Below are 239,965 nucleotides of genomic sequence, written 5' to 3' on the forward strand. Positions count from 1 at the left end.
ATCGACGGATAGTACGGGTTTAAATGTAATCGGAATTATTTCCTTAAATTTAGCTACAGCACTATCAGGTAAACATCTTGAAAATGAGTTCATTATTAGTGGCATATATTCTGATAGTGAAAAATCGAAGGTTATTAAATTATGGTCTGATAGAATTGGATTGCGCGGAAGTACTGTTAGATTTTCAATTTTGACACCGTATGATAATATAAGGTCAAGTGTGTGGTTACAACAATGAGTAGGTTGGTGTACACACTGACTGAAACCAATTGAGTCTAATTGCGAAATAAATGCTACGCTAAGGCTATCTTTATTATTGTCAACATGAATATTAAAGTCACCAACAATAATAATTTTATCGGTCTTTAGGACTAGGTTTGATAAAAACTCAGGGAATTCTGTTAAAAATTCAGTATAAGCCCCAGGGGCACGGTAAACTACAGCAAATATGATTGGCTGTTGGTGTTTCTTGGATTGGCGTGGAAGACTAAGAACAAGACATTCAAATGAGTTGTAGCTTAGTTTAGGTTTAGGATTAATTGACAGACTGGAGTTAAAAATAGCAGCAACTCCACCTCCTCGACCAAATTCTCTGGGGACGTGTGTATTTACATGACTTGGGGGAGTAGATTCATTTAGACTGACATATTCATCAGGATGCAGCCACGTCTCAGTGAGGGACAATAAATCTATTTTATGATCTGAGACTAGTTCATTAACTAAAATAGCCTTTGATGACAATGATCTTATGTTTAACAGACCACATTTAAAAGTCTTTATTTCCTGAGTTGTTGCAGAGGTTGTGTTAATTTGTATTAGATTTTTGTGTGGAATTCTCCCTCTATTATTGTTTGATTTAAATAATGTAACGGGACGGTGGACAGACACAATCTCTATGGGTTTGTGGTTGTGTGACTGATCCAGAGGGAGCGCAGAGACGTGTTTAGCACTGCAGCTCTGCGTCCTGGTCCCAACTCTGGGTTGTCATTTAATAGACTGGGTAATATTCCTAGATAAGAGAGATGCTCCATCCCAAGTGGGATGAACGCCGTCTCTCCTAACAAGACCAGGTTTCCTCCAAAAAGTTTGCCAATTATCTACAAAGCCCACACCATTTACAGGACACCACCTCGACAGCCAGCGGTTAAAAGACAACATGCGGCTAAACATGTCATCACCTGTTGTGTTAGTTTGTGACCCCCAGAGAATTAAAGAGTCCTGACCCTCATGTTCAACATTTCCCTTGATGGACGAGGAAAAACGGAAACGCAAAGGCAAAGTATTTCAAAGCCACGGCCCTTGAATAAATCTAAATTCCGCCACAATTTCCAGAGCTCCTGTCTGCAAAATTGCTTGAGGTACATTTAATAAGCAGCATGGTAGTGATTAGTAACAGCAGTAAATTTCATGGATGGCCCTATCAGAGTAATTGCTTGGAAAGAACAAGGAGGCTATTTCCCAGAAGTGGACAGCAATAAATTCCTACTGAAGGATTATGGCCTCGTACGGGCAAGAAAAGCCTTAAGTGACGCTTTGGTGAGGAACTGAATGAGAAGCTGTGAAAGGCAATGACGGAAAATTAATATTTCTTTTCTTGCAAACTGTTTTATTTTTTTGATTAATTATTAGATTTGTGCAGTGGCCATTCTAAACTTGCTCTGGAGCGACTGCAGAATTATTCCTGATCATTAGTGAGTCACAAAAACACTGGTGCGGAGTGAAGTTAGAAAACTTTGTGTTAGTCCTGGTTTATCTGCGGTGAAGATTCTACAGCTAATAACTGAATTTGCTATTTTTTTCATATATTTCATGTCGTAAATTTCAGAAGTCTGTAAAGCAACCGACAGTCTTCAGACCTAACAGCTTTTTCAAACTAAAAGCATTACAGAAACAAAAATCAACGTTGTGGTTTTACTTCTCAGACAAATTGCTGAAGAGGAAGTGGTTCTATGAACACCTGCAACACCCGTGAGTGTCTGTGTCAGTCCGATATGCTGAAATAAAAATCAGATTATCAGAATGATCAGGAGGGACGTACAGTATATTATTGGCTGCAGCCAGTTGACGACCGCTGCTGCAGTTCATCCGAGGACGTAGAAGAAGACGTGTTCAAAAGGGACACAGACTAAAGACATAAGATATGTTTTCCACAACCAGTAGATAGATTTCTGTTGTTTTGCAAAGAGATGCAGCACAAGTAGATAAATCATTGGTTTAAAAAGAGATAAATTAGAAAAATGAATAGTGACTCATTGTCGCCTCTCAACTTGAGGTCAGACCCGACTCTCCTAACATGACTTATAATTTAAATGGAGTGTAATGATTCCGTCCAGGCCATCAAACTCGTCAATGTGGTCACCATCAAGGACGAGATGGTGTTTACGATCTCTCCGCCCCTTTACCTCCTCCTCCTCCTCCTCCTCCTCCTCCTCCTCCTCCTCCTCCTCCTCCTCCTCCTCCCTCCTTCGTCTCCTTCAGTTGGTGCAAAAGATCATTAATCTGAGCGTGTGCACTTTTGACTGAGCTGCAAATAGGCCCTAACTGCTTCCCTGCAGTTCCTGCCACAGATGATTATCATTGCAATGATTAAAGCGGTGAGTAATGCGTCCCCCAGGGGCCGGCGCTGCCCGTCTCCTCCATCACTGCCACTGACCCCCTCGTTGGCCCCGTCCTGCCCAGTGGACAGAGGGAAGAGGAAGTGCCACCGGCGCTCCCCTTGCCAAGAGGTAGTTCACTCTTACGTGGCGTTGAGTGTATTAAGGCCGGCTTCTGGATTTGTTTCATCTTCCTCACGGTCCAGTTTAATTTGATTACATAAAACCGTTTTTTTTCCCTTTCTCTGGCTTTTTTATTGTTTGATTTGATCCAATTAATTTTAAATGGTGTCATGCTAAGCCTCCGTATCCCCATTTCAGTGGCTCACACGAAATGTTTTCCCGAGCGTCACCCGCTGACTAACTTCTGTCTCATTAACAGAATACTTGAGAAGTTTATCATTACTCAGCGCCATAGTTAATCATTTTTTTCCCCCCCTCCAAATTTGTGGGTGTGTTTTTTGGAGTGTAAAAAATCACTCAGATGAACTGACTCTCATTTTTTATTTCTGCAACGTAATCGTCGCATAATGGGCTCAGGAGCTGGAGGCGTGGACGCTAATTTCACAATAATTAATGCTATTCAGGGAGAACCCAATAATTGATTGCTGCTACGCTAACAACCCGCCCATGTTGTTTTCACTTACGGTGCAATTAAGGGCTTGTGAGTGTAGATCTCATCATAAATTTTAATCAGGGATCCTTGCATTTTGCTAAATGGAAAATTAGCTCCTATATGTATTTATACACCTTTAATTCTGCTTCTTGAAAATAGAGAATGACAACAAGATTAGGCTCAAGCGAAAAAAGGACGAAACTGCACTTTAGACCAGGTGGAGACGATCTTCCACCAAATTAATGTCGGATCCACTTAAGATGAAGAACGAGGAAAAATTGTGACGCTTTCAATGAATCTACTTTGACGCCCATTACTCCCCAAAGGCTAACGCCCCATCCCACCATGTTCAAGGCTAACGCCCCATTTTACAATGATATCGGGGAAAACATCCTGAATCTGCCCATTTGCCTGGAATCCTCTGGGTATCTTCTTGGGTCATCTCCTTGGAAATTGGTATTTTTTGCGTAATAGATGTATTTAAATAGCACTTTTCCCAACTTGATGACCACTCAAAGCACTTTATAGTGCAGTTTAGCCATTCACACCCATTCATATAGTGCATCTATGTGCAGCACTGTTTCCATTATATACTGCCGACTCAGCCATCAGGGGCAACTTGGGCTTCAGTATCTTGCCCAAGGACACTTCGGCAGGCAGAATGGGGGAGAAGGGAAACTGTGAACCTCCTGGTAATTTGACGAAGGATTTATCAGCTTGAACTAGCTCATTAAAGTCAACAATTCTACCAGCTATCGGCTCATTTCAAAGCAATAACCCTGTGATCAAATTTTTTAAAAATGTAATAAAAGTCTTAAGGGTAAGTTTTAACATCAACTTGCATCAACTGAAACTTTAAACTTGCATCAGAAAGCCGTCATCCACGACATCATCATGTCATCATCTGCTCTTGTGTGAGGGGCCGTCCAATGAAAGCTGTGGAACACAATACACACTTTGTCATTTGTGAAGTGTCTGCCATTGAAAATTGGCCTTGAATGCGAAACCGTACAGGACGTGAACTCCACACAGTCTGCAGCAACATTTTTTATTAATAATAATCGATAAATTGTCCAGAACAAATGTCTTGGACTCGTCAATGACAGCGCGAGTCGAGAGTTCCATTCATCATCAAGTTCATAACGTTCTCAAACGGCCTTGGTGTTTCTCTCTGCGTGCATGAGTCAATTTGTTGAAAAGGTAAAAGTCTCGAGGGTCCGTTCCTCAAGCTGAATGAGAAACAGAACAATTCCTTTGTTGTCCAATAGCGTCACTTCTCCTCCGAGCCTTGATGAACGGACAAAGCCCCGAGTGGAGAGAGAGTTTCTGACAGATAGTCGACCTGTAATGATTTTCTACTGGCAGAGTCTGCACCTGCCTTTATGTGTGACCCCCCCGACCGACGTTTTCACCCCCCCCCCCCACTCTCATGACCCACATTCCCTCTGATGTGTTTTTCGTCATCGTACTTTTGTTTGTAATTTAATGTGACTCCGACCGGTGTTTCCGACATGACAGTGATTTACAAGGTGAAAGGTCAATGTAACGAGCCTTGGCCTTGATTTCATCTGGCTCCCGTTGGAGATTTACAACCACAATAAGCTCCCCCCCCCCCCCCCCCCCCCATCTCTGATCGATGAGCGACATTGACCCTGAATGCAGAGTTCGGTCTTTACAGATTGGCATCGTAACACATGCACACACCACAGAGAGAGAGAGAGAGAGAGAGAGAGATATAAAGAACATGAGCAGGCGACTTTTTCTGCTCGTCGCAAACTTTTCATCAGGGCAGATCAGACGTGACGACGGAGCGCTGCAACACGGGCGCAGATTTGTGGAGGAAACCTTGTTCAGCAGACTGTTTCAAAGTCACGGGCAGAGACCCTGAAGGACGGATTTAACACCTAGGAAGAAGAATGGGCATCTCTGGTGCATTCACTAACTGGGTGATGAATGAATTACAGCTCCTAAATTTAGCCAGGCACTCTACCTTGAAATTGGGCTAGACTTCCATTTTCCAGGCACAGACAGGCTTCATATTACGTCACAAGCCGCGACCTCTATTTCTGCATTAAGGGGAAAAGAGAGATTGATGTCTGACCAAACATTTCATGGTAGCCGGGATAATATGTTTGAGACGGCGTGTTGCACAGATGTTTGTCCGACTGGTCAGGGCGGCCTGGCAGCATCATTTTGTCTGAGAGGAGATCAAGCATCAGATGCCAGTAATGTGTGCAAATAGAGTTTCAGGCGTGCAAACATTTCTCCCGGGCCGTGCTGCTCTGGAAGTAATTGTGTGAATGACCTCATTTACTTATGGGTCATGCGTCGCTATGATATGACCCATAGGGGCATTTCCTGTATTAGTGTGAGGAGGCATACCACAGATAAGCTGTTACTAATCACTGGTGAAATATAAACTACACTGAATAACTAAAAACTAATGATTTTATGTTATGAGATGATTGGCAAAGGTTTGGGGAGGTTTAGTCCCAAAAACAACTTGGTTAGGGGCAAATTGGCATTCAGTATCTTGCCCAAGGACACTTCAGCATGTGGAATGGAGAAGCCGGGGATCGAACCACTGACCCTCCGGTTATCGTGCAACCTGCTCTTCTTCCTGCTCTCCTTCTTTGTCAGTTCACACACGTGAACTCCTGCAACAATCAAACCGTTTTAAGATAAACTCTGGAGAATGTCCGACCACATGTCTCCAGACTTTTCCTTGAGTTTCACACTTGAGCGACGCAGCAGAAGATTCTCCACTCAGACATGTTTGCATCCAGCCCCTCCAGAGAACGTGTGGAGACTATCCAGAGTTCAGGTTCATGTCTTAAAGCAGCTTGTTCCTCTTCTTTCTGACAGAAATGTTCTTCTTCATATTCATGTTCATCGTCTCAAGCAGCTCAGTTCATCAGAAAAGCTTCCCTCATCGATTCCTCCTTTCCTAGAGGAGAATCCCCGGGTGAGGAGGCCACCTTGATAAAGATTGAACCTGAATCTCTTAAATCCCTCCCACTCTACTGTAAATCCTCTGAGGAGAACATCTGGATGATTGACTGCAGAGGCGTGGGCCGATGGGTCATCTTTTGAAGGAAGGGACAAATTAATTACCGTGTTGAAACCACAGTGGTGAGAGAACCTGATTAGGAGGATCCACTGTTTTCACGTAGGAGAGGACACGGAAAACAAAAGGTCATATTAAATGCTGATTGGCACTTAACGGTGAGGGACGCGTGACAAACGCTGGAGGCGATTGAGGACACGCACATAAAAAAAAAAAAAATCTATTTTCACACAGAGCGAATTCCAGAGTGGAGAGATCAACACAAAATGGCTGGTTTAACTTGTATTTGTGATTTTGTTTGTGGTTTTAACTAGAATTAAAACAGAGAAGCTTGAAATACAACTGTTGCACGTGTGTTAAAGTTCTATGTCTACATGAGGAATGTGAATCCAGCAGGATGAACATGCACTACTCACCCATGATAATCAGTAAACATGTAAAAAACTAAAAAACATCCTCAGCAGTTGTTATGCGTCGTCTCCCATCATGTTTCCTTTGTGCAACAATTCATGAATTCAGTCTGTCTGACATCTATTACACTGAGCTAATGTTGTAATATTCAGATGCAAATAAATTGTAATTTTCATGCTCCGCCCTGAGGCTGTGAGACAAAAACAAGGGGATCCGACAGAGCAAAGGTTCTCCGCTGCTAAATGTTTCCATTCATTTGTTCGCGTTTCCATTAAAGTCAGTCTGCGGAGCAATTAGACGTAAGGGGCACAATCCCAAAGATGTGCACTGAGGAAATAATAAGTAATAAGTGAGTAATTCTGGGATTTCATACACACCTACATGTTATTTTAAGGCAATTATATTTAGTTAAAAACGGGAACAGGTGGGAATTGAAAAAACTTCAGCTCTGATTGATTGCTTCACTTCCTTTTATTAAAATACAACGTGGCCCACGAGGCTTTCAGGACTGTAGTTATTTTTGGCAAAGTTGAAAAGGATTAAATACAAAGATTTAGAGGCAGATTATGATGACACATCTTATTTATCTGGATCATTTCTCACATGTGAATAATAATGATTTTAGAAGTCAAGGCCGGGGGGGCAGCTTTGAAACCTGGTTGGTCAAATAACAGAAAATCTCCCCCAAAATAATCTATTCTATTAATCTGTCGCTCAAAATGCAGTTTGGCAACACAAGACCTTTCTGCTGAAGCCTCCAACGCATATGCGAGTCCTGCATTTATCACTTTTATGTTATTTGGACATTCATGGTTCCCAGAGGATGAATCCCACCGACTTGTGTGAATCTGTCGTTTGTGGTTTAGAGGGGAAATTTTTACCGTTAAAACGATTGCCATGAAATCTGGATCCCACATTCATGTTGCCCCTCAGGACGAGCTGTAAAAACAAGTTTTGACATTTGTGTTTCTCAGAGGATGAATCCTACTGACTCGAGTGAATCTCTGACTTTTGTTCTAGTAAAAGTAATTCCAACTTTCCAACAGTTCCCTGGAAACTGCAAAAGTCACATTTATCAAGACATTTTCCAGAGGAGGCCGATGTTTTTGACAGCGCTGGTCATTTATATTTGCTCGTACATTTTCAAATGTTTGCTTATGTCACTATCAGAAACATACAGACACACAGCGCTAGCTTTACCTCAGGAATCCAATTTGCTGTTTATCTCTGTATAAATGTGTTTTTCCTTCTGAAACGGACAAAGAGACAAACCGTGAAAGAGAATCTCGGCCAGCACTTTGAGAAAAGAAGAAAAAAAAAAAACTTCTTTCACACTTTGTTTTATTGCTTCACTTTCTCCTTCGTGTCGTGAAATGAAAAAAAAAAAAATATCCCAACCCTTCTCTGTCTTCTCACCGCTTGTTGGTGTGTCAAGCATTCAGACCTGGAGATAAAGAGAAAAAACACGGCTGTCTATGAATCAGCAATGTGTCAGTGTGCGAGTGGACAAGACAGCCTCGTCATGCTTGGTTAGGTTTTCACTCTCGTACTCAGTAGGGCAGAAGGTTATACCCACAGGCTTTAAATCACGTTGGAAGGGTCTTTCTGCCTCAGCGCGGTCTCGTCTTTATCTTCCAAACTTTTTGTTTTTCGCCCTTGAAAAAGAAAATATGGAATTATTTGTCACAGTCAAATAAAACAAAAAATGACAAAAGGGGGGGGGGGGGGGGGGGGGGGAGCAGCTCCCGGCTGTGAATCCCTGACTGTGGGCACATCACCGAACAAATGTATAATGATGATTTGGTGCTTTGGGATGTGCCATACTCGATTAGGCCCTACGTGTCTGCCTGGGTATTACGGGCTGACATTAAGAATGCTGTTCTCCATCTCTATCACTGCATCCGCACAGCCGTGACTTATCGGCACCCCCACAATGCATTGTGACCGAGCCCCGAAACTCTCCCCCTAGAAAATCCCTCCGCTGGCCACGAGCGACAGGATTTATCCAGTTTGTGGCCTCAAAGCTCCACTCGCAGCATTTAGAGGATGTGCACTGTCGGTCGAGGGCGAGAGGACGGCTCCTCTTGTGCTTGGCAGCCGTTCTGAGGGGGAATGTGCTTTGCTATGACACGTTCATGCTTGATTAGGTTGCTGTGTTCTCTGCAGATGTGTGTTCTGAGTCCTGATTTAGTGTTGAAGCCTCCACAGGGCGCCTTTCATAAGCTCTTTATATGTTGCCAAGGCGGTTTTAAGACACGGACGTGCAAAACATGCTTTGGCAGAGGAACCCTGAGCAGGAGCTGCGAACGACGGAGTGCACACGGTGGAAGTGTTCGGTACTTTTGATTGTATGATGGGATTAGCTCCTCCACAGGACCTCTTTGAAATGCGGGAAAAAAATAAAAAACCGAGAGGCAGAGGAAAACGGCTCAAAAAAACAATGATTCTGAAATTTTAAATCGAAATGATTGATGCGATGTTTCACGACTACAAGCAGTGAAACCACAGCTTAGCGGAGGCAGAGGAGGCTTAGACGAGTATTTCTTCCTCTCATATTGATGCTTAATGCAGCAGTGATGTGATTCATCTACATGTACAAGACGGGCGACACACAACAGAGAAAACATGAATAATATAACAAATGTAGATGTTTCCCTTCAGGGCATCAGGGGTGAAGGGTTTGATGAGTGTGTTTGATGTCAGTCTTCACAGACTCGTCATGTCAACCCAACTGACCCCATATCACTCCTCATAAAGACGGAGGATCTTTTTGGTGTTTCTGGTCTGATGATTGGAATGAGTTTTATTTCGTGTCATTCTCACGAGGTCAGGACGCGATTGGAACAAAGACGTCTGAACTAAGTGTTGTCAGATATGTCGAAAGGCAGAGAAGTTCAGAGCAGTTTGCAGAAATGGACACGAGTGGCAGGACCAGAAGATGATGCTCGATACTAAGGCCGCCATCTTGTGCCGAAGATATCATTTGGAGCCCGAGTCTCTACAGTAGCAACAGAGGGATGGGCGCTTCGACCAATCACGAATCAGTCTCAGCTGTCAATCATGATAATTCATCCATGTAACTAATTCTAATTAAAACAAAACTTAAATCTGTGTGATAAGAACAGAGAAAAAGGTATTTTGACTTTTTAGTTTGGCCCATGTCCAATCTGCTAACATGGAGGAGACAGGCCAGCCACCAGGGGGTGATCAAGACACTTTGGCTTCTTCATATCCAGCCTCTGCTCGAAAACAGACAGAGCTAGATGTGTGATGAAAAACAAAAGAAAAGAACTGGATAGAAAAGTCTATTCCCCCCCACAGCTGGAAAACCTCCATAGTTCAACTCCCGACAAGCAGATTGTCTGAAGCGTACTGAAGCACAAGAAAACTCTGACATTATATTTATGTTAGCCGTTTTCTGTTTATCAGGTTTTTTATTTTTTTCCAAAACCCATCAACAGAAAAGTGAAGGGTCGAAGCTCCCGCTGTCGTTTCCAGTCGACAGAGAAGATGCAGGAATTGTTAGTGGTGTTTTTTTGTCCTTAAAGGGGACATAGCATGCCCATTTTACCACAAGTTGATATGGTTCCTTGGGGTCTTAATGAAATGTCTGTAACATACTTTGGTCAAAATACCACAAGGATCATTTAAAACAGCTCCTTTTTACCCTGTATAAAACAGCCCTCCACAGAGTGACCTGTTTTGAGTGCCTGTTCCTTTAAATGCTAATGAACCAGCTCCCCTCTCCCCCCTCTCCCCCCATGATTTTAAACGATATAAATTACATATTTTATATGATATAAATTATCAAATATGCATCCCATACTTTGTATTCCCCTTCTGTTGTCCTGGAGTTTAAATTTTCCCAATCACATAATTAAATGTCCCCCTCTGCCCATCCACTACAAGCACACAAGCAGACAGACAGAGAGAGAAAGAGAGGAGTGGGGGGGCTATGAAGACCATCATTTACCCCCGAACCCCGACATTCAACGGGTACAACAACAAGCGGAGAAAGCAGAATCGCGGGCTGACCTTATATATACAGTCTATGGGGCTGACCAGCGCGGAGAAATGCTCGTCCCGTGTGAACAGCCAGGCGGCTGCGTGCTTGAGAACGGCGCTGCGCTGCCTCGCTGCGGCGCTTCCGCGTCCGGTGTAAACCCGGCGTACAGTAGCGCTGAACACTGCGGAAGTCTTCCACACTGCTGGCTGTGTGGCGCTGACACAAATTCCAGCTCACGCACGGGAGAGCGAGCGGTCGCTCCCGAGCAGCTGCTGCAGCCTCCCAGTCCCAACGATCCAGACAAATGCCACATGTGAGTGAATCGCGGGCTGACCAGCGGAGAAATGCTCGTCCCGTGTGAACAGCCCGGCTGCGTGCTTGGGAACGGCGCTGCGCTGCCTTGCAGCCTCGCAGCCTCCGGTGTAAACACGGCGTGACGGGGGGGTGGGGGGTGAGGTGGGGGGTGGGCCAAGACTATGTAGGGAGACTTCCAGTTCCTTGTTACGACACAAAACCCAGGAAGCTCAATCGAGTCACTCAAGCATGACGTTTCTGACTTAGAGGAACTATAACAAAACGCGCGAGTGTTTTTTCCCCAGAGTTTTTGGGTTGGTAGACATGCCAGATACCCACATTAACCTGTAGAAGCACTAACAAAGTGGAATTTGCATGCTATGTCCCCTTTAATATAAAGATTGACAACATGACTGCTGCGAAAAAGAAAGTCAAAAGATCTTTATCGCCCCCTGGTGGCTGGCCTCAGTATATGTCAGAAAACACTGTGTCCTCTAAGTTCGCAGATGGGACATTGACCGAACTTTTCCCATAGATATTTTCTTAAAAATGGATGTAGACTGTGGAACCAGAAAGTGAAGCCAATGGGAAAGTGTCTGTATTCTATTGATTGACCAGTAACTGTATTCTGGATATTTTGGTTTTATTTTTTTCCAGTGGGAGGAAGTGGAGACTCGTTGTCCATCTTTATTTGCAGCTCCATGATCATGATGATTCTAGTGACAAAGTTCTGATCGACTCAGTTGTTTGTCCAAAGAGACACTATTTGAATTGCTAAAAAAATCCTAATAAACAATCTGTGAATCATGTCTCACAAACTCGTCCGAACCAAAAGGACAAACAGACGTGTCGGGGTCATTGTCCGCATTCTGGGATTAATGTTGTTTGAACCTTCCTCTGGTAAATGAAAGTGAGACAATTGATTTTTTTTTTTTCAACCCAATTACCCAGACAAACAAAACCAACGGGCACACAATCAACTTTTTCCTCCTGTGAGATCGATTTTGTTTCCTGGATCGGACAAACATGCATGCTGGGTTCTTCTTCCGAAGGGAAATTACAGCCCCCCCCCCCCCCCGTTAGCGTTAGAGTTTAACGTACCTTTTCTGAATCAGGTCTGTTCTGTGTTCTGGGTGCACACAGCTACACACAGACGTGTTTGAAGCAGCTCATTTAAATGCTCACTCGGTCGGTTTCATCTAAAAAAACAAACAGATGCTCTGTGTGATTCGACAAATGATCGATACATTATCTTCACGACTTGGCCATGAATCCCTGAAATGTTGAACAAAGGATAAAACTGAATATTTTGAGACAGAGAGATATTTCTGCAATTATTAGAATACAATGCATGTCGGTTTTGTCAGACGTCTGTTAAGCAATCTTCAGACTCACGTTCACAACTTTTCAAAAATAAAAGCTCTGTTACACAGCTCTTTATAAAGCATCACCGCAACAAAATAAATGTTGGGTGGATGGATGTATAGATGATGGATGGATAGATAGATAAGACTGACAGACGGATGGATGGATGGATGGATGGATGGATGGATGGATGTATAGATGATGGGTGGATAGATAGATAAGACTGACAGACGGATGGATGGATGGATGGGTGGATGGATGGATGGATGGAATTTTGCCCTGCGATTTGTTTTTGACAAAGCTTTTACTTACGAGAAGGATCTTAAAAGCCTCCATGTCGAACCGTCACTCATGAAACCAGCGAAGAACACGTGGCACTTAGCCCATCAAGGCCGCTCGTGGCTCTCAGCCCCTTTAACGGTTTGACATCCTCTCAGATCACCATTATCAACTTTTCAAACTTGCAGTCATTATTTCCACCAGCGGTTTTTCCTCTTTTTTTTTTTTTTGCCAGCAGACGCCCAGAAAGACGTGACAGGGAAAGTGGACGATTTCTCCTCCAGAACGTATCGCCTTGTCTATCACTTTCTGATGTTTATTCATCCAGCCAAATGAAAATTTCAGAGGGGGCAGAGAAGTGAGACGTGATCAAAACGTGGCTTTGGGTCCGTCTCCGTTTGTGTTTGAAAGATGGATGGTGACGGAAAAAACAGAAGAATCTGTCCTGCTTGATTTGACATATTGACTCATTCTGTGACGGTAGTTTACGATCCGTGTATTAAGACGGACGACGTGACTGATGCTCAGCTCGAAACCCGAAAAACCTGTTGATCGCACAGAGTTGTCAAACTGAAACAGGGCCGGTTTCAAAAGTTCTCCGTTCTGCTGTGTTCTCACATCGGAATGCAGTGCAGTGAAATCACTTCATAATTATATTTGTATCAATATCCAATCTTTAAGACACTCGGCATTGAAATGACATTGATTTAAAAAATTATATCGGGACTTCCTTTCATTCAGCGTGTCTAATTACAGCGTGGAGTTGTTTGCATAAAGAACATTTACACAAACATCCGAGCGTGTGATGATTTAGTTATGATTCTGCTTTCATCAGCACCCAGTAATGTCTTCCTGTGACTGCGGTGCACAAGGCCACGAGCTTCACGCCCCCGATTTACATGTTAATACATTCTGCAAGTTAAAAACTTCTGAATGTAGATTACAGATTTTCTTTTATCCTTCAAACCGCGGCGCAGAGACCGAGGCGGCACTTCACTCCACCCGCAGTAAACACATTTCTTTGGTCACACTCGGAGTCACAGAGGCAAAGCGGAGGTTTGAAAGTGGAGCGCAAAAAAGGATTCCCGAACATCCTTCACAAACAAACCTCCCCCCCCTCCGGACCCGAGGCTCCAGCCCTGCTGAGAACCTTGTTAGGGAGGAGACGTGAGCGGCCCAGCTGCGAACCTGTGATACAGGCGCTCAGCTAATTCCTCATTTCAGCTCAAACTGTGTGACCAGCGGAGACTGAGGGAAAAACAGGGATCCCATAAATACTTCACTGAGTCAGAGTCTAACTCGAGGCCTCGACCTGGTTCGGTGTTCGCCGCTCCGGTGATCGCAGCCGCCAATGAAATAACAGGATTTAGAGAAGCCTCGTGTTTTTCTTTGACGCATGTGGTTCCAAACAGGTGAGTGGGTAGAAACTGTTTGTTCACAACAGGGAAACTAGAATCTGGCCGTAAACCCGACCTCTCCTTATTTAACCCAACGGAGACTCATTGTTGCTCTTATTAAAGAGCTACTGCACTTAAATGTGCTTCTTTTTAACTGTAAACTAAATTATATGACTGTTCTTTTATGAAAAACACATTAATGATGGTTTTAATATCACGTTTATTACCACATCTATAAAAACATATGTATATTTATGGGTTGAACACGGCTCAAAACGCCCCCTGGTGTTTCAAACCCTCCAGGACCTTGCAGGGCCGATGCTTATCTAGAGTTTGGCTCTACGTCATGACATTTATATATATTGGAGTCATCGAGTATCGCCGCCTGGTGGTTGGCTGCAGTATAGTTCATAAAACCTTCTTCCTCCATGTTAGTGGATGGGACATGGACCAAACTAAACAGTCAAGAACATAAACGTTAAAAAATCTCTTCTAATTAGTTATATAATGCTATAAAAACAGTGACATCATTGGTGCAGGATAACAACGTTCATTCTGGGATGTTTTGGCTTCTGTGATAGTGGGAGGACGTGTAGATGCGTCGATATCAACTCCAGCACACGTGGAACCACATGGATGAATCATACAGAGGAAGAAATAAGCAGAATATCGTCCTCTTCTTTCTTCACTCCACATAAATCGCTGAGATAGAAGTCGTCCTCTCTCATTCACCCTTTCATGTTTTTGTCCTGTAGTTAATGTGATTGGTTTGCTGCACGATGACTCAGGTATTCACGAGCGTAATGTGACCTCATTGTATTTGACACACATCTGAAGTCGTCTTCTTGCCTCACTTGTTCCCTCATTGAAATTTCACTGTTGCAGGGTTTTCCTCTTTTCTTTCCTCCTTTGTGATTCTCATATCTTTATATAGGGAGCATGTTGCGCTCGGCTGCCGCTGGTTGTGATTACAATCCAACCTGCGCCGACACGTTCGCTTCCCTCCTGCGCCTCGGAAACTACAAGTGCTGAGTAACAGCTACTTCCAGTTTATTGGCGTGATGCACGACGGCAAAGCGCGTCCGACAACCGCTGAGAATTGTTTTTCCGCAGGAGGATACTTTCCTCAACTCAATCGATGATCTTTTGTCTCCAGTGCCGCTCGTGACCTCGGCTGAAATTTCCAACTGTCTGGTTCAATATGTGAAGAGATCCCATCCCTCGCTCGTCTTCAGGGGCCTGACAGAGACACAGAAGACAGGAATACACAGGAAAAAGTCGATTTTGTGTGTAAATGAGAGCAGAGGGAGTATGAAAAGATGTTTCATTCCCTTAGGGGGGAACTTAAGGGCAAAGGCTCAATCACACACCGACCCAGGCAAGTGTTCCCCAGGGTGTTTAAACTGTGCGCTGAGGGAAATCCACCGATTGGCTGTATTTAACGATTTCGTCCTTAAGATATTTATAATTATGAGATAAGGGAAATCTTTAAGGAAATATGCTGATGGCTGCGATAAAAACTAACCCTGGAGTAAAAAAAGAGACTCTTCTGCGTTGAAAGAGATGAAATGAGCTGCTTTTAAGAGGGAAATGTAAATAAAATATATACCAGATAGATAAAAAGGCAGAAAGTCATAACTCAAAACATTATTTGTTGGTCATTTCATTTCCATCACAGCTGAAATGTTTTCTGAGTCTTTGAGTGACGGGCGGGAAACGGAGCTCGGTTCTTTTCTTGTCCTCACAGTTGAAAAACATAAACACAGACGTTGATCCTGTTTTATTCTCTGGCAGCTTTTACAGTTTTTCTTTTTAAATGACAATCTTTTTCAGGGCAGCGTGAGTTTAATTTTCAGGTGAAATTGCCGTTTTGGATTCCAACAGTTTGATTGAATAACGTGCAAAAAAAACAGAAGGAAGGAGGTTCCAGTGATCAATTTTGCAGGCGACAGATTGTTTTATTAAACCATGTCAGTTGCTCGTCAGTTGAGGGTTCTGGCGCGTTCGCTGAATAATAAAAAGCAGTTTGATAGAATCAATTGATTTTTAGATTGTGCATCTGGAGCAGATTAAACATTTTAAAGCAAGACAATGAACCAGTCCAGGTTATTTCCTTTGAATTGTTGAGGTTTTAAGGTGGCAGATACAGATAGTGATATAAAAGGTAGTAAAAAATGTGATTTACAGATATATTGGACGATATATATAGTAAAAAAGTTAAGATGAGGTAAAGTTATATCAAACCCTAATGACAGAGAAATGTAGTTGAGGCTTGATAATTTCTTATATTAGCTGTGAATCAATAAACATTTTGGAAGCAGGATGGTTTGAATTGATTTAAAATAAAAAACCTGGCTCACTAATGAGTTTTTACATAAAGGAAAATAAAGAACACACCAACCTTATACTTAAAACATGGGATGTTGGACGCTGTATTTAAAGTAAATATAGAAAATGTCCTTCATTTCTAATTTAATGCAGTTAAATGATCAGTAATAAGCGATTTTGCAGCAGTGAACACATCAAAACGAACGTGGATGCATGAATAGTTAAATCCTGCTGTATCACATCTTAACAATCCTACGTGGTTTGAAAGATGGTTCAAGGTAACACTGCAGTCTGAGCACTCGAATCTGATCTCAGGTGTGTTTTGCCTCCATCGCTCTCCTGCATCATGGACCTGACAGCAGGAAGAGCTCCGATGCTTTTTGTCACCAACGTACGACTTTAACCTGCAGAACTTTGACACGTGTCCGACGCAGCGCAGTGCGGCAAACGAGCAGAAATGTCCGTGAAAGGAGAATCTCTCCCCGTCTCAGAAACCTGGTTCAATAAAGTCTCCTTAAAAATCTCTAATTATACACTTAATTTATGTAACGTATGGATAAACAATATTTTGAAAAGCCCAGGTGGGGCAAGACTTCAAAAATCCAATAATTAAACCAATAATTTGAAAGTTTTTAAAGGAGGCAGAACTTTGATGAAACAAAGGAAATAAGTTGACAGATAAGCTCAAAGCAGCAGCTTAGATTTTGCTCAAAATGCAATTAGTGGATTTGTTCATGTGGGTAAAATTAATTTGTCGGCAAGTTCACAACTTATCATCAACTTTTAAGCAAACTTCTTTGTTGGAATTGAAGCTGCTCCACTGAAGAGACGTAGCGGAGAATTTCTAAAATAGGGAGAACTTCCATTCTCAATACTTTCCGAGTTGTGTAGGTGGCGCTCTAAGCTATTAGTATTCTCGTGGTCGTCCAGAAATCGACAGGGCCTGAGAAGCTGTCGCCCCAAATTATAACATTTATGGAAACAGGTCTCCTGCTCCTCGTCGCTCTCAAAAGGCTTTTCACACGAAACAAGTGACGTGTTTCAAATCGAACACATTAAAGCTCCATTCACACCCGCTGCTGTTCGTCACCAGACCACCATGTGACACCAGGCGGCCATTAGAGGTGTGAGGGAGCAGAGTGATGGTCATTCTGTTGGATTTCACTCACCAGTCGACTTTTCGCTTCATTAAAAGTGGAGAAAGACAGAAAGATTGTTTCATAACAAGATATTCTGCTTTTATTATGACCCCCCCCCCCCCCCCCCCCCCCCATGGTGTGTTAACTGTTTTAATGTGAAGTGGTTTCTGATTGTTGCCGAGGCAATGACATTAAAAGCTTTTTAATTTGCAATGAGGACACAAATCAAATCGCAGGAAGAAGCTGATGCCTCATCAAGTAATTCTTATTATTTTAAATCACTGGCTGATGAGAAGTAACTTCAGGATGCACTCAAACATGCACCGAGCTGCCATTGCAGAGGAGAACCTTCAAATGGCCCAATCACAATCTGTGGATGGATGTTTCCCCCCCCCCCCCCGATGGAAACAGTGATCCTGTCTGGATGTTGTCGTCTTTATTAGTGAGGAAACCCAACAGAAAACTGAGCTTTATCCGCTCTGGATCTTTCCACCTGTTTGGAACGTAACAAGCTTTAAACTGAACTTGGAAACCAGACGGCTCAGCAGAGGGTAACAGGATTTCTGCTCTGGGGCTTGACAACGTCTCGTCTTAGGACTTTATCAGGGGACAGTTTTCGGTGAGGCCAGCAGCCGCTAATACCTGCGAGGGAGCAGAGTCCAGAAAACAGAAAATAGCTTTATTTTTACCCAACTCACATTTGGTGGTCCGTGATCGGGGAGACATGACATGTGTGGGTTAAAAAGAGCACATAGAGAAAATACACACAGTAAAAACAACGCACAGATTCTACAAAGTGATTCAAGATTACATTTTCATCTACGTGATTTTCTATTTTTGTAGATACGGGTTTGTTCCCTCTCTATATTCAAGAGCGTGGTCGGGATTTATTGATTTCATATTCAGATTTTGTAACGTGTTTTCACTCAAAACCCTGCGCTCGCACTCAAATAGTCCCTGCTTGCACTCAGACAATGTGCTTGCACTCAGATATAGATTTCCTGCTCTCCAGCTACAGCTCTTCTCCTCGTACTCACGCGTGAATCATCTCGGATTTCTCCTCTGTGGTTGTGCGACAAGTTTGAGAAAATTCCCCAACGAATAGTCAACACAGGTGAAATGTCCCGCCCTGGTTGTGGGTGCGTTAGCTTTTACTTCTGTCAGAGTCCCATACGGGTGGTTACTCTAACTGGGCTCATGCACTCCCGCCCTCAACCGCGTTTTTATTACACCAGTTTTTTTTTACATTATGAGAATACTGTCCTTTAACCGTCAGCGTAAGAGAGCGAAAGCTGCAGCATTCGTGGAGGAGAGCGTCCGTCCTGCCTCGGTAAAGTCGCTGAGAAAAAGTGGAGCGTTCGGGAGGAGGGAAGAAGAAACGCAGCGAGTGCGATGCAAGCAAGTTCTCCTCAGGATAAATGATGAGCCCTGCTGATCCCGTTCGGTGATCAGAGGCTTCAGGTGAGTGTCAGGCTGCTGCATGGGCAAATCAATGATCCCTTCAGACAGCCTCTCACATAATGAAGCTTCAGGTGGATACTCTACCGACTTAATGTTGTCCAAGTTCCCCACTTTAAAAAAAAAAAAAGCTTCCTCTCTCAGCTCCTGCTGTGTCATAATTGACAGATTCAAAAGCAGCACTGTCGTCTCTGAGCTCCGTACATGTTGTTTAGCTCCGCCTCTACTGCTCATCACTCTGTCTCACCACCGTCTACCACAGAGCGACATGTAAAACTCTGAAGGAAACCATTAATCCACATGTAGGGGACATTTTAATCCTTGAGATATGATTATATGAGACAGTCCTTTAAAAAACAGCCCATAGTTAATCTGTGCAAGAAGCTTATTATGACCCGTTAGGTTTAATTGTTAAGGCGACCTCTAGTGGCCATAGTAACTATGACCAGAGCAGAGGTCAAAGTAGAGCAGCAAAGTCAATGATACGAGGAGGTTGGGGGGGGGGGGGCAAAGCACAGGAATCTCACAAAGGTGCAATATAAATTAAGTTTTATTATTACTATAACACAAACAACAATCTTTTCCGAAACCTGAACCTTTGCCTGAACCTGATCTGATGTTTTTTCCATGACGACAAAGGTCCAGTGAACCTGCCGCTGCTCGGGTCTGAAGTCAGGGACAAACAACGTGGGGTCGTTGAAAGTTGGAGGATTTGTTGTTTCATGTTTCCTTTCAGAATCATGGAGTTGAATAACAATTTATTTTGTGGCAGAAAACATCTGAGTTTCCACTCAAATGAAATATTAATCCATAATCTGCCCGTTTTCATGAATCTTAAACATGTGAAAAGCTCATCACGTCCTACTGGGGAGACTCGGTTTGTTAAAACGTCTCTGCATTTCAGGGCTGGCTCTGTGCTCATCATGTCGCATGTAATATTAATTTACTCCAAACTCATTATGAATACAAATCATGTGGCGGATAACCTGAGGATAACGAAGATAATGGCGGAGGAATTAGCCCAAAGCAGCGGCTGATGATGAAATTCTAATGGAGCAACGTATCTGCACAGTGGAGCTCTGACTCTAATGTGTTTAACAGATTCGCATTACGAGGCTCAAAATATAAGTGTGGAATGAATCACTGTCGACATGTTGATTAATAAGACTGTTGTGTTCAAGTATAAAAGTCAAACCAGGCAATACAACAGAAAAGAGCCTTCACCTCCAAGTCATTATATTTAAATGTGAAGGTAAAAACTGACAGAATAAAAGGAAACAAAAAGGTTTATTAGACGTCACTGACGAAGCCTTTTATACTCAATGATGTTTTTAATAAAGTTTTTTAAAAAGAGTTGGGATTGACGAGCACTGATTTGCACCTCAAACATGTCTCAAGGCTTCGGCACAACATCTGGCTGCAGCTGCTGTGAAGCCGATCTGATTGATCCGCTGGAGAGATGGAGGCAGCCGAGCACTTACGAACGCAGGGTGAAAACACAACGGCACAAATGCGTCACGCCGGCGTCTCCTGAGAGAAAAACCCTTGTCACTGTCCGAGGTGCCGCAATTACTGTGAGAGCTCCGAGAGAGAGAGGGAGAAGCTTTCAAGAAATGTGCAGCACGAACTTCACAGGGCTGTTTGTCGCCTGGAAAAAGCAGATGAGACGTTTCACAGAACAATGCAACCAAATTATTCTTTAAACCGGTTATCTGAGGTTCGCCTTTACAACGACGCTCTTCTACCTTCCTGACTCATAAGCCGTTGTTTTCAAACATGAACTCCAGAATATGTATTTTCTGGAGTTTGGCTTTCACATACGAAGAGAAGGACAACAGGTCCGAGTCTGCAGCTCCGTGTTCCCATCGACGTCCTCTTCACCAAGTGGACAGGACGACTTTAATTAGTGGAATGAGGCCACTAATGAGGCAGTGAGGATTTCATCCGTCAACATCAAACCTGGAAATCTATGAGTTATATGATACACAAAAAAAAAACAAAATCCAAAAGTGAGAGCAGGAATCTGAGACAAGTATTGAAGCTCGAGGCAAAGGACTCAAACTGAAGAACGTCTGTGCAGCAACAGAAAAACCTGAGCGCAGAATGAAAGTTCTGAATGGGAGCAGAACCAATTTGTGCAGGAGCTATTTGAAAGAGAGGATCGAGTTTTCAGGGGAGAGGGGCTGACATTTAAAAAAAAAAAATGAAATGAAGACATACTGCTCTGAAAATGAAAAACCACACTGTTGAATAAAGATAAGAGAGAAATTGCAAAGAGTGTGACTCATACGGCCAAATGTGAGAGTCAAACCTGGCCCAAATATTATATACTGTCCGAGCTACTGTACAGAGAACGTCAGGTTAGCAGGGGAAAGGGTCATTTCAGATTTATTTCCATTAGAAAATAAGCCTGAGCAGGATCTACTGCAGTGAGGCTGATCAACACTGGTCTACAACACAACCAGAGTGGGAGGCAAACGGTCCCAGACGCCGTCGACTACTGTATTCAACAATTCAAAGAAGTATTGATTGACATAAAGAAAAAGGCGGCTGCTCCGTCTATAAGTGGAATGAGAAAAAGATCGGGTCACATTTCTCCTAGAAAATGTCAAGCCGCAGATTTTCCAACAAAGATCCAGCGTCGGCACTCACAGAGACAAGCGAGGATTAAAGTCATTTATCACATCATGTATTCGTGGAGTAGTCGCTCCCTCTGGGGGGGGGGTCTCCTCTCATCACGCAACTCGTAATGGCATAAATCCACCAGAATTAACATGAGCAGTGAATGTTATGATTGGCTTGTAGATAGCCGTCGCTTTTTTAAACGATATTCCTGGCGGTCATTATGAATTCATGTTTTTTTAGATATCTGCTCATCACACCGATGTTCTGCTCTGTGTTTCAGGTTTAAACCTTTTTGTTGGATGTCCTACACGAACTCAAGTAACCTTTTATCTTCCATCCACCACGCTCCCAGTTTTTCGTTTGAACGTGATTGTATTTAAAGATGGACGACGCGTCTCCATTTCCTCCAACTATCCAGAAATGAAGCCAAAATATCTCAAGACAAACGCTGACATCTCGCACCAATGACATAATTTGGAAAATGGAACGGATGGAAAAGTTTCCAGGTCCGGACGATAAACTCGCTCAACCAATCGTGAGTCAGTCTCACCTGTCAGTGACATTTCATTCCGTTTTTTTATAGCATCAAATAACTAATTAAAAACCAAACAATTAGAGATGAACACTTCAACACACATCAGTGGGATAACAACTACGTAAAATGACAGAAACTATCTTTGAGAAACAATTATTTGATGTCTACTTTTATTTGTGTGGTCCACGTCCCATCCACTAACATGGGGCAGGCAGGTTTTATGACTTTCGACAATTTATCCTAATTTTATACATTTATCCACAACTTTGATAAAGTTTCTTGCTATTTGTTACGATTGCTTTTCGTCAGTCACTCAATTACAAAACACTTGCAGCTAATTATGTGGATGTTACCTTTATCACAACTACCCTGGGGTTTAATAAGTCTATCAATGGTTGGAAATCACTGGTCTACTTTACTTATATATATATATATACACACACACACACACTGTGTAAGTGCTGTGACCATCGACACCAGAGGAATACTCAAGAATAAAACTAATTATTCTGAAAGTAACGTCACCTAATCTTTTTCCACTAGAATCCTGCTTGACAGCTAAATGTGGTCTTTGAAAGAAAGAAGAATCTTCAGGCTCCGAAGCGTCTTAATCTGGAAGCCGGGGCAAATGGAACAAAAAGGCTAATGGTGCTGACGCAGACTTTTCTTTTCACTTGAAAGGTGAGAAATGTTCCAATAAGGCAGCAGCTGCGATTAGCAAGACCTTTGTCGACTGTCAGTGACGCCATCAGTTCTGCTGGAGCCAAGACAAAGACCTGTTCTATGAGTGTGTGTGTGAGTGTGTGTGTCTGTGTGTTGTCAACTTGTTTACCAAGATTGGAGTTGCTGTCTGATAACATCTAACTCTCTGACGGTCACCTTGTTATAAAGGTTTCTGGAGATGTGTGACCTTCACTATGTGAAAACACTCCGGACACTCAAGGTCGTTCTTTTCGGGAGTTTACAAGAAATGTAACATTTTCAGAATTAAAACTTGAATTTAAACTGTGACTGTGTTTGGGCCCCAAAGAGGCAGCGTGATGAAAAGTCAATGTGTTGATATGATGCTGAACTATTTTTTTTTTATCCCACTGTATTTTCAATCAAATGCAACACAACTGGACAAGCTTCTTCTGCAATGGCTCCTCTGGACACAAATTTCATGGGAATCCATCCAATAATCGAGATATTTCAGTCAGGGCTGAGAAGTTTTATGTCTAATGTCAAAGCATCTGCACGACTGCAAAGAGGTCAAGGGAATGTTTTATTCTGAAGGACTGACGAGGTGGAGCTGAACCACTTTCTGGAACTAAATTGCCTTTTTTTCTCAAACATTTCCATCAAAGTTTTTGCAGGAACTTTGACATTACTCCCTCGGTTCCAGATGTCTCGACGTCACCACGATCTAATTTCTCCTGAAAGTAAGACACAGTTGGAGGCTGTTTGCTCCACATAATTAAAAGCTCCACTGGCTACTTGCCAGGTTGCTTTGAACAAGCAAGTGTTCGGCTTCCTCTGAAGAAGCGCAGGCCTTGATCCTTCCTTCCCACATAATTAACCCTATTTCAAAGTAACGTTTTTATTTTCCACAAGTCTTGAAAGTAAAATTCAACGCACGTTATTTCTTTCTTTTAAGGGAACAGACAGTTTGAAAGGTGATGTCACAGCCCTGATGCTGCGCTCGGTCGCTGCTTGTGATACGACTTGTGACAGGATCCTCACAAGTGGATTCAGCAGACGTCCCCCAGGCCTCAGAAATGAGATGAAAATTGAATTTCCAAAGGGGCTGTATGTGAGAATGTAAATGTCCGTCCCCACGTTTGCAACATGAACATATCATCACATGTAATCACGGTACCTCAGCATCACTTCACACGACATGGCCTGTTGTGTAAAAAAGCAATTTCCAGTAGCTGTTTTTAATCAGAGCAACAGATTACAGACAGGACTCCAACTTCTGAATACCCTGCACATCTTTGTTGTGTCCCATTGCAGCAGACAAGATGTCGAGGAGAGAAACACCCCTGACATTCCATGCGATAAACACAAGGTAAGTGCCTCTGCTGCATATAAATAGCATCATTTCATGCCAACCGTCATTACACACCAGCATCATTAAACATTGCTCAGTCAATCAGACCTCCGCAGAGAGCCTCCGGTCAGGGTCTGTAATGCCACGGCACTTATTCTCTGCAGCCTGCAGCTGTCTGGGCTCTGGTGGTCCATCCCTGCATCCTTGCCTGGCCATAATGTAGTTTTATAGATATTGAACAAACAACTGGACAATGTTTATTTTGTCCTACAAAAGAACTTGAACGCCGGCATCGTGTGCAAACGCTGTAACCACAGTTTATCTGTGTTTACGAGGGGGATGCAGTATACGAGACGATAACACACGTCTGGTTTTATCTCTCTACACATGTCGTCGTGTTATACTGAAACAAACTGATGTGAGGATAAACATGCAGGATATTGTGAGAGCTTTGGAAACAACAGGTCACTGATATCAGACTATGGATGAAGAGGAGAAGAATTACATTAGCCTTTCTAGCCAGTGTCGTTAATTTAGCAGATTTTATCATCTATCGTTTCCCAGCTAAACAAAAAGTATGTGTGTTTTTGAAAACTTGTATTTCTGTTTACGATGCTAGTTGCCAGTTTGTGCTTTTTGCTGTTTCAAACTATCGAATATATTAAAACATAAACAACATGTCTCCACTTCCTCCCGTTGTAAATAAAGCCAATATGTCCCGGATACGGGAGCTGCCATCTTGTGCTTTATACGTAATTTGAGGCGAGAGTGTGGGCGATAGTGATCACAGTGCTGAGCCGTGGTATCGACGTCCTGCCGATGCACGTGCTCGACCTATTACGAGTGAATCTCAGCTGTCAATCATGACGCTGAACTTGTGAGATAAGAACTGACTAAAATGACAAACCATCAATATTAATTTATTTGAGGTGTACTTTCTTTTTATGAGTTTTATGACCTAAGCTGCAGCCAGCCACTAGAGGGGGATCACTGTGATTTGGCTTCACTTAAGAAGTGCTATCATGTCATCCATATTTATATTTGGTCTGTGGTTTAAACTGGTATTTGTGCTGGTGACCAGTCTATATTGGTTTGGTGTACCGTGTTCAATTTTATTTGTATACAGCATCATTAACTGATTGGTGGAAGAAAGTGGAGTATTATAAATAAAACAAGTAATTTAAGGCCAAGTAATTACCACAATACATTACAACAACAACACAAACACACACTCACACTCACACACACTCAATGTGTTTTTGTCTTTTTTAACAATGTGCTAAATATTTAATGTTAGTTGCAGGGTGGATGAATTTGCCGTCTGCAGCAGCCAGCAGCAGAATCGTTCTACAACATGAACCCAATAAACCAAACCTGTGACCCCACGAGCTAATGCAGGTTAGTTGGTTAGTTAATGATCTGCATGTTGACTTTGAGAGCAATGTGTTATCGACATGTTAACAGCTACAGCTTCTGTTAGAGTAGATTCTACATTTCATTCCTTAGACTTTGGTTTTGAACTGGCTGGAAAAAAAAACAGCAGCATCTAAGATCTTTACACGGTGAGTTTTCCTCTAAATGAGTCAAAATAAATAAAGTCGTTCTTTTCCTTACGCATGACATTGCTTGTTTGAGTGTTTGTTCTGTGAGCAACTCTCAGACACTTTAAATACTCACTGATACGTTGTGTAGAGCTTATCTAGACAACTGCAAACTCCTCAGAGAACCGGCGGATGCTTGAGTCCCTGTATTACGAACCTGCGGAAAATCTCAGATTAAGCTGTGCAGCTTGATGTTCTTCCACTGTGAGAGGTTACGGGATTGCATTTCACTCTCCAATGAATTGGACTTTTTTTCTTTGCCATTACTCAAACTGTGGCAGATGGAAAGTGAAGTCATCAGCATGCGACGCCTGCAACGCCGCAGCTTGGTTTATGTATTCTGAGGCGGAGTGTTGCTATAATCGGACCTAATGGAAACAGATGTTGTGTTCCATGGGACATGGCATCTCGAGCACAGCGCGCTGGCTGCCGCGCACTCGGCTCACCAGAGACATCGCGCCGCTTCTCATCTCCGCACACGGAATAATCTTTTCGGGAACAATGTCGTAAATAACATCCTCGCTCACTAACCGAGGTGAAGTCCACGACGAGAAAAGATGCAGTTGATTCCATGTACATTTTTTTCTGTTTCTCTGCTCTTCACAAGCAAGAACACACAGAACGAAAGGAACATCACCTCTCTCAACTGTGCAGACATAGCTGCACACACAAAATTACCTCTGAAAGGCCAGGGGAGAGGCAAGACAATTTCCTGACTGCAAAAACAGTGGGTGCAAAAGCGGGGGTGGAGAGATAAAGACTATTATTATGCATAGCCGGTATGTTGTCTAGGAAACTCTAATTGGAAGTAATTTTGCACTCAGTCCTAATAAAGCTAATGCAAGCAGAGGTATCATATCATGGTCTGGCCCATTTCTCCTTTTATTAGCTCGAAGCTGTGGAAGCAGGGTGTCGTCGTTACCAAATTCACACTGGCTGTGCCGTCAGTAAATATTCAGCCCTGTAGATGCAGCAGTGCATGATGGAGGAGAGAGTAACAACTGACCGACTGCGGTATCATAAAACTGATGACATCCCCGACTCTGTCACAAACTATAAAGAAAGGCAGGGACGGCGAGATGGAATCCATTATCCCCTCCTCTCTGCTCCAAATGAGGCATCGGCAGCCACTCAGAGCTCCTCAATGGCTTGTGAAGACGTCTCACAATCAATGGGCTCTAATCACGTCCATTTTCCCTCCTTCCCCCCCAATAAAGAGGAGAAAATGTCTCAAGCCCAATTGAGGCTAATAACGTTGGAAGGGAGCGAGCTCTTCGTGAGGGTGGGAAGGCGGCATTGGCAAACAGGGAACGAAGTAAAGGGTCGTAAGTTCATCGCACGGCAATTATCTGCCCTGCACACATGGAAGGCTTTAGCTACCGACTTTAATTGAAGATTATAGATTTTTGGCCACTTGGGGGCAGAAAATCCTCACAAATATCCGATAGACCCAAACAGCACTAACATATCGTTGCCTTGTGGCTTGCACATTAGCTCTACTAGAAGCATTTACTTTCTTATTAGATCCGTTGTGATCGCCACCAATTCCTGAGAAGAAATTCTGGGTTTTTAGCTGATTGATGTTTGACTTTTCTCATCGACTAGTTGCTAACATGTTAGCTGTAACAAGTACAATAAAATCTATTTATTTCTTGCACTGGACTTTCTTTCGCAAGTTGCAAATTAGTCTGTAAACTAGTTGGTAATGTGTAAAGCTGGATGAAGCGTCTCCACTTCCTCCTACAAGAAATAGAAACCATCAACAAACAGCAACAACACCTGATTCGCCATTTCCCTCTTACACAAATCTAAAACAACATTTCTGTCTACAAACGAACATGAGAGTCGTATCTGCCAGTTCATGATACTCTCAGAAAAGCAAACAGTCACATTTTTAACATCTATTCTGTTAAGTAGCTGCTGATAAAAGCTGCTGAGTGAGTCATTGTGCTCTCTGGTTGATAAACAATGTGAGAGGCTTCAAAGTCTTTCTGTTCTGCACCGTCTGCTTCCTTGTATGCTGACATATACCGATGTATATGAATATGTCTGACACTGGCAAACAGTATCAGCAGATATGTACCATCAAACACAACAATGAGCTAAAGGTGGCTAAAAAAAAGCTAACCCTAGAACTGCAGGGTTTGATTTGTGACCCTTCCTCATTCCGTTTACTGATAAAATGCTAAAAAGTGGAGTTTAAAAAAACACTGCATCCGTTTGGCATCATTTACATCAGAGGTATTGTTTTCGTGTGCTGACCACAGGCCTTCTCACTGTCCGCTGAGTGGCTACTTATCGATTGAAAGTCATGAATATGTAATGGCGTGTGGAAATCCCTTGATTTGGGCCTCTGGGGCCACCGCTGGCTTACACCGGGGCCATATGAGGGAGAATTGATCTGACGCAGTGATCCCCACTCTCTCCTCATGACAATAACACTGAGAGAAACCAGAGAGACGACGAGGGAACAGATCCTACACAACAACATCCATCTGCCCGAGTCTTAAATTATAACTTAGCACAATCATGCTCTTGGCGTGCTGCTGAGGCAAAGCTCAATTCTGTTATTCATTAAATCACAGTCATCTCATTCATTTTTTAATCTGTTCTCCACAGTTGCCAAGGATGCAGTTGATTAGTATTCATTTATCAGTTCGGAGATGAGGATGTGTCTGTCCCAGTGTCCCTGGCAGGTCTGCACACTCTGAGACACGACTGTAGAATTCACGAAGCATCTCCACTTATAGCCACTGAATACCGGTACCGCTATTTTTCGCTTTTCAATCGTGAGTCTTAACTGGCAACCGTGACATTTCTCCCTCTTTTTATATCATCAAATAACTACATGAAACCCAACTTATCAGAAACCTGAAAACATGCATCAGTGTGAAAAGCCTAAAACCAAAGGAACCATTTTAGAGACAAAATGTATTCAACGTGTAGTTTTTAGTTCAGTCCATGTCTCATCCACTAACATGGAAGAGGCAGAGTTTATGACTTTTACTGCAGCCAGCCACCAGGGGGCGATCAAGATGTTTTGGCTTTGTTTATGGAGAGATGTCAAGCGTATCCTCAGTTTTGATGTACACACGTTTCTGATTCATATTTTTAAAAAGGTCCAGTTAGCTTAGCTTAGCATTAAAGACAGGAAACAAGTGGAAACAGCTAGCGTGGCTCTCTCCAATGTCAACACAGCTGTAAGTGTGAAATTTAGGTTTTTAACAGGGGTTACGTCGCAGACTATTTCTTGGCCAAGTGTAGAAACTTCACTGTAACAACAAGACTCCACCGAGTCAAGACATATCCCAGCACGTAATCCCCCATGAAAACAATGTTTTATACAGATTAAAGTTACAGCGAGTTAATTAACGAGGGTTAGAGGTGTTTATTTGTTTTGACTGAATCAGCAACAGTTTCTCCCTGTTTTAGAAAAGTGAAGCTAACTGCCCGGCTCTATAGCTTCTGTTTACAGATGTGAGCGTCTCACTGCGGTTCAGTCTACGCAGCCCATGAGTAGGAGGCCTTTGTGGGCCAGGTCCTCCGAAGGATGCAGCCCCTGAACTGAGACAGTTTTTACCCACTACTATTTTTGAGTTTATAAGCTGTGAGAGAAACTTTGGGGTGATTTGAAGAGCACGAGAAAACCTTTCCTGGGAACTGGGACATTAGTTTAAAAACTGCTTCCACAATTTTCCCTAAAAAAAGCACACGGTCTAGAGACACTCTGCTATTTTTGGTTTTTAGGGGGTATCTAAGTTTTACAAGGTATAAATAAAGTCTTTCATTTAAAGAGCACCCACTTATCCTGTTTCCCATAATACTTAAGTCACTTGAGTATTCTTCTATCCTCCTGTGATAGATAACTTTGACTTTTACCAACAACACCTGGTTTTATTTTGATTCCCTTTCCCCTCACCTTTCTTTTTCCAAGTCATATTTTTGGGCATATCCAAAATCGCATTATGCTTAATAATCGGCCACGTGGAAATTCGATTTTGCATTATTTGCCAATTTGTGCCATTTATTGGCGTCACCATTGATGTGCGTTGGCCCCAACACGGCAAAAAGGTATTAAAACTATGTTGCAGCATTGAAATACAACATTGGAGGAGAGATTAATTTTGTAGACAGCATTTTCCACACGTCTCCCTGCCTCCCAGAACTCCGTCTGTTCAAGGTAGGGACGTCTCCGGAGGTGATGGAGCACCTGGAGGAAGCACCGTGAATACAGAAATCGCATGACAAACCTATTGTGAACAGCTGTTTACAGAAGAGTGCGCAGTTCATCTTTCAATCCTCCAACCTCTCCCCATGTTTCTCTTCCTCTCTGAACATAAACCAAGCAGAAAGCGGATACACCTCCTGAGAGGTTACAGGGGACTTTTGATTCCTTTGGGGGGGGGGGACAGACAGAGATGGCTCGCCAGATAACTTCCTCTTATCAGAGCAAATCTTATCAGAGGATGAGTGATCTCACGTTCCCAACTGGATCCCAAAGTCAGTGTGAAGGTCACTGCTCGGAGCTGAGAGGTTACTCGACACGTGCCGTTTGTTGAAAAGGCAAAAATCACAGAATTCAGACGTTGTTGTGCGACAAGAGGAAAATAATGGTGTCAAATGTGTATTCATATTCACCTCGAAGCGACAAAAGCCCAAGGTCGTAAGGTTGTACATGCATTTTGTGTCCTGCAGTGTGCGGTTAAATAGACACAAAGAGCCACACCAGCATTAGTGCTGGTATTCATGCAAACAGAATAATATATATTATATCACACTGACATTTTCCCGTCATGTGGCGTCAATTCTCCCGATGCCTCCGTCCTTTTGATTGCTGAACTCGTCGTTACCCTCCGTTAAATTATTCATGTCAAAATGACGGCGTGGCTCCGTGTCACACGCCATCTCGTCCTTTATCACGTCTGAGTACGACTACAGCTGATTAGTCACACGTGCTAATTCCCATAAACCAAAGCGAACGCTGGAATCCGTTGCTATGCTACATGTCGTGGTATCCAGGAAGCTACATCTCCATCTTTCTTACCGTCTTGTCTTTTACACCACACAGGACTTGTTCGCTGAGCTATAAAAACGCCCAGGAGGGTGATCTTTAGAGTGATTATTGCCACTCTGGCACTTGCCTTCACCGTGTAGCTGGTAGTTCCACCACGAGAAAAACTGCCTCCTGGGGGTTTATGCTTTGAAATGAGCTGCCATTCCTTTGTCATTCCCCGTATAAATCACCTGCTCTGTATGTTGAGGACAGTCATACTGGCCTTGTCGACTGTCATGTCCTGTTCTCATCTGAGGGTGAATGACTATGCATGGGGGACGACAAGGGCGCAGGACATGACAGGAAACAACATCCGTAGTCATCCTGAGGTGGATGAGTGTGCGGCGTACTGTGTGGAAGGCGGAATAAAAAACTTCTGAGGGCGCAAAGCTTAAAGCAGAACAGCTCAGGAGGGGCAGCCCACGTCCTGGTGAGGTTTTTCAGAAAAAGAATGAAGGACTCGCACGGCTTTGCCTGTGGTGAGCACACAGAGCGCTGGAGTAAGTATTCACATTCTGTCCTCGGGTAAAAGTAGCAATGCCACAAATACTTCAACACACATCCAGTAAAGAACAGGATGAGATCACAACATGTGACATGTAGAAATAATAGAAAACTGGCCCCTATGAGGATTACATGTTTTATATTATCGCATTGATGCACCGATGTCAAATTCATCTTCATCCATCAGTATCTTTGTGCTGTTGTGGTTTCGAGCTGTTTTAAAGCAACACTGTGTAACTTTTACTGAGCAACAGTGCCCCCTGCAGCCAAAACTGGTAATTAATTTTAATGCTTCTCAAAATAATAAAAGGTTAGCCAATACAGGTTTTGTCAAATTCTGCTGATTCACGATCTGCTAGCTGTGTTTGAATGAACAGCCCTGGCTCTGTATGTGGGAAAGAAGGAAAGCTGGATGAACCAATCAGCAACAAGGGTTTACAGGCTTGTGCACAGGTCAAGAGGGGGGGGGGGGTCCCTTTTGTCTGCAGGCCCCCAAAGTCTAAACCTCCTGACTCCTCCACGATCCACACGTCATCCCAAAACCAAACATTCTCCTTATGGAACATTGGCCAAATCTCCGTATGGTTAAAGAACGGATCACACACGAGAACTTGATCAAACAAAGTCTGTGACTGACGGGTGGATGTGCAGGTTGACAGTTAAATCAGCTGAAGGTGTCAACCAAACTGTTGTCAACAGATAAAACTACTGAATTCGTGGATTCTCACTGGGAAACTAAGAAAACCACAAGAGAACACAAACAGGAAGTGAACCAGACACAGGTGCGTGTCATCAGCGAAGGAGGGAAACCAGACGAAGACAGGAAGTGAAGTTCACAGAAGGTAACAAAATCAAACAGGAAATAAGTGAATGTGCAAGAACAGAAAACAAAAACTCAAAGAGCAAATATCAAAGTTCCACAAGGATAAATCCTACGTCTTTTTAAAAGTCCGTAATGATGCAGAACCATGACAAATGTGCAGGTCATAAAATTGTTCCTGAGTAAAATGTACCAATGTGCGGCTCTCATGATCGTGATTAAATTAATTTTAAGGGAATACCTTGTTTGACACTGTGTGGATCTTGTGAACTTTTCATTTTCCGTTGTTAAAGCAAGCTGTGATAATGCTGCTGCACCTTTTTTTTAAACTGTGGCAGCAGCTGCAGGAGGCGTCTCAAGTGCAAAATGCTCTCAGTGTTTAAAGGAGGCCGTCTTCATTAAGCTATTCTCTTTGAATTAGTAGAAAAACACACACACACAGCGAGGTTTAATTTGTACAAGCTAAACTTCTCCTGCAGTCATAAGTGAGGAAAACACAACGTTTTCAAAGATAGCTCTTGAAAGAGGGCGTTCGTGTGCTGCTAGCTTCGGTTTTGTTTGGAAGCATCTGAAGTGGAACCTTTGAGAAGCAGAGGAGGAAGTGAACATGAGGACAGATGCTTCTCTGGATAAAGAACAGAATCAATAATAATAAATAAAAAGTTGTTATTTGAAGTACAGTGTTCACACATCAGAAGCTCACACCCTGGCCTCCGAGATGGATGATTTATTTAACTCTGCTCTGCTTTATGTCACGTTGGGCTCGCTCAGTGCGTAAAACATCAAAAGAGAAACTAAACAGAAAAGTTGCGAGCGAGTAAATAGTTGATACGATGACCTGATTTCCTAATGAGCAGCTGCTGCTTAACATCAATGTTTAAAATGATCAATATTTCCAAACGGCCCGACGAGGCTGCGACTCTACTCCGCAGCCCGGGGGTCAAATATCCAGAGTCAACTGAGGAGCTGCTGCTGTAAACCAATTCCTCACCTATAGTGAGGAGCTGCTGGAGACTGATAAACTCCAGGAACACTCACACACGTGCAGGGCCTAGCAGGGTTGTGAAGGAGACCACCAGAGGCAAATCCAACTCTGCCTGGACCCCGCTCGGTTCCCGGCAGATAGCGCGGAGAGAGATGCAGCTCTCCGCCCTGCAGCCATGAGCTGAAGCACCAACATGCAGTGGAGCGAATGCTCAATTTAGGGGGAAGAGGATGAAAGAGGGAGTTCAGTGCTGGAATTGCGGCTGGTGGGGGATTTATTTATTTTTTATTGATGCCCCGGGTGACTTTTTATGCACACAAGCAATAACCACCAAAAAGTATTACAGCTCCTGCAAGACTCCCCAACAAACCCTGACCGCAGCCAGAGCTCTGTAATCACTTCTGCTCATGGATGGATGGAGAGCTTCCCTTTGTTTGGAGTGTCAGCAGGTGTTTTACTCACTCCGCTGGAAACACATCGTGCATGAGGAAGAATTGATTCATCACCAGAGGACTGTCTACATGCTGAAGTGCTCCTTCTTGCTCCCTTGCTTATTCAGCATATTGATTTAAGACAGTGTAAACACGCAGCCGCAGTGAAAGCTGGAGACTGATACACTCCCCGAGAGTGAGACGTGTCGTTTGAAAGGCATGGATGTGTGTGTGTGTGTGTGTGTGTGTGTGTGTGTGTGTGTGTGTGTGTGTGTGTGTGTGTGGTGGGGGGGTCATCAACACAATTTAAGTGTGTGAGAAAAAAGACAATGATGTTAAGTGGGAGTCGTCTGAGCAGTAAATATAGAGCAACAGTGGGAGGTGAGGGAGGAGGATACATGTAAAATGTGTTAATTCACGATTAAAGCCCAAAAACTATTGTTGCATCCAGGTGAACAAACGAATGTCCAATAAACACATTAAAAATGAAATACTATTGAATAAGAGCTATTAGTAAAGCCAATGAACCTGCAGAGACACTGGGCCCCAGGACACTCACCTCTGCTACACAGGTGCAAGACACCCAGCGTGAAAACAACCAAGCCACATCATTGTGTGTGTCTGTGGTTTGTCTAGCACCTCACTGAGGTTGTGTTTCTTCATCTCGGAGGCCGCATGTCAGTCTGTGGTCATTTTGCTTGTGGCGAGTGTCGTTTCACCTCGTGTGTTATCATGGAAAAATAAGGTCCTGGAGACGCCTGCTGCTGTGGCACAGAGGTGCTTTTGCTTGGTGTTTATGCGTCAGTCTGTCTTTTAAACATTTTTATTTTACGGCAGCATCACTTTTAAAGATGCAGTCAGGAAAACCTAAAAGTGGGTAGCTGGGACTCAATCGTGAGTCAGTCTCAGCTGTCAATCATGTTTGACCACAATTTTATTGCATCACATAACTAATTAAAACCAAACTTATCAGCAACATAAAAAATTACTTACGAGTATACTTTGACTTATTAGTTTGGTTCCATCCGCTAACATGGACGAGGCGGGGTTTATGACCTACACTGCAGCAGTCATGTCGTCCATCTTAATATAGTCTAATGGCGCTAATTTATAAATTAATAGAATTTACGATCTGAACTAATAGATTTGTACTCTTTGTCTTGGGCGGCACGGTGGCGCTGTGGTCAGCCCTGTTGCCTCACAGTAAAACGGTTCCTGAGTTAATTCCTGGTTCGCCCTGTGTTTGAATGTTTTTCCTCCGGCTTCCTCCCACAGTCGTGCAGACTGGTGTTAATGAGAGATTCTAAATCAACCATCAGGGTGAACGTGAGAGTGAATGGTTGTTTGTCTCTATATGTGACAGACTGGTGACCTTTACATGGAGCACCCCGCCTCTCGCCCAATGTCAGCTGGGATTGGCTCCAGCTCCCCCTCGGAGGATAAGCACTAAAGATAATGGATGATTAGATGTTGTGGTCTTTCTGTGGAGGAGGGTTCCTGCCACCCCTGGTCACCCCTCTGTCCTCACCTGTGAGTCCACATGAATCACTATGGCCTCACTAAGGTTACATATGTGACGCATATAATAAAAATTTAAAAACCCTGTGGATCTCATGTTAAGTGTCTCAGCGTGTGTGTGTTATTCTGGCCTTAACCAAGAGCCAGACACAGGCTGCAGTAAAGGGAGCAGACAGGCATCACATCCACTATCAGCTCATTTCATGCCCTCGCAGGAGACGGAGCAATCACACCTGACGGCTCCTGGACAACAAGCCTTTTGAGATGAGCCTCGCGTTTTGTGCCGCATTGCAAAACAGTAATTGCCCTCCTTGTCAGCGTGTGTCATTAAGTCAGGCAAAGTGAAACACGCCATCCGGTTAAAGCGATAGGACACACAAGAGGGAGCGAGGGCAGGCAGCTCGGCCCCCGGCGGAGACCTGCGCTGAATGCCAAACAATCCAGCTGTTTACAAAGTGGAGGGATGTTTGAGAGCAGCCGTGTGAGTGCAGAGGAGCTGTGAGGTCAGGCTGCCAGGGGGGGGGGGGGGAAGAATCTCCCCCTGCAGAGGAAGTGGACATGGAGCGTTGAGATAATGGAATTCACAGCAGCTCACGTCTATTTACTCTGCAGTGACTCTGAATACTTAAGGATATTATTAGTAATTTAATTATAAAGGTTTATAATGTGTGTATGTTCTAGAGGTGTTATCGAAACATTTATCCCTTGTGTGTATTGAAGACCCATAACTGACCTGTGCAGAGGAGGTTATGTTTTCACCGCTATCTGTTGGTTGGTTGGTTTTTCTGCAGGTGATGTAAAGATTCAGCATTTTAAGGGGACTGGTATCAAATATGCACTGAAGTTCATACTTGTGAACATAACCTGATATTTTCTGGAGGGGCTGTATGTGAGAACACAAATGTCAGAGTTGCTCCGGACATTTTCCAGAAATTGTCCTGCCAGTCCCCTTGAAAAATGTCATGAGAACATCAGAGTGTTGAAGTTTCTAACACGCGACGGATGCTAAAACTAAAACAACAAAAAGAACACAAATATCTCAGGATTAAAAAAAAAAAAAAGAAAAAAGGAGTCAGTCACTGAGAAGATAGCGACACGATTCCACATTGATCCAAGTGGCTGAATGGATTAAGTGCATCCTTGTACAAGTACTTTGTGTATTTTCAGGCACAAATCATAAAACGAATACTGCGCCAGCAAACCATCAAACAGTCAAACTCACCACAATGATAAAAGGCAGAAAACATTTTAATAAAATGGAACACAGTACAAATTAACAGTCCACGTGATGCTCCACATGCAAATATGGTTGAAATCATCCAGATTGTTCACATATGGAGAGGACGACGAAATTACATAAAAATATTAACACAGAAATCTTCAAAATACATTTTTTTTCTCTAATAAGCATAACAGGGCTCCGCGTCTTAATGACAGTGCAAAAGTTCTAATGTTTTGAAAAGGGTTCGACTCCTGTAACGTCTTCACTTGAGGGATTGATGACACTCAAACCTGAAGCACTTCCTCATCTCGTCGTCACGTCCAGGCCTGATCGGTGTGTTTTTATATAAAAAACAATACAAATCCCGCCAACAAGGTTTCTTCCAGTCTGTGCTTTGTTACTTATCAGTGGGGCAACAGCTTGAAAGGCTTGAAAACTGTTTGTGTGGGTCAACATGAAGCTGTTCCAAGAAAAATAACTTAATGATAAACGTTAATGAGGCTGCGGGAAAGAGAAAGGATTTGTGTCGACAGCATCAAAGCCGCCTTCTTTATGAGCCACAGCCACCTCCACACACGTGCCACATAGTGACAAATAATGCTGGAAATCAGCCACTTGTCTATATGACGACTTTTACTGTGCGAGAGTTTGGTTTATGTGAGAAAAACAAATCTTATGACATATCCTTGGCCATGAAAGACTGTATGAGTGTGTGTGTGTGTGTGTGTGTGTGTAGATGGGTAGTGTATAGGATGAAGAAGCCTCATGTCAAACTCAACATGGATGCACCAATGGGGAAAACGGTGGATGAACGAGCGGGGGGCTGAATGAATGAATGAACAGATGGGGGCTGTGTGGGGAGGGGAGGGGGAATGTTTCATGCAGCCGACCGTCGACGGATGACGAACGCTCCCCTCTGCAGCTGGCCCAGGTAGATCCTCATCTTTGTGCTGTCGCTCGTCTTCCTCACCCAAATCTGGAGAACAAAGACAACAAAGCCCATTTAGAAACAAGCACATTCCAAAGCAGCTGCTGTTGCCGAGACAATATATCAATATACACCAGCATCATCTACCAGAGGCCAGGTAGTGAGAAGACATCCAAAACCACGTCAACTACACATTCAGGGAGCTCCAGAAATACATTCACATCAGATTTCTGCAGAATGAGGAACTTTCCTTTTCAAGTCAATCGCTTCTCTTCAGTGTTTGTCTTGTGTTGATCAGAGCAGGAAATCAACACACACACACACACACACACACACACACACACAGGCCCAACATTCCCTTTAAATTCTATCAAGTCTCATAGCAGAGCTAATAAGAGGACACAGATCATAACCTCCATCACGGAATAACACTAAGAACAGCATTTTATTCACAACATAAAAAACACATTAATGAGAAACTACACTGAACTTGAACTTTACTTGAAAATATTTACATGCTCTAATGATCAGAAAACACTTTCCTCAACAGCTCGTCTCTTCAGCCTCTGTCTGAAACTCTAGCTTTTAGCTTCTGTCTCTTTAAGGCCCCCCCCCCCGCTTGATAACAATAACTTTAAATAACTATATTTATAGAGCACCTTTCAAAATCTACACTACAAAGTGCTACACAAGGGCAGCAAAATAAAAGAGACAGTTCATTAAATCATGAGCACGGTGAGGAATTAAGGAATCACAAATATTATAAAGCCCAGTCTGCTCTGATTGGCCAACTCTGTTGTGATTGGTCAACCTCCCGCACTTCCCGTTCTTTAACATTCACAAAAAAACCTAGACATCACACTAGAGGAAAGAAACATCACGTGTCTCCTTTAAGGAATAAACCTGTTTCATGTGACAGGAGCTGGAACTCACCTCATTGGTCCCGACTGAGCTGATGACACAGCTGATCTTTGTGTTGTCTTTTGATTCCAGGTAGATGGCCTGACTCTTGTGGTACCTATCAACATAACAAACAAAAAAAAAAGAACAGCTTGAGTTTTCACGCTGAGGAACGATCGATGGACGAGAGCCGACAGGAGAGAGGTGCATTATACCTTATTTTACCCAGCTGAATAAACCACAGTCCCCCTGAGATCGCTCTAAACGGATAATTGGACTGGAAATTCAAAAACAAAAAGTCTCTTTTTAATGGCTCCAAACTGTCAGAGGACAAAACCAACCCAGGGGAGGAGACTGACAGTCAAAGCATTTGATCATTAAGAAGCCACTGAAGAATAATGACGCACGTGTCTCTCTGTGGTTTTTTGAGGAGGTTTTTTCGGCGTCTTCTTCAGCGATGAATAAATGAGACATTGCCTTTAAAGAACAGTGCACGAACTTCACAGCTGGCGTCTCAACTTCTCCTGTCTCCATCAGTGACTAATAAAGACACTGTTCTATTATTTTTACCCCTCTTCAAATTTCTTCACGTCTGATGCGGAGGTCTGCTCTCAAACAGAAAGTCATCGGAGGCTGTGCTTGGTCAAGGATTTTTCATTCTCTTTGCATTCGTCACCCACATCCTCTGCATATTTATTCCTATTGTGGCTTCAAGCACCAGCACTTATTTCGTGGCTGTTAAGTAATATCTCTTTCTGTAGCCCAGACAAAAAGACGCAGCCATCAAAGTGCTCCTGTAAAATGTCACTTGAGGACCAGCAGAGCTCGAGAGCCGTCAAAACCATGGCAACGTGGCCATCTAGTGGTGACTCGAGCTGTGTATTGTCAGGGGGGAAACACAAACAATGAGACAATGGTTATGAGGGTGAAACTTTAAATGTACCATCTTTTGTCGTAGTAAAGCTTCCCCTCCTCGATGCGAGCCTCGTAACGCTGGGTGGGGCTTTCAATGGGAACCGAGGGGACGTGTTCTGGGGATGAGGGCGATACTGAAGAGGGAGAAACGTCTGGTTAGTTCCACCATGAAAAACTTCTCTAAATGACATTATTTATTTAACTGGAGAATTAATTTTGTAAGACGATGCGGGAACTCACCGAGTATGGACATACCTGGCCGTTTCGGCGATTTAAGCTGTAAAAGAGAAGGCGTGAAAGAACTAATCAAAAGAAATAACATCTAGCAGGAACATGTCTAATATTAGTTGATCCTGACACACAAACCTTATTAAGTGTTCTTAGATCTTCCATGATCTGTTCGTCTGTTAACAAATAATTTAGCTGAGGTTTGAAGGATTAAGGAGCATCGACAATCTGAGTACACTGAAAACAAAACTCTTCAGGGGGAATTCATAAAGTATCTGGACAAAGAAGAAATATTCTGACTGTAAATTGTACTAAATATTTACTCCTCTCAGATTTAAGAGGACAAGGCATTAGAAAAGAAAAGAGGATGGAGTTTTCTGCGTTTGCATTTTGAGAATAAAGTGGAAATGTCGAGAATAGACTCAAAAATTGAAGGAAAGAATATTTCTGCATTTCATAAATAAGAAAAAATAAATCAGAGGAAGTCAAAATGTCAAGAATAAAGTGGAAATATTGAGAATGAAGAATTTTCTTGGCCCTGAAACTCTTCTGTGTGTAAAGTCTGTGAAGGATATCTGGTGCAGGTTTTCTCCGTTTGTCTGGTATTGGGACTGGATCATTAGGTCGTCTCCTCAGCTTCCTGGTCATGATAGGCTTTACCTCCATTGAATCTATAATTCAAAAGAAATGTCAAAATAACGTCTTGTTTCTCAAAAAGCACATTTATGGTAACATCTTCACTTACTGTATCTGAAAAGTCCGTCTTAAATCAGACAATTTAATATTTAAAGTGTCGAGAGAACAACTCACTTCCACCCACCACACACAGTTTTACCCCCATTTCTCTCCCTCTCTCTTCTGCTGAGAGTTCATGATTAATCATCCCGCTCTGGCTCTCTTACCACCTGTCAGCTCCATTGTTAATTTTTCATTCTCAATCATCTTCTTCTTCTCCTCCAGCTCCGCAATTAGGTTTTCTTTCAGTTCCACTTTTTTATCGTCAAACTCCTTCACCGCTGCCTTCTTCTCCTTGATGTAGTTCCTCTCCACCTGCTCTGTCTGCGGACGGTTGACAGGAAGAAATGACAGAGAGAAGAAGAAGCATGTTTTCCTCAATGACGAGAAAATACGAGAGTGAGTTTTGTTAAATCAGTCATGCAGACGCCGGCTGAAGATGAATATCACTCACCTCAAGTTGGAGGAACAGATCTGTAAAAGGGAAGGAAAAACAGAACTGGTCACGTAGAACAAACATCAGTTGAATGTCATGAACTTCACCACTGGTACATTATATCTGAGTCGACTTTGATTACCCTTCAAGACTAGAAAAGGGGAACGCTAAGCAAGCTTTAAGCAAACATCTGTGAACTTGAAATCAAAGCAGCAAGTCATTAGGGATGCATCTTATACTGTGTTTTAGCCTTTTATCTTTTCTAAGTCAAGTTCTCAGTTGATCATTATATAAGTCGATTACCAGGGTCTGAGTTTCTCTCCTCATTATCTTTTTTGGAGTGTAACTAAATTTAACAACATTTTGATCATCAGAAAAATGGGGCACATTGAATTTTGACACACAGAAAGCAAAGGAAGAAGCTGAAGTCTGGAGTACATGTAAATGTAGCAACTAAGATGTAGCGGTGTGGATGTAGCCTGTATGCAAACACAAAAACACCCCCTCCCTCCTACTCCTAATTTTGGGCTGGTTTCCTCCTAGTTCTCACGTCCAAAGTGTTGTTCTGCAGCACCAGCCAATGTTCTGCCCTCGCCAAACAAACCTAACTAAATTAGGAAGCCCTCCAGAATTTTTATATTCTCCTCCAAGCACAGTTGGTGCTGATGCATCAGAATCAACGCAGTGTGGTCTATTTCTGAATGTTGCTCAACTCACCTGCATTTCGGAGTCTCTCTTTGTACTGCTGGTCGAGCTTCTTCATCCTCTTCTGATACTCCTGCAGAGTACCTGCAAATAGAACATGTAAATCAACTGTTGAAATGAAGTCGACAGAGAACTGTCTATGCTGAACAAGTTTATTCAAATGTGTGCAATCCTGCTGTCAAACCAACAAAATTATATCCTCCTTGGCAGGGGTAATAACTTCATGGTGTTATCAAATTATAACTTAGATGTGTCAGGTGAAAGTTAAGTGATTTAAACTTGAATACAAACTATTTATTCATCAATGTTCTTTAGAAAATCCATTCTGGAAATATTTTGACATTGTTGACGCTCTACTCTCAGTATCCAACCACACACACACACACACTCAACAAAATTTAACTGCCATTGTTCCTACATTTGGATTTAAAAAAAAAAAAAAACTCACAACATGTCTACATTCAACACCAGCGTTGAATAATTGTATCAGTAAACAGTCTGGATGATTTCAAATGAGCTGTCTGTGTCAGAGGACAGGTGGTCAGTTGTCGTTTGTTTCTCAGAGAATGTGTCGTAAGTTTTAATCACCTTTGGAACTGGCTTCACAGCCTGAGGATGTAATCCCTGACCACCACCATAACAAGTATGAGAGGATTTGACTGTGTCCTTCAAACACCTCCAGTCAACGAATCCACGTCCTCTCACAAATCCCACAAAATAAATTGCACCAGTCACTCATATATGAAACTCCTCCTCCCACATTCACAAGAATAAATCCGAGTGATTACCTTCTTGCAGCTGCTGCAGCTGTCTTTTCATGGAGGCCAGTTTGTCTTGGTACATTCTGCAATTAAATGAAAGCAGAAGGAATATCACAACCAATAAAAGCAATACAAATCATGACGTTCATTCATGCACAGAGCAAAACACCATTAACAGGAATTCAGGAAACATTATACTGTAAATTTCATGAATTTTAAACAAGGAATCAAGTAAAACTGTCTAAGATGTATGAATAAATAGATGGATTAATAAATTAAATTAGAGGGGCTAATAAATGTTCATAGTATTAAAAATATCCACATTCTCTGCAGCCCTCAGGTCGTCAGGGAGGCTGCTCCAGAGACGTGGACGGTGATAAAGATGCCTCACTAATCTGTCCAGCTCTTAGTTATGCTGCTATAGGCTTTGACTGTCGGGGGGGGGGGGGGGGGGGGGGGGGGGGGGGGGGGGGGGGGGGGGGGGGGGAACACATGACACACGGTGCTTCTCTTTCCTCCTCTTCATCACATTGTCTCATCAGTGCTTGTTACTGACTTGACTTCTTCCCCCGAGTCCTTGAGCTCTATCGTTAAATCTATGATCGCGGCTGCAGCCACATCGTGGATCTAGCTGAACTAGATTGCTCAGATATACAATATCCCTGCCTACATATACTACTATTATACCACTAAAATTACAAATGTCATTGCTGCTCCCTTCATCTCTGTCAGACCTTTTCTTTTTGTATAAACACCTCTCCATATATGTTAGACGCTCTCTTTTCTCATGAATGTTGTACATATAGTTGTTTTGTTGATGTGCTCTGTAAGTCACGACATTTCACTTCTGTCTGTCCTGGGAGATGGATCCCTCATCCATGTCGAGGGTTAAGGACAGTGGATGTCTCACCTTGTACACATTGTTAGACCCTATGAGGCAAATTAAAAAGGGACACTACCGGCAGCCATAGGCTAACGTTTAAAAACATCACTCTTTAAAATAATGGTTTTTTTTATAAATTGTGTATAACAGCTGAGCGGTGCTGGTGAGAGGCACTTACTGTTCTTTGATTTCCACATAGTCATCCTCGTCATGCTTGGCCAGGTCTGTTTCACTGGCATCCTCTGTGTCTGGAAGAAGAAGAACAGGACAGGATCTCAGATTACAAGAGGAACTTCTCAAACAAAGCCGGTTCTCTCCACGTGAGCATGACAGCCTGCAGCAGCAGCAGCGCCACGAGACAACTGGGCATCCGTTTTATTATCATTATCATTATTATAATTAACATTATCATTCGATTTCCCAACACTTAGAAGATGATGCAATTGAGTGAAGAGACAGACAGACAGCTGATGAAAGGACGTGCGTGGCACTGGGAGGGTAATGGTGAACACCCAGCCTGGGAATGCCCTCTGTGGTTTTGTTGGATAAGGAGGAAGATCTGTGTTTGACGGGAAACATCTTGAATCTTCTCGGACGTCGGAGACGAAACAAAGTTGGGGTTAGACGAAGCTCAGGTGAGGACATCCAGCATCCAGAGATCCAGGGCTTTTAAATGCTATCTAATGTCATCAACGTGACGAGCGGAGTGTGAAGGATTTGCCGCATGATGAGATAAATCAGAAGCTAACTTGGTCGTGCTGTCAGTCCACCGGTAGATGCTAACGTGTTTCACCCGAGACCAGCGGCGAACTCCGGCAGCCAAGTTTAACAAGCACCGGCGAAACCTACTTGTCAGTCAGCGTTACCTTCAGAGAACCAGCCCGGCACACGAGAAGGGTAAGGCCCGGTCGTGTTGAGCTGACACAGCAGCTTTCATTTTCGGTTAGCACGAGTGTGCTAGCTCAAGTTAGCGCAGCCTGCTGTTTTAAAGAGTAACCCGCTTCTCGCCGCTGTAGTTCGGGCAAAAAAACAGCACCGCGGCCGGAGGAGTTAAACCACACACACGGAGGCTTAACGTCCGCTTCGGGGGGAAACTAGCTAACCTGGTGGTGCTGCCATCGCCGCTGCCCGTGTGCCTCTTTCCCCGGCGATCCTCCGTCCTGTGCGGGTGAACGGTGCGAGGAGGCCAGCGCGGTGGACACAACACGCAGGGTTTCACCAGCCTGGCGACCTGTCAGTGCTCGGAACTAGCGTCACGTAGCTAGCTGGCTAATTAACGCTATGTGGCTACTACCCCCCCCCCCCACACCCCCACCTTTTCTTTTTAGCGATCATCCATTATTAAAACCGTGCACACACCCGGGTCAGCTGCAGCAGGGTGGGGTCTGATATGAATTAAATTGAATGTATTTGTGACCTTATTGCACAATTACGCGCAGTGTGTGTGTGGAGAGAGAGAGCTTGTTGACGCCCCTCGCGTTTCGTGCGCGTAGCGGAGTTAGCTAACGTCAAACGCGGTATTAAAACCGTTTGTTACCGTTGAGATAAGTTCCCCACCGGCCCTGGAAACACCCACCTAGTGTCAACGGTCCATCTGTTGGCAGCTCCCCTCCTCCCGGAGCGTGTGTAGGCAGGGGCTTGTTTGGCGGGTCGCTAACATGTGCAGCTAGCAGGCTAACCGTGTGCAGTTGCCCCTCGCGTTGCACTCGCTCGCTACTTCGGAACTGCTTCGCCAAATCGTGCATGTGCATGATGCATTTCCAGCCGAGCCCCCAAAACTACACGGCGCAATGAATAACTTCGTAAATGCAACAACCGCGCGTTTCCGTTTCTCCTCCAACAAGTAGACAGAGCCCCGCCGCGTTGAACGTTACCTTCCTCTGAGTCCCGTCCCCTGAAACTCCGATCGTCGTCGTCCTCCACGCTGTCGAGTTCCTCCTCGTCGTTGTAATAGTCCACCATGGGCGACAGTAGCGTCGAAGCCATTTGTTCGCGTGGAAAAAATGTAAACAAACACAAAATAAACAATCGATTTGTGTTTTTTTGCAGCTCGGCTTGAGAACAGCGCCTACAACTGGCAGGACCCCCCGAGCATCAAGCTGTCCGACCTTATGCCTGTACACAATGGTTGAATTATTAAAGTGTTATGTGGGGTAAAAACTATATTTTTCAAATTTTCAAAACGATGAAGTCAAGATGAAGTATAAACATTTAAGATTGGCACGTTTTTAAATGGGCATTAAGTATTATGGCAGAAAATTTTAAACAGGCATATTTACGAACATGCGGATGGGGCTGTGGGGTCTCTTTGTTTTGGAACCCGTGTGGTTCACTCCACTTTCACTGAAGCGAGAATACACAATAATAATCATGATCATAAACTTTATTTCAATATACAGACATAAAGTTATTCATAAGTTAAATAAATTAAGAAATGAAGGCAAACAATGGGAAATAATTAAAATCAGTTGAAGATCACACAACATTTAGGGCTGAAATATAAAAGTAAAAATGTTACAGAGAAAATAATTAAAAAACTATATAAAACAAAACGTTCAAAAATAATCAAAACTGTCACTAAGAACAGAGCCAGGACAAAACTTAAAATAAAAAGTTCAAGAAGTACAAGGTGAAATCAAAAGAGGATAAACTGAAGCATAACCACAGCTTTCTTCTTACCTTCTTCCTAGATGGATCTCCTCAAGGATCTCCACCACCGGAACAGAGAAGGCATCGTCACCCAGCATGGTCCTCAGCTGGGACTGGGGTAACAGATGACAGGCAGGGTCTCTGCCCCTTTTGAGTGGATTTAAAGGGGTTGTTCCCTGGCCAATGTCCCATCCTTCCGCCCAGTTTTGTGGAAATCAATTCAGTAGTTTGTGTGTAAGCCTGCTGACAAACAAGAGAACGGAAAGGGGTGAAAACAGCGATAAGGCACTGGCCTCCTAAGCAAGGGGATGCTGGTTCGAGTCCCGTATGGTTTGAGAAGCAGACTTTAACAGTGGTCAAAGATACGGTAAGAACTTCTAGACTAAATGACACATCTGTACAAATACTGAAACATTATGGGGGTTTTAACTGTTTTAAACAGATTTAGAAGATACGGTTATCCAAAACAACTTTAAACTCATATTCACACAAAGCATCGGGAGCTGTTCGGGGTTCAGTGTCTTGTTCAAAGACACTTCAACTGGCTTTGGATGAGCAGGGGCTCAAATCAGAATCCTTCAGATAATTAGCTGACCACTTCTCCTCCTGAGCCACTACTTGCAGAGGTTTGTCTGGATGTGTTCTCTTAGAGTCTGTCAGGAGAGATGCATCTCTGTTTTGTTGTATTGTGTTAAAAATAATAAAAACAAAAATAAATGAAGAGGTGTCTTATCAGTGTTTTATTTTGTACAAAGGACACATCTCACCTATTATTCCAGTTTCATCCTCACGGCTTTAATCTTATGATATTTATGGATTTACAAGACTCCAAAAGGTACAGTTGCAATTGTCAGTGATTCAATTCATTAAATTTACTTTAATGCAAAATTACACAGTATTTTACAGCCCAGCCTTAAACAAAATATTTTGCCTTTGTCTCCCAAGTTATGCAAATAAATCAGCTATAGGGGAAGAAGTTCCAGCCCTGAGGCACAACTCAACTGTTTCATAATCATCAAGGCAGAAGATATAAACATAAAGAGAGGACATTTTACTTAAAAAGCACACACCTTATCTTCTTGTAGACATAGTAGAAATAAAAAAAATTCTCTCATTCTCAATTTCACTGAGTTTACATAACAATCAAAGTCTGTGCTCCTCAGGAGCTGTATTACACCTGCATGTATTTTGGATTAAAGATAATGATCCTGATCATAGCTGTGAACAAAAGGATCTTTATCTTTTTTATAAGTTATAGTTCACATAAGGTTCTATACTTCCGTCATTCTTTATGACACAATATTCAGTCCCAGTTTCTTGGATGAACATAGTGTCGTCAGATAAACTTCAAAGTACAGACAGCAGGTGGCGGCATTGCACTGAGCTACGTTCAGGACATGCGCTGGATCACCGTCCGTGAAGTTGCGACAGAACCGGGCTGACTCAGTCGGTCAGTCCACGCATCTTCAACGAAGGAAACAAGGTGCGGGATTTGTTTGCTCGACAACTTTCAACCTGTGATCTTTTGGGATCAAAGGACCAACGCAACGCTGGATGTTTTTGCGTTAGATCTTTTTTGTGGGGGGGTTAAAAGCATTCGACTTTGCGGTGCTGGAATGCGGCGGTGAGACAAAACGAAACGGAAAAAAGAACGAATGAATAAATAAAACAAAACAAACAGGAAAAGTGCTCATCCTCCGCCGCACGCGACAACTTTTTTATTTCCGGCCGTGTGTCAGAAGAAGCCGAGGAGGGCTGAGCTCGCGCTGCTCCGTCATTCAGGAAGTCCGCACCAACTGACAGCAGCGCCCCGCAAAGTGTCACCGACATCTTCCACAGACCCCGGGCTGCGTGGAACTCCTCCACCCTGGAAGAGGAGCACTTTTATCCCCCCCCCCTCCTCTCTGCCCCTGTTGGACCTGAAAGGTGAGCGGGCTTTTCTCCCCCTCCTCTCCTCCTCCCGCCGCTGTCACTGTTCGTGTCGCTAACGGTTTTTACACCTCTGAACCGACCGCTTCCTCTCGGCTAAGCTAGGTCGCTACGCGGTAAAAGTGGATGTAAAGGGGGGGTAGGTGGCACTGGCACTGGCACCGGCACTGGCACCGGCACCTGGAGCCGTGTGGAGGAGGAGGAGTAAGGGGGGGAGAGTGGAGTGACCACAGTGGCTTGTTTGTTTGAGTCCCCGGAGAGGCGGTGAGTCCACGGAGCGGCAGGAGCAGCGGCGGCGGCAGCAGCTCCTCCTCGCCGGGGGCTGAAGTGCGTAGTACGGTTTGATTCGCTGGGTCCGTGCACCTGCTGAAAACCTTTTTATTGTGGATGTTGTGGAGCCGCGTCCCCCCCCCCAGTTTGGTTTCCCCCCCTCGGCGGGTGAGTACGAGCAGCGGAGGACGGCTGACAGGTGAAGCACGCACTTGATGGATGTGTGGGGGTGTTTTTATGTATGTGTGTGTGTGTGTGTGTGTGTGTGTGTGTGTGTGTGTGTGGGCGCTGTGCAAACTTGTCCCCGCTGTGTTTATATTTCGCCGTTGTCATCAAATGTGGGTCAGCGTGCGTGAGTGTGTCACATGCAAACCCACCGTGGCACCTTCCGTCGCGTCCCTGCATTGTTTTTACTATCAACGCACAGTGTCAATGGCTCTCAGCCGAGATCCGAACCCTCGTCTCTACCCACGTTTTACTACGCCATTAGCCCGTCTGCACGCGTGACACTTTTTTTTTTTTTTTTTTGCAAATAACGACTCGCATTCATAACATTCACCCTCCATTATTTATTTACAAAGTCCTTTACCGCTGCAGGAGGTCCATCACCTGCACGCGCTCGTTCACATGCACATGCTCGGTTTAAGCAAGCAGCAGGTAGAAAGTGGACGTGCGCTCGAAATGGCAGATGTGGAGAGAGAGGCGATAAATAAAAACCCAAGCTGACCCAACATGATGTCATCTCTTGAGCGTAGAGCGCATGAGTGAGAGGCAGCAGACCTGGTTCTGTCTGATAAACAACTGTTGTTTGTAAAGATGGTTTTATTCTAAGGAGGCTTCTTCTTCTTCTTCTTCTTCTTCTTCTTCTTCTTCTTCTTCTTCTCCCCAGTCACAGTGTCAGGCACCGATCACCAAGGGATTTAATCCCATTATTATGACATGTCACTCACATGGATTCATATAGCCGAGTGTGTTTGTTTTCCTTTCTGCTCAGGGGCTCAGAGAAAGGAGATGTAGTGTGGATGAACTCATTTCACACACATTTGTTTTGCTGAATTTAGACCCTCGCCTTGGCGTGTTGCGGAATAAGTGGCATCAAGCTGCTCTCATTTAAGGGGAATCAAATATTTAGAGATTTTAGCCATGGTTTGTGCTTTTCTTTCAATCTTTTTTTGGGGGGGAATAATAGCTGCGTTTCCAACAAAGGAATTTCTACAGGAGCCGGGAACCTTTGCAGGAACTCTGATGATTACCCCCTTTTCAACCGAGGTGTATACCTGGTGCTATAGGGCTGGTTCGGAGTTGGTTCGCTGGTTTGCTTTCACACAGGATAGAGCCACGACATTACATCACTGTACAAGTCTCTGATTTCCCAGCACAGGATCTGCTAGTGAAGCTCCCTCTGTCTGGTTTGTTTAGCACTTCAGCTGACAACAACAAACCAACAACAGTTTGTCAGACCTTCGCTTTGGCATCCATGGTTAAACATATTCAATCCTCTTTGCAGACTACACACAACACAAGCTCAGTTTCTTTTTTAAATGGTGGTCACAATGTTATGGTTGGTCCGAGTGGTCTTGTTGGTCGTGATAATCCCGCCACCATCACCTGACGTAAGCAGTTCTTTATTTTAGACTATAGCTAAGTGTTGGTGCCAGAGTGGAACCCGATTTTCTGGGCGAGATCCAGGTCTTTGGCTGTCAAAACACAAAACGGTGGTAAAGGGGTATATGTGTTCCCACCGCAGGGACCGCAGTCTAAATTTAATTTCTATTATTTATTTTCTTTTCATTTCAACCAGTCTTCAATCTTTGCAATAGGTCGTAAAATCTGGTTCCTTGCGTTGTGTCTGACATCTCGGGTGTTTTAAATATGCTTTGTTCTTAGTCCTCGACTCTTTTCCGATCAAAAGCAGCAAGATTGTATCTCCTCCATGTTTACTGTCTTTTCAATGTTCTGCGATGTGTACTGCCCGTTTACAACATGACCTGGTGGACGAGAGTTGAACAGCTTTTTGTAGCTATCGGTTGTTCACCCATCAGCAGGTTAATTAGTCTAATCTTTCCTTGTGGTCTGTGGTCGGGTCCATTAAGTTCCTCGGAAAAAGTTCCTGGGACTAAAGGTTCCTGGTGATTTTGGTCAAAATGCAGCTTTTGTCTATAATCAAGAGTTTCAGTGTCCTACTTCAGTTTTGCTGCCCTTTCGTTCAAAGGGCACAGGGCTGTTGTGCAAGTCCTCTTCCTTGTTGACATCATCCATATCTAGGAGGCCGTCTGTCAACGCAGTGACCATGCAACTGAGAGAGGGAACAGAGAGTGACACACTTCCTTATTAGTGATGGTATCTTGGGCCGTTCAGCTTTTAGGACTCTACTCTGATTGTGCCGTGTTTAGGTAAACGGTTCCCTCATCCAGGTTGTTGAGCTGATAGAGAACATGTGTTTGTGCAGTTGGCTCTGTAGGCTGATAGGTCACAGGTTATGATGCACTAAATGGTTGTTTCTGTACCATTAGATCCAGCTGAGGTTATTTACATCTGATGGGATGAATGTTTTTTATTGTGCAGGTTGTGAAACCTGAGACTTTCAAGACCACAAGACAAAAGGCCAAGAATTTGAGGAGAGTCATTTTTAACAGGTACATACTGAGCAATAGACAATTACTGAGTATTTTGGATGAATTATTACCTGTTTCTCTGATTTAATTTGGCTTTTGTTAAAGCAACACTATGTAACTTGCTGAGCAACAGAGCCCTCTGTCGCCACATGTGGTGATTGACTGTTGGGCACCATGTCTGAGCAATTGAGTGGTTTTCTTGTAGGAAAAAAATTAAACTAAGCTCATCAATGTGTTGAGTAGAAGTCTGACTCAAACATAGCTATAACAAAAGTGGATATTCCCCATGATCCCCTGCCTCCTGAACCAGAAGAGCTGCCGCTGTAACAAATCCACCAAACTCTGTTAAGAATCATATTTTAAAAGTTTCCTGCTGAATATTGTTGTTAAATGCTGGTTTTTAATGACTTCTAAGTCTTGTACAGTTCAGCATAACTCTTCAACTTGCTGGAGTTGATTCTGACAGTTGAAGCTGTGACTCTCAGTCAGTTCTTCTCAAAGGAGATCGTACCCACTCCCCAAAGTTACATATAGAGCAAGAACAGACGTCCAGGGTAACAGTGGGAATGATAGAGGAAACATTCTCCATATTCACAGTCACTGAACCCTCAAACTCATTCTGAATCTACTATTTTAAGATAAAAAAGTTTCCTAGTGTTGCTTTAAACACTGTATGACACTGGTCTCTATATGTAACGTGACAGCAAGCTTCCTTTATACAGTCAGAGGCAGTCATAAGCATATTGCTAATAGTTATGTCTTTTTATAGAGCTGTTTGAGAGATTATTGAGACGTTAGCCGGGGTCCTCATGTATTTGCACAAATCCTTTAGAGTACCAGTGTATTGTGTGTGTGAGTGTGCTGATGGATGCACTGGGAAAGGACACATCAGCTGCTCTTGACAATTGGCTGATGTGGCTGTCAGAGACGGGTGGGGGGTGTGAACTAAGGCCATGCTCACACTAAAGGCAGGCGCCCATTTGCACAATAGCCTTAAGTCAAATTGTGAAAATAGCTTTGCTAGTTATGTCTCTCCATGATCACTTATACTATGTGGTAGGACTTTAACTATTGAATTGTATTCAACAATGCAACTATAGCCATGTAAGTTTATCTGTTCTTCTCTGTTTCATTCACAACAAGACCAGGTACAAACTGGGTATGCAGCCTTTGATTGTTTGTGGTTGAGCAAAATTACAGACCTAACTGTTTGTTTCTATTTCCAAATAGACATAAAGTTGGCGTGTTGATCTTATCTCAGATATGAAACCCTACCACATTGCACAGTGTGTCCTGCTAGGCTGCTGACAGAGTTGTCTTGCCAGTGTTGACGCTGCATAACACCGATAGTTTCCGCTTTGGTTGTGTGCGTTCCTGTGACACTTGTTGACAGTCAGGTAGAGCTCGACAAAAACCTGACATCGGAGTATCAGTGTCCAACCGGAACAAGTCACACTCCATAATGATGTAACTGTACCTGGTTTGAATATAGTCAAATACAAAAAACATAAAAAATTTAGCAATATCAGTCGTATTTGGAAGACATACAACTCTATCAAAGGTATTGCTGCCAAAGATCTGTCATCAGAGCAGAACTTTTGTGACAAACATAAGAGTTGAGGTTAAATGTTAATGACTTTAGGCCTTTTATTGATAGGACAGAATTTTAAGAGTGAAAGGGAGAGAGTGCGGGGAAGACGTGCAGCAAAGGGTCAGGTCAGAACCAAACCTGTGGCCGCTGCAGAGGACTCAAGCCTCCGTACTTGGGGTGCCCCTTAAGCCACGCAGATGAGCTACCCTAATAATAGCTTTCTGACTTGATGTGGTCATTATTAATATGAAGGACAGTCATTGAGATATTAGACTAGAGAGTATTATTGATCTGCCTGAGGCAGCTGTGGGAGTGAGAGAATTTCCCTCACAGCTCCTGCAAAGTTTCTGTACCAACGTACGCCAATAAATCTGATGCTATAAAAACTCAAACAAATATAATTTGTGGTTTGGTGAAATGAGTGTTGACAAGTTAATGTAAAAAGCTGTTCTGTGTGATTGCTCTGTTTTGGAATTCAAAATGACACAAGGAGAACCATGGCTGACAGAAAGTTGGCTTCATGTCATTAATGCTATGCTGCACCTGACTGTCTCTGTAAACGTTGCCTGTCCTTAGCATCACAATACTGTATCAGGGTCATTGTAGGTAGTACGTTGTAGGAAGCAGGTAATATGAGAGAACACTCGCATATTCTCTGAGATTAAAGTTAGAAAGGTGGATGACTCAATCAAACTAGTTAAATGTTATGCACAATATCTCTGATAACCACTGATCTAAATTAAACCAAATATTAAACTGGTTTTGTTGAGTCAACAGACTTCTGGTTTTTAAAATTTGCCTCACCACATGCCATTGGGATATTTATCCGCACAACAATTTGTCACCACTGTCCTCTGCTGTTTCAGCTTCTGTTTCGCAGCTCTTCTAATGTGCTGTTACGTCAAATGTGATCTCGTTCACGCTCATTCTGAACCCTGACTTGTGTAGTTTAAGAACAACCTGACGGCATGCATGCTGACTTGTGGCCTCACAGAACCTCGGGCATGTTTTTAATTAGCAGTGAAAACGGACAGTGTTTCGGACGGTGCCTCTGTCCCGGCTATTATCCAGCCAGTGATGATTTCCCAGATTGTGTGACTCTCCTGCCCCCCCGTCCTCCTCCTTGTGTGTGGGTTCATTCAGATGTCAAAGTTAACAAGTTTGCCTGCTCTGCTGCCGAAGACCCAGGACGGACCCAGTTGCAGGCCCGTGTGCCTCGTGGCTTGCCACAAACGCTGTGATGGGTTTACTGTCTGTGTGCTGGGTCAGCTCAACACATCTGCGAGACTTCGGTAGACGGCTATTATGACATTTTCCAAAAGTTGAAACCCCTTGATGCCAGTGGGGGAAAGTCTTGGCAGCTTTTTGCTCTGGATCTAGGGCAACCTGTTTCTCTGTTTCCTCCTCCCTGCTGACTAATCCACCTCAGCATCTCTCACAACTCTCAACTTTTCTCCACTTCCATGTGACAGAAGGTTGACTTCTGAAAAATATATTAGAGAATTGTCAGTTTAGCCGGTGCGACGGCAGTTTGGTGGTTTATGCCACGGTAGCAGAGCGCATCAAATATTAAAGCGCTGCTGTCAGGCTTAATGTTCTGCAGTGATCTGGTTTAGCATGTCTAATATAGGAATGCTGTCTCAGATGACAAGGAGAATTATGCCCTCCCTACCCCCCACCTCTCCTCTACTGGCAGATGTGTTCATGTGGACCGCTTTTAATGATTCAGAGGACAGCAAAACTCCTCGCTGCTGCACGATCCGAGTCCTGTGAAGCCAACAAGACAGAGAACCCGTACAGATATTTGGTAGCAGGATTAATCTACAGTAGCAGTAGCACTTTATTTAATTACCAAATCTTGAGGACTGCATACACATGCCCATGTTCACAGCGGGTGGTTCCATAATCCTGTTTCTGGTGGATATCAAGGCAGTGTTTGTAGCCAATTCAGACTCCATCATCTTATCTATTGTCTCAATTTAATTAAGTTGGTGTGTTTTTAAAATCACACAAAAGATCTTCAGCTTTGAAGCAAAATGTCTTTTTTTTTTATAATCTATCTAGTGGGTCATGTCCGCAAAGGCGCAAAAGACCAAGTCATAGTTAGAGCCTGACAGATTCATTGCTTAGCTGACTAAAAATCGACATGAGCCTTTCAAAGATGTATCAGTGTTTATCTTTGCCGATTTGCACCAAAATGAAAAAATACAATAAAATTGGCATTATGAACGATGCAGAAAAGAGTTATATTTACATTTTACTTTATTTTCTGAATTCAATCGTATTTGTGTTTTATTTTTATCCACAGTTATTTGTAATAAAGTTTAAGGTTAAACATTTTCCTTCCAAAGATTGCCCAATTCATTGTTATTTCTTTGCTCCCTAGTATCGGTATCAGTATTGGCCCCCCCCCAATCCGTATCAGTCAGCATCTAGCCATAATCAGACAGCTCTTTCATCAGCACTTACCAGATTTTTTTGGAAGCTGTTTATTTGCACCACTGATCACGATAGGAGTCTCAAAGAAAATGTGAAACTGATCTAGTCATGGTCAAACAGCTGGCACAGACCTGAGTCATGGCCTTGGTCGAACTGAAAGCTGTTTCTGACTGGAGGAAGTCATGGCCCAACAGATGTCTCATAAACAAATGCCTCCCATGCGATTGTGCCACTTCTGCTCTTCGCTCGTCCACTTCACACCACTGGAAATTGTCTTTGTCTCACCGTCTTGTTCAGATTTTTTGGCGATTGCTGGTGTCCAGCTGTCACACGTTGTACAGCTGAAAATATTGGGCACTTTTGAAGACATTCATTGTGTCTTGTGTCTGGAGGCACATGCCAGACTATTCACCTGGAACATCAAATCTTTTTTAAATTTTTCTCGTAGTGCAGACATCTGGATTAATTTGTTTACTGCACACAATCTTAATATATTTTTACACCAAAATGAAGAACAGATTGATTGTTGAATACATCGTTGTTTCATGTGCATTTGTTGGGCTTTTCGTTTCCTCTTTGGTTTTCTTCCTCTAGCCTCCGAAACCCCTCTCTGTCATAAGACAGGCATTTTGGCAAGTCAGCCTGACTGGGTGTGGGAGGTTAGCATAAGCGACTTGATTACAGCCCTTCATCAGAAGCATGCCTCCTATCCTTCTGCAGCTGTGGCCATGAGTTTACCCCCTCTACTACTACCACCACCACCACAACCCCCCACTCTGTTCAACCCCCATTATGTCCGGCTACATCCGTCTCCAGCTCTCGTGTGAAATCTGCGAGCCTCCCTCTGCTCTTCCATGACTTGGCCAAGTTGAAGTGCTGGGGAATTATGTGCAGCCATCATCATCACCCAAAGAGACATTACCATCGCTGATGGCTGACTTGTGTTATCTCTGCCCACCACCACCCCTCCCGGGTCTGGGGCTTAATTTAGCTCGGCAGAATGAAGGAAAGGGCTTAGGCAGGAGTATTTTTAGAACTACATGGTTCACTGTAATAGGGGTCTTTAAAAAATTCAAAGTGTCATGTCATAGGCCTACAATTTGCGTCCATTCTGCTGACTCTCGCCTGCATGCAACCAGCTGGGGAAACTATGTGCTCTGCTAGCTTAGCAGAGTGGGGCATGTCAGCAAGGCTTAGGATACATAATTGTGATGGGCATGTTTGCTGATGTGAGTGGGGGGTGAGGTAATACACTGCATCACATTGGTCTATTTTGGGAATTTCCTTTGCCTGCCCAAAGCGCTTTGGTGTCTCTCAGTTCTACATCGTCAACTTCTTCTTATTTTTTTTTTGATTCAACTGTTTTTCCAATTTGTAATGTGTTGATTAAACACTTCCAGGTCAGCACAATGGTGGACAGTGTGTTCAGTGCTAGCACCTTGGCATCGCTTCATTATCAAATGGTGCGGAGTTTTTAAGGGTGATGTCGCCTGGCAAGATCATACTGATCCGTTTTGCTCTTGCTGCCACCAAAACGAACATGAATGCTGGATAACTCCTCATCTGTTGGGCAACCAGAGCATGTGCCAAACCCCCCCCCCAGTCCCAAGAGAAACTAGGCCTCTGCCCAAGCTCTGTGCATCCCTAATGCTGCAACTGGACAGCCTCCATTGGGTCAAGTGGAGATTTGCCTCTGATGAATCTGGGGGAGATTGTGTCGAGCTCTCGCAAGCCAGCAGTGAATCAGGCTAAATGTGACTTTTATTTTAAATTTTTTAGTTAAGTCTGTGCCTCGGCTTGGCTGAATGCGTTTATCGTGGGATTCCCTCCAACAATAATTTTGAATGCAACATCACGGCAAACAAATACTGTTGGACAACACGGCTATTTTAACCCAGACTGGATGTGAGTGATGTGTCATAGATTATGAGGGAACATGGGAGTATCTCATGGGGAAAAATAATGCAATGTGAGCCAAAGCCAAGTGCTTCCGCCACCCTTTTCTCGGTTAATAGTCCATATTAGATCGGCTTTGTATGTCTTTCTGAAGCCAGGGAGCCTGAGGTTAAACTGAACAATTGTCCAATTAAGCTGTGACTTGGAGGACACTCTGCCAGTCAACACCCCGCCCCTCTACTTCCATCATTCCTTCTCATTTCCTCTCTCTCTCTAACTCACACACATACACGCACGTTCTCTGCCATACACACGAATGAACCAGATGTGCAGCGTTAGAAAGCCATGAGGCCACGAACCCTAGGATAATTGCAGGGATGATGTCGTCCCGCCGGGCAAATTAGAAAATGGTGAAATTATCAGTCCATGAAGGTATCAAAGAAGCTCATGTGTGCACACCCTTCCTGGGTTTTCATTCACAGCATCTTGCATTACCCGTGTCCTGCTGTTGTTTCTTGGTGTGATCCAAGGTCCATGTCGGATAGGAAAAAGCCTTTTGTACATTCTTAATCAATTCACAGTGATAGAGCAGGAAGCAGGCTAATATTACTGCCTGATTAGATATATCAAGTTTCAAATTACTGTTCTCACCAATATTAACAGGCCGGATTTTGTTGTCGGTACTCTTTGTGAGCACCACTAATGAAGCAGTCATTCTTAGATTAGCTTTGGAACTGTTGATAGCATCAAATCTAGATGGACATAGTGTGATTATCAGGAAATCAACAGCCTTGTAGGAAAATTAACACACACACACACACACACACACACACACACACACACACACACACACACACACACACACTCAGAGATGCAAAGTCAAGATAATAACCATGATTGAAGGCCATAATGGACACCATGTTGGACTACTGCATCTAACACTGACGTCCATCTATTCTAAGAGCTTTCTTCTGTCTGTCAATCACGCTCTCACTCTGATTTACTGAGCTGTGAGTTATAAATAAGGGGTTCCTGTTTATTAATTTATGGTCCTTTCTTTTTTTCGGACAAATGTTTGCAGTATAAAGATATGTTCGATCAATTATTGATACACAGGGTTTTGTGGATTGTAAAGGTTGTGACGTCTGATCTGTGGTGAGATCAGACTGCGCAGCTGAAGTACAGGATGTAGTGAAAGAGAATTTTTTTACTGGAAGGAACTAGTGACTCTCCAACCCCCCTTTCATTCCCCCTCCCCAAAGAGACAGGGTGGGAGAGGTTGCAGAAATTAATGGATTCCACCAGGAACAGAGAGCCTGGACCAACAGTGAATGTTAGAGATTCACATTCAGCAGCATAAATAAAAAACAGGCAGCAGAGTGGTGAACTGATTTGAGTGACCATGTCATTGAAACTTAAAACCTGGCTATTACAACTATGTCCCTGTTTGTCCTGAAGCAGGAAAGTGAGTTTACTTGCCATTAAAAGCTTAACTCATTTAAAAGGATACTAGATGATATCACACATGTCTGCAAACGTCCGCTACCGCAAGTATATATCGATGGGAAATCGCAATTTGATATAACCAGCTCTCTCCTGGGCCGACCTATTTTGTCTGTGGACGCGTCTGTTGTTATCGAGTAGTTTCACAAGCAATCGTTTAACAAAACCCATCAATCCTTAAGTGCCGGTGGTTATGAAAACTCAATGCTTTTGGCTACAGTGCACCAGTTGATGCCCAATTAATCTGAATCTGTTTCTACACAGATACTGCAAATAGCCTTTCTAACAAGGGCATTAAACATGTCATTTAGCTTGTTAGTGTACTAAGCCACATAACTATTACGTAGGTGGTAACTTAAAGGCATTTGTGTGAGTAAAATCTGTCCTCCGCAGGCCAGATAGTACACGTTTTTACTCCTCTCTTTTTTTTCTTCTGTGTGTGTAAAAGAGCCATGGATGAAGATCTAAAAGAGGAAGGGGGAGGCTAAGATCTGAGCCAGAATTAATTCCCAAACTAATTGCGGACAGACTTTACAGGGGATAAAAAGCTGAAATCCTAAGGCCTAAAACCCATGGGCCCTCTCCCACTCTGTGTAAACCCCAGTGATGATGTACATAATTTATACTGTCAGTGTATATTTGAAAAAGAAGAGGAAGTGGCAAAACACAAGGGAAATGACTCAGTGGCCTAGATGCATGTCTCCTTTTTTGGGGTTTCCTCTGCTTAATTTCCCTCCCCCTGTCTTTATCTTTCACTTTGGCTGTTGGTTCTCTCTCTTTTTTTTTTCTGGCAAAGCAGGGACAGAAGCTTGTAGGTTAGCATGCTGAGGCTTCTCCTGCTGCGTCGCATCCATTGAGACATAGATGAGTCAAATTACCCAGCACCTTCACAGGCACTTCTCAGTTGATGCGCTGTGACGAACCAAGCCATTTCCGTGTTGGCTTGACGCGCCTCCTGTATCACACTGATGAAGTCAGAACAATAGGGGCACTGTGCCATGTTAGTGTTCAATGAGTAAGCTTGTGGTTTTTGTCTGGAACCACTTGCAGAGTTTGACACATAAACCCCCCAGTGCCCCCAACCCCGCTTTCTCTTCACGGTCAACTAAAAGCCACAGACTCCTCCAGAAAATTTAATTTAGGTTGATTCAGTTTTGTTTTTATAGCATCAAATCGTGGCATCCATTTCCTCCTCGGACTTTACAGTAGAGGCCAGAGGAATGTAAAATAGCGATAGTTTGAAGCACGAATCAAAGTAACAAAAAAACCTGGAAGAGAAATGTGTACTCACTATGATACACTACTGGTTGCAGGACTTTCTTACTCAGTGTAATGTGAAGCTGACAGCTGTGGGAGTCCTGGACATAAATGTACAACTGTGAATCACCTCATCTTCCGCCATCCTGTGGGGCGTTAGCGAATGACTGCATGACATCATCCCTCCAAGAACACGGCCTTCAAGAAAGTCAAAGAGGACGTCTCATTTCACCCGGCACAGACATCTTACATGCAGATTCATTCACTGAGCAGTGTTCTTCGCTCGCAGACCAGTCAGTATTGCTCTGAATTTGGCAAACTTGGTTGGCAGATTAGGGAAATCAGGCCGTTGAAAAGATTAAAATGTTTCTTGAGGCGAATGGGTCTTAATCTTAGTTCTCTAGCTCTTGCACCAGATCACAGAAGGAGGGAAGCCCTGATCTGGGAGAGGTGGACACACGTGCAAAGACAGTGGTAGCTGCCATTCATGGTACGACAGCATCACTTACACTTCAGCTAATGCAACTCAACAACCTCTGTTTGAGTCGCTTTAATATTTTATTATGAGAAAAAAAACCCTGAGCGAGTGGCATCTGCATGTCCTACTCACTGTAACAAATTCTCTGTTGCACTGGCTTTGCTGTGGAACATCCAACAGGCCGCTATTAATCTTTCTGCTGCTCTTGATTGGAAAATCCTGTCTGGCTTTAGAGGAGCGCTTCACTCTACTCAAAGCCCTGCCCTTTTACACACACTACACATTTGCATGCACACACAGCTCAGCTCCGAGTGTGGTGTGAGGGACACTCTCTCACCATGAGTCTCCTCTAAAGCTAACACAAATCACATGTTTTTGTTTGCAGCACATCGACACCGACATCTGTCCTTAGCACCAAAGGCTCCAATCTTGTCGTCTTTTCAAGTTGACACGTTTGTCGGTGTCATCTACGTGTATGGCTCCTCTTTTTCATCCTGAGATTTAAAAACAATTTCTGTTTTATATCCATCGCGTATTAGAAATGTCATCAGCATGCTCGCCGTGAATTTTCCGGACATTTTGTTGCTATATTTCTCATGTGGGCTCACTTGGACATTTTACTCAGGGGCTGGCCAAACAATTCCACAAAATGTCAGGCGTCACTAAGTCGGACATTTGCTTTCTCACATACAGCCTCTCTGGAAAATTCCAAAAAAGTTCAGTGCGTGTGTGAAAGCAGCAGCAAAGGCACACATGCAAAGTGCACTTTCCATGTGTGTGTTTGAAAAGCCAGACTATTTCATATCAGAGCTCAAACCTCAGTGGGTGCATCATCATATTCAATCTGTACTGGCTGTCATTTGGCCTTGATGGGAAACAGCCTGATCACTTTCACAGCTACACTCTCTGACACACCAGCCATTTATGAGCTTTAATATTTGTTCATAGTTGCTTTAGTGTGCACCAACATTGTCTGGATGTGTTGTGTTGTTTTTTGTGTGCTTGTGTGATTCCACCACAGCTGTCATGTGTTGTGCATGCGTGTGCAAACCAAAGAGTATTTTCGCAGCCACAATGAAAATCAATACAGCCGGGAATTGATAGTGTCATAAACAGGCCCTGGGTTATTGCCTATTCAATATGGCCCATCAAGTCACCAAGTCCCAGCTGAGCCTGGCTCCATGTGGCCAGCGTGAGTGAGCGTTACCCACATTGATGAAAACACCAGCCCTCATCCAATGACCTGTCTTTTTGCTTTCACACCAGTTTAGCACCAGCAGTGGTCCGATGTGTCAGCCAGGGTCAATAACAACTTGGCACCTCAATGACCGAAACTAATTGGCATTTACTCTTAATTGCTGTCTGTCCTCCTTTCTCCACTTTTTGTCAATCAACATCTGTATTTGTATTCCACTGCAACATACATTCGTAGCATAAATCCCTCAAATTTAGTTCTGTATTAAAATTGTCCCTTTTATAACTCCAGCAAGGAGGGTTTGTATTCGCCCTGTTTGTTTGTTGGTTGTATTAACAGTAGGATTAGTAGGACTAGTGTATTTCCACGAAACTTGGTGGAAGGATGGGACGTGGGCCATTGAATTTTGTCGTGAATCTGGAGAAAGTGGCTCATACAGGATTCTTTATTCACTTTCTTTAACATTAAGAGATATATTCACTGATATCTATAAGTGTGTACAATTTGGTGCAGCTTGATGGAGTTTAATGTGACCGTACGGCTTTGGTGGAGGTCGGTGCTCTACTGCTAGCCACACTTCTTACTCCCTCGTGCACATTAATGCCAAACTGAGGCTTAATTCGGTGGAAGATTTTTCTTTTTTGTGTAAATAATGAATAGTAAGGTGACAGCAGACACTGAAACTAAGTGATGACGCACAGGCAATGGCTGGGAATGAAGACTGTAATGGACACTGGCTAATGTCTATGTTTATTCAGTTTTTACAGGTTTTGTCGCACCTCCAACATTAGATTGTTTTCTGTTAATTTGTGGAGAAACGTTTTGTCTGTCTTGTTTGAAAAATATTGCTTGTAGTCTTAATAGATGGAGCGAAGCTAATCACTCGTTTTTTACTACGTCATGTCACTTGAATGTTATTTCTCCACCAGCATCTGTATCTAAGCCTATGTAGATATTAGTCATATCCTCCTACTTGGAGAAAAAGGACCCACCTTAATGTCCTTAATGAACTGTGTTTGTTCATATTGGACAACACATACCACTGTTGAACAAAGCATGAAACCAGGGTTGTCATATTCTATGTAAACTGATCAGCCTAAAAATGTAAGTCCTTTTTAAATACCTTTTACTTGGATTGAATAATTCAAACAATACACCAGATGAGAGAATAATTTCCTCTGCTCTTGTGCCTGTTCTATTTTTGGTTATGCTGTTATGGTGTAAGCATGCAAAAGCAGGGGGAATAAATGTCCCAGTGGGAACGGAGTCTGAAAGTTGTATAATTATGTGTCGTCTTATTTTACAAGCTTTTATTCTTGTCGTAATAAAACAGCAGTGGTTTGAAGTGTAAATGTTGACCTTGTTCGAATGGATTTTTCTGTTACCTATGCACACTGTGCATGTCTTTTAGTTGGGTCATTAGTTAATTCAAAATATTCACCATGGGGAGGTGTGTCATTATAAAATTTTAGCAGAGACATTGACACTGTGACTCATGCAGACTAAATCATTTGTCACCGCAGTGTGAGTTAATGTTGCAGCTGAAAGTGGGCGGCGTGATACTGAGCTGGTGCCCGAACCCGATGACCTTGGGTCAGCTTTATGAATTAGATGTGGCTTGTGTATGGGCCAATGCTGTACAGATTACAGCCTGTTAAAACCTGTGATTGACTGGACTCCAGTCACTCAACCCTGTCGTACTGCTGATGGGAGCTCATTAGCCTGAAGGGCCACCAAACGAAAAAAACATAGTCAATATAAATGTGGTACGAAAAGGTTTTGAAGGCAAAGGGGTTGGTGGTTATCACCTCCACCGAGGATGTTGTAGTATGTTTGGCGATATTACACAAAAACAAACTGAACGGATTTCCACAACTTGGTGGAAGGATGCAGTCTGGATCAGAGTAGAACACATGACATTTCGGTGTGGATCCACTTTCTTAATAGTGCGTAATTCATGGATTGGGATGAAAAAGATCCGGCCTTTTTACAGGATTGACTTTTGGGCCTTGGCAGAGTTATGCGTTCTATAGTTCTTTTCAAGTTGAATGTGTTTATACCTCAATTTTTTTATCTTGATGATAACAACTGCATCTGCAATAACTGTAATGGCCCCAAATGTGTTTTCTTTTTCTCTTCAGCTGGAACTTTGCTGCCCCTCAATCACTAAATCTGCAGCTGTTCTAAGTGATTTGAAACTGAAACTGTGAATTTCTGAATTACAGCTCAGCTGAAGCTCTCACCATGTCAGAATGAATTTATGAATGGACCCATAACAATCAGCTGGCTAATGTTACTCCTAATCATTAACCCATGTTGACGTGAATGACTAAACTCCACGTGTGGCCTCCAGGCTGCTAGCGTACATGACATACCTGTGGCACAGGTGAACTATGAGCTGGGCAGTTTCAATCCGCATTCCTCTGGCAGTGTGTGATGGACTTTGGCTCGATGTTTCAACAGATTACTCATGTTAACGACCTCGCATGACAAGAGCTTGTTGCATTTGTAGCAGCGATTATTGTCAGTATCGACTTCAATTAAGTGTAATCACACATTTGAATGTTCAATTTTGTCAGACATTGACACTAAGAGCTGTGTGTGTGTGTGTGTGTGTGTGTGTGTGTGTGTGTGTGTGTGTGTGTGTGTGTGTGTGTGTGTGTGTGTGTGTGTGTGTGTGTGTGTGTGTGTGTGTGTGTGTGTGTGTGTGTGTGTGTACTATTTAATCAGAAATGGAGTTGTGATGTAAACTGTGCCACATAACTTTTATGTCTCAGTAATAAATAGGAATTCTAATTTCTTTTTTTCCGGCCACGAGAGCGGAGCTGATGACATTGGAGCAGATCAATATTACGCTCTTTAATAATTTAGCCCTGGGGGCCAAGTAAAACCTGCGTTCATTTGAACTGCAGTAATTTTTATACATTCTCTGACCTTCCACTGCCACAGAGATGCTGTTCCTTATAAATATCACTGTGCTCTGGGCTTGTGAGATATGAAAGTTGCTGTCAGTTGCTGGGTGCGGTGATGTTTCTCACTCTCCTTGTTGGTTTCTGTTCAATATTCCGTCACTGTTCCTCTCACACTGCGGGATTTCAAGCCATTAAATAAACATTTGATATTAATCATGGAGAATTCTTTTTGCCTTTCACATCTGAAGAAAGCACAGCAGGAGATTGTCCGAGTCAGACTCATTCACGACAACAGAAAAATAACCAGAACAGGGGTGGTGCGTGGGTAGAGTCCTTAACGTAAAAATTCCACTGTGGAAATCACTTATTTTTGTTTACAGCACAATGACCCCAGCGTCGGCTCTTATCTCTCTCTATCTAATTTAAGGAATTAATTAATTGAACATTTTTGGGACACAAAATCCAAGATGCGTGCATGTTGGTGTTTTTTTAGTGAGTCAGCTTAGAGGAGGTGGCGCTGGTGGAGTCGTGCTTTCAAAATAATGAACTGGTTCATTGTTGGGCCTACAAGGGTTTTTAAAAAGAGCGAGTTTTAAAAAAAATGATTGCCTGAGAGAAAAGAAATTATGTAAACATTAAACTCCCACATTTAGACGTGTGATTTAGTGAAGTAAAGTCACAAAAAGAACTGAAATGAACAAATAAACAAGGGTTTGGTTAAGATTCAGACTTTCAGACCACCAGAACAACTTCCTAAATTATACGTAAAATCACAGGTTTATTGAGTTTAAAAAACAGCTTTGTTTAGATCTTAAAACTCTGATCTTTCAGAATTTCTTTTCAGGAAATGGGAATCAAATCTTTAGTTTTACTGACAAGGGGTCTTGCAATTTTTAAACAATCAAAGTTACAGTTTTAAACTTACAATAAAGTACTCTTGTTTTTTTTCTAAGATCTTTAATACTCAACATGAATCCACAACACATAAAAACAGACACACACACTGTCTTCATCCTCTATGACTGTAAAACCAGGCAATAAAAATGAATGTGCACCAAAGGTGTGTTTGCAATCAACGTTCAGGTATTTTACTCTCGTCTTTATAGCCGTTTGTCCTGGTGGTTGATCGGGTGTGTCCCATCCTTCTCATGTTTTCACTTTAAAATCTGTTTTGAATAAGGCATCTATGCAACATTCATCAGTGCTATAATGTGAAGTATTGTAGAACACAGTGTTTTGTTAAAGAGGGTGGTCACACTATTTCTGTTAGTGCATATTTCTGTTAGGGATTTCCGGTAGTGTAGCGTTTAACCAGAGCTGGCTAAAATGTGAGCAATTTGGCAATTATTAAAGGAAGTCATTATATATTTTTTTAGTGATGAATGTTAAACTAGAAAAGATATGTTATTCACTGTATGTATTTGTTTTTCAAAGGGTTTAAACCTGAGCCAGGCCACACACCAATGACAGGAAAAACAAACAGTAGCTTTTTAAAAAAGAAATCTAAAAATAAGAATGTGAGATGTGTATCTGTGGCTATTCTTGGGCAGCACCTCGGCAGGTCCATGGAGCCCCTTGAAGAAACAACAGTGGAAAAGCTAAAACTACCACTGTTCATTGTAAATCTGTGGTTACAGTGGATTAGAGGGTACGTCGAGTACAAGGTTGTGAAATATTCTCACTTCAAAACATGAAACGGGATCAGATTCGCTGGTTTGTTTAAGTTGTGGCTTCCATAGTTAGAGGTGCTGCTCTCTCTAGGCCTGTTCTCTATGTGTGTGTGTGTGTGTGTGTCTGTGTGTGTGTCTGTTGATCTTTATAACACTCTATCCCGCTGGTGGTGCCCGAACACTCCCCTGCTCCTCCTCCCTCACTTTCTCTGATGTGCAAAATTGTGTGTGAGGGGCTGTTGAATAATTTAACAGGCCAGTGACGACGCTCTGTGACACTGCACTTAGCGTGTTTGCTTGTCTCATCCTGTGTGTGTGTGTGTGTGTGTGTGTGTGTGTGTGTGTGTGTGTGTGTGTGTGTGTGTGTGTGTGTGTGTGTGTGTGTGTGTGTGTGTGTGTGTGTGTGTGTGTGTGTGTGTGTGTGTGTGTGTGTGTGTGTGTGTGTGTGTGTGTATTTGAGGAGGAGGGGTTTGGAAAAAGACAAGTGAGGAGATTGATTTTGTGTGTGTGTGTGAAGGTTTGGCAAAAGCAAGATAGTCGACCACACACACTATTGACCAGGCTGAAAAAAAGCTGAAAAGGCGCGAACACAGATAGTTGCCAGAGAGGATGAATGGTTTTAATAGAGAACACTCCAGGCTTTGCTCCGGAGGGACACACACACACACACACACACACACACACACACACACACACACACACACACACACACACACACCCGACCCCTCTGGATTCATGGGATTGCTCCATAAAGGCTTTCACAGTGAATGAGGGCTGTTTTCTGTGTTGTGCATATCTCTGTGTCTTCATGTGGAAATCTGTATCTTTTATTACAGGTTCATACCTGTACAGATTTATCCAGAGTGGTAATACTCTAGCTGACATCTCTTTGAGATATTGCACATGTTTGTCCACTGCTTGCCCTCAATACAGAGGCAGTGATCTCAGGCTTAGCTTTGTATCTGCGGAGGTTTCGGCAGTGTGTTTTCTTTTTTTTTTTTTTACAAACCTCCATATTGGGAGAAAATACTCTCGTGGCTTTAGGGAGAGAAAGTCTTTCAAGGCATCTGAAAATAATTACAAGGTGTTGTCCGGTGGTCGCAGGTTGTCAATCTTCTCTGAACCCTTGGGTCCTTGACAGAAGTGTTTCAAAAAGATCCATGTTGACGCTCGGAGAGGTTGTGATTATATTTGTCTGCTTTCTCTGAGGAGATTCTTCGGGAACTGAGATAAATGCAGCTTTCCCATCGCGGGCTATGTAAAGGAATGACTTTTGAGTATAGGGTGACATTATCTTGCCGTGTGTGTGTGTGTGTGTGTGTGTGTGTGTGTGTGTGTGTGTGTGTGTGTGTGTGTGTGTGTGTGTGTGTGTGTGTGTGTGTGTGTGTGTGTGTGTGTGTGTGTGTGTGTGTGTGTGTTAAAGCCACGTCACTGCAGCCTTGCAGACTCTCAAAGGGAACAGGTTGTAATGTGTTTGGATTTTACTTGTTTCAAGGAATAATCCTCCACTACTTAGTTGGGTCAAATGTAATTGTTTTGCAAAATGTCGCATTCACAGTCAAACCATTATAGTACCAGTAGCTAGAATGTGGTACCAGTAGAAAACAGTACATTTTTTGGTACTTTTCTTCATCTGTAGTGCACACTGTAAAGTTTTCCAATAAATAGTATGCATTTCTTATGCTATTGGTTTCCTTTAAGATTTCAGGTTTACTAAAAAATCGTACTTACTGTTTGAACATACCAAGCATGTTAGTAAGGAACTTTGGTAATGATAGGTTATGTGTTATAAACGTGTAAAGCACAGTAATCTTCAACAAATTAATCTAAAAAATTAATGAATCGCCTAAAGATGGTGATGAAGTTGGTTTCACTAATGGAGACGGCAACTTCTTTGGCTCCGTCTGAAGCTCCAAGGTAATGAGATCTAAAGCAAGTTGGCTTCCCAACACTAATATGCATGTATGTTGATATGTGTTTGTATGAGTCATAAAACTATCATGGTGTTAGGAGTTTATATGATGACTCTGCCATACCATTCCACATTTCAACACTCCATAATTCAGAGTTTTTCTTCCTCCCACATCCCCTGGTTCCCCCCAGACACCCCACCAATGCCTTGGGATAACTTAATATTGCATAGCTGCCACGTTATCTTGTACATGGACATGTGAAGAGGGGAAAATGGTGTGAAAAATGTTCTCACGTGTGAAGGCTTTCATGTGCCGTGGTTGTGCGTGTGCTCTTCCCATTTATATTAATACCTTGTAAATCGGCATCATCGCAAGTGGCTTTTCTGCATCAATATGGAGATTAAGATTGATGTTGACCTAAAGCTTCGGGGCAAAAAGTGGAGCTGCTGTCGTTTGCTTTGCCAGAAGTGTGAATGATTTGGCCTGGCACTATTGAGAGCTAGTCTACTCTAATGGACATGTCTGTAGAAGGGAGGGTTGATGCAGTTTTGACAGTAATTGAAACACGGCTCAAAGGTTGAACGTTTTTTTTAACAGTTAAAAATGGTTTTGGTGACGGTCATGTCGCAGAAATCAATGAACCTTAAAACATTATGACTCATTATCTTCCTCTCACAACTGTGGACTGACAAAAACCTTTTCTGTATTACAAAATAGCCACAGTGATACACCAGCCACCCAGTGGAACTGGCTGCTGCACTACTGGTTGTGTATTATGGCACAGTTACAGTCTGTGGCCAGCTTCCCGACAAGTCTTAAAAAAGAGAGAAAGAGTTTGTTGTCTCATGTCTGTGAATTAAATATTAAGCTAAATCAATGATTGCTGTATCTTAACATAAACCGGAAGAGACGGCCATTCCTGGTTGTTGATTGTTTTTTCACTTCAGTTTTTGTGAGATTGAATTGAATGGAAGTGAATGTGTTACAGCTGCTCAACTTCACTGTGTCTCTGCTGACAAGTTGGATGACTTGTTTACGGGCAGTCGTTTTCGTGAAGGTTCAGATCTACTGCTCCGATGAGGACTTAAAGGCCCACGAGGTCATTTCTGATCAGAGTGCTCTAGCGAGACAGGAGCGGTTCGTAAAAGGTCATTGGAGCCAAATTCAAGTTTTAAAACATCCTCTGCACAGGTTGAGCAGCGGCTGTGAGGTTTTGGGGTTGTTGTTTGCTTTAAGGCAACAAGAGGAAATGGCTTCAAATAAACTACACATTCAGAGTTGTCTCGAATTTGTCCCTCAATCCACCAACACCCGCATTTATGTTGGCATTATCCTTAAAGCTAATCTGAGAAGGTAACAGTCTGGTGTGTGTGTGTGTGTGTGTGTGTGTGTGTGTGTGTGTGTGTGTGTGTGTGTGTGTGTGTGTGTGTGTGTGTGCATGCATGCATGCATGTCTCAATAGTTTCACTAAGCTTCTGAGGGGAGAGCTGCCCCGAAGTTTCCAAATCCTGCTTTAGAACATTGTGTGTTTGTGTGTGTGTGTGTGTATTCTTCACTCTGTGAAAATGAGTCACTGCTATAAAAATCCACACCATGCCGCCCTGGCAGGATAATCAGGACATAATGTTGAGTTTCTTTCTATCTCACTGGATTAGTTTATTTTCATCCTGGGATCATTTTTGTACATTGCGGAAATCGCCTCATATTTGGTTTTTCTCAGCTTTATTTAAAGCTGTACACTTTACAATGGGAAATGTGATTTTAAAGCACCTTCAGCATGACTCGTCCAAAAACCCACCGCAGTCATCGTCGGCCTCTCTGGGAATCGTGTTGAATTTGTTCACACTCGCGTCTCTTTATTGTTGATTGAATTCACAGAAACCAGGGCTCAAAGTTATAATAAAAACTGATTTGAGTATTATGACTAGTTGTATATTTGGGCCATGGACTGTAAAAAACAAAACATGGATGACGCATCCCCACTTCCTACCCCTGTCTACAAACAAAGCCAAAATATCAATGCTACCATCTCCTGCCAATGACGTTGTTTTGAGGCAGCGTCAGATCGAGCTGCAGTATCAACCAAACGCGAGTCAGTCTCACCTGTTCATTGTGACATTTCCTCCCCTTTTTATAGCATCGAATAACTACTTATAACCCAACATAGCAGAAACACTAATCGGTGTGATAGGAATTACCTCAAATGACAGAAACCATCTTTAGAAATATTTCTTTAACGTATTAGTTTGGTTGACGACCCATCCACTAACATGGAGGAGACAAGGGTTTATGCATTATGCTGTTGGTAGACCGGATACAAATGCTTGTTATGATCTTCAAGATTCACTTGAGATTAGTGATTCTATTATATCGTCAGATTGTAAACAAATACGACATTTGAAGGTGTCATCTTGGGATAAGGAAACTTGTACTCGGTCCTCTTTAATATTTTCTGATATTTCATGAACTCAAAAATGTATCAGTGACTCAAGAAAACCTTTGTCCGATTATTTGAGGATGAAAATAATCCAGTTTCAGCCCGGACATTCGTACACGTTCAGCCTCTTGAAGATGGACTTGAGTGAAAGACACAAGCACAGTGTCTCACTCTGGCACTGTTTTCTCACTCTTCCTCTCCATCTATTTATGTCTTTCTGTTGGTTGGTCACAAATGCCAGGCAGGGTGGAGTGAGCACGGAGGAGGAGGAGGAGGAGGAGGAGGAGGAGGAGGAGGAGGAGGAGGAGGAGGAGGAGGAGAAGTGCAGCCACAACTTTCCCAGAGGCTCCTTGCAAGCGTCAGTTTGTGTTATAAATCATTCAGGGACACTCAGAAGGGGCACAATACATTTTTATCCCTCTTCTCTCATCCCTCCATCCGCTCCTCTTCTTTTATTATTGAAAGTGGTTCCTCTGAGCAACCAATCTGCCGCTTGACACGATCAAAAAGAGAGAGGAGTAGGTTTAGGGTGGTGAAGCACAGGGTAGACAAAATGAAAAAAGGATAAAATGGGAGATGTAGAGAAGAAGAAGAAAGAAGAAGAAGTCGTTTGTTTCCACACTGGAATCAAGCCGTCATGTATGTACTGAATAATAGACCTTGTGCACTTCCTGATTGTCGGGCTGCTTATAGACTACAGTTGGTTTTATTGTGCGCTGGCCTTGTAAATCCCAATGTGTACAGTGAGAGGGCAAGGTTGTGTTCAGTGGCAACGCTGTGGATGCTGCACCACCTGCTTGTCACAACGAAACACAGTCCAGTAGCTGGCAGCACTCCGCTGTCAGAACCACTCGCTCTGATCCGATGTGTATAGTGTGTGGATGTGTGTTTGTGTGTGTGTGTGTGTGTGTGTGTGTGTGTGTGTGTGGGAGAAAGGAAAATATTGTGTTTGTGCTTGCTTGTGGGTGTGTGTGAGAGCTTCTGTTTGTCCAGAGCGTCGTGTGTAGCGTCCTTGAACTCATTAATTTGAAAGAGGGAGAAAGAGGAGGTGTTCAGCCTGAAACAGGAGACACTTTCCTTCTTTAAAATGTCAAGACATTTAGTTTGAGATACTGTCGGCCTAATGCATTCTGGGAAAGATGCTGCGCTCACCGTGACCCTGAAGATTACAAGCAGATGTAGAAAATCAGCCAACATCAGGATGGCTTATAGAGTCTGATCGATAAATCAGCCTTTCACAGACTTATTGGTATCTGCGATTATGTTTCTCATTATGAAAACTTTTATTTAATAGAATAAACAATGCAGAAAGATGTGTATTATGAGTGTTTATTTTCTTAATTCAAGTTCTATATATTTGGTCGCATTTGTCTTTTCTTTTTCTTTATAGTTATTTATAATAAAGTTTATGGTCAAACTGTAAAATATCAGACTTAATTCGATTTCTTTGTCATAACTGTTTGATAACAACATCTGCGGGAATCACTGACAAATATATTGGTAGTTTGAATATTCCAACAATCATTAAAGAAACCATTTGTTTCTCTCTGCAGCCACTTTGCTTAAAAAACTGTAAAAATTGTTAATCCATTATCAAAATAGCTGCAGATTATTATTCCATTCATCAACTAATTCCTTTTAACATTTTAGCCCTCATTTTTTAATCTATTTAACCTCTTAAATGAAGGAATTAAATCTTAATCCAACCATCTAACCCTACGTTTGTTTCTTCCTCTCTCTTATCTCAGGTGCAGTATTATTCCAGTCATGAGGGAAGTCCACAAAAAGTCAACTCTGGATTTAAACTGAGGAGAGAATAAAGGAGAAAGAAGGAGGCCAGCTTGACACGCACCCTTTACACATTTCCTACAGGTAGGTTTCACTCTTTGGTCATGTCAGGACACCTCGTCATGTGTTTGCATTTGTTTTCTTTTATCATCATGTTGTTAAAAATGAAAACTCTAATCTCTTCAATCTTATTATAGCTGCCATCATGCAAATAGGCTGTAGAGGTGATCTATTGACTTGTTTCATCGAGGTCACCCTGCAGGTCGTTGTGTCTCGCTCTTTGTCTGTGTGTGTGAAAATCCCCTTCGTGTAGCAGCCAGACAGCCAGCGGAGGCATCAGTCGACTGTAAACTGGGTCTTGTTTGCCTCCTAATGAGAGCTTGCTGCCCTGACGGCTCACTGATGTACATAACAGCTAACCAGCCCTCTGTCACACCAGATTAAAGCTGAGTCTGGTAGGAGGCAAAGTTTCTCTCTGCCTGTACCAAAACTTTTTCCAAGTTGTTTGTGTGTTTGCGTGGATTCCTGTGGATGGGTTCTGCTGCAGCGTAATTGTTGATTGATAATTGAAGTTGCTTGTTGGCAGCATGAACAAAAGAAACCTTTAAACAGGAAGTAACTCAGACTAGTTGTATGGTTGACAGTAACTTGTTGGACTAGATTTGAATGCATCACTCCTAAGACAAATTGATGCTGCTTTTACATATGAAAAGTGATGTGTCTTTTTAAAACGACGTAGCCATGCTGCCCTTCCATGAGTCCTTCACGTTGTTATGGTTGGAGGAGGTTTGTGATAATCTGCCTCTGAAGAAAGAGTCGTCATCACCATCATTTCTTACTAACTCGCAAAGTCTCACTTGAACTTTTTGCTACACTGCTATATTTCAGTGGAAAATGGTTGGATGATGATAGCCTTAAGTTTTCTTGAAGCTGTAGTGACTGAGGTTTTGTTTCTGTGGTTTGGAGTCTTGCGTGTCCTTGGGCAATAATTTACAATAAATCCATCTGTCAACATGTCATCGTGGCACAGAGAGCCAACAATGATCATTAGATTCAGCAGAAACTCAGGCGGGTGTGTCAGAATGTACTTCCTGTGCCACGAGTCACACCCTGAGTGGGAGACAAACTTGAGGTGATCGGGTGAGGTAGAGGGCAAAATTTAGATTATAGACTCGAGGAAAGACGAGGGCTGATTTCATATGTCTGAACTTTCCCTCACTTACAGAAAAAAGTGAACATCCCGGCAGAGGGCAGAGTGACGTCTAGACTGGTACATGAAATTCAACCCATCCATGTATTTTTACTTCTTAGCCTCGATGAGGTCTTTCTAGGGCAGCGGAGATCTAGAGATCTATTGACTCACCATGGAACATGCACTTCACAAGAGGAATCGCCATTCTCATATTTTTCATTGATAAGAAACTCTAGTCATCATCACAATGCAACCCGGCATTGTGCATTTAAATGGGCCTCTATATTATTCATAACAAGGCTGACCCATTTAATGTCGTGCAGGAGGCATGCACGCACACACACGCACACTTGCATGCACACACACGCATGCACACGTCACACATACGCAGCACAGTGCTCTCCGGAGACCTCGCAATGTGGTGAGATGTGAGGCTCTATCTGCTCACTCTTTAAGTTTTTATTAGACGCAATTACTGAAGTGCAGGGATCTACGTTTTATTTAATTTTTTTCTCTGAGTGAGTTTGTGATCCAGGCTGCTCAGTCATACATGCACATGTGCACCTTTCACACAAAAACACACTCAACTCTAAAGCCTTTAGTCCGCTCTGCGTAATGTTATAATGGTAGTTTAGGGAATGAGATTATTACGTAATTCTTATTCCTTGCGTCTCACATGCACATACACACACTCAATGTCTCAACGCACAATTTAGCAGATTTGCAAGTTCTTTTTTTTCCGTTTCTGATTAGACCTGGTGATTTGAATCCCAGTAAGAATTCCCACAGTCTGTCTAAATCCTGCTCCTGCTAAAGCCGGGAGGGGGGCCAGTAAGCCGCTAAACCCACAGGCTACACATGCACGCACGCACACACACACACACACATATGGACACTTGTGCGCTCCCACCAGTGTAATACTGCAAATTTATTTTCACACACCCCCTGTGCATGTGCAAATACGACGCAAGCACATACTGCACGTTCACAGACATGACGAAGAAACACAGAACATCAGAAACGTACTTCACTTGCACCCTCGTTAGAGATTATTGATAATAAACCCAGGAGACTGTGTAAAAATGAAAGAGAATAATGATGTTTTCTTTGTTTTTTAAAGAAATTGAGAAGAGTGGGCAGCCGCAAAGAGAAATTGCGTGAAAGATGAAAGAGAAAACACTGAAGGAATGAATATAGAATAAAATGGAGGAAGAACTGGTCACTTTGTAAAGGATAAATAAAATGAAAATATATCAGTATTATATTCTATTAATTTCCATTACTTCCTGTCTATCATCCCTGTACATTTTTGTGACCTTGCACTAGAAAAGAATAATAGAAATCCAATCATCCCTGTGTTATTTGAAAGCCAACTTTTCTTTTTCTCCACAAGTCTTCACAATATTTTTGACGTGAATTTGGACCGGCTTTTATTTTCAACCCGTCACGAAGCGTTTTTAAATATTTAACCGTGTATTCAGGTGTTACTAACCTAAACTTTTTCACAGTCCACCGTCAGACTCTGGCTCTGTCTGATGGGATCTCCCCTATAAATTATTCTGGTGTATAATTAGCAAAAGAGCAGAACGTGTGGTGTCCCATTTAAATGTGACTGTAGCGGCACAGTAGAACCAGATCCAGCAGCCGGATGATGGACTCAGTTCTACAACAACATGTTGGTGCATCAATTAGTCATGGCTACGCCGACATGGGGCCTGGAGGCAGGAGCAGTGTTTGTGTTTGTTTGCGTGTTTGTGCTTGTGTGTTTCTTGTGTATCCATGTCAAACTTTGGTGGTGTGTGTGTGTCTGTGTGTGTTGCTGTACTTATATCTTTGTGAGGACCATTTTAAGCATAGACCCTACAGATTGAGGACATTTTGGGAAAGTGAGGACATTTTGACTGGTCCTCACTTTTTCAATGGGATGTTTGCGGGTTAAGACTTGAGGTTAGAACTAGGTTTAGGTTGGGTGAGGGTTATTATGGGTATTATGTCAATGACTGTCATTACTAAGTTGTAGTACAATCATGTGCGCGTGTTTAGGCAAGATTAGCATAAACCTTATAATCTCATATACATATAATTAGTTTTTATGATAAATTATTTATTGTATATGGCAAATGAGTTTATTGTGCACCCCCACAGTGACAAACACACGCGCACACTCCTACTCAAACACAAGTGCACGCATGCGAGGCACACGTACATGTAAGTACTGTGTCCTGCAGCGGTGTGCAGTAGTACTCATGTCGCAGATAATTCTCGCTCTCAAACACACACACACACACACACAAAGCGCTTAATCTGTCTAAGCCATTTGCCTAATCAGCTCTCTCAGCACAATACCATTCATAGATCCCCAGTAACCACACACACACACACACACACACACACACACACACACACACACACTTACTGTCCAAACACCGAGCCTTTGCCGGACTAGTAACAGCTTTATCAAGCCCCCCGTGTTACAACCTGTTGTTGCCACATTGCATCACTTCACACATCTTAAGAGAGGAGGAGGAGGAGGAAGAGTGAGAGAGAGTGAGAGGGAGAGGGAGGTGTGTAGTCTCTCGAGCGATCACATGACTTCAGTGTTCATTTGCTCCATTTTTTATCTCTCTTTTACCCGTCCACCGACTCTTCATCCTCTTGGTTTAGATCTGCTTTCAAAGCTCTGTCACATGGGGTAAAGCTGCTTCTTTACTCTTAGTAGTTCAGTTTCCCTTTTTATCCATCTGTCAGTGTCTCTCTCTCTCTCTCTCTCTCTCTCTCTCTCTCTCTCTCTCTCTCTCTCTCTCTCTCTCTCTCTCTCCCCCCCCTCCAATCTTCTTTCGCCCATATTATTTCTTATCTTATTTGAGTTGTTGAAAGCAGCAAAGTCATGTTGGGGGTTGAGTTGAGCGGTTGTGTCAGGATTTATCTCGAGCACGATTAGACACAGAGCTGATGCAACACACGGACATACAAAGTTCATATTGTGGATAAAGGTGCAAAAGACAAGTGTAAACAATAATAAAAATCTACATTAAGTAGATTTTGTAAATATATAAATATGCTTTCACCAAATCAATGTGTGTTTTGTATATTTAGAGCCCATTGATCAGATGAGCAAGCAGATATCATCAGATAAGCATCGCATGAGGCATCCGGACGAGCATGAAGCCTGATAGATTATGGCAGTTTAATTTATGGGTTTTTCGCCGAACTGTCAGTGACCATTAATGGTATATGAATAGATCTACAGGCTGTTTACATGCAGTCATGTTACTGTACTCTGCAGCTCAGGGATAATTCGTCACACCTCTGTCATGCAGGTCTCAGATTATGTTTTCACGCTATAAATGTGTACGCCCGCAAATGTCATCTCCCACGTTATGTAAGCAGGCAAACTGAATCCTTGCAGATCGGTTAGTGACGAGCTGCGGTTGTTCTCGGGATCATTGTTAGGAGGGAAATCAAATCTCAGTGGCATGAAATCGACTTTTGTCAGGCGACTGCACAACCGGCTGCTACGGCAAACGCTGAGATGTTAAACAGCTGTAGATGGTGGCAGGTCGGACACACGGCTTCAGGAGACGTTTCAATATACAGAGGATAACAAGAGCCAGCGTGTGTGTCTCCTCAATCAGGTTTTCTCAGCCAACACATACATCATCAAGGAAGATGGCAGCGTTCATATCCGGGACCTTTTTGCTTTATTTCTGGACAGTGGGAGGAAGTGGAGACGCGTCTTACCTCTTTATAAACAGTCTATCCTCTCACTTCGTTAACATGAAAAGAAAAAAAATCAAATGATGTAATTCTACAGTCACAACTTGAATGCTCAATGTTATTTTACAAAATTAAAACCCAAACGATGACTCATCTCTACACAGTGAACACACAGAGTGCTGGCAGAACGGCTCTGAGCTGCTTTCAGCCCTGTTTTTGTGTGATGATGATGATCCTCGAGGTCACTGTGGGTGTTGTGCGTCTCTAAAGTTTGCTGTATTCGATTGGATTTTACCAAACATAACCCAGGCTGTTAGGATGTCCTCATTTGATGTCGTTGTCCAGCGAACCATTGCAGCCTTAGATCCCCGTCCTGTACCTAAAGTCATGCCCCCGAGGCCTTGAGGCTGCTCTCTCTGTACATCTGGTGCCATGGGAGAGAGGGCACAGGACTTTGCCTTTAAGACTGATATTTTTGGAGTGGGTGTGATGGCTTGGATCCCTTTAAGAGCAGGGGGATTAGGATGATGCTGATGCTTAGTGTCTTGGCCTGGATGCTTGTGTGTCTTGCTGCCTTTGCCTGTATGTCAGCTCGCTCTGTGTGGGGCTGGCCTTTGGAGCCAGATTTGCTTGCTGCATCTGTCTGATGTGCACAAGAGAGAGAAAGACATGGAAGTGTGTGTGTGTGTGTGTGTGTGTGTGTGTGTGTGTGTGTGTGTGTGTGTGTGTGTGTGTGTGTGTGTGTGTGTGTGTGTGTGTGTGTGTGTGTGTGTGTGTGTGTGTGTGTGTGTGTGTGTGTGTTTGACTGTGTGCGTGTGTGTGTGTGTTTGACTGTGTGCGTGTGTGTGTGTGTTTGACTGTGTGCGTGTGTGTGTGTGTTTGACTGTGTGCGTGTGTGTGTGTGTTTGACTGTGTGCGTGTGTGTGCAGCGAAGCTAACTGGAGCAGGTTGTCCGGGATGCCTACACGCTTCACAGCCTGGCTGTAGCCCTGTGATACAAAACCGTCAGCAGTAAATGTGTGTGTCTGCACGCACAAGGGCTACTGCTCCACTGTGTGCATGCATGTGTAGAGATGGTGCATCAGTGACTCAGCTTCAGCTGTCACGTGTTCTGTGTGTGCACATGTTTACATGAGCAAGTGTGACTGTGACTCGGAGGGGCAGCAGGACGAGTCAGCCAGCGTCATCGTTGGACTGTCTCCTTCCTCGTCTTATCACCTGTCAGCTGTTCATGAGACGCACAAATGCAAACACCCACAAAAAGCCATGGACACACACACACCAATGTGGATAGAGTCCGAAGACACTATGTGACCATGTCTGGATGTTCCCAGCTGTCGTTGACCAACCAAAGTTATTTGTGCGTCAGTGTAATACTTCGCCGTACGTATTATTAGTTTACCTCACAGACTGTAAATATAGATGGACAAGATGACAGCTCCTCAAAAGGGAAGCCAAATAATGTTGATCTACCCCTGGTGGCAGTATAGGTCATAAACTGTCTCCTCCATGTTAGTAGCTGGGACATGGACCAAACTGAAAAGTCAAAGTACACATTCTTATCACACTGATGTTCATTCAAAGTGTTTATGTTTCTGATAAGTTTGGTTTTAATTAGTTACTTGATGCTATAAAATGGGGTGAAACATCAGAAGTGACAGCTGAGACTATGATTGGTCGAACACGTGTGTGAGCATGACCTCGTTACTGCAGCTCCATCCCCTGATCGCTGCTGCGCCGACTCTGGTTCATAAATGATGTCATTGGCGCAAGGTGACAGCATTCGTATCAGGGATATTTTACCTTCGTTTCAGGAACGCTGGAGGAAGTTATTTTACAATCTATGGTTTAACTACATAACAATTAATTTAACACTGATTATATTCATAGTTACTTTCACCACAGCCTGTTTTTACGTTTCCTTTCTAGGGCTTGATAAAAACTGTCTCGCACACAGGAAGTGATATTTTCTGCAGACGATCTGCATATTTTAACCTGAGTGAAATGTGATAATCTTGTCCAGTGCAGTGCACAACAATAATGTCAGCTCAATGTTTTTGTCTCTTTTCTGTTTCCCAGGTCTAGCTGGCCAATGCCGGGCCCATCGTGGACATCTGGCGGCGGTAGCAGCAAGAGCAGCAGCAGCAGTGTTTATGTGAGCGTGGTCCCCGGCGCTTAGCCCATGTCCAGCCCATAATGCCGTCGTCCACACGGAAAGGTGTGCCGAAGGACCCCGAGCTGGCCGACCTCTTCTTCAAAGATGACCCCGAAGATGTCTTCTGTGACCTGCACGAGATCGGACATGGCAGCTTCGGTGCCGTCTACTTTGTAAGTGCCGTGGTTCTGGAAAATGTGTGTAACATTCAGGGTTGTTTCCTCGGTAGACTATACAGGAGGCAGGACACAACAATTTTTGCGTCCATTGTGTGTTAGAAACCACATCAACACAACCACTTGCTTGCAAATTCAGCAAATCTTCCTGCTGCATTTTCACACGGTCTCAGTCGGACATTTTCCGCATTTTTCCCTCTGGAACAGGCAGGAATATGTCTGGCTCCTGGAATGTCCAGACTTCAGTGCACGTGTGTTTGAAAAGTTTTAGCATTTTGCATTTTTGCTCTGTGGGAGTGATCAATAAGAATTTATCGTCTTTTATTTGAATTGATTCAGTTTGAGTTTTGTAGGTCAGAAAGACAGCATGTGAAAGAGAAGCTGGATCATTGAAGGACGTACCTCCACTCACCATAGCGCTCCAATCCCTTTACCACATGATGATGAGCTTTGATTTATTTATTAACTAGATACATATTCTTTTATTGATCCACTGATTTGCACACATGTTAGTGCAGCCCACGATATTATCGCTCTTTGAATACAAGTGGAGACAGATTCCCTCTCAGCACTTTCTCTGTAGCCTTTCTTATTAATCTCATCATCACTAATTACTCATCAAGCCTTTGATTCTAAAGCTGCGTGGAGGAGGGTTGAAAGCGACGCTGCCTCTCTCTGCTCTCTCTTCATTTCTTCTCCTCTCCTCTCTTCTGCCTCCCCCCCCCCCCCCCCCCCCCCTCCAGATGCTGGACCGGGGGCGATAAGTCTCCTCCCTCCCTCCTCAGACAGATGTTCTCTTGGTATAGAAAAACAGAGAAGCCGTTGATAGTGGGGCAGGATTTGCCCGGCTGCCAGGGCTTTACTATCCCCTTCTATCCCATGTCATTCCCACACACACACACATACATGCACACACACACAGACACACAGACACACACATCCCCAGTACATCACTAGCCGCCCTGGTGCCCATGTCCGTCTGGCTAACAGGCTCCAGTGTGTGTCTAAATCCTGCCAGTGCTGTGCTCACTGACATACTTCTGCATTTGCATTACAACTGGCACACTGTTAGCTTAAGCTATTAGCCCGAGCGGCTTTAGTGAAAATGTTTCACAGGGCTTTTTGAAAATTCCAGATAAAGACGACAAATTTCCGAAAAAGTTTAAATACCAAAATGGCTGCACTGCCAACAAATTGGTTATAGTGCATCAAAAAATATATAAAAAATACTTAAGAAATGCTGTGTGACATTATTATTATTGTACTAACCTTACTTAAAATCATAGTTTCTTTGCCTTATTTTGTATGGATGTTCAAACTGTAGCATCCTTTGAAGAATATGAACTGCAAATTTCAAGAAAAGAGCATTTTAATTTATTTTTCTTTATTAGAAAATCCTAATTTTTTCTGTCTGCAGTCTTCACATCACACAGCAGGCTTGTAGCCCAAAAAGCAAAACTCAGGGTCTTTAAATTCCTCTCTGCTGCTCATTAAACTCATTGCTTTGAGCACACTGTAATAATTGATGTTGACATGAGAAGTCCACTTCTTTTTTATCTGTTTATTTTAGCAGCAGGGGGAGTCGGGAGGACGCAGACATTTTAGGAACCAAATCAAAGTGAATTTCTTTAAACCTCCGAGCACCTGAAGAAATGGAGTCAGTACAGAGTCACTGGAAGAAAATTAAAACTTCTTCAAACCCTGTTGCACTGAGACGATATTACGAACCACTGATCTACTGGGGTGCCTCGTGATACCAGAAATATTGGAATCTGTGTCAGGTTCACGGTGGTGGTGGTGGTGGGGGGGGGGCAAAACCCAGGTGACATTGGGCGAGAGGCAGGGTACACGTTGCCAAACCGTCACAGGGCCATGAAGACTTTAATTTTACAGAATACACAAAGCAGCAAATATGTGCATTTCGAAAATATTTCTTATATTTTCTTAATTCAAGCTCTATATATATATATTTGGTTATATTTCAGTTTTGTCTTTATTTAGTTATTTGTAATAAGGTGTATGGTTGAACTGTAAAATATCAACCTTACGAATCCACCAATTTTTGTCGATGTACCTGTCTCAGACAATTTTTTACTCCCTAATATCGGCATCAGCTCCCAAAAATCAATTTTTCTCAAGCTCCAGTCTTAACTTTTAAGAAGTAAATGACTGCAGCACTGATTTTCTGTAAGATGGATACAGTTTAAATGCACAACATTATTACGTGAAGTACCTTGGGATAATGTATGTTGTGATCTGGCAATTCAAGCAAATGACAGAATGGTGCAGTGACTTCCGCTGTAAATTCATGAATATTCTCCAGATTATTCCTGCACTTGCATGCATATTCAGATAAGTGCAATTGTACGTTCATTCATAGTTAATGCGTGGGAGGACTAAGGAGGAACTCCATTATGGAAGTGAACAAGGGGAATTCCCTGTGTTGAGTATGCAGGCCCATCACCCAGAGCTTTGAACACACGCTGCTCTATGTAGAACGAATTCACCCCCTTTCTTCTGCATTGACAATTACCCTGAATGTATTTCAATATTTCAGCATTGCATGATTTTTCTTTCTTTTCTCTACTGCCACCTATCTATACACTACACCAGAGGGAATGACTATTATGCATGAACTGACAGGCAATAATACGGATCAAATGAATCTGAAAAAAAACTCAGACGGGAATAGAGTTGCCTGCTGTTAATCTAATTCCATTTGAATCTCGACATGAAATTCCCATTTATTTGTAAGTGAGATAAGGCAGAGATGAGCGCTGAGGCTGAGCTGCAGCATAGTCGTCCCTGAGGTCAAACGACTCGAAGGTTAACGCCACGGGTTTAACGCCACGGGTTTAACAGGGGCACATGTGAACACTTGCAGCAGCGAGCAGCTGCAGGCGTCCGCCTAATCGCATTGTTGAGCGCTTTGATCAGGTGGAAATGTGTTTAAATTCAAATTGCTGTTACCATCGTGTCACTCACATGGAAATGTATTGCTTTGTGCATTATGATGTTTTGCAAGTTAACCTCTGAGTAACCTCTGAAGTACTTCATGAGGTAGTGTCTGGTGAAAAGTCATTTATTTCCAATTCACAGAATGCTGTTTCTCTCTGTACTCTCTCATGATAGTGTGTATATACATTACATCTTCATTTCTCTAGCTCTTTGTGCCGGCGACAGCCAGTGGCCAGACTGAGGCTTTAGTGTCCGGTTGTCCGTCCGTCTGTCTGTTACATTCTTGTGAACACGATATCTCAAGAACACCTGAAGGGAATTTCTATTAATTTTAGACTGAAAACTGCACTGGATTCATAACGCAAAGTTTAAACAAAAATCACTAGCTGCTCGATCAGTCATCAGGATCTTTGTGTACAACAGTGAAATTACTTTAATGCAGTGTGTTACCTCTTTATAATGAGTTGTTTGATATTGATTAATATTGATATAGAGCTTTATGACCAGGGGAAAAAAGTCCTGTGGTACATTGTGGGAGGGTTAATGTACGAGCGTCTGCTTTTGTGTACGATTTTAGACTTTTAAGACTTTACCAGAATCTGACCTCTTTCGTTTTCAACCTTTTCAGGCTCGTAACTCTTACTCCAACGAGGTGGTGGCCATCAAAAAGATGTCCTATAATGGCAAGCAGACTACCGAAGTAAGAAAACACACACCACACACACACCACACACACAATGACAATAAACATCAACAACAAATGAAAATAATTCATCACCCCCAGACGAAAACGTTGGAACAAACGTCTGCCATCGAAAAGTTTCAGGAGCAAGACACTAGTTTAAATTTAATGTATTTTATTCCTCTGTTTAGTCTCAGTGTGGTTGCAGTGTTATTTAAGTCTTATCTTCCCAAGGTAAGAGATGAATGAAAACCACAGCACCTGTGTGCGAGTGGTTGCTAAATTGATGCTGTGCCGTTGCTCTCACAGCGTTGTGCACTTGTGCTGTTGTGTGGTTGTACCTGTTGTGTTTATCCACCTGTGCGTCTGCTTTTTGCTTTTGGCAGAAGTGGCAGGACATCATTAAGGAGGTCAAGTTTTTGGGACAGTTGCGACACCCAAACACCATCGAGTACAAAGGCTGCTACTTGAAAGACAACACTGCCTGGGTTAGTGGATCTGTCTTCTAGTTCACGTCTTATTTATCCTCTTCTTATATTTGTCTGTTTCTTTTCATATTTCTCATATCATTTCTCCTTGTGTCCCACTGACTGTGTTTCGTTAATAAGAACTTGTGATCAGTTTGCAGAACCACCTCATAACTTTTCACAAACATGACGTAAAGCTCTTTTATGATTGAGTGTGAATGATCGGTTATTGAGCTGTAGCTGTGTTCGGTTTCAGCTGGTGATGGAGTACTGCCTGGGCTCCGCATCAGATTTACTAGAGGGTAAGTGTATTTATTTATTTAGAATTTAACGTGGGCCCACACCTTCAAATAAAACTGCTCTTTATTCTCTTTGTCAGGTCGTTTATCTTTTTCCAGAAAGGCGCTGCTCAAGGCCAAAAAACCTCTAAACATTGGATTATTGAGCTATAAACTGTTCATACTATTGCAATTTTCTATATATCCTTGAGTTTATATTGCATGTTTACTCATTTATTACTTTTTTATTTCCCCATAATGGGGCTTTTAAAGTTCTTATCTTATCTTATTTTAGATAGATAACAAATGAGAATAAACATGTTGACTAGAAACTTTAGTTTTATCCTGTTTCCACCGTTTTTCTGTCCTCTCCCATCCTTCTACCATCTATTCAGTAGTTTTTGTTGACAGCTCTAGACTCAACTTTATTCTCAACCTAATTGTCCTCACTTTTAACTCGGTAACTGAATATAAACACCAGTCCAGATCCTTTTTGACCTGAGTTCATGAGGTTTTGCTTCATTCTTCTCCTGAAACTCATCAAACCTGATGATCTCAGATTATTTCCTGTGGTTATTTGTTATCATTATCAGATATTTGACACTTTTGTCATATACAAACTCAACAAAGTGTTCTGTACTGTGGAACTGTCATATATAGTTTAGATTAAACTTTATTGCAGATAGTACAAGTACATCGAAATGCAGTTTTACATCCAACGAGAAAGTACAAATAGTAGATTAAGGTGCTGATAGTTCATTATTGTGTCATTCAAGTTTCCTAATCATTTTCACTTATTTCTCCCCTAGTTCACAAGAAACCACTCCAAGAGGTGGAAATTGCTGCCATTACCCACGGTGCCTTGCTTGGACTGGCTTACTTACATTCCCACAATATGATTCACAGGTGAGTCAGTTTGTTTCTCCGACTGGAAAACGTTTCCCCACAGGAACAAACAGTGATTTTGACTAAAACAAGATAAAACGAGATAAGAGACACTTGACTTCTCTCTTTATTGCACCGTTTACTAATTAATCTGTAAAACCTTGTGTTTGTACTTTTGTTTTGTCGTTGCTGAACATCACTGTGAGGAGGTAACAGCCCTTCTGTCGCACTGCTTCTGCACAATATTAGTTTTAATGACGAAAATTGTTTGATTGTCATCCAACTGTGGTTCAGAATGAATCCTTTTGCCTATTCTGTCATCACCATACACTGTATAGAAACATGGACATGACCGCTCCCAAAAGTGAAGCCAAAGTGTCTCAGTCATCCCTGGTGGCTGGCTGCAGTATAGGTCAGAACCCTGACTCCTCCATGTTAGTGCATGGGACATCGTCCAAACTAAAAAGCCAAATATATTTTTTCTCAAAGAGGTTTTTTAGGTAGTTCTTATCACACTAATGTATGTTCAAGTAATTTTATTGTATGGTTTTAATATTTAAATGGTTTAAATTAGTTTTTTGATGCTATAAAACCGGGGTGAAACATCATGATTGACAGCTGAGACTGACTCTCGATTGGTCGAGCATGTGTATCGATGGGAACTCGCTCCATACTCTGATCACTACTACCACTAAGGTCATGTTAGGCTTAACTAAAGACAAGGAGACTAACTGGTGTCATATTTAGTCTTTTTGACATATAGTAAACGAGTACACCTGTAAAATCACAAGATACTTGGGCCTGATATACGTTCTCTTGGTTGTGATGCTATCATCTATCTTGTCTTCATAATGCTCCTTCTCTTCATCCTTCTCTTCATCCTTCTCTTCATCCCCCTCTTCATCCTTCTCTTCTTCTCTCGCAGAGATGTGAAAGCTGGTAACATCCTGCTGACTGAGCTCGGTCAGGTCAAACTGGCCGACTTTGGCTCTGCCTCCATTGCCTCACCTGCCAACTCCTTTGTGGGAACCCCTTACTGGTTAGTATACACATGACAACATGGAAGAAAACACAGGACTTTGATTTTGCATAGAAATTACAAATTGTGCTGCACAGGTCGGCTTCTTTTGTAGCCTTGTGTTGCTGCAGGGTGAGTTTCAGGTTTTCACCTTCACGCCGTCAGTGATTTCTGAATTTCGATGCCTGAGGCTAGTCTCATAAATTATAGGAATTTGCTTGGTTCACATTTGTGTTTCACTCTCCAGCCCTTTTCAGACATGCAGTTCTAAATGCTGTTCATGTGTCTGAATGAGCGTCAGGAGTGCTTTTACATTAAAGTCAGAGCAGACATTTTAGATTCGACCTAGTTAAACTAATAAATCATTAAAATTAATGAGGGTGTGAGAGGGCTGAGCATATCTCACGCTCAAGTTGGTCGTCATCGATGCAGCGTGTGAGTAAACGTACAAAAATTTGATGTCCTATGATGCCAAATATTAAGCTAGCATTGTTCTTTTTCTCTTTAATAACCCTGTCGCATTAAAACCAATGTTATGACCCAGCTCATGAGGTGTAAGGGTAGCAACTTAAAACCAGATGTTGGTGGTTGAAGTTAGGTATTTACTGATGGAGGTGAAAATGAGTGATTTAACTAAAAGAAGGGGAGAAGAGCAGGAGTTACAGATTCACCCAACAACCAAAAGTAAACAAAACCAAGTCAAAACAAAACCTAACTGACTACTGTACTGGAACAGAAACACAGTGAAACAGCATCACTGTTCCTAGTGTGTATGTGTGAGTGTTGTATCAGTTCCTAAAAAACCTTTCCCAGTCCCACGGTAGATTCTCAGAAGTCTTTACGATGTCAAAGTTCACTCAACGAAACAAACACAAATCAATCAACAATAGGTTCTCTAATGAAACATGCTGGCAAACTGGAAAGATCAGACGTGTTGATCCGCTCTTAATGAAGCGCAGTCTTGATTAAAGAACCTGATTGGACAGGCTGCTGCTTCAATTAGGTCAAAGAGGAAGTAGGAAGGTCGGGAACCACACCTCCAGGCGGTGTCCAATCGGGCGTGAGGTTCCACTCATCCTGCTTCAACTACAATAATAACTACTAGTTAAATACAGGATGGAGGAGGCCGCGCCTACAGTCGTAACACACAGGCATTTACTGATTGACATCTTTGGTCCAAAAGACAAACAACCCACAAGGCGGCTGTTATATTTGTACTGTCTCTAAAGGACGTAGGTTTATGTCTCAGTATAATAGGTGGATTTTATACAGTTACTGCTGTGATGTCCTTCGCTGTTCACCTGCTACACAGAACTCTTTTAAGCTTTGATGGTGAATGAATTCGTCCCAAACAGCTGGACGAGTGATGGATGGTCCTGCAGCAGCCAACAGCACAACTTTGTCTCACGCGTCATGTTCACAGAAACACACATGTTCCCGAAAAACTGAGCTGCAGTCACAGCATAACTGAGTCTTTGAAAGCTCTGAGAGGTTTAGCAGATTATACCATTTTCATGGATTTCACCTCATGCTTGCTAAACTGTGTGTGTTTGTGTGCACACACCTCAGGATGGCTCCCGAAGTGATCCTAGCCATGGACGAGGGTCAATACGAGGGGAAGGTGGACATCTGGTCCCTGGGTATCACCTGTATTGAGCTGGGTGAGTCTAAATCTACCCCCTGGTTAAAAGTGTATATATTTAACAGACTTGAGCTTATTAAAAGTGATGCATGAAACAGGTTGACACGGCAAACGTTTAATTTCAAATCTGCCTGATTCAAGCAGATTGTGGTGATGGTGAAAACTTTGGCAATAAAGCCTCTCTCCTCTTCTTCCTCTTCTTCCTCTTCTTTCTCTGTCTCTTTTTTCAGCGGAGCGCAAACCGCCCTTGTTCAACATGAACGCCATGAGTGCCTTATATCACATCGCCCAGAATGACTCTCCCACGCTGCAGTCCAATGAGTGGTGAGTTGAACACACTTCTCAAATATTACAGTTCTAATTTACCCCCCCCAAGTCTGAAGAATTCCAATAAGTATTAGGGCCATGGTGAAGGAAATAAAAGAAATTAAAGATATCGAGAACATATTTTATATATCACGAGAAGTCGTAATTGAGAAGAAAATCATAATATTACAAGAAGAAAGTTATAATTTAATGATTTTACATTCTTTTACCTGAAAGGTAGAACAGAAATATATTACGAAATAACTAGAACTAGGAAGTCTGTGAGGTTCTTTCTTCAGAAAAGACTTTCTCACAAAACCTTATCTCAGTCCTGATACTTGAGGATCTGATGAGCCCAAAGAAGTTTTGTTATTTGTGAAACCTACACTTAAGTATAACTTAAGAAGATGCTCCACATTCCATATTCTAACGCAGGCAACAGGTTTCCCCGTCTGAAATGACAAGTAGCCTAAAATTACAACTTTATTATCGTAAAATTATTTTTCTTGACCTTGTTCTGAAAAAACCTCAAATGATTTTTTTTTTCACTTTAAGTGGCCCTAAAACAAATGTCTTTTTTAAATGCATCGCTCAGTTAGTGTGATACGTCAAATTGTTGCTTCGGAGCATAAGTGCTCATTCATTGAATAAAAAAACCATCAAATTATCAAACTCGTTCATCTTCAATCTAAATAAAATCCAGCTGCTGGTACAATATCTCCAGTCTACTGTAAATACTAAAGCTCCGTCCGATCCGGGCTCAATCAGAGTAAAACACATCCCTTTGTTAATCTGCTCGACTTGTGATCCGAGCCACAGGCCTCGTGCAAGGTCGCACTCTTAAGTCTCTTATGTAATTACCTGAGAAGCCTCCGCCACAGAGACACTGTGAAAATACTCTCGTCATTCCCGCCGCGCTCACACGCACGTTGTCATGTTTATCAGCATCACAACAAAGCAGTGTGATTATTCTAATATTATTCTATTATTCTTTTTGTTTGCTCTGCTAACTAGGCCGTTTCTCTCTGCTGACGCTCTGTGTTCTGGCTATAATGTGGAAACACAGCCTGCTTTATGCATTACTTTAGGCTGCTATCAGCCTCACAGCTCATGACTGTGGATGCTAATAGATTCTCCAGAGACGATCCTTCCAGACATAAAAAAGAGAAAAACTTAAAGCAATTTAATTTGGGCCAGCAGGTTTTAAACAGCTCTTTGCTGTCTCTTCTCAGCATCAGCCCATCACACAGTGTCGGAAGAAGCACTTCACTTCAGTCAGGGCCGGTCGCTCTGCCTTAATGGAATTTGACATTTTCAAGTTAAGTGTAGCTAAAATTAATAAACTGATCATTGGTTTCTGCTGATATAGAATATATCTACGGTAACAAAGACAGATTTGGTTCTTTTTCTTCTGTGTCGTAAATAGTAATAACACAATGGGTGTTCATTGTTGAATGGAGGACTTATTTTAGGAAGATTAATCAGCTCTAAACAAAAGAGTAACTGGAGCATGAAACGATTTTAAACACTCAAACAACAAAGTCACCACACCTGAGCCATTTGATGATTTATGTTCTCAAATAACAGATAAATACCTTAAGAACACATTTTGTATAATTGCATTGACTGTGACTATGTTTACATGGACACCAATGTTTCCAAAATGAGTCTTAAGATCCTAATTTGAGAATCGCTTATTCTAAGCATGACCTTATTCAGGTGAAGATAATCATCATTTGCATGTCAGTGTCTTGTTCAGACTATTGTCTTAATCAGTTTGATATTAGAATATTTATGTCCATATAAAATTGTCTATAGCATAGTTTACGCGTTAATATACATGATATAACCTATAGTTATCCTTTATTATTTTACATTGCTGAGCAGACAAGAAGATATTTTTATAAATGTGTAAAGAAGTAGATGAACTAGATTAAAACCCTACTATCAGTGAAACAGCAAGGCAGCAAATAATCCAGCGTTCCTCCGAGTTGCTGTCGACGCTGCTCACACACTGCACATGAGGTGTTATTGTCAAGGGAGGAAAACAGCACTCGTGAATCACTATATTAACCCTATGTTTGCTGTTCTCACTTTAAATGTACTTCTTCCATGATGTCATTACTATGCCATCAAAGTGAATGAAAGCCGTGCAAGCAAAATAAAATATTGCAAGAGTGTGCATCTTGTGCCGGGAAGAAGCAGAGTGTTGCTCTCTCCCTGCCTCAGAACAGCCCGGAGGCACCACTGGCCTTTCTGTGTCTTCCACCTAAGCTCTCAATTAAATCAGGATTCACTTTCACACTTTACAGGAGAGCACGTATTGTGGGCTCGGAGAAACGAGGCAGGGGGAAACGTTTCGAGTCAGAATTCGCCGCCTGTGACTGTGATCGGCCTTTTTTTGTAAAATTAGCGTTGGTTTCTACCATCGTGCTGAGGCGAGCGACTGTGTGGGGTGGCGCGGGGTTGTGGTATTTTTGGAGGAGCTCCAGCGGCCCGAGGCGTTAGCAACATACCGCCAGATGAGACTAGTAGAGACATCGGCTCTGGAGTGTTACCTCACTGCACAGAAAACACAAGGCTGCACTGTAAAGACCCTGACTTCACATACCTTCACTAAAAAAAATGAGCTGGAGGTTTTGTTGCAGTCACTGACCCTGGAATGGCCCTAAACACTCATTTTCACGGACAAAATCCTAAATAGCATCCTGGGCTGTGTGTGAATGACCCAGAGCAACAACCTGAAACGGTGTGTTGCATATACTGTGTTATCGTGATCATATTTTTAGATCTGAGTCAGTGGCACAGTGCTCCACAGCTCCAGTGGCCTATATTTTTTATAGCTCCGCATATTTACATAATCCGTATATGGTTCATGTATGGGGCTACGCGGGGGGATTACATGGGATTGTTCCGGTTTAATTAATTGATACGATAAACACAGCACAACAGAAGATTAATCACCATCACGTTAAAAACAGCCCTTGACAGTGGGTGCAGTCTGTGCGGCTGAACGCAGCCCGTCATTAGACCGTCACTGCTGTAATCTCTTTAACCTGTTCTGATCTATAACCTCCATCTCACTCCTCTTTACACAGGTCTGACCCCTTCCGGAGCTTTGTCGACTACTGCCTACTGAAAATTCCTCAGGACAGACCCTCGTCGGGGGAGCTGCTAAGAGTGAGTGGGCTTGCTTTGTAATCCCCGCAGCCGTGACCTCACTTCCTGCCTCAGTTAGTCCCAGAGCCAATGTGGATGAGTCACTCCCACCCACCCACGGCTCTGTAATATGCAAACAGATACACAGAGTATTCTTCCAAGCGCAGGAACCCCTGCTGAGAACTGCCTTTTCTGATTTTATTCCTTTTTTGTCCCCCATTTGTCGTAACTCTGCTTCTTGTGTAGCTTCAATCCTTCAGGGCTCCATAGAGCTTGTGTGCTCGCTGCTTTCACATCAGCACTTTGATCCGTGCACAACTGATATGAGCTTTTAAATGGTTTGTCTATCCATCATTTAGCGAGTTGCATGACAGGATAAATGAAAAACGAGAACTACGGAGGTCGCGTCAAATGAACATTAAACATAATAAAAACAAACCTAAATGATATTTCTAAAGACTAGAATTTGGACAATGAACATTCCCCTGTACCTGACCACTTGATCTTTTTGTTTGTGACCATCAGATAAACCTATAGACCCTTTAAGAGTTGTATGTGCTTGGCGATCACGCTCAACAGCCCAGCAGCGTTCACACCTGCCTCACCTTCGGAAGGTGTGAGGTTTCTCTAGCAGTTAAACCAGAGGGTCTGGACTGTCATCGGGATGCGATCGACATTTAGACCCCTGACCCACATCCAGTCTGAAAAAACATTAAAGAAGGATAAGTAGTGACCCGACCAGATCAGTGACGAAGGGGCTGCTTTATGTTGAAGGGCTTTTTGGGGGGGCTGTGGTGTAGCCTGTGATTAATTCCCCACTTTCACTTCTCAGACACACACACACACACACACACACACACACACACACACACACACACACACACACACACACACACACACACACACACACACACACACACACACACACACACACACACACGCCCCTCCAAGCTCTTAACAGGGGAAATCAGGTCATTAATCTGTGGCCTTGAGATATCACTGCTCTGGCTTCAGGTTAAACACACTCCCTGTGTACCTCGCTCAGAGTAATACTCATTATATGAATAATGAAATAATAACCGCTCAGTGGCCTCCTCCCATAAGAACTCATCGTTTATGCAAAAATGACTCTCTTCAACAGCTAAAATTAACTCTTGGGTGATGATTCTATAAATTAAACAACAAAGCACATATAGTCCCAGTGTATAACCAGAGGTTGTGTTCAAATGGATAATTTTATCAAGTCAAGATAAACCATCAAGTTACAGGAAAGAAGAAAGTCAAGACAATTTCATAATCTGGATTTTAGGCCTTAAAAAGTCTTAAATGTGTTTGAAATATAACGTCACAGGTCTTAAATACATTATTAATTATGTCAACGTTCATTCATGATCACGTTTCATTTTGGTCGCGTTTTAATTGTCGTGTTTTTAACGGCGTCACATCTGCTATCTGAATTATGTGTAGTTGTTATCACACTGATGTGTGTTCAATTGCTATAAAAAAAATGGGAGGAAATGACATGATTGACAGCTGAGACTGACTCGTGATTGTTCAGGTGCAAGAATCAGCGGGACGTCGATCCCACGGCTCCACGATCTCGACTGTGCAGACTTGACATGTGCAGGAGGGCAGCGTTTGTATTCAAAGGTGGAGACTTGTGGTCCATCTTTATATAAAGTCAATGATATTAAGTCTTAAATTTAACTTGTTTAAACCTGCAGGAACTCTGAGTTAATACTAAACGATAACAAGCATTTAGGATCATAATTCGCCGATCCCCTACAAAGTAAATCTGGTAGAAGAGGCCGGCGACGCTGCAACACAGAACATCGTGTCATGTCCCTTCTTCTTAGCACCACCCCCATAATGAGGAAGAATCCTGGAGATAACTTACGCTGGCTGATGGGTCGGGGGTGGCCGAGCGCGCGCCCACACTCCATCCGTCAGAAAACGGGACAAATCACTCTCATCTCTATTTTCAGAGCAGTGATGTCATCCCCCCCGTGTCCTGACTAACCCATTACACCAGCATCTGTCACATGGAAGAGGAAGGTGTGCAGAGGGAGAGGGAGATGGACCTAAAATGTGCTTTTATTTTTTCACATCTCGTCATATATTTATATTTTAGTCTGACGTTGCAAACATTTTTAGCCATTTGAGCCGAGCGCACAATAATTTATGAATGAGAGTGACTAAGAGGAGGTGTGAGTGTGTGGTGGAGTGGGTAGAGGAGCCGGGCAGAGAACATGTTGTGTTTTTGGTTTATTTTCACCAGCCCTGTCCCCCCCAACTCTGCCCTGATTATGTAACAGGTTGAATAATTTCATAAATACACAAAGACACCAAATTACACCTTCATCGAACTACAGACAAACCTGTCATAGCTTGAAAATCAAAATGAGTCACCACTGATGATTCTATAATAACCCTTAAATACATTTTTTTAATTGTGGACCTAAAAGCCTCTCATTATCATCATATTCTTAAACAGTTGTTTCTGTGTCTTGCTATAATTTAATTCAAACTGTCATCAATGCAGAGGAAAATACAGAGAAGACATTAATCACTGGAAAGAAGAGGATCAGGAGTATTTGAGAAAATCGATTTTATGAACAGTCTTTCACAGGAAGATGAGAGTCCCAGGATCAGCTGAGCAACCTGCAGGCGCCCTCTAGTGACAGGCACAGTTGTGGTGTTTATTGAAATGAATGGATGAAATAAGTCAAAAGCAGCGCAGTGAAAAGATGTAAAATATGATCTCCTTCAAACACAATTTATATATATTTAGATCTTTAAAGCTGCGCTTCAAATCACAGTTTTTCGTATTTGCTGAGAAGTAACTAATCCTATTCGATCTAATCCAGCAAACACCATCTTCTTGTTTTACTTTATTGTTTATTATTTGCTATTAATATTTAAATTGTAGATTAAATTGCTGTAAATTGTAACATGTAGTCTGTGGTAAATCATTTTAGGTGAAAACCCCTGAAATGTAATTGCAGTAGAACACAGACGCATATTGCTCGTCAGCAATTAAAAAAAAAAAAGGGTACATTTGTTTCCTCCTTCTATCCTCTTCTAATTAACTTAAGACCCAACTTACTAATTGACGCTCTGCCTCTCTTTCTCTGTCCAGCATGATTTCGTGCGTCGGGAGCGGTCGCCACGTATTCTCCTCGACCTCATCCAGAGGACCAAGGACGCAGTGCGTGAGCTGGACAACCTGCAGTACCGCAAGATGAAGAAGATCCTGTACCAGGAGAAACACAACGGGCTGATGGGAGAGAGCCAGGAGGAGGAGGAGGTGGGAGGAAGAGGGACACGGGGGGGTGTTGATTGGACAGTGTTTCAGTGGAAAATAAATATATATATATATTTTCTTCTGTAATATAACACAAAAAACAACTAGACGGATTTCCCTGAAATTTGATGGTAGGGTTCCAGGATCACTTTCTTTAACATTGCAAGACAGGATGCTTTTCAACATTTTGATGATGATTAAATTTGACAAAGCAGCGACCAGTGCTCTGTAGCAGCGGCGGCTGAGACTCATCAACGCAAGTGACCTTGTCAATCACAACAACAGCACATTCACAACAACAACAACAACAACTGATTCTCCAGTTCAGGCTCTGTGCACCGAGTCGATCTTCACTTTGAATAGGTGAACAGCTCTTTGTGCAGCAGCTAGTTTTTATTTGCCACTGCTGAATTTCTGCAGGTCACTTTTACAGTTTCCGAAAAATATATTGCAACAGCACGAACACAGGTCGGAGAGGCTGCACATTTATTCTTAGAAATGGACTGAAACATTTAACAGAATTGTTGGATCACACGTTTTTCTCAGTGGATTGATCGTCCAATCCTTTTCCACTGCAGCCCATCAGTTTCTAATTCTAATTTAAGAACAGAATTGCTCTGCAGTGAGAGACTGATTTCACTTGATCTGAGTCAACAGTGCAGGATTATCTGCATCCAACAGAGGATCTGGGACTCGCAGTACAGAGGGAGAGGACAGGTGTCTTTGTCCGAGCGGATGTTATAGAAGCCTTTCTTCTGCAGCTGCTGCAGCCTGACGTCGGGTTGAAATGCCCGTTAGTTGACCTGGTCTGAGGCAGCATGAACAGGCACGGGCAGCCAGCAGCCACAAGTCCTGTCATCCTACACCACGTGATGCAATCCAGAGCAGCCACCAGACCTCAGTGCAACGAGACACCCCTGAACGCTGCACTGTATAAAACCCTGCAGTCCCAAAGCGTTCTGGTTTTAGGACAGGGTGCAGTGGAAAGATTGATTATAGCCTCCTGATCTACAAGTCTCTTACTGGAGACTTGAAGACTGCGCTGCTCTTTAAAGCTGTGCAGTTAGATTCCGCTTTATGCATCATGATCACACACTGACACCACGAAATGACACAAGCATCCGAAGAGTTAGGGTAGAACACAAATAAGATTAGTTCTGCATATATTACCATGAAAGACACAAGTGTATATTTTCATCTGTGCACCGTTGCATGACTCTTGAGTGCCCGTTTGTGGAACCACGTCTTCATGCATGTGTGTGGACGTTCCCTTGCAGGACAGCGAGGCGGCCAGCTGTAAGATGAACAGCCTGGGCAGCAACCACTCCATCCCCAGCACCTCGGTCAGCACAGGCAGCCAGAGCAGCAGCGTGAACAGCATGCAGGAGGTGCTGGACGACAGCTGCTCCGACATGACCATGATGCACCCCCAGGACTACGGCAGCACCCTGGACTCCTCGCCGCACACCAAAAAGGTAAAGGTCATGGGTGAGATGAGGGGGGTGGAAGAGGGATTAAAAGTCATAACCAAAACCAAACTGGAGTCACAAACTGAAAACCAGTGAGAGAAGTTCTCAGCAGATCACAAAATCTTCTGTCTGAGCAGATGAGCTCAGGAACCCCTTCACTGAAACCATGTCATGGCCAATATATGTTTATCCCCTTTGCTGATATCTGCTGATGCTGGTTACACGTGTAATTTCCCCATAGTGGATCTAAAAAAGGATTATTATATTAATCGCACATTATCGTATAGTAACCACCTCATTCCACTGATTTCCATTCTGTTTTCTCCTCTCTCGTCCTGTGTGGAGTTTGCATGTTCTCCTCATATGTGGGAACTCGAGCTTCCTCCCACAGTCCAGAGACATGTTGTCAGATTAATTATAGACTCTAAATTGCCAGTAAGTGTGTTTGTCTCTGTCCATCGCCCCTGTAATGGACAGGCCACCTCTCCATGGTGAAACCTTAACGTTAACCGGGACTGACTCCAGCCAACCAGTATAGATAATGGATGGATGGAAGTAGTATTCTTGTAGTACCCTTCCATGTACTTCTATTTGTAGGAATCGTATTCCTCAGTACATAAAACACAAAGCCACTTTCTTTATGTGATAATGACAACACTCCAGAAATGGAAACGACACACTGCTCCGTTGAAAACATCCTCTTGGTTTTTCTCACTGTTTCCACGAGTGTGTGTGTGTAATCCCCTCCCCCCCCTGAAACCATGGAAACCATCGACATAGTCCTCACTGTTTGGCAGATTGCTTCAAGTTCATCACAGACACTGTTCACACTCCAAGAACAAAGGCTGTGTACACATGTCGACAAGCAACACACACACAAACACACACACACAGGCTCTTACAACTCACACACACACACAGTCACACGTTACACAGAGGTCAACACAATGCCTAACGTTCTCATTGAATACCACATATGACTGAAAGATGTGTGAAGAGAGGGCTGTCACTGCTCCGTCATTCTCTTTCTTCATCTGCTCTTTGTGATTTGACAGTGTGTGAATACGCACAGACAGTCAGTGTGTTGTTTCAAGTTCAGGGGGCTGAACTGAGAACAAGTGAAAGTGACACATATTGTTGTGAGACGCTGATGAAGATCCCGTCTCACATGAATCAACTCTCGAGTGTTGACTTTTCATCGTGTTTTGAAAGGTTACGATTGACACAGTTTCAGCAGCGGCTGATGATTCCTTTTGATAATTAGATGTCGTGTGATTAAACATTAATGGGAAATTTTGTTATTTAAAGAGTTTTACTAATGCAGAGTTCAAAGGAGACGTTTGATGATTTTTCATTCGTTGTGATGAAAGATTAAAATAGCCAAAAGTCTGTGAGTCACGTCAAACACCTCGTCATTCAGACCACTGTGATGTCACACGTCATCACACTACCCCACATTTGCATTATGCACAGCTGACAGCTAGTCTGGTTCACCTCCTACCAAAGCTCGGTAAGGCAAGAGCTGAGGCCGACATTTCCGATACGCACTCGAGGCGGTTGACCAATCATAACAGAGTGGGCCAGCTGGCCAATCAGAGCAGACTGGGCTTTATCGGGAGGGGGGGGCCCTTAAAGAGCCTAGTGTTTCAGACAGAGGCTGAAAAGAGGAGCTGCAGCAGTATGAGGACAGTGATGTGTTTTCTGAACATTAGAGCGTGTGAACATTTTCAAGTGATAACACAAATTATGAATATGATAATAATATGTCTCATTTAAACGTATAATGTGTAACAATTCCAGACTAGACCTATGTTGTGTATTTTGTTGACTTGTTCTTACATTATCAAAATGATTTCCAACGATGTTCAAAGTCAGAAATCCACAATTGTTTCATTTTGGTCATCTTTTTAATTTTGACATATCAGCTTTACATTATCACCTTAGTGCTATAACTTCCCAGGCAAATGACGTATGACTTGTTCACCTCAGTCTCATTAAAAGAAGAAAACTCTGTGACTTCTCCTCATTGTGTTCCAAGCAGGACCATCAGTACAACTGGGACGATGGGCTCCACAGGGACCACCGACCAGAGCTGAGGCCGGCCTCCTCCGACAAGAGCAGTCAGGTTCAGAACTACAAGAACCAGAGCCGCTTCGCCACCATCAAATCGGCCTCTCTGGTGAGTTTAGCAAAACGTGTTTTATGTGCCTGTGAGGTCATTTTCTTCACCTTGACAAAGTGTGTTGTTTGGGGAAAATCAAAAAATCAACTTCTCGCAGATGTTGTGTTTACACTGCAGCAGCACACGAGATCACAGATGAGGAATTGTTTTGTTTCTGTCACTGATTTGTGAAGGACGTGGACTTTGAGTGTGACGTAATGTCTCCGAGCTGGGAATAATGTGTTCTTGTCACGTTGTTTAGCAGATCTGTCTTTTCCTTGTTCCTTCCTCTCTGCTTCCTTCACCAACTCTTTGATATTTACTCTTTGTTTTCTGTACTTTTGATCATTATTTTTCTTTCGTCTCCATCTATATTTTGGTCTTCACCTCTCTCCGGCTCCACAATTAACCATTTCTCCTCCTCATCCCTATTATTCACCTCACTCCTTTTGTTTTTCCTCCTCTTGTACTATGCTTCACATTACCTCTCCTCCCCGTCCTCCCTCTCCTGCTCTTGATAAACCAACGTTCTCAGATATTCTCAGTTGAAGGGGGTGGGATTTTCTCTCTCTCCTTCTTTCTATGTCTCCCCCTCACGCTCTCTCGCTCTCCCTCCCTGTCTGTTGTCATGGAAACCAGCTCTAGTAACTAGTAAGTAGTCGCGGTGTTGTGTGTAAGTGTGTGTGTGTGTGTGTGTGTGTGTGTGTGTGTGTGTTTGTGTTTACCCATCCATGACCTAGTGGTTTTAATTCTGAGTCCTGTCTGTTGTCAGGTCTTAAACCAGACCACACGAGCAAGGCTGTGTGTATGTGTGTGTGTGTGTGGTTGTGTGTGTGTCCTTGACCAGCACGTGAACCACTGATAGATCAGGGGCTGTGTGTATTATTCACACACCACTGGAGATTTCTTGTGTTTATATTTATCTTACAGTTGTGGCGTCTCATATTTGATAGGATCTGTATGATTCCTTCTGGCCATTCTACATATCCAGTGAACCCCAACGCTGGAGCCACTAAAGTATGAGGGTTGAAAATAGAAACATATCATCAAATTCCAGAGTCAGAATCCACCCTGAAACATTTCCTAGTGATATACGGTTCCTTTCTTTGCTGTTTTACTTTTCCTTATGGGGGGACCTCACCAAAAAAGTATAAAATAAGGTCATTACTCTGTCAAGCATTTGTTTCAGTGGCCCCTGGGGAGGAAGCACTGTCTCAGTTTTATCTCCAGAAGCCTCCACACTGTGGTTTCCCAACCTTTTTTGACTCGTGACCCTTTAGAATGAAGCAGTGTCTTGACTCCATGTAAGCCAACCAGTTAAAGTGATTAACCTTCTTGTGTAATATAAATGTTTTCTCCCAGTGAGTCATGTTCGACTTCATGAATGGGCCAGAAATTCAGGAGCTCTCTCACTTCACGTGCACGATGCGAAGAAAGAATCGCTGTCCCAACATGCTAAAAACAAAAAGTACACAAATGTTTTAAGCACCAACGCCTGGATGTTCAATTTGCACCACAACGTCACGCAGGAGAAGGTGCAGTCACCTGGGTCTCATGTTTCCATCGCTGCCAATCAGAGCTGGAGCCTCGTCTGCCTGAGTCATTTGACCGGGGAGTGAATGTCGATTGTATCCTATAAAAGGCAAAAGCCAGATGTTAGTGGGTTTTGTGATCAGTGGAAAAGCAGCTATAGGTTGGAGATTAATGACCTTTTCCACACTTCCTCCCACTATACAGAAACGAAGCCAAAATCTCTTGAAAACCAACACCGCCATCTTGCGCCAAAGTCATGATTTACAGCTAAGACTGACTCTCAAATGACGTTGAAAGTGCAAGATGGCGACGTCTGTATCCGGGATATTTTGGCTTCATTTGTGTTCCACAGGAGGAAGTAGTGACACGTTATACATCTTTATATGCAGACTATGGGTGAGACACGTCACCCATGTTATAAGAGAACAGGGGTTACAGGAGTAGCCTTGAGTTTAAAGAAATTCTCTCCTGAGCTCTATTATGTTTTCCATCATTCATCTGTTTAAGAATCCATTTAATGTCACAGAAGCGTTGTCAGAATGCTGCAGAACTCTAACTCACACAGTCCTGTTTTAAAACTGTTTTGGTTCTTTGTAATTTGCTGTGGATTAAATTCAAACTAGAATCTGAGCAGCCGAGGTGGCACACGCTGTGTCGGCAGCTCTGTGTAACTGAAGTCTTGAGCAGAGACGGCATCATGTAAACCACAGCGTGTGATTGTGCCGGTCCTGCCCGCCGGCGCTGAAAAAGATGACATCATGTTTTTTCTCCTGAGCGCAGACGTCCTCAGATTGGCCTCAACTCGCTGAGACTGGAATCAGCAGGTAGACAAAGAGAGAGGGAGAGAGAGGAGCGGGGGGTCCAGATGGTGAGGGGTGATGGAGAGATGAAGATGGAGAACGGGAAGAGAGAGAGATAGAGAGAGAGAGATCATGAATGAGAAGAATGGAATTTTTAAAAAAGGAAAATAATAAAAAAACTGCAAGTAATAAGATGCATCCTCACAAACGCAAGTGATTCCAGAGCGAGAAGTGTGCTCGTGTTTTCAAGACAAAGGAGGAAATCAAGGTGATGGAGGGAGATTCAAAGACATTAGAGCGGGAATGAAATGAAAGAGCGTCACAGCAGGAGGAGGAGAAGACGAGGAAGAGGAGGAGGATACAGACAAGACATCAGAGATGAGAAGGACAGGATAGATAAACAAACGTGAAAAAATAAGAGCAGCACAGATCTGGACAAGATGTACAAGACAAAAAGAGGGTGAAAGGATTTGATACCCAGAGATGACATGATGCAGAGGGTCTGATATAACGTGAAGAAAAGAAAAGAAATGTTCAAGAGAAGAGATAAAAGATGAGGGTGAGAAAGTGCAAACTAAGGAGAAATGATCGAGGCAGATGTAAGCGAAGGACGAGAAGGGAGAGAAACGGTGGAAATACAAAAAAACGAGAAGGAGGCGCGAGCGGAGTGAGAGGGAGGGCAGGGGTTATTATAGGTCAGATGAAGTAACTGACTGAAGCTTGAGGTGGCACGAGAGACAACAGCGTTATTAAAAACTTCACCTCGTCTACCGATCGTCTTCAGCGCTTTGAGACGCAGCAAAACACTCTTCTTCCCCATCAGCTTTAAACCCATAACAATATATTTTAATGGTATTTATTAGTTATTTAGCAGAAAATGGATTAAAAGACTTCCTGCAGGTAGATTTCAGAGCTTGTGGTTAAACCAGATGCACAGTTTTTGTGTTTGCATCCCTCCTGAGCTGTTACATGAGAACAAATTTGTCCATGTACAGGAAAACTGGGGCAATAAATGAGGGTCTGTGGAGGTTTTTAACTTCCCTCCTTCAGCCAGACGACTTCACCACATGTCACTATACATCTGTACTAACATTCAACGTGCAGACATTTCTTCTTTTTCTGTCTCGCACCTGACAAACAGCCAGAAACACTGGACTTAACTTCATGTAATGAGGAAGGACATTAGTGAAATCATGTTTTCGTCTTTTTTTGTTTGTTTGTTAGTTAGTTAGCAGGATTGTGTTAAATCTATGGGATGGATTCCTACAAACCTTGGTGGAAGGATGTGCTATAGGTGAGGAAAGAAACCATTAAATGTTGGTGTGGATCTGGATCAGGGGGCAGATCCTGGAATATTTCTACTTTTTCTCTCATATTGCAAGATTGGGCATTTTTCAACCTGATTTCTAAGAGAATAATTCATGGATCCTGATGAAAAGAAAGACGAGTGTTTAGGCGAGTGATATTTATGAGTAAGTGAAATCTGGTGCACATCCAAACACAAATCCGGATCTAGTGAATTTAGACCGTTGGGCCTCGGTGGAGGTTTGAGCTCTACTTGGTGTCCTTCCAGTTCAACTCGTGTTTTTATCTTCTGGTTTAGAACAATTCCAGTGTCCTGCAGAGCTTCTTCCACGTCTCCTCCAAATTCTGTCAGGGTTGAAAACCTTTAAACTCAAATCATGGGCAAAAGTAGGAAAAGAAATGCCCCTGTTCATTTAAAAAAAAGTCCTTTAGCAGCACAAATATTGTTACGCGTGTGTTGCCACCATCAGCACATTTCTTCTACTCAGCAAATAGCGTCCTCTCAGTGCAACACAAACGTAATTTAAGACAGACCTCCTCCAACTGCTAATTCAGCAGCATAACTTCGTTCAGCCGTGAAATTCCCACTGATCTCACTGGAACATTCACCTTTCGCCTCCATGCTGCCCCTCCACTCCCTCTGAATATGATCTCCTTTGCAGGGCCTGAGCCTTGTGTGAAAGAGGCCATCACATGACGTGACTTGGCCCTTTGTGGCAGCGTGCAGGGTGGCAGCGGAGCAAGTGACTGGGATTGGGAGCAGCAGTATTACAGTAGGGGTATTGATTCAGCACAGATTAAGGAGCGGAGCTCAAACCTCCATCTATTTCCACCTCTTCCCTTCTAGATGCTCTTACTTTACTTCTCATTATTTCAATTTTCTTACCTTCTAACTCTTCTGGTCATTCTCCATCTGCTGCTTCTCCTTTGCAATCGCCCCCCCCCCCCCTTTATCTCTCTGCCTTCTCCCCTCCAACCTCCCCCCTTCAACTTCTCTCACTCCTTCTCAATGAGGTATTCATGTGACCCACCTGCTGTACGCCGCTTAGCGTTTGCCCGACTAAAGAGCCGCTCTGTGCTCTTGTTGGCCTGCGGAGTTGGCCTGCCTCATTCGTAGTTCATACGCCTGCCTCTGCCGCTGCGTGCCCAGGGCTCGAACCAAGGAGAGAAGTGAGGGGGGGTCCTCTTCCAGTAAAGGGGTGGGGGGGGTGGGGGGGGCTCGGGGTGGCATCGGAGCGCAGACGAGGTTCTGTCAGACGTAGGATGCTGCACAAGGTTCCTGGATGCTGGTGCACTTGGCTAAAGTAGCCATCATGTTTGGCCGGAGGAGTTCAGGTGGAAGTTATGAGAAGATGCGGAGCGAGTATTACTTGGACGTGGAGAATCCTTTCTGTGCTCAGGTTGGTGTGTCGGTCGTGGGTTTTTCTAAAAAAAAAAAAAGAGAGAAAAAGATGATGTTTCTGTTCAGACATTTAATTTGATGCTTATATTGGATAAAATGTGATGATGGAGATGTTCAGTTGTGTTTTGTTTTTCACGTTCCATCTGGTTTGAACACATTTCAGACAGTTTTTCGGTTTCCTGATCTGTGCGGTGACTCTGTGTGCGATGGTCAAATGAAAGAGCTTTTGTTTGGCTCACAGCTAAAGGGATTTCACAGTATTTATTTTTTAAAGTCTTAATTTATTTGAAATCACTTGTGTAAACTTTTTAAGTTCCTCACTGGTAACAGCAGCTGATCTGAAATTATTTTATTTTTTTCAACTAATCAACTCATCAACCAAAAGATGACCTGGATAAATTGTTGCAGAATATTTACAAAGAGCAGGTGACAGATTGAACATTGGAGCTTTGATTCACCCTGAATTTTAAAACCTTTTAATGTCTTGTGTATGTACAACAACATTGTTTTAAGTCTGATCTTGAATCAGTTGTCGGAAGCGCTCACATCTCCCAACTTCTCTTCCTCCACAGGTGACCAAGCAGATCCACGAGCATGAGCAGGAGAGCGAGCTGCGGGAGCAGATGTCGGGCTACAAGCGCATGCGGCGGCAGCACCAGAAGCAGCTGATAGCCCTGGAGAACAAGCTGAAGGCCGAGATGGACGAGCACCGGCTCAAGCTGCAGAAGGAGGTGGAGACGCAGGCCAACAACGCCTACATCGAGCTGGAGAAGCTGGCCAAGCGCCACGCCGTGCAGAGCGAGAAGGAGGTGGGCTTTGTCGGAGGGTGGTCGGGGGGTTATTGCACACGAGCGGACGCACAAGTGCAGTAAACTGTTAAGTTATTACACAGATGATCGCAACGTGCAACAGTTGGCTCGAGGGATAGAGTTTGCTTTGGAAAAAACAAGGGAGGAAATGATGCTGTAGTTATTAAGATTCTGTTACTGGAGCAGAGTTAGTTTGATTCTGCTCAGAGTTGTTATTGTTCGCTCTGGGAAAGAAGAGTTAAGTTAAGACCTGACACACTGCTGCCACCCAATGATACATATGATGAAACACAAGGGCAGAAGTAGGTCAGAAGATGTCACGCTCTGCAAAACAAGCTGTGTATCTCGGTGATTAGCGTGCGGCGTGCCGACCCGGCCCCAGAGATAATATATCTGCTCATAAAGACAAGCAACATAAACACACAAGGTCACATGTGTGTGTGACACATCGCTCTGTTAGACCAACGGTTTATTGCATACTGGTTAAATCATCTTTTTATTGAATTTCTATAAAACCAATCACCTCAAAGCCCGAAGTCTTTAACTGATCGTGGTGTAAATAAACAAGACATGAGAAGTTAAAGGGGCTGCAGCTATTTATAAATATTATTATTATATAATTATTACCTCCTCCTTGGTGGAGTTTGTTTTTTATAGTTAGCAGGATTACGCAAAAAACTACTGAACGGATTAACACAGAATTTTGTAGAGGGAAGCAGAATTTCTTCAACATTGCGATTCCAATGGCTTCTCAGAGAATTATGTGTGAATCTTGATGGGAAAAAAATTGGACATTTTAAAGGTTGGAATCGACGAGTTTGTGCAATTTCATGTGGATTCATATAAACATCTGGATCTAGTGGATTTAAATGTGGTTTCATAAGGGGTGTCGGGTTTTGTCAGCAGCTCTATGGTAAGAAATTGGGCACAAAACTTTTTAAATATTAAAATTATTTCAAAATAGTAATACAATGTTTAGAATTTCCTTGAGACCAAGGGGACGTCTTCACTAGATTTGTTTTCTGTGACCGGGAGTAAAACAAACCTCAAAGATATTCTCTTCATAATTATATAAAACCAGAAATCCTCCGCTAAGATATCCTGGAAATATCATATATACATAGTTTTTATCACTGAAATTTTAAACATTTATAAATAATAATTCAATTTTAAAAAACAATTTATCAAGAAAATAAACAGGAAATAAATTCAGAATGAAAAGAATAATTAGCTGCAGACCTGCAACTTCTCACATTTGGTATTTTTGCTTGAAAATCATTGAAATCATATTATTTATATGTATCTTGATATATACAGTAAATTTTAGCTTGTATAATTCACAGTTTAGTGCTGAGATTGTGTTGAGTTAAAATATTCTGACTGCTGATCTAACTGCTCCTCGCCCCTGTTCTCCCTGTCTCCTGCACCCCCCCCTCCCCCCCAGATGAAGACGGCGTTGGCGGATGAGAAGAAGTTCCAGCAGCAGATTGTGGCGCAGCAGAAGAAGGAGCTGACCACTTTCCTGGATAATCAAAAGAAGCAGTACAAACTCTGCAAGGAGAAGATAAAGGAGGTGCCCCACGTTCTGCTGTTTTCCTTTTTTTCATCCTTTTGTGCGCTTCTCCCTCGTGTGTGACACACGGTCCAGTCGGCTGTGCACAGTTGAATCAGCCCTCCTCCACACAAACATGCACATTCACTACCTCCAAAGTGGTCTTTTGGAAAGTTGTGTTGAGTCACACCGCCCACTCACCGTGTACCTACACATGTATATACACACAAATGAGGAAAACCCACAAATCCATACGCACAGAGCAGCGTTTATGTGCCTCCGCAACCTTGAAACAGAGTCCAGATGATACTCCTGTGGGCCGCGAGTGTGATGCACTGTGTTTTCAGTTAGGAGATAAGTGACCAAAATTAGGTCAGCGCCGTTAAAAGAAAGCGTCTCTGGCAGGGAGAGATATTTCCCACCAACTGAGGGCTATAACGGAATTAGACACCACAGAGAGCGAGGATCAGGCTCATGTGTTAAGTGTATTAGCGCGAGTTGTAGATTACCTTAAAGCCCATGAAAGAGAAAGAGAACTCATACAGCGGAGGGAGAGATTCGGCTGAAATTATGGAGCTTTTCAACCATATGAAAGTCAGCTGTGGTTCGTGACAGAAGGTCAGCCGGAGTTTGGCATCAGCTCCACACACACACGATAATGTTGACGTGCACGGAGGCTTTTTATTCCACATGCAGAACATGTAGAATATGTAATATAATAGTAAAGAAAATCTGCTTTTCACACATTCACTGGTTTAAACTAATCCTCAATTACGTTCCTCATACAGTGCCCATTGATGGATAATCCCAAGAATTTAAATTTCAGATAAATTACCCACCCAACATGTCAAATAAATCTCGTACAGATTCCCATCATTCATTGTCCTTTGGTTCATGATTGATCCGTGTGTGAACTTCCACCTCTTCTCAGGAGATGAACGAGGACCACAGCACACCGAAGAAGGAGAAGCAGGAGCGTCTGTCCAAGCACAAGGAGAACATGCAGCACTCCCAGGCCGAGGAGGAGGCTCAGCTCCTGGCCCAGCAGAGGGTTTTCTACGACAGGAACTGCCGCGCCTTCAGACGCAAAGTCATGATCAAGAGGCACGACTTGGAGCAGGAGCAGATCCGAGAGGTGTGAAGAACATGCATATATGTATTCTTAATTTAATCGTTAAATTCATGATGTAAATTCCACAAAACACTTTCAAAATAAAATCCCTGTTCATTAGTTTTTATTGTTTGTGACAAGGCCCGGAGTAATTCTCAGAAAACGGCAGCGTGTCCTTGATAACTGCAGCCATTGTTCTGATCTGATCAATGAGGCGTTTCCTATTAACTGTAAGAAGATTATTGGAGTAAAGCGTCGCAGCAATGTCATAATCTGAAAAGCTGTTTTGTAAAGAGTCTTTATGTGGGAAAATACACATTTTACACAGTTTTAAATCCCAAATTAATGGAGATTTAACGTGTGATATTTATGGATTTTGTTGATAATGGCAACAAATGTTCTGAGACCGAAACGAACAAAGAAGAAAATTGATTTCTACTGGGGGAAATGATAATTTACAATAATAATAATCAGTAGCACCTACAGCAAGTCATCCAATCCCCTTCTTCCTCCATGTTTCCTACCTCCTAGGAGCTGAACAAGAAGAAGACCCAGAAGGAGATGGAGCACGCCATGCTGATCCGCCACGACGAGTCCACGCAGGAGCTGGAGCAGAGGCAGCTGAAGACGCTGCAGAAGATGCGCATGGACCTGATTCGCCTGCAGCACCAGACGGAGCTGGAGAACCAGATCGAGTACAACAACCGGCGCGAGCGTGAACTCCACCGTAAGCACGTGCTGGAGCTCCGGCAGCAGCCCAAGAACCTCAAAGTGAGTCGACGCAGAGAAAGTCTTCACTGCAGGATCTTTAACATGTGGTTGGTTATCGTCTCAAAAGACAAAGGGGCTTGAAATTCAAACCAAAACCTTTTGATTTCAGATCCATTTTAGCAAAGATGTTCTTGTCTTTGAGAATATAAAGCAAACCACGAGAATATAAAGCAAACCACGAGTCGTGTTTGACAGTGATGAAACAAGGATGTAACAAATTCATTTGAAAAATAGAATAGCACTCAGTTGTACCTCCGCCAAGGCCAAACAGTTCCCTTAAATTCAATCAAGCTGCTTTCACCAAGTTTCAATAATATCAGTTCAGTCGTTTTTGTGTAAACCTGCTGACAAAGACAAACAGCAATGAAAACATAACTTCCCTGGTGGTCATTTTGATAAAACAAAGACTTGAACTGGGGTTTTGTCAGATCTTTAACCTTTAGGAGCAGAGTTCTGAAGACAAACTTAAAAAAGGCAAAAAGCAAAACCATCGACTTTAAACCTGATCAACACCTTCTCTCATTCTTTTGTCTGTCCTCGCTCCTTCAGGCTCTGGAGCTGCAGATCAAGAAGCAGTTCCAGGACACGTGTAAGGTGCAGACCAAGCAGTACAAGGCCCTGCGCCACCACCAGATGGAGGTCACGCCCAAGGCCGACCACAAGACGGTGCTCAAGGCCCTGAAGGAGGAGCAGACACGCAAGCTGGCCATCCTGGCCGAGCAGTACGAGCAGAGCATCAACGAGATGATGGCCTCGCAGGCGGTGAGTCGAGAGAAGTTAACGTGGTCATTGTTCAATCATCAATAATGAGCTCTTATAATAAAAGCACGATGGTATATTTCAAAGTAAGAAATTTAGATCTTTGAAGGAGATTCTCTCTCCACCTGTTGCTTATGCTTGTCCTCAAATCTTATATTGTTCTCTTCTTTCTCACCCCTTGTCCCACCCTAATATACAATCTCACTTCATCCCGTCCTCCTCATCTCCTTCTCCGTGTCCCGTCTGTCCCTGTTGCCCTTTCATCTTCTTCCATCCATTATTTCTGTCTCTATTCCTCTTCTCTCTCTCTCCTCCTATGTGTCTTATCCATGAACCCCTCCACCCTCCCTCTCCCCTGTCGTGGTCCGTGGTCGGCCGTGTCAGCTGCGTCTGGACGAGGCCCAGGAAGCCGAGTGCCAGGCCCTGAGGCAGCAGCTGCAGCAGGAGATGGAGCTGCTCAATGCCTACCAGAGCAAGATCAAGATGCAGACCGAGGCGCAGCACGAGCGCGAGCAGCAGAAGCTGGAGCAGAAGGTGTCGCTGCGCCGGGCTCACCTGGAACAAAAGGTGCCAAACTAAAGCACCCAACACGTTTGACACACTCGTAACATTTCTCTGAGCCTTTCAGTTGAGTAGTTTGGTCCTTCGTGGTGGCCCAGGACATGTTGGCATACACACTAACACAATGTGTGCAAAGGTCTGAATGGGTCTTGGGTACGTTCATACGTGTACATCCCATTAAAAGGGCAAAAAGGAAAGTAACCTCATCCTCAACCTCGAGAAGACATGAAAGAACATAAGCACACATTTTAGGAAAGTACATCACAAACAGGATGTAAACAAACCCTTTAAAGTCTGAAGCATCTGAGTCTGTAGACAAATGAAAAGTCCAAATACAAACATCTGTTTTTTCAGAGGTTTCCTTGATGGTTTGAGTATAAACGGCTCCTGATTCACGTTTGCTTCCACCTCAGCAGCCACGAGTCCACGAGTTCACACAGATTTCCGTCTCCACAGGTGGCAATGACAGTGGCGTGGCGTCCTGCGGGGAGCAGGCGTCTCTCCCACACAGTCTCTACCCCGTCGTATTGTTCTATTATTACAACACCTCTGTCGGCTGCTGTTTGTAAAACACACACCGAGGTTGTTGTTTGTCTGAAATCCCTCAACAGCACATCTTTCTGTTGCTTTTACATTCTCTTAAGTCATATTCGCTGCGACATCTGCAGCCGTGTTACAAGCTGACAACTAACTTTCATGCTTTGTGCTGATTTCCCTCGTCCCCACACACGTTGGACACAGCTCCATCGATGTTTGTCCCCTAAGTCGTTTACGAGACGCTCCAGACAGAGACATGTCTTCGGTGTGAGCGTTCAGACAACCTGCCGTGTACTCGGCTGACATGTGATCAGGTCAGAGCGGCCGAGTGCGCCTCCCTCCACAGTGACCGACGTCATCGACACAGTCTAGTAGACAGCGCTCCGACAACAAAGACACATTTGAAATGCCGCCTTGATCCAGTTCTGCTGGGTCCAGTGTGGTCTGTGCCAGTGGCGGTGCTGTGTCGCCCTCTCCTGGCTGCGTACAGCCCTGCGCTGTGGGGACCGGTATGATGTCATGGTTTTAGAAGCACTATTGTCCTCTGGTTCGGTTCATGGTCAGAGTCTGGAGTTTTCTGTGCATGCTCAGTAAGTCGCTCAGATTGCCGTACTGCGCCATGCGGGGGCTTTGTCTGCACCTGAGTCTGTGTGCGTGTGTGTGTGTCTGTGTTTGTGTGTCGACCTGACGTGTGAGTCTGAAAGATGAAGCAGACACAAAACAACTGATTAACCGAAACCTGATTAATAAAACTTAACCCACTCACACATTTACAGTTTGAGAGAGTGCTCATCAAAGTTTGCAGCCGCGACGTCACTGAGTGAAGTGAAGAAGACGAACGACTGAATCATGAAAACGCAAAAACACAACGAGCCTGTGGTAAATAGAGATTTACAGTGAAGAGCTGCTGGTTCGACTCCGCTGTTCATCAGTGGTGTATTGAACTGTGTTTTTCCTGGAGAGTGATTCTCTTTGTTTTGTTTCCCTCTGGCAAGAAAGAAGAAATGAGACCAGTAGTAAACTCTGTGTCGATGTTATTACTGAAGTATCTCTCCCTTCTCCTCTGTGGGGATAAAAGATGAACAGCAGCGTCTTCTCATTTGTTTTCTGATTCGTATTATTCATATTCTTATGAACAGGAATAAAGATAAAAAGGCTAAAGGCTTTATAAATGTTGAATCTGTCCTTTCTCACCACAAGAAAACCAAGCTCCTCTAAAACCCACGTTCCAGTTCACACCAAACACTCGATGGGTGTATTGAGAATAGCTGCATTCTCCATTTGTACATGTTCTTCTGGGACATGAAGGGAGCAGAGTCAACAAGAATGTTTTTCTGACTCGTCAAATTGTCCTCTGAATATTTGAATAGTAATTTTTCTTCTCTGAGCCTAAATCTTGTAAATGCCGTTCCCCGCAGATTGAAGAGGAGCTGGTTTCCCTTCAGAAGGAGCGAACCGACCGGATCAAGCACCTGCTGGAGCGCCAGGAGCGGGAGATCGACAGCTTCGACATGGAGAGCATGCGACTGGGCTTCGGCAACCTGGGCACCCTGGACTTTCCCAAGGACGACTACAGATGAGGGGCTGCTGCTGCTGATGCTGCTGCTGATGCTGCTGCTGCTGCTGCTGCTACTGCCGTCTCTCCTCGTCACCCCCGGGCGTCCGTCTGCCTCTCCTCTCCTCCGACCTGACCTGACTGTGCAGGTGTTCACTGCTGCTGACGTCCTCACACAAACACACACACACACACACAACAACAACAACAAAACAAGGATCCTGTGTGTGTGTCCAGTGGCCGGTCGACGGCCACCACCTTAACTTTCCCCCCCAACCTCGTCTCTCGTCGTGTCACAAGATGACAAAAAAAAAAAAAAAAAAATGCTGGATAACGTCCTGTAGTTGTCATGATTTTGTACGAACAACGATAACGTAGTCACGGTGTTTTCTTGTTTCTTGTGCAATGTGGAAGACGAGAGAAGGAGGGAGAGAAAAACGAGGACGAATGAAACGGCTCCACAAACACCCGGTTTTTTAGAGGTAATCGATTTTTGTCGTGCGTTTTGTCGTTTTTTGGTCTCGAGCGGTGCAAAAAAACAAAAACCTGTTCAAAGCGATAAATCAAACTTCCACAGTCGTTCTCCTGCACTGCTTCTTTCAACACTTTTTTCTATCCTCGACTCATCAGGACATTTTTATGACAAATTTGAATAATTTGATACGAACATCACAAAGTTGATAAGTACACTTATAAGGATAATGATAATTCATGTGACTCCTGCGGTCGATTTGATTACTGAGGGTGAATCATGGTACTCTGTGTTTGTATCGTACTGATTTCTCTGCACTGGCAGCCAATGTGAATAATAATAATGATATTAATAATAAAACGTGTCACATGAGCTCCAGCTCCCAGATAGCACAAAGGGCTTCATTGTGGGGGGGGGTCGGACTTGTACTTTGTGTATAGAAGGATTTATGGAGAGCTTTTACTTATTTTCGTATTGTATTTTAACTGTCACTCATATCGAAAAAAAAGAATTTTTAAAGACGCTTTTTCCTCCCCCCCTCCTCAGATAGTATTTGAAATTCATTCTATCAATGGGATTATCTTTTTATTTTTATTTTTTTCTGGCTTCTCGCGACTCTCGAGCCGTGTTTTTAGTTTTTTTCTTATCAACCAGACCAGTATGACGCTTTATTGTTGCATGCACTTTAATTTTTTTTTTTTTTCCAGGTTAAAAAGAAAGCATGAATCTGTCAGAGCTTTTAATTATATTTGTAAATAAAGTGCTCATCACACAAACTGACGACGTGGTGCAAGTTGTTTATTCTGTAAAATAGAAGTTTTCATGTTGGTGTTATTTTTTATTTGGCCCCGAGATCCAGGATGAGACCAACATCGTGATTGGCTGCAGCTCCTCCTGCTAAGGATCAATGGTATAACGTATTGATTGATATTTGATTTTAAAGTACAAACACTTTTCCAACATTTAATCAGGTAAAAATCTTTATATTTTACCTCCTAATTATAAAGTTTGAGACACTGTATCGTAGCCTGGTTCTACAAGTTACATATCTCCAAAAATAAAATGCTCAATAGAACAAACGCTTCAAATTATTCCTCATTTATGAGAATATATCATCACTACTTCATATTAGATTAATAAAATGTTATTGAGGATCTAAATTAGTCAACTGAGTAACTGAGCAGCTGCCAAACGATCAGAAAACACTCGAACCCAGTCAGTGTTGAACAGCTTTATTAAAGACGATCAGGTGACATCACTGGTATTTTTGTCACAGCGTGGGAAGGCAACAGTGGGAAAAAGAAAATATTCAGTGGCACTAACAAAAAGAAAAATACTGTTAATGGTTGTTTGTTTTTTTTGCCACATGTGAGAACGGGAGCTTCCTGCAGACCACCCTCCTCCACAGGAACTCCTAGTGCAGGTTGAGGATTTTTTTATTCTCTTATTTTCCAGCCAGCTGCTCGTACAGCTTGGGGACGTACTCGTCCCACTCCGCCTGGTAACAGGTTCCCGCCACCGGGGCTCCCAGCTCGTACTTCTGCCTGAAGCTCTGGAGCTTGAACTTTCCGCGGCCGTCTCCGCAGCAGTTGGTGAGAACGGCCTCGGAGCAGGAGATGCTGCCGGGCTGCTCGTACACCAGCCACACGTACCTGTGGAGACCTGGGACACACAGAGGGTTCGTGGTTTGAATCCGAAGGTCTGAACCAAGCTTCCGGTATTTATTTGATCTGGTTAGTTTTGGTTTCAAAACTACAACAAAGACTTCTGTATGACACACGTATGATCTGTCAAAGGAAGGAACAAATCACATGTTGGTGAAACAGCAGATTGAAGTGGAGCTCCTCTCTCTCACCTGTGCCTTTGGGAGGTCCAGAGCCCACGTAGTCGGACATGACGCAGCCAGAGGACACGTCGTTGCCCTTCATGTTGACCACCAGGAAGTGATGCCACTCCCTTCAGGGAAAGACACAAACATATTGAAGCTCTGTCGTGAAGGAGCCCTGAGTCACGATGCAAGACCGATGGATTTTGAGCCAACATGGTGAATATGGAAGTAAAATATAACTAAGCTGCTCTGTGTACTTAACAGTGAGATGACGGGTGTTTGAAAGCATCAGTATAAATACACAATATATAAAAGCTGAGTGGGACTTTTTGAGGGGGGACAACCAGGGACTAGTGTTCCCATGAGCACAAGACTGGAGCCATGTTAGTTCCCTTCAACTGCATTTCTCCAGCAAAAACAAAAACTTGTTTCCCCGAAATTTAAATTATTAGTATTTTAACAACACAATTTAATTATTTTCTTTGCATCATCAATATCTATTTGTACAGCGATGATGAAATTATGATTATGAATTTTACTTCCGCCAAGCAGGTTATGTTCTCGTCTTTGTTTGTTTGTTAGCCATATTTTGTGTTGCTAAACGTTCCATTGACATCACGTAGTGCTTTAATCATGTACATTTATCTAATAATTATATTGTCATCGATAGTAAAAATCTGTATATCATTTATCTACTTTCGATATTGTTGTCTTGTCCTCATTCCGACAATCAGCTGCTGTGAATTTCCCCAACGCGAGATCAATAAAGTTTATTTTATCTTATTGTATCTCATCTTAACTTATAGAAACATATTGTTTTATAGATTAATCTCTCGTCACCTGAACTTGGGCTCCTTCCTGCTCGGGGCATCCGGGTCGGTCAGGGCCAGAGTGAACATCTTACCCGGGTCACATCCTTCCCACTCGATGCAGGTGGGTCGATTCTGCACCTGCGGGTCAACATGAGCAGAGTTCACTTCACCTGCAGCTGTTTACCCACGTGGGGGCGCTGTTCCCCCGTGTTTCACATCTAACTCACGTGCCGCAGACATTATATAACCTGGTTCATTGTTTAAACCTTTTTTTAAAACAAGCTTAAAGAGGTTTAATGTATATAAATTCACTTTAGCGCGGTGCTAGCAGTGTAGCATTGAGCTAACCCCCAGAGACGAGGCTGTGCTAGCAGCGTCGTTAGCCCTGCTAGCACAGCAGCAGCTAGCTAGCTACCGGACCTGTGTCGGTGTGAGCACTTTGCCGAGCTCGTCGACCTCCACGGATCCGTATTTCACCGTCAGGGGCCGGGCGGGCTTCTCCTCCACCTCCTGCAGAGCAAGAGGACCGCTCCACTGGCTCAAATCCACCGGCATGTCTCACTGGTAGTCCGCTGACAGACGCTGCTGAGTCCGGGGGGTGGAAGAACCAGAGTGATGCGTTCAGGGACCGACACAAGATACAGCTACTGGAGGAGAGGGGCGGGGGGTGCACTCAAATTCAACCACGAGTCCAGAATGTCTTAAACGGGTTTGGCCCAGATTTGGCCCATATCCCGGGTAGAATGATGACCCACTATTTTGGCCACAGTCAGCATTTAGCACTTGAGCCACTTCCGGTTCACATCTGGATGACACCTTGCAGAGAGCTCCACATGTTTGACAAAAACAAAATAAAGACCCACATTTGTTTGGTACCGAGGCCGAGAGAGGTCATCGCACTGCAACTAGAGAAAACACGTAGAAGAACCACGAGCAAATTAAGTAAACAACTTCTACAAAAAGTCCCAACACGTGCAAATACAAAAAAAAATTATGAAAACGACAACGTTAATGTTTCCAGGGGACCTAAAAAAGTGATGAACCTGCTGTAGTTCAACGCTGTGTGAGGTTCCATCACCACTGAGGAGGAGGAGGAGGAGACTTCAATAACAGAGCATCGTGAGGATTATGAGCTGAATTTATAAATGTAGGAATATTTGTTGAGCCTGTTTTGTTTGTGTGTCCTCCCAGCTATGTGTGTGGGGTTGGAGTGGGTGGGAGATATTCAGCAGTGTCGTGTGTTGTACATCAGGCAGTTGTTGTACATGAATGATTCCCTTTATCTCCTTTATGGCAGAGGTTCATTTTGCATATCACATTCAGTCGTAAAACAAATCCAGACTGAACAATTAAAGTAGATTAAAAACAAATGGTTTATTGTTTATATTTGCCTGCTGTGATCTACACTACACTGTTCCAACATGTCGTCCATCTTTATATACAGTCTATTGGTTACAACAATGTAATATCTGCTTAGAAATCTAATTTCAGCTTGTATATTGTCAGAATACTACTACTAAATATGATAATAATAATAATAAGTGTTGAAGTAGCTGAACTGAGGATGCTAACCCTGGAGTAACCAGGTTGACGCTGCACTTTCACTTGTATGCTGTGTTTTTCGATCAGTAACGAAATACCGTTCTTGGTTTGCAGAATAAAAGTCCATTTAATTCTCTGTCTCACCAAACACTTGTGTACAAAATCCACTTCATCGCTCCAAAGACTCAGGTTGTAGCTCAAGGTACAATTCAGTCATCACCACTGACGAGTAGCAGACTTTAATAACTTCTTAAAGCATTGAACTACAGCAGGTTCATCACTTTTTTGTGTCCCCCCCCCCCCCCGGAAACATTTCCGTTGTCATTTTCTCTATTTGCAGCTTGTTTCTGTGTTTGCACGTGTTGGGACTTTTTGCAGCGAACATGTCGTCAAATCACTGAAGATGTTTTCTTGTTTATTTTATGTTTATTTGCATGTGTTGAGCTCTCTCGGCCACCGTACTGAACTCCACATCTGGCTCTAACAAGAAGAAGAAGAGGAAGATGAGTATTTCTTGTACAAGTGGTGTTACTGTACCTTTAAGAAGGTGAGGTGTGGGTGTGGCTTATCCCGTGCAGGAGTTTCCGGATTAGCGCCTTGAGGTAAACAAAGTGACTCCATCAGATGGTGGTTAGAGACCGAGGTGACGGAGTGTCAGGGACAGACAGACAGACAGGTGGAGGTGGAGGAGACAGACAGGTGGAGGAAAAGACAGGTCGGGAGACAGGTGGACAGTCAGAGAGGTAGAGGTGGAGGAGACAGACAGGTGGAGGTGGAGGAGACAGACAGGTGGAGGAGGCAGTCAAACAGGTGAAGGTGGAGCAGACAGTCAGACAGGTGGAGGTGGAGGAGACAGGTGAAGCCGTCAGACAGGTGCAGGAGACATTCAGACAGGTGGAGGTGCAGGAGACATCATGGAGACGGTGGGGACATTAGTGCTTCTCCTCCTGTGTTTATCTGCCACAGGTGAGTTTGACATCACAACCGGGTGAGAGTGAAAATCCAAGTTTCTCCACTCAGCTTCTTCTTCCTCTTCTTTTATTAAAGCAGCAGTTTCAGGGATCGGCTCCAACGACAGGGTCCTGACCGCCGCACCGGGCTCGGACATCACCTTACCTTCGTGTCACCCCGTCAGTAATATGACAATGGTGACAACCATGTGGAGGAAAGTCAACGGAGATGGCGGGACTTCACCGGTCCCTTCTCCCGGCGAGGACCGCATCAGGGTCCTGCCCGGCCACAAACTGCTGATCCAGGGGGTGACACCCGGAGATGAGGGCATCTACCTGTGCAACTGCTCCTCGCACCCCTTTCCTGAGCCGAGCAACAGCTTCTACTCACGTTACCGGCTTCTAGTCACCAGTGAGTCAACCGCCATGTGTCCACTTGTGATGCAACCTCCTTTCTCTCCTGTCTGGAAGACACAAACCGGTTCTTCAACGTAACAGACAGGTCATACAGGCACATGGAGACAGGCAGGGTTGGGTCGGGTTACTTTGAAATGTTGGCGGTTAATAGCAGTAAATGGCAGTAAATAGTCATCCATTGAATTATAGAAGGCCCACTTTTGGATAGAGATTCAAAGTGAGATATTGAATTAGGCTAAAAAAACGGACGCAGTCACGAGTTTCACAAATTTTCAATTTCTCTTCAAACCTATCAAAAACCTTTTTTCAAGTATTTCACATAGTCAGCACTTGTTTGTCAATGAGCTAAATCATCGCTAGTATTCATTCTGCATATATAAGTACTGAGCCTTTCATTGTTATTACATATTTATAGGCCTATGTTTTTACGTGCTAGTAGTGAGTATTTTATGTATATTTATTTGACCTTTATTGCCTTTATTTCAATGGGCCTGAAGCAGTAAAATACACCAACGCGTATCAGGAAAATCAAACTTAATCCAAGGTTTTGTTATCACATGACCAAATTTACAATCCTGCATAAATTAGCCAAATGAGTTTTTGCTCATTGCTGTGTATTATATTGTTATACTGCCAGCAGCTAGAAATCTCTTCCAGTTGGTTATGGATATTGATGAGGATCGATATTAAAGTCATAGTGGTTGTAATGCACTGCACATTTCTTTAAGGTGGTCCAGAGAACGTGTCCATGTCCATCGCGCCGGCCACCGCTCTGTCCAACGGGACGCTCATCGTCTATCGGGGCTCCAGCGTCTCCTTCAACTGCTCCGGCTCCTCCTTCCCGTCGCAGCACCTGACCCTGGCCCTCACAGGAGCCTGGTCCAGCAACGAGTCGCTGGCCTCCGGCTCTGGATCGTGGCTGAGCTACACGATAGAAAACATTCAGCCCAGCAGCCAGGGGCTTTACAGCTGCAGGGCCCACAACAACGTGTCCGATCAGACAGTTCAGAAGAGCCATCAGCTGCTGGTTTACTGTGAGTACCAGGAACACACTGGTCAGACTGGAGGTCTGATCAACACACAGGTTACTTACATCTATTTATTTTATTATGCAGCAATATTGTGTTTCAAATGTGTAAATACAATACAAACACAAATATAAGACCAAAATTAAACTTTCTTAATTCCTGAGTTAAAGAATTTTATTTAGTTTGACAGAACACTCTTTAGTTTATCACTATTCAATGTCTTAACACAACTGGGTGTAAACAAATTTATGATTTTAACTGGGGAAAACATGACCACACAAAAGAAAAATAAACTCAAGATCGGACTAATTATTCATTGCCAGGGTTAATTAGTGTTTAATTGATACAAATAAATAAATGTTATTTATTTAATGAAATAATTAGAAGTGTTATAATGATAAACAATGAAATATTGGTAGAAAAGTAAACAAGTGAACAGACCAATCACAGCGATACAGTTATTTTTCATTTAAAAAGAACAAAAAAGCCAGAAACAGAGCTGTCCTTAATCTTACGGGTTTGAATAAATGATATTGCGCCTAAATAAAAACAAAGATAATGTCACAGAGAAGAAAGCAAACATGTTAAAATCCAAGAACGACGACCATGACCTTTTAAAATGTAGATATTTTTAACCCAATCTTAACCCATCACAAAAACTGAACTGGTCTAACTTTCAACTTAATAATAAATGAGTGCACAGTGAATAAGTGGAGCTGTAATACACACTCTAACTTGTAACTTCTGGAGGGAAAAAATACACATCTGGAAATATTCCCAGTGGCAGGAACAGAGTCAGGAGCGTGAAGCCTGATAAACTGAATGTGAGGCGTCGCACTCGTCCACTGATTCAGAACCTCGACTGAAATATTACACTGAGGACACGAAGAGAAATCAATATCAGTTCACTCTGAAGTTACAACAAATTAATCTGTGCGGCAGCTGATGGGTCGTGGTGCAAGTTTTTTTTGCAGTCTTTAAAGGGACTTCCTGAATTTCAAGCTCACGCTGCATTTTCTGTGTTTTTTCCGATTTCCTGTAATTACTCAGAAAGAAATCCCCCAAAATACATCGTTTGGAATTAAAAGGTTATTTCCAGGGATCTTACCAGTACATGATAAACACTCAAATACATGATAAACACTCAAACTAAAGGATTATTACTTATTGATGGATTCATCAGCTTGTTCCTGGTCTTGGCAATTAAAGCACAGCTATTAGGATTCATAATAATGGACAGAATGAAGCTTTTGTTGTGTTGAGATCTTCATATGCAACAATTCATTAACTAAAGTGTCTACGGGGTCGGTGTATACACATGTAGGAAATAAAGCATATCGTGAGAATCAAAAGAGGAAGAGAGGTTTGTTATTAAAATCAATAAAAGCCTTTATTTGGTTCAAGTGGGAAATTCAATGCCAGAGACACTTAACTTAACTAGTGATGTTTCCTCTTTTTGTATTTTAGAGACTTCCCTAAAGTTAAAAGCGAATCTAACTCGGGAACTCTATGAACAATATTTCCTAAACGCTTCAAAGTGTAAACTATTAACTTCTCTCTCCGGACCCTCAGACTGGGAAACAGACAAAGGGGAAAATAAAGGAAGGAAAAGAATTTATCACTTTCAGGAAACCCAATTTAATAGTAGTCTTCCTGTTTTTATGTTTTAGTACAAAAAGTAAACTAATGACTTTATCCTGGTCTTCCTGTTTTGTTCTTTATCTTGTGTTCACTGCTAAATGTAAAAAAAAATTAAATGGTTAAAGCGTTTTCTTCAGGAAAGTTGTTTTAGGAGCCAGCAGCAAAATGTCGAATCCTCAAATACAGATAGTTGAGTCCTTTCTGAAAAGAGTTCTGTCTGCCGGTCGGCTCATTCTTGACAGTAAATAAACTGGAAGTGTAAATGTCTGTACTTTTTGCCCAGTTCTGACTCTTTCTCCTCGACCAGATGCCCCGGACAGACACCCTGAGTGCATGTGGGCGCCAGCGGCGGACACCTCCCACGCCCTTTTCAACTGCACCTGGTTTGGAGCGTATCCCACCCCGACGCTGCGCTGGGTAGAAGACCAGGGCGACCAGGGCGACCAGGGCGACCAGGGCGACCAGGGCGCCCACTGGAAAGGACACGTTTTCGTGACGGATCTGAGGGACAGTCTGTCACTGAGTTTGAACCGCTCGCTGCTGTCGGAGGGGCAGACTCTGAGGTGCATGGCCAAGAACTTTATCGCTTCAGGGAAGGAGAAGTCGTGTTCGCTCACCCTCAGTAAGTTTGTTGTGGTCAAATGAGCCTCGCAGTGATCCTGAGATGTGCAGCTGCTGAATCTTTCATGTTCTTTCCACCTTAGAGGTCACTGAGCCACACTGACTCTCGGTATTCTTCAATTCAAAGGGGAACAGGGAAGCTTTCGTGTGTTATCGAGCCAAGCAGGTCAATTTTAACATTGGCGCTAACATACGTTTATCTGCTGAGGCTCTGACATTTTCGTCTCCAGCATTTCCAGCATTAAAAAACAACATTAGAAAACAACTAAAGATCTAGTGTAGTACTCTGGATAATTCATGTGGACTCTGTGTTTGGCAGAAACTAGTGAGAACAGCTCAGTTGTGTTGTTTTCATTGCTGCTGATCCCATAAACAAAACCATCTGAACTATAATTGCACCAGTTAACATTTCTCCTTGAAGAAAACCTAACTTCATGACCTGTAGGATAAAGTGCTGCTAATTATCTTTAGGTTTTAGAGATGGATTTCTCAAAGCCTCAGCAGATGAACCCATTACAGTCCAGATGTTATAAATGGTTTGGCCCTGTGATAAGTCCACCCAGTTTGTTCTCTAGTTAACTGAATGGAAGGAAACTAGATACCAGTAGAGGATTGGGAAAGTGTTTTTAATTGAAGGAAGAGAACATTGTGTGTGATGCATCCTTTAGTCACTGATCAGATGCTGCTCCTCCCCTGCAGGTGGAAAGCCCCGCCTGTCGTAAACTCTCACTAGTGCATCACGTGTCTTTGTCTGAGTGTTGCAGCCATGTCACCGCTCTGATTACTCTGTAAACTTTATAGTTTATAAGCTTCTTGTTTAGTTCTCATAATTAAGTTTGTTTGGATTAGTTTGAGTTATGCATTCCCACAAACACCGTGGCCACATGGACGGTGTCGGTGAGTCAGTGAGTCACTCAGTAGTGGGGGGGGTCATCACAGGACAGGTTTGCACAACACACTGAGATGGCGTAAGAGTGTGTGATAGTTTAAACTCTGCGTTTGCTTTAGCTTATCAGCTGTATTTGATGTTTGCAAAGCTTTGAGATCCAGAATCTACCCGCCCTACAAAAGGTTTCCTTACATTTGACAGAACCTTTTCAAAACAATGTACTGTTCATGAAAGCGTTTATATCTCTGAGTTTATGTATTTATTTATTATTTTTACTTTAATTTAAAGGTTTGATATTTTGAGAAATACCCTTATTTGCTCCCTTGCCAAGAATTCAAAGAACGAGCTTGAGGGCGAGCTGGTGGTTTCCTAGTTGTAACATTTCCTGCACACTAACTGTTTTCTAGCTGTGGTGTCTCTTTTCCTGTATGTTGGGCGAACTGGTTCCTAGCTTTAGCTTCACATTTACAATAGACACCAGAGTGGTATCAATTCTTTTAAAAGAAAAATGTAAAATCCTGTGCCATATGATCGGGGGTTTGATTTCCACTTCTCCCCCAGAGCCTCCGTACCCTAAAGGCGAGCCTCTGGTCACGGCCCTGGAGGGGACCAGCGTCACTTTAGCCTGCACTGAGGACGCCTCCATCCCCCCGGCGAACACCACGTGGAGGAAGGGGCTCCAGCAGGACGCCATCGTGCCCGGATCAAAGTACGTCCTGACTGAGGAGGGCCCCGTCTTCAAGCTGACCATACACAACCTCACCAAAGACGACGAGGGCGTGTTCTTCTGCCGCAGCGAGAACCCGCTCAGCGTCAGGGAGCTGGAGGTCGGCCTCACCGTGAGACGTGAGTGTGGGATCAGAGGAACGACTCGGGCCGGTCACGTGTGCAATAATCAACATCACTGCATTTCTTTGTGAGATACCTTGTGTAACTGAATGAAAACGTTTTACGTCAGAGGAGATGATGACACATCGAATTGAACATTCAGTTCTTTCCACATGTGATCGTGGGCCCAGAGGTAGAAAACAAAAAGCCCGTCAGTGCAGGTGTCGACTCCACCTTTGGAATGCTGATAAACCGGCCGCGCCTCCCTCTTCGCTGCTTCCTAATCCTCTGCCGCTCTTCTGCTTTGTCTCGACAGCCCCCTCCGCTTTCACAGGAGCCATCATCGGCGTCTTCATCGCCGCACTGGTCGTGGGACTGGCCGTCATCGTGGCTAAATCGCTGTACTCCTGCCGACACCATATTTGCCTGGGTAACTTACTGTGGCCTCTGGTGCCAATGCACGAAAAGTCACAAATGCATGCAACGTGTTTACTGCCCCACTTAACCTAGAGTGTGATCCTTCAGTGTAATAACACACTGCAGCTGTAATGTTGCACCTGAGAACTGACACATGCAAAAGTGTGAATCAGAACAAATCCACTAACTCTTCACATTTCTGTTTCAGGAGGTGATTTTGGGTGAGTTTGTCACGTTTACTTGTTTTACATGATCTGCATGTGTAATTTAATTCAATCCATCAAATCAAAGGGATGAAAACCAGCTCTTACATTCTGCAGTATTCTACCAGAGCTTCTCTCCTCTCGTGTTAATCTCACTTGTATAAATCCATCGGAAAAGAAGCAGAGATAGAAATGACTGCCTGCCACTCATAGACCATAATGCGATGTTTTTGATGAGATGAGAAGATTGATACCAGTCTTATGTTTGTATGGTAAATACGAAGATACACCAGATGCTATCTTAGCATAAAGACTGGAAACAGGGAGAAACTGCTCATCTGACTCCGTCCAAACTAAACCCAGCTCATGAATGAACATGAGAGTTTTGTCTTCACGTCTTAACTCTGCAAGAAAGTGTCAAACTGTCCCTTTAAAACACGAGGGACACAGTCCACGTGTTATTGGCTCCTTCACTTGTAAACTGATTAACTAGCATCCATGTTTATTTCCATATCATTTTTTTTTTTTATGAGTAAGCATGAAGAAAGTAAGTTTTGGAAAAAGACAGATCCCAAACCTCACAAATACAAATTTTGTTTAACAAGATTTAATTATATTAACATTCAGTTATTGTACATACTGACACCTTTGAATAAACCTAAAGGAACCTATGTGCAGTATTATTTCGTAAATAAACAGATTTTTGTTGTTTACATCGATATTTGGCAGTTAGCAGTATTCTTCTTTGCGGCTTTTGTTAGCTACGTTTCTCAACACGCTGCTGCTGCATGTAAACGAGTCTTAGGTATATTTATTAGTATACGACCTAGTTCCTGACCTCCAGGTGCATAATAAAGTTTCTGCTCTCCAGGCAAACGGAGGACGACCGAAGAGAAGTGCTGAGTCTGGTGGACTCAGACGACGACGAGCAGATCTTCCAGGACGCCGTCCCCCGGCTGCCTCCGTTAACCAACGGCAGCCACATGACGCTCGCCCAGATTCACCAGATCCCATCAGGTAAGGCCTCATCTCGCCAGTTTATTAGATTTTGTAAAAGTTTGTAAAAGATGTGCAAACATGTTTGGTGATGTGTTGTCTTGTCGTTGTTTCGCAGGCGACCACGAGGACGTGGACCCTGGTGACACCAGCTCTCAGCAGCAGGAGGATACTGAACAGACAGAACAGCTGGTGGATCGTGTCACTTATATATTTTAGGTGTTTTTAGATCAATGTTTCTTTTTTTTAAGGTAAAAACAATGAACTGAGAATGTGAATAACTCTGGTGGAAGACATTTGTAAAAAAATATTTCTTTTAATTTGTTATATTGTAAATAGTGTAACGTGCAGCGAGGTCAGGGTCAAAGGGTCAAAGGGTCAAAGGGCCCATCTCTCTCTCCCAGGTGCTGATGAGGATGATGATGATGATGATGGCTGCCACCTGTGTAGATTGAGCTTCTGCATTGGTTCAGCTCATTGGTTCTCCCCCCCCCCCCCAATTCCCCATCAGCCTATCACAGCCCAGGGCTCCAGAATAAAGGGGGCCCATCCCTCAGAGTCTCTTTTTGACTCGGTCTCAGATCAGCTGCCACTTGTGCTGTTTTGCTTTTTGCTGTTTTCTATTGCAACGATCTGTGAGGTTTGTGGGGGGGGAGGTTTGGACATTAGTAAAGTCAGGGTACCTTTTACACTTTTGCACACACAGACTCATGTATAGACACACAAGGATTGTTGGTTGGTGTCACCCTCTATTAAGAATAGACAATAGATTTTTGTTATATTCATTTCCGTTCCTTTGACACCAGCCACGTTGTCCCTCACCTCCCCCACATTTGTAAAAACCTGTTGTCTGACCACACACTTGTAAATACACACCTTTGTCACTTACACCTTTTTGACTGTGTCAATAATTCTGGTTGAACTGTGAGCGTCAACAACAGGGTTTTTAATATTTGTGCGTTTTATTTCTGTGGTTGTGTTTTTGTACAGCGTTTGTTGCTCTGATACTGAGATCAATGTAGTAAATTAAGTTGTTTAATCCAAAAAGTATGATTGTTGTCGTGTGTACGAGCAGTTTAAGACTTAAAACCTTTATTTGTCCAAAGGTTGAAGGTCGATTTTCAAATCAACCACAATCATATAACTTCCTTCTTATTCATAGATTCACGTACGTCTCCTCCCTGTATCGCACACATAATATTTAACTTTGACTCTCAATGTCTGGAATGCATCTCTCCACTGGGCTCGTCTCCAACAATGTGGCCGAGGCAGTTTGTCCCTTATCTTGTGCAACATGAGAAATCAAGAGAATCTCAAGTTTATTTCAGCTTCTTAAAATGACGTTCTACACGTTAAATAAAAGATTTCCATGGAGACATGAATCCTCTGATTTCTTTACTACTTTTTTGTATCTTATCTGTATTTTACTTCCATCATTTACTTCATCAAGTAAATTGTAATTTATTTAAAAGTGGTTTCATAAGGTGACCTTTTTGGCCTCTTGTAGGTTTTGCTGTTTTTAATATGCACTGTCTTTTGTTCCTGGTTCGACAGCTGCTAAATATTTAATCTCAGTCTGAGAACATGTTTGTTGTTGGTTCGGTCGACAGAACTCTTAAGATATAATGTCATAAATAATATAAATGATTAATTTCACACATTGTTCTCACGGGTTCACACATTTTAAACCCTTTTTTCTATTGGTTGTCACAGTCAGAAAGTTGAAATATAATAGAAACATATATATTTAAGACATTTTCCCTCTGATTCACATGTTTTGAATCAGAGGGAAAGTTGAGATATATTGTGATAAATAATTAAAAATATAGATTTAAGACACTTTCCCTCGGTGATTCACATGCTGACACTTGTCTGTTGTTTATCAGAGGAACCAGATGGATTCCTATAATAAAATAAAGCGGGGGGGGGGAGTGGTCTGGGATCAGCGAAGTTACGTAATGACACAACACGGGATCACGTTGTGAAACAGTCCAATGGTGGAAAGTGACGGAGGCGTCCGGGAAACCAGCGGAACATCGAGCGCTCAGACGCCGCGGACATCACAGCAGCTCAGCGGGACTCAGCACCCAGCTCCAACCGGGACAACACGCACCGTGCCCCGGGCTTCGTTTGCATGGACACCGGGGGTCCAACGTACCCGGAGGACGGATTCAGGACGCGGGCGACACCGCGGAGAATGTGAGGAAAGGAGCACCAAACAAAAAAAAACGATGTGCTCCACGGAAAACAACGCGGAGCCGCTCGGGACACGTAAGTGGATTAATGAATAATGGTGTTGTCATCGCGACCCTCCGTAACCAGGCAGCGGGGCGCGGGGGGAGCGTTCACCCGCCGGAGGGGCGCTGCTGGCCCCGGGGGGGGGACCGACGGGTTGTCGGTGTCGGGGAGGGATGGACCTGTCAGCCCGGGTCACCTCACTCTTGCTTCTCCGTCCCTCCTGCAGCCTCGGACCCGGCTCTCCTCCTGGAGCTCAAGACCCGGCGGCCCCCGTCCCTGCTGGGCCGGGCCGGCTGCGAGACCTGGAGCGTGGACTTCTCCCCGGACGGAGCCTGGTTCGCCTGGTCCATGGGTCACGGCATCGTGTGGGTGGTCGCCTGGCCCCTCGACTCCGAGTAGGTTTAACCGGCGGTACTTAAATCCACACGGTGCGTTCAGGTGTCCGTGATCCTGATAATCTGGAGGAGCCACAGAGGAAATAATCAATGAATCTGCCTTTTATTTATCATGTGTATGAAATGATACAACAAGGAAAATGTTATAATAATAATTTTATTGATGAGAGTTCAACAGAAAACCAATACAGAATAAAGTACATGAATAAATAAGAATAATAATCGAGATAAAAGTAAAGTGAATATTGTTTTAGCTGAGAATATAATCAAATCTACCATTTCTGGTCTAATTGTTTTCATATGTTTTACTTGGAAAATTAATAAAATCCCAGATTAAGTATTAATAGATTTGCCAGTTTTCTTCTTCTCGATTAACTGATCAATCAACCAACACCACAACAAACATTTATTAATTATTTACTTGATTAGCCAAATACTTATTAAGTCGTCCTCTTGCTCCTGTGATGCAAACATCACATGCAGCTGTTCTGTTTAACTTGATTGTGACATTAAAAGAGATTAAGAAATTAGTTTTATGAACCTGGAGCAAAATGTCATCGCTCAATAGAAGCTGACTTTTGGAAAGAATTCATATAAAAGTGCAACAGAAACTTGAGTAAAGAAGTAGAAAAAATAGTTTTCTTCCAATTTCTTGACTGAATTCTGACTTTATTTCAGTGTCTCATTTATCCTCATATCGTTTATCACATTGTGTATTTAAAGTCTGGTTTTAATGGCTCCTGAACATTTCTCAATACGCAGTCATATGATATCATTTGTCAGTGTGATCACCTCCCTTCATGTTTACATACCAGTGCATGATAATAATGAAGGAGGCAACATTCAGTGACTCATATCAAACAGGTTTTATTCAGACTTTCCTAGTTGTTACATCTACAACACATTAAGGCCGGATCATTCAATTATTTATAGTATCTGCATGTTTAATGTTCTTCTCTCTCACAGAGACGATCAGAGCGGAGAAACCGACCGAGGAGACAAGAGCTTCAGCTGTGGTCCCCCGGTGTGGGGCCTCGCCTTCGGACCCAGACCCCCGAGATCCGGCGCCGCTGCACGGCCGGTGAACACCTCGTCTAAAGGGAACAACAGCCTGCTCCTGGCCACGGGCCTGGAGAACGGGGTCATCAAGATCTGGAATGTCTTAACAGGTGAGGACTTCGGTTCTGCTGGTGGGGATGTGGTCTGTGCTGTGCTCAGGTTGTAAATGACTTCCTCTGATACGTTCTCCTTTCAGGCGATGCTGTGTTTGACCTCCACGGCCATGAAGGAGTTGTGAGGGACCTGGTGTTCCCTCAGAACGGGACGCTCACGCTCGTGTCGTCCTCCCGAGACAAAACCTTGAGGATTTGGGACCTGGCTCAGAAAGGTACGTGCAGTTTGTGCTGAGTAACGAGTGATGACAAGTCCAGACACACCGCTCCTTCAGAGACAAAGTCCCAGAGAGACTCATGTCTTTTTCCAGAGGAAGTGTGCGATAACATCAAATTCAAGTGGTGTTCACAAACAATCCGTGCTGATACGACTTCACTGTTTCACAACGCAAACACAACTCTTTCTTGTGTAGTTAAAGGGAATAGCTGTTGTTTACATTTGAGGCGGATTCTGTTTTATTTATTTTACATCCTGAGATATCGTCTCTTTCTACGGTGCATAATTTGTTTAATTTTCATTTTATCTAAGAGACTAAATGAACTGATAATTCTTTCCATTCCCGTGTCGACCATTTCCCTAAACTTATCATGTTGTTATATTGATTTCCACTGTTTCTTTAAGATACAATAAACAGCTGAAAAGCTTCTTAACGTCCCACTTGTGCACATTTTATCACTTTTTTAAACCTTTTTTGTCAAAGTATCGTCGTTAAGCTGTTGTGAAAAATGCTTATTGTTCGAGTGGTGTTCACAAACAATTTAAAAACTCCACTATTTCACATGTAGTTAAAGGGAATATCTGTTGTTTACATTCCAGGCGGATTCTGTTTATCTATTACATATCCGGAAAGATATCGTCTGTTTTCATACCGTGTGTTGTTTTCATTTGACTTTGCACATTTGCACGTTTAGCTCATTGACTTCATTCTTTCCATTCCCGAGTCGACCATTTCCTCAAACTTATCGTGTTTCTATATTTATTTCCAGTCTCTGCTGCAGCCCAGTGTTTCAATAAAGTCCAATAATCTGCTGAAAAGCTTTGAAACTTCACATTTTAGAATTTTTTTATTTTTTGTTGTTTTTGTTGTGAAAAACACTCCTTGATGGTGAGTTCAAAGACATTTGTAAAAAATCGGCCATTCGAAGACTTGAGTTTCAACTTCTACAAAGAAATCGGATGATTTAAGATTAGGTCGATCTTTACTTTCTTAAAGTCATCGTCACTATGTAGAATTAAATTAGCGGCACGTTGTACACGTGTGGTTTTATAGCGACGATTAATAAGGTGTCAGATTCCGGAGCGCGCTTTAAGGAGTGTCTGGTCACCATGGTGATACGTCCTCGGGCCAGTGGCGCAATGGATAACGCGTCTGACTACGGATCAGAAGATTCTAGGTTCGACTCCTGGCTGGCTCGAACTTTTTTTTTTTTGCTTCAGACTTTACTTTTCTTTATTTGTTACTTAGACATTTATGTAGAAAATAATTATAATATTACTTTTCACGTCAGCTTCTGCTTTTATCTTTTTCCTTTTTCTCTTTTGATCTTCACCCGGAAGCTGCAGTGTGTCATCTTTTAAAAAAACAAAAAACAACGAGGCTTCATTCTGCTGCTCATCCACCAAATTTAAGTCACTGCAGTTTAAAACAATAAAACAAAATAAACAATATCTGAAATTTTGGGGATAAATAATCATAATTTTACAAGAATTAAGAGAATTTTATTTGTTAAACAAGCAGTTTTTCAGTCCTTCAGGATCCAAAACCTACAACAGCAACACTTCACCAAACATTTCCTCCAGTTCTACCAGAAATGTTTGATTAACCTCGTTATCTAAACACATATTACAACTAAGTAAAGATTTAAAATATGACACTGACATGTATGATAACAAGACCCGAAATCAATGTTCAACACATGAATAAAACCTCAGGAAATAAATGTGTCTGTTCATCCAGATCAGATCATGTCCCTTAGTTTGAATTAATAATTAGTAAATGTATAATAATAATGTTCTTCACCAAATCAATAATAAAACAATAAACGTAAATAATTTTTGATCAAATGAATAAAATGCAGACTGTATTGTATGGACTGAAACCTGTGGATATATCTGCAGTGACTCTGGTCTGTTTATGATAAACAGTCGACTACGAGCAAACAGGAGAGTTTGTAAACCGTGTTTCTCTCTGTGTGTTCATCACCTCGTCTGTGTTTAATCACCACTCGGTGCAGCCGAAAGTAAAAAACCCTCTGTTTGAATAAAGAGGTGAAAGCAAACAAATGTTCCCGTTGAAGTGTTTAAACACTGAATGTGCTGTGTGTTGCAGGTAAGAAGGTGCAGGTGCTGTCGGGCCACAAAGACTGGATCAGCTGCTGCTGCGTGTCTCCAGACTGCAGCATGATCGCCTCCGTCGGGAGGTTCGACCGAGTGAGTGACATTATGGAGAAGTTTTAAAAACCTGCAGAGTAAAGAGACACACGTGCATCAGAAGCAGCGATAAGAGACATGATTGTATTTATTTGTTTGGTGCATGCTGGGATTTTTATACATTTTTAATATAGAGTATAAGAGTTCCAAGCTACAATTCTTCAAAATGTCTTCGATCCTTTTTTAAAAAAATCTTTGTTCTGTGTCAATTTCAGAAATATTTTTACCTGCAGTTTTGTGTCAAATCTATGAATTTAATCACATTTTCCATTTTAAATAGTTGTTGTAAAAGGAGAAAACATCCTGCATCAAGTGTCAATGGCCTGTGTAGTTTGATCCTTTGGTTTGAGGTGTGGTCTTTGAGTAATAGATTACATTGTTATTAGTTAGTTGGCTTTGTGCAGGCAGCTCAGGACTTTGGGATTGTTCAGACATAAAGATTTTTAGTTCATTAACTTGTTAAAAACTTGAAAAACAGATTCTGTGCCGTATGCTCGTGTAAAAATGTGAACTAAAGGCAGAGTGCGTTGTTTTTTAACTCCTCTTCTCTTTTCCTCTCTCATCTTTTACTTGTGTGAATCCTCACGGTGAATTTCAGCTTCTGATCACGAGCCTGTTTTATGTGATCATGAGGGGAAACGTTTCCTTTGATAGCGAATAATTGTGGAAGATTTTATCGGCTCCAACATTTAGTTATGTGTTGTTTTTTTATCAAGCACTGATGTAACTGAACGTCCTGACTAAGTTACATGAAGCTTTTCAGACATTTGATTTGTGATATAAATCTCTCGCTCGATGATGCAGCGATCTGCTTCTCTTCATCCTCGCCTGTGTTGAGTTTCTGTGAGACAGACAGAAACATGAGCCGTTTCATTTTCATTCTGAGACATTTAAAGCAGCAGGAAGCTTTTCCAGACCTCGACTCTGACAAGTTGTCACGAGAAAGAGAAACAGACGACGTTTCACTGAGCAGAACCAGACTTTAAGATCACAGTCACTTTAAACTGTGTTGCTGTGTTGTTGTAAATCTGCAAATCAAATCAATAGATTGTTTATCATTGCAGCTGCTTCATGTTTGTAGGCCAGGAAACTTTGAGCCTTGATGAAATCCCTTTAAATGAGAAGGTAATGATCCTCACAGCAAAGTAACCGCTGCTCCTTGCCCCCCCTCATCAGATGGTTTGTCTGTGGAGTTTACGCTCGTACACGTTCATCAGAAACCTGACCGGAGGCACCAGGAAGACCTTGTACCTCATGTCTTCCTGTGACTTCTCTCCTGACGGGGCGCTGCTCGCCACCGCGGCCTTCAGCGGCTCCAGCTGGTGGATCGACCTCTGGGACCCGTACACCGCAGAGAAACTGGCCACTCTGGTGTGAGTTTACACTCAAGTCTCCTCTTTTCCCAACAGTTTACATTCAAGCCATGAACATGAAGGTTCCCTGAGCACAAGGTTTTTATTGTCATCGTCCCTAAAAAAACTTTCTTTCCTCCACAGTGACTACTTTGGCGATTACGGGCAAAACCAGATCTCAGCAATACAATTCTCTCCCAACGGTTTGCACTTGTCCATCGTGACCGACTGCAGGTGAGCGGGTTTATCACGTCGTCGTGTGAACGTCTCTCGCACTTTGCAGAAACTGATTTCAGACACGTGTGTGTTTGCAGAGCTCTTCTGATCTGGGAGCCGGGAAACAAAGGGATGGTGATGCAGACCAAACTAGACAGAGACTCGAACGGACTCTGCTGCGACTACCATCCACAAGGGGGCGTGGTCGCCACAGGGTAAATAAATCAACCTCACAAACTTCTGACCCCATGAAGACGCTAAGAGCTTCTTAGCTTCTCCTCTGACAGGACAGTGTGAACAGTGTGAATCGCAGCAGTAGATGGAAAATAATCACAATTACTCCTGCGGCAGATTCCACTTCTGTGCCATCCCTCCAAATGAAAAACAAACTTCTTTTCTCAGCCTTCAACTTCATCACATTCCTTCTTTTAGAAGTGTGTGTGTGGTGGGAACACATTTTTCACACGAAGTCATTTCATCTGTGGCATCAGAACATGTTTCAGCAGGAACTTCAGAAACTCCTGCTGCTTAAACTGAGCAAACCAAACCCTTTAAAAACCGATTATTCCTGAAAGACTCATTACAGACAAACTTAAAAACAGTTGCTTGCCTAATAACATTAATAGCACATGTGTAACCCACAATGCAACACTACAAAATGCTGCTGCTACTCTCTCAATTTAAAAAGAATGAACGACAGAGCAACTGTTTATAAGAACAATCCTTTAAACCTAATGGTACCTGCTCTCTCTGCAGGTACTGTGTGGTGGTTACTAGGCCTCAGGCTAAGTTACTTGTTACCGCCTGAGTCTTTTGATGGAAGGGAAACTTGAAAGGACAAATATCCATAAACACAAATACAATCCCCACAGAAGTTCACTGAAACAGCAGGATGTCACTCAGCAGAACTCGTCCCCACATGAAACCCCATTTAAATTCTCTAGATCCAGATTTATTTACTTGGATCTGAACACATTCATAAATAACAATCCCCTAAACATGTCTGAGTTCTTCATAAAGAAACATGAATTATTCTGTGAGACATTAAGGAAAATGTTGAAAAACTTCCTATCTTATAGTTTAAAAAATCCTGGATCTGCCCCGTGATACCAAACGTAATGGGTTCATCCCTGACTGATCCCACATCCTTCCACCCAGTTAACACATTCAGTTGTTTTTGCGTAATCTTGGTTATGAACAAACATAAATTTCTTCAAATGTTGCTTTCAGGGCTTTTACCAAAACATCAACTCGTGTTCAACATCTCACGTTCAAACAATTACATTTTGAACCTGCACGTTCTCATGTTTGCTCACACTAACTGTGTACGTCCCCCCCGCCCTCCGGCAGAACCAGAGACGGCCACGTGAGGTTCTGGAAGGCGCCCAGGATGGTGCCCAGCCTGCGCCACCTGTGCCGATCCATCCTGCGCCATTCGGTGTCCACGCACCAGCTGGAGCCGCTGCCCCTCCCCAAGAGGATCCTGCAGTACCTCACGTACAGGAACATCCCCGAGCGCCTCAGGACCCGAAGCTCCTCAGAGGAAGAGGAGTGGACAGGCTGAACACGAACATTTAAAAATAACCGAACAATGCAACTAAGTGATTATTATACACTGACCACTAATAACATGCCTTTGTTTGCTGATTGATTAAAAGATGCTTCCACAGCTCGGCGCAGGAAGCAGCTCTTAACGTCATCGGGTTTAGATGCAACATTTACTGCACTAAAGGATTTAATTTATTGCACTACTACTGTAAAACGATGTATTAACTCAATGCTCACATGCTTATATATGACTTGAATATCACACTTTTATACTGTTAATTTATTGTGTACATATCTAATTCCTAATTCCTGTGTTTATCATAAGGGAACAACACACGACCTGCGACTGTACCTGCACCTGTTTGTTGTTAATGTAAAAAATAGAAACTGGAATATATAGGAAATAATTTTATTAAACAGACTTAAACATTTACATGTCTCAGAGCTTTTATTTTTTACAGACAGACGGTGAATTTATCAGACACTGATAATGAAGAGTCCATATTTCAACTAGGTGCCCACAGAAGGGATCAGTGTTAGTGCCTCGGGGACAAGATGAACTGTTTTCCATTTGAACTCAGTTCACTTGGGAGTGACTCAGATATTGTAGCTGCTAACGTCTGCCGTACGCTCAGTCTGTGGAGAAGTGCTGAGCAGTGGACACGTGGAGACATCTGGTTCCTCCCAAAAACAAACAAAGTGGTGATTTCACACCGTTTTGACCGGAGGTGGCAGATTGAAGAGCTGAGAAAAGGTTGCTCGCTTCTTTCCAACCAATTGAGAAGACGCTCTACATCCTTCCAGAAAGAACCTTGCAGGAATTTGTTCAAACTGTCTAAAAGGTTTTAGTAACATTTAAAAAGACCACAGGATAGTAAAGAAGGAAACAAAAGACCAACATCTCTTTGAAAGTTTCTCTATCGCCGAGTTCTGGATGTAGCAGTGTGGTCCAGTGGCTTTTCACTGTGGTACAAACAGGAGTAACTGTGGCCACTCATGAATCATTGACTATTTCTTCCTCTTCACGTGACTCCGGTTTACGGTCAGGAGACGGTTACTGGATCTACGAGGCTTCGCTGACCACCAGGTCCCTCACTGCCTGGAAAGCTGCCACCATGGAGCTCAGCTGGATCTTCTCATCGGTCCCTGAGGCGAGTCTGTGTCTGAGGAGACGACAACATGATCAGAAACAAGGAGAATCTGACGCGGTGGCAAGACTTTGATTCCAGTTCATGTTCGTTTACATCTCACTTACTCTATGTCGGCCAACTTGATGAGCAGACCGATCCGGATATCGGGAGGAAAGTCCACTTAAAACGGGGAATAAAGAATAAACGAATGAATTTGTACAACACGGTTTATGTTTTTAGGATTTCTTTAAATAACAGAAGAAACACAAACACATAAAAGTCTTATTTTAAGCCAAAAATCTTCATTTCCATTTGAGTAATGATTGAATATTCGTGTGAAGACGTGTCCGTTAGCTGCGGCCTCACCTCTGTGTACGAGCAGGTGAACCTCAGTGAGGATGTCTTGCAGAGCCAAACCTTTCAAAGTCTTCAGCTGCAGGATTTCTGAGAGGACGACGTTAAAGACTTTCAAGATGAACCGTTTATACGGTCTTTTTAATTCAGTTTGAGAAGTTACTGCGTTTGAGTCTATTTCTTTCTGCACTTTTCCTTCCATTTGAGTGTCAAACAGATTTAGTAGCTTCAACTCTATGACGCTGTCAGTCAGTTTAATCAGTTGCAAGAAAGAAATTCACTGAATAACCAGCTTCTTTAGGATGTTTGGTCTTTTCTGAATTGTACAGAATAAGACTAAAAACCCTGGGTTGCATGTCACAGACTGATTATTGTTCTGCTGAGTGCATGAGCCTGGAAGACAAGGATACGTTTGTATGATGCGGTGAAGTCCTTGTTGAGGGACCAGTCGAGGATGTTGGCGATGTCTGAGCGGAGGGGGTGACCTGTGCAGGTGTACACTGTGTCCTCTGTGACCTTCCCATACGCCATGCTGGTGCTCTGGAACCACAGAGTCACGCTGGTTAACCCCCCCAAACACTGATGTCTTCAACTAACATGGAAGGTTTTGTTTAGCAGATGTTTTAAAAAGCCAGAATGATCACGATGTCGTACCTGCAGGATGTTGAGAGATCTCCTCATATCACCGGATGATAAAGTCACGATGGCTTTCATTCCATCTGGAGTGATGTCAATACTGACACAGAGAAGAAGCAATCTTTGAATCAGCATTGAATAAGTACTGTAATGTTTATATTTGTAGATATTTCAAACATTTGTTTTATATTTGCTGATATTTAAACATATATATACACTGTAATGTATCGCTAATTGTGATATCTTTGTATAAATGCCATAAACTAATACACACATAATTTCAATCTGCTATTACTGATCTACATAATCTAAATTCAGGCCACTCTGTGTGACTCACTAGTTTGCAGATGGTAAAAAGAAAAACACGTTTCTACTACACTACACAACACAACACAACACAACACACACACACCTCTCCTGCTGGACCACATAGTCCAGTCGGGGAATCATCTGGTCTGGGGACAGCGGGCCGAAGCGAAACCTGGTGCAGCGAGACTGCAGAGCCGGGATGATCTTGGACAGGTAGTTGCAGATGAGACAGAAGCGAGTGTTTTCTGTGAACTTCTCAATCACTGAGAGAGAGAGAGAGAGAGAAGAGAAGAGAAAGAACAAGTCAGAAAGAAGCTAAAGCTGCAAACTGGCCATGAACAGAGTCTTTGTTCCACAAGTTAAAGTTCCAGTTTGAACTAAATCCGCAGATCTTCACACAGGGATTTTATAAATGATTATCAGGGTGGAACGAGCCTGTGATTCACCAGCAGCCAAATTGTCCGGCTGCTCATTGAGCCGTGTGGCTCACAGTGGGCGACGCTCGGCCGAACAGATGGCTCACCTCGTCGCAATGCATTCTGGGCATCCTGGGTCATGGCATCGGCCTCGTCCAGTATCACCAACTTGAAGCCCTTCCTGGGGGACAAGGGGGGACGGACACAACGGCAGTTTGAATACCTCCTCTTGTGGTTATGGGTTGCAGATAGAGAGAGAAACTCCAGTCTTACTTGAAGATGGTGCGTGTGCTGGCAAAGCTCAGGACGGGACCTCGTACAACATCGATTCCTCGGTCATCCGATGCATTTAACTACAAAACAAAACCAGAGATAAACATCAGATCAGGGGAGCCACTAGAAGCCGTCGCACCAGAGTGAATAAAAAACACTGACGTACCTCCAACACCATGGAGTTGAACTCTTTGTCCTTGTACAGCTGCCGGGCACAGGCCAGGATGGTGGAGGTCTTGCCGGTTCCAGGGGGACCATAGAACAGGAGGTGGGGGAGCTTCTCCTCGCTGATGAACCTCTGGACTGTGGAGATGATGAACAGGGGTTTAAAAAGAATAACTGTACGTAGAAGACATGGCTCTTTTAAATCATACTACTGATTTAAAACATCAGGACAAGTATGAAATCTGTGGCCTTTGTTATTATTTTATAATGTCAAATTAAAAAGACATGACAGACAGAAGTTATCCATATTAAAGTTTATAAATTTTGTCAAACAAACATCTAATAACTTCTTTATTTATATTAATGTACAATTTGGGTTCTTTACACAATAAATCAGACAAAACTAAAACAAATATAAGTTAGATGTTGACTCATAAACCATGTTATTCTTCACTTAATGAGGTTAACATATATTTAATACATGTACATATACTTACTGGTGGTCAGAATATCTTTGTGTGAGATCAGATCATCAAGTTTCTGAGGTCTGTACTTTTCGACCCTGGAAGCAGAAACACATCGTTAATACACATATATTACAAATACTTGCTCTTGCTAAATGACTCTTGCAGTATTTACTACGATCTCAGTACTTTATACTGGTTTAAATATAACGGATTAGCAACGTCAAACTCTGACAAGTATCACGTCAGAACGGACCTCATTTAAACTTCTCCACTTTATAACATCGTATTGATGTGTTTGGGTAAATAAGCGATAAACTTAAGAAACACTCACGACCTCACGTTGTTTTGGTGTCACTCTACAATTCGGCACACACGTGTTTGCACCACACACAAATAAAATCAACTAAAATGTGCAAGTTTAAAACTCTTGGCAGCTGCAGCAGCACAGCAGCGATGCTAGCTGCACTTATTAGCCATCACAATGCTACAGACTGGCCGCGGATCAGTTTTATTCATCCACACAAACACGAGGAGAATCTGACGTTTCCCAGTTAAAAGCTTGAAAACTGTTTTGTTTACTTCTCGGGACACAGATCGACACGCTGCTTCCTGCTAACTCACCCCCCCCACACACACACACACAGGCTACAGGTTAGCTAGCTGATGCTAACCGGCTGTGAACAGCTGTGCACTCACCAGGGAAGGTTCGTGGACCGTCTCGGGTCTTTACTGGTTTCCGCCATGAGTCCAGTTCTCTGTAGAACTCAGATCCACGTGAGTTTGATTTGTGCTTTTACTCTTTCAGCCTCGTTTCCGCTGCTGCGTTTCGCGCGCTGCACAACAAACCGTGCGTCACGCGTCACGTCGTACAGCCAATGGGATCGCTCCGTCCGCTGCGGTGGGCGGGGACTATGTGAACACGTTAAAGAAAACGTCAAAATGTCCAAAATGAAAACTTTAAATATTTTAATAGTTTTGTCTCACTGGGTAAAAACATTTCTGAAACAATCCTAATCTATATAATATTAATAAAGTTAATTATAATAATGATACACTTTTAATTTGTTTAGCACCTTTTATACAAGGAATGCAGCTGAAAGTGCTTTACAAACAATATGTATTAAAAATAAAACCTGTTAATAAATGTTCAAATGTAATTCATACAAGAGAAAATATATAAACGATTCAACTAAGGATCAGTCTTCTGAGTTTGGACCTGATGTTTGCAGCTGTCAGAGTAAAACACTAAAACATGTGTCCAGATCAGATCCTTCACACCAACCAGTCACATTTAACAATTTAGACTCAGCAGTACTCTATGTTTGCGTTATCGTGTTTTATAAGATAATTCCATCACTGTCACGATCACTTAGAGCCGGTGGGCTTCTTAAAATCCTACATACACACACTAGTATCTTGATTTCATTTCTACAGTTTAAGGAAACACATCCAAATCAACCTCCTAAATAAAATTCACCACCACTTCACTCCAACAATTTTATTTTATTTTATAACTTTCACATAATTTTGAATTCAGAACTTTAGTTTGTGTGAAAGTGGATTTAAATAAAGGACTATTTGCTTGACCTGTTGTGTAACCATTCAACAACCGTGTCTGATTCTTTTATATATTATACACACTTATGTGAACAATCATGTACATGTTGTGTCAAAGGTGCAGTGTAGCCTACTTGCATATATTTTGTATTTGGAGCCGAAACCAATTCTTTACAAGTGTAGTTCCCATCCTCTTCAACGTGTGACCCCTTCAAAGTAATAGGAAATATCAGTATTACAAAAGAAAAAGCACAATTCTAATAATAATAATAAACATAATTTTGTGTAACAGAAATATACAGTTTTCTTTCTTACCTCTTTAATCATCCTGTGATTATTGAGATTTATCTCCGGGCACCTTCAAAGCATCCTGACCCCGTCAATCCAGTAATTCTATATCACATAGCAATCACATATTTGATAAATTTAACTTTCATTGTTTTTAATCATGCCATTCTCTTTTTTATATTTTATTTTGAATAAGTAACCTTTATTTTATTCTTTAAATAATTTGTCAAGATAGTTAAAAAGATGAAATCAGTGCGTTGAGCTGCAGGTGCTGTGTGTGTGTGTGTGTGTGTGTGTGTGTGTGTGTGTGTGTGTGTGTGTGTGTGTGTGTGTGTGTGTGCGTGTGTGTGTGTGTGTGTGTGTCCGTGCACATGTGTCAGTGTGCACATTCAGCTGCATGTGAATTATAACCATCATCCACACGTCTACCACCATCTCTCCTGAGCCAGTGAGCGAGATGAGCGTGGACCTGGTGCAGGCCTGCAGACTGGAGGATCCCACCGCCCTAATCTCGCGAGATCTCCTCCTCTCGGCTGCCTGCGATGCTGTTGCTGTGGGTTTGATTGACAGGAAACATGTCGGTGTGGTGGGAGCGAACCGGGATGCTGCTGCTGCCACGGGAGACAGGGACCTGCATCCAGTCCTCTCATCAGCACCAGTGAAACCCACCGGGCTCTTCACGTTCCGCTTATGATGCGCTGATCAGCTTTTTTATTTTTATTTTTTAATTATTATTATTATTATTACCACCATCCTTATTTCTAACGTCCATTCGCAAGGGGGAACCCGATGGATGCTCTGGCGAACCCGCTCCGCATCGTCCCCACCTTGTGCTCGGCGTGAGAGGCAGAGGCACCTGGATGAAACAGCAGGAACTACGAGGACTGTTGTTGCAATGGAGTCGACTCTCTCACGGCTCAAAGCTCGTCTGTAAACCCACAACATCTCGTTTCATGGCGTTCTGCAGGTCGCTCTGCTCCGTGGGCTCCTCCACGTCTCTCTCCTGAATTCTGTTCTGTTCCTCTTATTTCTTTATATATATATATATATATTTTTTTTTTTTTCTGTTCCGTTATTATTTGAAGTGCAAAGGAGGAGAGAAAAAAAAAAAAAAAAGTGTGGGGGGGATATAACGACCACTGCTCGACCCAAACTATGAACGAGGAGATGACAAAAAGCGAGGAGCAGCATCTGAGTTTGCAGAAAGCCTTGCAGCAGTGCGAGTTGGTGCAGAACATGATAGACATAAGCATTTCCAGTTTGGAGGGTTTACGGACCAAATGTGCCACATCCAACGACTTGACACAGAAGGAGATACGCACGCTGGAGGTAAGCACGGGTGGTGATGGCTGAATCTGTGCATCTTCATGTGAATCAATACAGGGGCTGTCACCGTCTCTTATTTATTTCTAGGCCACTGTGCATGTTTTTTTTTTTCTCTTCCTTCCTTCTTCTTCCCCCTCCTGTGCCTTGCTCGCCTTTTTCTGCGTAAATACGCACAGATTGACGCCAAAGCCCCGGTGCAATCTTATCTGCTCAGTGCAGTGCCATAAATCAGGAGGCTGCATCCACGGGGCTGCAGTGGAGGCTGTTGTAGACTTGCGCATTCTGCAGGTGGCGGCGAGAGAAGGTGGCTCTTCTCCATCAGAATAATATGTGAGGCCTGTAGGCTGCTGCTGCTGCTGCTGCTGCTGCTGCTGCCGCTGCCGCTGCTGCTGCTGCTGCTGCTGCCCGTGTTTACAATCCACCAGCAGCCTGCGCAACTGTCCGAGCGGCGCATCCAGGCCGCGCCGCCGTTACGCAAGGCGAGCAGATTAGTGAGATTGTTACCAAATGTCATTATCCGCGTAATTGGCCGGCGGGTGTCTTTCCAAAAAAAAATGTTACGTTACGTAATGTCCATCGCATCCAAGTATGATGTTGTGTTTGACTGTGGCCCCTCCAACCTGCAGCCCCCCCCCCCCCCCCCCCCTTCTCTCTCTCTGTGGCTGTGACGGGACTAATACACTGAATAAAACGCCATAAAGTGCGATAAGGTTTCTGGAAACTCCAGCCACCGAGCAGCGGGGGACCCAGAGGAGCGTGAAGGGCCCCGGCCCAGTGTTTCGGTGATGACCCCAGGAGATAAAAACAAACAGCATTAAGTGCGATAAGGTCGCAATAAACTCACCGCTGAGTGTCTGTGTGCACACTTTGAAGCCCCAGCGGGAATATCACTGAGATATTACATAAAAACACAGCACAGAAGAGAAGTCACACTGATCCCAAACCCCCCCGACAGGAATATGAGGATACGGTATTATATAAGATATAAACATATAGTAATACACCCGGTGATGTGTCTGAGCTGCTCAGAGGAGGTGTTACACAGACAGGGGACAGGAGGAGGAGACAACCAATAAACCAATCTGCTGAAATCATGTGAATTTAATGCATTTTAATGAGATCTGGATCATATGTTAGAAGAATTACAGGGATATTCTTCAGTTCGGGCTTTTTTAGAATGAATCCCTCAGCTTTTCTTGAAATAAAAATACATTATTTGATTAATAATCCACATGTGCAGATCCATACCAAAGCTCCTGTGCTCCGTGGCAAAGGGACTGAGGTTACAGGAGGTCAGGGAGAAGGAGGCTGTTGAAACTTGTATTCTGGCTGCATGAAGGCTGATACCCTGACTCTCCTTTGGGAGAACACAGGAGCGTAAACTGTTAAAAAGGAAAAGATCATTTCCCTTGTGCCACGGTTCCAAAGGGCAGAGTTGTACATTCGAAGTTCCAGGAAGTTATCATCCTTTTAAAAGTGATGTAAATATGACAAGTATGAACATGTGCATCCCGGGTGTTTGCCTATTTGTTTAAGTAGCTTTGCATTGTTTTAAACTATCGTCACTATTATTGAGGGATGTTCTGAGCATGAGACGTGATGTGACACACATTCTTCCTGACTGCAGAGGGCAGTGATGCAAGAGAGAAAATGTTTCCCATCAAAGAGAAGAAGATATGTGTTTATACCTGTTGAATTGAATGCAGGGAATATGATGCTTAAGGGATATTGTAGTTGTTGTTGTACATGAACAGTAGTGAAGTAGTGTGTATAAATACTGCAGTACTTTACAAAGTGCAAATACTTGAGTTTCCATTGATTTACACAAGCATTTTGTTTAGTGAACCCATATTTATGAAAATTTAAGTTGTTAAACAACATTTATGACACAGCAAAGCCTATGGACCACATCTGGTTAAAACAAGTGTTATTTCAAGTTGCATTAGGTTCATTTTATATATTTTTAACCACATCTCCTCAAAAAGGTGACAGCAAATCAGACACTAGTCGACACTGGGCTGTTGGTGAATATACTGTAAGTCAGATACTGAGTTTAATTATATTCTGCTTTTCATTACATTGATCAGTTGCTTTAATGTCCGTTTGCTGTTGTTTGGTGCTCGGTTGCACACAACAGGCTGTTCGTCTGAAAACAGATGCATGTTGCAAATACAGTTTCTTTTATATATCAGTCATGATAAATATTAGAATTTTGATCACTATGATTTTAAATCAGGGTCAAAGTTCACATCTCCAGTGCCTCCTATGGTCCAGATTTACAGAGGCCGGGAGAGCTCAACACACGGCAAATCAGGAAAACACATGCAAGTAGAAAAATCACGTGCAAATGAAGAAAGAATACAGAAAACGACAATGGAAATGTTTCCAGGGGACCCAAAAGAGGGATGCACCTGACTGTAGTTCCATGCTTTATGAAGTTATTGAGGTCTGCTACTCGTGTTTCTGTATTTGCTTGTGTTGTAACTTATTTACAGCGCATGTGTCGTCAAATTGATAAAGATGTTTTCTTAATTCGCAGTGTGTTGAGCTCTCTGGGCCACCGTACAGATTTGCCATTCTTCCAAATAGTGAGGTTCCAGGACAACTCAAGTCCCAGCTCATGTTCCTTTGGTAGTTGGTCACTCTTATTCTTTGTCTTTATAAATACATAGAAATCTGATAACTTAGATCTGTTGTGGACGACCTGAAGCTCTTAATGAAGCAGTAACAGTGTTTACAAAACAAGGTGTTGACTCTGTTTGACAGCAGCCTTCAAAATTAACCTGTGAAAACAAAATAAAAGCAAATACTTCTTCTGTATTTGCAACAGTTTACAGTGCTTAAAATGAGCTAATATTATAATAGATAATTGATAATTGGCAAAGTTATTTTAAAGTTTTTTTCCCACCAGACAAAATGATTCCAACATGAATTCAGGTCAGAGTGAGATATTTTGAAAGTCATGTTCTGTTGTGGGCTGCACTTCCTCTCAGTTGTTAAATTTAGGCTCCAATCTCTGAAACACATTTTATCAATATCTGGGAACAATAGAAATATGTCTCGTGCTTCTGCAGAAGTTTAGGATGGACTGAACCGTGCATATCAGTTTATCTGTTGTTCGTGTTTATAAATGAACATGTGAAAGAAATGCTGATCAGAAAAGAAACGTGTTTTACAAACGTGAACAAAGAGAGAAACGCTCTCGACAGTTAATTCACATGTGCAAAAAAAAGAATTACTCCTGAGAACCCTCTAATCTTGTTAAAACCCTCCGAGCCTTCCAGGGCGACCGTCTTCTTATTGCCTCGGCGACAAATGAGTCGTCCACCAGGGGTTTTGATCAGGATCACAATGACGTCAGTCGTACGCAAAGCCTTCCTCGTTAACCTGTCCTGATCTGTATTGAGTGCGGTGTCTACGGGAGATTCCTCCACGACACGGACGTTTTCCCATCTCTATTATTAACTTGAAGGACCCAGATTGGGCCTCAGACAGAATCTGTTGGAGGCGCGGAGCACTGACCCTGTTTTAGCCAACAGCTTCACCCAGAATAGCAGCCCATATCATTACCTGGATGTCGTGTTAATGCTGGTTTCCATTAATATGATTATGCATCGTTGCTGGTATCCCTGGGAGACGCTGGAATGATCAACGCACATGGTGAATGATCTGTTGTTTTCAGGCCTGCACACACACACACACACACACACACACACACACACACACACACACACACACACACACACACACACACACACACACACACACACACACACACACAGAAACCTGACGTGCAAACCCTGTTATGTATTTCATGTGAAAGAAATAATGGCAAGTGTTGTTTTTCCTTTATATTCAAGTATATAAACCGGGTGAAGGCTTTACAGTGTTTATTCAGACATCAGCTTTGTTGCTTTAGATGTGGAACTAGTGTATTTTTCTACTCATAGTCAGGAAATCAAAGGCTGTGAAGAGTAGTTTGTTATGTTTAATAAGAATTAGGCTGTAGGTGATAATATGGCTTTAAGGTAGACATCACCCAATCGTAGCTAACGAGAGAAATTCAAACCTTACCCTACTTTCATAAAGACGCGTACAACGGGAATAATAGTTGCGTTTGTATCCACCTGACACATAAAACTCCAATATCCTGGGTAAGCACCCGAATGACATCTGCTATTAGATAGATATTGATTATTAGATATTGATCTGTGTGTGTTGTGTGTTTAGTTTATGTGATTAAAGGTGTAGTTTGAGAAATAACCCTGCTGATGTCATCGGGGTCTGACAGACAACACGACAGGGAGGTGTGGGTTAGAGAGTCAAGATGTTTTAGCGTCTGCTGCTTTGATTTTGAAGATTCCTCTTTTAAAAGTACCCTCAGCTTTTGGGAAATTGATTACTAAATCGTTGAAGTACCATTTTAATACTACTACTATAATATTATTGTAGTTTCGAGTACTTTCAGTGTAGATCCAGCTCCTATCAGTACACAAATAATTTATTTACACATGTCTTTTTACCTGCTAGTTCTTACATATAAACCATTTTCTCTCATGTTTCATGAATTATGAATTACTTGAGTATGTTACAGCTCAGTAGAGTTAATCCTAATACCAGACATTCACACTAGCAGCCGATGATTTGATGTTTTAAAGTACAAAGTTAAACTCAGAAGCTGCACTGCCCTTTGTTTAAAGACCATCATGCCTTTTGGTTAAAGCTTGTTTGATAGTGCTGGACATTTTTGTAATGCAGGAAAGTGCAGGGCTCCAGTTTAACTGATTAGAAAAAGCTGGTGTAGAAGTCCTAGTCTGTTACACTGAGTGTTCATCAGTTTATCTGGATTATCCGTGAGTGTAGCACTTGTGAAGGGGTCAGTTTGGCTCATGTCTCAAATGGGACTAGCACCATATGCTCCACTTCAGCAATCTGCTTAAAGGACCACTCCGTCATTTTAGGAAGTATGCCTGGTTCTGTCGTGTTAACCGGGGTTTTACTGAGTCTATAAGAGGAACATTTGATGGTTTTCCTCATCAGAAAAAATGCTTTAAAGCTCCTACAGGCGTTTTAGCTATAGTTTAATGTAGAGGTGGTATCAGAAAACTGGTGTTAGGAGGAGACAGGATTTATAAACCCAGAAAACCAAGGGTAAACAGAGAGTAAAGAAAATCACGTGATCTCTGCAGCGGAGTTAAAACGTCACTTCCTGCCTCTGTCTGCTGCACCCGGCTGCTCCACCTCTCGCCTGAATAATGCAGAGGATTTGTTGCTGTTGTGAACGCGTCTGTGCAGAAAAACCTCCCGCTGTGTTGTGCATGTGTGAAAAGCAAACTACGGGTAAACTCTGCAGCCAATTCCCCCGATTTCACCCGCAGGTCATGTCTGAAAACGGCTTTAGTTGTTTGCACGAGCTTCTATAAAACCATATGAACCCCTCATGTAGAAGTCACCTCTGGTAGTAATATTTATGTTTTCCTTTTTCTTACCTTCTGTCGCTGCTGCAGTCACAGACTGGTAGAAACAGGGATCATCTCCAGCTTGTGTCATGCTCTTGTTAGCCTGTTAGCTCCGGCAGCTTCTGCTTGCACACCTGGTCCACAGCCCGGTGTGTTCAGTCCCTCCTGGTTTTCACCACAGCTTAACGATGAATTAACCATTCACACTCCAAAGTTGTTTCCCAGACAAGTTTCCGTTCTTCTTTTGTCCATTTTGTACGTATAAAACCGTTCTACGAGTCGATAAAGGCCTCAAACCACATGAGATTGAATCGAGCAACTCTTTCTCAACCCGCTCTACCATACTCTACCATATGATGTGTGTGTGGTATTAAGTAAGAGTGTAACAAAGACATCGCAGTGCGCCCGTATATCTTCAGCAGTGAAAGTTTTTCTTTTTCTGAAAAAGAAATATACCAGTATGATAACTTGTTTACCAGGATGTTAAAACCGTGAGCGCACAGTTGTTCCGACACTCTTGATTTAATTTATGATATTTGTGATACAACATTTTCTTCCTGAAACATTATTATCATATTATCATTATTATTTGTGATACAGATTTAAATTCACCTCTTTTCATTTGACTTCTGGACGTGTCTGTGTTGTGAATCGTGGCTGCGTGGGAGCTGTCCGGTGCTGAAAGGTGTTTTTGTCATTTCCTTGTGGTCACCAATAGTTTGTTGAATATTCTTTGGCCCAATTCAGTTTGAAACGATCAATATCGAACGTGTGATATCTGCTTTTATAGGGAAAACGAGCACCTCCTTTTGAAGTAACTCTGAAAATGACGATTTTCTTAGCCCCTCCGCGTCATGAGCAAGTTCCCCCTGCACAGACTCTGTTAGAACACTAATAATTAATATGTGGATGTAAGTTTGTTTTTATTAATATGAGAGACTATTCTTAAGTATTAAACAGAATATACAGTAGTTAATGATGTAGTTGACTGTTGCCTTAGTGAATAGTCAACACTTGGGAAGTACTTTGAATACTTTCAGTATGTTTAGCTTCTTTTACTTAAGTAGAAAAGTGATTTTGTTTGTTGTTACTTCCTAAAGAACGTTAGGGCTCTATTTTTATCGAGGGTTTTTCAGTGTTGTGTTTTTCTTTATTTCAAACGTTTGTGTTTTGCTGTGAATTTGTCGTTCTATGGTTTTGTTAATCCCGGATGCCTTTTTGTCTTCTCCCTGAATTAGATAAGACACATCATCCTCCAGTAACTGTGTATTATGTGGATAGAAACTCAAATATATATATATTTTTATATAAGTAATGCAGTTACCATAAATAAGACACGTACAGGACATGTTGAAGAGTTTACTGCTGTGAATATGTATTTTTGGTTTTGTAGTGTGATCCTAGTAGTTTTGTGGAGGTGAAACATTCATGTCTGAACAGCAGGAAGTCACATGAATTCCAAAATGACACAAACAAAGCCACACGTTGCTGTTGTAAAAAGTACAGGATGATAAATAATAACTAATAATGACATAATGATGATTGAGCACAGGTTCAGTGACGGCTCACAGCTCCTCCTCCTCTGAGGGGAACTTCAATTAGCGACACATCTTTAATAACAAGTACATAAAGATGTATTTAATAGAGTGTCTTCATAAAACAGATTTTACTGTTTGTCATATAATGAAAAGCCAGAAAATAAAAGTACGATAAACTGCAGAAATACTAAAATATAGTTAACATGTATGTGAATGTGTTTAACAGATAGTAGAGACTGGGGCATCTTGTCACGTTGTTCATATCTTCACCTCCAGAGGGCGATACTTAAAAGTTGAATAATAGATTTGTGCATCTGCTTGATCTGATGTCATATCCTGTCTGGGAAAAGAAAAGGTGAGGCCTCAGCACCAACTCTGCCTTTCTAGGCTCCAACACTAACCCAGCCCCTCCAGGCCAGAGCACTAACCCAGGCCAGAGTACAGACCCAGGCCAGAGCACTAACCCAGGCCAGAGCACTAACCCAGGCCAGAGCACTAAACCCACCCCTTCCTGGCCTGAGTACAGACCCAGCCCCTCTAGGTCTAAGTACAGACACAGGACAAAGAACTAACCCAGGCCCGAGTTCAGAACCAGCCATTCCTTGTCTGAGCACTAACCCACCCCTTCAAGGTCTAAGTACAGACCCAGGCCCGAGCACTAACCCAGGCCAGAGCACTAACCCAGGCCAGAGCACTAACCCAGGCCAGAGCACTAACCCAGCCCCTCCTGGCCCCAGCACCATCCCAGCCCTTTGAGACCTGCACTACACTGGGTGACCACTTGCCAACCAGTCACGTGCACATTCACTATTTAAACGACTATAACTCTGTACTAAAATAAGATATGAAAACTAAATGAATGCAAAATATTTGCTTGAGACAATTTGATGTAATGATCCCAAGATTCATGCGAGAGTGTGTACAGTGTGACAAGAGCCCCCCCCCCGGTCTCCTCTGCATGTGGGACCTGAATATTAGAATCTGGAGTCTCCTGCTGTCGTCTCTTTCACTTCATGTCTTTGGTTCAGCCTGAAATATCATTTGTTTTCCTTCCTGTCGCCGCTCACCACGTTATCTGAGGACACGTCTGTGACCTTTGTGGTTCAAACACGCTTTGAACATGTGAATTACAGTCAAATGTTTCCATGGCAGGTACAAAGTTAAGACAGTGAGTTCAGAGCTATGGTCAAGTACTGGTTTGTTTTCTCCACATGTGTTTGTCTTAACAGAAGACGAGAAATAAAAAAGCTGATGCATGTGTCCAGTCCTCTCTGCAAACACACCCTGTTCCAGTTTCCCAGTGTAACCACAGCTTTCAGCCACTAACCACTGAGCCGCCCCCAGTGGAGCAAACAGGCGTTAAGTGATCTCAGTGGTGGAGGTTGAGGTGGAGGAGAAGTTCCCTGCATCGATTATTCAGCTCGTACTGGGATTTCAGTGACTTTGCAATAACCAGTGAACAAACTGCTGCTGCTGCTTGATTCTGGACGTCAGGGTTTTTAAAGATGTTTGGATGAACTAATTTAGGATTAAACATTTACATTCGTACATCTTTTATTTTTGAGTTTGCATGATCAGAAACAAAGAACAGGTTGATTCTTTAGGTCCAATACACAAGGTCAGGCAGTTTTATTTATAAAGCACATGTCATACACAGGGGCAGATTCAAGGTGCTGCACTGACATTGGAAACAACACAAATCAAAAGTCTTGTTAAAATCAATTAGTTTAAAAAAATAATAAATAAAATTAAAGTGAGGTAAAATGAAAAAGAGATAAAAAAATCAAAAAATAAAGTAGTAAAATTGTAGAAATATAATAGATAGAAATATTTAAAAGAATAAAATGATGGTATATTGATATGATTTTGTAAAATAGTTAATCTGAATAGAGACGTGTTGAATCTGGATTTAAAAGCTGCAATGGACGAGGAGTTAGGAGGAGTTTGTTGTTCAGAGTCGGGATAAATGCTAAAACATTTTATGATATAATGGACAAAACCAAGCAGTTATTAGAAGACTATATTTTTTGTTAGATCTGAATTAATTTCCTGCAAACAGCCTTAGATTCTGAAACTAAATCCAACAATTAACAAGTGAAATATAAACATGTTTAAACACTGTGGTCGCTGTGGTTTTGCTTGTCTCTTCTCTCAGGGGAAGTTGGTGAAGTACTTCAGCCGCCAGTTGTCCTGTAAGTGCAAAGTGGCCTTAGAGGAGCGCAGTGCGGAGCTGGAGGACTTCCCTCGCCTCTGCCACTGGTTCCGCATCGTCAACCTGAGGAAGGAGGTCACGCAGGTGAGATTTCAAACTACCAACCTTTTTTTTTTATGTATACGTCAGATATCTTACGAAAAGTTATGCACAAAGTTTTCGTGTGAATTCCCACGAAAATGTTCAGCGGTTCGGCAGCAGGCTGTTCTCATCGTGGGCTCGTAGGAAATAATACGAAAAGCAACGCAATAGAATTCGTGTGAAATCCACGTAATCGTGAGGCTGGGGACACGTGACCTATGCGCCATATGTTTTATTCTTTATGGGAAATTAAATGTCATCATTTAAATGTGTTTTTGATCAAAGCTGAAGAGGGAACATCTGCTTTTTATTTTCATAATCTTCTTTCAGATAGTGTGTTTTCTTTTAAATCTAAAAATAGCAATGTGATCACTCAAATTATAAATTTGGTAACTGATATTAATATTATAGGTCTGGGCAAGAGACACAAAAACATTAAAAATATCCTTATCATGGTCTTTTTTCTTTCTCATCCCTTTTAGTGTTACTTGGTAAATAGTGAGTCAGTGACAGAATGAATGAAAGTCTGGTTTTCTTTGGCAGAAACAAACTTACTGACCCAGGACTTTTCTTCTTATACATTATTATTGCTCTTGTGTAATAAACTGCATGTCCTCTATGAGGCCGGTCGTATGGGTCACAGATGCTATTCATCTTAAACTTAAACCAAATGTTTGATATACTTCTAAAGATGTGTCTAACTGTGTGTGTGTGTGTGTATGTGTGTGTGTGTGTGTGTGTGTGTGTGTCTCTGTGTGTGTCTGTGTGTGTGTGCTGCAGGAGATGAGCCCAGGCGAGGTGACCCTGGAGGGTCTGCTGGACATGAGTGAGGAGCAGGTGTGTGAGCTGCTGCAGAAGTTTGGTGCCAACGAAGAAGAGTGTGCCCGACTCAACGCCTCCCTCTCCTGCCTGGGAAAGGCCCACCAGCTCGGTGAGGGACACACACACACACACACACACACACACACACACACACACACACACACACACACACACACACACACACACGGATGAGCTCATTGACTTATAATAACGTTAATCTTATTAAAATTAAATCATGTGTGTTACCTTTGTGTTTTTTGCTTGATTTTCCAGGCTGATAGTTTATTTCAATAACCTTTTTTTTAGATAGATTATAAATATATTATCATCACTTTTCTTACCAAAGTGAGGTTGTGTTTAACGATTACACAGTTTGAAGTAGACAAAAAATATCTGTGGTGCATTCAAAGACTTTCTGCTGTTTCAGACTTGAGAACTTGCTGCTGGACAGAAACTTATTATTGTCATCGTCTGACTTTTCTTTTTGAATTTGATATTATTCAGTAGATTGCTGAGAGAAAAAGAGGAAACTGAAAAGATGAATGCATCTTAAACCTTTACACCAGTATGTTTATGTTACTTTGAGGAAATAACACAGTGAGTTTCATCACTGACCACAAATAAGTTTGTTTGTGTTTGAACTGAACTGCATCAAATCCTACGGCTGTGTTGAAAGTATGAAATCAGACACGGTTAACAAAGATGTAAACTTTTTACATTTTGTAGTTAAACAGCCAGATCCGGATACTTATAATAATGTGGTGTTGAAGTGACAGAAGATAACATATTTCGTTATTTGTGAAACTTAAGCTAAAGAATCATTTAACAATAAGCTTTACATTCCTCAGAGGAATTAAACCGAGTTTATCAACAATCAACAACAGAATGTCAGATTGTTTATATTCAGACTGATGTGTTTTCTGGCAGTGATACTGAAAACTAATATAATACATAATCCAGTCTTTATCTATCATCAAAATTTAAGAAGCGTTGTGAATTAGTTTTGTTTTAATCTGGTGTGATATTAACTTGACCCTGTGTTTGTAATTCTCCTCCATGAAATCACCTATCAAAAGATTGTGCACGTTTCTATCCAGCAGGTGGAGCTGTTCAGCCACAGTCGTTCAGTCTCTGTGTAACTTTAAATCAAAGTTCATCACTTCAACACCACAACTCTTCTCAGGAATAAAACTTTATTAACATCGCCTGTTTAGAGCAACAGATTTAAAAAAAAAAAGTTTATTCATATTTCCTCTTTTTTTGTTGCTTGAGATGTAGAACGTTTCATTTCCTTTCCTTTGTACCAGGGCTTTCCACCAGGTGGCGGTAGAGACCGTAAATATGTTCTCAGTCTCTCAGATTGCTGCTTTTGCAATGATACACAGGAACCAGAAGGGGGCAGTAGAGCCTAACTTAAACTGCATCGAGGGGTTTAGTAACAACCTTTTGTAAAAAACCTGTTTGATAACACAAACACACACACACACACGCACGTACACACACACACACACACACACACACACACACACACACACACACACACACACATAAACACACACACACACATAAACACACACACGCACACGCACACGCAGTAACAGATGTTCTTTGAAACAGACGGTTCTTCTGAATTATTGAGCAAATTAACTTGATGAATAGTTTTTCTTCCGTGAGCCTTCAATAAAACAGAGATTTACTTAACGAGTGTTTTTATTAGAGGAGCTTTAACTCAGAGTTTTGTATTTTATAACATTTTCTTTGAATGTAGTGAAAAAGAACTCGGACAAACGTTTTCTACAAACAGCCTCAGAACCAGTGAGTCTGCAGGTGCTCAGCTCCACAGCTCCTCTGCTGGTCCCTGCTCTCTTTTGTCTGATGGTGTCTGGGACACACTTCACTCTTATCTTTCTGCACCAGTGGTCTGACTGGAGATGGAGGTGGTTATTGTCCAGAAAGAGAGACAGACAGGCGTCCCCCCTGGCAGAGTCCATCAGCTGGTCCCAGTCGTCCAGCTGGGTTCAGACCAGTCAGGCTTCAGACGTCTCTGACCAGGACTTTAACTGTGTCCTGCTGTTTTTAAAATTGGTCAAGAGTTAAAAATCCTCTGGTGTGAGGCAGCCCTTTGATACCGTTCACATAACTTCTGAATGCCGACTGGAGCCGGAGATCGAACCACCCACGTTCTCTTTAGTGGGCGCCCCCCCTCTCTACCTCCTGAGCCACAGCTGCTCTGACAATGACAACATTTCACATGATTATTATTCTGAGAGAACTGGGAGTTCAGTGACAGCAAACAATGATAAAGGGACAGAAATAATGAGCGTTAATGCATCAGGTGAATCCAGACAAAGAGAATATGGAACAGTGAACATTTCTCTTTTTTCACAGTTACGTTGAGTTTGTATTGTTGTGAGTGTAACAGTTGATTCCAGGCTTCCTGTCCAGTCTTCTATGATAAGAGGTCGTCCTCCTGAAGCCCCTCAACCCCCCCCGCCCCCTCTCGCTGCATCGAGCCCTTTCACTGAGCTGCACCTTCTTAGAAATCAACGTTTGATTTCCAACAGTTAAATCATGGCTGAGAATGACAGTTCGTTCTTGACCCCTCTGAAGAATAAAACCCCTCAGTGTCCACACCTCGCCTTGCTGCTCTCGCTCCGTTGTCATGGAGACATCTCCATTGTCATCACTGTGTAGAACTTTGATAATTGGAATCGAGCTGTAACCAGTGTCTCTGTAGGTGGACGTCCTTCCTTTCATAGGATTGTTGTTCAAAAATCAATTTAAAGTGAGAATAAAAAATAATTACCATGTACAATAGTTGTTTTACGGCGCATATTTTCTGCGCATCAATTCTCGGCCCCCACGCCGACTCTGACCCACATTGCCACAGTCCGTCCATCCCATATTAATTCTGGTAATGGGACCCAGTTACCTTTCTTATCAAAATAAACCAAACCAAGAAATCAAACCAAAACCACTTTAATTTACATTTATTTACCTCTTTTACAGGTAATTAATCACATTTGAATCACTTTCTAACGCTGTATGAACTGACGACAGAAACAAACATTTATATAAAACTAGTTACAATGGAGAAGCTGGTATTTAAACAGCTAGAAGTTATGATCCCCTCCTATAACCAAACTTCCAGCATCTGTCTCTGAAGGTTTGTGTTTGCCTCACTGTCAACCTCTTTCCCTCGTCCTCCTTCCTCCTTCCTCCTTGTTCATCATCCCCTCCTCTGCCTCTCTTCTTCTTCGCACGTCGCCTCCACCGACTCTCCCATCATCTCCCTCCCCTCGCTCTCTCTCCTGCTCTCCAAACGCAGGCTCTGGCCACACAGAAGCCACTAATGGGCTCTCCAACAGGAGGGGTGGGGGACTGGAGATGTGTGAATGCGCGACAGCAACATCGCCGCCACTACACCACCGCACGGAGCGTGGAGAGGTGCACTCAGCCCAGAGAGAAACACAGGGTGTGCGGCCGCATTCTTCGTGTTCTTATGGAGCTCGGAGAGGGAGACGAGTTGTGCAGCTCAGAAACTCGGCCACATTTACACATCTGTGTGTTGGTTTGTCAGCATATATGCAACAGAAGAAGAAGTGCACGAGCATTTAAACACTTATTTTTCTCCGAGAAATCTGGAGGTTGTTGCAGAACGAAGGATTTGCAGATTTATCGACACGCTCTTTGAAAGAGAATCTGTTCCTCCAGTTTATGAGTCATCAGGAATTAATGCTTAAAATTGGCAGACAAGGACATTTGCATACTTCACCGTCCCCTACATCGCACAACCGGAGAAACACAACGAGTGAATGTATGTTGCTCGCTGCTGCTGCTGTAATGGTGGAGGAAGGAAACTAATGCAAGTTAATAGAATTTTTTTCACTACAGGCTCTTGGGATTGCAGTCCGCCAGTTGCAATGAGGATGAGTCATACAATTCGGAGGCAGCCGGTCGGTTCTTTGTGCCGCAATATACACACATTACCCAGCCCGCCCCTCTAGACAACTCCACACACAGAGAGACACTACACAAACACACACACACACACACAACATTTTCATACAGACAATATCTTTAATACAAGTTATTTTGTTGATCAGGCTAATAGCGGTGAGCTTCGCGCAGCACGACAGGTTGCCACGCTACCTCTCCGCTGTAATCTTTGACAGCCGAAGTCCCCGTGCTTCGCTTTGAGACAGCTCCACATGCATATACAAACACCTAATTGGCTTCAAATGCCATCAGCGAGAAAAGGAAAACGCAGAAACGCCGGAGGGGAAAAGGGAAAGAATATGCGAGAGAGGGAAATTGGAGGAGGAGAGGAAAGGCGGGAGGGGGGGAGGAAGGACACTGAATAACATGAGAAAGAGGCAGCGGCGACAGGAGTTGAAGCAGAAACATGGTCACGGCGAGAAGAAAGGAGCAGATGCAACAGGGAAGGAAAGACACCAGAAGAAACATTGACCGAACCCCCGACCCCCGTCTTCCTGAGCACCTCTGGGTGGTCCTCATTGGCTGTTAACCAATTAGCAGCGTCTAACTTTGTGTCCCACTGACTCACACTGCGAGTACGTCCACAGGCCCAGTCCTCAGAAGAGTGGAGATTAAAAAGGGGGGGACACTGCGTCTAGTGAACGCAGCGTTGCCCTTTTCCGCCAAATCCCGTTTACAGTGGCAGTGAGATACTGTCCCAGTGGCATTTCACTGCCATTTAGCCCAAAGAAGCAACACATCCATCCAGAGGTAATTACTCCAATTATGAGGCTGATTATCTGCCTTTCTCAAAGCCCCGTTAATAGCGTGCGTGTCAGTCCCAAGTGCGTCAGGTGCGTTGTTTGGTTCATCGGCTGATGTGGAGATGTAGAGTTTCTCAGGAGAGGGGGAAAATGGCAAAGTGTTTCTGAAGTTATGCACATGTCAAATATATGGAAATCTTGGTCTATGAGGATTTGTTAAAGGAAAAGTTTGATATTTGGGGGAAAACAGGATATTTATTCAGGAGGTACAAACGGCTCAGTCCACGTTTCAGAGTTTAGACCTGCTTTGGTCATTTGTGCTTTTCTCACTGGTTTAAAGAAAGCTGGGTAATTTATAGAAAAAGGTGATATCACATCATTCAAATACCTTCATGATTCAGCATCATTTCACAATTGATTGATTGTTTATTGTCAATCAAATCAGATGGAACCACACCCACAGCTTGATGTTTGTTTAACTATTTAGAGACATAATCTGTAACAATTCTTCATGAAAAGGTCTAAGAACGACCGGACCTATGTTAGAATATATATGAACGTTTAATAAAAGTTGCAAACTCAAAACTGACCTGTGATCACCTCAGTCTACTTTTATCTCAGTTTTGTTCTCCACCAGCTCCTAAAGGAAACTCCTGGCTCTGCAGCAGCTAAATGCTTCAGCAGCTACTGTGTCTTTCTGCCGTTAGTTGCTGTGCGGGAATCCTACAGCTGTTTTTAGAGCCTCTTCACAGAAAGCAGCTGCCTGTTCTGTCTGGAAACAATGTTGAAGAGCATCGTGAGATTGAAGCGAAACAAAGCGAGGCTGCAGAGTTGCAGAAAAAGAAAAGCGGTTAGCTGAGAAAAAGCCTGTCAGCCCCAAGAAGTCGTGATAGATTACCAGACTCAAAGTATTTTATGTTTTGTATCAAAGCTTTCCAACGAAAAAGCAACTTTTAAAAACTCACTCTCCAACAAGAGAAAGTCACAGTTCTCAAAGGGCTAATGTTCAGTCTGGGTCCTTCATCCAGTCTCTTTCCTGACTCCTCTGCTTATTGAGAGGATGTGAAATGAGAAATTCATAAGTCAAGTCCTGGTTCTTGTTGCTGAAGCAGTTGCTAAGATACTGGTGCGCTTGATGAATGGACTCATTACTTGAAGCAACAGTTTCATAAGTGTGACTCGAGTTCATTGCTTCTCTCGCCGAGAAAGTTCATTTTGATATCAGCTTGATAAACACTGTCAGAAGCATTTTTTTTTTTAAAGTGAGGCTCCTTCGAAGAATATAAATACAAATAAGAGAGAAAACCATCATTTGTATCAAAGGTGATTGGTTGACATTTTCAAACATTATCCAGTGAGATTGTCATGTGGTGTTAATTTCGAAAAGGACGGTTCAAACTGGCACTTGCACACACCGGAGATCTGCTCAGAACCAGATCTGCTTTCTGTTGCCTCCGATCTGTGACCTCAGCCTCACTGATATGAATTCAGGAGGAGTCGATTCGTTTTAGGGGCTTTCACACCTACATTGTTTGGCCTGCACCTTCAGACTTGTAGTCAGAATCAAAAAATACCACGGTCCAGTTCACTGGATCGAAATGTAATCAGACTCGGACCAAAAGAGGGGATTTCGGACCGGATCGAACTGAACCATGATTTGTTTGCTGTTAAAAACTTTTGGGATAGTTTGGACTTTTCGGACCAATTGCAGGAAGTTAACACGACATTAAACAGTAGCAGAAGATAAGAAGCTGGCAGGATCGCTGCAGTCTTCACCTCTGACCATATTTCGTGCATTCAAACTAGTGTTGAGTACCGCAACGGAACCAGTTCACTCATTTTCTCCACTCAAACAGAAAGACTACCTTTTCAAACTATTTAATATGATGGCCAATGGATAACAAGCTGACATCAGAGGGAGAAGCTCCCTCACCTCACTGCCCAATTAGTGCGTTTACCCCGATTTCTCGTTTCCAATTTCTGCCGATCGGAACCGGAGCCGATTAAAACCTGTGTCGTTGGACTCTGCAGCAGGAAGTGAGTTCTGAGTTCCACGTGTTTTAATGGGTTTTTCGACCAGAGGAAGACATGAACCTTGGTCGAGCTGAAGTTGAGTCTTGCTGAGTGGCCTGTGGTTTTATTCCTGCTAATAAAGGAGGCTTGATCCGGCGTCCTCCTCGTCCTCTCCCTCATCTGGGGATGAGCACTCTCTCAGAGCCCACTCGGCCATTCTGCATCTTGAAACTGCTTCTGAAGGGGTTGTTAGGGTTGAGATGTCAGCCTCTTAACGCGGGTTCAGGGACAAGTGTGTGTGGTTGTCACGCAGCGACACCGAGGGCAGAGTGGCAGTGACAGCGTGACTGGAAACACCCCACTGTCTAATATCCACGGGTGTGAAGAGGCAGCTGTCGGCAGGCAATTGATATTCATGTGACTTCAGGAACATCAATCACTGTTAAAAGTGACAGGTGTTGTCATCAATGGCAGCTCTTCAACTCTAAGCTCAGAAGTTTCACATTTCACAGAAACATACTGAAGGAGAAAGGAGCCATGCGTCACATCGGGCTGAAAACAGCTGGTTTCCATGACAAATAATAACCAGCTTCACTTATTAGAAAGCTTCAGCTCGAGAGCACAACATGAGTAGTGATGAAATTTAATATCATGCAATGTTTTGTTTGTTAAAAGTACGAGTAACCTCTATTTTTACGAGTGTTGAAATACTGATCCACTGATTTAACACTTAAACATTGTTGGATTCATGAAATCAAAATCGATGCTATAGAACCGGACATCGTTTATTTTTTATTACCACTGTCGCCTAGCAACAGAGCTGCAATGCCCCCTAAAGGCCCCTAGGTTTTAAACATGTACGTTATTTTCTGAAGCCTGATACATTTAAAAGTGTAAGCATCAGAAGTTTTGGTCTTGTCGCTTGTCCTCGCTTTTAACGTCTTTGAAAAACTGCAATGACACTGGTTGGCCTGAGAAGGATTTTTCAGGTTTTTCCGAATTTGAAAATGTCCGTAAAATTCTCAGTGAACGAGTTGCAGAGGTGATGACGTTTCTAACAAGTGACCGACACAAATCTGAAAAAAAAAAAAGAATACAAGTATCTTAGGATGAATAAATGAGAAAGGCAAACTCCGGATAACGTCCTGACCACATTTCCCCGGACATTTTCCAGAGTTCATGTCTGACAACAGCTCATTTAACGTGTTAACAATCCTACATGAGCTTTAGTGGAAGAAAACCTGCAGTTCTGATGCCAGATATGTTTTTTTTAAAAGAAATGTCAGAACCCTGAGTCAGGACGAAGGAAAAATATTTAAAAAGAGAAAATGAGACTCTTGAAAACTCCTGTATATTTGGTCCCTGGTGTCTCCGCAGCCGTCTCCTCCCACAACCCGTCGTTCCTCGTGGCCTCTTCATAACATGACCGAATGGGAAAGGCTGCAGGCTTTTTTTGTTTCCCATCAAGTTTTTCCACTTCCTCCGGGACCTTTTTTATAAGAGATATTTTTCTCCTGGTTCATTTGATCTCGCTGGTGTTGATATTATGTTTGAAGTTTGTGTTTTCAGATGCTCGTGGCTCCTTAGAGACAACGTCACTCACGGGGAAGAAAAGCAATGACACACAAAACAAAATGGTGCAGGGTTGTTGACAGAGACTCAGTCATGCATGAGATATTTCACCCTGGATCGATTCCACCAGCATGTTTTGTAACTGCAGATAGAAAAGAGAAGAAGAACACTGTGGGCTATTTCAGCTGTGTCTCCACCAGGTCAATAAACACATTGTTTTTGTTTCTTTCCTCAAGAACAACTTGAGGAGGATAAATTGCACAGTAACGGAGGTAAAGTATTGTCATCTGAGCTCGAGAAAACACTCATCCTGGCTGCTCACCCTCAAGTTTCTCGCCTCCTGTCGCTCTTTCTTTCTCATTCAGCAGAAAGTTTAGTTTCGGTGGATGTCGGCTCGTGTTATGACTCATGCAGCTTTGCCCTGTTCTGTCGTGGCGCACGCTTCCATCTCTCCGCCTCTGTTTTTTTGCTCCATCAATTCATGCTTCTTCGGCATATTTGAACACCGCCGCACCACTAATATGTTCCCATCAGATAACAGCAGAGTTAATTATTCATTACCCCAATTGAGCGCATTTGCTGGTCCTACCTGTCTCCGCCTGCTGCCAGGATTACTCTTACTGCTCCCATCAAGAAGTGAGCCAGTTAATGGATGTTTTAGTATTAAGAACATGTCAAGAAGCAATTTAATTTAACTCGAAACACGATACTACACACAAACGTTCATCCACATTATCAAAAAACATGTTTTCTCACTCAGCACCAGTGCTATCTACACATTCAGACAGTTCTGCGTTTTAATTGCCCAGGTTTCTCCTGAGTGCTCTCACAGTCACTGCTGATATATTATATTAAATTCAACAGCAGCCTCTTTTTTGACACTTTCAACAGTTTCCATAGAGAGTCACTCTTCAGGAGAAAGTAGTTCCGATGAGTAGCTCTTAGGATTTGAGTGACTGGCAGATTGTTACTTTTTCAAATGTCATGTTTGAAAAGCTGCAAGGAACATTGGACTGATAGAACACTAGTCCCAATTTGAAGGCTCCTTCAAATGTGTCCTCCCCCCCTGAGCGACGGAGGCTCCACTGGCCCAACATATCCCAGGATTCATTGCTCTTCAGTGATTAACTGTTTTTAAAATAAAATCCATCTTTTAAGAGTTTTTATTAAAACCAAAGAACCTTCTCGTTGGTAGGTCTGTTGCTAGGCGATGGCTGCGAGGGTAGGACAAGCTGGTGATGTAATAAGACCAGACCGTCCCATTTTGTTTTAGAGGATGTGGCCCCTGAATTGAGACACGACCTAATCTCTTTGAAAAACAGTTTGTCACTGAAGTGCAATGATCAGTCGTAAGAAGGCTGAACTCACTCCTCAGTAGAAAGTAGTTCCACTGGGTAGGTTTAGGGATTTAAGTGACCGGGACGTTGTTTCTGGAAATGTTAAAAAGCCATTTTCAAAAAAGCAGCAAGGAACATAAACAAATCTTAGAAAGAGACGTCTCAAAACCTGGGCAAACGAAACCAAAAATCATTCGCATGGTTCAATACTTCTACAGATTAGTGAGAAAATATGTTCTTTCATAGTGTGAACTTCTTCATATGCATTTTACATCACTGGCAGCGGTTACGTTGACTTTAACCCAGCGCTTGTCTCTTGACTCCTCCCACAGGGAGCCAGGCGAAGCAGGACTGGTCCATCCAGTGGCCCACCTCTGAATCGGGCAAGGAAAACACTCCGGTGTGCCAGCCCGAGGTCAGTCAGTGGATCCGCTTCCAGCTCTCCCAAAGCCCCAAAGTCCAGTCCAAGTACAACCAGCACATGTGCCACAGCCCCCAGGCCCTGGCCCCCCCTTTGTACGTCGATCGACTCACCGTCGACAGCTCCGCCACAGGGCTCTTCCCTTCCCTGGACTTCGGTCAACGCTCCCTGCCCCCGTCTCCCCGCCAGAGGCATTTTGGCCACACGCCTCCTCGGACTCCCCTGGTCATCAACACCATGACCCCACCGGGCACTCCTCCCATGCGGCGGAGGAACAAAGTGAAAGCCCCGGGAACGCCGCCTCCGCCCAGCCGCAAACTCATCCACCTGCTGCCGGGCTTCACCGCACTGCACCGCAGCAAATCCCATGAGTTCCAGCTGGGGAACCGTGTGGAAGACAAGCAGACACCAAAGTAAGTGGCGGCCATTTTGGAGCTTTGTGTGTTCAGGTCATGACCCGAACCACGTTGAGATGTAAATACAACATGTCGCCCTGGTGGCAAAATTCAAAACCCAGGATTAGAACGTGCTTCACTCTCAAATTGATTGACAGGAAGAAAAACTATTCAACAACAGAATTCTCAGTAATTCATGTTTTTCTGAGGTTTGTTTACATGTGTGAGCTTGGTAAACAAAATCATTCATTTAATCTTTAACACAAATTCATTATGTAGGTTAATTAAGCTCTGGTTTGTATTTATAATTTCAATGAATCACATAATTGATTGCAAATGAGGCCTTTAATGTTTGTGTATCTAATTGAGTTTGGAGTTAAAGATCAGGCCCCTCCAGTCACAAAAGCAATTTGACAAAATGCACACAGACATCGCTCCGTTCTCCTGTTTACTTAACAAAACATAAATGTGCATTGTTTACCTCTTTCAAATAACTACTCTGACAAATAAATCAGAGTATATAGTGATGTAGAAGTACTCTGACGCTAAATAAAACTAGTAATACTGCAAAAATAGACAAAAACGTCCTGCATTAAAAATGTAAAAGTATAAATGTGTCAAATACTAGAGTAGTTACATTTCAGAAAAATAGCTAATTTCCTTTATTGTATTATTCGATTGTTGTTATTATTGATATGTAAGTACAAGAGCATTTATTTATTTATTCAGGGTTGTTTAAACTTTAATGCTTTATATTTCTATGTGTTTTGCATTTCATAAAATGTCAAATCCTTTAAAGTGACCAATAATCTCAGGTGTAAGATAAATATAGTGGAGGAATAAGGTTTAATATTTACCTCTGGATTGTAGTGGAGTAGAAATGTAAAGTAGCAATAAATGGAAATACACAATCATTACAATACATTCATCAGTAGGTGCACAAATACAAAGTGTGTGAGATATACAACTGGATAGAAAGTCTTAAAAGCTAAAGTTAGTTTTTTCTAATCATGTCCTGTGTTGCTCTTCAGGGCTACATGGTTCTTATTGCACAAATTTGTTTCACTGTCAATACTATCTTGTTTATAAAGTTTCTTAGAGACAATATTCCGAGTTAGCGCTGGTCACTCAATTTCAGCAAATGACCTGCCTGCAGCGAACGTCCAGAGACTTCCGCTCTCTGCTCCTCCCACACTTTACTTCCATCTGATTCAAGCCGCACAGACACACAGAAAGTTTGGGCTCCACCTTTTCCTTTCTGCAGTTTTACCACAACACAATCTCCCACCGGTGCCCCATCAGATTAATTCCCAGGAGGACATCATTGCCCATAAAGAACCAACAGGCTGTCGGTGGAGATAAGGGGCCGTGGGCTGAGTTCCTGCCCGGCCGGGCCTGTGTCTGGTGCTATGCTGATCGGATTTGCCCACAAACAGGGTCCAGCCCTGGTTGGTAATCAGGAACCAGAGTCTGCCTCAGGAGAGTTGCTCTCATTTTGATAATGCCATTAGATGACAGTGTCCTATCACTGCTACACTTGGTAAGTTAATATTTGGGAGTTGTCCTCTGCCGCTGCGACGGCCATCTGGGTTGTATTCAGCGTGTGCTCGGCTGCGGACAGGGCTGCATCCTCATGTCGGTGCATGTGTGTGTGTGTGTGTGAGCAGTGTGAGGAGTGGATCGTGGCTGCGGTGAATAGGCCTAAAACGGCATTAGGGCATTGATTACCGGTCCCTGAGCACTGATAGACTGCAGGCTGCGAGTCGAGCCCCTCTAATCAATGGCCTGTGTGTGTGTGTGTGTGTGTGTGCCTGGAAATGTTGCGAGTCATCGAGACGGGGCAGAGCTGCCGGCTTCTCTGGTCGCCAAGTGCCTCTCATGATGCATCATAATTGGTTGGAGGACGGTGCTGGCAAGCATCAAGTCGGTGGTGCAGTTCTGGCACGAGGCGCTCGGACTGGTTTGTGTCTGCACGAGGGAATCGGCCTCGTTTGAAAGTTGGCATCTGGTTTTATTCCTTTTAGAGACTAAATACCTGAAGTTAAAAGCTTTTACGTTTCTGCCGTATTACATTTTCTTACACGCAGAAAAATTCAGAGTTGAGGCTGTTTTTCTGGGTTAGATATAAGGAGTTGTGTTGTTTTTGTGTAACCCAGCTGCTGGTTTAGTGGTTGGATCAGTGCTAGTGACGTTTGACCCGACATAAAGAGGTCTCAGGTGATAGAGCGGGTTGTCCACCAACCAGAGCATCAGTGGTTCGATTCCCCAACTCCTTCAGTCCACAAAAGAAAGGGGTAAGACACTAAACTCCAAATTCTTCTCTAGGATGATATGCGACAGAAAACAGGCTGCACGAGGAGCGGATGGAATATTAAACACATTTTATTGGATCAAATTAACTCAGCGTGGGTTTGGTCCAATAGTTTCCCAGCAGTGTGTTTGAAAACTTCCCTGATTGGTTCGTTAATTGGGTAATTTTCAGATTGTTATGCAGATTGTTATTCCTCAGCTTATTTTTTGATGAAAAACAACATACAACCATTTCACCGCAGCAAACCGACCCGGATTTCTTTTAACATTTCATACTTTCACCCCTTTTCTGTGACACCCTGCTCCTTCCACACGATGCATAATTCCCCCTGTCACCAACCGCAGGATTTTAATAAGCTCGCCGTGCTCCTTCAGGTCCTCATTTTCTCTTGGTTAATTGCCTGGCTCTGCGGCCCGGACACAATAACCAGAGATTACCCTCTGACCCCGAGAGACATTTATCTTAATGAGATATGCCTGGATATCTCATTATCACTGTGTACAGTAACACAAAGAGCTGAATGTGCAGGAATGTAAAATAAAATAGTGATGGAAAACTGAGGTTCGATTTCAGCTCTGATAGAAACAATTTATTATATTTTATATTTGTTTTGTCTCAGAAACATTCAACTAGTTTCTTCTAGTAACTTCAGGAATAATATGTATTTTAAAGAAATATGAATTTAAAGTAAAGACAAAAGTAAAAATATAAAGTATAGTCAGCGTAATACAGAATCCGTCCCTGATAGAAATAATAATAGACAATAGAAGTAAGATTAAAATAAGTAAATTACATGAGACAGTAAAACTAAACGTAAACAAAAGTGGCAGGAAGTAGAAATGATGCACATGATATTGAACATAATGATGAAATAACTGATATTTCACATTCTGCACATGAGGTAGTAATATTGCACTTCTATTTCATATAGTGTGTAGTTATCCAGCACATGTTCTCATGTCATAGTCACTACAATGTGTTTTGGGCTAAATACACTCTAAAAGGTATTTATTAAAAATGTCAGGATTATCTTTTGTCCCTTAAATGGGCTGTAAGCGCTTAACAGCCTTTCAAAATTATAATAACCTCCATTTGAATATTAATTCATCCTCAGCTGTGTGAGATTGTGGTTTTTCAGAAACTGTACAAGAGTGAAAAAATTGATTCCAGTTTTCTTCTTACTTGTAAAAAAACAAACAGAAAAAACCACGACAAACACTTTTGTGTGTCTCTGCCCTCGTCTTCTGCTTTATAGATCTGTGCTGCCTGGTTTCATGTGTGTGTCTGTGTGTTTTTCTTTCTGCCCGTTTCCCTCCCACCCCAGAAATAATGAGCAAATTGCCTCTTTACACCGATGCGCTCAGTAATATCTACATATCCAAGAAAAATCTCACCCCCGAGATGAAACAGCTGCCAATTTTGTAAGTCGCGTTGAATGAATAGAGAAAAAAAAAATACAAATCTTTCAGCTGTGTGGGGGAATTTCTCACCACCTGTCATGTGCGAGTACAAATGTTATAATTTCCATTTCAAATTAATTGTGTTTGAGAAGCGATTTGTTTTTTTTTTCTGTCTACAGAGAACGGGGGGGCGGGGGCTGTTCAGGTCGGTTTGTAAGATGCTCAAATCTCTTTCAGCCACTTTGGCCCCGGGTCATTGTTATTGGCTTCTGTATTTTATAAGTGACAGGGGAAGAGCAGAAGGGAAATAACTAATAGATAAACAACAACAACAACAACAACAACAATATTACTCATTAAGCACCTTTCAAAAGAGCTGTTAAAAAGTGCTTCACAAAGATGGACTAAAAAATGTCCATCCAACGTGCAGTCCAATAAAATCCTGTATCTTCCCCAAAATCAAAAAATGTTCGGGGCCCTTCCACCAACTTTCGAAGGAATCCGTAATCCTGCCGACTAACAAACAAACAACTAAACAAACAAATATAAACCTAACCTCCATGGCAGAGATAATAAAGTACTGTAATACAACATTAAAACTAAAGATAATAAATAAAATCATCATTTCAAATTGAAGATCGTAAATGATTAAGCACAGTTAAAAGTCAAGGTAAAATAAAAGGCTAAAAACAATTCTTTAAAATCTATTTGGAATAGTGAGAGATGATTTACGACGGTCACCCTCACCCTCCAGCTTCGGTGAAGACAACAAGTATCACATTAAAATCACAGGAAGTCATTTACTTTCAAAAAATATTGCTCGATGAAAGAGAAACAGGAAAAGGAATAAAGGTTTCCTTTATATGAAATGTCCATCTGTGCTCTCCTCTCCCCACGGCTTGCAAACCTGAAACCACATCAAAACTGAATTACTGTGAAACTCATCAATAACCTCTTGAGTCTGGTTTTTTGATCCATTAGATATAGAAGCACAATTTCAGCCAATCACGTCTATTTAAACTCCTCCAGTGGTTTTGCAGATGTTGTGACTCTGGTCTGTTGGGAGCAATAGAGGAAGGAGCAAACATCAGATACAGGAGACGGCTGTTGTCTCTGTTTCCTACACGCAGCAAACATCGGTGTCTTGTAACGACGACTGCGGCCGCTCCGTAACCTCGACCATGTAGCTATTATTGTAGCCATGACGACGAAGGTCCCCGAACCCGACCAAAGTGGAAATGACACGAGGACGCCGCTGCTTGTTTCCTGCTTTCAACAGATAGTCAATGTTTGTGTCTTTTATCCATCGTGACGGCGACAATGGTCCTTTTATCAGAACAGAACTGCTCCCTGGGCTTTTCCCCTTACAGAGCCTCGGCCACATGTCGAAAAGATAAAGAGACAATACAATAATCTGAATAAATCAATTCTCACTACAAAACCAGAGATATATTTTTTTTTTTTGCATACTGACACATAATGGATAAGTTGTGATTATTTAAAAAGGGTAATAATGTAAATATTCTGCTGTGAGAAAATCAAATTAACTTTGTGTTATAACTGCAGAATTTATTGCCAGGACACTTTTGCTCTATTGAATAAAATACTTTATCTATACTTTACATTTTAAAGCTACGGCTCCAGCTGTATAGATAATAGATGAATGTACGGGTTTTAAACCTGTGACCCACATTGAAGTTAACATTCTGTACCATGGCACATGAAGTTTGGATTAACAGTCCTTGAATGGAGACTGAAGACACCACTGATATTGATAACATTCTCTGTGTCGAGTTATTTCAAAGGATGAAATTGAATTTATGTTTCCAGACGATCTTTGGAGATTCTCACCGAGCAGATTCCTCTTGTTCCTATGGTAATAACTCAGGCCTTCAGTGGATGGATGTAATGTAAAATTAGAAGTTCGGTCTTTAACAAGTGGCATAATCTCGCCAATTAGTGGCACGAAGCGTGACGCTATTTGCAGGTGACACGGTGTCCTTTCTTTGAAGTGGGAGCCCATAAAGACTTCTTCTCTTTTACAGGGTTCAACCCCACGAACAATCTCAGATCTCAGATTATTTAACTTGATGTGATGACTGAAGTCTCTGCTGGTGCCTCCGGGAAAATGTCATCAAATCCCAGTTAACTTTATATTGACACGATTGATTGTGTCCAGTTTAAAATCATGCCTCGTTTTGCACGTATTCCCATCGGAGATCGAAATGATTTCTTTTTTTTAATACCAGCGTATTAAATCTAATTATTAATGTGAGAATCACTTAATGATGTCATCCTTTCACCACATTCACTAATTTGACTTTGAAATGTGGCATCCAATTTCTGCAGTCAATCACACGGCTTCCCACCCGGCTGAGCACCTGCACACACACACACACACACACACACACACACACACACACACACACACACACACACACACACACACACACACACACACACACACACACACACACACACACACACACACAGGCTCCGTAAATCAATCAAACCAGCGGTGCACAGTCGAGAGATTTGCTAATCACACTCTATTCAGTCTTTGAAGGATTTTCCTGTTGTCACTGATGCGCTGAAAAATAACTGATCATCTTAATTAAAAATCCACTCCAGTGTTGTTGTAAACACTTGAATTGAATATGTGATACGGCGACGTGGATCGACACTGACTGACCAACACGCTGACAACACAACGAACACGCAGCGTGTAAACCAGATAAATGCTTGTTTTTCAGATCAGGAGGGAAACAAGAGATGTTAAACATCTGAGAGCCTTTGAGTTGATTACTGATTTCCATGTGCATGTGGAATTCACTCTTTTCAGCCAATTCGACATGTTTGACTAAGAGGTCACATATTTGCACAATAAATACTTTTAGCATAATGTCACTGTGACACTGCTCCGCCCATCTACACCTGCAACCTGCACACGGACTCAGAAACTAAACCTGTTTTCAGACATGATCTTTGGAGGATTTCTTCAGATTTGGCTCCGGACTTTCTCTGGTTTTCACGCCTCTTATGGCCAAAAACTCACTTGACATCCTCGTCAGTTTCCTACTTGTGTGGCACTGTTTCATCCTGAGATGTGTGTTTTCTTTTTGCGTCTGTTGTGTGGTAGAAACGTCATGAACATGCTCACTCGCTCGCAGTAAATCCTGCGGAGGATCTCCTCCTTTGTTCTCACCTCTGCTCCTTCGGATATTCTGCAGGGAGACTCCCTCAGACATTTGCGTTCACACATCGAGCTTCTCCAGAGAAAGTCTGTAGGATCTCTGGAGTTCAGTGCAGGTCTGATATCCAGCTCTTCTGGATCAAATGTAAATGATTTAACAAAGATATGAACCTTCACTTGGACTTTCAGGCGGATAGTTTTACTTTTAACATGAGTTCATGCACCGGATACTCGGCACCTCTTAAACTTTATTTTCATTTTGCTTATGTTGCAGCCTTTGTTGCACCCCCCCCCCCCCCCTCACTCCTCTGTGCCCTTTTCAAAGCAGAGAGGCTCTTTAGGCTCAAGTGTCAATTAATGAACCTCGTTGTCTATGTTAATGATTTGTAACATGTGTGCGCGGGAAAAGGCCAAGTGAGCTTTTCAGTCTGTGACACACTCCCACTCACACACACACACACACATCACAGCAACACGGCTCTGGAAAGTGGGCGTGTTTGTTTTTCCACGCTCTCTTGTCTTGCCTCCCCCCCCCCCCCCCCCCCCCGCCACTGGAAATGGTAATATCATATAGTTATTGCAACCTTATGAGACTTTCAAAGCTTTTTGAATGTTAAGCACTTTCTTATTGAATTGGATGTTTGCTAATAAATCACATGGCGCCGAGCATTGGCATGATTCACCCTCCGCTCCTCTCTTGGTAATTCTACCATGCAACACTCAGGGGAAGCAAATTTGCATCCATTCCATGACTAATTTAGCTGTTTGCTTTCACTGAGCAAGTGTACACATCATATATTTCACTCCCCTCGTTCCTTTCCCCTTTCTCTCCCTGTTTCCTCTCCTTTCTCTCCTCCCCCCCTGTCATTATGCGTCTCCTTTGAGAACCCGTCAATGTGTTATTTTTTCTGTAACATCTACGAGTTCAGTCAGAAATACGTATTTTTTTATTACTTTAATTGGTTTAATTTTCTCAGTGGTGCAAAGGAAACTGTGAAGAGGTTTTGGCTTCGTTGACTTAGATCAAGAGTTGAGTCTCTGAGGTGTTAGATTCTTAAAGGAGACACATTCTGCTCATAGTCTCGATTATAATTTTTAGTCTGTGTAAGTATTTGAAAAGGTTCCCATGCTCTAATGTTCATAAAACACATCACTTTCCTCAAACTGTCCATTGCTGCAGCTCCTCTTTTCAGCCTCTGTCTGAAACACTTGGTTTCAGCTCCTGTCTCTTTAAGACCCCCCCCCCCCCCTCCTGATTAAGCCCAGTCTGCTGTGATTGGCCAGCTCGCCCACTCTGAGGTGATTGTCGGCCTACGCTCTAGATTTACCTGGCTCTGTTAGGGGGCGTGTCAGACGAGGAACTCCTTCTTGTTGGCATATGATGTTTATACCGCAGATAGCACATAGCTAGAATTAGCTCGTGTTTTCTTGGATTTAAAAGTTTGGGTCAAAAGTTTGTTCCTCTTGTTTCCGTGTAATAAAATAGTCAAGATCCTGAGGTTTATTATGTTGTTTATTCCGCTGACTGTGGAAGCAGCTGCTGTGCAGAGAGCCCATATGTCGCGACGCCACTGTCACTGTGTTTCTTTTCTACTCATAATAAATAATCTCTATAAATGTGTATTTTCCTAAAATAACAAATGTAACTTGGATTTTTAGCTCTTTGAGTCGCTCTTTGAGACATTTTCCACGGCTGTTATTTCTATTAGTCCACTTACAACAACTTTAACAGATGTGATCTGTGCTTATCTTCTAATTAGCATGAATGTAGCTCGGTAGCTGGTTAGCTATGAGGGAATTTGACGCCGTCATTCTTAATCCCTGCCTGCTGTCGTCTGATTGGCTGAAGTGTTTCTCCAAACGGCGCCACATCACGGCGCCGGTGTGAGTTGCTGAACAAATCTGAGGTGTGAGCTGGCGGCTCAGAGGCCTGAAACCAGCCCGATCAGGCAGCACGGACTGATGCATGAAGTACTGTTGCTATGGTTACCTGCAGTTTAATATACCTTGTGCACTGATTTAGAACGAGTTTGAAAATGTTGACTAGAAGTGAGATGTCGGACAGAGATCTGTAATTACATTACATCATCCGTATCAAGTTTTTTTTTGTGTCATAGTCGTCTGTAGAAAACATCAGACGAGTTCAGAGATCCAGAACAGCAACAGCTGCAGAATTTAAAATGTTAGAAATTAATAAAAATCCCATATGCATTTAGTCAACTGCTCTATTCGGTGGATGGAACTGACTCTGACTTTGCTGCTGAGCTTTGTTTCATGTTCAGATCTGTGCTCTGAAGGAAAACGACTCCAACGCAAATTCAGCCGGTGTCAAGTCCCCAGACGATCCACTGAGACACAAATCCATCCCTCCCCAGGACACACACATCGTCGCATTAGCCGACGACCTCTGACCTGCGAGGATTATTGGTCCCACATGCTCTTGCTGTGTGGGACGTTCGCTGCGTATTAAAGAGGGTGAAACAGTGTTCGTGTGAGGGAGAGGGAAAAAGCGATGGCGTCTGTGGGCGAAAGGGGAAAGGACGCGAGTGTGTTTCTTCTTCTCTCTGCGGACAACAGCTCATCCATGTTAATCAGAGCTTTGGCCCCGCTGCCATTAATGACAAGTCAGGTGAGAGGGCATGTCAACAGCAGGCCCTTAACAGCCAGATGATACGACCCCTCTCCTCCATCCAGCCGTCTGTCAGCGCTCATCCCCCGACTCCAGATATTGGAGTCATGATTATGAATTTATATGAGTGTTTATGGGTGGCGCTTTGCCCAAAAGCCTCTGTTGCCGGTGGAGAGTGCGTCGCTTCTTCTGTGGTAATTTGTGAATGAGTGGGAGCAGGTCAGGGGGGGGAAAAGAGGATTGAAGTGGGTGATTAGAAGTTTTCCTTAAAGTCTTGTTATTCTTGTTTTTAAGGGAGATGGGAAAACGAGACGTTACCAAGCTAAACACAGGAAGCACAACGCGTTTATTAATTTTGTTTAAATTTTGATTTATCCAATGCAGTGTCCATTTTAAACCTGCTCCGGAGCTACTTCAGAATTATTTCTGGTCATCAGTGAGTCCTCCTCAAAAACTGCGGAGTGAAGCTAGAAAACGTTGTGTGAATATTTTATAGTCAACGTTTGTATGAAAGGAAACTGAATTTGCTTTATTATCATTCATGTGTGAGGCGAATATATAAGTGGGAATGATTTAATGAACTGCTGTTAAGTTTTCATACATTGCACATCAGGTATTTCAGACCAAATTTCACAACTTTTCAAAATAAAAGCTGTAATTCAGCTCGATAAAGACCATTACAGTAACAGAATAAACGTTAGGCTTTTACTTTGTTGACAATTGGAGTGATTGGAGGGACAAGGAAGTGATTCTATGAATGTTGCTGTCATTGTGTGAATGTCTGTGTCAGTCCAATATAAAAAAGAAATTAAAATATCATTATATATTAATATATGACTGCAAGGCGCTGTTTTCCTGTTTTAATATTAAATGTATCATGTGACCAAATTCAACATTGCGCTTCCTCAACAGTACATAAACCAAGTGTGAAGCCGATAAGATAAACGGTTCTCCAGATACGAGAGCCCACATCCTAAGTTTCATTTCAATATTTGTAGCAGGAAGATCAAACACTAAATTTTAAAGTGAGAAAATGATGTTAAACGTTATTGTGAGGGAGACCAAGCACTGAAACGGGCCATATCGACAGGAGCCGTCTGATTTATTAAACATTACAATACGACTGTTTCACTCCCCAACAACCTGAAAGTTATTACCATCGTTCATCACTCACTCAGGCCGTCGAGTGGAGGATTTCATCTTGTGTTCCGCTCCGATGTTGAAGATAACATCAGCTCCACGTCGTCTCCGACCTCCTTCTTCTTTTTAGGCTCACTGTTATTTACTGCTCTGCCTGTGCCTCAAAACTACCACTTAACCCTCACGGCTGCAGGCCAGAGAGCCGCGCTCACGCCCTGCGCTGCTCCGCTCGTACGCGGATAAGAGAGTTAAGGGTTTGAGTTATGGTTTCATTTTGACTGAATTGAGAAAATAAATTCTGATTCAATTCGATACTGGAGAAAACATACACACACACACACACACACACACACACACACACACACACACACACACACACACACACACACACACAAGACAGCTGACCTCCTGAAAAAAGGAGATTAATTTCAACACTTATTGACAAAACTTCGTAGACACGTACTTAATTTATTCATTCATTCGTCTTTAGATTGTCCGTCCATCCCAGTCTTGCAAATGCGATATCTCAAGAACGCTTTGAGGGAATGTCCTCAAATTTAGTCGAACTTCTGCTCAAAGGACTAATATGAGTTTGCTGATTGAAGGTCAAAAAGTCAAGGTCACGTAACCTCACTGTTTTGCCTTGTGAATGCGAAATCTCAGGAAGACTCCGAGGGAATTCTTTCACATCTGGCACACATGTTCCCTTGGACTCGTGGATAAACTGAATGGATTTGAATACGAATCTGGAAAAACAATGTATGTAGACATAGGCAAACAAGTGCAGTTATTTCTAGTTTATATAGAATATGTTAAAACTAAATAAATACATGAGAAAACAAGAAAATAACAAACAAACAAACCAAACCATCAGCAGTCAAATCAAATCCCTTCAAATCTTGAATCTATTAATGTCCAACATATTTTATTTTATTTTGTCCTCAAGCAATTGTATTCGTGTCCGTGTGGTTTAAACAAAGTGACACAAACTTTATTTGCCAGGTCTGGATGAACTGTTTTGGAGCAGACTTGTGTTCTGCTGCGACAAAACTCCACAAACTAAAAGAGCAAACGTAGTAGCAGCTGCCATTAGAATTCAAGCAACAACACACTGGATAGTGAGTGTTTATCTCAAAGCGACGCTGGAAAAACCTAAAGCTTCGGAGATGAGTGGTTCTTCATTCCTATTCATCCCCAAACAATACGGCAGCAAACGAGGTGGCAGAGAATATGGACGTTCAAAAGACACGAGGACAGTTTAAAAAAAAAAAGTTGGATTGCAAAGAATATTTCACCATCGATCGACACATCTTCTCCCCGTCGTGGGCTTTCAGAGCATTTCAGAATCCTGTTGTCCCCCCGAGCCGAGCGATCAGTTCAATACAGGCTCTTTTGTGGATTCACATAATGTCTCTTGATTCGACAAATTATCACAGGGTGGAGGAGACGCCGGATCCACAGGACAGGAAACCGTGGTGCCTGGAGGAAAGTTTCAGGAATCTCTTTCAAAATATGTCGGACAGAAAAATTATTCTGCAAAAAAAAAAAAAAAACGTCAATCTAACACCGATCGTCAATGTGTCTCATCCAACTGACGAGCAGAGATGCTTTCCTCCATCTCCATGACAACAACAACTCTCTCCCTCGTCTCCACCTCTGCCCGCTGATACGTTCTCACTGGGGGTGTTCTTCCATTATACAGTTGGAAACCGTGGAGCTTAGTGCAATCCTGCGACGAGCGAAATGAGGGTAGGCAGTCAGAGTAAGTGATTCTTTGAGAAGTAAAGGACACATCAGAGACTCCGAGCCCGAAGAACTCCTGCTGGTTCAGGTTTTTACATCCAGAAATAAGTGCTCACGTGTGTTAGATTACATGACACTAGTTTGTCCTCTGAAATTCAGCAATCCATCCAATAGGAACCAAATCATTTGGACCGACGAGTCAAATCGACTGACGAAAAATAAGCTATTTTCCCTCTGAATGGAAAATTACATCTTCAGACAACTTGTTATGTCAAAAAAAATGATTCACACACAAGATATATTCATTTTAATGTCATGTAATACAGTAAATAACAAAATTTCACATTTTCCTTTCACAAGACAGTTTTCCTTGACAAATAATTTACTAAAATAAAAATAATGAGAATTTTAGGCCTTAAAATCTCGTAAAATGTCTTGTTGTTTTTCCAGCAAACTGGTTCTGTCCAGTTGAATCTTAATGTTTAATGTGAATAGATGTATTTATATTTTAAATAATTCGGGGACTTATTTATCCGGCCTGGTTTCATATGGTCTTAAACTTAACTTGTTGAAACTCTGTTCCCTGTCATCAACAGTCAAACTGAACTAATTGATTAATTGATTAATCATTGGTGCATTGGAAGTGGAATTAGTGAAGTTTATACTTGCTAACAAAAAGTTCTTGTTTTAACACCAACTGTTTATAAAGATGGACAAATTGACAGGCTCCCCAAAGGTGAAGCCAAATCATCTTGATCGCCCCCTAGTGGCTGGCTTCACCTTTTGTCCTAATCCTCACCTCCTCCGTGTTAACGAACGGGACATTAACCCAACTAAGAAGTCAAAGTACAAGTCTAATACGTCTTTTCTCAGAGATGGCATCTGTCATTTTCATCGTTTCTATGGCAATGATGTTTATTTAAAGTTTCCTTCCTTAATGTTTGATTAGTTTGATGAACAGGGCGAAATGTCACGATTGACAGGTGAGACTGACTCGTGATTGGTCGAGGGTGTGTGTATCCGTGGGACCTCAGCTACATTCCTGCCTACAACAACACCAGAATAATAATTCTCGGTGGCTTCATATGCAAACAGCATGTGAGAATATAATTACCACACAGCCTGCGGAGTGTCAGTTTGCACCCGCACACCTCCCTGAAAAAAGCGATTGTAAAGACCACGTGTCACAGTCCGCCTTCCTGTCAACTCGTCACTCCTCTGTCTCTGCTCCCTCGTTCCAAACCACTGGCTTCTCGTGTGGTCATCGCCTCCCTCTCGCCTCCCGTCTCTCTCACACACGTCTCTTTTTCACCCTCGTTTGTTTTGTTTTTTTTCACCTCGAGCGTCTCGCAGCCTCCTCTGCGTCATGTTCAGCTTTCAATCCATCATCCAGGTGCAGGATTTCCATCCCCACAGAGAGCGCTGTGCCTCCCCTGCCCTCTCGCAGCGCACTGACGCCCACCCACATCACAGTGGGAGACGCTGACAGCTAGAGAGGAGATAACAACGGAGGGAAGGAGGGAAAGCAAGTTTTCTTGAGTTGTTATCATCCGACCGTCTCAACAGGTGATCTGCAGATGTCGTCATGATGAGACATCGAGCCACGATCAGAACAACGCACACACACCTACACACAGTGGGCTGCCTGACACACCCTCTCCTGTTCCACGACACACGTGTGTTAACTAACATGTTAAATTTAGTGGTGACGTCTGCAGAGGCAGCGCAGCGGCGTCTCACGGCTGCTTGGATGATCTGTAAAGTTCAGACATGAGACTCTTCAGGATCTGCCCTCTGCCCTCAGCTCCAACAAACTACACCTGGATTAAACAATAAGGGAGTTGAGTTGAAATGTGAAATGTCTGTAACAGTTGAGGGTTGAGCTGTTACCTGCAACAAAACAACAATAGTAGCAGCTTCAGCATTTAACTATGCACAGAAGGTAGAGGAACCATGTTTATACTATAAAAAACATATTTGCAAAACAAGATTTATTTCTTTTTTCAGTCCCTGAGGACGGAGTGTGTGAGGGTTGTGCGTGTGTGTTAGTCACAGTCCTCGGTGTGTGTGTGGTGTGTGCACTCTGCAGTGTCTGAAGGTGTGTGTGTGACGGTCCTGCGTATGACCGGAGTCTTCAGACGTCACAGCTGAAGCAGAGTTAGCGAGCGGGTCACAGACAATCAGGCGTCTCGGGGTTGTCAGGGCACGCTCCTGCGTTTAGGGGGTGTGGCTTTGACGAGAGGGCTGATGGGAGGGCGTGGGATTACACCCTTTCCAGGATTACCAACCCTAGCTTTAAAATAAACCTATATATGTTTCTACTTAACATATAAACAAGTATATTAAACACCTTTTCTGCATTGTTAAACCTGTAAAATATAAGTTTTCCTATCTGCAAACTGTGAAAGGCTCATATCCGGCGATTTTTTATCTGCCAGCTGATAAATCGGTCCGGCTCAGGCAACAGTAACAAAGTTTTGAAAATGCATGAGTTTGATAACGGGGTTTTTTGTACTTACAGCACAATAACAATAAATTCCCTTCAGATTAAGTTTGAAGAAGAATAAAATTCGGCAGACTGCCGGCGATTTATTCAGCTGATGATTGACTTCTGAAAGCGAGACAACTTGGTTTGGATGAAAGCGCTCAAAGGGCTGGCAGTTATTCTCTGTTGTAATCATTATTCCAGTCGCCTAAATTTCATTTCCCACCAACTTTTATTAAAGCAGCAAAGAGCAGAGGCTGCCAGAGATATTACTCCACACGACCATTTGCATAAAAAGCAACAGGGTGCTTTTTCTTGCCATGTGGTTCTCTGCAGAGCTCCCTGCATATCTCTGAGGTAGAAAGTGGAGGTAGACGCAGATGGAATCATGCAAAGTAATTTACTCTCTGCGATGGACACAAGTGTTAATTAGACAGAGCAGGAATGTTTTGCCGTATCACAGCTTCACCGGTGAGACGTGCCACTTGAATAGTGAGCGACCGGGAGCTAGTTAGTCAGGAAGCTGTGCAATATTCATGCCTTTTTATAAATCCTCTTGATGTGTCGTGACGTAAAGGAAATATGTGATTTGAAGGGTTCGCTGGTTTCCGGCTTTCTCCTCCGTCCTTGATCAGGTGGAACTTTTACTTGAAGGTGTCGCTGTAATCAGCGTGTGGGGGGAGTGGGTGGGTGAACGCATGTGTGTGTGTGCGTGAATGTCACATTTTGAAATGAGAATCAAATATTTAAAAAATGTCAACCTCTAGAAAGCTTAGGAGGAAGATTTGATATCTCGTTATGCATTTTTCTGCTTCTGTCATCTACACAGCTTATTGTGGGCGGGGCTGGAGTCAAACCTAGCTGAAATTGGGCGAGAGGCGTTCAGTTTTTCACACGTCGCCAGTATATCTCAAAGCCCCCATAGACCAACAACCATTCACTCTCACACTCACACCGATAGACCATTTTTTAATGTAGTCACTAAAGAAAGAGCAAGACCGAACCCGGATTTGAACCGGGAGAGTTCTTACTATGTGTAATACATGTAGTACTTGAACAATGCATGATTCCCTGTGTGGAGTTAGCTTGTTCTCAGGTGCTCATGTCTTGCTCCAACAGTCCAAAGACATGTGGGGGGTTAAGTTTTGGACAATCTTTGAGCCCATTGGCTGTTTTATGACGGCAAATTAGCCTCTGGGGGCATCAGCCAAAACTGTAGCTTCTGGTGTCGAGAGCGGATATTCGCCCCAAGACGCTATCTTCCATTCACCGTCCACCATTTTCAGCCCGACTAGTTTTTTTTATTACATGAGTCGAATGTTTTGCCGCAGAAAATAGTTTTTTTAGGGGTTTCTGGTTCAGATGACATTTTGGCTAAACTCTATTTTGATCAATGTGTTCCACCTCTTTTTGCTTTTGTCATGGACTGTTGACCTGAAACGTGATTGGACAAACTAGAAATGAACATGAACATGAATGACAAGAATCGGTTTTAACGAGATTAGGTTAAGAGAATGTAAATCGACCGTAGAAGGGTTGTTTGTCTCTGTTTAGCCGTTTTCAGACATGACCTGCGGGTAAATTCTGGTGAATTGGGTCCGGTCTTTATCCACAGTTTGCTTTTCACACCTGAACAAATCCTCAGTGGAGCAGCCGGATGCAGCAGACAGAGACAGGAAGTGACGCATTATCTGGCTCCAGCCCCCTTGAATGGATAAGCGTTACATATAATGGATGGATGATGGATGAGTCAAAGCCTAAAGATCATCAGCGAGAGAAAACAAGCTATTATCTACCCACGTCATGACTTCTTCAAACTTCAGATTGCACTTTCAAAATAAATATAACAGACGTTTAGTGGTTTTCAGAGAAATCTGGGACATTGTCAGAAAATATCAAACAGGGAGGAAGCAGGTAATGAACATGACACAACGGGTAATTAAATCAAGTAGAAACGTCTGAATGATGCAGAGGAAAAAAAACGTACGAGTTCCTGTTTACTCAGTGTGGGATGAAAGACGTGGCACAGACATCGTGATGCGCAGTTCTACACTTCATCAGAGGGAAACTTAACTATTCACACCTTCGCTGATTTCTCTTGACAAGTCTCCCACCTCTTCCCTTCTCCTCTCTCTCTTTGCTTTTCAACTTTCTCCTTCCTTGAACTTTTCATATGCTGAGCAGAGACATCTGAATAGACGCTTTTGCAAACTTCGGAGTCACTGACGCACATTTTCAAAACCACAAATATTCGGGAATCCTCTGCCTCTCTCTTTACATCCATTTTCACATCTACAAATCATTAGAGGGGAGGATGAGGGCGCGCATGCAGGGAGATGAATGGTTTCATTTGGATTCAAATGGCACAAAGTGGGCTAATCGGAATAGCTGACAAAAGCTCTGTGACGGAGAAGTGATAACCTGCAGCCTGCTTCCTTATTGCAGGAGACGGGAGAGGAGTGCAGGGCTGCAGGTCTAATTGCATGACTCAGTGTCGGGAGTGAGAGAGACTGACATGGGGATCAAATCCTGTGGGATTTAACAGTTAATGAGCATTACTCTGCAAGATAAGTCTCACAGTGTTGAGATTTAACTCAAAATGTCAGATTTTAGTGCATAAACTTGTGCGTCTCTTGATTTCTGTCAGCGTCTTTCTGAGTTTGGTTTAAACCTGTGTATTTGTCTCTGCATCAATATGACATCAACAAGTGCAATTAAAAAATTTGCCTAACTTAACTTCACAACCTTTATTAGCCAGAACAAAGTTTGGAAGTTAAACTAATCAGAAATAAATAGCAATTTGATTCAGAAAAACTTCCTCCAACGCTTTCACTCTATCTCACAATGTAAAAGAAAGTTTAAACAAACATCCTGGATCCGTCCCCTTAATTGAATCCACTCCAAAATTCAATGGGTTCTTCCTTGGCCCATAAAGCACCCTTCCACAAAGATTAAATAAAAGTAGTTTCTGCTTATGTTCTGCAGACGAACAGCAATCAAACCCCAACTTCCTCGGTAGAGGGAATAAAAAGGAAACTATCTAGAAGAACACTTAGTAGAGCGCAAACTTCCACTGAGACTCAGCAGTCCCCTTAAATTAAAACCAGCCTATAAAGCCTATAAAGCTGAAGCCACATTACGTTTCTTACATTTCAGTGGTAGTTAAAGGTTTCTAGCTATTTTGTTCCTATACAGCGGCTGAAAAAAGCCTGCAGCCGAATGGAGCCAAATTTACATCCACTGAAATTGACGCATCGATACCAACCCCCCCCCCCCCCCCCCCCCCCCCCCGAAATACGACTGACAAGTAGCAGCCAGAACCTTGTGTCTCGAAACAAAAGTCACTTAATTCTGAAATAAATAAGCACTTCTGAAATAAACTAATTTGCATCATAAATATGTGATCAATCAAACAAAAAACGAAAAACAATAATTCACCATATTTCAACAAAAGTCATTTCAACTTGTATAATAGCAGCAGTCAGACCGTTGTGTTTCACCTCGAGGTGAAAACAAAGTGAAAACATTAACGTGACGTTCAGTAATGTTAACGACTGTGGTTGGGAAATAATTGAATCTTTACTTTCTCTACCCTCTGTCGTCTTTTATTTATTTTACCCGTCTTGCTTGCTCCCGATGTCTCTTGGCCGCCATTTCTTCACCTGTACAAAACATATACTGGTGCTCGGGTCGGTCACTGGTCAGATGATCATAGGCAATCATCGAGCGTCCCCCTTTCCCCCCTTTGAACTTACTTGGTGCCCGACATGTGAACCTGATTCGAGCCGCTTCACGTTCACACACATTAAATTCCCAGTGGGGGCCGAGGTGTGGAAGTGAGGCCCTGGGAGGGGGCCCTGAGTGTGAGCTAAACTTCTGTCAATATGATTCACCTAAAAAGTTTGAGGTTGACCAATTAAGACTGAGAGGAGGAGGAAATTGGGGAAAGAAACAAGTTAGAGCCCTGATCAGATCCGTCTGACTGAATCTCACTTCTGCATAAATCATTTACTGGGAGTTAATTAACAGCGAGTGGATTATTTCTCAAACGTGAGACAACAGAGGGTCTTTATTTTCCAGCGATCATCACAAAGTCACCTCATGTTCTCCTGGAGCTGCAGCGAGCGTAAAAAGCATCGACCCCATCAGGAATCCTGCAGGGAATTAAAAAATGTACAGCTTCAGATGTCATTCCTTCTGTATTTCATGTGGTGTCCTCGGTTTGTTCCAGGTCCTTCTGTAAACTCAGAGCCTCTGTCCGAGTACAGATCCTGTAATAATGATCTGTCTTTGTGATACTAGAAAAAACCTGTCAGGATTTCCAACGGCAGAGAAACTCAATGTGCAGAAACTCAAAGTTCAAGCACACAACAGATCCATCGCTGCGTCGACTGTGACGGCCGAACCAAACGGAGACTGGTCTGCATCTTGTTCTGCTTTAAACGCTGCTGCATAGCAACAGAGCTGCAGTTGGTCATGACAAGAAAGTTTTATTGCCCCTTTGTTTCTTAACATGTACCGTTAGCTGTCCGGTTGAGTTGAATTCCTGTTAAGTAAGTTTAAAAGTGTAAACAAATGAATCCTGGGATAGGTTAACTGGAGAAGGATCCACCCGCTGGAGGCTTCATAGCTGGGGGATCAAAGGAGGCATTTGTCGGGGGTATTTGTCGGAGCTTTCGAACAGCCTCCGAAGGATGTGGCCCCCGATCCTGGGGACATGGCTCGGACACAATCCAAACTACAACCAGGAAGTGAACCAAGATAGACAAGAACTCCCCAACAACCTGACTTTGATAACCCACTAATCTCTCTTAATACCTGACTGCTGTTTTGAGCCCATTAGAGGATAAGTAAATCATTTTTGAAACGTTCTTTAAGATACAACTGAGATATTTACAATCAAATTACACATTTCTACTCCCAATGAGCCCGAGCGGACAGGTTTTCCTCTCTCAGTTCACTTAGTTTCCTAGTTCATAGTTTCCTCTCGACCACATGGGGCTCTGTGTACTTTCAGGCGGATAATACACAAAAGTTTTACTTCAAAAAGTTGCACGAGGAGCTGACAGAGACAAATTGCGCTTTCGGGCTTAATTATCCAAACCTGCGATCAGAAATGACAGGTCTCCCAAAAGGAAGCACAAAACAGAAGCCGGGGATTATGGGAAATAACTGGTGACTTGAGATCTGACATGAAAAAAGTAATTTACAAGCTCCTGCCAAAAATCAGGGACAGAACCGACACAGGTGTTGGGTGTTATACTGTAACACCCCAGCTTTGTCCAAATTCATTAAATGACCAGTCTGTAGGATTAGAGCGGGACTATTGGCAGACATGTTATACTTTAATCATAATTATAGTGTTTTGCATAATCCTCTGAAATGAGTCTTAATGATTAAAGATATATAATTTGTAAAATTCTTCATTAATATACAAAAAAATATACCTGCCAGGTCAATTTAATCCTGGCAGGTATTAATAAAATTAATGGAATGTGAATTAAGGTGTCTTTATATTTGGTCTTCTTTTCTTTTTTTTAACTGCTGCAATTATACTGATTAATTGTGCAGGTTTTGTGAATATGAGAAATTATTACTTAACTACTGTTGAATCAGTTCCTTGCGAATTATCCCGCCAGTATCACAGCTATTATTCCATCACTGCACTGATAGGCCTGTCAGTATAATTCATGTGTTCTTCAGATGCTCATTGTACACTTCCAAGAATAACATCCAACAATTTGTATAGAAAACTGACAGTAATGTTGTAAATTAGCATCAACGATACATTACAAATGATAAATCCATCATTAAATGGAAGTGGAAATGCTTAATAACACATGTATCAAATGACTTGGTGTTATCTTGGGTGAAGATCTGTCCGCCCATCGCGTTTGCCTTCATCTTCCTGTCAGCGCTTTGTTTCCTTCTTCCTGGTGGTTGTCCATGAACGCCACATCCCAACCTCGCCCTGTAACCTGATCGCTAAGATCGCGTTCCGATGTTATTACTGTACACAGCAGTGGTTCATGTGGGTGCCGCAGGGTGTGTTTGTGGTTGTGCAGAAAATGTTACAGTGGTGTCCATGACAAACAAACAAATAAAACCGTGTAATGAAATTAAACTCTTGCTGTCCCAATGAGGTGAAGCCTGATACTTACAATTGAAAGTGTCAAGAATTCTTACTGTGTGAAGTTTGCAAGTTGTGGCAGGACATGCAGATAGTATAACCGTAGCCTCCAGAAACAGATTCTGAATAATCCGTAGGTGAGGGACATGATAAAAATGTATATTTCTTCAATTTTGTTAATGTTTTTCTACAATTTAATTCGATTTGATCTTTTTAAAAATGTTCAAAATTAACTGAATTTCCAGTTTCTGGTTTGACCAATCACAAATTGGCTTTGTGATTGGAGGCTTCGGTTGCCCACAGGTAAATGGTCCTTGTGGAGAGCAAGAGAAGTGGATCATGTTGATTGAAATACATCGGCCACCGTCTTTTTGAATTTATCTGCATTAATAGAAATGAACCAAAATGTCACCTGGACCTAAAACACCTACAAAAAGTGTCTCTCTGTGTTTTGTGTGGTGAATCCCCAAAATATTGGCAGATGCCCCCGGATTCCCCTCATTCCTGATTAGTCTCTGATGTTGTTATTAAACCTTTATGACAAAGAAACGTCACCGAGGATTAATATTTCACAGTTTAATCACTGTATTAAAAAAAAAAACTCACTCAAATACAACCAAATAAATTCTATCATAGCAAAAAAAGTTGGTCTGACTCGAGTTACAATAACAAATCAAGAGTTTAAACAGACGTTAAAGATGACGATACTGAGGAAGACTTTTTCTCGGAGTACCTCTCTCTCACCCCGCTTTGTCCCCCCGGGCGACTTTCATACCCCTCGAGAGCCTGTGTGAACTCGTTCAGCTGAGGGGGATCCAGTGTGTGTGTGGGCGGAGAGAATAATAATAATAATGATAGCTAATGGTGGAGCAGAGATGGTTTTCTACAAAAAAAAGAGTCACTTACTCAGAATGCAACATGTATTGTGGCAGTATGGTCGATGTATATGGATTAATGTGGGTGGAGAAATTGGTGCCTCTCCTGTGTGATTGCGACTGAAGCCTCTGCACCTTCGCCACTGAAGCCAAATGGTTGACGCTGAATTTTTGGGGCGAGTTTTGGGTAATTTTATTCTGAGCCACGTTCCTGTAATTTCTCACCGTTTGTCCCAGAATGTGTCAATAGCTGTTCATCCAAAGTTTTAACTGAGCCTGAAAGCATCTGGAAATCAAACAAATGAAGGCGACGCATCCGTCTGAAGTTGTGTCCTTGTAAAACAGCTCATATTTATTAAGGAAAAAAGCAAACATGCTCACACATGGAATTTAAAAAGCTTTTTTTTTCTCCATCTCTAATTTGATGAGCTCAAACCCATCGTTTGTAAATCAATGCTTTCCTTGTCTCGTTTCCCTCAGAGCCAAGAAGAAGACCAAGCCCTTGAACCTTAAGATCCACAGCAGCGTGGGCAGCTGTGAGAATCTGCCCACGCAGCGCTCACCGCTCCACACCGAGCGGTCCCTGCGATCCTTCTTCTTCCCCACCTTCATCCCCTCCACGCCTCCCGTCCACGCCGAAACACCCTCTGCAAGTAAGTGACCTCGTCTCTTTTTAATGAGCCCACACTCAAGCATTTATGAAATGAGATTTTTTAATATATATCTCTTTCATATTTTAATCCCTCCTGACGTGTGCTTATTTAGTTCGCAGGCAATGTTTCATTTCTGCCATGTCAGTCTGCTCACTTCCTCAAAAACGCCTAACGCAGTAACGTCCTGGGTTGAAATCCTGATCCTGGGATTTGGAAACTCCAAATCTGTTTGTTTTATCTTTTCAAAGACAAAGACGTCCGACCCTGTGGAAAACATCGAAGTATTTAACTCATCCCCCTCTAAGAATTAATCTAATCCAACCCAGTCTTTTGTCTTCCCTGACATCGGGGGAACAGAACCTGACCAACCTCCCTACGTTGACGAGAAAAGAAACCCTCACCGCTCACATACCCATAACCTTTTCTTACCACCATAATTCTTTCTGTTAAAAATATACTTAAGTGCGTCTGTGTTGGAAAACGCAACAAATGAACAATCAGCCGGGAGCCGTAATGACCGGAGGTGGTGTGTTGCTGCACACCGGCAGCCTGATTGGCCGATGCATTATGAGCGTACTGCGGAAGCCATTAGACGAGGAGGAGATGGGGGAAGGCAGACAAAATAGAAAGTAATGGAGGTCGTGTCAAGGAAAGGGGTGATGTATGGCCGTCACTTAGTGGTGTGAATAGCTGTAGACCTTGACTAACTGGTATGTGGGACGCAGCGGTGCATATTTATTGGCGGAGGCATGACATGGAATAACCGCGCAGCATATGCATGAGAGGACACAGAAATAAGGAGGGACGTTATTGAAAAAGACACGTTGAGACGAAAACAAAACACCTGGTTCGTTGTGGTATAGTCTCTGTGTCTAAATCATCACTGTGTATTTAGAGAAGCAGTAAGGCATCAGTACTACTTTCTAATAAGTTTGTCTTTATAGAGAGTTTTAGTGATGAATAGATCAATGGTTAACGGAGACATTCTGCTCATATTCATAATCAAAAAATTTTATTTGTGTTATCACTTAAAAAGGTTTTCACGCTCTAATGTTCAGGAAAAACATCACTGACCTCAAACTGTCCATTTGCTGCAGCTCCTCCCTTCAGCCTCTGTCTGAAACGCAGTCTGCTCTGATTGGCCAACCAAAACTAAAGACTCCTCAAAAATTTGAAACAATGGTTGACCTCTGATCTTCTGGGAAAATGCTGTGAAACTATACAAAAATAAATATATATTTTTAATACATTGGCATTTACAACAACAGTAACCTTTAGGACAAATGTGCAGAAGGGACATTCACATTCTATCTTCTTCTACGTCTATCACATTAACCTGGAGAAATGTTTTTTTGCTGACTGATGTCACATGGTAGTGATGATGATGGCATCTGCAGCTGCTATTCCACAGAGTCAGTTTTGAAAATGTCTGCTCACAGCAGGAGATTGGACCAAAACTTGTGTCCATGTCCCTTCAGGATGTGAAAATCCTCGGGAGCTCTCACAGATCAATGTTCTTCCTGCAGCTTTGTTTGTCAGGCACATGATTCCAGGTCCTTTGTGACATGTTCTATTCTCTCTGTTGGAGATTTCAGATTTGAATACATGGTTATACAGCTTCATGTTCCAGGTACAAGGAAGTGCTGGTTGTCAGATTCCAGTGTCGGTCGATCAAACCCGTCGGTTTGGTCATATTCTGATACCAGACTCCCAAGTGTGTCACAGGAGTTGTTTTGTGTTCATCTATGTGTTAGTATCAGTGTTTCCACCCGTCTAAACAAACCAACCCTTTGTCACTCAAGCACCGGTGCAGCTGTCACCGTTGTTATTGGGACGGAAACACCTCTGACATTTTTATGAAAGTCGTGTATCACCTGGTTTTTCCTTAATTAAATTCACCCTCTTTTGGCCGTGAACAAAATGTCAGAGTAGAGACAAGCTGTGGACGATTTCACTTGTCGACCTTTGTTTGACTTTTTGGAAATTTGGGAGAATATGTTGACATGTGGAAACCTGACTTGATAACTAAATTAATAGCGTTGAAAAATGTTTTTTATTGTTTTGCAAGTTATGTGATCACCTCTTGATGTTGCATTTTGGAAAGCAACACCTAAAAGGTAAAACTCAGGTATAGCAAAACAGGCAAAGGGACCAGAATAGAAAAACCAAAAGTGTGAGTTTATTTTGCGCCCACACACACACACACACACAGACACACACACACGCACACACACACACACACACACACACACACACACACACACACACACACACACACACACACACACACACACACACACACACACACACACACATGGGGGAAAGAAAATAATGCCCTGCTTCCAGCTTAGTCGGAGCTCGAGGTAATAATGACGACAATTCTGTATTCACTCACAATGCAGCTCCTCCTGTGTCTCCACCTGTGAGTGTGTGTGTGTGTGTGTGTGTGTGTGTGTGTGTGTGTGTGTGTGTGTGTTTAGGGGGGGTGCACACTGATAACCCACTGAGCTGGAGTCTCCTCCGCTCCGGGCTCTGCAGCAGAGATATAGAACGTCTTGCGTACACAGAGATTTTAGGAACAAGTACATGTTGCTTTATTTAAAATCCTCCTGCAAACACACAGAGTTAGACATGGGGGGTATCACAGCTTTGTTTGAACAACAAAACTTAAAAAATCCCAGATAAGACGGCCGTGGACACTGTTTCCACGTTTCTCCGGGTTTAGCAGCTGTTGGTCGGCACGCTCGCTCATCAGCATCACCTCTTCTTCTTCTTCTTCTTCTTCTTCTTCTTCTTCTCACCCTGACACGAGCGGCTCCCCTCAGGCGTTAACTTTTCCAAAATACAGATTTGACTGTTACAAAACACTCTTTTGTTGCTTGTGTTGGTTTTGGATTACAGTTGTAAACGCTGAGGGCGACAAGTGTTTGTGCGTCTGGCTTAAATGAAAGTGATCCTGCAGTGTAACTGATCCGTCTGGTTCTGCCAGACTCCGTTGTGCAACACTGACTTTAAGAGAAATTAACCCTGCAGGCAAAATAAGGTTTATCTCAGTTTTTTATCAGTTGATTCACTTTTTTTACAAGGTGATGTTATAACTGTCTTTACTGTCATAGCTTCAACTTTTAACAAACTGTAGAGCTTAAGCTTTTTGTCCCTGAAAGCTGCAAATTTGCACATCAGCTTCTTCTTCATCTCTTTTTATTTATGTTTTTATTTATATTTGCTCATCAGTACTATTTCAAATGTCTTTATCTAGATTATTTGTATTTGTTGGTAAAAGAAAAAAGGAAATATAGGGTTTGTATGAAGTGAGTGATCCAACAGAGACGGGATCTTTCAGTGCTCATTGTGCTTAAATTAAACCTGAAATGTTTTCTTTTTCGGCTTCAGACCCTCAGTTGTTATTTCAGGAGCGGCGTACGTGTGTTGATGTGTGAAGAGCTGCATGAGAATGTGGACAGGCGCGTGTGTGTGTGTGTGTGTGTGTGTGTGTGTGTGTGTGTGTGTGTGTGTGTGTGTGTGTGTGTGTGTGTGTGCCCGGTCAGCCAGGCTAAATATCCATCCCCGGGTCTATGTTTGGGATTATGGTATCGCTGCCATCTCATACGTCAGGATCTCTTTAGTCATCTGAGTCGAAAGACGCGGAGGACCCACAGGACCGGCTGAGGTTAGCAAACCTGTCTGCTCAGGATGAGTCAGTGCCCAGTCAAAGCCTCAGTGTCTTCCTGCGGATTCACACCAGAGTATTTCTGCTTGTGTGGTTGGAGAAAAGATGTGAATAGTTTTATAATAAATCGGCACACAGCAGTGGGACATAAAAAAAATAATAAAATAAATATAATTATTCTATGTTCCTTATTTTAAAGAAACTAGACCAACAGTTTATCTTAAGGACTTTATGTAAAGATCGACAACATGACAGCTCCCTAAGAGTGAAGACAAATCATTTCGATTGCCCCCTGGTGGCTGGTAGCAGTATAGATCATAAACCCTGCCTCCTCCATGTTAGTTGATGGTACATGGGCAAAACCAACTTTACAAAGTGCTTTACAAAGTTAAAACAAGATCAAATATGACACAACAAAATTAAAAATCAAATAACACCCACAACAATGATTTATAATTTATAGTAATATAAAACAGGTAGACAGACATATTAAAAGAAAAAATGTTGAATTATTAAAAAGCTTTCCTAAGAAGATGTGTGTACGTGATTTAAAAGATGTCACCGATCAAATTAATCTTTCTCCACGATGGTGTCATTTCATTTTACACCGATGTTCATTTTTCCGATAAGTTTTCTTTTAATAAACATTTAATTATGTAACATTGGTCGAGCGCATGAATCTCTGCACAAACTAAACAACAACGGCTGCGTCTAAAACCACTCTCTTGTTCATTCATCCACTTCCTCCCTGTACAATAAAAATCACTCAGTGGCTCAGTAGCGACTGTTACTGCCATGAATCACCGTCGCTTTGTGTCGTCAGTCGCAGATGTAGAAGCCTTTACATGACATGGAACCATTTTTTACTCCAGCTACTACGTAAATTCCACACTACACAGAGTGCATTGTAGTGCAGGGTCTCCTGTCCGTGTTCATGTTGCAGTGACGTCCTGCGAGTCCTATAATATATAAACAAATACCTGCAGTGAATTGAGTATTTACTTCTTTAGCTCCTTGTTTGGTAACATGTGTTTAAACTGACTCTATGCAAATGAAGTGGGACTATTTTCTCATTATTATCATTTAATTTAATCTCTGTCAACATTACTGTATTAATAAAACATTAAAACATCAGAGAATTGACAGGCTGGTATATAAATAAAACTATTTTTTTAATCTCCAACCTGGTGCATCATTAAAACACAAATATTTGCTGTTTCCTTAGTCCAAGTGGGTTCGTTGAGTATGTGTGTGTTGATATTTCAACCACGTATACAACAACTAAATATTCAAAATTGAGCTGTCAGGTATCAGGCGTAAAGAAGGCAAACTGCACCAACAGCAAATATCACTCCAACCTCAGGAAATCATGCTGTGATTTACTCACAGAGCTTTGTTGCAATGAGCTGCAGTGATGAACACACACAGAACAGACGCAGTGTGTACAGAGAAACAACCGAACATGTGTGAAGCTATTTGTCACATGTGCTCTGTGTTAATGAGGTTTAGGAAGCCGTCCATTTTCAACAATGCTGTGCCTGTGTACATCGTGGCATGTGAAGGACTAAATCATTTTCTGGGCACATGGAGGAGCGGTTACTTCAGATTACTTTTGCAGATTACATTTCATCCTCCATTCAGACGGTGTCTCAGTGGAGGAGCCCCTGCCCTTTGTTCTCTGATGTCTAAAACATTAGTTGGGCGTTATCAGTGATAAGTCCACTGTGAAAAGTTACGGTGGCCACAGAGGGACATTTTCCACAGACAGGCCTCCTCTGTTGCCTTTGGCTGTTTGAGCTCACACAGGTGGAACAGACACCTCAGCCTGTGATGATGCATCGTGTCCACTTGGAGGTCCAGCACCAGCGCCGCGACTCAAACAACACACACACACACACACACCTGCTGCAGAACTTATATGTGTGTGTGTGTGTGTGTGTGTAATGGAGAGGGAGAGGAAGGTAGAGAGAGTGTGGGAGTGTGTGAGTGTGTGCTTGCGGCTATAAATGGCCCAAAAGTTCTTCACACGCTCGGTGCACGACTTGCAGTGTTTATCTCACGTGTTCCGATGACGTCATCCACTCTCGTGTATCTTGCACTCGTGTCACAGATCTCCTAGCAACCGAATGTAATACCACAGCGAAGCTCCCTTTGAGAATTGAAAAACGAAGAATGGCAAAAAAAAACAATTTTGATCTGGGTGAGGTAAAAAAAATGGAGCTTCATCTACCTAGGACTGTAATAACAACCTCAAATGACAGTCAGTGTCCCATCTGCTAACATGGAGGAGGCATGGTTATATACATCTTTACATATAAGCATAGTCAGAACCCAATTATAGGTGATACTTAAAATGAGGCAGCATTTGTTTGAAAGATTTATTAACATGGGTAATATTATGTGAGCATCTTTCATGATCACTAACAGTGATTAATGATCTGACACTGCTTTTAATTACCTGCTGGACTTTACTCATTACAAGTAAAAACTCATTATGACCAATAATATAACTGTAATAAATTCATGTTGTTTATAAGTCTTTGTTTCCATAATGTGATAGATTTTCTGTTTTAACAATCTGGTGTTTTGTTGTGTATTTGGGCAAAGCCAGTTTTATGTGACGTAACAGCCTGGACTGTTCAAACATTTGTGACGATTTCTTATTCTTCTGTAAGAATCAGGTCACCAGTGAAGAGAACTGTTTTTCAGTTGGATAATTGACTCTATTTCTGGTGCAAAGATCTTGTCTCGTTGGAACTAATGAAACCCTGCAGAGGAGCTCATGGATGTGAGTCAATAGACAAGTTGAACTGCTGAATAGTCACCATGTTACCAGGAGTCTGTGGGAATATCCTGCACATCCGCTGCATCTGTAGTGAAAAGACGCCCGGTCCCAGTGTGAACTTTGCTGCCAGAAACAATTAAGCCATGTTCAGTCATGAAAATTGGGGTCCGACAGTTTGTCTTTCGTGTGTGAGGATCAGAGCAGGAGATGGTCTGAGTCCGACGCGTTCGCAACAACAGGAACATCGGCGTCGGTTCGTTTCACCAAAATCTCTCGAATCTCGTGGACTTTCCGAGTTGACGTCTTCTTCTGTATCTCATACGTGTATGGCTCCTCTTTTTCATCCTGAGATGTCAGTATTTGTTTTTTTGTCTAGAAAACATCAACACGCCCACTTGTTTGCTGTGAAATTCCTCGACATTTCCCTGTTGTATTCACAGGGGCTTATTCGGACGTTTTCCAGATGTCAGTAGGAGGCTGGCAGGAAAAGTTGTGTAGAATGTTCAGAGCCACCTTATTCAGACTTGTCGCATTCTCTCTCAATATTTCAGGAAGAGTGGCTTTAATTTGATTTTAGTCTCTGTGAAAACTTTGCACTTTTACTTGCAGCCAATTCAAACAAACTGCTTTTACAGCCTATTAGCCTGAGGTGTTGCATTTAAAAAGCACCAGAAGTTTAAAATGTTCATTGTTTGCTGCTTGTTTAAACTTCCCATCTGTCAGCAACACTAAATCATCTTCATCAAGTTGTTTGTTCGATTTGAGAAGAGACAAGAAAAACTTGTAGGAGACACTCTCATGAGTATTCACTTCTTTATTTACTCAAACGATTATTTCTCCCAACAATGGATCTTCGCTCTCGCTGCCAGACGATGGGTAACGTCACCTGAAATCCTCGTGTGGTGTCAGGTTGGCCTCCGTCGTGTCTCAAACTGAGGAAGCGTCTACGGAGCCCCGAGGCCTCCAGGGCATCGTCTGTTCTCGTCCCTCCTCCCTCTGTCTCACTGGCACACTTAAGAACTTGTTAGTTCCTAAAAGGCCAACTATCTATGAGGCCTCGCAGAGATACTTGTTTCACCCAAGGTAATTGCTATTTTTCCAGTGCTGTGATAGCGATCGTAAATTCATCACAAGGGTTTTCTGAGAGTTATTTGTAAACGTGTGTGTGTGTGTGTTTGTGTGTGTGTGTGTGTGTGTGTGTGTGTGTGTGTGTGTGTTCCTGCTCGTCAAAGATGACAGCACAATATTCTGCAAAAAAAGGCTGATCGGCGTGTAACTGTTGTCATAGCAACTGTGGAACCTGGCTTTGTCTCCTGTTCATCGCAGGAGTATTTTTTTTTTCGCTCCTCACACAGAGACAAAAAAAATAAAAACCTTGTCGTGTACTTCCGTCCTTTTCTTACTTCTTGCTTTTTTGCAGCCGTTGCAAACAAATACTTGTTCAGATGTGCGACTTTCACCTTGTGGAGAGTCTCATTAAACCACTTCAGGATCCGGGGCGACGAGGGTTCGGCACCTGTTCCACGTCTGTCATGTAACACTCATGTGCTATAGTGCAGCACATTGTGCAGCAGACGCCCACACACATCTTTTACAGTCCCTTTTTCACTTTACTGCTGCTCAGCCCAGTCCACACTACGTATATGTCAGGCTTTCATTTTGTGAAACAGGCTTCGGTTTCATATTCAAACCAAGTTCTTATGTCGTCTATTGATTTGTTTTCCTAGTCTCAAGCTATTGATTACGTCTCGATGACACATTGGTAGTTGATTGCATAAAAGCAATCTTTGGTTAAAGGCTTCATCCAAACTGCAACAAACTTCTGCAGGACCTTGATGATTCTGAAAATAATGAGTGTATATGAGGGTGAGATGACATAATATCCTGGGAGACACGATTCTGGATAAAATTTGATTCTAGATTTTGTTGCTTAGAATTGAGATCACAATCTGTATTTACGTTATGTTTTTAAATGAAATAGGCAGGTTTGATATTAGATTTTTCTTCTTCCTGCTCTTTTTTTTTGTTCATGGAATGTGTATTAGTTTATATACTTGTTTATACGTTTCCTTCGCCTCCACAGCTTTGTGTGGTTGTACTTTGTGGTGACGTTTCTGTTTGTGTTAATGGTAAATAAACGGTATTTTACAAGGTTTTGATGTTGATCCTCAAACCTTTCAGCTGAGATTGTTGTTGTTTTTTAAAGGGAGTTCCAACTGGCAAAAACATTTCTCTCACTGGCTTGATTTCACCTTTGGTTTTCTTCTACTGTGTGTTAACACCATCATAATTCAAATTCTGCAGAATCGTTGTCAATTAGAAATGACATTGCATATAACTGTGGATTGAGATCAGGATTAATTGTGCAGCCCTGATAGTGACTGTGCTTATGTTGTTTGCATTTTGTGTTGACTACAAATTCCTCGTCCATGGGGAATAGCAGTGTTTAGTTCTCTGTCACTCACTGGCAGAGGCATCTCAGTCTAACTTCAAATGAACTGCATTCAGCTCTAAATAGGCTCCAAGACTTGAGTTGTCTATCTTATCGCTTCACACATGCCCCCTATGTTTAACCTGCGCACAGACAGCGGATGCATTTCTCCTATAAACCAACACAAAAACACACATGTGTGCACAACAACATGCACACGCTTAACCTCCTGGTCTGCTGAGTGTCATGTGACCGGCCGGTGGAGGAGGGTGAAGCAAGGCCCAGGCTTAATTAAGCTGAAGCCAATCAGAGAAGATGGAGTAGGACACTGTTGTCTGGCGCCTTGGGGTTTCTCAGCTCCCGCGGACTCATCTGTCTCTCACACACACACACACACACACACACACACACACACACACACACACACACACACACACGTGATGAACTTCCAGTCGCATAGACACTTGATGCAAAAACAACAAACCAACACAAAATAAGATACTTTGCACATGAAGTGTGTGTGTGTGTCTGTGTGTGTGTGTGTGTGTGTGTGTGTGTGTGTGTGTGTGTGTGTGTGTGTGTGTGTGTGTGTGTGTGTGTGTGTTTGTGAGCATACACACTCAGTTTGGTTTCTGTTCGTCGGTTAATGAAATGGTGGTAGAACCTCTGGAATGCAGTTTTTTTCTATGACTTTTTATTTCTGCTTTGTCATGGGAAGTTAGTTGTGCGTGTGCATTAAAACTCTCCCACTCCCCCGTGCCATGGAATATCATGGCATCATCAAAATAAAATGATTACCTTGTGTTTTGTTAGGCCATCACACCTGGGAAAACAATGTGTTTTGGCATCACAAGGCCAAAACTGAATTATACAAACATAAACATGACACTGTTTCCAATGAGGGACATTTGCAAAGCATGGAATCGTGATGTTTTTCTCTTGGTCATGAGTTTGACCTTCATGTTGGTGTAGATGTTGATTTGTTTTCACCTGGTTAGGAGAGGACTATTATTTAAAACTCCATTCCAACATGATCCAAACACTTTAAAGTTAGAATAGTTAAGATTTTAGTCTTAACTGTAGATACCATAGTAACAGAAGTGCAGTTGGAATCAAAATCTTAGACATTATTTGACTAAACAACTCCTGACCTGACCCCCGAAGGATCCTCTTTACAGCAAAGGCACAAATTCAAGACCCTGTCACGAAAAACATGCTCACAAATACTAAATCTGCAGCACGTCTGAGGTTTGTTCTGATTAATACGCACCGTTCTCTGAGCAATTATTGTCATGAAAGAGAAGACGTCAGAATCATCTGTTGTCATTGAAGACAGACAGCGACGTCAACAGCGCACACACACACACACACACACACACACACACACACACACACACACACACACACGATGATGAACAGTCCTGACCACGCCGCTGACAACTCCAATCATCTGCCAGTCGCCAACAAGGCCGACAAGAAGCAGATGATGTCAGTTCCCCCTCTTTATTGAGTTATCAGGTTGATTGAGTGTAATTGAGCAATGCATCGGAGTGCAGGGAGAAGACACCAAGCCTCTGGAGAGACTGGAGGAGGAGGAAGGGGGTTTCAGGAACCAGGAAACGCTGTGCGGCACCAGGGCCATGAGATTAGAGCTGACAATGACTGACGATTACTAGCTGCCTCGAAATCATCCAATAAGAGCGAGCGAGGCCTTCAACCAGAGGAAGAACTTGAGTCATGCAAAGCTGTCTTTATCTTTATCTGCTGTTAGAACTGAGAGCGTCTATATGAATCATTGTTTAAAAGATGGAGTCATGAAAGTCTATGAGGGATTGAATTGCCTCCTCCAAGGCTGATTGGCCACTTTATTACCTCATTGCATCTGTTGCCCTGTTTATTTGGATACGTTTAATTTAAAGCTGCCAAAACTGCTGTAGATCCGTTCAGAGCAGCATCACACCTGCGGGGGGGTGAAGATGCACCTTCAGTAGAGATATTTGGTCGCATTGGCGTTTAGTGAAAGCATGACAGCTTGTGTAGGCCAGTGAGAATTATCATCAGAATGTGGCAGTGAGGAAGAATCATCATTGCCATTTCCTGTTGACCCGCCCCAGGTTAAAATCAACCAATCAGTCAATATTTCTACCACCAGACTCTTAAAAACATTTCCATCTTTCATCTGCTGCTCAAAGAGGAGCATCTGCATCTAAACAATGAATCTTAAAGTCTTTGTCATTTTCTTTGAAATAGAGAATTCATAAAGCGTCCATAAATATGAAAATTGACGAAGTTATTCTTTTGGCAATATTGTTTTCTCTGCGACTGAAACCGGCCTGGATATCTTTTCTTCTCTCAGCCTAATTGAAGTGAAGCCTCCGGAGTTCGATGCATTTAGGAGAGAATTTCTTGCGATGATTTGGTTGTTTACTTTATCCTCACAATTCCCTCATTTATTTTTCATCCCCCTTCACTCACAGGCTCACTCACTTTCCCAGCTCTTATAGTGCAGGAATTCATATTCAGCTTAAAAGTAACACAAAACTCATGAATAACTGCATAGAATTATAACACATGATTCGAGACTTTTCAGCTCCAACTTCTCTCGTATTTGTATCATTTCCTTTTCTCTTCATTTTTTTATTTTTTTAATCAATTCAAAGCTGCTTATTTGTTGACTGGGCAGTTTTCTGAAAACAAACTCTCCATTCAAAGCAGGAGCTGGCAAGAAAGTTTGTTTCTAGTTTATCCTTTAACTATAGACGCACATGCATTTCACTCATTTGTCCAAAAAGTCACTAGATTATTTGCTATGGGTGCTAGTTTGAAAAAAGAAAAGGTGTAAATTAAACTACCTGTGGTCAAATTGCCTTGTGGGTAATGTGGGTTTTTGACAAGGAAGAATAAAAGCATGGAATAAAAAAGACAAAACTGTCGATAATACTGCTCTTCAAACTTAAAACCTCATAGCAGTGCAACCCTGAATCTGTGGAGTATTAAGCAACATTTCACAACGTGTCAGTGTGGTGACCTTATGGTGAAAATGATGTTGATACCCCATACGTTTACTGGTTTTATGTTTTGTTTTGCTTGAGTGTTCTCCTTCATTTCTAAACTGTGCAACAGAACAGAACAGAAATGGGGCGATGTGGGTTTCGGGCAGAAACTGACACGAAACACTAAAAGCAAAAATATGTTTGTATGAAGCACTTTCCAGAACGACGTATGATTTTGTCAGCATTTTCCACCATTATTGTCAAACAGCGTATCATAACAATTCACTATCTTCTCAATGCTAGTTCATCACATCCAGCGATGCTGCGTAGGCTGCCATGCTCACCGAGTTCGCCGAGGTGGCAGATGTGAGCACTAATGGGATGAGCGAAATGCTTTTGTTGTGAAAACATTTTAAAGCTAGTGTTGCTCACAATGGAATACCGGTAGCGCAAAAGTAGCCTCGTCATTCAACGAACGGGGGGGGGGGGGGGGTTCCTATCAAGGGCTCATATAAATTGTCATGACATCCTTTGGGGGCCATATTCATTTACTGAATACTTGCAGTCGAGTCACTCTGACCCGTAACGCGATATCTGAAACTGCTTCTCCTTTTCCTTCTGATGTCAGATGGTAGTGATGATGATGCTCCTATCAGGTGGTTTCTGGGTCAGTCAGTCATGAACAGACGTTTGGAGGTCTTTTTTTAAGAGTTTTGAATCACAGCTCACAGACCGTTCTAGAAATTTAGCAGAGGGAGATCGTTGTTGTCTCATAGCTCAATGATTTCATCGTCAGGCACATCAGCTGGTTCCACATTAAACCACTTAACAGGTATTTTCAGTTCCTTTTGTTTACTTTTCGTGTCCTGAAACCTTTCAACCGAATACCTGAAGGAGTTTTGCAAACTCAGCAGCTTATTTAGGTGTATTAGCTTCTTGCAGAGTCGTCAAACTCAAAAATTTCCCCTTCTGATAAATGTTTCAGCTTCTTTTTAGCTCCCTCACCACAAACCTCCCCTGCACATCTCCCGTCAGACTGTTCGCCTGGTGAAAGCTGCACACAGACACCGAAGAGCATTTACTTTGTCCAAGCACATTTATCCTTGCAACTCACCCACTGGTGTCTCCAGCTGACTTGCTTGAGATTTGCCTTTTTCATCACTGACTGTATCCTCATGAATTAGGTTCACTGGTTTTGTCTTTTACATGATGCCTGTCAGCGATGACATGCAACAGCTTCATGTGTTTCCTTCCCTGTGACCTGCAGGCAAACAGAAGGAACCACCCTGAAGGAAATCTTACTGCTTTGTGTTATTTTTATTATATTTGCCTATAGTTGCCTTTTATTTTGTATTGTCTTGTGGGACAGGTCAAATTGTCTCATGCGTCATATACGTCCCAGAGGCTAAAGGTCCTCCACCCCTGGTCACACATAACATATATGTGTGTATACATGCAAACAATTCGTGGATTTTAACATTGTGTCACTGGACAGATCTGCCTTTCATTTCATGTTTGCTGTATAGTCTGTGTTGTTGCCTGATGTAGATGCGCTGGAGGCTGAGTTGTCATTATACTGCACTTCCTTTAAATACATGTCAGTCATTGTTTATATACATATGAATATGTGTATCGTGCGTCAGACAGGAAGCGTTATTATCATTTAACCTGAAGCATGATTTGTTTTCCTAACCCTAAACAACCTATTTATCTTGAACAACAACATCCCGTGTACAGTGACTGTGAGTCATGACTGACCGACTGAGTCTGACAGGAAAATGCCAGTTTTAATGCTGCATCTTCAGTTCACTCTCTGAAATCACATATGTGCTAAATAATGCAGTTCAGTTCTGAAAGACGTTGATGCAGTTTGACCATTTATAGAAAATACATAAATGAAAAACAGCACATCCTTGACTCTGTCCTGTTTCCTCCTCTCCAGACACTCTCTCAGTGCCTCGCTGGTCCCCACAGATTCCCCGAAGAGATCTGGGAAACTCAATAAAACACAGGTAGGCCTCAAGCAAAGTGTGTAGGTGTGTGTTTTTTATGTGCATACACTCATACATATGTGATAGAGTTCCCGTGCAATTAAAAAAGAGCCTCTTGCATAACTCATCTCCCTTTCTGTCTTTGTCTGTCTCTCTCGTCCTCTCTCACCCTGCTTGACTCTAAATGCTACTGATCTAAAAAGTAAAACAATAGCCCGGTAGTTGTGGGATCTCAACAGCCTCCAGAACGTGGGTGTTGTGCAGCTGAGAGTCACGGAGGTGCAGGGAGAAGCTCTGAGCCTCATCACACGCAGCCAAACTGAGCACAAATGTAATTTATAGAGCTTTTATTTGAAGATTAGTGCTGATTTTAAGAGAAACGTCATTATTCTATCTAACCGTCTCCCTGACGCTCCAATTTGCATATTTCAAACGTGTGCCCTTGATCGCATTGTTTGCCTCTTAGGAGAAGTGCATTTGTGTAGCTGGCGCACGTTGCACCTCTGTGGCTGTCAGACCGTTTTCCCTGCATTTCCTGATGCAGAATCTGCCCTTGATGTCACGTCACTGTTCGTATTTGACAGCGGAATCCACAAAGAACTCCATCAGGGGTCGGGTGGAGCTGCGGCCGTCAATTGAGCTGAAGGAGGAGCCTAATAAAGAGATTTGAAATCTGTCAAACTGCATTAGTCATCTGCCATTAGCAGCCAGCCGCACTGCTGGCACGCAGCCGCAGCATCAGTAAATACAGCCAATGGTTGCATATGCACTTTAACCGCTCGGCGTGTATGTGCAGGGAATTGCTGTTGCTGCAAAGCCCGTTGTGGATTTGTTAGATTGACAAGTGACTGTGTGGGACTGTGTGAGATTGGTGGAGGCCTCTGAGCTCCTCTAACTACGACTGATTGTTGCAGCGATGTAAACCCCGCGGCCTCAGTGCTGCGCTGCTAAGCGACCGTCAGAGATGTTCATTTGCACAGGGTTGCTGGAGAAATGAAAATGAAGTGGGTCCAAATCAAATCAGCAGGTGTGGGGAGATTGGGCGGGTGAATACTTTCTCTGAGGCAGCGTCTTCAGGCGTCTGTCATCCTCACAGAAAGGTTACGCTGGGAATGCGAGGCCTTCTGCAGAAGCAAGTGTTCCTTTAATCCACAGCTATGTGTCCCACAGATGTGCAACAAGCTGAAAGCCATGTTCTGACTTTTAAAAAAATTTCCTTATCTCACTCGTTCTTCTTCTGCCTGCAGGTTTTCCACAAAGTATTGGATGTCCCAGACATGCATAGTGTGTGGAAAGGGAATGTTGTTTGGACTGAAATGTAAAAACTGCAAGTAAGTTATTAAGCCTTTTTTTAAGTCTTTAGTTATTCGTGCCTTCTTACAAGTATTTAAGGAGATCTGTAGTTGTTATTAGTTTTTCAAGGCGAAACATTCATGAACCATTTAGTTCTCATCCCACTTGAGTAAAGTACTAATTGGCATCTTTTGTCGGTTTCAACATTTTTTAAAATTTCTATATTTCTATCCCTAACCCAAATTGAATGGGTTCCTACCTGGTCTCTGCCTCATCTCTCCATCAGACATTTGGTGCAAACTGGTGCAGTAATTCCTGCGTAGATCTGCAACTAGACAAACACTGAATCCATTTCCTGTGTTTTTCTTTGCAATCAGGCTGAAGTGCCACAACAAATGCACCAAAGAAGCCCCACCTTGCCATTTACTGATCATACAGCGAGGCGGACGAGAATCTCTCAAAGGTATTTTTCTTCATGTAACCTTCCACTCAAAGCTTTCCCATATTCCTTAAATGGTAAAATGTTAAGATTCTTCTGAAAGCCATGTAGTTTTTTCAATTTTCTTGAGAAAGACAAAAATAGTATACATTGCAGTAATACCACATACAGTACTTCAACAGTTCAATGTTTAGTACCGTCTTGGATGGAATGGTTTGAAAGCGAAAGTAAATTGTGTTTCCATTGATTTGAATGCATGCTGATCTCCCAGTTATTCCAAAGTTGACCTGTTTACATGTACAACAGTAGTTTGCTGTTGACCACTAAAGAAGTGTAGTAGTGACTTTTTAACTGAATATTATGAGCAGCCTAACTGATTACTGTTTAAATAACTTGTTCTGGTTTGTTTGTGGATGTTTTAATCAGGAACACAACTAGATTTCCTGATTTTGAACCCCGGCGGCTTTCTGTCCTCATGATTATTCATATATTTTAATACATTTGAGTCCCGAGAGCTGCTGAAGATACTTTTTTCCTGTTATTTCCCAATTTTAAAAGAGTGAAAACTTCTGCTGGTTGTAGCAGATAAAAAGTTATATCTGCTGATTAATGAAGCCACTTAGGTTTGACAAATGTGATTACGTCATGCGCTGAAGAAAAAAAATCCATTATCTGCTATCAGAATTGAGATTCTTTTGTCCTTTCTCCCTAATAAGATCCCCAAGGAACGACTCAAGGTAAAGAACACTGATTAAACTTCTTCTATCCTACGTTAGTAAGCAAGAGTGACAATTTCTAAAAGACAGTTTGCTTTAAGGAATTATTTTAGCAGTGTCTGTATGCGATAACAAATTGAAGGTGTTCAAGAAAGGGCATTTTGTTCATTTTTCACGTTAGAAGCAGACCCTGATAATAAGTTTCGTTCCATTTTACTAAAGCTATTAGGTGAGTATTGTCTTGTGTGTTTTAATTGTTCCCCTGTGGTTCTGTTCCGAAGTAGCTCGTCTGGTACGGACAGAATCAGTGCCATGTGACATCAACAACCCGCTCAGGTACACGGACCTGCACATCAGTCAGACGCTCCCCAAAACCAACAGAATCAACAAGGTAAGTGGAAGGAAATGAAGTGTGTGTAACAACCTGTCCTACATATCACATTCCTTTCCGTTTTGGGAGCCCTGGAAAATGGTTGTGAGTCATCCAGTCACTCCCAGGGGATCGTGAAACCATACGGAAATATCTTCAGCAATGTTGATGTTTACACGGATGGATTTTTTTTTTCTCACACAATGTTTTCATCTAACAACTGCTGCTCCTGTTGAGAGGAAATAAACAAGTTTGCTGTCAATACTCAAGACGATGGAAATCCTGCGAGTTAGGAAAGAAAGTGAACCTGTAATGTGAGACCAATACAAACACACCACTGCCTTTGAAGTAAAGATGTCAGTTGCGGAAATCTTCTGGTAAGCAGATCCTTTGTTTACAGTTTCAGGCTCGTTAACTCGGTTCAAAACCATCAAGGTGGAAATGGTTGAGCTTCTGGAAAAGTCACCGATGTCAGAAACAAAACGAATTGTGTTTTTTTGGAAATGGGAAATTAGCCGTTTGAAATTCCGTCTAACCCGTCGTCCAACCTCCTCGTACAGACACCTTATGGGGTCATTCTTTACAGGAGGACATTCTCCCGGTAGATCATTGAAAATATATAAAAATCTTCAGCTGTGTTGATGTTTACACAGATGGATTTCTTTATTGTGTTGCTGCCGGCACATCTGACAACTGCTGTTAATGCTATGATGGAAAGAAAGTGAACCTGTAATGTGAGACCACTTCAAATGCACAACATTCACATCCTTTGTCTTCCTTGTTTATAGTTTCAGTCTATATGATTACAGACGGTGGAAATGCTGAGTTTGATAGTTTAGATATGGGTTTGTATTTGTTCCCATGGGAAGGTCGGAATAATAAATAACTTTGCACGACACTAAAGGTTTTCTTCGGGCATTTGTGCAAATCTTTAGAGGGCATCGAAATCTTGGAAGTTCCAGTGACACTAAAACTTTCCCTTGTGTGCAATGTATGTCCAATAACCAATGTTATTGTTGAATAGAGACATATTTTAGTAGAAGACAATTCTGTCGCCAACCCTTGTTAATACACGGAAGATACATAGAATTGTCTTTGACTGGTTTCATTCGGAGTCACACATTGACCAGTAAAAGATAGTAATACTATCGCTATCAGCTGTTATTATAACGTTAAATTGTGGAGTTGGTTGTACACAGATTTTACTTCATTCATTATAAATTGTATATACTTTGCATTTTTTTTAAAGATTTTCTTTTTCAAAGCGTAGCCTGAATCTTTAGATTGATTTCCCTCCTTCCAGGAAGCCGCTGAGTTCCCGTCACAACCAGCGCAGACGTAGAAACTTGCTCGAGGAACGTAATCCATCACACTGAAAAGTTTCTTCCGTCTTTTATGTTCTGTCAGTTACATTATCATCACGTTGCAGTTAAATCTGTTGTTGCATTCAAGAACGCTCTGTCATCGGAGGTTTCACAGTACAAGTTGTTTTTTTTCCCACCAGGTTCTGCTTACTTTCAGTCTGTCGGATTACATTTTCCGACTGTAATTAATGTAATGCTTTTCAGCAGAGTCGGCTCAATCTGGAGAGACGTATTGAAAAAAAGTGATAATTTAGGAGTTGTTACTGAAAAAAGTGGCACTCAAGCAGACTTCGGTTGAGTAGAACCTGTTATGAAACCATTAAATTAAGCCATTATTAGAAATGAAATGAAATCTCAGAGTCTAGACAGTGGATGATGTTGTAGTTTGGTAACAGAGACGTTACGTCTTCAGTTTGAAACCTGAACAGATCCTGGAGCAGGATTATTGAGAAACTGGATTGGACCCCTGGTGGAGGTGGAGGTGACATAGACAGCGCAAAGGACTATTTAATATTCTTCCAGCAAAACCCTGATAGATTAGCCTTCTTGGTGAGATGCGATCGCTTTAATTGAACAGTTGGAATATGCACAAATGTGAGGAGGATATGAATTTAAAGTAGTTTTTCCTAATTCAATTAGCCAAACGTATTTCCCCTCATGTTGGAGCTTCTTTGAATGCACCACTCAGGATAGTTTGGAGACACTTAAACAGTGATAACACATCTTTGTCAGGAAAGTAAAGGCAGCATATTGCACATTGTGATGAATTACCTCTGTCAGGAGAGTTTCAATTTGAAATGAATGTAACCAAGTGCTGCCTGGAAGGTAGAAAATCAATTTAGATACGTGGTATAATTCACTGAGATGCAGAGAACAATGAAGAAGAGTTTCAGCTTAAAACTTTCAATATCCAGAATATTGAAATTTTAAGTAAGGCTTTTTCGTTGACCCTCTGTTTCCTGTGTCTTGTCAGGATCACATCCCAGTCCCGTACCAGCCGGACTCCAGCAGCAATCCCTCATCCACCACCTCCTCCACCCCGTCCTCTCCAGCTCCGCCCCTGCCCAGCAGTGCCACGCCCCCCTCGCCCCTACACCCCTCCCCGCAGTCGGCGCGGCAACAGAAACAGTTCAACTTGACAGGTATGAGAAAGTTCTGACCAATGACTGTAGATAAAGACGGACAGCGTACTCCTCCACTTCCTCCCACTGTACAAAAAATGAAGCCCAAATATCTTGGATGCGGGCGCAGCCATCTTGTGCCACTGACCTCGTTTGTATTGAGAGTCTGCACCGATGCGACCAATCACGAGTCAGTCTCAGTTGTCAATCATGATCTTTTACCTAATTTTTAACATCAAATAACTAATTAAAACTTATCACAAACATGAACACTTGGACAAACATCAGAACAAACCAATCTTTGACTTTTGTGACGTATTTTGACTTTTTCGTTTGGTCCGTCTTTATCGTCGTGTTTGTCACCGAGGATGTAATTAACCCTTCATGACTCACATTTTTACGAGAGCATTAATATAAACAAATTTGACCTTTGATTGTGCGACGTTTTCTTCGGTTTTAGAAGTGACTCACTGATAATTGTTTGTTTCCAGTGTTGCAGTCTAAAGAGCAACTAATTATAACTAATTCATTGTGACTTATTACAAATTTAGCCCAAAAAACTATTGAACAAAACAACACAACATAGATAACGTCCCAAATCCAAAGCAATGTTATATTTCGGGCTTTTATTGTTATACAACAGTCGACCCAATGGTGGCACGAGAGGAAATAGGTGGATTGAGTTTGGGCCATTTCATATAATGACGATCCAGATGTTGTTTTGCACTGGCTTTGCTGTTCTTTGAGCCATACAGCTACCAAGGCTAAAAAACCTTTAGCAACTTTATGTAGAACTGTATATGTGCAACCTACATGTGAATAAACAGGATTTCTGAGATTTCTAATTTGTGCTGTGCAGTAGAACTGGGTCTTAGGATCTGATTTGTCTCTTTTTTCCGCAGCCTCCAGTTACTTCAAATACAAACAACAGTTCATCTTTCCAGGTACGTCCCTCGTAACTGATCATTACCCCTACCCATGATGCACTGCTGCTAGCCCAGGATGAGTGAGGAGGAGGAGGAGGGAGGAAGGGTTCTTTTGATGTGGATGGTGATTTTCATCTCCTCATCTCGTCTCATCTTTAAGACTCTTGGCCCCTACACCCACTCATTGCTCTCCTCATCCGGGCTCCTAATGACTTGTCAAAGCCTTTGCCTTTGTCCACACTGGTGCCACCCAGCCTCCGCTCGTTTGGCAGGTTATTACGGCTCAGACGACCTGGGGGGGTGCGAGGTGAAGTGTTGTCGAGATGTGCGCAGACGGGTTTTTTTGGGAATCCGTGCACACGGTGGTTCCCTGGTTCTGACTAATGCAGCCACCGGTGCTGTTATACTTTCTTCCACTTATATGTAATCAGCTGCCTTTTATAAGCCGCATAACAACACAGTCAATCATTACCACTTACTGTTGCTCCCATCAATCTAAAGCCATTACGCTCTTAAGTGGAACTAATGTCACTTTCTCGTCAAATAAAATTGACTGTAAATTTGGTTTGGAAAAAGTAAATTAATAAAAATCCATACAGCTCCAGGGGGCGATTCCAGTGTGATTTGACCAAGTGTTTGCTTTCTGTGCCACAAGGGACTCCAGCATATCCAAGCTTTTTGTTAGAAAGCCAGAATAAGCTGTACAGGTTGTCACAGGGATCACAGACATAGTTACACAGTGGACGACCGGCTCAGATTCACACCACTGGATCATTCAGAGCCTGAAATCCTCCTGGCTCGCTGGTCTTTGGAGTAAATCCATGCACACATCCAATCAGGCCCCACAGAGAAAAAACAGAAACAGGTCCTCCTTGCTGTGAGGCGATGGTGCCAGCGACTAATGCAGCGTGCCACAAAGGGAACGATTTCTGTGGCTCCCACTTTGTGGTAGAAATTGTCAGAATGTGCCAACGCAGGCGGCAAGCGTGGCGAGGAATCCTCCGATGTCTTTCAGAGGTGAATACAGAACAACGGCTGACCCTGCTCCATCTTACATGTTGAACAGAGGAGCATCCTGAGAGTATAAGGAAAAGCCAACTTTCTCTTTTTTCCATTATATGATGGTGCAGTAGGTCCTTTGATGGAAACAAATTACCTTTAAATGACACTTTTTCTAAAAGGTTTTTCTAAAAACCTTACTGACAGTTATCGGGAATGTGCGACTTCCCTTTGCTGCTGACGAGCCAACAAAAATAATAAGTTGTTGATTTGATCGCACCAAGAGGTATTTTAATATCAAGTAAATCAGAGAGGTTTAAGCTTCATGATCGACTTTCAACTGTTGAACTGTTGTTAATTAGGTATTAGACGTCTTCATCAGCATCTCCAAAATCAATGTTTCAGACAACACAATCCTGGAAGTTTGTAGAAGTTGTTAAAGCTGGTTTAAGGGAATCCCGACTCAACAGCTTGGGTTTTATTTATTGTTCAGTGTTTATCCTGCTGCCGTCTGTATCTTGCTTTAATTACGTTTTCCATCGGTGGTTTACCTTCACAGTACCTGAGGTTTACCTTCACATTATTAAACAGAGAGTTAGTTCTGTGCAGTCACCAGACTTAAGTCATTTCTTTCATAACGTCAGAGCCTGATGAAAGCGGTGAACCGAGGGTTCACAGTACAGATGTCTCACTGTTTACTGAAAAGAAGAAGACGACACTTTCTATCTCAAAGCTTCTTCTATCATGAAGGGACCAGACATTATTATTATACTATAATACCTAAACGATTGTAGTATTCTCCTATTATACTACTATAATACTTTTGTATTATTTGTACTATCTGTACTATTTTACTATTGCTATTATATTGATACATAATAGCAATAGCAAAAATTTAACCAGTGTTTACCATTTAGAAAAATGCTGTATTGTGATAATCAGTAAACTTGAATTAGTGTCTTCAACCATTAAAACATGATGCCTTATTTTTCCTTTTGAATGTTGGGGACATTACACACATTCAGCTGTATACTTTATATGGGAACTGAATGAAAAGTCTCCACTGGTATCAGAAGCTTATGTGTGAAAACAAAAGCAGCTCAAGCTGACCACTCTGACTCTGTATCTCTGCAGCAGCCGTAGGGAGTTACTATTCTTTAACCACACCATAAACATTTAATGCCGAACTATAAATCCAGCCTGAGATAAATCTGTCCCACTTACAGAGGATACCTTCCACTTCTTTTTTTAAAACCACTGACAGCAATACAAACAATGTTGAGGATTTAAATCCTAATTCATCGATATTTTGTGACTGTTTGCAGATGTTGCTCCGGAGGCTCCTCCCAGCAGAGCACCGCAGGTCATCCTGCACCCCGTCCTGTCTGAACCCGGGTGAGCAGAATCTCATTACCCGAGGAATTCAATGAAACCGCATGACTGCATTTTAAAAGAAAACAGTCCTTCTGATCTTCATCAGGCCCATCTCTTCTTTCCGTCGTCTTCCTCTCATCTGCATGCTCCCTCTTCTCTCCTCCTCCTCCTCCTCCTCCTCTCTTTCTCTCTGTGGCCGCTGGTCAGAGGCCAAGTCAGATTTATTGGAGCAGATATTTGGGTGACAATTTCAGTGCGAGGGCCGACATGACGAATACTCAGAGACTAATGTCAGCATGGCCTTTCGTTCATGCTACACTTGGGATGCCAACTGGATTTCCAGTGGCTCTTTGAGGAAGCCAGTGGTCGCGTTAAAGCAACCGGAAGAGGAGGAGGAATGATGAGATGCCTTTCGACCCAGATGTTAATTAGATCAGGATCTCAATCTATCACAAGAAACAGGGCGAGAGAACCTGATTCTACAAGCGCACGGTCAATTGTGATGAAATATGGATCCTACCCATGGATTCTAATGGTTTAATCAATAGCAAATATGGCCACAGTTAATTTTATTTTCGAAATATCAACACAGTCTTCCAAAGGTCTTGCGTCGAGGTACAGGACATGGGGCTGCACATGTTCGTGGATTAAAGAAAAAAAGAAAAAAATAGAAGAAGCTGTATTTGATGTCTTCACCCCACATTTCTGTGGCAGCTGCCAGCTTTGAGATAAAGAATGGGAAGCAATGTCTGGAAATAATAAGAATCAGAAGAAAGTATGATAACAAATAATAGTACATGCACGTCACAGTGGGCTCCATTTGTGTTGGACTAGAAAAGGGTTTGTCAGATGGTTACTGTTGCATTCATTACCATAATGGTTACGATGTTTGTAAAGCTCATCTGCCAGTTTCGCACACAAATGCGTGAAGGATGTGTTTTTTCTTTACAGGAGAAAAGATTGCGTCTCTGGCATTCCCACTGTGCCAGATTGTGAATGAGCTGCATGGGCACATAACACAACCTTGTATCTATACATTCATCTATGGAGAGAACATCTATGTAATTGGGCTGGTGGAGAAAACAACCAGTCATTTCACAAAGACTGAAATCTGCCAGCCCCTCGCAGTCAAATGGGTTTGTAAGATCTGCACAGTTCGCCATGAAACAATAATTTTGTCGTCAAGCATGTTTGCTCGTCTCTTTAGAAAAATGTTTTCTTTAGGTCTAACGTCGTTACAGTAAGTTCTGCAGAGTCGTGAAGGTGTTGCAGTTGTTCTGGTCTTTACAGTAGATCATTCTGCGATCCAGCCTCCCTGCCGGGGGGGTCGGGTGGAATATGAATTTCTCCACTGGGATGACTCAGAAACAGCGTCACATTATTTACCTTAAGAGCTGAGGAGATAAACCCCAGTTTAGTCTTGATCATGGCAGGCATATTAGTGCAGGTAACAGAAATCTTGAAAAGAGATGACCCAAAAAAATCTGTGAGAATATACGAGGCTGTCTGCTCATTACTATTTCTGCACCTCTCATAATTTCTTCTCTTCACATCCCCACGATCTCTCATTCTTCACCTTTTCACGAGGCATTGAGACCCATATTCTTCTGATTTAATTAATGCTATTGTCCCTCCTCTCCCACACCTCCTTTGCTCTGGCAGCTGTTAGATCTCTCTGGTCTTAATGGCCTCGTCCCAGGGTTAATGATAGCCTGCCTCACACCCCCAGTACCCGGCAGGATCCCCTCATTAGAGCGCAGATCGAACCGGCGGTAGAGACCCTTGGCGCCGCAGGAATCACACATTATTTTAGAAGCTGCCTCACCTGTGGTCTTGGCCCAGAGTCCAGGAGTGCTTTGAGAGCCGGTGTTAATATACCACAGGAAGGTGGCGAGAGGTCACACAGCCAGTTATATGGACGGAGGAGGACGGGCTGCGGAGGGAAAGCAGGTTCCCTTTGTGTCGTGTCATCGGCGCCCACAGTGTAGGTGACAGTGTACATTCCGGGGTCAGAAACTAATAGGGACTCAGGGCGTGAATTCACTTGAGACTTCATAATATGAATGTGAAATTATAAATTAGGGTCAGAAAATGCCACCAGCAATTAGGAATGGCCTTTCTTACATTTCGTCCTGTTCACACTTTATTCACTTCGGTCAAATCACCTTGATATAATGTGCTTTTCCCCACATGTGGGCCACTGCAGGTGGTGAACAGTGTAAACGGCTCTGGTCCAGTAATTATTTCCAGTGTGGTCTCGAATTTAAAAATTGATTTGAACATTTTTCAGAAACTAAAGAACAACAAGATACCTAAGATTGATTGTAAGTAAAAATTAAGACTGGAAGATAAAGTACTGGGACATTTATTCAAATTTATCTCCTGTTTCACATGGGAATTTATTTGGTGTGTGTTATGATATAAAATGTAAAAGGGTGAAAATGTCTCATTTTGTAGTCATTGAAATCTCCCCAGTAAAGAACCTTCCTCACAACAAATAGATGGAGCATCAACAGAATGCCTCTTGTTTAAAAGAAGACTCGCTCATAGCCTCCAAAAAAACTTACCACGCAGCTTAAATCAATATATCTTTCTTTGCAGCTTTTGCATTGCATTGTGTAAACATGCTGTGGTGCACAAGAAGTATGAGAAAAATCCATGGCAGACAGTTCAGCGCCAGTTTCCAGTGGTGCTCACAGATTCAAGGTTTCAGGTCACTTGAATATATCAGACACTCGTGCAATCAATGGGTCATTAGTTCAATTAGGTGGAACGAGGAGACGTACATGTATTCAACCTACTGAAAAGGCCGCTACAAAAAAATCTTTCGAGACTTTCGAGTTCAGCAGATCAGGGGCCTTGGTAAGAAAGCAGAAACAGTTGGAGTTGGGTTGAAGGTTAAAGGACCCAAGGTGCAGACGTCCGACAAGGGGGGTTGTGCAGAAAGCAATATTTGATAGTAGAACAGACTTTCAGGAAATCCAACCTGAAAACTGTGGCAACGAAATAGGCAAGAACTCGGCGTTCTGGGGCAAATATGCTAACTACACCAAAACACGAGGCAACACCGGGAACATTAACAGAAACTAAAACTGGGTAGCACCGAGACTCGATGCTCAAGGGAGGGAAACGCGATCTCCCATTCCCAAGGAACGACGGGTCCAATGGGCGGATCCTTCTCGGGCCAACCAGGATTCATTATGGGCCAGTGACAATCAGTAAGAAAGAGATTTACTTCAGTTATTATTTTTCTTCTTGCTTCCAGGATCGAGGGGAACCCTTTACTCCAAATCGAGGTTGAACCTACATCAGACGTGAGTCCTTTGATTTCTGACCCTTTGTGCTGCTGTGGAATGTGAGGTGTTCGTTTCCTGCATCGTTTTACTTCCCTACAATTCTTTAGTCAGTAATCTCTGTGTGAAATTACTCACGAATCCCAATGAAGACAAAATGCAGCTTTCAGCGTCACATGTCACAGACATTTGCATTGTTCCCTCGTTTAACATAATTTGGCTCAGCTCTTTGAGGAGCCTCCAGGTAAGTTATGCGTCAAAAGCAGCGAGAAGGAGACGCAGCTTCACTGATCGTCATCGCTGTTCCTGTAACAATGATATATTTAGAGAAAATGGGATGCATATTGCTTTGAATAACAATCCAGCAGGCATCTTTGAATAGGTCATTTTCATCATATTTAAAATCAAATCAGAATAAATCTGCCAGTTTTCCCCCTCTGGCTGCTTCCCCTTTTCATAACTCTCTATTTATGTTGGTAATGGCCTAACTAGCAGTCGGTGTTTCCAATGCACTGAGCTCGACAGAAATTAAGAACGAGGTAACACACGAGCGGGTTTTTATGCTTTTATGCCAGAGGTTTTTTATGACAATTAACTGATTACATGTTTATTAATTAATCCATTAAATTATGGTGTGTGTATATCTTGGAAACAAAGTTGTTCCTATGACTTAACTTCCTTGCAACTTCGGAGGTCAAGTAAAGTTCAGGAATAAAGACACAGATAGTGAATGTACTGTAAACAGCAGCAGTGGATTGAAACCACACGGCTTTACAGTTGTTCTCAGGGAGCTTTTCTTACCTTTATGAATGCTGCCTAGTTTGGAGGAGGTTTTAATCCACTAACTGCTGAATGGCTTTTTTTTGGGGGGGGGGGAATATAAGCATTTATTATCTTAAGTCTCTTTCAAACAGCCTTATGTAGAGAAGAAGATACGTTAGTTGGATGTAACCGTCACTGCCCACTCACTTCCGTGCATCTTTTACGTGGATGTCAAGCAAAACACAGCAACTGACAACAGACACGTTGAGGTCTCATCATAAAGACGTTGTTTCTTACCAATTCAAAAGGTCTCTCCTCAGAAAGTTCCACCATTGTAAAAAATGTCTTCCTCCTTTCCTACGATTGTCTCGCTAACTATTAACTACACTGCCCCCCAACGTTTTCCAGTGGTACTGCTCCGTTTCGTTTGTTTCATGCAGAACCACAAGCTTCAGAAGACGTGCACAAATCCGGACAAAGTGAATGCAAACTCCAAACCGTTTCTGTACCTTATATTAAGCATAACTGAGCCTCTAGTGGAATACTTAGTTTACACCATCTCTTTGTGTTGTATAAGTACAATTTGTCTTGACGCAGAATGAGGAAGGTAACGACGAGGACTCCGGTGACGAGTTTGAGGAGATGAACCTGTCGCTCCTGTCAGCTCGCAACTTCCCACGCAAGGCTAGCCAGACCAGCATCTTCCTGCAGGAGTGGGACATCCCATTCGAGCAGCTGGAGATCGGGGAGATGATCGGCAAGGGGCGCTTCGGCAAGGTTTTCCACGGTCGCTGGCACGGCGAGGTGGCCATCCGCCTGATCGACATCGAGCGCGACAACGAGGACCAGCTCAAGGCCTTCAAGCGCGAGGTGATGGCGTACCGCAACACGCGCCACGAGAATGTGGTGCTGTTCATGGGGGCGTGCATGAGTCCACCACATCTGGCCATCATCACCAGGTAAGGATAAAGATGTACTAGGTACTTTTCTACAGATCCATCCATTCATCCACTCCTCCATCCATCCATCTATCCATCCATCCACTCAACCATCCTTCCACTCATCCACCCATCCTTCCACTCGTCCATCCATCCACTCATCCACCCATCCTTCCACCCGTCCATCCATCCACTCATCCATCCTTCCACCCATTCAACCATCCAACCATCCACCCACCCATCCTTCCACCCATCCAACCATCCACCCATCCTTCCACCCGTCCATCCATCCATGTGTCCATCCTTCCACTCCTCCATCCATCCACCCACCCATCCTTCCACTCATCCATCCTTCCACCCATCCTTCCACCCATCCATCTATCCATGTGTCCATCCTTCCACTCCTCCATCCATCCATCCACCCATCTATCCATCCATACCACTTAGCCTTTGAGGGTCTGGTTTTACAAGTGTAAAAGAAATTTGGTATTTGATATTCAATCAATCATCAATCAATCAATCAATCAAATTGTATTTGCATAGCCCATATTCCCAAATCACAATTTGTCTCACGGGGCCTAACAAGGTGCGACATCCTCCAAATTTAAGGAGGAAAAGATGGTCGTATTGTCCTGTGTTCATTGTTTGACCATAACAAGCCTTTCTTCCGATGTTGAATCTGTGGTTTAGTCAGTTGCTGAACCCTGAGTGGTTTCTCTGTGGCAGCTGCTCGGCCTCCGCAGCCAGTCCTCGTCCCACGGGAGTCATTTTCAATCAGCCACAGATCTGCCCAATGAGTTTAGAGCGGCTGACAACGAAGCATGCAGAGGTTATCATTAGAACAGCCTGCTGCTGCTGCTGCTGCTGCTGAATGGAGGAGCCGCCCACACCTCGTAGTGATGGGGTATCTATCTCGACAGCGCAGTCTATGGTGGCAGATAATACGAGCGTAGAGGGTCGGAGGGACTGAATCCTGTCACTTGGCGAAGAACTTTAATTATTCCATGGATTAGTGTTCAGATTTCTTGCAGCAAGTATTTTCCTCAGTTATAACAAGGTAGCGGGGGCTGTGTTCTGGTTAAAGACCGTCTCTCTTTTAATTAATTGCGGCAACAAATAATTGTTCAAAAAGAAAATTGTTTGGATACTTGCCACCCTCCCTGTGTCGTCTGCACAGGCTGCGAACAAAGAGCGGAGTAAAATAATAATTTTCCCCTTTTGTTTCCTCTCTTTTGTTTTCACTTAGAAATAAATTAATTTTCATTCTCTACAAAGAAAGAAAGAAAGAAAGAAAGAAGGATGTTCTGTGCTGAATTTACGGCTTTAAAAATGCTTCAGGAGACAAAGGGAAAATGTTCTCCGTTCCAATCGCATTCACAGTGGTGGTAAATACGTTTTGAATAACTGACTTGAGTGATTGACTGATTTGTTGCACTGCTTGATTGCAGTTAATATCTCGAGTGCAGGGGAGCTCGCTGCTTCTCAGAAATCCTCGCAGCTGATTAATGCCAATAATGCAAATGTCAGTGCAACAGATGGCTTTGTTACCGACCAGAACTCCTCTTCATGTACGACACATTAACACGAGAGGGGAGGTGAAACACTGGAAGTCAAACATGTAACAATCAAACCTAACGGAGGTGTTTGTTATATGCTGGATTTCTCTGATGGAGTATTAGGGCCATGTAGAAGAAAAACTATTTTTCAAGAGTTAAATGGTAATTTTACCGGAATAAATCATTTTGAAGGCTTTGTGTCATTTTACAGGGTGAATATCAGATGATCAGGCTGCATTAAAATAAGGACTATGGAGAATCTGAAGTTGTGTTTTATTACAGCTCCACATTATCACAAGAATCAGGACTTTGAAAAGATTGTGAAGGAAACATATTGAATTAATGAGCGAGTCATTTTCTCTCCACAGTCGCCAAAGTGCTGCTCATTGTGGGAACTGTTGGGTTTCTCTATAATTCTAAGATCTTGACCTTCGCATGTAAAGTGCCTTGAGATAATGCATGTTATGATTATGCGCTATAGAAAATGAAATGAAATTGAATTGAATTGAAACTGAGTCTACTCTGAGGAAAGAACCACAGGGACTTGGGAGGAAATTGCTTCTTTTGTGGAGGAAATGTTGGATCTCAGTTCACATCCAAGATTGGTTAAAGATTTTGGATCCAGAAGGCGAGGCTGGGGTTTTCCTTGCTGCGTATTTCCTTAAAAAAAACATTTTTGTATTCTTGATTCTCGTAATAATATGAGTTTATTCTCGAAACATGGCCCTAATACTCAGTCGTTGAAGTCATGTGTGAAGGTGGGTTTTAAACATGTTTTAAAGCATGGATGTGACTTCCAGCACTTAAAGGAGGTTTCATTATCACGTTGAGTCCCATGAAATGCTGCCACTCTCTTTTTTTAATCTGAGTAACTGTTGTCATCAGAAGTTTGTTACCTTTCAAGTGAAGTGACACTGAAGCACCAGCTGCATTTCCTTTCGTCGAGAAGACCCAGAGGGAAGAGAGCTGCTGAAAATGCGCTGGCTGTCAGGCGGTTGTTGGTGATGAATATTCATGAGGTGTTGGCTGCAGGTCCTTTGTTGGTCACCTGCGTGGCACAGCCAGGGTTGAGGGCGTCAGCTGTGAGGCAAGGGGCGGGGGGGGGAGGCCTGTTGAGCGGTCTATTAATACACCGTGGTGATGGCACCCCTCCAGAAATATGACACCATCTTCATGAACCGCAGTTTAACAGCTTGGCCCTGGCACAGAGAGGGCCCGGTGTCTCAGTTCAGAACGATGACATATTATCTTCTAACCACATCTCGAGATGAGTTAAAAGACGCAGGACTACACATGAAATTGTTTCCGAGTGGGGATTCCAGAGCCTTGGGAACTCAACTTACATTATTAAATGGCACCTCAGAGTAAAAACAAACATGGGGGAAACACCGGGACACATTAAACAAGCTCTTATACCGTTTGCCTCCCAGTCAGCCAGCCAGCTCTCATCGGCTATTGTGGATTTCTGCTCACTTGCCGAATCGCTATCCCCTCATACTTCACGTGCCTCGACAATTTTGAATCCTATTTACGTTATGAAATCAGGGAAGCTCAGATGTATTTATTAAGATAATGTCTGTGAACCCGTCACACTACAGTTTAATTTGGTCAGATAATCGGTTCAGATCAGCCTCCAACCTGAAATCGCTCCGATTACCCTGCAGTGTCGGGTAATGTGTGAACGGACAAGATAAAAGGTGTCTTGTGTCCCCTGATATTTAAAAACAGTGTTTGAAAACTAAATAAAAGCTTTAAGCAACAAATCTAAGCTCAATTTGTCGCTGCACAATATTTAATTTTCCAGGCTTTTACCATCACCACCTGTTACTTTGACAACTGTGGGAAATGCGAAAACCATTACACACATTAAGAGATTAGTAATGATGATTGATCACCATGTTTTCATCAGCTGGTTTATGTGATTGAAATGTGCAAAAACCTGTATTTGAAGTGTTCTGAGGTCAGAACAGTCGTTTAATATTTGATCCTGTGTTTCTTCCCTTCCCTCTCTCAGCTTGTGTAAAGGCAGGACTCTTTACTCGGTGGTGCGGGATGCCAAGGTTGTGCTGGATGTTAACAAGACCCGACAGATCGCACAAGAGATGGTGAAGGTAAAACAACTCAGCGCTGATTCTGCGGAGGACGTCGGCGGCGCTCCGTCGTGGTGCAGAGCACTCACATCTCTCTTTGTGTGCAGGGGATGGGCTACCTCCACGCTAAGGGGATCTTACACAAAGACATGAAGTCCAAGAACGTGTTCTACGACAACGGCAAAGTCGTCATCACCGACTTCGGACTCTTCACCATATCTGGGGTTCTGCAGGCTGGCAGGTAATTATGTTCAATAAACATGGGAGACAGGAGCACCTTTTGTCAGCTGGAGTCAACTGACAGCCCCTAACGTCTGTATTTTAAGGAAAAAGGCTTTATTGGTCTTCAATCCTGGGTCAAATGAGTCGTTATTACTGCTCCAGCTCATAATTTGACGAGTGAATATGCAATATTTTTTCGGGCACAATGTTATGATTCACATCACAGACATCACATCCAACCATTTCCATTAAAGCAGTTCTTCAGAATCATTCAGTCATTGTTGACAGAAGTAAAAGTAACTAGGCAGTGGCGTCCATGCTGCTCTCTAAAGTTTACCAACCCTGTGTTCGTGACATTCAAGGTAAGACACCAGAAAAACAGTCTGAAATTCAAACTCTACCATCTGTAGGACCAATTTTAATGTGAAAAGGATATATATCAAACCCTTAGACACCTGTCACACCAGTTTATTCTTATTAGTCTACCAATCCATCAATTATCTAAACCGCTTATCGTGTAAGGGTAGTATGGGATGGACTAGAGCCAATCCCAGCGGACAGTGGGCGAGAGGTCTCCAATGAACCTAATCTTAAATCTTCAAGTCTTTAGACGGAGAAAATCCACATAGAGCTCCACACACTAACCCCCAGACCAAACCGGGATTCAAACCCAGAACCTGCATGCTGTGGGGTGACAGTGCTGCACCACCATGCCGCCCCATTTTATGTCTGTGATTATAATAAACAAACAGAGCTAAGCTTAATTAAAAAAAGCTATATTCACTGGATATCTGCTTTGTAGCCTTGTGGACTAGAATACAATGTTGAGCCTCACAGTTTGAATCTCTGCTTATTTACCTTCGCCAGCTGTTGTAACTGTTCCTTAAGTTCACTGTTTGCTCTTGGAAACAATCAGAGCATCAGCAGGCAGTGACATCATCTGTTTGAACAGACTCAATGTGGATTATGGGCTAGGAGGTATAGAGCTGAAGTGCTCTGATTTGTGGTAAAAAATAAGAATACAAAGTTTTTGTTTTCAGTATTAATGCCTAATTTACACATTCTTTAACTTACATCGGTGAAAATTCTGTGAAAAGTGCTCTGCTCCTCTTTTGTCCATCTGAAACGACCACTTCTCCACTCGAGAACATGAACCAGGTCAACGACGAGCAGTGAAATTCCGTGGAGGCCGAATAAAGCTGACAGCAAAGCGCATAAATAGAAATATCACACAAAGAATACAGTGAATCAGTGGTAACAATCAAAACACTATAAAGTGGCTCTCGCTCCACCGAGAAATAAAGTGTATTTTCTGTGATGCTCCGTGTCGTGGCTGAGGCCACCAGTGATCACATGTTGTATCCGCTCAACCTCGACCTCACACAGACTTTTAATCAAGCGTCCAGAGGTAGAGAGAGATTTTCAGTCACAGACCAGAGAGCTGCACAGTGAGCCGTCTGAAAACACCCACAACATCTGCAGCCAGTCCTTCAGAGCAGCAGGGTTATATTTACACTGATATTTCCCCTCATGCACATTATTTAACCTAATTATTCTTATAGTTTACAAATCATTCTATTATTAATCAGTCATTCTGCACCTTTTAAATGGAACGAGCTGCAATCTGTCCCCCAGCGGAAGTCTTACGTTCCCCCTGGTGATTTTAAATCTTTGTTATCTGGTGTTTCTCATGATTCTTGGAGTTGTTTTAATTAAGTACTAGTTGTGATGCTTTTATTTATTTGCTGATTGTGAATGTCTCTTGACAAAGAGATTAAAAATCTCAATGAGACGATTTAAATTAAGATTAAATGAAAACTGAGCAATAAAACAAATTTAATCTATATAACAAAAGTGCAATCTATATTGATGTAATGTGTTTACAGTCAGTAGGTAAAACACATAATATATTGACGTATATTAACTTTTGGCCATATGGTCCAGCACCAGTTCAAGAGAAAAACATTACCACAAAAATAATACACAATTTATTTAATGGTTCTTTAAGATATTTGAATAGTGTTTTAAAACGTACAGTGTCAACAGTTGTTTTATTCTATGAGAAATAGTCTGAGTTGCTCTTTTGCTGAGACGTAGATAATAAGAGCGATAAGTTAACTATAAAGCTAGAGCCAGGAGTTAATTAGCGTAGCTTAGCATAAACACTGTAAACAGGGGGAAGCGGCTAGCCTGGCCGTGTCACTAGGTCAAACATCAGCTTTACCACATCACTAAGGCTCCGTAATCAGGTTTAGCTGGTTGCAGCATCAGTGCAACAACAAGACCCAGCTGCTGTTTCCCAGAAAATAAACACAACACGTAATTCCCAGTTAAACCAACTGGTCACGTTTACGTTTCTATTTCCGTACCTGGTAATAAAATGTTGTTGTGTGTGTTAGAGCTTCCAGGAGGTGAATGTGTTTACATCAGGACAGAGCTGTTTCCAGTCATTTTGTGTAAAGCCAAACTAAATGTGTTTTAGTGATGGAATCAATGAGCTTATTGTTGATGTTGCAGCTTTCATTTAGTTCAAATTTTATTTAATGATTTTTATTTAATGAAACCCAGATGACATTAGTATATAATCCAGGTTAGTGTATGTTTTTATATGTGTAAAATCACTAAAAATCATGTTTTGGTTATCTTCGTATCTACATCTGGAGCATCTGGCCTAGGAGGGTATGAAATAGCCGAGCCTGTTTTATAACCTGGGTATATTCTGGGCTACTCCAGTTTATACCCGGGGTATAAAACAAGCTAGCCTACTTTAAACCCGGGTATAGTCTGGGGAGGGGGTATATTTTGGGTTGTTACGCCAGTACTCTTCATCAAAGTCCAAGTACTCTCCAAAAGTAAAGCAGAAACATCATACATATCAACCCTGCCTCCTCCACGTTAGCCGATGGGAAATGGATCGAACTAATCTTTTCTCAAAGAAGGTTTCGATCTTTTTGTGTATAGTACTTATTACACTGGTGTATGTTCGAGGGTTCATTTCCAGGTAGTATTACAATTCAGCAGACTTTCATTCTGACACACACTAAAACTGATATTATACAGGTTTACGCTTTATGAGACCTCATCGATCTTGCAGTCGTGACATGAAATGATCTTGTAAGACTGTCGTTATGAGGCACCTTTTATTCACCCACTACTTTCAGTGTCTTGGCTGCGTGATGGAGTGGATCAATGAACCTTTACACGTTTCTGTCTCCACCTTTTTTTCTTGCTCTGCAGCCGGAGAGAGGACAAGCTGAGGATCCCCAACGGCTGGCTGTGTCACCTGGCCCCGGAAATCATCCAGCAGCTCTCTCCGGACACAGAAGAAGACAAGCTTCCCTTCTCCAAACAGTCAGATGTCTTTGCTTTTGGGTGAGTGTTTGCCAAAAGGATTTACAAACCCCAAAATCCCACTTGATTCTAGGTAAAATCCCACATTGTCAAGCTCCCTTGACTCAGCACATGTCCTTTATGAATCGAGCCTTGATTGTGATGGAGGCACAAATAAGTATTGACAGCTGCAACACACACTGGAGACACACACTGAGGTAGACAAAGACCTCACTGATAAGTTCCTCCCATGGGGCTGCGACAGGAGGTTTGTGAGCTAAGTTGATCGAACAACACAAACCAAGATAAACTCTGGAATATTAAACTGATTAGAAAATTGTAGGAAGAGGGACAAACGTGTGAATGATGAGGAGCCAGGAGACGTCAACTATCTGATTACACAGTGGGAGTGAATCGAAGAGTAGAGGAGACGGATTTATAAATGAAGTGGTTTCCTCCGATGGAGCTCAGTCCAATGGAAGGTTTGACATCTTGGCTCCGAGGTAAAGGTGTTTCTAAGCTGCACGGGAAGTTCTGGTATATGAAGTTTGAAATAATCATGATTTTGTCTTTCTTTTGTCAAAAATACACGAGATTTGACACCTTTTGACCCAAATCGTTTTCCCAGCTCCGTTAGTTATTGAATATAGATTCCTCCCAATCCGAGGTGTCCTCCCTCTCCTCATTTAAAGTCCAATTTTATATTTGTCCTAAGTTGATTAAAAACCCCAGTGGCTCCAGTCCTTCCTCCGCTGCCATTACTGATTCCTTTGTGGGCGTGGACCCTGCTCTGTTGCCTCCTAACACAATTGCATTTTCAGATGGTCCCCCATATGGAGGTTTCATCACTATATCATTTCAAAGGGAAGAGTGCAGTGCTGGCGAGCAATGTCCAGCTGCTCTGTTAGAACTTGCGTTACCTAGAGGTGACCCCCGAGGCCGTTTTACATATTCATCAACAATCAGCCGTCATGTTTTTTCCCCTTCTACTGGCAAAGAGCTATTTTTATACCACTCAAACCTGACGTGCTGGAGGAGAATGAAAACAACCACTTATCTGCACAGGGAGTGTGGGTATGGTAATTTTGCATGAGCAGTAATTAAGAATGTGTTGTTTCTTTAATGTCTGGGTGACATTTCTTAAAAAACTTGGTGCTCAAGGCAACGTTCATCCTCGAAAAAGGACGTTTCTGCACAGATCCACTCGTGCAGAAGCCTCGCCTACAACCGAGAAGTGAACAAAACCATTTAGTTTGATCTTTTTTACATTTGTTGTGACTGAGATTCGGGCCTGTTAGCGTTAGCACTGGCCGGGATGTGAACCCTCCGCGAAGTGCGTTTTAAAGACAGTGGTGTTTTTCTCTCACACTCGCTCTCTTCCTCTGTCCTCCCAGCACCATCTGGTACGAGTTACACGCACGTGAGTGGCCTTACAAGAGTCAGCCAGCGGAGGTGATCATATGGCAGATCGGCAGCGGGATGAAGCCCAACCTCGCCCAAACCGGCATGGGGAAGGAAATATCAGTAAGTTACAATTCACACGTTTTTCAACATTTTTTACCAATTTCGCGCCAACATTTTCAATAAACTCTGATAAAATAATACAGGCAATCTGGGGATAGCGCAGGAATATAGAGGAAGGCGTATTATTACATTTTGATCATCAATCGCAATTACCCTGGTGTTAACAATGTGCAACAACCTATATTTTGCTTTGCTTTGATTCAAGAATTAAAATATGTTTGTTAATTTCAGTTCATATGATATCTATGATATTCTGTGCTTATATATTGCTTACATATATATACGTGCTTATAAGTGTCAGGTCTGAGTTATTTTTCTAAACCAGTGTTTTTCAAGGTCTTCTCCCTTGGTGGTATTATCCTGTCATATGTATGAGGTATGAGACCAAGGTTGTCTTCAGTTCACCTTTAATGTATAGAATTTACTTTAAATAGCTATTGATAGATACAGAATATAATAGATGCCGATAAAAATCTAAAGCTTGCAACAGTTTAGTCCGTGCAGTGATTAAATCGATAAGCAGTGTAGATTCTAATCAGGGACAAAGTACTGAGCACGTCATTAGTTTTCTGTGTAGGGTATGAAACTATTTTCTTTAATAGTGTGAAATTGATTAAAAACCTGAAGGACTGAGGTAATTTGGATCTCTAGAGGGATTTTAAAGTCCTCTCCCTTGGTGGTATTGGCCTTCCCTGTCTTATATGTATGAGGTCTGAGTCCTCGGTTGTCTTCACTTCACCTTGATGAAACTCCCGCGCCCCTCTCCTCTCTTCGCTTTCTCCTTGAAACTCCCCCAGCAGCCTCCATCTGAACCAATCAGGAGCTTTACCTGCTAATTCTGTGTGCTCAGTCTCTAAGTGGCTGGTAAACTGTGCCGATCTCGAGCCACTGTGAGCAAACATTTCTCCACCAACCTCGTGCTGATTCTGAGATGACTCACTACAGGCAGCAGAGCCCAATGCTCAGCAGACACATTTCCAACCTTTTAGTTTAGCCACAGGTTTCTGTGAGCTGCGTGTGTGTGAACTGCTGCTGTGAGTACTGACTGTGTCGGTGACCAAGCCAAACTACAACAACTGACTTCAGGTGTTTACTTCTTATCCATCTCACCTCACATCACTTTATAACCTGAAATCTTTAAAGTTCATCTTTTTAGAAAATGCCCACTTTCAGGAAGTAAATCCATGAAATGCTATTTGCAAGTTTATTCGGTAAATATTAATTTCCTTTAATATATATAAACATATATGCCAGGGACCAAGCGGTCAAATGACAATTTAGCATAGATTTATTTCACCCAAAAATAACAAAATACAAAATTGAAAAAAATAAAAAGCTTACTAAAGTAGATAAATAAAATAAATAGTAGAAACATAAAGTGGATGACTTAATTAAAAGAGGTCAACAAACAGAACTCTACTCAAAAATAAATAAATAAAACAAGACATTAACACAAACGACACAAAGGGGAAACATATGAGCTACCTGATCAGACCATTTGGAAATGATAGGGGAAAAACAAAATAGACGACATGTAAAATGTATTAAAATAAAAACATCACCCCCCCACGCTGATGCAGCACTTGGTCTTGTCCATTTCCTGGGCCTCCTTATTTAATCAGGCTCCACCCTCTTTTAGCCAAACCAGGAAGACGCAGCCGACACATGGCGACTCAAAGGCAAAGAAAACTGAAATAATACAACAAAAATATATAAAACATTGTAAACTAAACGTGTGCGTCTCATTCAGAAAACAATGTATTGTCAAAAACACAATTTTAACCAGTAATTACTAGTTCTGTTTGTTAACCAATGTGAATGCAGTGAAAATAACCAAACCTGTGATACTGATGTAAGTGAATTTGACCATTTATGTCATTTATTTTGTGGCTGCAGAATATAGAAAGGATGAAATTCGATGTTTGATAACTCAGTTTCCTCGCATCTCTGTGTCTCTCCAGGACATCCTGCTCCTCTCCTGGGCGTTCAAGCAGGACGAGCGGCCCAGCTTCTCCAAGCTGGTAGATTTACTGGAAAAGTTGCCAAAACGGAACCGCCGCCTTTCCCACCCAGGGCACTTCTGGAAGTCAGCTGAGTATGTCAAATGAGTTATAGGGACACAATGAAAAAAAAAACTAAAACAACAACAAAAGCAAACAATCAGCAACTTTTAAAAGTCAGCCGCCATTACTCTACATAAATAGCCCACCTCCTTAAAGAATGCACTGAATCCAAAAGCCAGCCCAGTGATGAAAACTGCCCGTGCTGTGTGTATTTTCATGGAATGTTGGCATGTGTGTGTACAGATAAGTTGACTGTCCGGTTCACTCGAAGCAGCCGGGACTCATACTTCCTTTGGTTTGATTTGAACCATACTGGAGATCTTTCCTTTATCTTTTCTGTCTTTTACCAGTGACTTGTTCCCTTCATAATATTTGATTTATTTCCTGGATGTATCTCCCTTGTAACCTTCAACTGTTCATCATCATCATCATCTCGGACTTATTCAAACACGTTTGAGAACAAATGTAGATTTCTGATTCCCCCCCCCCACCCCCTCATGTCTTTCTTTTGTTTTTGAATGAATGTAACCGTTGCACATCACATTGTATATTTCCATTGCATTGTTCTGCCATTTCTTATGAGTGCCAACTGTGTAGACCATTCTGTCCTTGTTACCTCATGGCCTCATGTGTGGATGTCTGTCCCCAGGTTTGTCTCAAGAAGATTTATTTGACTTACTTACGATGTCCTCTTATTTACACCGAACCATTTGAATGTGAACAAGCCAGCGTCCCTGTTGCTGCAGGGACGCATCGGCACGATTCTTTGATGGGAGACTGTTCTCTGATCAGCTTTGAAAATTGCCTGTGAACATAAGCGAGACGTTTGAACAATATCAAGCCTTTGGGCGGGGGTGGGTGGGGGGGGGGGGGTGGGGGTGTGTGTGGGAGAAACCGCTGGTCATGCCAGGACTTCCCTCACTCAACGCTGTTCTGTCAAATTGCTGACACTTGAAATGTATCTCGTCAACTTGCGGAACTAATTACCCTCCATGAATTGCTGTCACTGAGCCCCTCCCACCTCCCCAGAAATACATGTATATGATTTGCTTTAAATAGCTATTGATGGATAGAGAATCTAATAGATGCTGATGGAAATCAGTGCAGTAAATCCATATGAACTGTGTAGACTCTAATCCGTACTGAAAATGACTAGTGAATAGTTTTCTGCGTAGTATATGAAAAATATTAGTTTTAATAGTTTGAAATGGATTAAAGATCCTGGATCTGAGGATTGAAATGATTTAGATCTGTGCAGGTTTTTTTAAATCCTACTTCAGTGAAGATGTGACTGTTAAGATGCGTCAAGGGAGAGCACATGACCTTTAAGAAGGCAAAGAGAACTCTGAGAAGTCAAAGTAAACTTTTGGGTTTGCTTTTGGCAAGTTCAAATGTTTCTGGTGTTTCCTAAAAGCAGTGTTGTAGTCACTTTGAATTAAAACACACTTTAATTAGTTAAAACATTTTTTTATAAAGATTGACGAATTGTCGGAACAATTTTACTCTTCCAAATAATTTCTAGCTATCAAAATGAAATGTCCTATCTGTGATTAATTACTTGATTTATTAATTGAGAAATAAGCCGTGTAATGGTTTGTTCAGACTGACGGCAAAGTGAATTTTAAATGCAGCCATTCAAATCTAACTGAAAGAACAGGGGTGGAGGTAACTAACACAAGACTCTGCAGAGTTTCAAGAGATGGTTATAAGATTTTACAAAGGCACACGTTTAGAATCACAAACTAAGAAACGGTTCAGTAACATCAGTCGCAGTGTTAATCTAAAACTTGCTAGCAGAAGCTAACATTAGCCACCGTAAGCCACAGTCTTTGTAGGCTAAATTAGACTGAAGCAGTAAAATCTCTTTAGGCAACTGAATCGAGCCAGGTTTCATTTTATCGATAATAAATTCAACTTTTAATTAAGCCAATGCCATTTTTGCATCTCTTAAGTTACTTATTCTTACTTTAAGGCAAACACAGGTTGTCTGGATGAAACTTCAAAGGTAACTTATTGCGATTCTTAATTTCTTTGATCGTATTAACCATTCTGAGTCAAGTCAAAGTTTATTAAATTCTGTCACTAAATATGCCTCAAGGGGCACTTAACCACATTTTTGGAAAGATTTTCATTCTCCATATAAAGATGGAACATAATTTGACTTTCCTCTCATTGTATGCAAAGGGGGATAATATATTTTGATTATGGTTGCAGGACATCGTGCACTTTTGACGTCATTTTAAGGTTTACGAGTTCCCGGTAATAGTCTCAGCTGTCAATCATGACGTTTCATCCTGATTTTATCGCATCAAAAAACGAAATAAAACAAAATTTACTGGAAAATGAGAACTTAAATATGTCAGTTTGTCGAGAACTACCTAAAATGACGAAACCAACTTTGGTAAAAATTATTTAATGTGTAATTTGACTTTTTTTGGCACCTGTCCCATCAACTAACCTGGAGGATGCAGAATTGATGAACTATACTAAAGCCAGCCACCAGGGGGCAAGAGAGATTATTAGCCTTTTTGGGGGGGGGGGGGGGACTTCATCCATCTTTATAAACAGTTGCCATTGACGAGGCTACTCTTGACTGCAACACTGCTAAAAAGGTTTCCGTAGGATTTACTTGATTTAAAGTTTTCATTTGAGCAAACCTAAAGATTGAAATGACTTCTTGGATTATAAAGTAAAAAAGAAACAAGTACGTAACTTAAATCTGGCCGAACTGTCCCTTTAACATATCAGAAAAAGACATATCAGGACGACCACCCCAGGCCATTTTTCTACTTCACGCTGTATAATCATAATATATTTTAAATGTACATTTTAGAGATATAACAAATCGGAGTCGTATCATCGTGAATTCGAAGTCGTGGCGTCATTTGAGCTGTAAACTGCTTTTGATTCTCCCGAGCCTCGTCAAATACACGGAGACAATCCAGTCATGTTAAATAGCCATTCCCACGTCATTCTTTACACATCTGCCAGTGTTGGAAAATGCATACAAACAATCTGCTGCTGTTTTTTGGAGTCTGTTTGTCTATTTTGGAATTGCTGGGATTCAAATATTGTAAGTGGATCATTTATATTTGTACTGTTTACAACTTTCAAGTGCATGAGATGGACTATCAAAGATTGATTATTGTTATGAAAAAGAAATACTCCTTCGACACTATATATATATATATATATATATATATATAGTATGTGAGCATTTTTCTGATGAACTGTTGTCCATTGAGCAGTTTGATCTCAATACCTAAAGAGGTTTTACGTCAGGCTTTGCAAAACTTTTCAAACATCTTTCTTTGGGATTGTTTCAGTATATTTATAGACTATATAAATGATTAGACGTTAGCATTTAAATAAAAAAAAGAAAAAGACCTGTGCACATGCTAGAGATTACACCCTGACTGGACAACAATCAAAGATCCAAACATTAGTGCCAAGTGTATATAACAGATTGTAGAGTATGTTTTATCGTCAATTGCCGTAAAAACCAATATTCCTTGTGAAATCTTTTGACTTCTTTCTTTTGAATGTACAAATTGTGTTGTGTTTTTGTTTTTTCAGTTCATTTAAATTTCTTTCCCTCCATTTTACTTCTATATTGCATTATCGTCGATGCTGTGTCGTTTCTTTCCCCCTTGATTTTTTCGTCCTTGTATTGTAGATTGATAGCCACCAGGCGCTTGTATTTAATGATGCCTTATGGTCCATGGCTTCGTGATGAGTAGATTTTAATCACAAGCTCTTTTATTTGCACTCATCATTTACAAAGTGTATGACAATAAAAAGATGTTTTCATTTTGGACGTTTTCTGTTTCCTTTATGTCATCTTTTATCTTAGTCAACCCCTTCTCCATATTTTACTTTGGTTGGACTTTTTAACACAACTTCCTGTGGCGGTGAGTCAGCGCCGTCCACCTTAATAGTTGTTTTAATCATTTATGATCACTTGTCAAGTACTTTACAGTTTGGGGATTTTAAAGCTAAATACTAAAAGGGGCTGTATAAAATATTTATATTCCGTTTTGATTTGAGTTAAAGATTCCAAACAGTATCACATGTTTTAATCATGTTTATTAGGTATATATTGTATATACTGTATTTAGGACAGTGCTTTTCTTTATTACTTTAATTGACCCTAAACTCAAGTAAGTAAATTTAAATCACAAATACAAAAAATACATCCATACACATACAGTATATACATATAACATTAACAGTGTTGCTTCAGCAGCAAGCAGATATACAAGCAGGCAATCTGCAGCTGAAACAGTGACCTAAAAATATAAAATAGTTTCCATAAACATAGGAATCTTTATATCTTTATTTATCAGTATATAAACTGGATTGTCATCAAACATTTAGGGTGAAAATGTGTTTAAACCAATTCAAAAACACCTTGTGAAAATAGGCTTCACAATAAAGATGATGAGACTCACCACATTAAGTTCTACTAGTGAGATTGTTGTGTTGAGGTCGAGACGTCTCTAAATGAGGTTTAATGGTTTATGCTTCCTATGAGAGAACCTGTTTCCATCACATCCATGGACTGAGTGTAGCAGTGGTTCACCAATTCAGCCTCAGCTTCAACCTCCTTATAGTAAATCCCTTTAATTAATTTACAGTATGAACGTCTGAACCTTTGTTAAAGATGAAATATGTGCCCCGACACAACACTCCCCCCCTTTGGCTCTTATACAGGCTCATAATTGAAGTTTTTAATAAATGATGTGAAATACACAAGTAATATAGAAAGAGTAATAGGCTTAATTAGATCAGAGGCAACAGGGAGGAATTACTTTCAGAGAAATCTGTCCAAACAGATAAAACCCTGAGATCTGATGTGATCCTCTTGTATTTGTTTAGTCCTCAGTGAAGGAGCGAACATACCGATGACGGTCATTGTTTGTGTGTGTGTGGCACACAATGTCAGGCCTGACTCACTGGTTGAAGACAGAGAGTTATTGAGGGCACGGAGCAGAAAAATATGAAACCATAAATAAATAGACAGATTGATAAGAGCTCTACCTGCGCAGTCCTCTTCCTCCTCCTCCTCCTCCTCCTCCTCTACCTCCACCTCTGAAGTCCAGCCTCGGCCACTGGAGCGTAACAAATCCACATGACCCAATCTCATGGAGACTGGAGCCCATCAGAGCATGAATGTTTGGTTTCTGTCGAGTTTCTTGTTAAAACTTCACACGGTTCGGCACGTTTCTTGTTACAGGACATGCTAATGTAGAGAATAAAAATGAAAACAATAAGGGATAATTAAAACGGGTACATAGAATTTAGGTACAGGTTCAATTATGTTGTCAATGAGCACTGGAAGCATAACTCCCAAACTAATCCCACGGAAATGACAGCGTCACAGACACATGCTCATGTACTTGAACTGTGCAGAGATCATTTAAGTATTTATAGTTTCAGTGGGGGGGGGTTGTGATCGCAGGAGAAATGATGAGGAAACAACAAAACACTCGAGGATTTTCTAAAAGCAGATCAGTTTAAAATAGGAAAGAAAGAAAGAATATAAAGAAAATTTAAACAGAAAGATGCGGATTGCCTAAAAAAAAATCAGTCATTCAGAAAATATTTGTTTGTTTGTCTTGATGTTCGCATGTGACCTTTCAGTTGAAACCCTTTGATCTCTTCATGATGTTTTATTTCCAGTCACCATTTTCTATTTTATTAATTTAATTCATTTTTTTGATTGTTGTGTGTGAGCTGGTTATAAAGGAAACAATCGAGAAACAACAATGTCGGTGATTAGACTTCATCTCTGAACGCTGACATCTTCATTGTTACCTGTGGTCACATGACTGAAGAAACGTTTGGACCAAGGAAATTTAGTGGAATGTGCTCTCCTGTAATTACCTCTTGTGGCCACAGGGGTCACTGTCCAGCAAACGTCACATTAGCTTTGCCTCAAATTGGATTTGTACGCTTCGGCCCACATGTAGTACACTTTGTTCACAACGTACTAATTGGCGTGGGGCGACACGATCGTCTCATCTCAAATAAAACACGGCCTCGATGAAAATAACAACATTTGACCACATTTGTCTCAAGTTAAAATATCTATCGCCTGTTGATGTGTCCCCTCCTTTGCCAACGTTATCACAAGTAAAAAAAAACTGTAATCACTATATAGTCAAGATGGTAACTATTGAGTGTCACATTGCTTTTCATATGAGGAATTTGTATTGCACTACTGCACTTGGCCACTAGGACAAAATGGTCGCAAGGCAATCCTTGTCAGACTTTAATCAACTTTCCGAGTAAACCCAATGGACTCTTTATAAAGATGGACAACATGACACCTCCCCAAAAGTGAAACCAAATCATATGGACCCCCCCCCCCCCCCCCCCCCCACACTGATGTATGTCCAAAATGTTAATTGTTGCTGTAAGTTTGGTTTTAATTGGTTATTTGATGCTATGGGCTAGTGCAAACAAGTTCTTCTTCTGAACTCTAATGAGGTGTTTTGGGAAATGTATGAAACCACTAAGTCATGTATGGCTGTAGGCGAGTTGAGGTTGTTACAGAGACACCAGACAAATTCTGATCATTACACCGTGCATGTGAATACAATCCTGCTTCAATCATCACATGCTAGTTCTGCCCTTTCGCAGGACTGTGGTTGGATTAAGGAGGCTAATTAGATCGCTTCAGTGTTCACCTCACAAACATGATGAAGGTCCAGAGAAACACGCATTGTATTCGTCTTTGAAATTAGCCAATTTGGAGCAGCGGGAGTAGCTGGGCCACATAGCCTCACAGGACTGTGGGCTTCTCTTTATTCATTTAAAGACACCCACGTGGCTTATTATGCCAGGGATGTATCTCATTAGTGCAGGTTTTTTGGAAGGCAGAAAGATAAAGATGAGCAGGGATAGATTTGCCATATAAGGGGGGGGGGGGGGGGGCGACGTGAAGGTTCAGCTTCAATGAGCCCAAAGCCGTGCCAGTGAGGAAACGCTTGTTAGGGCCTTGAGGCTAAGAAACACGCTGGCAACACCTGTATGTGCATCGCAATAAATCCCACGCAGCTGTTGGCCCGATTCCGTGAGCAAATAAATTTAACACCAATGCTTGAAATACTGCGGCTATCAAATCAGGTGGAATTGTCTGAAGGGAAGAGTTACAAGCAGCCGGTCTGACGTATCGGGGGGGGGGGGTAGATTTCTGCGGTGGTGATTCCACATGGTGCTCAAGAGCCTGAGAGTGGTCGACTGTCTGACAACAGCTTCTCAAACCCACACTGGTTTGAACTGTACGTCCTCGAAATAAATCTTACATAATGGGGGGGGGAGGGGGGGGATGGCCGCTGTGACCCTGTCCTGCCCTCTAGCAGGCCCCGCGCCGGCCCATCTGCCAGATAATGTGCAGCGACACTGGCACTCAGACTCATTTAGACCCATTGTGGTTTTTCCTGGATGCAAAGTTTGTATTTCACATCTCCACAGCATGTGTTGATGAATACTATGAATAATTTTTTAGATCTTGAATTTGAACTTGGACTATATTTAGCCCATGTCCCTTTCCTTCATCAAAGTCATTCGAGGATTCGTGATTTTTTGATGATCACTGTGTGTAATTATTGCGATAGTGCTGCAGGTTTTTAGACAGCAGGACAGTTCATTCATTTTTTTAGATATAACCTGACAGGCCCTGAAAAGTTTAGGCTATAATATCAAATCTTCCCCAAAGCACAAGCTTAGAAAGGGTCAGGTCTAAAGGAACAGTTCTACATTTTGGGAAATATGCTTATTTGTGTTGTAACAGAGAATCAAATGATAAGATTAAAAATACTCATATCTGTGCTATATAAATAATTAGTTGCCTGGTCTTGTCCTCTGTAAATCTGCTCTGCACTGACTCTGCCATTGTTTTCCTATGGGCAGAACGGTGGCATCCAACCAAAAGTGCCGCCGAGCGCTGTGCTCAAAGTTAAATATATTTAAACTTTGACCCAGTTGGCCTTTTGAAGCACAACCAATGAGATAACAGTCGCATGTGACACACTGTCAAGGGACAGGCATATCATTTTTTTGGTATTCTTTCAAACTCGATAAAATGGCATTAAAAGTGAACCACAATCTGAAGTGTCTTGCAAAGACATAGATTCCTCGCTTGTATCAAACTCTGCAATATATGCACAAAAAAAACGCTAGTTGAGCGATATCCTATCTCGAAGACCACAGATAAGAGCTCTCAGTGTCTGTCAATGTTTTGTGCCATATCAGTAAAATGCTCTGTGCAATAATTTGATTTTTTCCTGTTCTAGTGGCTCCTTCACATATTCTCTCTTCTGACTGAGGTTTCAGCTTCAGTTAGCCGTTAGCTCGCTCACCATTAAACCTGCTTGTGTAACATTGTCTCTGTTGGAAACACAAACTCCGCCAAAGAGCTTTAACTTCATTCAAGTGCATTTGTCCTTGAAACTCATCCAGTTTAGTTTGCATGTTTCCAGCTGTTATGACGCTGGAGTAGAATATTTTCTCTTTTGATGAAATGGAGAAACAAGTCATTTTCCACTCAAGGTGCAGAACATTTTCATGCATTTATTTCCAGACCAGTTTGTCTCCTCACTGCTGCAAAATTAAACGAACACAATTTTGGGATGTGTTTTAAATTAGATTTCATGTGCTCTGCTTTGTTCAGTGTCTGTTAACAGTGTGTTGTCCTGCAGGACTGTGTGTGTGTCTGTGTGTGTTTGTTTGTGTGTGTTAAGATGGCTTCAAATTTAATGATGTCTCTGTTTTCCTTCCCTCCCCCTTCCCGCTCTAGGCTGTAACGGAGCCATCGATGGGACCATGTCTTTGCATGAAGCTCGTCCTCAGCTCTGCTCACATCTGCCCTACCACCCTCCCACCTACCCACCCACCTTCCTCTATTGCCCCATCTTGCTTCCACAACCTTCGCCTTTCCTGCTCCTCCGCTCCAGCTCTGACACACACACACATACACACACACAAACACACACACACACACACACACACACACACACACACACACACACACACACACACACACACACACACACACACACACACGTTTCCCCCTAATGCCTGATTGGACCCTTTAGCGGTCAGTGGTGGCCCACGTTGCCAGAGTGGGCGACCGAACACGCCGCAGACTTTCAAACAGAGAGGCCTTTCTATCTCCACTCTATGCCTGAAGCCCTTCCCCAAAATGACACCCTTGTCTTTTTTCTGTTGAGGAATTTTCAGCGCCACACACACGCTACCATTCATGCCGTGCTGCAAACTCATCTCCAGCCCGCAAAACGTGTTCTTTGATACCATGAGTGTGCAACATGTCATTCTCAGCCTTGTAGCCCCCGAAGACACATTGTCACAACAGCGCACACCACACGTCTGTTAATGACGACATCTGGAGTGTACAAGTTATGCAAAGGAGTCATTCCGAGATCAACACAGTCAGTACGTCTGGTCGCCATCCTCTGACGGCACCGCAAGCTTATAAGGATTCAAGCTAAATGACCTACGGTTTAAATTCTGTATTTACAATATCAACCGTCAAGTTAATGTTTTTAATATTTCAGCAGTTTATCAACATTAACCTTTTAGTTTATCGCCAACTCCAACAAATTTGGACGTTAAGTTTCAAAGTTTATGTTGGACGGGAAACCTGCAGAGACCACTGTGCTTCAAAATGTGTATTTCTATCAGCTACATATTATTTGCTACTGCACCAATGTTTTTATTCTTGCTATTATTTGTGCCTGTAACCAAAAATAGTCCAACACCACAACATGGAAGTCTCCTAAAAACTATGATATTATACCACAAACACAGTTTCATTCACTCAAAACCATCACATGTTCACAAACCAGGAAAACAAAGTATCTTAACATCATTTCAAAAAGGCAGTATTGACACAACTCAACAGTTTGAACAATGTGTGGATGCTGAACACCGTCTTACATTCAGCTGCACAGACTTTCACATCTGCAAGCTGCCAGCACATGATCACGACTGGTGGCCACTGAACAGCTGCATCTGTGCAAGTCAGTAGGTTAAGTGCCTTGTTCGAGGGCATCTCATCAGCGGCAGCGATTATTAAGGAAGAAGTGACTCTTTATTTTTGTGTCCCCCCGATGATCCCTGGGGTTTTGAACCAGCTTCTTTTCGAGAAAACAAAGATATGAATCTCCATCTTTAAAACTGAAACAAAGCTTTTTTTTTATCTCACATCTACTTTCAAGTCAGAACAAAGTTCCTCATCTTTAAGCTCGAGCAACTTGACTCATCACTTGTGGGGAAAAACGATGGCGAGGCAGCGAATGGAGTTGGAGCGAATCAAACTTCCCAAATAGAAAATCTCAGATTTAATTGATTCTATTACATGGTCTGCTAACTTAGAAATCAGCTCTCCCATTTGTCTAGACTGACAAATTAATCTCTTCTCAGTGAGCGATGAAAAATGGAAATACCTGCAGTGTTAAACTATTTCTATTGATATTTGCATCCCGTGGAATGAAAGTGAAGTTCTTTCTTTTTCTCTCTGGGGAATTTGCTTCTAAAATATTGAAATCTCCAGTTGACCACAGACGTTCTTGCGTCACGGTCGTTCGCGCTGTCCGAGCAAATGAGTCACTTAAAATACCAATAATTGGACAGAATATTCGTTTGTGAGCATTTGTGGGAGTCAGTGAACTGGTTATTCAGATTCTTCCCCCACACAAGTCGGTGTCTAATGACATCAAGGCTGTGCAATTAGAACAAAGAAGACATATGGTTCAATACAAAAGGTTAAATAACCAATTAAAGTGCTTTTTTAAATCGATTTACTGCCCTCAACAGTTCTGAGTTTGCATTTAACATTTTTAGGGCGTCGAAAAAAACAAAATACACCTTCAACTTTTAAGTTTATTTAAATCATGTTTTGGTTTATTCTGGAGAGACGTCCTCCAATAACGTCTGATTTCCTAATCAAGGCAGATTATTAAACATCTCTGACGAGAGCTCTTGAGGCGTCGCTGAATTTCACGATGGGCTCCAGACGCAGCCTGAGAGTCACTCTTATGATTCGTCTGCCGCGGTCGAATAAACATCCACAATCACTACATGTGATTCAGCACGTCCTCACTTTACCTTTGGTAAATATAAAACCCACTGGATCATGCCGAAGCTCGGACAGCGGAGATTAGACGTGCTCGGGTATGTCTTGCGTCCATTTGATACAATGGCGACTCCTAATGTGCGCACAATCATGCATTCATTACCGATAAAGTGAGCTAAGTAAGTGTTTGATTACAGCATCGACGTGGTCTCAGACTATGACAGCTCCCGTTAATAACGCGATTATTATTTGGGTTTATTTCAAACCCTGTCCTGCCACCGCTCAGCTTTAAAACCGTCGCACGACTTTCTGAATATCCCCGAGCTTCTCATTTGGAATAAACAGAGGTAAAGGTAAATAAAGTAAAAGGTGACTCTGCTTTAAAACAGGCCCTTTGTATAAAAGCTGCAGGCAGAGCACGCAACACAAACAGAGGAGATGTTTGAGTTGCGTGCTCTGCCTGCAGCTCCGCAGACTCCCACTGTTTTCTTTTTAAACCTGCAGCAGAAAAACAACTGTCGCTCTTCACATGTGTTTCTGGCATTAAAGGATAAAACTGAAGATATTCTTTCCGTTTCTGATTGTGGACAAATTCCCTGAAAAGATTGAAACAAACATTGTGTTAATCCCGACCACTGGTTCCTACCAAACACACTAATCGTATTTATTTAATCGTTTCCTTTTTAAGGCTTAACAACGCCCTGAACCAACTGTTACTCAAGCAGCGTAAATTGTGTTGTGGATAATTCTCGGCACTGTGGGGATGAGTCAATACAAACATCAATGTTAATGGGAATTAAAAAAAATAATGTCACCCAAGTGCAAAGCTGCAGCTCATTGATGTGTTTTTAAAAGTTTCTGGACACCAGTACAGCGCAGAGGAAAGTGTAGAACCATTTTTGCAATACTGTTCCAGTGGGAGAAGAACCGAGGTCGGTACCAAACCCGAGGCCACGGCAGGAGGACTCGAACCTCCATATGCTGGAGGCGTCCGTCTATCTCTCCAGTGTTAAAAAATCTGTCCGTTTATCCAGATCCATTTAAAAATGTAATGGGTTCCTCTTTGGGTCATGTCCCACCCCTCCTCAAAATGTTATGGAAATCTTTTTATGCATTATCCTGCTGAGAGACAAACTGATGAACACAGCTAACCCAAAAGCATAATACCGTAAAACAATAATAGCTGTAGCGTTAATTAGCTAAGAATGTACGATATGTGAGTATTTGGTATTTACAGATGCTCTAAAACAACAACTCTACCCACTACCTACCACTAGAGAGGTGTTTGCGATATTTAGCCCACTATGGGGCCTGTATTGCAGCAATAGTATTTGTGAGTATTCGTAAAGAGTTGTGTAACTATATCTCTATGTTTTTTAAATGTGTACAGGAATCTGCAAATGTGTATTTCAGATCTTACAAATCTAATTACGCACACATACAGATTCTGAATCCACATTTGCAGATTCCTGTGCACATTCACAAATCTGATTACTCACACAAGGATTAAGACACAGTTACACATTCACAGATAATATTGTTTCAATATTGGGCTCGTAGGCTCGATCAATGTCACACAGTTGAATAAACTCCTCTGAGACAGTATCAACAAAACTGAACATTAGAACCTTCATGGAGGGAGGATTTATTTCAGGGCTGTTTAATCCGACAACGTTAGTTTTAGCTGGTGAACCTGAATTGGTGTTATTTTATATTATTTTCCTTTTTATTTCTGATATGCATGTTGTGATTTGAAGGAAAGCAAGACAGCACACATCTCAAATATAAATTAAACTAAATTGAAAGTTTTAAAAGTCCTCTCCAACACTTTGATTTAGTCGACGAAGCTTCCTTAATGAGTGCACACCTATTTCTCTGCCATTCATCCTAACCTTATTACGTGCACTTGGCTAAAATGCCTCTGTTGAGATCAAACACAGTGTCAGGACTTCAAAAAGAGGAGTAATAATAATGGGGAAAAAACACATAATTCAGATGAGAAGAAAGGCTGCACTCGTCTGCAGTTCCCCCGTTCGCCCAATTCTCTCCAGCTCTACAAAATATTCACAGGTGATACAGAGCCGCACAGTCATCCGCACGTGGACCCACGCAGATGAGACGATAGAAAGAGGTGTTTATTTTCCTGCTGGGTATATTTCACGGTTGATTACCGACAGCGGCGATGACGAACGCCGACAGGCCGGAGAGAACGACGTGACTTTTCCCAAAGCCTTTGATCTTTTAATGCCAGAAATTTGTGGGCGACTGATGTGACTCTCATGTTCAATTTTCTCATGCAAGGTTGTTTTCACACCTGAAAGTCTCCATCAAGGTTCAAGGATCTTTGTTCCCATCTGATCTGGTTAGTTGTGGTTTCACATTGTAATTCAAGGAGCAGACTAAAGAGTTTTGTTTGACAAACGTACGTCCTGTTGTCATCAATCAATACTTGACATCGATTGGTTTGATGTCAGGCGAGCGTTTGACTTCCAAGTGTTCTGCTCGTTCCTTTTCCGTTCTGTTTATGTTGTTGCCGCTTTAAGACGTGAACTCCTGGGTCTTAAACAGCGGGAGATTCTCCTCGTACACACGTTCGCAACATCACAGAAATCCTATCGAGACTAAACCAACTCGCTTTGTCAACCAGAGATATTTGTATTGTTTTCATTTATTTTGCTTCCGCTGCGTGATAGAAACATCATCAACACACCCACTGGCTCGTGGTGAATCCTCCAGATACTCTCCTGCTGGTCTCACTTTTGATATTATCTTTCAGTGCATGTCTGAAAGAAACTTCATTATGGTTTCTCGCACCAGAATCAACAACTTCAGACGTAAAAAACTTAACACTAGCTCCAATGCACCAAACGAACGCCTCTTCATTCAAACATCAAAATCTGCGATTTGCTTCTATTGTTTAATGCTGTCTCAACTTCCTGTTAGTGGTCTGAAATCCTGTTTTCACACTAGAAACAAACAAAACCATGGTTCAGCTTGATTCGGACCGAGACCACCTCCTTTGGTGTGACTAAACCTTGGTCTGTTGGTCTGAGGAACCTTTAACAACTGTTATTTTGTTTTGATCTAAACTGAAAAGGTCCAAAGGTCCAGACCAAACAAGGTAGATGTGAAAGTCTCTGCAGGAAATCAGCGGAGAAAAAGCTGGTATTTTCCAAAAACGACTCCTCCAGAAATTCAGCTCGGAGCGCGGGGAGGTCTTTTGTTCCATTTGTCAGAAAGAAACACCGTGAAATCCTGCTCAGTTTGACTGTTATACAAGGGAGCACAGTGAAAGGGCTTCTCACAGCAGTTCTGTCACGATTTATTTGTTCCATGTTTTGCTCGGAAAACTTGTAAAAGGTGACTCTATCTCAAATGTCATCAAATCAAACTTGAGAATGTACAGAATGATGTCAAATACAAGCAGCTTTTCCTGTTCGCTACGAGCAGATTAGCCCAAACATACAGTATAACCTCTTTTTCTTTTGACGACAGCTGCTCACGGCTGGTCTACGTTTTTTTGATTCACAGTCATGTTGCTCTGAATCATCCTCTGAACCGACACCGTGCGCTGTCCAGGGCTCATCCCTCTGTAAAACCATTTCATATCGTTTTGCCTCATTCGTTGTTGTCATTTTCTACCCAAAAATGCTTTGCTGCATCTTCTCCCCATCCAGGTCCCTGAGTTTGACAAATCCCACCTTCAACGTCATCATCATCATCCATTGTGATATTATCAAAAGCAACACGTGATGCTGTCCTTACTCGAAAGAGCATATCTGTCATTGAAGCTTGTAATGGATCTTCATTTGTATAATTTGTACAGTAAAGTTTATAAAAAAAGTTTTCTACCCTTCCAGAAATGATTTAGTTTCTGCCGTTCAACTGAATGTCGACGAATTACAATTTGCAGGCCTTGATATAAAGTTTGTGTTTTTTGTGCAACATTTGGGTTTGTTCTACTGTCCAGAAAAGAAGAAAACTTGTCAATAAAAAACTTTGAGTGATACGTGTCGTTTGTTTGTTTTAATCCAAACTAGTGGAGTGACGCTTCTTATTGAATTTAGAAAATGTTGTGTTCATCCTACCTGGTTTATCTGCAAGATTTTATAGTCAATGTTTTTTAAAAAAAAATGAAACAGAACATTGTTTATTACTGTTCACATTTGTGGTTAATGTATACGTTTAAATGATTTATTCAGCTGGTGATATTCTTTTAAACATTGCATGTCGGCTATTTCAGGGGTTTATGAGGCAATCGGAACAATCTTCAGACCTAAGTTCACAAGTTTTCAAAGTAAAAGCTCTGTGATCCAGCTCATCTGGTAGCCTCGATTTAATCCTGTGGCCAACCACCGCTGTAGTTTATCAGTAGAAGAAGAAATGTTCACCCTCGTCCACAGACTCCATGTTTTACGTCTTTGTGTCTGTGCCGAGACCAGATTGCTGTTTTTAAAAAAAGAGCAACCAGCCTGACTCACATTTTGCCCAGAGACATCATTAATGTTGCTATTAATGCATCTAATGTTTCCTTGACATTAAATTCAAAAGCTAATTTATTATTCTCTTGATATTGACCAACTGAACTTATATGGTGATGTTCTATTCCTGCTCGTGGCAGTAATTTCAGGGATGGCACTGAGAGCTTAAATCACCTGTTCAGTTGGCAATTTCAAAATCCATCCATTATCTGTCAGACTTTATTTGTGTTGCACTTTTCATACACGCAAAGAGAACCAGAATAAAAAGTAATAAAGACAAAACCCGACTCCTCCACCCACCCCCACCAACCTAAAGAGCAAAACAATATACACAAGAACCGAGGAAACTCTGTCCCAAATCAAATCAATATGAAACGAGGAAGCACCAGCAGATAACATGATGAAGAGATGTGAATAGAATGAAGGTTAAAACAATGAAATACTAAAAGACGTGAGAAAGGATAAAAATGAAATAAGGTAAAACCAGAGATAAAAAAATAGGGTTAGGGGTAATTATGAGAACGCGAGTATGTAAAATATTGGATCAATAAATCAAATTGAATAAAAAGATTTATTGACAGGTCGGTGGTTCAATCCCCGGCTCCTCCAGTCCACATGCCGAAGTGTCCTTACCCCCTGATAGTCCTCGTCCACTATGCTGCATATAGTATAGTCAATAAAAAACTAAACAAGCAAGATGTAAATAGAGTCCATTTACAATTTACCGTTAATGAAACCTGCACGTCTCTGGACTGAGGGAGGAAGCTGGAGTGAGAAAACCCACGCAGAGACGGAGGAGAACAAGCGACCGCCACACAGAGAGACTCTGGTCAAACACAGACAATACGTCTCCACTTCCTCCAGTTGTACCGTTGTAATGAAGCTAAATCATTCCCGGATACAGGCGTCACCATCTTCTGACGTGCTTTGGAGCCAGAGTCTGCACAGTAGCGATCGAAGGATGGAGGTCCCACCGATACGTGCCCTCAACCAATCAAAAGATGGTCTCATCCGTCAATCATCTCGTGGACACTTCCTAAAATGACAGAAACCTTCCTGGAAGAAAAACATTTGACTTTTTAGTTTGATCCATGTCCCATACATTAACATAGAGGAGGTTGAGATCCAGATCCAGATGATTTGGCTTCACTCTGTGGGAGCTGTCATGTTGACCATCTTTATTTATAATCGAACTCAGAACCTTCTTGCTGAGAGGCGACAGTGATAACCGCTGCACCACTGTGCCGTTTTCAGTGTTTTTCCCTTTCTCCAGAAAGAGGGTTTCTGCTGGATCGCAGTCAGTGTGATGTGCTGCCGCCTCGGTGCGACGCTGGAGTCCGGACAGGAAACGCAGTCATCACAATTACGTGAATGGCACTAACCGTGTCGGCTGGAGATGCGTCTTGGCTCATAAACCTCGCTGCTGGATGCAGTCGATGGAATTTCAGTCCTCGGAGAGAGGATGCAAATCACCGGACATAAAATGAAATTGTTTCTGCCTCGTCTTAATTTTACATAAGTAAACATCCATTTGCCTCTGATCACCGGCAGCCGATGGCTCCGACTGAAAATGATGTGGAGGTTCAGTTTCTGTAGTGAAAGCCTTTCATCTGGTTTTCTCCTGGAGAATAGAAATACAGAATGAAGAACACGTGGAAGAGTGGAAGAGCACTTTATAGATCCGTGCATTGTGAGTGACCTGCAGAGGATATGCGTCAGGGAAGAAGATCTTTTATCTAAAGAATAATATCATCTGCTTCGTTAGCTGAAGAAAAAAAGCTTCGGGTGTGTGAAAGCTAAAGGCAGCGACCTTGTTGAATTCATGTAATTACACTTTTACTCTTTCTATCACTCTTTGTCTCTTTTCATGTCTTCTGTGGACATTTCATCACCAATTAAACTGCCGTACATTTTGAAATAGAAACTATTGATTCAACATCTTGGGATCTAAATGATGATTGGATCTAGAAACATATCAGTGGCTTCAGTGTGTTGGAGCAGCGGATTTCAAAAGCAATATTAATGGACTCGTAAGCACTGAAACTCTCCTCTGCAACATCCGATGAAAACCAGTTGAGGAGATTGAGGCAGTTGTAGTTTTTTGTTGCTGATAAAATGTGTGGTGTTTTTCTCTATATGATCAAACACAATTGTTAGTTGTTGAAAGTGTTTTTGTTTTGGATTAACTGAGCTTTAGAAATTCAAAGAGCAGATAAAAGAGAGAAACCAGCAGCTCCTAATCCAGCCCCCTCGTTCCCACTGGTTTTCTGTCCTACCACACACTTCATTACAGTTAATGACAGTTATTAGCACTTATTTGGATTCACCTTGCGTTTCACCTTGTGCACATCAATCCTTGATGAGACGGTTCCAGTGAAATCCAGCAGGACGTCGGGGCTGGAAACCACCGATACAGAAAAATCACAGGATTATTTTACTCCAGTAAAAACAAACAGCATCATCCTCGTTTAAAAATGAACCAGCAGGTAGAAGAAATATAAAGAAATATATCAAATGAGATGTTATGCAGTGAATCAATGATTAAATTCAATTAAAGCTATGACTACATTTGTCTATTGGTTGCAGATGCAAAGTAAATACAAGAGAAAATAATATTTAAATATCATAAACTGGGGATGAAGCTCCGACTGACATTAAAAAGGACTTTGCAAACAGTTCGAGCAGTTGAGACGTGACGATAAATTTCACTTTTCAAGTTGCTGCAAAACACAAAATACAGAGAGGGCCTGGAACTGATTAGAACAGCAAATATTAAGCGGTATTTTTTAACGTAAAGTGTCCACATTAGGACACAGATGAGGCTATTGAGGGGAGCGGGGGTGCTCAAATGTTGGCAGGGGGGCGGGGGGGGGGGGGGGGGGGGGGGGGGGGGGGGGGGGGGGGCATGGGGAGCAGCCCAGTGCCAGCCATCAAGACGTGACATGCAAAGTATGATGATAATGTGAAGCATTCACTGGATGATGGGCATTAACCCGTTCACATCATCCCAGTAATTTGCTTTTGTTGTTGCTTTCCCGCAGAAATATTTGTTAAAAGTTTGCAGGAGCCATTATATTCGTCTGCTATGACCACATTAATTCTCTAAAGACCATCGCACAGCAAAAACAGAATTCGTACCCGCGCTCGTTTGGATGAAGTTGTCGAAAAAAAAAAAACTAATTTAAAGTTCCACAGATCGATTGCACCAACGGGCTCGTTTGCCAACCGATAGATTATGAATTTGAAATTGTTTTGCCACTCCCATGGAACCCATTGTTGTGTTTCATTTGAATTCGGGGGGGCGGGCGGGGGAGTCATTCCAGCATTTAATGCAGTTAAGTTCCTAATGTCTAACAGGAGAAAGTGGCCTCGTGTGGATTGTAACGCATCTGGTCATCACGGCCCGCGAACCTCAGGAGGACCGTTTTAAAAGGAGGCTCAAGAGCAGGTGAGCACCTTGATCTCAGCAGTCGTCAGAGGCCACAGTGGGAGACGGCTTCCTTCATAAACTTTCATCATGTCCGGCGATTTCAAACGGCCGGAGGATTTCACAGTCTTTGCTCAGACTATTGCTTTTGAGTTTGTTGCGAAACACTTTGAAGGGCTCCGCGGGGATTTTCAGTTGAACAAAGGCTCCTTGTAACACATCTCTCAGGAAAGGTTCCTTGTTCCTTGTTCCTTTAGTGGAAATCTAAAGAGGAAGTTGGCATCCATTCTTGTTGATGTACAATTCTTGGCACAGTTTCGACACCTGGCGTGAAAAAATGTTGTTAGTTCACTGTCACAACCGTCATTGGGAGACATATTTGTATTCTTAGCAGATAGCTTACCGTCATGTTGAAAGGGTCAACGCCCAAGGTTTATTGGATGACGAAACTCTTGCATTGAAATTAAATTTTATGATCTAGTAGATTTTCTTTTCTTTTCTTTTGACAGGTCAAACAGCTCATTGTTTACCGGCACACTTGAAGAGAAAGGAGCCAGCGTTAATGTGGTTTTCTTACCACGACAGGTGACAGACGACAGGTGTGTGTGAAGGGTGGTTACCCTGCTCATCACTGATGGAATCACACCTGTGTCATGGGGGTTGGGAAACATGTGACCCGCTCAATGTTAGGTCAGGTGGAAGGTTAACGAGGCTAAAATCTCACTGCGAATAAATTATTTCTCCAAAAACAAACAGCCATTATTCTAAGTGTGGCTTTAAGTTTTCATCCGAAGGGGAATTCTGCGGCGGAAGAACAGTTCATATCATATTTAACAGCTGTGTACTCGACACCACCCACCTTTGGAGTTGTCTTCCATTTCCACCTTCGGACCTCCAGCCGCTCACTCGTATCTTCCTGTACACTGTGCCAGCCACTTGATGATGGCGCTCCACGTAAGCCACACCTGAATCCTTCCCACTGCTGGTATGTGCCGGACTGTCTCAGGTTGGCTCCCTTGCACAGCCTGCACCGGCGGCACTACTGAAACTGCTTGGTTAGC

The 239,965-nt window shown here is 42.4% G+C and overlaps 7 protein-coding genes, 2 long non-coding RNA genes and 1 other non-coding gene across 22 annotated transcripts; 5 read left to right on the plus strand and 5 right to left on the minus strand.

The window, feature by feature from the left end:
- Positions 1 to 36,283: 36,283 nt before the first annotated feature.
- Positions 36,284 to 44,882, minus strand: suds3 (SDS3 homolog, SIN3A corepressor complex component). 4 transcript variants are annotated; one of them, XM_034597079.1, is made up of 12 exons: positions 44,348 to 44,639; positions 42,950 to 43,019; positions 41,916 to 41,971; positions 41,140 to 41,211; positions 40,441 to 40,460; positions 40,154 to 40,310; positions 39,827 to 39,922; positions 39,390 to 39,451; positions 39,264 to 39,300; positions 39,052 to 39,157; positions 38,142 to 38,226; positions 36,284 to 37,256 (listed from the first exon to the last, which is right to left on the minus strand). In XM_034597079.1, the coding sequence occupies exons 1-12, from the start codon at positions 44,520 to 44,522 to the stop codon at positions 37,158 to 37,160; spliced, it is 1,035 nt and encodes a 344-aa protein (XP_034452970.1). In that variant the 5' UTR covers positions 44,523 to 44,639; the 3' UTR covers positions 36,284 to 37,157. The 4 variants fall into 4 exon arrangements, with proteins under 4 accessions (XP_034452970.1, XP_034452974.1, XP_034452973.1 ...); XM_034597083.1 differs by lacking the exon at positions 44,348 to 44,639 and adding an exon at positions 43,875 to 44,315; XM_034597082.1 differs by lacking the exon at positions 44,348 to 44,639 and adding an exon at positions 43,876 to 44,314 and having other exon boundaries at positions 42,950 to 43,023.
- A 1,977-nt stretch (positions 44,883 to 46,859) lies between these two features.
- taok3a (TAO kinase 3a) lies at positions 46,860 to 114,795 on the plus strand. Of its 5 annotated transcripts, XR_004615086.1 has the most exons (22): positions 46,860 to 47,346; positions 71,274 to 71,397; positions 78,302 to 78,550; positions 82,140 to 82,211; positions 82,580 to 82,681; positions 82,917 to 82,962; positions 83,748 to 83,844; positions 84,749 to 84,862; positions 86,411 to 86,502; positions 86,714 to 86,807; positions 89,888 to 89,969; positions 93,088 to 93,255; positions 94,530 to 94,727; positions 96,763 to 96,900; positions 102,495 to 102,731; positions 104,176 to 104,304; positions 105,215 to 105,418; positions 105,926 to 106,165; positions 106,715 to 106,927; positions 107,309 to 107,491; positions 109,441 to 109,808; positions 114,784 to 114,795. XR_004615086.1 is itself a non-coding variant. In XM_034597071.1 (21 exons), exons 3-21 carry the CDS (start codon positions 78,419 to 78,421, stop codon positions 109,600 to 109,602), a joined length of 2,703 nt encoding a protein of 900 aa, XP_034452962.1. In that variant the 5' UTR covers positions 47,168 to 47,346; positions 71,274 to 71,397; positions 78,302 to 78,418; the 3' UTR covers positions 109,603 to 110,825. The 5 variants fall into 5 exon arrangements, 4 of the variants coding, with proteins under 4 accessions (XP_034452962.1, XP_034452963.1, XP_034452964.1 ...); XM_034597071.1 differs by lacking the exon at positions 114,784 to 114,795 and having other exon boundaries at positions 47,168 to 47,346; positions 109,441 to 110,825; XM_034597072.1 differs by lacking the exons at positions 46,860 to 47,346; positions 114,784 to 114,795 and adding an exon at positions 47,501 to 47,818 and having other exon boundaries at positions 109,441 to 110,560.
- On the minus strand, positions 97,733 to 101,687 carry LOC117768582. Its single transcript, XR_004615088.1, has 3 exons — positions 101,552 to 101,687; positions 100,774 to 100,865; positions 97,733 to 99,226 (listed from the first exon to the last, which is right to left on the minus strand). It is a non-coding gene; the product is annotated as an uncharacterized LOC117768582 (long non-coding RNA).
- On the minus strand, positions 111,262 to 113,469 carry pebp1 (phosphatidylethanolamine binding protein 1). Its single transcript, XM_034597084.1, has 4 exons — positions 113,110 to 113,469; positions 112,718 to 112,827; positions 111,905 to 112,005; positions 111,262 to 111,711 (listed from the first exon to the last, which is right to left on the minus strand). The coding sequence occupies exons 1-4, from the start codon at positions 113,242 to 113,244 to the stop codon at positions 111,494 to 111,496; spliced, it is 564 nt and encodes a 187-aa protein (XP_034452975.1). The 5' UTR covers positions 113,245 to 113,469; the 3' UTR covers positions 111,262 to 111,493.
- Positions 114,796 to 114,813: 18 nt separating the features above from the next.
- vsig10 (V-set and immunoglobulin domain containing 10) lies at positions 114,814 to 122,659 on the plus strand. 4 transcript variants are annotated; one of them, XM_034597077.1, is made up of 11 exons: positions 114,907 to 114,913; positions 114,979 to 115,003; positions 115,105 to 115,197; positions 115,273 to 115,593; positions 116,327 to 116,632; positions 118,575 to 118,889; positions 120,339 to 120,623; positions 120,922 to 121,035; positions 121,231 to 121,243; positions 122,097 to 122,242; positions 122,340 to 122,659. In XM_034597077.1, exons 3-11 carry the CDS (start codon positions 115,146 to 115,148, stop codon positions 122,438 to 122,440), a joined length of 1,653 nt encoding a protein of 550 aa, XP_034452968.1. In that variant the 5' UTR covers positions 114,907 to 114,913; positions 114,979 to 115,003; positions 115,105 to 115,145; the 3' UTR covers positions 122,441 to 122,659. The 4 variants fall into 4 exon arrangements, with proteins under 4 accessions (XP_034452969.1, XP_034452967.1, XP_034452966.1 ...); XM_034597078.1 differs by lacking the exon at positions 114,979 to 115,003 and having other exon boundaries at positions 114,814 to 114,946; positions 115,075 to 115,197; XM_034597076.1 differs by having other exon boundaries at positions 114,834 to 115,003.
- LOC117768581 lies at positions 119,101 to 123,587 on the minus strand. The gene is made up of 3 exons (XR_004615087.1): positions 122,968 to 123,587; positions 120,175 to 120,180; positions 119,101 to 119,112 (listed from the first exon to the last, which is right to left on the minus strand). It is a non-coding gene; the product is annotated as an uncharacterized LOC117768581 (long non-coding RNA).
- A 589-nt stretch (positions 123,588 to 124,176) lies between these two features.
- wsb2 (WD repeat and SOCS box containing 2) lies at positions 124,177 to 132,006 on the plus strand. Its single transcript, XM_034596373.1, has 9 exons — positions 124,177 to 124,492; positions 124,686 to 124,854; positions 125,821 to 126,023; positions 126,110 to 126,241; positions 128,357 to 128,457; positions 129,634 to 129,830; positions 129,954 to 130,043; positions 130,124 to 130,240; positions 131,376 to 132,006. Exons 1-9 carry the CDS (start codon positions 124,216 to 124,218, stop codon positions 131,587 to 131,589), a joined length of 1,500 nt encoding a protein of 499 aa, XP_034452264.1. The 5' UTR covers positions 124,177 to 124,215; the 3' UTR covers positions 131,590 to 132,006.
- On the plus strand, positions 127,370 to 127,442 carry trnar-acg. Its single transcript has one exon. It is a non-coding gene; the product is annotated as a tRNA-Arg (tRNA).
- Positions 132,007 to 132,213: 207 nt separating the features above from the next.
- rfc5 (replication factor C (activator 1) 5) lies at positions 132,214 to 136,222 on the minus strand. The gene is made up of 11 exons (XM_034596378.1): positions 136,020 to 136,222; positions 135,354 to 135,418; positions 134,858 to 134,994; positions 134,692 to 134,771; positions 134,526 to 134,599; positions 134,106 to 134,265; positions 133,712 to 133,793; positions 133,468 to 133,597; positions 133,070 to 133,147; positions 132,829 to 132,883; positions 132,214 to 132,736 (listed from the first exon to the last, which is right to left on the minus strand). Exons 1-11 carry the CDS (start codon positions 136,064 to 136,066, stop codon positions 132,637 to 132,639), a joined length of 1,008 nt encoding a protein of 335 aa, XP_034452269.1. The 5' UTR covers positions 136,067 to 136,222; the 3' UTR covers positions 132,214 to 132,636.
- Positions 136,223 to 137,511: 1,289 nt separating this feature from the next.
- On the plus strand, positions 137,512 to 228,892 carry ksr2 (kinase suppressor of ras 2). Of its 3 annotated transcripts, XM_034596372.1 has the most exons (22): positions 137,512 to 138,497; positions 147,647 to 147,787; positions 148,565 to 148,715; positions 157,170 to 157,205; positions 158,603 to 159,104; positions 181,473 to 181,645; positions 195,467 to 195,536; positions 196,763 to 196,846; positions 197,186 to 197,271; positions 197,964 to 197,984; positions 198,245 to 198,354; positions 200,671 to 200,839; positions 201,721 to 201,762; positions 204,069 to 204,138; positions 207,383 to 207,431; positions 208,770 to 209,131; positions 212,681 to 212,777; positions 212,864 to 212,997; positions 216,216 to 216,350; positions 217,703 to 217,832; positions 219,794 to 219,927; positions 228,699 to 228,892. In XM_034596372.1, the coding sequence occupies exons 1-22, from the start codon at positions 138,324 to 138,326 to the stop codon at positions 228,703 to 228,705; spliced, it is 2,877 nt and encodes a 958-aa protein (XP_034452263.1). In that variant the 5' UTR covers positions 137,512 to 138,323; the 3' UTR covers positions 228,706 to 228,892. The 3 variants fall into 3 exon arrangements, with proteins under 3 accessions (XP_034452263.1, XP_034452261.1, XP_034452262.1); XM_034596370.1 differs by lacking the exon at positions 228,699 to 228,892 and having other exon boundaries at positions 219,794 to 220,932; XM_034596371.1 differs by lacking the exon at positions 228,699 to 228,892 and having other exon boundaries at positions 198,248 to 198,354; positions 219,794 to 220,932.
- The last annotated feature ends 11,073 nt before the right edge of the window (positions 228,893 to 239,965 follow it).

The sequence above is a fragment of the Hippoglossus hippoglossus genome, chromosome 9 (assembly GCF_009819705.1).
Source record: "Hippoglossus hippoglossus isolate fHipHip1 chromosome 9, fHipHip1.pri, whole genome shotgun sequence".
Lineage (NCBI taxonomy): Eukaryota > Metazoa > Chordata > Actinopteri > Pleuronectiformes > Pleuronectidae > Hippoglossus > Hippoglossus hippoglossus.

What these genes read in the sequence shown, in the direction of transcription:
- suds3 (XM_034597079.1), bottom strand. Translation starts at nt 44,522, where the DNA reads ATGCACATGCACGATTTGGCGAAGCAGTTCCGAAGTAGCGAGCGAGTG. An exon ending in GCCAGGTATGTCCATACTCG is followed by an intron (nt 39,158 to 39,263) that starts GTGAGTTCCCGC and finishes CTCCCTCTTCAG; the next exon opens with TATCGCCCTCATCCCCAGAA. An exon ending in GCTCAGTCGGGACCAATGAG is followed by an intron (nt 37,257 to 38,141) that starts GTGAGTTCCAGC and finishes TTTGTTCTCCAG; the next exon opens with ATTTGGGTGAGGAAGACGAG.
- taok3a (XM_034597071.1), top strand. Translation starts at nt 78,419, where the DNA reads ATGCCGTCGTCCACACGGAAAGGTGTGCCGAAGGACCCCGAGCTGGCC. An exon ending in ACGCTGCAGTCCAATGAGTG is followed by an intron (nt 86,808 to 89,887) that starts GTGAGTTGAACA and finishes CTCTTTACACAG; the next exon opens with GTCTGACCCCTTCCGGAGCT. An exon ending in CCATCAAATCGGCCTCTCTG is followed by an intron (nt 96,901 to 102,494) that starts GTGAGTTTAGCA and finishes CTTCCTCCACAG; the next exon opens with GTGACCAAGCAGATCCACGA.
- pebp1 (XM_034597084.1), bottom strand. Translation starts at nt 113,244, where the DNA reads ATGCCGGTGGATTTGAGCCAGTGGAGCGGTCCTCTTGCTCTGCAGGAG. An exon ending in AAGTGCTCACACCGACACAG is followed by an intron (nt 112,828 to 113,109) that starts GTCCGGTAGCTA and finishes GTTGACCCGCAG; the next exon opens with GTGCAGAATCGACCCACCTG. An exon ending in TGGACCTCCCAAAGGCACAG is followed by an intron (nt 111,712 to 111,904) that starts GTGAGAGAGAGG and finishes TGTGTGTCCCAG; the next exon opens with GTCTCCACAGGTACGTGTGG.
- vsig10 (XM_034597078.1), top strand. Translation starts at nt 115,146, where the DNA reads ATGGAGACGGTGGGGACATTAGTGCTTCTCCTCCTGTGTTTATCTGCC. An exon ending in CCTGTGTTTATCTGCCACAG is followed by an intron (nt 115,198 to 115,272) that starts GTGAGTTTGACA and finishes CCTCTTCTTTTA; the next exon opens with TTAAAGCAGCAGTTTCAGGG. An exon ending in GATTCACCAGATCCCATCAG is followed by an intron (nt 122,243 to 122,339) that starts GTAAGGCCTCAT and finishes GTTGTTTCGCAG; the next exon opens with GCGACCACGAGGACGTGGAC.
- wsb2 (XM_034596373.1), top strand. Translation starts at nt 124,216, where the DNA reads ATGGTGGAAAGTGACGGAGGCGTCCGGGAAACCAGCGGAACATCGAGC. An exon ending in CCGTCGGGAGGTTCGACCGA is followed by an intron (nt 128,458 to 129,633) that starts GTGAGTGACATT and finishes CCCCCTCATCAG; the next exon opens with ATGGTTTGTCTGTGGAGTTT. An exon ending in GAGAAACTGGCCACTCTGGT is followed by an intron (nt 129,831 to 129,953) that starts GTGAGTTTACAC and finishes TTTCCTCCACAG; the next exon opens with TGACTACTTTGGCGATTACG.
- rfc5 (XM_034596378.1), bottom strand. Translation starts at nt 136,066, where the DNA reads ATGGCGGAAACCAGTAAAGACCCGAGACGGTCCACGAACCTTCCCTG. An exon ending in CGGTCCACGAACCTTCCCTG is followed by an intron (nt 135,419 to 136,019) that starts GTGAGTGCACAG and finishes TTCTGCTTCCAG; the next exon opens with GGTCGAAAAGTACAGACCTC. An exon ending in TCACCTGCTCGTACACAGAG is followed by an intron (nt 132,884 to 133,069) that starts GTGAGGCCGCAG and finishes CCCCGTTTTAAG; the next exon opens with TGGACTTTCCTCCCGATATC.
- ksr2 (XM_034596370.1), top strand. Translation starts at nt 138,324, where the DNA reads ATGAACGAGGAGATGACAAAAAGCGAGGAGCAGCATCTGAGTTTGCAG. An exon ending in GAAGACAAGCAGACACCAAA is followed by an intron (nt 159,105 to 181,472) that starts GTAAGTGGCGGC and finishes CGTTTCCCTCAG; the next exon opens with AGCCAAGAAGAAGACCAAGC. An exon ending in CGGACGAGAATCTCTCAAAG is followed by an intron (nt 197,272 to 197,963) that starts GTATTTTTCTTC and finishes CTCCCTAATAAG; the next exon opens with ATCCCCAAGGAACGACTCAA.